Below are 254,066 nucleotides of genomic sequence, written 5' to 3' on the forward strand. Positions count from 1 at the left end.
CGTCTTGTCATCTCTAAGCTCTCCAAATTTTGCTGCAAATATTTCAATGAGAACATTTCATTTTTTGTTTAGATTATTCATATTTAAAATTATTTTACAACTAATGATCATTTGATAATATTCCTTGCAATAGATGAACATTACCTAATGATTTTGTATTAGTTATTCCATGTTTGGCCCCACATAAATGCAAATAAAATTAAAATTCTGCATTGTAATTCAATATTGAAAGTAGTTATGAACGTTGTTATTGCATTTTCTCATATAAATTATCAAACTAAACGTATCATATCAATAACAGTCTGTTCATTACATATATTGCCAACAACACGCATATTAAAGAACTGTTAAACTGTATAGAATATGTAGATTAATTCATGTTCCAATAAATGTATAGAGACCATTAAAAAAACCCAAACCAATCTGGAACCTATAAATATGCACTCTATATTTGGAGTGGAAAAGAGAAAAGATGTTCAAAGATGTTTTAATGAACTGTCCTGGAGATGGCAGCATTGAGTAATTTATTTTTTTAGAATTGGATTGCAACACTTCTCGTATCGTCTTTCACCTTACAGTGAAATAAAAGTTACGCATACAGCACATTTCAGTACTGTAAACGGCAAATCATGTTGAATATTCAGTTTAATTTAGCATATAATGATTTCGGGAAATATATTTAACTGCTTGACACCACATTGGAGAAATTCTACAGGGAATCTCTACTACACAATTCTTCTGTAAAATACAATGATAGCATAGCTTTGCATTTCCAGCAATGATAAATCTCCACTCATCAATAAAAGTCTTTATTCAGGGCCCAACTGCGTCGACAAAAGATAAAATCTGTGATTTGTGGCTCCATGCTAATAGGAAACAAAAATAATAAAATCAGTCACTGCTGAGTTTGAACTGTAAACATCCCCAAAAATGAAAACCACACAAAAATCTTATATTGTCAATGTTGCAGTCAAAATCGGTCTCAAAACTATGTATCCTGTTTTCAATTCCCAGCCCCAACGGTGTCTCTTCTTTTGATTTCTCATACCCCTTTTCTATTATTGGTCTTCTTTGGGCTTATATTATTTAAAACGGTACCGAACTTTGGGATCCGATTTATATGGAAAACATTATGCAACATAAAGTTGCATTATTTATTTTAATGTTTTGCTCACGGGGATAGTCTCAGCTCAATGTTCTGAGCCGCCCAGAGGACAACAATCTTACTTCGGCACAGGAGGGTCACTCTGTATTATGTTACAGAAATCTCCAATGCCACAGACATTCGTGAACGGTTTGCGGATGGATTTTATTTGTTTGAGTGGGAAGGGGTTGGGGAAAGGGAGGGGGTTGGGGAGAGGGGGACTTTTCTGTTTTGAATTCAGCGGTTGCATTAACTTCTTTCGATCTTTACCCGCTTTGAAAGGGAAGCCTCAATTGCACTAATATGGTGGAGAGCTGGGATGGATGCGGGGGGGGGGGGATGATTTTCAGCACCCTTATGTCTATAGTGCAGATCAGGCAGCACTGGAGTTTAGACGCAGCTTGAATGTGAAGGTGGGGGGAGGAGGGAGCCTCGTGGTTACAACGCAGCAGCAGCGCCTCGATCAAAGTTGCCACACTGCAGAGATTCACTCACAAGCCCCTAGTTTATAAATAACACGCCAGTGAATGGCGTCTACGCCTTTTTACTACGCTCCACTCCTCAACCTAGCCTGGGCACCTCCCCCCGTGGAGGAGTTGAGGGACAGGCCGCGCTGCCAATAGGCAGGCGGCCCCCCAGGGCGCAGAGCTGCTCAGGGCCCGAAGGTAATTGCAGCCGCAGCGGCACTGAATGAAAGGAGCGGCGGGCGGGGAGGAGGGGGCGGATTGGAATGCCGCGGCACCAGGCTAGGTTGGAACCTCCCTCGGCTGCTGCTGGGATGGTCCACGCACTGGCGCCGTCACGTGTTTCTCTCCTTGGAGTGAGACTGAGTCTCGGTGGCGGCTGGAGGGGGCCGGACTCATAAACACAGACACCGCCGCTTGTTTGGGTTTGGGGCGCTGCGAAACTCCGAGAAGCAGCCGGAGGAGGAGAAGTCAGCCAGGCAGCCCCAGACCCGCCTTCAGCCTGGGGCAGGGGAGGGGGCTTTGCTGTTGGCCTCGGCGCCTTTCCCGACTGGAATGAGGAGGAGGAGGAAGAGAGGATGTTCCTTCCCCACTTGGGCTGCTTCCCCTCCTGCTGCTGCCTGGTTGCATTTTGTGTTGAAATGGCACTTTCTCTTCCTAACGAGATGGGACTGAATGGGGTCGCCAGCCTCCTCACGCATAAGCAGAAGAAGCAGCCTCGGCGCTGATTTTTGGGCTGGGCTGTGTTTTTAGGGGGGGAGAAGAGGCGTGTGTTTTGGGGTGTAAGCCCCGGACTTTGCAAAACAAACCGCTACCCAGAGGATCTTTAATCTGTTACAGAGATTGCGCTCGCTGAGGCGAAGTTGTGAAGGGGAGGGTGTTTTGGAGCAAAGCAAGGGGGACCCCCTTCCTGCTCCTCTCTACAGAGGAATCCGACCCATACGACTGAAAGATGCGTTTCTTTTCCTCCCCGGCGGCGGCTGCTGGGAGAGCTAGACTTTCATCTGGACTGACTGAGACTGGACTCTTTAAGGATATATTGACCCTCCTGAGGGTGATTTGGGCATAAACAGCAATATAAACGCTGCTGTGGTGCTGGAAGCTGCCTCTGCCACTGAACAGCTGCTCTCACCCTGCCAGTATCCCCTCCCCCCCATCCCGTTTTGGAGAGGGGATTCCGAGCTAGTTTGCTTTTTTATTATGATTGTTGTTGCATGAATAGTATTTTCAGAGGTGGGTTTTTTTTCTGCCTTGCTTGGCAGTTTTGGGGGCCTGTGGGCTGATAGCTGCGGTAAAAACACCACCACCTCTCCTTCCACTATGGCTAGCCCCACGGATAATAATGAGGGCTTCTTCTCAGATGTCAGGAAGGTGGGTTACTTGCGCAAACCCAAGAGCATGCATAAACGCTTCTTCGTGCTGAGGGCAGCCAGCGAGTCAGGACCTGCCCGGCTGGAGTACTATGAGAATGAGAAGAAATGGAGACATAAGTCAGGAGCCCCCAAGCGTTCCATCCCACTGGAGAGCTGCTTCAACATCAACAAACGGGCAGACTCCAAGAACAAGCACCTGGTGGCCCTCTATACCAAGGACGAGCACTTTGCCATTGCAGCTGACAGCGAGCCTGAGCAGGAGAGCTGGTACCAAGCCTTGCTGCAGTTGCACAATCGGGCCAAGGGCCACCACCACCTCCATCATCATCGTCACCACCACCACCACAGTGATGTCTCCTTTGGGGGTGGCAGTGCAGGGCTGGGGGAGACAGGTGACGATAGCTATGGCGAGGTGGTGCCTGGTCCGGCTTTCAAGGAGGTTTGGCAAGTGATCCTGAAACCTAAAGGTCTGGGCCAGACCAAGAACTTGATCGGCATCTACCGCCTGTGCCTGACCAACAAAACCATCAGCTTTGTGAAGCTGAACTCAGATGCAGCTGCTGTGGTACTGCAGCTGCTCAACATCCGCCGCTGTGGCCACTCAGAGAACTTCTTTTTCATAGAGGTTGGGCGTTCAGCGGTGACTGGGCCTGGTGAGTTCTGGATGCAGGTGGATGATTCAGTGGTGGCACAGAACATGCATGAGACCATCTTGGAAGCCATGCGAGCCATGAGTGAGGAATTCCGGCCCCGCAGCAAGAGCCAGTCCTCTTCCAACTGCTCCAATCCCATCTCTGTGCCCCTCCGCAGCAGACACCATGTCAACAACCCCCCACCCAGCCAGGTGGGGCTCAGTCGCAGGTCCAGGACTGAGAGTGTGACTGCTACCTCCCCTGCTGGGGGTGGTGGTGGTGGAGGAGGAACAGGGGGCAAACCCAGCTCTTTCCGAGTCCGAGCCTCTAGTGATGGGGAAGGAACTATGTCCAGGCCTGCCTCTGTGGATGGCAGCCCAGTAAGTCCCAGTGCCAACCGGACCCACTCACATCGGCACCGTGGCAACTCCAGGCTTCACCCTCCACTCAACCACAGTCGCTCCATCCCAATGCCTTCTTCACGCTGTTCCCCTTCAGCCACCAGTCCAGTCAGCCTGTCATCTAGCAGCACCAGTGGCCATGGCTCCACCTCAGACTGCCTCTTCCCACGCAGGTCCAGTGCTTCGGTATCAGGCTCCCCCAGTGATGGTGGTTTCATCTCCTCCGACGAATATGGCTCTAGCCCCTGCGATTTCCGCAGCTCTTTTCGCAGTGTGACTCCAGACTCTCTGGGTCACACCCCGCCAGCACGGGGGGATGAGGAGCTCAACAACTACATTTGTATGGGGGGCAAGGCTGCCTCGTCCTGCAGCTTGGCAGCTCCCAATGGCCACTTCATCCCTCGCAGTTGCCACCCACAGCATCAGCAGTGCCGCTATCCTGGCACCCCATGCTGCCCCCGGAGTGGTGGAGAGGAGGTAACTGACCTGGAGAAGGGCTTCAGGAAGCGGACTCACTCTGCAGGCACCTCACCCACCATCTCCCACCAGAAGACACCCTCACAGTCTTCAGTGGCCTCTATTGAGGAGTACACGGAAATGCTGCCTTCCTATCCTTGTGGTGGCAACCGGCTGCCCTCCTACCGGCACTCTGCCTTTGTGCCCACTCACTCCTATCCTGAGGAGCATTTGGAGATGCACCATTTGGAGGGCAGCCACCACCGGACCAACTCCACCCCACACACTGATGACGGCTACATGCCAATGTCGCCTGGGGTGGCCCCTGTGCCCAGCAGTGGTGGCACACCCAAAGGTGGTGACTATATGCCCATGAGCCCCAAGAGCGTGTCAGCCCCACAGCAGATCATCAACCCTGGCAGGGGGGGTCGCCACGCCCAAGCCATGGTGGACTCCAATGGGTACATGATGATGTCCCCTAGCGGCAGCTGTTCACCTGACGGTGGTCCTGCCGGCTACGGCAAAATGTGGACTAATGGGGCTGGCCACCACCCAAAGCTCTCGGTAGAGAGCAGCGAAGGGAAGCTCCCCTGCAGCGGCAGTGACTACATCAACATGTCCCCAGCCAGCGGCTCCGCCACCAGCACCCCCCCGGACTGCTACTTCGCCACCTCGGAGCCGCCGGGCCCGGAGGAGGCCTCGGCGCAGGGCCCGGCCGAGCCCCCTCACAAGCCCATCTACTCCTACTTCTCCCTGCCGCGCTCCTTCAAACACGTGCAGCGCAGGGCAGCCGAGGAGAGCGGCCCCCAGCTGCGCATCTCCCTCAGCTCCGGCCGCTTGCTCTACGCCGCGGAGGACTCGTCCTCTTCCACCAGCAGCGACAGCCTCGGGGGAGGCGGGGGCCAAGAGGGCGCCGGAGGTCCCTACCAGGCGCAGCCCCCGCCGCAGCAGCCTACCCGTCAGGCGGCCGCGCAGAGTAGGAGCCGCCTGACCAGACCCACCCGCTTGTCCCTGGACGGCCCCAAGGCCAGCACTCTGCCGCGGGCGCGGGAGCAGCCCCCGCTGCTGCTGCCGCCGGAGCCCAAGAGCCCCGGCGAGTACGTGAACATTGAGTTCGTGGCCAGTGACAAGCCGGCTTTCCCGTCGGCCGCGCGGCCCCGAGGGGACGAAGGCTCCGAGTACATGAACATGGAGCTGGGGCCGCCGCGGGCTGCCTGCCAAGCCGGCTTCGCAGCCGTACGGGCGGCAGCTGCGGCCCGGCCAGGCCGAGGAGCTGCTGCCCTCAGCAGCCGGGACTATGTGACTATGGAACAGGGGGGCGGTGTCGGGGGGCCCTGCCCGGGCTGCGCCGACCCCCCGTCCCCCGCGCTCTTGCTCAACTACGCCGACATGCGGACGGGCCGTGCCGTCCCGGAGAACTCCCCTGCTGCCCCTGCCTCCGCCCAGGCGCAGCCGCCGGCCGAGCTGGCAGCGGCGCCACCGCGCTCCTCCTCCCTGATGGGAGGCCCGGGGGTGAACAGCGCCTTCACCCGCGTCAGCCTCAGCCCCAGCCCCGGCCGCAATCAGAGCGCCAAAGTGATCCGCGCCGACCCGCAGGGGGGCCGCCGGCGGCACAGCTCCGAGACCTTCTCCTCCACCCCCAGCAACGCCCGCGGCACGGCGGGCAGCGGCGGCCTCAACGCGCCCTTGCTCTACGGGGCGGGGGGCGCCGAGGAGGTGAAACGCCACAGCTCGGCCTCCTTCGAGAACGTCTGGCTCCGGCCTGCCTCCGGGGAGCTGGGGGCGGCCGCCAGGAGGGAGCAGCAGCCCCTCGGGGCCGGGGGTGGCTTTGAGAACGGACTCAACTACATCGACCTGGACTTAGTGAAGGATTTTAATCAGCGTCGCCAACACCCCCACCACCCCCAGGAGGGCACCTCTGCGCTGGGGGGGAGGCAGCCGCCGCCGCCGCCCAGAGCCCCTAATCAGCCTTGTGGGAGTAGCCACTCTAGCGACGATTTGAGTGCATATGCCAGCATCAGCTTCCAGAGGCGGGAGGACGTCTAATAGCTGGGCAAGAGCCAGAGAGAAGGTGAGTGCACAGGAAGGGGGGAGGGGGGAAAGGCGTTTAAACGAGTAGAAACGCCCACTTAGAACTGAGCCCAAAAGGCCAGCAAAAATCAGGCACCTAGGTGTTGGAGGTTGTTCAGACCACTGAACTGTGTCCTAAAGGGATAGCTTAAGGTGCGGTCTGTACTGTTCTCTTGTTTCCTTGGAACGGCGTTTTTCTCTTGTTTCTTTGCACGTTCACATCCTATTCTCAAATAGAGCCCTTAAAGTGTGTGGAGTGCTTGTTTAGGCGTGGGAAGAAGATCCAGGTTCACTCACTGAATTAATCTTTTGATAGCTGCCGTTTCAAATATTGCACAATTAAGGGTCTGGTGGAAAAATAAACCAAAAATAGACCTAAGCATGGTCCCTACTTAACTTATAACAAAAATAGGTTGGATAAAGTCTAGAACGGTGATTAAACCCTTGAAGCTTATTTCTTATAGAGGAGGTTTCTGTAATTAGATTGGTGTGGTGATTTTTGTAAACTAGATGGTATGTTCTTAGAACTGAAAATATTTTTTCTACGTGGGAAGTGTTTTGGAAAATATTGCAGCCACATTAAGTCTCAGAAGTGTTAAATGAATGTTTTGGTTCATTTTGATTTTAAATATGCTATTGCTTCCAGAAGCAAAATTATCATTTGACACTGCCTTCTTGAGTCATGGATGCTTTTCAGACTTGACACACTAAGCTTGTCCAAGCAACGGGGGCAGGGGTGTCCTGTTTTGTGAACAGTTATGGTGAGGTGGTTCACTCTGTGAAATCTGCTTAAATATTGTTGCTGAGACTAAAGTGCTTTTTAGTTGCACTTTTACCTCACTCTTTTAATCTTTAAGAATACACAATAAAAGACCTAGTAAGTAGAGGGAGAGGGTGTGGGGGAGAGGATGTAAAAGAAAGAGGTGTGGTCTATGTTGAACATGGGAGTGGGGATCAGATTCAGAAGCTCCTAAATTCTAAGCTTAGTTGTGGCCAGTTCTGACTCCTGTATCCACAGGCAAACGAATTAATCTTTCTAACTCATTTTGCCCATGTGTAAAATGTGTGTATCTACCTCACAGGGTTGCTGTGAGGTTAATTAGGTAATGTTTGCAAAGTGCTTTAAAAAAAAACTTGTGTTTAGACTGATATTGATACTAAATATAATTTAGCAAAGGACAATTTTATAAGTATCTGCAAACTGCGGAAGAAGCAAATGGTGTAGAATGGACTCTGTGATTATAAGCTTAAAATGTTTAAAAATGAACAAATTAAAAATAGTCTAGGCAAAATTTGTCAGCCTGTTGTATTAAGACTGTCATTACAAGGTGTGCCTAGGACAAGGAATACTTTTGCAACCAATGTGATGGATCTGCCAAATAGAAACTGAATATGGAGTATACACTGAAGAAATACAAAGTGTTTTTTTTTTTAAATAAAACAGTTTCTCCACTAAGTATGTATTGCTGTATAATATTGATATTTTATACAACGGAGTTTTGCTCCAAGGTCTCTATTATGAATAGACAACTCCAATCTAAATGTTAACACCCTTCCTGATCTCTGCAGTTTTTCATGTATTAACTCCTAGCAATCACCGTACAGTGAACATTTACAACATAATTGGACAAATTCATACTATTTATTTGACTGTAACTGTACTTACTCAGTGAATATTTTTATTGCTGCTTTGCTTGGTGTAAGTACGAACATCACTCGGAGTGGATGTGATAGAAGATTTAACAATCATATGTAGGATTTTCCTTTTACCTGAACTGGTGAGCCTAGTGTAGAAATGTGAATTGCAAATACCTGGAAGAAAAACAATACACCCTTTCCCATAGTTGTTACTTTAACATTGTTCAAATAAGTAATAATTGCAAATGTATTATTAAGATAGTCTTATTTTATCTCATCAGTATATGCTAGACTAGTCGTGCCTTTGGGCAGGACTTAAAATTTGGCCAGGGTATTGCCGCAGTGGCAAGGGGTGTGTGCCTTTTGCTTTCCCTGAAAAAATCTGCTCAACATTGACTATGTTGTAGGTTCCTGAAAAATCTGTTTACTACACACGTAGTAGAGTTGTAGAGGCTGGCAGTTAAATGACTTCTCTGCAGATTCCATCTGCATGGCGCATACTCCATTCCCACACAGATTCTGTGGGTGATCTGGTTGTGCATGCATCATTTCCACAGAGCCAAGGGAGCATGCTCCATCCTAGAACTGAGCTGGACTTCCCCTGAAATTCCTTCTTCAGGCTGCTAGGGCTGCACTGATCTGGCACTAAAAAGAATTGAGGGCAGGGAGACTCTCTCTCCTGTGCTTTCATTGCTCTCTTTGCTGGTGCCCTAGGCACTGAGAAGGAGGAAGCAACCTGATCAGAATGCAGAGAGAGGATCAGATGGGTGAGAAGAGGTGTGGGGGCTAGACTGGAGGAGATATGACCTGGGTGTGGCTCAGGGAGGAGGAAAGGGGCAGGAGTCAGGGCAGGGGATAGAGGTGAGTAGGAGCAGAGAAGGATAAAGACAATCTTATGCAACCTTTATTTGGCTCCCTTGTTCATATGCATTATGATGAACTCTTTAAGCCCAAAAATTGGCAAGGAGTTATACACATGATTGCATTCTATAAATATATATTTATATTTCATAGGACAGCTATCATCCCCAAAAGGTTTAAATTACTTGTCTAGATTTTATTTATATAGACCAAAATATTTTGTTGTCCCAAGTTGTCAGATCAGTACTCTGAGCATTTTCCAGCTTCTCATTAGCAGGTGAATAAACATTTGCCACCTTGCCACAACCTCCTTCCCTTTCTCCCCCCCAAGCCATGCATGTTATACACATTTAACTATATTGAAACATCTTCCATTGTGCATCTCCCTCAAAAATCAGTTATGCCCACTCTAATAGATTTCCCCCTGAACAAATCACTTGTTTCCAAATCTGTTCTGTTTCTCTGTCCTCCTTGCCTCCATCCATATTCTTGTCCCCATACCTCTTTGCTGCTGCTGTCCCAAGCCCTGCTGCTTTCCTGAGTTTACAGGGGGCTCAAACTTTTAGCTGTTTCTCAATACCAGGGTCCTCTGCTTCTTGCTCCTCTCCCAGCCTGTTAAAGGATCAGCAGTTTAAATGCCACCCTGTTCTTTGAGTTCCTTTACAGTGGTTCCAGCTGCTCTAATCCTTCCTTCCTCAGAAAGAACTTCTAGTGCTCTGGCTACTCCCCTGCACCCCCTTCTTTCTAGAGAAGGAGCCTGTAGCTCTGTGGTTGCACTTACTAGCAACCTTGGTGAGCTGACATATAATTTTTAAGACCTGTGCCAGACCACTGCATTCCCCCCCCCCCCCCCCCGCCAGTCTTTCCTCTTCTCTTCCTCGCTCTTTCTCTCTGTGCTCTTGGTAAGGAACAATAATCTACTTGCGTATGTACCACTCTTAGTTTTTCTCTTTTCTGTGTCCTGCCTCTTCTGGTAGCTGTAAACTCTAGTATGGTGAAACTGATAAGATACTTGTAAGTTTCACTTGTCTTCTCCTGGGATTTCTCTGTGCAGAATTAGCTGATGCAACTACTTCTTCCTGTGCTTCTGGTGTGGTATTGAGGAGCCTCTCACAGTTGGCAACAGTACGAAGATGAGCAATTGATAGTTGATGGCTTCATACTTCAAATGTTTTGTGACTCAGTACATCTTGAAATTCTTGTGTAATATATTGAGAAAAAATTACAATACCTCTTTTTCTCTAACTTGCAGTTAAAAATAGTTTTATAGCTTTCTTCTAAGTTTAATTCATAATTTTAAAAAGTTAGTGGACTTAAGGAGTTACTTTAAAAATGTAACACATTTATCTACATGCAATTAAAAAAACTGAAGCACTTCCAAAGACAAAAGGTTCAGAAGCCTCTGTAGCTCTGGGGCAGCAGTAACTTGAACATCAGCAAGATATGCAAGTTATACATGCTACAGCAGTATTATTATAGACTAAATAGGGTGTTTCATAGTGTATGTGCACATTGTTCCCCCCTCAACTAATCATCTGCTAAACCCTAGCCTGTGTGTCACTGTGTGCTTGCAGTTTGTTAAATTATTAGTATATTCTGCACTCTTTAAATATTTTTTTCATTATTCAAACTGCAGACCTATTCCTTTAATGTAGATACTGTGGATACATGTAACTGTTAGCCTGGACTTCTGACTTACATGGCAGTTTTAGGAAAATTGCTTTCAAGATTTTTTTCTCTGGTTTATAGAGCCCTATAAATTGGGGCTATGTAATCAGAGATCAAGTAGGCAATAAAATAGCATCCTGTGATACACAGGTTTTGTATTCAGTTAGTATTAAAATCATATTTAGGATCATGTTAAATTAGAAAAACAAACATGAAATTCAAAGTTAAGGATGACACTCCTTTTTTAGCTGATGATTGTAAAAATATTTATTCTGGATCAGTTTTATACATTTAACAGCTGGGATGTAGAACCCTAAAGAACATATGCGACCAACACCTGTGGAGTTGGAATGTAATCTGACCAAGATCTTCAGTGTATTCTGTTACTTGTATAACTTAAGGGATGTAGCCTGGTGAACAGCTCAATTTGAAATTTTCAATTAGGAACATACAGTTTATAATGGTTTTGCAAAAATTTGAATACCAGCACTGAGGCTAATTGAATTCACGTTTGAATATCCTTTTGATAAAGTTGCTGTGACTTTGTGTGTGTGTGTGTGTGTGTGCACGCGCACATGTAAAGGAAGGGAATTATTTTTTACTTTTGAAAACAGACTAAATTCAGTATTGATTGTAGAAACTATTTTTAAAAATAAAGTCTCAAGGGAACAGTCTTAAATTCAAAGTTCTGTTTTTCATGACATTCAGGTGAGAATTTTTTTCTCCAAAACTAATTAGCTTTTGGACTTAGATTTTGTGTACCAAGTTTCATCCTAGAACAGATCTTTGTATTTGAATTTGAAAATCAAGTAGAGCTCAAAATAGAAAAGCTGGCAGTCTGTAAGCTTTAGATGCCATAGATAATTTTGAAAAATGGTCACAGTAGAAATCATTATACTTTTGTAAATTCATTCATTTATATTTTTCTTTCCTCCTCCTTCATTACTTAGGATAGCTTATTTTGGAAAATAGGCTCTCTTCCTTAGAGTTCCTGCTGCCTACTTATCACAGAATCCATTCACATTGTTGTGCATCCTATTGTCCTGAGTGAGGGGAGCAGGATTTTTCCACTTGCTCTTTTGTCCTGTACTCTTTGTCATTGCAGTTGAATGCTGTGATTATATAATACACAGAATCCTGTTTGTTAACATCGGACTTTAAGTACAGAATAAGCATGAATGAATAACTCCTTAAGCAATAAGGATCTTGTTGTCATGTAAACATTCTCATAGTAAAAAGAGAATGATATTCACACTGATTTTTAAATTGCTCTTTTTTTCTTCTTCCAGTTTTTCTTTTTAGCTTTTTTTTCTTTACACTGTGCTACTACTGGGACTACTATAATAAACCTGCTAGATGAAAAATCTTGATACATGCTAATTTAATTATTCATATCCTGCTTTATAATTAAATCACCTCTAAACTATTTAATTTAAAGGATAGCTCATAAAAAGAAAAGCTCAAATTGCAGAATGATTGTGACTTACTATTAGAATAAATCGTCTCTTACATTTTATGGCAAGAGTTGAAATACAAATAACTATGGCTACAATTCCAGGTTGTCAGAATGCTGAAAACTGGAACTTTGTCTCTGAAATATAGTCTGAAAGTGTACATCTTCACTAAACTGAATAGGGTTAATTCTGTTTTTAATTGTTCCATGTTTTGGTAAATGAATTATTTTGATTATAAACAATTATAGCAGTTTGAATGTTACAAAATAGCAGTGGTGAAGAGGAGAGTCTTGTGTAATACCTCTTTTGATCTATTTAAATATGGTGGGAAACTGAACAAAAACAGAGGTGTGAATAGATAAAGGAGATTTAAATAAGCCTGGCACTCTTAACTAAAAGATGGCTTGATATGTATTCTCTCTGATTATGCTTGATATATCTAGGTCACATTCTTTGAAGACTGTCATTAGAGATTTAAACTAGAGTAATTGGAAAGTGCTGTATTCTTCACAATAATACACTACAGGGTTGGGAGGACAGTGAAAAGTTTGTGTGTGTGTGTATATGGAACTGTTAATCATAATATGATTGACTAAAAACCTAATATTTTTAGTATCTGAATTGTAAAATTGATTAAATCTTCTTGCTAGTAATGCAGAATAGGTTTGCCCGTATATATTCTGTCAGCTACCTTTAAAATTCTATTGTTGTATGCAGTGTAGTTGTAGCTGTGTCGGTTCCAGGATATTAGAGAGGCAAGGGAGTGAGATAATATCCCTCATTCAGAAATTAAGTACATAAACTCTGCATGCAAAAATTGATCTGCTTAATACAAGAATGGAAACAAATCTCATTTGCAGAAGTATTGTAGAAATGTCTCAGTCTTTGCAACCAAATTCCAAATATTTCTATTGGTTTCAGAAATTTATTCCTGATGAATGTCTGCGCAGGTCAGAAGCTGGAAAGATGCAATCTGTGAGCTCTTAAGACCGCACCCCCAATTTGATTTATGTCTTGTTTGCTTTTATCTAGATGTTTTTTTTTTTTCTCAATTGCTATGTGGGTGGATGTTTCTAAGTCATAGGAATTCTGAAATATGCAATCCACATCACCAACAGTTTCTTTGAAACCATGAATTTCAAGAAAATAAGGGAAAAAAGGTAGCTACCCCTCAACCTCCGACATCTTCTTGGACTCCAGTTAGAAGCCTGATCACACATACTCAGTAAGAGAGCTGCTTTGTTTAACTCAACTGCTTCTTGCAGCATGGGAGGGAAAAAATGAACCAAAAATGAGATAGGAATTAGAAGTTCTAACAATCCATTCTCCCAAAGCAATGGGGAACGGAATTGAGAGAGACACCTGCATCATCAGAAATACTCTTATTAACTTAGATTTAAAAAAAAAAAAAATCCTATTGACAGACTTACCGTATATACTTGTTCATTAGCCTGTTCGTTTATAAGCCGACCCCCCAAGATAGTTAGGTAAAAATAGCAAAACCTGTATGACCTGCCGACCCTATATTTCAGGGGTTGGCAAACTTTGGCTCCTGGCCCGTTAGGGTAAGCCTCTAGCGGGCCTGGACGTTTTGTTTATCTGGAGCGTTCACAGGCACGGAGCCCCTCGGCTCCCAATGTCCACGGTTTGCTGTTCCCAGCCAATGGGAGCTGCGGGAAGTGGAGCGCCACCTCCTGCAGCTCCCATTGGCTGTGAACCGTGGCCACAGGGCACCGAGGGGCTCCGTGCTTGCAGATATATAGTGTGTAAACAAAACGACAATGTATTAGATATTCAATTAAATGATGCCATAGAGTTTAAAATCATCAAATTTTGGTGTAGACCTGTTTATCAGCCAACCCCCGCTCTTTGATGCGTCACTTTTTTACCAAAAATATATGAACAAGTATATATACGGTGTTTTGTTTCTAGCTCTGTAAGAGACATGTCTAGAAACAGCTTTGCAGATCAGCAGTTTTAGCATCTATGGCATGCGTTTTAGGAGAGTCTCCTTTTTTAATCAATAATAAAAAGGAGTCATGCATGCTATTGAACATTTTTTTTTTTTTTTTTTTTTTTTTTTTTTAAGATCCATAGTGTGTTTCAATGCAAACTTAACCTCCACAACCTTCTCTATTCAGGGAATGAAATAGCCCTCTACCCTGTGTGGTGGTGAGTTGGTGTTTTTTGTTTTGTTTTGTTTTTTTTCCCTTCTTCAGTAAAAAGGTTCCTTATCTTTTGTAGTTCTGCTAGGGCCTGACCTGACTTGCTCTGAAGTCTCTTGGAGTCTTTCCACTGAAGTCAATGGACGCTAGATTGTGCCCTTAATGACAGTTGGTGTCACTTGGAAAAAGATTTTTGCATGTACTCTCCCTCTCTCCTGCCTCTGTCCCCTTAGAAATGAAATCTGATAGCCACAACCACTGAGACACTCCCCTAAGGGCTGGTCCCCACTTAGTCCGGACTTCGGACTAAGGTACGCAAATTCAGCTACGTTAATAACGTAGCTGAATTCGAAGTACCTTAGTCCGGACTTACCGGGGTCCAGACGCGGCCGGAAGTCTCCCCCCGTCGACGCTGCGTACTCCTCTCGGAGAGCTGGAGTACCGGCGCCGATTGTGGGCACTTCCGGGATCGATCCGGGATCGATTTATCGCGTCTTAACCAGACGCGATAAATCGATCACAGAACATCGATTGCGTGCCTCCGGACCAGCCGGTAAGTGAAGACTAGCCCTAAGTATTCCTAATACTTACCTAGGATTTGTTTGTTTCAAAGGGGTACAGTACAATAGGTGACTCATCAGTAATAATTCTCAAGTCAAGCTCTCTCTAGAGAATATGAGAAAATGATGGATTTTGTACTGTGGTAGAATCAGGATGAATTGATCACTTTTTTTTTTTTTTTTAAATCAGCAAGTAGGGAACCTTGATTTAAATAATCAGTTTTGCATTTGTATTTCAGTCATATTCCGTAAGGGCGGTTGATTTCTCATTGGTTGGTAACCATTAAAAACATATGATTTGCAACTAAGCATTTACCTCTGCACCAATTTTGGTACTACTTGCTCACCAGGGGATTACGCAGTATCTATATGCACTAAAGCAGTTATATAGCTTAAAAATTATGTATTCAGATTTGTGACTTACCTTTTTATTATGTTAGAAATGGTCACTGATGGATTTCTTAGTACAATAACTTTTTACTTTCGATTTGTGTCAAGCTGCATTTGGATGGAAATTTTAATTGTTAAAAATGCACTAAAATAGCATTTTTAAATAACCTTATTTAACAAGTAAACAATGTTAAATGTTCTGGATGCAGGGTAGTTGTAGCTGTGTCGGTCCCAGGGTATTAGAGAGACAAGGTGGGTGAGGTAATATCTTTTATTGGACCAACTTCTGTTGGTGAGAGACACAAGCTTTTTTAGCGACAGACAGGGTGGATTTGATTTAAATCACTAGTCAGGAAGACTTGCTTTAATCATGGATTTCTACGTAATAGTGCATTCTTGTTGGTTATTATAACCTTAATACATATTCTTCACAACTCAAAGTGATTTATTTTGAAAACTTTTCATATTAGTTTTGCAGCTATATCAGAAGATGAATGATTGTCTAGTTATTTCATTTACCAAAGGTAATTGAAACAGATAGTTTACCTCCCAATGATTTCATAAATATCTCCAATTCAACAGGTTAATCATTAATATTTGGAGGATATTCTTGCCATGCTGTATTAGGAGGAGAACATCATCTGACAGACATTTAAATGGTTTTATTTAACTAAAATAACAACATTATGCATTCTGTGTTTTTTTTCTTCAGCAGCAAACATATAATATTTTAACAAAACAAGCATATGAATTTTTGAATTTAGTTAAACATTCAAGTTTTTTAAAATCAGGTTTGTTTTTGTTAAAATTGTTTTAAACTAAAATAGTTACATGAAATATTTTCTTTAAAAGTACAAAAATTAAATCGACTATGTCAGCCAGGTCAATATGAGAAACGTAAAATATTGGCTTCTGCAGCTAACTCATTCGTCTTCCCCTTCATTTTCCTGTTTGTTCATAATCTGGAAAAGAAAAACAAGCTTTCCTGCTTTTTCAGGTCCCAAATGATTTCTCAATTTTGAATGAATTAGTCCAAAGGAAGAAAACATTCTTTCCACACTGCCAGAAGAAGCTACTGCTGTTAAAAGTGAGATTATCACTTCAACAGTCTCTGAATCCAAGTGCTTAAGTGACTTCCACCAGTTCACTGGTGTGACTTTCTTTAAAACATCATCAGTAAACATGTATTTCTTGAATGGTTCTTATTCCCAAACTGGGTCTCTTTTATGGCCTACTGCAATTATAGGTTTTCCTTTCTAGTGAGAGAATGGTATGGTAGATCTCAAATCAATGAAGGCTACACTCAGAAAGACCTCAAGACTTCTGAAATATGCTGCTCAAACAGTTTCACTTTTGTTTCTACTGCCTGTCCCTTCCTTCTCACATTTATCTCCAGACTTCTCCTTGTCCAGATCTATTCCACCCCCAACAATCTTCTATTCATTTAACTTTCTGAAACTTTGCACTTTTAGAGAGAAGTAAGGGATTGACTGTGTACACAAATGTGCAGAGGGACAACAGGGTTGAGGTCTGTTATTTCTCACCTCTCTCTATTATTTATTTAAAAACATTTTTGCTGTTAACAAGCATGTTATCTTTGGAGACACAAATCCACAGTTTGAGAACTGCAAAACTAAGCATCTCTGATGGTATCTTCTAGACTGAGCACTGAATCCCATTGGGTAGATAGAAAGATTAAGCTAGATAATCTGGAACCCCATAAGATTGGGTCCCTAATCCATGAACTATTGGAACTCATTTACAAAACTTTTCTTAAACGTTATATGAATATATTGTCTCATACTATAGAATTAGACTTTATAATCCCTATTCCATGATGAGATATCTTAATTAAAACTATCTTTAGATTTATAAAAAAAAAAAAATTTAAACTAAAAAAAAATCCATTTTTATTTTTTTTTTATTTTTATTTATTTTATTTTATTTTAATTAAGTTTTATCCACCCTGGTGACAGAGAGTTCTTCCTTACGTCTGGGAAAGGTACTTCCAGTGTCACACCAAAATGCAGGGCAGAACAGATTGCTTAGCGTAAGTAGTTAGCACATATTGCAGAGGACCATTTAAGGCAGAGTGGCCTGATAGCATCTCAGCAGTCATAGGACAAAAAGAGGGTGTTAGTGGCGTACAGGTAGTTGTAATAAGCCATAAATCCAGTGTCGCTGAATGGAAGCAGAAGCTCTTTGTGGCTCAAAAGCTTTCTCTATCCAAAAGAAGCTGGTCCAGTAAATGAAACCACTTTTCACCCACCTTGTCTGAAATATAGTGGATGAACTTATAAACAGTAAATTTATCAAAACACGCTTGTCTTTAAAACTGATTCCTTAAACAAATCAAGTATTGTTTGTAATTAATGAATGGAACTGATTGTTTCTGGTTATCATGTCTTTCAAGATTTTAGTACTAGTAGATCTCATCCTCAAACTCCTTATTTTTATTCATAGCTTGGAAGCAGAAAACAAGCTTTCCTGCTTTTTTTCCTCTCAATCAGTTTCTCAAATATTTGAATGAACTGGTGATTGAATTGAACTTGCTGAATAGAGTGAAAGAAAGAAAATACTCTCTGCACCTGCAGGAGGGAGAGTCTAAAGCTGGTTTAGGACTTTAAAAAACTCTGGATCCAGATGTGTAGCCAGTGACTTCAACCAGTTTACTGGTCTAATATTGATAGCAAACACACACTGCTTGAATATGTTTTATTTAATGGCTGTAACAGATTATGATAAGGTTAGGCTTGAACATAGATTGTCAATTTCAAATTAATTTTTCAACCTTTTTTATTTTTAAAAAGAAAAATCTGATTTTTATTTAAGGATGGATTTTTATCCACTTTGTTTAAAATTAAGGTATCCTATTTACATTTCAGTTTGTTTTGTGTTTAAATATATATTTTCTAACTACATTTTTATAATAGATTAAAATAATTCAGTGTTGGGGGGGGGGGGAAGACTATCGCTTTACCACACAGCGCAGAGCATGGACTGTTTTTTATATATAAGATCCGATTAGATGATTATAATAGTTTTTTCTGGCCTTTTTTCACAGAATCATTGGTTTGTTTGTTTATTTATTTATTATTTTTTTTAACGAGGTTCCCACGTTCCTTCACAAGCTATTGAACTAGAGACGGTCATGAAGCATTCAAGGCTGGATGGCACCATCTCAGGAATTGCAGAAAGGACAAACATCCTTGTAGAAGGGGAGGAAGAACCAAAAAGACTTCTCAGTAGGGAAGTTGAGGCATTCCTGAAGAGATTTGAGTGTTGGTTCAAGCTTCAGTTTATTCCACTCATGCCTCTTGTGCTGTGTGTAGGTGTCTACAGAAATTTAAATGGTCTTCAGAAGCCAAGAATGAGGGCTGCGACCCATCTGCAGTGGTCTGTTTTATGGAGTGTACTCTTTTGTTCATCTCTGATGCTACGTTTAGAATAATACAAATTACATCCAGAGCCGTGCCTCATTTTTGTCAGAGAGGGGATTCTTATGGCTAAAACAATATACAACAGACCAATCTTATAGCTTTTTTTTAGTTGCCTTTCCTTTAAAAGAGGCTACTTTATGGAGAAGAGCCTTATCAATTCTATTTATTTAAATGACTCAAACCAGAGCCTGCTCTAAGGGAAGCCCGTTCAACGAGTCTCCGGCCTACTGTCCTCGCAAAAGGGATCAAAACCTGCCCAATGAGAGAATAATCTTCAACTGATTTTAGTTCCTTTCATCTCTAGACAACAGGAAATAAGCCACAGGGAGCTCCTTAGGTTTTAAGGAGGTGCCTGAATGTCAGAAGGTGCATGTGCAGAGCTGCACAATCGGAGGGCGGCCAAGAAAAGTAATTCATGTGTAGACACAGGTGATGTCCAGTTAGTGGGTCCTGGAAATTACCCATTCAGGTATGCAGAAATACTTCAGCAACTCTTTTCATTCAACTCGCCCTGCTCCAAGATAAACACAACACGTCTAGGAAACCTAAACCATCCCCTGAAATAGAGGCCATCCTCCTAGTCCATTTATGCCTTTCAATGTAGGCGTTTGCATTAATATTTTACAAGCTGCAATGCCTATAGAATATTATAGGGTTTTGAAAAAAAAATGAAAATGAAAACAAGGTTGGAATAATTTGGTACTGTCTTAATTCTCTCCTTCCCATGTACGTGTCTGTCTAGTCTTTAAAGTATGGATTACTTGTTTGCTACTTCACCGCAACGTCCTTTGGACTCATAGGGTGACATTTTAAGGAAAAATGAAGTCTTTTCTTATCTGAACCTTTTTCTATTATAGCTTCTACCAGTGCAGAGCACCCTATCTTAGGTTAGTTTAAATTGATTCTTTCATCCTTTATTTGTTTTTAGTTTTGGAATTTAACTCTGAGGGTTTCCTTTCATGCTGTGGTCAGAATTTATGGAAGTAGCCAAGAGTGATTGGCCCAGCTGCTTCAGTAGTTGAATAGCATAGATGTGTTCTTCAGTTTGTCATTAGAAGAAAAAAAATCTTACAGTTGAGTGTTTTTTGTTTTTGTTTTCTTTGAGATGGGGTGGGGGGGGGGAGGGAAGTGGGTTTGCTGCCTGAACCTTGTCTCCACTAAGATTTTTGCACCAAGATCGCTAACAATGTAAAAATACACCTCTTCTTTTGTAGTGAAGACCTAGCCACAGATTCTGAAATGGAACCATCTGGTAAAGGCACAACTCACTTGTACTTTCATTCTCTGTATCTTGATTTTCATTTTGCTTAGGAACTGCTTTGTTGAAATGAGGATTTTATCTTCTTTCTCTGATATATATAAATAGAACTTTTTCTCTCTGCCTTGTTCACTTTTCCCCTACGAAGTGTGGGCAGAGTTGAATTCTTTCCCTTGTATTCCTGTATACTCTATTACATATTTTATCGAATGCTCCATTTATTGTTTCATGATGTGAATAATTAACAAGGCTGAGTTATAATTCTACCACTATTAATTAAACTGGGCTGATGAATATCTGCTTTTCTTCTTAGAAATAATAGGATGTGTGTGTATTTAATTGCTAGCATATGTATACATCAAAGCAATAAAAAGATTTAAATATAGGTAAGGGGACACTTTCCAACTTTTAAAAGCACATATTGTGGAAAAAAATGAGATTAAAAATCCCCTAGACTCCTAACAAATAGCAATTTTATCACTTCTGTTATTACAGTTCAAGAACCTCAAAAACAGTAAGCACATTTTACCACCTCTAGTAGTCAAGTGTCTTAAGCAGTCTTGTTTTATAACTGCAAAGTTATTTTGAGTAGGCTTATTTTCTTTTTCATAAATTTGTGGGTTTTTTCCTGACTTAACAACAATATTCAAACTTAGCAGAAAAGCAAATTGAATAAGGCTATACAAAAAACTACTTAGTTAGCAAGCAACTGGTTAAAAACTTTAATGCGCAACATTTTAAAGTTTCTATTTGTTCCAACATTGGTCAATATTTATGAAAAATAGTATTTTTTTTAACTTTCATTGTTTAAGTTTGTAAATAAGTAATGGACAATTAATAAATTATTAACTTTATATGAAATGAAAACTGAGGAGGAAGAGATGAAAATATACGCCAACCCTTCTGTTCTCCTCATACAGCTGCTCCTCCTATCCCCCCGCCCCCCCGATTTAATGAACAAAAGTTAAGAACACATCCTCTGTAATAATCAGCATATGCGGTACTAAGTTGTGACTTAGACATGTAAATAATTTAAATATTTCAATCTTAAATGGGTAAACATTGCTGTTGGAGTTATTCATAATATTTCATTTTGATTATAATTTGAAGCAGTTTAATAGTTCTGTTTTTTGTTGTTTGTTTTTTTTAAAAGCTACACAAACCCAAGAACCCCCAAACACCTTAAATATTTTTCAACATGCAACTTGATCACCTAGCAAGTTGTTACAAGGGAAAAGCCTTTCAGAAGGTGTGCAGACAAGTAGCTAGGGCATGTTGTTTTTCAGGCCTTTGAACTAAGTTAGGAACATGTTTCAAGATGGAAGAATGAATGGTTGTTTGCTGCCTTTAGCCTCAGGGCTTGAAAATCATGAGGCATGTTATTGTGCCTTCAAAGCCTGTTTTGCATGAGCAAGATTTTGGCTAGAGCTTTTGTATTATCAAGGACACAACAATAAAACATTGAGCCACCCAATCTCACTTAATTGGTTGGTGATGTTCAGAAATTACATGCATTTAAGGGCCCTATAAGCTAAGGTACAGCAATAAATGGATTTTAGTTGATCTATTTATTAGGAAAAATCCTTCAGAACTAAGGGGTTTGTCTATATGGAGAAATTTCTCCAAATATGTATAGCTATAGCAATATAGCAATATAACTATATAACTCCCTGCATAGACACTCTTATTCTGGAATAAGAGTCCTTTTCTCTGTTAGTTTGTCACTTCCAGAGGAGGATGAAGTTTAAAAGGAAAAATATGAAACTCTGTCTTTTGTCCCTGCTTAGCTTGAGATGGCCATAGTCCATCTCAGGTATGTCTGATCCTCTGTACAAAGTGGGCTGAGTTGAAGGGGGCAGGCTAGGTATGGAGAAGTAGATTTGGGAATCACTGGCAGAGAGATGATAGTTGAATCCATGTGAACTAGATGCAGTCATCTAGGGATAAGGTAAAGTGAAAAGGTACAGGTCAAATACTTAGCTCTATGGAAATCAAGGGTACATCCAGACTACCTGCCGAATCGGCGGGTAGCGATCGATCTATCGGAGATCGATAGATCGATCCCCAAATGCGCTCCCATCGACTCCGGAACTCCACCAGGGCGAGCGGCAGTAGCAGAGTCGACTGGGGAGCCGCGGCTGTCGATCCCGCGCCATGAGGACGGGAGATACGTTGAAATAAGTTACGTTGACTTCAGCTATGCTATTCCCGTAGCGGAAGTTGTGTATCTTACATCGACTCCTTCCCTCCCCCCCCCAATGTAGAACAGGCCCAAGTGGCAAAAGGAGATGGGAATGAGAAGGTGCCACTATGAGAAATACCAAAAATGGTTGGAAGGGAAAATAGAGGAACCAAGACTGGACAGGACTGAGAAAGCCAAGGGAGGATGGTGTACAGGAGGAGTGATCAGCTGTTATTGAAGGCTGCTGGCAAACTGAAAGGTGAGAATAGAGAAGAGGGCCCCGTGACTTGCCCAGGCAGAGGTCGTTAGAAACCACTGTGAGAGCAGTTTGTCAGGAGTGGGAAGGACAGAAGCCAGGTTAAGAGGAATCCAAGCAGGGAGTTAGCAGAGGAATTTGGGGCCTAGGAGCTTCTATTTTCAGTGGATGCAAATTGTATTAATGGTTTAGATTAAACATAACATTAGATTAAACATTAAAAGTAGAAATAAATGGAGTACGTGGAGATATTATTTTAGGAAATAGAGTAGTGAAAGGAATTAATGTGTAAAGAATGGTTAAAGAAGAAAACTGTACTGCAGTTACGCAATCAGAAATGCTGGTGGTCCTTAAATCTTACCCTTTCTGAGAAAATATTTCTTTGGAGAGAGCCATAAACAGTTTCCTCTCTGTATAGGCCACTTAGGGCTATTAAAAAAAAAAAAAAAAGCTCATCTTGGGCCAGATGTTGAACTTGTGTGACTCATCATAGTCCAACTGAAGTCAGTGGAGCTAGGACAACTTTCACCACCCAGGATCTGGCCCTTTAAACTTAGTTTTTCCATCATTTGCTTTCAGTAAGCCATTACTAAAGCATTTTGTTTAAATTAATATTAAGTCCCAGTTGAATTTAATTGCAACTATATCATTAATGTTACAAAATGATCTGATTCCGTGTTAAATTTATCTCATAGTCCTGGGTATTTTATATTTTCAAAAAACTGTTTTCTAGAAGATTGACAAGATATTTGCTTTGTTTTGATGCAAGTTTGTTTACTTCTGTGCTTGCTACAGTAACACATCAGGTTTTTATTCTCCAGTACTAGCAGATAGATCTTGTGATGCTAATTGCCTTTTACTGATTCAGGTCATATCTTAGCATTTGCATTTAGGTTTAAAAAATCAAGAGCAAAACATGATTATTAGTAGTATTGCTGTACACTTATTGTTTAGCAGTAACCTCGAGAGGTCATCGAGTCCAGTCCCCTGCCCGCATGGCAGGACCAAATACTGTCTAGACCATCCCTGATAGACATTTATCTAACCTACTCTTAAATATCTCCAGAGATGGAGATTCCACAACCTCCCTAGGCAATTTATTCCAGTGTTTAACCACCCTGACAGTTAGGAACTTTTTCCTAATGTCCAACCTAGACCTCCCTTGCTGCAGTTTAAACCCATTGCTTCTGGCTCTATCCTTAGAGGCTAAGGTGAACAAGTTTTCTCCCTCCTCCTTATGACACCCTTTTAAATACCTGAAAACTGCTATCATGTCCCCTCTCAGTCTTCTCTTTTCCAAACTAAACAAACCCAATTCTTTCAGGCTTCCTTCATAGGTCATGTTCTCAAGACCTTTAATCATTCTTGTTGCTCTTCTCTGGACCCGCTCCAATTTCTCCATATCTTTTTTAAAATGCGGTGCCCAGAACTGGACACAATACTCCAGCTGAGGCCTAACCAGAGCAGAGTAGAGCGGAAGAATGACTTCTCGTGTCTTGCTCACAACACACCTGTTAATACATCCCAGAATCATGTTTGCTTTTTTTGCAACAGCATCACACTGTTGACTCATATTTAGCTTGTGGTCCACTATAACCCCTAGATCCCTTTCTGCCGTACTCCTTCCTAGACAGTCTCTTCCCATTCTGTATGCGTGAAACTGATTTTTCCTTCCTAAGTGGAGCACTTTGCATTTCTCTTTGTTAAACTTCATCCTGTTTACCTCAGCCCATTTATCCAATTTATCCAGATCATTTTGAATTATGACCCTGTCCTCCAAAGCAGTTGCAGTCCCTCCCAGTTTGGTATCATCCGGAAACTTAATAAGCGTACTTTCTATACCAATATCTAAGTCGTTGATGAAGATATTGAACAGCGCCGGTCCCAAAACAGACCCCTGCGATACCCCACTCGTTATGCCTTTCCAGCAGGATTGGGAACCATTAATAACAACTCTCTGAGTACGGTTATCCAGCCAGTTATGCACCCACCTTATAGTAGCCCCATCTAAATTGTATTTGCCTAGTTTATCGATAAGAATGTCATGCGAGACTGTATCAAATGCCTTACTAAAGTCTAGGTATACCACATCCACAGCTTCACCCTTATCCACAAACTCATAATTTTGCTTTGAATAGCTTTTCAATCAGAGATTTTTCTTTTTGATGATTCATTGACTTTTTCCCCCCAAAAAAGCCTTTACAAGCTCATTAGTAGAAGAGTTTATGCTTTGGAGTCTATTTCCAGGTCTATAGATCTTATTTTAAATCTACGGATGGTAGAAACTTCTATCATTTAGCTTAATTTTGTGTAACTGACTGCTGTCTCAGATCCTGGTTCAGGAAAATATTTTAAGCATATTTATCTCATGTCAGGATGCTATGTCATAGATTTTAAGGCCAGAAGGGATTATGATTTTCTGCATAACATAGGCTGTAAAACTTCACTGAGTAATTCCTACATTTAAGCACATATTTAAGTGCTGTCCTGAATGGGTTTGTTTTCCTAAGTCAGTATCTTACTGAACATTTAAGTACCACTTTTTAAAAGAAGGAACGTCTTGTACTATACCTTCTTTGATATCAGGTGGAACATTTTCTGCCACTTACTATTACTTTCATCTTCTGATCTGGGTGCCTCTTTTTGCCAATGCCAGAGACACCCCAGCATCAAGCTGACTGTTCCGTTTCCAGGAGAGTTTACCTTTTGCTAGAGGTAACCTTGACTCACTTGTAGACAGATCGTTAGGGCCACAACTCAATCTGCACTGTGTTTCCTCAATCTGAGAGTACCTCTGAAGAGCTGATTTCCCTCATGCTCTCCCACCAGTAGTTCTTAACTCCTTGCTTTACTAAGGGCTTGTGTACACTAGGAAATTTTGCCACTTTAACTATACTGGTGGTGCTAAAGCAACAACCTTCCAGCTGTCTCTTGCCCCCCCCCACAAGTGAGAGCGCAGTTATACTGGTACAAAGTGCTTATACCAGTATAGTTTAAGCCCTCTCTACACTAGGAAAGGTTTGTTGGTATAGCTATACTGGCAAACCCTCATAACGTAAATGCAGCTTATACTGGCAAAAGAGTGCTTAGTGGCAAAATATCCGGTATAGACTTGATTTATTCTGCTCTAGATAGCAAATTAAGCTACACTGGTATAAGGCCTCTTTGTACTTTTATAACTGCATCCACACTAGTACTTTTTAAATTTTTTTTATTTATTTAGCCTAACTACTGTAGTTATAGCAAGGGTTTACTGTATAACACCCTTCATAATGACGAATCTTTGGCTGTAATGAATCTGGTCCTTGGATCCCATCTCCAGCCCCACCGCTGTGATTGGCTCTTTCGCTATAACTGCCAAATGGCTTGGATCCCAATGGGTTAGTTATAGTGAGGGTGTTCTTTATTGGTGTAACTTTTCTAGTGGAGAGCAGAACTCACATTTGGGAGAATCCTTGAAGTCAGACATTTTGCCTGTAAAATCCTTTTCACATACAAAACAGCACAAATCTAATGGACTAGACAGTGTCTTCTACATCTCCAAATATAGATACCGAAGAGGTGAGGTCAAAAATAAAAGCACCCATATCTACCGATTCCCATTTCTGAGTCAGACTTAGGGCTTGTCTATACTTACGCGCTGGTTCGGCAGCTGGAAATCGAACTTCTGGGTTCGATTTATCGCGTCTAGTCTGGACGTGATAAATCGAACCCAGAAGTGCTCCCCGTCGACTCCGGTAATCCTGCTCGCCGCGAGGAGTACGCGGAGTCGATGGGGGAGCCTGCCTGCCGCGTCTGGACCGCAGTAAGTTCGAACTAAGGTACGTCGACTTCAGCTACGTTATTCACGTAGCTGAAGTTGCGTATCTTAGTTCGAATTGGGGGGTTAGTGTAGACCAGGCCTTAGTGACCATGGAAAATCTCAAAGCTGATTCAGCTACTCAATCTCTCCATCCCTCAGACATGTTTCTTTCAGCTTGGCAAGATAGTGATAGATCAGATGTCAGTTGGTGATAGATAAACTTTGAACATGTTTTTGTATTAAGATTACATTCTATGGAATATTGACCCTCATCTGGTGGTGTAAATGCTCAAGGCAAATTACACAAGTGGTATGTAAATGGAAGAACAAGGATTAAATTTTAGTGCAGAAGGAACTGTGGCCAAATTCCAGAAGTCATCTTTAAAAGACAGCTTCACTCTGAAAATGTTCAGGAACTCCAGTGGTGGCTTGAGTCAATCTAGGGGGAATCAAGATGCTCTGGGAACCACTAGGAATCTGTAGTTTGATTATTTTTTTTTTCTGATTTCAAGTTCTTTTTCCATTGTTTCAGAGTAGCAGCCATGTTAGTCTGTATCTGCAAAAAGAACAGGAGTACTTGTGGCACCTTAGAGACTAACAAATTTATTAGAGCATAAGCTTTCGTGGACTACAGCGCACTTCTTCGGATGCATCCGAAGAAGTGGGCTGTAGTCCACGAAAGCTTATGCTCTAATAAATTTGTTAGTCTCTAAGGTGCCACAAGTACTGAAGTGGGCTGTAGTCCACGAAAGCTTATGCTCTAATAAATTTGTTAGTCTCTAAGGTGCCACAAGTACTGAAGTGGGCTGTAGTCCACGAAAGCTTATGCTCTAATAAATTTGTTAGTCTCTAAGGTGCCACAAGTACTGAAGTGGGCTGTAGTCCACGAAAGCTTATGCTCTAATAAATTTGTTAGTCTCTAAGGTGCCACAAGTACTCCTGTTCTTTTTCCATTGTGTATGTTAAGAAAAGTTGTTTGCATTTTGTCTGTTAACTAATCCTTCTGCATAACTTTTTTTGTTGGAAAAAATGATAGCATTGTTCCCCTGTTAAAGTTCAGACTGCTTTATTTTTTAACTAGCAATTCTCTTATCAACTGAAATGACACTAATGGCTCATCCATACAGTTACTGTTTCTTATGACCTGAGGAAGTGAGAGTAATAACTGAACTTTACCAATCATTTTAAAGGAATTTCATGGGTGTCTCCAGAGACTAGGAGAGGGACACAAAGATCTTTGTGGCTTTTGAAGGAACCTTGTCTATAGGAGGAGATTGTGAAAACTAAATTTAAAATTAACTTGACTTACTAGTTTAGGTTATACACTTTGTCTTTATAGTGGGATAAAAGACGCTAAATTGAGTCTACCAGGCCATGCTGAGGGATAGTTTTCTTCTACCTTAAGTGACTCTGACAGTGTCAGATATTTTGGCACCTTGTAGTCAATGTGTGGGGGTCTCTCTCTCTCTCTCTCTCTCTCTCTCTCTCTGACAGGATTCCTCCAAGTTCATTCTGCCTCAGCAAGTGAAGGTCACGCAGCACACACTTCCTTTCATTTGCCATCTGGCAGTTTATTATTAGTGATGGTATGGAAATCAGAAATAAGAAAAGCAGGACCAAAATGCTCCACATACTGCTTCAGCCAGCCACTACAAGCTTAGCCCATTTGTACTGCTTGGTGGAATCTCCTTTCAGTTGGTGTCCAATTCAAAGTCCTTTAGAACTAGAAGAAACTTACAATACCACAAGAAGAGTTGGAGTCTTCAATGTACTCCTTCCTCCCCTTATTTTCTTCTGGAGCACAAAATGCTGCTGAAGCCTCCCCAGCTCAGAGAACTAAGCTCAGTTTTGAGTTCTGTGCTGCTACCAGCGACTTCTAAGCCAGCTTGCCACTTGCACCCCTCCATGCCTTCTGTTGCATGAGAAGATGACATTACTTATAGACCTGCATGTTGTGGGTAAAATTCTGTCCCCATTGAAGTCAGTGACAAGACTCCCATAAACTTCAGGGGGTAGGATTGCACCCAATGTGTCTTTAGCAAAACAGACAGGAATAAATGACAATAGCTGAGGTTTGTGTCACCCTACTCACTGTTCTTTTCAGAACTGCTGGAGAGTGACTGACTGAATTCTCGGAATTATCGTTTTTTATATAATTCTATTCCGTATATGAAAATCATTGGCAATCCTTATCGACTTCCTTTTCATAACTTACTTATATTCTCCTGAAGTGGTATACATGTCAGTACAGCAGGAATTGCAAGCATTGTGCTGTTTTTAAGTAGGAATGATCACAAAATGTTTGATTTCATGATCCTACAGAAAGGAAGGAGTGAGAGTAGATGAAAAAAGCAGACTTTGACAAACTCAGAACAGGTAGATAAGATCTCTTGGGAAGAAAATCTAAGGAAAAAAGGAGATCAGGAGAGATGTTGGTTTCTTAAAGAGACAATATTAAAGATGAAACAGTAAACTATCCTGATGTGAGGAAAATGTAAGAATAGTAAGAGGCCAATATGGCTCCATCAGGAGCTCTCTTACTGCCCTGAAAATAAAATAAAATAAATCCTTCAAGAAGTGGAAACATGGAGAAGTTGCTAAACCTGAATACAGAAGAATAGCACAAGCATGTAGGGACAAAATTAGCAAGTCTTTAGATACAAAATGAATTGCACATAGCAAGGCAATAAGAGGTTCTATAAATACGTTAGGAACTACATATGTATAAATGCATAGACAAAAGAAAATGTAGGTCCTAGAGGAGGAGGAGAGCTAACATCAAGAAGTCTGAGGTGTTCAATGCTTATTTTGGTTCTGTCTTCACTAAAAAGGTTAATAGAGACCAGATCCTTTAACACAATAAACATGAACATCAAGAGGGAAGGAACATAAGCCAAAATAGGGAAGGGACATGCTAAAGAATATTTAGATAAATTGGATGTATTCAAGTTGGCAGGGCCTTCTGAAATTCAACCTACTTAAGGAACTAGTTGGAGCAATTGTGGAACCCGTAGTGATTATCTTTGAGAATTCATGGAGGACAGGTGAGATCCCAGAGGACTGGAAAAGGGCTAACATAGTACCTGTCTTTATATATTAAAAAAAAAAAAAAGTGTGATGTGTGTGTGTGGGGGACGGGGGACAAAAGACCCAGGGAATTATAGACCAGTCAGCCAAACTTCAATAGCTGGAAAGATAATTTATTCCAATTATTAAGCACCCACAGGATAATAAAGTTATAAGTAATAGCTGGCATGGGTTAGTCGAGAACAAATCATGCGAAACCAACTTAATTTCCTTCTTTGATAAGGTTAGTGGCCTAGTGGATGGGGGAAGCTGTAGATGTGGTTTTTGTTTAAGTAAGTCTTTTGACACCGTTCCATGTGACATTCTCATAAGCTGAGTAGGAAAGTGTAGTTTGGATGAAATTACTATAAAGTGCGTGAAAAATTAGTTGAAACGACTTTCTGTCAGGCTGGGAGAACGTATCTAGTGGAATCCGTCAGTGGTCTGTCTTGGGTCTGGTACTGTTCAACTTTTTCATTAATTACTTGGATGATGGAGAGGAGAGTGTGCTTATCAAATTTGCAGATAAGGACAAACTGGGTGAGTTGCTAGAACTTAGAAGGACAGGAATAGAATTCAAATGACAAATAGGAAGTATTGGTCTGAAATCAACAAGATGAAATTCAATAAAGGTATGTGCAAAATACTTCACTTAGGAATGAAAAAATGAATGCACAACTACAAAATGGGGAATAACTGCCTAGGTGGTAGTACTGCTGAAAAGGATCTGGGAGCTATAGTAAATTGTGAATTGAATGAGTCAACAATGTACTGCAGTGCAAAAAAGGCTGGAGTACTGTGTCCAGTTCCAGGCACTCCACTTTAGGAAAAAAGTGGACAAATTTGAGAGAGTCCAAAAGAGAGCACCCAAAATGATAAAAGAGAACCTGAGCTGAAAGATTAACAGAACTGGGTGTGTTTAGTCTTGAGAAAAGAAAACTGAGTGTTGATCAGATAATAGTCCTCAAATATGTTACGGGATGTTGTAAATAAGATTGTGATCAATTATTCTCCATGTCCACTGAAGGTAGAGATTTTAAGTTAAATTATTATGAGAAATGTTCTAACACTAAGCACAGTTAAGGACTCTAATAACTTATCAAGGGAGGTTATGGAATTCCTGTTATTGGAGGTTTTTAAGAACAGCTTAGACACCTGTCAGTGATGGTCTAGGGGTTTACTTGTCCCTGCCTCTTCACAGAAGGCTGGACTAGATAACCTCTTGAGGTTCCTTCCAGCCCTACATTTCTATGATTATATTTTCTGGAGAAGGGGGACTCACTAATTTGAAATAGCAAACTGTTATTCTATATTCAGAAATCTCATTGAAACATACCAATCATGAATTCCCAGATTCTGCTAGTTTTTTGTTTGCTGAATATATGGTATCCTAATTATATCTTAACTGTAAATCTAATTTTGGCTGGAAAGTAACCTGGTCATGGGTCAGTGTTTTCAAACATGAGGCTTTGATTAAGTATGGGGGAAATTTTGTAATGAAATTAAGGACTAATGTACGTACAAACTTGCACCACAATAATAAAAGATGTGATTTAAAACCAGTTTAGTTATTTTAGTACAAGTTTATATGTAAACCAGGCATCAAACTGACGGTTGCATTTGACAGACCACAGGATTAAACAAACCTTTATGAAACTAAATCTTTGAAGGGACACACAAACATTCCCTAACATTACACCAATTGTAAACAGTTTAACTAGAGTTGGTTAATTTACTTTGTTGTTGTTTGCTTAACATAGGTTTCAGGTGTAAATAACTGCACAAGGTGTGAGGCAGTGCAGAATTGGGCCTCTGGTTCACAGAATATTTAGCCATTGTCCTTCACTGTTTTGGTCGAGAAATGAATCCCATGAAGAAGTCTTTGAAGAATTTACTGTGACAACTGCGACACCCAACTTTGATGTGAGGAGCATTAACCAAGGCATGTTATTCATATCTCCAGCTCAATGTGGAAATATTACGACAAACTTAAACCTATTTAAAGTAAGTTGGTGAAACTCCACTGAGCTAAATTTTATCGTGTGTCTGTTTTTAAAGGAGGTTAGTTGGTTGGTTGGCTTTCTTGACTGTAAAGGGGCTGGAAAAGCTTAGGCTGGAAGACCTCTTAATCTGAAAAATCTTCAGATACAAAATTTTCTTCAGCAACTAGCTGGTGAATCAGATTTCTTGTTTGAAGAACTTGGACGAACAGTTCTCCTCTATTATTGGTGCGTTACTGACAGGCCTACAGTATATGGAAAATGCAAAATTCAAAGTTTGAATGCCTCAATGGCTACCATAAAGATAATCTTGATTGGGGAGAGGGGAGGTTTAGGTTGATCTGTTGTATAGAACTGTAGAGTAGAAGTGTAGATTAGTAATTTACTCTTTACTGCTAAGTGCAAGAAGACCTCCTTTTCCTGTTAAGCCAAAATTGAATGTTTAGGCTTTAATTTTTGATTCATAATGGGAACTGTAAATAAATATTTTGGTTTGGGCCTTTAGTCACTCATTGGCTTGGAGGAAGTGAGCAAAAAATGTATTATGTTTAGTTTATTTTTAAATTTCACTTGGATTTTGGAATTAAATATCTCACCATAGAGAAGTAAGCCTTCCCTCCTCCCCCCAGCTGGCTTTCACACACTATATAACCTTTCTCCTCCCCCTACCTCCCCCCCCTTTTCTTTAAAAGATGGAGTAGGAGGGAAAACCACAAAAAATCAGAAGACAGGAATTTTTTGGGTTCTAAAAAACAGAATGAAACATTTAAAGTCTAAATAAGAACCATTTTGTTTTATCATTTTGAAGTGAAAGTTTTATTTCAAAATGTCACTTAATTTTCATTTTGTTTGAATTTTATCATTTTTATGTGAAGCAAACATTCTTGAAAACAAATGTTTTTGGTTGAAAATTTTCAAAAGAGGATTTTCCCCACAAAATTCTCTGCGAGAAAATTTTTGTCTTCCAAACAGTTCTACTGCCATCTCAGCTGTTGGTTTTCTGGGTAGGGAGTAGGGACACTCCTACCACCCTAGTGGAGGCTCTTTGGGGGGAGGGATGTGTCTTGTGGCCACAATCTTGGCATAACAGAGGTGGCTGTGTCTCTGCAGCCAATAGTTGCATTGTTTACACTGGGTTCCTGTTTGGAAGGTTGTATTCATAATCACGAAGGTTCAAAATTTAATATTTTGAAAGGAAAGCTTTTCTGCAGAGGCTGATGGTACTCACCTGGAAAAGTGGGTGAGTGATTTCTTCAGTCTCTGTATTGTAATGGTATGTGTTCTCTTGAATTATATTTAGCAGCCTTAAGGACAAGAAAGTTCACTGTTTTGGAACATATATATTCTCTAATATTGTTGTAAAATGGTTTTGAATAATTATGTGGACATGGCTGTACATTCACCAAATAGAGATCAATAGCTCTTCCTCCCCAGTCCCCCATGCAGAGACCTATAGGAGATGATGATGAGCACTGCATACTGTTGCATTGCTTCCTTATGCTCCCCCGTCTGCCTGTCTGTAACCTCTTGTCTTGTACTTAACGTGTAAGCTTTGTTTTGGTTCTGTGTTTGTACAGGGCCTACCACTGTGATGTTCTAGTTGGTGACTGGGATACTACAATACAAATAATGGTGCCTATTACCTGTTACTTAGCACAGTAGTGTGTGCAGCATGCTGGACATTGTCAAGAGACACCCCAAGTTGTCAACATCTCAGAGTCAGATTGTTTAACATATTAAATAAATATTCTCTTGTGGTTTTATGTCTGATACAAATGTGCTGCCTTCTCAGTGCAGGCAGCTGGCAGAACCAAATTTGGACTGAAGAATAAGCCTCAACCTCCATAGGAAGCTCCAGCTCGTTATGCCTCTTTATGTTCTTTTCTGAGCCATAGAGAGGTCATCTGACTGATTTTACTCACAGTTCCGCTAAACTTTAATCTGTCATGATCCCAGAAATGATGAACCAAACAGATTGGGAGGTTCTTCGTTCAGAGGCAGCACCAGGCGATCTGCATTATAGAGCCAAAGGCCAGAAAATGCACAGCATGCTCTCTACAGGAGTGCATGAAGGAGAGCTATGTAAAACAAACAGTAGAAATGGCAAAAATGAGACTTCAAAGAGAAAACTTTTCTTTTCATAGCCCAACTTCTGCACTAGAAAAGGGTCTGGGTAATATTCATTTGGGAACTGGTTAAAGATCTCTCCCTCATGCACTGTTTAGGTGGAAGGAAGAGGGTATTGAAGGAGTGTAGGGCGGTAAGGAGTGGATAGGAGAGTAATTATAGGCTTTGGCTGCCTTTGCAAGCCCAAACCACCTGCATTGAAAAGGAAAGCCTTTTGCCCTGTATCTGTGTAGAATGTAGAAAAGAAATAGGGGAAAAGAGAGAGGAAATCTCTCACACCCGGTTCCTTTTTGTTTTATTCTTTTGACGTAAGGAATATAGAGGTTTTTTTTCCCTCTTCGTTTCATCCTGTTTGTGCACTGTTGCAAGTTGGTTGCTTAACTCTGATACCCTTGAAAAGTCTAAAACAGAAAATGTTGGGATTCGTGGTGGTGGTGGTGGTGGTGTTTTTTTATTCCACTAATTTAGGGACTGGAAATGACCTGTAAATTCTGTAAATGAGGTGCAGCATGCCCTCTTTCCCTGAGCTGGCTGGCACATGCACCCTTGGAACCATAGCTATGCTTACTCCCCACCTGAGGTGGAGGAGTGTTCCAGATGTAACCCCTGCATTCCCCAGAGTCCTTATTTTTCCTACTCCCAAGAGTGCCCACATAGAGCCATAGCATGGCATGAGCTAGCCCTATGTTTTATTAATTACCAAGGTGCATGATAGTAGCATTTGAATTCCTCCATAAGAGACAAATATCCATACTTTTCAAGCTGCCGCTACACCTGGCAACTTTGGTAGTCTTATCAGCGAGCTCAGAAGGCTCCAGAAAGAACTTGTGGCAAGTATGGAGGAACTTGCTCAACTTCAGTTCATTGAGAACCTGATTTCTGTATAAATAGAGGTTTTATTCTCCAAAAAGTGTAAACAGAACATTTTACAAGGACTTTCAATGCTTAAAGCACTTTAAAAACTTTTCTTTAAAAAGTGTGTGAAATGTAAAATTTGTATTTCTTTTGCAAAATATGCCAAACGTTCTTCTGTAATATGACCAATAATTTAACTTATTTCAAATTGTATCTTATTTTTTCCTCAAGCTTTTCTAGCTGCCATTAAACTTTCTACACCATCTGAGTCTTGCTACTCAATACTACTTTCCTTAGACCAGCAACTCTTGTTAGGTTCCTTCTGCATGAGTCACATGACAATTTTTACTATAGCAAGCGATTAGGTTGTTCAGAGTCAGAGAGGGCAGGGCAGCTGCGGAAACTCAGAGCTCATTGCAGGATCTATGCCACTGTGCACTTGAATTTTTCATCCTAGTTATGCCACTCATCCTTGTATGCTAAGGTTTGGTGCTATTTCAGTTACAGAAGCACCTTTCAGCATGTTTGCCAGACATCCTCGTTCTGTATTTATATTGCAACTGTTCAAGTATTTTAATATAAGAATTTTGTTTCAGGTTTCCTGAGATAACTTTTTAGGTATTTGTTTTTGTCTTCTGACCAGAATTTACTAATATTTGTTTCAGTTACAAGCAACATCACTATTTATATCGTAAGCAGTTATTACTGCAGCTAAGCATAGCAGTATGTTTTGACCTTGCTGACAATTGTTGGGTGCCGTTGCTCTCGTTTAGCACTCTATATAGTGCTGATCAACATGGCAGATCAATTTGAAAAGATTTAAAAAACGTATTGGATAAATCATCCTCAGTTTGCTAAACTGCCACTATCATTACTGTCTGTGTTAATAATTTAATACTGTACCTTAATATACCAAATGTTAGTCAAAAACAATTCATATTCATAATTAAAACAAGCACAATAGAATAAACATGAATCAAAATATGCCTAAATAAAAGTAGTCAACTGCAGTTAATAAATGGGGGCATTTTGTCTTACGCAGCATCTCCGACTCAATCTGGCCACCAGAGGAAGGGAATTTCAAATGATATATCCCTGCCACTTGCATCAGAGTTCATACCCCTAGAAGTAACAGAATGCCTTTCATCCTCCAGCAAATCTCCACTCTTGCAATGGGGTATAAAGCAAGTGTCAAGATTATCATATGTGCAGTTGAAAGATACTTTATTTTATTAAAAGTGTTTTCACTTGTAACCTTACAAGTTTTCTTCTGCAAAATACTATGACTTTTAAACTATTTTTTTTGGAATAAACTTATGATTCAGAGAGACAAGGTGGGTGAGGAAATATCTTTTATTGGACCAACTTCTGAGGTTGAAAGAGACTAGTTTTTAAGCTTACAAAGAGCTCTTCTTTGAAGTAGGTAGCAGTGACTCTACACAAGAACAAATGACTCCAGCCATTTCAACCCCAAAATGTTCTCTCCTTCATTGGAGGTTTTTAAGGCCCGGCTTGACAAAGCCCTGGCTGGGATGATTTAGTTGGGAATTGGTCCTGCTTTGAGCAGGGGGTTGGACTAGATGACCTCCTGAGGTCCCTTCCAACCCTGAGATTCTATGATTCTATGATAGGTCTGGGAAAGGTACTCACAGCTAAATACAAGGTGGAATAGACTGGAATTAATATGTTGCAAGAGATGATTCAAGGTGAAGTGGCAGTTAACACCTCTGCAGTCCTAGTGAGTATAGATTGTTATAATGAGCCATAAATTCGGTGTCTTTAATAAATCTATGAATTTTTAAAGTCTAACAAAGTTAGGAATTTAAGCTCCCAGGCTCATCTTTCGAAGGTGTTCTGCAGGTTTCCTTTGAGGACAAGAACTGAGAGGTCAGGTATGGAGTGATTGTTTTGTCACATGTTTGCTCACAGGTAATATCGCATTTTTGTCTTCTTTTCCTGTGGTAAGTTCATTCAGAAGTGTAGACCTAATGAAAGGATTAGAGAAATAGAGGAAATTTCAGCTATAATATTTGACATGTAGTCATTGCCTGTCATTATTAGATTTTAAGATGGTGTTATTTATGGACTTATATTTGGGCAGGCTGGATTTCTTTTTAGTATAGGAAATAAGTAGGTATGCATGGCGGCCATGATAAATTTGATACGCCTTGCTCCTGTTTATTGGCGTTGGTTTTTTTTCTCTTGCTATATTAGATAAAACAAACCTATGGCGTAAAACATATATTAATAATCAAATTTTATTTTTTGTAGTTCAGATTTAGATCTAATAAAATATCACAACTGTATACTTTTTTACTATATTTAGCAGGTTTTCTTTGTATATATGCATTGGGGAATGTGGACAGAATCTATTTTAAAAACACTAGACCTGTGTAAGGATATAAATCTCCCAAGAGCTGAACTTAACAAGACATGCTAAAAGGTCACACAGCTAATGAAGTGTCACTTAAGACTTTCAGTGTCCACAAGACAAAGACCAAAGCTTAGAGCATATAATGCAAGTAGTGGAATTTTAATGTTTTCTTCAAATGTTTATGAAGTTGGTTTTAAGGTTGCCTTATGTTTTCTGTGATCGAAGTAAACAGTACATCTGGAATTGGACAAGGCTGGAAAGGATTCTTGTGATGAAAGGAATAACATTTGGAAATAGCTTTTCTAACAGATCAACCATTTACATCATTAATCGTTAAAGATTTTGTTAAAAATGATTAAACAACCTTTCTTGTTTTATTAGAAAAAGTGTTATAAAGTTGTAGTTAAGTGTGGGTGTGTAATTTTGAAAAAAAAATTACCTTTAGCTACTTTTAAGAGACACAGTATATCCTTTGTTTCCAGTCACAAGGTCAGAAGTAACTTTGAGAGGCTATATTGAAGGTCTCTCAAAGTACTATCTGTTGATGTGGTCTAGGTTGAGGTTCCTTCATGACCGTGATTGGAGGAAGCTAGAGCTGTCATTCTATGGTACTGGGATGAAAGAACCACCTACTGACTTCCTGCTCCAAAGTGCTCTGCTTCCAAGCCCCCAGTGCATGACAGGAGCTATCTTATACTATTCTTAGGAAGGTAACCACTTCATTACTTAACTTAAGCTTTTTGTACAAATTCTCTCAACCTAATTATCCTGTCCTGGGAGTCTCTCACTTCCCTCAGAGCATGGAGTGTCCTTTCCTCTGTCTGGGAAATGCAGAACCAATTATCAACTCCCTCAGAAAAGTGCTGCTGCTAAATTGGAGGGAGAGGAGAGAACCAAGAAAACAATTCCTGAGTGCAAATTGAAGGGAGAGTCCTAGGAGGACATTGTGTCGTGGTCAACTACTAGGGGATAAACATTTAATGCTTCCTGTATACCTCAGTACAAAGATCTTGCAGGAGCTTTTTAAAAACAAATCCTACTATGTGATGAGAGACGTGTGGAGGAAATCACAGCAATTTATTTAACAGAGAATGAGGTGTCTACTTTAGAGACGATAAACTTGCAGTTCAGAAGACCAACTTTACCTTTGTACCTGCTTCACTGAATAGTTCTGGTATGGACAGATGTCTATTAGACGTGGTATTATTAATTCAGAACAAAGAAGGCCTGTGGGATTGGTTACCCTGTTTATATTGGATACATCAGCAAGAGCCATAGATTACAAAAATTGTGTACTGTAGGTACATGTGATTTCACTTGTGGCATGTTGACTTGCAAGAGAATGCTTTCATCCACAAGGCAGTACAAGAAAGTGTACAAGCTGGTGTACAGAAACAGGCAGAGTGTGTTCCCCTTTGCAAAACAGAGCAGAAAGGATAACCAGTTCTATGAGAATAAATGGAATAAGTCTGGGATGCTACAGTAGAGGAAAATTTACAGAATGGGCCTCATTAATCTTAAATCAAAGTGCATGATTCATCAGTGCTAGTCTGAAGAGGATGATTATCTCACAATATGTGTACACTGCAATAGGAAAATGTTGTTATTGCAGCACCTGTAGACTACCTGAGCTGGCTTTGATCTAGCTAGCTCCTGTAACAATAGCTTCTGGCAGCATGGGTGGTGAAATGGGTTAGCCACTTGGTATGTAGTCAGGGTCCCAGGAGGGTGGGGCTAGCCAGCCTGCTGCTGTGGCTTCATTGCTGTTGTTACTCTAGCCAGATCAAAGCTAACTCAGCTAGGTCTACTTGTGCTGCAGTCACATCTCTGGATTGCAGCAGAGACATACACTCTCATCTCTTCAATAAAAGATGTCTAGCTAGTAGGTAGGTTTTAGTAATGGATGTTGTCCAGAGTGGTGACTTCTGTAGAACTAATGCAAATCCACAAACACAAGTTTTTCATCTTTAGCAAAAAAATCACCAGAAAATGAAGGCGTTGCAGGTTCCAATCCACCATCTAGTCCAAACTGGACTAGTGGGAAAGTTCTTTACTGCATTCTGTTCTTGGAGAAATGCAGCAGGTTCTTGTTCAGCTCCTTTGTTATGATAGGCACCAGGATTTCTGCATAGGAAACTATGTGGTGCTCTAGCATCGACAGTGAGAACAGTGCACTGTGGATATTATCCCACTGTGCTACTCGCCACCTTTTGCAGCTAGGAGTTGTGGGAAAGTGGAGTGGATCACAGTGCAATTGTGGGTGTGGATTCAACATCTTATGATGCATTTCATTCCATTCCATGGGTTTCCGACTGCATTATGCAGCATTTTTCAACAGCCCTTGTTTACTGTGTACCCACCATCTCTGTCTGAAAGGATGGATCCCACACTGCTCTTCTGTTGTGGTCACTGTTATGAACACATCACGGATGGTCATACAGTATATCATGAGTAAGGCTAAGTTTTTGTCTTAGATATTTTTAGTAAAAGTCATGGACAGGTCACGGGCAATAATGAAAAATTCATGGACGCCCGTGACCTTTCCTTGACTTTTACTAAAAATACTCATGACAAAATGGGTAGCCTAGGCAGCTGCGGGGAGGGATGGCTGGGAGCTCCGGGGTTATCCCCCTCACCTCCCCGCGGTGGCTGGGAGCTCCATGGTCGTCCTCCCCCCCCCCCCCCCCCCCCCCGCGCGGAGGCTGGGAGCTCAGGAGTCCCTCTTGCGATCTGCGGCAGCTGGGATCTCGGTGAATCCTCACCCCCCCCCTCCCCCCGCCGCCTGTGGTGCATTGGAGCGGCAGGGATTCCCCCCACTGCCAGGTCCCTCCCTGGTGGTCGGGAGCAGCGGATCACCCCTGCCACCTGTGGTGGCTGGGAGCTGCGGGGCTCCCCCCCACAGCTCCCTGCCTCCACAGATGGCAGGGGATCCTGCAGCTCCCAGCCAGTGTTGGCTGAAGTCACGGAGGTCTTTGGAAGTCACAGCTTCCATGACCTTCGTGACTAAATCGCAGCCTTTAATCATGAGCTCCAAGTCTAAACAGGAATCAGAGTTGCCTGACCTACTGTGTGCCATAGAAAGAAATAACACCAGATTACTTTTGGCATTCATGGAGCAGCTGAACACAGTGGACTGGCTTGGGAAACAAGCACTGAGTGGTGGGATTGCATCGTTATGCAGGTCTGGGATGACGAGCAGCAGCTGCAGAACTTTCGAAAAGCCTCCTTCCGTGAACTATGTGGGGGTTTGCCCCAGCACTGTGGCTCAAGGACACCAAAATTAGAGCTGCCCTCAGTGGAGAAGCACATGGCGATCATTGTGTGGAAGCTGGTGACTCCAGACTGCTACTGGTTGATTGCGAATCAGTTTGGAGTTGGGAAGTCAACTGTTGGGGCTGCAGTAACGCAAATGCGTAGGACCATTAATCTCATTCTGCTACGTGACTCTTGGCAATGTGCATGAAATAGTGGATGGTTTTGCAGCAATGGGATTCCCTAGCCGCGGCAGGGCGATAGATGGCGCGCATATTCCAATTTTGGCCCCAGACCATCTTGCGACAGAGTACATCAATAGAAACCTAACCAGATCAGCCACACCATCATTCACCTGCATGTCCACCAATGTAACATATGCCAGCAATGCCCCTCTGCTATGTACATCGGCCAAACTGGACTGTCCCTACGTAAAAGGGTAAATGGACACAAATCAGATATTAGGAATGGCAATATACAAAAACCTGTAGGAGAACACTTCAGTCTCCCTTGACACACGCTAGCAGATTTAAAGGTAGCCATCCTGCAGCAAAAAAACTTCAGGACCAGACTTCAAAGAGAAACTGCCGAGCTTCAGTTCATCTGCAAATTTGACACCATCAGCTCAGGATTAAACAAAGACTGTGAATGGCTAGCCAACTACAAAAGCAGTTTCTCCTCCCTTGGTGTTCATACCTCAACTACTAGAAGAGGGCCTCATCCTCCCTGATTGAACTAACCTCGTTATCTCTAGCCTGACTCATTCTTGCTTGCATATTTATACCTGCCTCTGGAAATTTCCACTACATGCATCTGACGAAGTGGGTATTCACCCACGAAAGCTCATGCTCCAATACGTCTGTTAGTCTATAAGGTGCCACAGGACTCTTTGCCCATCAATAGAAAGGGTTCTTCTCTATGGCAGTGAAGGTGCTTGTGGATCACCATGGATGTTTCACTAACATCAATGTGGGGTGGTCCGGGAAGGTGCATGACGCACTCATCTTCAGGAACACTGGCCTATACAGAAAGTTGCAAGCAGGGATTTTCTTTCCAGACCAGACGATTCCAGTGGGGAATGCTGAAATACCCATAGTGATCCTGGGAGACCCAGCGTACCCCTTACTCCCATGGCTCATAAAGCCTTACATGGGAAACCTGGACAGTACCAAGGAGTGCTTCAACAACAGGCCGAGCAGGTGTAAAATGACTGTAGAATGTGCCTTTGGCAGATTAAAAGCGTGCTAGTGCTGCCTTTATGGTAGGTTTGACCTACATGAGGAAAACTAAGCCTCTGATTTTAGCAGCCTGTTGCATGCTCCATAATAGTTGTGAGGCTAATGGTGAAGTTTCCCCCAGGGTGGAGTGTGCAGGCAGATCACCTGGCTGCTGAATTTGATCAGCCACATACCAGGGCTTTAGAGAGGCATAGTGGGGGGCTATTAGAATCCGGGAAGCTTTGAGGCAACATATGGACAATGAGCACCAGTACTGTGTTTTTCTATACCGCACTCTGCCATGCTTTGTTAACTTGCCACCTTGCATGAAAATTGTGATGATTCCTGGCCGGGATTTGTAGTCAGCAAATGATCAGACTGACACTATCAGCAGCAACCACTCCCTATAGGAGACAACTAAAGATTACTTATCTTACAGAGAGTTTGTTTTTATTAAATACCAATTAACAACACATACAAAAGGGATTAAAACAATTGATTTGTTTGACCTAAAATAAATTTAAATTTAGATCCTAGAATTTAGACATGAAATTCTAATTAGCCTTTTCTGATTATATTAAATGATACCTTTATAGGCAGCTATTGGAAAATATGCACTACAGGTAGAGTAATACATTGTAACATGGGAAACCTGGGTTTAGAAACACATGTTCCTAGAATTTCTGCTCGTAAGATTCCTGTGACTGGAGGTAAAGTATGTGGAGAAAACACTTACTAAAGAAGAAAATAGGCATTACCTTACCCTGCCTTCTAGGAACATCTGCAATGGCAATTTTAGGGAAATCTCCCACTGTGGCACTAGCAATGGTGATAATGCTAGTGTAGATTTCCCACAAGTGTTTATACTGCAGTGTTTTCTAAGCTTTTTCGTAGTAGAACTAGAGACAGTGTGGTGTTTAGCAGTGACCCACTGGTAAATTTAATCTAGATAAAGCCCTCATGGCTGATTTTGGAAATAGATGACACTTGTAGCAGATCAGGAGACCATTTATTCAGGCTTTATACAGGTGAACCAATTCAGCTTTATGTGGGTGGAAGGTTGGGAGATAAATTCTTTCCCAAATCTGGTCTCCTAACAGGAGAGTACAGCGCAGTCCCCCCGTAGCTGCTACTCTAGCCTGTGATCTGGATTAGTGGTTGCAGTCCCTCTCTCCTGTTTGAGTAGCATATTAGTACAACTTTTTCTGTGTAAAAGACCTCTTGGCCTTGCACCGTGCCTGATTCATGGCTTCCCTCTTGTTGGTTTGTTTGGAGCTGACATGGAGGCATCTTCTGTAGCAGTAGGAGGTGTGCCATTGCGTAGTTGCTTTCCTTGTAATCTCCCATGTTCCCATACAAACATGTAACCATAATGGGATAGCCATCCACATGTGTGTGAAGTTCACTCTCTAGTAAGCAAAGACATGGAAAAATAAATCTAAAATATAAATAATAAGCATGACCTTTATTTTTCTTTTTAACTATTTTGGTTTTATTTGAGATTTTAGGGGAGGAGGAGCAAACAGGCACATAAAGATGATGCCTGGAGTCTGCTGCTGAGAAAGTACGTCTTAAAATCTGAAACTTTGCACCAGGTCACATGAATTCAGTATACCCAAAACCCTTTCCGATGGTCTGTGTTACTGCAAAGCTTACATAAAACTCTTCTGCACAAGGGGGCCCATAGATTCTGTATAATGGATCTTCAGCCTGTTCCCAGCTCAGGAGGAAGAACTAGAACTGTTCAGTACCTAATGACCTCGTCCGCTTCCTCTGTTGCAGGCAAGCTTTTTCAGGCCCTCCTTGCTGCAGAGCAGAAATTGAACCCAAACTGAAATCCCTAAAAGGGATTTTAAAAAATTCCTATTATTTGACTGTTGGATTCTAAGCTTTACTGGGTTATTATTTAGCTTTGGGATCTTGGAAGATGGTTTCTGGAAACACCTAATAAAGAGGTAACTGACCATAGCAGCTCCCTTTACAGTATATCTGGGAAAGCCTCGCAGGCAGCTGCATCCCCACAGGTCTAGGAAAGCCAGCAGAAGACATGTAGCTCCAAGCCAACTGGAAAAAGCTAACAGGGTTACCATTCCCTGCTGCTGCTGATGCAGACTACTATGTCCCACCAAGAACCAAACAAGGTTAGCTTAGCTGTATGGTATTTTAAATAAACTAATTAAAGAAGGGGGAAAATATTCTAAGCTCATACAACCAAAGGTTGTCCAATAACTCATATTCCAAAACAGGGTTAAGACTCTCTTTGGTGCAGCAACACCACCATACTGGTCAAGGCCAAAACTAAGAATATCCTGGAGTTCCTTTAGCAAACAGTGTCCGTGCACATAGAAGTGTAGACTTTGATAGCCACCTGGCTTGCTGTGTTCAGCCTCTTGTTTCCAGGCCTTTCTTATTGCTACAACTTCAGCATCAGAGTTGTCTGAACTCTGTGCATAATCTATTGTACTTTTCGTAAGGATAATGTAATACTGTGGACAAACTTTGCCTTTATTTCCAAATTGAATACTGTGCTCCACAGATCACAAGTGATATCCCAAGCACTCATTATGAAATCTGTGGTGGGCACTATGAATTAGTAGAGCATTTAAAATCTGCATAGGCTGTTCAGAGGCTTTCAGACACTCTTGATTCCTTTACTCTCTCCTATCAGCAATAGCCTGGACTGCCCCAAATATTTATCCGCATATGTGTAGGTAGACAAAGTGCAGTAGCCTACAAATCTGGGAGACTTGTTCCCCCTTTACATGTTAGGGGTGAAATCTTGGGCTTGCTGAAGTCAATGGTAGTCTTGCTGTTGACTTCACTGGGGCCGTGATTTCACCCTAGAGCTAGTTCCTTAAGTGTAATGGCAACTAAATGGACAGAAAGATCCTTTGTTTCAGATGAAGAAATATGTAAACCTTGGTCTTCTGTTCATGCTTTTTACCACAGTTATACAAACTAGATGTGGAAACTTTTTCAGTCTCTGCTCCAAGCTGTCACATGGATCAGATGCTAGTTTGGTGTATATGGTTATTCCTTCCTGGCTGCAGTAGATGTTCTGCTGTAACATACTGTATTATAAGAGTACTGAAGTCATTGTTATTCGTTTCAAAGTTAGCTGCTGCCATAGAAATACTTTATTTATAGAAGCTACCTCAAACTGGCTGGGTCTTCAGGGACTGGATGACACCTTCCTTGTCACTGACCAGCATATGTCTGCCTCTCAAACTGGGAGCAGTGAAAAGTCCAGTTGTAAAGGATATGTGAATCTTTTACTAGAAGAGAGAAAATTTTCAAGCAAATGCAGAAAAAGTTTCTATTTTCATTCCATTGTTTATTACTAATAAACATGCATGTCATTTTATTTTCAGAAGATATTTTTTGCCACATAAAATTATAGGTCCAGTCCTGTTGTCGTTACTCAGGCAGAACTCCTGTTTACGTTAGTGGAAATCTTTCCTGACTTAACACACGATTGAGCTCTCTAAGTATATTCGTACATACTTACACATTTGTCTTGATTTTTCTTGATGCTCAGTTTGGCTTCTAACTTTAGTTTCACATAAACAGCCAGTGAAACCTAGACGTATTGGTTTTCATTGAAGCACTGAGGGAAACCTCAGCAACTCTTATACGTGTCCATTTCAGCAGAGCTACAACTGTATGGTGCAGTGTAGTATAACAGTATTGTGTTGCACTATGATGACTTTAAAAGATTTTCCTCAACATATGCATATTGAGTACTGATCTTTTTATAACTGTAAAAGAGAACTTTCTACATCGTTACTTGGTTTTGACTTTTTAAAAGCAATTTAAATGACTGATACTGGATAATGAGTATTTGATTTATTTCTAAAGTTGATTGTTATACTACAGAGTTCATATTTAACAGCAGTTTTTAGTCTTGGGCTTGCTGAAGTCACTGGTAGTCTTGCTGTTAACACTTGGTTTAAAACACTGTCCAATGAAAATTTTATTAATCTGGTACATTTTCTGAAATTCTGTTGACCTCTTTCATTTTAGCGATTAATTCTTTGTTTAGTGTGTATATATGTGCTGAATAAAATCTGAACCAGCTGTACTTGTACTCTTACAGAAGCTTGTTGAAGTTTTCAGTCTCTGACGTTATTCCTATCCATCTGGAATGTCTTTTTGAAAACAAGTTACACATGCAGGCTTCGTTTATTAAACCTATGTTGAATCTTTTTTCTTAAATGGCTATAACTACTTGTGAAATGTAAGTAGGATGTCATAACAATTGTTAACTATGATCTTTTTTATTGACACTTAAACATTCCTTGTATCTTCCTGTGTATTTACAGTAGCCAGTGCAGTTGGGGCCCCAATCCTGATTTACACATCTGTGCTGTTGTAATAGAAATAATGTAGTGTTAATGAATATTTTAAAACTCATGAATAGTGTGAAATCAACATAAAATGAAAGTTTAATTGAAATTTGTGAATTATATAAAATTTGAATGGTAATTGTTTTTATTTAATAAAGTTATACTGCATGGGGTCACATTTAGAAGCAGTCTTCCTTAAAAAGTATTTGTAATGTTTATCTAGAAAATTGAGACATGGGTATCAAATTTTCATCAGATAAAAATAGTGTTAATTTGATGTATTACTTCTTAATAACATTAAATCATTTTGTTTGTTCTTTGCAGTACTGTAAACTCTGTCTATGCAGATGTTCCAGTATTTTTGTAGTATCTAAAAACTATAAAATAATGCTCTCATGTTTTAGTGTCACGTGGTACTCTTTTATATACTTGCTTTTTCTTCTTCGAGTGCTTGCTCATGTCCATTCCAACGTAGGTGTGTGCTTGCCCCGAGTACCGCCACGGGGAAGTTTTTTCCCTCAGTGGTATCCGTCGGGTTGGCTCTGGTGCTCCCTGGAGTCGCGCTCTCCTAGCGCCAGTATAAAAGGTCTTGCTGATCCGCCCCCCACTCATTTCCTTCTTACTGCCCGTTATATTCTTGCTCCTGCAAGTACTCCTCAATGGACTTTCTCTACTCTTGTTGCAGATAATTTGTGTTTAGCAGCAAGTTTCAGTTATTAGCTGCTTAATTAGTTAGCAAGCCCGCTAAGTGGTTTAACACACACCCTGTTCCAGCACTGGGGCATGCCTGAGTCTCTGGCTTTTAAGCCTTGTGAGTCTTGTCACAAGCCTATGCCTGTGAGTGACCCCCATTCCAGCTTCCTTAAGTGTCTGGAGGAAGCTCCTGTGTGGAAGCAGTGCAAGATCTGTAGGGAATTGAAGCCCCACACTAAGAAGGATAGGGATGCTAGAGTTCGCTCTAGCCTCATGGAGGCAGCGCTCCGACCTCCATTGGAACTGGGCCACCCAGACTTAGCACGGAGTACTTTGGCCTTTGTAAGGAGTCCCCGGCCTTGCTTTGAGACCCCTGGTGCTGTTCCCTGACTCCAGCACCGAGTCGAGACGCTTCAGCTTCATCTAAGGAATGCTGGCACCGTCAATCAGATCCAGTGCCAAAGAAAGATATGCTGGCGAGAGACACTAAGCACCGTTCACCATCTCTGGTGCCTAGGAAGAAACAAATTAAGATCAAGAGAAACTGATCACCAACACTGAGATCGGCAGGACAAGTGGATACTGCCAGGATGTGACCTAGTTCAGGCCACCCTGTGGCGCTGACAACCTATGCTGCACCATTGAGTCTGGCGCTGACAGATTCTCTGCCGCGAGAGAGGCTCTGGAACCCCACAAACCTACTGGTGTTGTCGACAATGGAGGCCTTTGTGGCAGTGAGGGACTACTAGCGCTACCGGTGCAGACATCCCAGGCTGTATGGGAACTGTCAAGGGCGGCACTGACGGGAAAGACTGCTGCAGGCTCGCGGTCGCAGATAGTTTGGAAAGGGAAACTGGCCATGATAGCACAGTCCTGGTCCTCTCCCTCTCTCCTGGTGCTGCTCACCAACGTCGGTTGGCACTGCTCCACCCTGGTCTCCGGAGGGATCCTCTGAGGCAGAGTCTTATGTCTCAAGGAGGAGCCAGTCTAGGCACTATCCCGCTATAGGCCCAAGCCATGGTGTGCCATTGGTGGCGTGGCTACCCAGGCAGTGGCAGTTCCACATGCAGTGGCCTTTCTGGAACCTATGGGCATTTCCAGTCCGACCGGGGTCCCACTCCAGGAGGTCATATTTGGTAGCTTCGGAACCCAGACTACATCCAGAACATGACCCAGGCTCTGGTACTGAGGCTGGTGCCGTGTACCAGGAGACTGCACTGCAGGATCTGGCCAGTGCCTAGGGTGAAGAACCTCCACTCCAGCCTCAGTGTTTAGCGGTCCCACTTCTTCTTTCTTCTTTTTTTCTTATTTATATGGCTATAGAACCTTTTACTATTAGTTTTAATTTCCTTTGCAAGGTCCAACTCTACATGGCTTACGGCCTTTCTCACTTTATCCCTACATGTTCTAACCTCAATAAGGTAGCTTTCCTTGCTGATCCCTCCCATCTTCCACTCCTTGTAGGCTTTCTGCTTTTTCTTAATCACCTCTCTCAGATGCCTGCTCATCCAGCTTGGTCTACAACTCTTGCCTATGAGTTTTTCCCCTTTCCTGGGATGCAGGCTTCTGATAGTTTCTGCAACCTTGACTTGAAGTAAATCCAGGCCTCCTCCTGCCTTTAGATCCACAAGTTCTTCAGTCCAATCCATTTCCCTAACTAATTTCTTTAATATTTTAAAGTTAGCCCTTTTGAAATCAAAAACCCTAGTCACAGATCTATTTTTGTTTATTCTTCCATGTAGTTTGAACTGAATTAGCTCATGCTCTGGGTTTCTACATAGAAAGGACTAAATCGTTTCAGAAAACTACCCAACTGTTTGTAGCAATTGCGGTTAGGATGAAAGGTTCTCCAGTCAACCCAGAGAATTTCATTATGGATCACCTCCTGTATCTGCACTTGATACAACCTGGTGAAGGTCCCTGCTCTGGCCCTGAAGGCATATTCCACCTGTCTGGGCACAGGCATCTTCAGCTGAATTCGTGGCTCAGGTCTCTATCCAGGACATCTGTAAAGCAGCAATGTGGTCTTCAGTCAACACTTTTGCATCTCACTATGCCGTAATTCAGCAGGCCATAGACGATGCTGGGTTTGGCAGAGCGGTGCTACAGTCGTCTTGTCAGTGAACTCCGAACCCTCTGCATACACCTCCTTGGGAGTCGCCTAAGAAAAAATGGTTACTAACCTTCCGTAACTGTTATTCTTTGAGATATGTTGCTCATGTCCATCCCAAAACCCACCCTCCTACCCTTCTGTCGGAGTTAGCAGTCAAGAAGGAACTGAGAGGGTGGCAGGTCAGCAGAACCCTTTATATTGGTGCTATGAGAGTGCAACTCCAGGGGGCACCAGAGCCGACCCGATGAATACCACTGAGAGAAGCTTTCCAGTGACTGTGTTTGGGACAAAACACCTACATTTGAATGGACATGGCAACACATCTCGAACAACAGTTACAGAAGATTAGTAACCATTTTTATGGTATTCCTGTTACTGTAAATGTTTTCCAAACAAAAACTTATAACCCTCTCTCTCTCCTTTAGTGATAGAAAATAGTTCTGATTGGTTGTGTGCACTACATTGGAAAAAAATTGTTCTGTGTTCTTATTTTTCCATTCATTTAATAATCTCTTACATGTCTTTGAAAGACATGTAAGAATCTGGCTTAATTGTTGTCTGTTTATGCGATCTTCAGTGAACGTGCATACCAAATTATATAGTAATACAGGAGATGGAGATGTTTCAGATGCCATTAACAAACTGCTAAAAGTAGTGTGTGTGTGTGTGTGTGTGTGTGTGTGTGTAACTTGTAACTTCGGGCTTAGTACTTGTGATCCATATTAACAATATTTTTTTCCCCCCTACAAAAAGGTAGGAACAAAATAAAAACCAAAGCCAGAAAGGAAGAAATTCTATAGTCACTTTTCTTTTAATGCCTTGTTTTTAAGTATTTGCTTGTATTCTCTTCATCAAAATACATTTCAGGCATAAAATATAGCTTTCTTCTCTCTCTTTTTTTTTGGGGGGGGGGGTAATATGCTGCAAGAACCAATAATTTAAGTAGTTTCAAGAGTAGTATGAATCTCTATAATGGTTGTACAATGTAGTTTAGGTATTGGGATTTTTTTCATTGAGCCTCTTAATCGTCAAATTCAAGCACAGTGGTTTTGTTTTCTTAGTCATCGTGTAACATTATGTAGAATATGGTACCTGTGCCTGTGTTGCAGAGCCATTGATGACAACTAAGTCAAAATCTGATTGAACGATACCTTATCTGTTATTAAATAACACTTTGTGATTCCTGTTTCCAGTAATGTTCAAGTTTCCTATAGTGGAACTGTTTTTTGACATTGTGCACAGAGGAGGGACAGACAGTATACTCTTGGTTATACTGAAAAGATAAGACCGTATTCCACTGTGTGCTTTTTACTTACCAGATGGTGTATAAAGCCTAGTAGTTTGGACTGATATGTCAGTGCTTATATCTAAATGTTCGTAAATGTGTATAATCTTCTTGGATATATTACAAAGCTCTTTTTTTTTTTTTTTTAGAGTATTCGGGTTAAAAGATAACATAAGGAATCTTTCAAAATCTCAAAAAAACTTGCATGTGCTGCAAATACTGTAGCTTATAGAAGCTTTTACGTTTTGTAGCTATTAAAGAAATCTGTGCTGTTGCTGTTCAGTATTAAGTGTCAAATTCTAAAGTATAATTAAAAATTTGTACAGTAATCCATTTCAATATTTCTGGCTTTCACCACCCAACACACCAGTTTAAAAATAAAGTAGTTGTATTATGCAGTGCTGTATGTTATGGAGTTGGGAGTGTAGTAAATCAGTTTCCCAAGTTGGCAAGGGGCCAAATCAACAGAACATGAGGAGGTTCTGGCTGGGCCTCTTCAGTGTAACTTTATCCAAGGAACAGATAAATTCTTTTCAAAGTCAAAGCAAGTAACGAGTTCTCTCCTGATACACAAATGTTATACCAAGTTATAAATGGCTTATGTGATGTTTATGGCTTCCTTTTTAGGTGTAAATGGTGTGAGAGGTACAAGAGGGGAAGGACTAACATAGTTGTTCTAAAGAAAATAAATTTCACTGTCACTTGCACTAATTTTTATTTTACCTAGCATGTTAGGCTTTGTTATACATATGAGTATATTTTATTCTGTGGAGGATCATTGGATAGAGTTCTGAAGCAAACGTGCCCAGCCTGTTAACTGCATTTCCACCATGTTCTTTGCAGTTCATCATACTCAAGGAAGGAGACTTCTATAAACAGTGTTGGAATTGAGCATGTGTAAAATTTTTGAGATATGGTATCACTAACTGCTAGCAATATTAGGTTTGCTTTTGTAATAAATGCTTCCATAGTAGTTTTATTGCCCTCAAATGATTCTTGGATATTTGTCTTGTTTTTTACTGAACTTGAGTAAGATCCTGCATAACAGCTTTCTGTGAGGAAAATAGAATTAGAATTTATTTTAAACATACCTTGTACTTGAAAGAATAAAAAAGTAGTTTTTTTTCCTAAGTGGCCTTCCATCTTCTCCCAACTCCACTCCTTCCATGTAGCAAAAATACTTCTTAAAATTATTCGCTAATCCTAACAGGCACCAATTATCAAAGACATTTGAAAATGACTGTAAGAGGATAAATGTTTTTTGATAAAACGTGCCTTAGTGCTTTTTAACGTTGTGCAACAGGTACTCTCATAAATAGGACAAATCACTTTGTTCCCAGGTAATGTTTAAAATGAAATAACTAAAATTCTAGTTACAGTTCTCCCCCACCCCCGAATTAAGCTTTTGTATAAACTTCGGTTTGCTACAAACTGAAAATAAATGAAAAATACCCAAGAATCATTTGGGATCAAGAGAAGTGTGCTAAGAAAGTATTTTATTACAAATGTAATGCTAGCACTACTATCATTAGCAACACTTCTCCTATAACAAAATAGCATAACTGTGATTTTGTGGTTGTATACACTCATACATTTTAGGGTGCAATGGGAGCAGAGTTAGCCCAGCACTTGGTACTTTTGAAAAATCCACCCTAAAGTCTCTATAGATACTGCTAGATTTACATCCTATGTAATTGATACTGCTCACAGTATTAAAATTTGTGACAGTATTTCAGTGGCTGAAACAATGCTTTCTAGCATTTCTATAAATGTTGCTAAAATCATATACGTGTCTTGGGATTTAAAAGGTTGTTTCAAGCTCCAAGCCTGACTTTTCTATGTGGGGCTCTGCATGTGTGTAAAGAGGTCCGCCCACATGGAACGATTTGTTGCTTAGTTATAGACCACAAGCAGCATCCTTTGGACACTGTTGTAATACATGTTCTATAGTTGATCATAAGTGTGTGTGGTTGGTTTTGTTTTGTTTTTTCAAAAGAGATGAGAATGTTAAAAATATTGAGTGTTAAAATATTTTGTCTAATATGATAAAGACAGAGAATTCAAAGTGAAAACTACAGTTTATTCTTTTTGTAAGTGATACAGTTGGGCTTTTTTTTTGTTAAAGCCAAAAATAAACAAACTCACATATTTTAAGGACAGGTGTCAGCCTAAGCTTTGGGAGTTTGACTCTTTTTTAGTTAAATGTAATAGTTTCTATCTGATTGCAAATAAATGTGTGCATATCAAACATCCCTATAGTTAATTCTGACATGAATAAGAATTGGCTTTGTGCCACTTGAAGGAAATAATAAAATAACTCTGGACTTTAGGCTAACCTGTATCAGTAGAATAGGAATGTGGGATGTTCTTTGGTCATTTTTGCAATCACAAAACCCAGGTTACTTCCTAGATAGAATATGTGGGACATTCCAATGACATGAATGATTTCTTTTTAAGATGATGTTTTTTATATTTTCTGCAGACAGTGATAATATATTTAATTATTGCTTTATCCTTAAGATATACCAGTGTCGAGAGGTTGTATGCATAAGTTTAAATTTAGCTTAAGTTACCATAAACTGTGCTGTGTTTTAAAACTAGTGTCATTGTTTAGCTCTCGTTCAGGCACAGTGTATTTTGATCTGCATAGAGAATATTTTAAAGAGTGGATGCCTTAGAAATGTAAACAATTGGAAAGGAAAGTGCAGCTGTTTTTTGTTACTTTTTAATCTTGTGCCCTTCTGTGGCCTCTAATGTAACAAGGTACTTGTTTACTTATTATAGTGTGTGAATTATTTTATAAATATACTGTTTATTTAGAAAGCCCAAAATACAGCCATAAAGAGAGAAAAATTAAAATGTGCTTGCAAGGATTTCAGTTTTTGAAATCAGAGCAACAAGCCAATTTAAGACTGAATGAGAAAACGGAAGTGGAAGGGTTTTGTATGTTATAGAGTTAATTAACTTCCATTCTAATACCTTTTATTTTGGGGCTCCCTTTGACAGATTTTTACCTGCCCGGTGAAATTTTCCATGATTTGGTGTCTACCTCATGTTGAAGTTTATTAGAAAGCTTGCTCCAGAAGAATTCAGCTATTTTCAAGGATATGGTCAATGGGAAAATGGGTAGTTTTAACTATATGTCATTTTTTTGTCCAAACTATATTTTGAACATTTCTAGTATCTTAAAGGTTTTTGAGTAGGACTTTGAAATTTGGCAGGAAGATATCTCTCAAACTTTAGTACTGCTTTACATTGTCCCTGTGAAAATCTGTCTAAGTGTGCTAGAGGTCTAAACCACTGAAAATGGTCACTTGGGCATATGCAGTAGAATTTGGTCTTGGTCATTAGTTCAGAAAGTTCTAACTCTTTATCACAGTGGAGTTATCTGTAGATCTTAAATTTTTTCCCCTCATCATGGTGTTTGATACTAACCATGTTTTTCCAAGGAACAACCACCACTCTTACTAACTGGTAAATAGTGAGTAGTATTGTGTAAAGATTAAACTAGGAACAATGTTTCCAAAAAGCCAGTTAATATGCTAGAACACTTAACAGTTTTCAAACCTGAATGTATAGAGTACAGTTTGGTAACCCTAATAAGTTAGAATGACAAGATTATTCATATTTTTGATAAATCTGTTTTAATAAGAAATTAATCTGGGGATCTTTGTTTCTGAAAGTAGCGTGGTTACTTAACTGAACTAAAGAATAACCTATCTGGTTTGTTGGTAGTAATAGCACTGACCCACTCTTGCAAGCAACTGCAGCTTACTTTGACTCCCATAATTAGTTCATCTGAGGGTACTTGGATACTTCTGCAGTATGTAAATTTTAGTTTGTTATAGTCTTATGCTTTAGGTAATTTATACTATACAGATAAGTAGCAGATTCTTGTATTTATCACCCTTTTCCTGCAATGCCCATCCTGAACAAAAATTCCCAACTTTCTAGAGGGCATGTATATTTTCAATATGATAGTTGAATCTCAAGATCTTTCCCTTCCCCACCAATATATTAATGCTCACACATTAAAACAGTCACATTTAACTACATGTTCAACCCCACACTCCCCATTGCTTTATGACTTATAAATATCCCAACCTACTTTTGGAAAACCTACCCTCTTCCCCCCAAAGTAACATGGGTTGAGACACACTTGGGTTTGGCATGTTGTTTTGTGGTGGGAAGGGGGTTTTCCAAGAACTTGAGAAAATGAAGGTTTGTAATGAAAGTGCTGATTCTATCTTAACAGCAGTACAGTATTGTTATGTGAGGCCACTTGGAGCCAGTATGTCCCTGGCCCCCGTGCATGAGCGTACAGGTGGAGGAGAGGTGCAAGGTACTTTCTGCCATCCTCCTTCACATTCCTCCTCTCCCACCATAAGGACTAGGGGGGACATTCAGAATGCCTGCGCCCAGAGGAACACGGACTGCCCCCTGCATGCATCTGTGGAGTGCAAACCAACGAAAAGTATTCAATACATTGGAAAAAAAACAACATTAAAAAAAATCTCAGGAAGCAGCCAGTTCATTTGACACTGTTGGTTTATAATAAATAGGTAATGTAAGGCTAATCTGGTGGCCTTAAAAACATAAATTGGTACATGAATTGGAACATAAATTTTGGAAGTTAAAAGTACTATTTAAACAATATGTATTGCCTTTCAGCAGTGTAGTACAGTTCCTCTCGTTGATCATGGGATAACCAGTAAACTTGACTTTGGTGTTGAGACAGCAAGTATAGGATTTTTGCTGGGATGACACAAGTAGTCTCTGATTTTTTGTGTGTGTGTGATGAATCTTATTATGTAGCCTACAGATAGTGCCCAGTAGTGTGTGCATTTCTGAAGATACAACACAGTTTGAAATTCAATTCACTTTAAAATGCCTTTTAATGTGGTATTTTTCTTTGTGTAATAGGCCCTCTATTTGAGTTTCATAACCATTGGTGGTGGCTGGTTTTTCTATTCAGTCTTTGGTGAACCCAAATCTCCTTATTATTCCCTTTCCTAAAGTCATAAATATTTGTTCTTGCCACTTTTCTGTCAGAATGAAATAACAGCTCTAGGGTAATAATAGAGAAGAGGGCCTAATGTAATCAAATCTCAGATACTTAAGGGATATGTCTTGCATTAAAATTTCATTGAGTGTAAAACTCAGCCTTGGCCTTGTAACTAGCTGCCTAATAAATAGGATTGAGAGACATGCTGATTCACAGGTGTCTTATTAATGTTGTTCACATTGTTTAACTGGTTGTTGCCACTGCTGACCTGATATAAAACTGCACCATTTGTGTTTCGTTGCAGGTGCTGATCTGTCCCATGGTTCCCCCAACTCCTACCACTTCTCCAATCTCAAACATACAATGAACCATTTGTTCCTTGCATTCTTTTGAAGTATATTACAGATTCATAGATTATTTTTTTTTTTAAAGTCTGGAATGGGCCATTGTGAACATCTAGTCTGACCTTCAGCATAACACAGGCCATAGAATGTTACCCAGTATTTAATTTAATAATTTTGTAAAGAAGTAACACAGTAGTAATAGTAGCAGCATAATACTAGTATTAAGAAAAAATCACTTTCATCATTTATGTGAAAAACTCTTTAAGATTTACTGAATTCAGCGGTGTGTGTATCTTCTCTCCCCCTTGTATACCATGCGCCTTCTACGCTGTATAAACTCTAATTTTTTAAAAGAAAATAAATAAAAATGCTGGCGTACTGCAGTTCTGCTGTGGTGCCAACAGCCATCCTTGCCTGTTGACTAATACACTGTCAGCTGCCAGTTGGGTAATCCATTTGACAAACACGGGGTGGGGGGGAGGGAGGGAAGTGATGTGTTCTGAAAATAACTCTCTCAGGGGTAAATTAGCCAACAGGAATTTTGAGTCTTCAAATATATTACAAATGTTAATACTGGTGTTAAATTGTAGATAAAAAATAAATCTGAAACAGAAGTTTGATTGTTAGATAATATGTGGGTTTCTTGAAGCACAAGGTAACAAGATTTTATAACAGTTTGACTTGAGAAAAGTTTCCTTAAATATTAGAAACCGATAATAGTGTTTATCCTCCTCCTCATATTCCCCCACCCACCGTTTGCACATACATAGCTGTTGGAGAACTAAAGAGTATTTTGGCTTGTTAAAATCCAACTGTGTGCTTTGTCCTGGGTATGAAGGAAACCATGCCCCAAAGAGTGTATAATTGAAATGCAGACATGCACAAGACGGATAGATTCAGAGAATGGTGCTAATGTAGGGTATGTCCAGACTAAGATAAAAAGTTCTTTGTTTTGTTGTGTTTTTAAAATGTTTTAAAATACTAATAAAGACAGGGTAAGCTGTATTTTAAAGTGTTACTTGGTTGAGATGGTCCCTTAGCTATAGCCATACAACCAGCTATAATATATTAATTCAGCTTGCCTTGTTGACGCTAGGGTCCTTTAATCATAGTCTATGTACTCACAGAGGAATTTTAAGATGAGTTTGCATTTGTAAGACTTTCAGAAAAATTGAGTCTAAAAGAAGAATTCGTTGTATGCCTGACACATAAGGGTAAAGAGGATGCCACAGGCTTATGTTGCATCATAAAAGGAAGGAACAGAGAAAGAAACCTGGAGATGAGTGAGCATCTCATAGGTAGAGTAAAGCAGGGACTATGGTAAGCAAGAACAGAAAAACATGTGTGAAACATGTGTGGGCAAAGTTTGTGAAGAGCCTTGAAAAGGAGAATGAGAAACTTGAGTTTAATGTAGCTGGTGAGAGGAAGTCATTGGAGGAATTTGTAGGGGAATTCATTATCTTAGCACAAAGTACTGAAAATCATTCTCACTTTTGTGTTCTTAGTACTGCAATGAGCTAGATGGGATTTGGGGATGCCAGGAAAGTCATTAAGAAGAGTAATGAAGCAAGAGTGTACAGAACACAGCAATGGACTTCTGTTTAAAGTTAGAACAGGTATCTTAGATTGGAATTAATATGAGCTATATTGACCTTTTATTAGGTGGAATATACAGAAGACTACACATTTGCATTAAACATTATTTTAAAAGGATAGAGGAGACTCCCGGACTGAAAACGTTTTGAAAGAACTAATTGTATTGTATAGTCTGGAGCAGTGTTTTTTGAACTGGGGTGTGGGTTCGCAAGCTCTTCATCGGGGGTACGTGTGGGGGAATGTTCAGGGAGGCGAGCGGTCCTGTTTGGAAGGGCTTGGGGAAGGAGTGCCACCTTCACCCGCTGACTCACTGCAGCGGACCACCCAACCTGTCTAGGGTGGGGAGAGGGACACAACCAAAAATTGGAAATCGAAGGAGGAATGAGTGTAGAGTTGGCAATCACAAAATCCTAAATTATAATCCCAGTCTTGCGATGACGTGTCGTTTTGGGCAGGTCACTGCACATTTCTGCTACAGTTTCACCTAAAGTAGCCTAGTGATAATGCCTATGTACTTCATGGGATTGTAATTTGGATTAATTAGCTAATGTCTACACAGTGTATTGAAGTTGTAAAATGCAACATAGGTGCAATTTCCATTTAGCTCTATTGTGTGAAATTATGGTCTCATTGAAATCCTGGCTCCACTCAAGTCACTTATAGAACAGTGCACATCCATGGTTGGTAGGGAAACCAGGGATTACCAACAAAACTGCAGAAATGAGTTGGTAGTCTCTTGCTGTATCTCTGAGAGCAGTCATGCAGTATTGCACTGCTGTGTGTGACTAGAACAAAATGAAACTAATTATTACAATAAGGCTTAAGAAATCCTTGGCTCTCACAGGGTGAGATTCCATGCTCATCCCTGGTATAAATATCTAGATGGAAGGTCAGGGCTGATTGTTCTAGAGCACAAGCTGTCATCTTGGAGGGAGTGAGGAAGTGCATTTTTCCCTGTTAATAATTTGTAATGGTCCCATTTAGAAACCAATCTGCAACTTCACTGACTTACTCTATGGCAGGGGTAGGCAACCTATGGCACGCGTGCCGAAGGCGGCACACAAGCTGATTTTCAGTGGCACTCACACTGCCTGGGGGGGCGCTGCATTTTAATTTATTTTTTAAATGAAGCTTCTTAAACATTTTAAAAACCTTATTTACTTTACATACAACAATAGTTTAGTTATATATTAAAGACTTATAGAAAGAGACCTTCTGAAAATGTTAAAATGTATGACTGGCACGCGAAACCTTAAATTAGAGTGAATAAATGAAGACTCGGCACACCACTTCTGAAAGTTTGCCGACCCCTGCTCTATGGACTAAAATCCTGCCCCTACTGAAGTTAATGAAAGTACAGACATTCATTTCAGTGTGGTCAGCATTGGCCCTCTGTATTAGATGTATGCAGTTCGTTGATGCAGCTCTTTTTGGCAAATGTTTTAGTGTGTGTTTTAAAATGTAGCGTGTTCCCCTCTGACCCTTTGTGCACTACTATAGATGAAACCCCATCAATCTAGACCTTTTTTTTTTATAATGTGATTTCAGGGGCTTGGCTCAATCAGTCTGGGGTCTCGCCATTTTTCAGACTGTACTTTAGCTTTCTCATCATTGCCTCAGTATGATTTGCAGGTCCCTACTGCTCCCCTGTTGCACCTAGGTAAAATTCTTATGTAAAAAGGAATTTTAAAGAATTTAAATAATCTGTGGTTACCTTGAAATCTTGACTTGGTGTCTGCTGCCACGAAACTACATCTTCTGTGATGAGTAACATGTAAGTTCATAAGTGTGAATCTGAGTTGCAAAACCTGTTATCTAGTTGGGGGAAAAAACTAATACGCTACTCAATTCCATAAATCTCCCTCCTTATTTTTTATAAGTACATAGTGATAACTGTAAATAGTATTTATTTTTTTAATACTGGTGTGTTACTAGTAGTTTTATCCAATTATTTTGTCACCCTGCTTTGGGAAACTGTTGATAGTCTTATGCTAGTCAAGTAAATATTGAAAAATGTAAATATTGCAGAAAGGTTCTTTGTTTCTGCTACAATGTTTATTTTAAGTAATTTTGAATTAATTTATATATCAAGGATAATGACTAATGTAAATGCATTGCTTTCTGGAGAGGCTTAGGTATGGCATCAATGATATCTATAATCACTGGGGGCTTGTATGCAGAGTTGCTTAGTACGTAACAAGCCAGGGTATACGTCTGCACTGCACTGACTTGCTGTAGTATGTCAAGGTGCACTATGGAACTTCTAGTGTAATTGGTATAGAATCAAACAAGAAAATGGGTTGCTTATATTCATGACTTAGTCATCTGTAACACTTGCTACTGATGTGCTTATAAACCTTTATAAGTAGGGCCATAAATTAACGGTCCATTTTGGTCAATTTCATGGTCATGGGGGTTTAAAAATTGTGAATTTTATTATTTCGGGTATTTAAATCTGAAACTTCGCAGTGTTGTAATTGTAGGGGTCATGACCCAAAAAAAGGAGTTGTGGGGGGGTCGCAAGGTTATTGTAAGGGGGTTGTGGTACTGTTACCCTTTTCTTCTGCGCTGCTGCTGGTGGTGGAGCTGCCTTCAGATCTGGGCAGCTGGAGAGCGGTGGCTGCTGGCTGGGAAGGCAGTGCAGAAGTAAGTGTGGCAATACTGTGACCCCTTAAAATAACCTTATCCCCCTGAAACTCCCTTTTGGGTCAGGACCCTCTAATTTGAGAAACGCTGGTCTCCCCTGTGAAATCTGTATAGTATAGGGTAAACGCACCCAAAAGACCAGGTTTCACGGTCTGTTACGCGTTTTTCATGGCCGTGAATTTGGTAGGGCCCTATTTATAAGCATGCCTGTAACAACCTCTACTAATCCATTTATTAAGCCTCTATAAACTATTAATATACCCTTAATGTTAAGTGTGACCAAAAAGATCAGTCTCTTACATAATTGGCTACTACAACATGGTATTGGTTATTTAGTTACACATTTAGTGAAGTTATTGTAAGCCATTTCCATTTTGTGTATCAAATGGCTTTAACTTACTATAAGTTATAAATATTACAAAATATTTTAATTACTGAATTAAAATATATTACTCATCTCAAAATCCAGTTTGAGTATCAGCTTCAATTATTTTAGGTGCAATAATGCAAACAAAATATTATTCTCATATCATTAGATTTGTTAAAATAACAGGCTATTAATGTAGCTGTTCAACAATTTTTCAGTTAGAGGCATTAAAACTAAGATTTTAAGTATTAGTTCAGTGAACATAAGTCCATTTATTATGTTAGTGCCTTTAAATTATAGCTAGGGCCCTACCAAATTCATGGCTACGAAAAACTTGTCACAGACAGTGAAATCTGGTCTCCCCCCATGAAATCTTTAGTCGACTTTTACCCTATACTATGCGGATTTTACGGGGGAGGCCAGTGTTTCTCAAACTGGGGATCCTGACCCAAAAGGGAGTTGCAAGGTTATTTTAGGGGGGGTCACGGTATTGCCACCCTTCTGTGCTCCCTTCAGAGCTGGGCGGCCAGAGAGCCGCGACTGTTGGCCAGGCACCCAGCTCCGAAGGCAGCAGCCAACTAGCAGCAGAGCAGAAGTAAGGGTAGCAGTACTGTAACCCTCCCTACCATATCCTTGCAACCGCCCCCGCCCCCCCCCCCACACTTTTTGGGTCAGGACCCCTACCATTAGTACCCTGAAATTTCAGATTTAAATAGGTGAAATCATGGAATTTACTATTTTTAAAATCCTATAACACTGAAATTGACCAAAATGGACCATGAATTCGGTAGGGCCCTAATTAGAGCAGTATTTCAGGCTTTCAGATTTTCACTGAATGAAATTGTAAAGAAGCAGAAACAGAGGGTTGTTTTTATTTAATCTATCTTTCATAATTAGTCTTAATTTTATTCATAGCTGTATCCAAATCAGCATCCCAGATCATGCTTGATGCTTCTTTCTGTGTCCACTTAGTATAGCGGTTCTCAAACTGTGGGTCGGGACGCCAAAGAGGGTCTCAACTCCATTTTAATGGGGTCACCAGAGCTGGCGTTAGACTTTCTGGGGCCCACGGCCAAAGACCGACCCCCACCTCCTGGGACTGAAGCCTGTGGGCTTCGGGGTGGTGGTGCTCAGGCTTCACCCTCTTCCCCTTCCCTTCCCTCCCCCCCCCCCCGGCTCTGGGTCATGTAGTAATTTTTGTTGTCAGAAGGGGGTCATGGTGCAGTGAAATTTGAGAACTCCTGACCTAATGCAAACTCTGTGTGAAGCGTTCCCCCTGGGGTGCCACCTGGAACCGGAGTACCTCTGAGCCCCTGACCCACCAGCCTGGGCTTCCTCTCACACTGTACTGCTGTGACAAGCTGCAAAGCCCTCCAGCCTACACTTTCACCAGCATTCATACAGGTAGGGACACACGCAGCTGCCGTTACACGCAGGCTCTCTAACCACCAGCTTTCCAGTCTGGGACCCCAGAACAGTACCGTCCTGCCCTGGTCAAATCTGGCCAGTATATGGGTTTAATACCCAGTCCACCTCTCCCTCATGTGAAGAGAACAATGCACACTTGTGGTAACCAAGCAGAGATTTACCGTAAGCAATCCAGTCAATGCTCACTGGTATCGATTTAAAACAAAAACAAGTTTATTAACTACAAAAGATAGATTTTAAGTGATTATAAGTGATATCAAGCTGATCAAAGCAGATTACCTAGCAAATAAACAAAAACATGCAAACTAAGCTTAATATACTAAATAGATTGGATATGAATTAGCAAATTCTCACCCTGAGAAATGATGCAAGCAGGCTGCAGATCCTTAAGGGCCAAGCTGCACTTGTTTTACAGCTTGGAATCCTCAGGTGTTTCATACACAGGCTAAAAATCACTTTAGCCTGGGTCTAGCACTTCCCCCAGTTCAGTCTTCGTTCCTCAGGTGTTTCCATGAGTCATCTTGTGTGGGGAAAAAGAAGAACAGGAGGACTTGTGGCACCTTAGAGACTAACAAATTTATTAGAGCATAAGCTTTCGTGGACTACAGCCCACTTCTTCGGATGCTATATGCATCCGAAGAAGTGGGCTGTAGTCCACGAAAGCTTATGCTCTAATAAATTTGTTAGTCTCTAAGGTGCCACAAGTCCTCCTGTTCTTCTTTTTGCGGATACAGACTAACACGGCTGCTACTCTGAAACCTTTCCTTGTGTGGGGAGTGAAGAACCACAGATGATGTCACTCACTGCCTTATATAGCTTTAGCATATGGCGGGAGCGCTTTGTTTCAAAACTTGGTTCCCAGACAGGTTTGTGGAAAAATACTGACATCACAAGATGGAGTCCAGAATCATGTGGCCTGGTCACATGTCCTTGTAAAGTCATAGCAGCCATTACTTACAGGCTCTTTGGAGTGTTCTCAGGAAAGCTCTCAGGAAGCTTCTCCTAAGGCCTATTGTTTTTCCTAATGGCCTATTGCCCTGAATAGGCCTTTCCCCACCCACTATCTAGACTGAAAGCATCTTGTTTAGTGGGTGTTACCCAGGTGTAACTACATTTGAAATACAGATACAGTCAATATTCATAACTTCAGATACAAAAATGATACATGCATACAAATAGGATAATCATATTAAGCAAATTATAACTTTTCCAATGACACCTCACATGACTTATTTTGCATAAAATACATTATGCTATAATCATATAATATCAGTATGAAGAATATGGGGTGCAGTGTCACACTCTTTATTTGCCTTATTGTTCTGGACTAGCATTGACTATTTTTCTTTTTCCCAATCACTGTCTAGCTCTTATTTTCCTACTACACCTCTTCACAGAACAACTAGAATGACAACAATTGTTTTGAAAGCATAATTCAGATACAAATAAGTATTACAGTGTCTAACAGGTTCACCAGCTAATTTAGCCCTTGCACTGAGAGCTGATTAAATTGCTCAGTGCTTGTTTTGAGGTTAATCCGATTGAAGTCCAAAATATCTTGATAGTTAAATCTGGGGGTGGCATATATCTGCCCTTCCAAGCTCTTGCACTTATAGTAAAGATTCAGTTTGCTGTAATTGTTGTCAACTTGTTGAACTTTTTTTTTTTTAATTAGAAATCCTGTTTTAAGTATAGACCAAAGTAACTTCCCTCTACTAAGAAAAAGATGCTCTGAAGAGCACTGTAAAATTCTTTTTTTCAGGAATTTGTTATTACCTCTTCCTGCCACCATATGCTTTATAATTAAAAAAGTAGGTTTTGGAAGGTGGTGTGTGTGTGTACATTTTCTCTTTAAAAAAAAAAAACTGTTAAAAGAACATTATTTAGGTTGCAAAGTCAAGCACTCGAAAGTTAGGAAAATCAGATTTAAGGTTGTCTGAACAACCTTAATTCTGCCCCTTTTTGCATATACATTGTGATAGTCTCTAACTGCATGGTCACATAATTTTTTCACAGGATCCCTGCCTACTCCGGTGTGCAGGATGGATGGTGTTCAGGGAATGAAGCAGTTATTCAATTTTTCACTTTTATCCTCAAGGGTCAATTTATGCCTCTGTCTTATTGCACACCATCCAAAGCCTGCACTGAATATGGAATTATTAATGGCCACACAGACATTTCCATGGCACTCATCACTGTAGTATCTGAACCTCACAAGTATTAATGAATTTATAGTCAAACTCCCCTGTGAGATAGCAGACTATTGTCCTCCTGTTACATGCAAGAAACCGAGGCATAGGGAAATAAAAGCTAAAACTTGCAAAAGTTTCTGCTAATTAGAGGTACTGTAGTGACTGTCCTAACTTGAAACATCCAAAGCCTGATTTTTTTTCAGAACATGTAGCATTTTTATATTATTTCATATGTTCAGAGCACTGTTCAGACATTGACTGAATAAACCTCATTACAACCTTGGAAGGTAGATGTGTAGTAGTATAATATCTATTTTACAGATGGGCAACCTGAGACAGAAGGGATAAGTGACATGTGTAAGATCAACAAGCAATCAGTAAAAGACCCAAGATTAGATTTAAGGCTCTCCTGACTTTGAATACTGTGCTTATACCTCCAGACCACACTGCCTTATCAAAATTTCCATAACTTCCATTGGCTTAGTTGCAGTTATGAGTGCCCAGACCTGAGAATCAGGTCCCAAGTGTCAAATGGAGAATACACAAATGATCACCTGTGAAAAATCAGTTACTATATTCTTTCACGAGCAAAATTGTAATTTTTTTATTGTACAAATTGTGCAAAATGTATGTGGATCTTGATGATTGACTACATGAGAATTACTAGCACTAAGTCCTGCTAGGTCTTCAGGGAAGGGCAAACTAAGTGCAGATTACTGGAAGTATATGTCAGGAATGTAGCAAGAATATTCGTATCAAAAACAATTTTATGGGTTTAAGTGGCAAAGATCTATTTTAAGTGTTCCAAATACATAATTTGCATGTGATCTGTGTTTTCTTGACATCAAGATGATCTTTTAATCAATCAGCTAAACTTGCCTCTTTAATGGAGTCACTGTTAGGAGGACTGTGGCTTATGGTCAAATGACTGCTTTATTTTCTTTTATAGGCTACTCTGAGCAAGTACCTCATCTCTCTGTTGCAGTTTTTTCACGCAGTCCTTCTCTCTCTCTCCTTTTAATTCTGTATTTACTTGAATTACATTTTTTCTGGTGGGCAGAACCACTTGCTGTAAGGCACAGCGAGCTCTTTTAACAGAAATGTAAGGTGTTGTACTAGATATACAGCGTAATGTGGTAATTGGCTGAATGGATGTTTTGTCTACTTCTCATGTCCCAATTTCTCCCCCTCTCCCCATTTTTTGGCAACTTTGTGTTTTTTCTGGTTGGTTCTAATCTATTTTGTGCGATTTTTTTTTTTTCCTGCTTTCCTGGATGTCTGTTCATTCTTCTGTTCTGCCTCCCAGTTGCTCCTTCATTATCATTGTTGATCCTTAGTGTCCTCTTGTTGGACACTAGAGAAAGTGTTCCTTCTACAGTCAGTAAAGCACTTGTTCGTTCAGCACTTCAAGTAGTGCTGTATAGGCTAACCACTTCATTTGGACAGGCAAAACATCAGGGGGACCAGGAAGAATGGTGCTGTGGTCCTGTGGCCAGGTTACCCACTTCAGAGACTGCTGTATATTTTCCTTTCACAAAGCAGAGAAACCCATGGCTGACCCGTGCCTGCTGACTCAGGTTTGGTCAGTGGGACTGTTTCACTGCTGTGTAGACTTCAAGGCTCAGACTGGAGCCCTGGGACCCTCCTACCCCCTCAGGGTCCTAGAGCCTGGGCTCCAGCCTGATCCCGGAAGTCTGAACGGCAATAAAACAGCCCCGCAGCCTGAGCCGTGCTAGCCCAAATCAGGTGGCAGTAGGCCAGCTGATGGTTTTTCTTTGCTATGTAGACATACCCAGTCTCCCTCCACCACAGTCACGTTCTGCACTCTTCATACATGTTCATCAATAGAAATGGCCCCAACTAAGCAGAATTTTGCAGGCTTAGCTTTATGGTGGACATACATGAACTGTTATACATACAAAAATCCAGAACGGTCACCACAAGGCTTCTGTAGATGTGGCTGTAGGCACATAGTTCTTTAAGGTGCTGTCAGGAAAACATTTGTGTCTCACTGTACTGCCTGCCAGTTCACTTATCCTTGGACAAATAAGACTTGCTAAGCGTAACTACTTTTTTTGTGTTTTAAAATTGCTCCTAAGTTGTCTAGCATTCATTTTATATTAGGAAACAATAATATTACTTAATAAAAGTTGTCTTTGATATCTGTGAATTTTGCCTCTCCCTTACACTGGCCCTGGAGATGCTTCATACTAATAAAACTGGTGCTGAGACATCAGTTTTATATATAGGTCCCACTCTTCTTGTTTAAACCAGTGAAGAGAATGCCTTCACTTTGTAAACAGCATATGAATTGTTAGCAGGGTTGCAGAAAGATGGCACAAGTGACCATTGAAAATTGAGCTCTGTGATAGTCCTATTGGATGCTAGAAAACCTTTTATCTTTGCTATGTTGGTCATACCAATATACAGGAAGCCTCGGTGCATCTTTGTAAGTTCAGTAAGGGTTAATTGTGTGTTCAAACTAGCTACAATTTTGAGGCTGTGTTAATATATCAAGAGGCAGGTAGGTTACCTACTTTTTCCCCCTGGAGAGATAGCAGTTCCAATTGTTAGTAGTATTGGTGGGATTGTTCTGCTCCTAACTACATTAAAAGAAATAAAGCAATATTCTTTTGTAAGAAATTCCTTTTGAGAAATGAATTGCGTCATGAAGAACCATGCAAGGTAACGTCTTCCAATTATTAATCTTGCACTCTCAGCTGTAAATGGCACTTGTTTTGACAGACCACTTAAAACTTAACTGCAGTATCTTAACCATCAGATTGTGTAGCTTTAAAATCGATCAAAAATGACTTTTTTTGAGAAAAGACTTTTGACATCCTTGTGGCTTTTTCATTAAAAAAATCTGGATGCAAAATATGTTGAGTTGGTAGTGTATTTTAAAAAAAATGCAATACAATTTTTTTTGTTCCCTATGTTTGGAGATGTACAATAGGGTCAGATTTATAGTAGTTCCCAAAATAAATATTTTTATAATGCATTTAAGCTTTTTAAAAACCTTTGGCATAAAAATAAAAGATGGGATTTTTCAGAAAAGCTCAGCATTTGGCTAACTCTGCTCTCATTTACGTCAATGGCAATTTTTACCAATTTTACCATTTTTATTGGTGCTTTTGAAAATCCCACCCAATGTATCATAATTTAAAAAAAAAAATTAAAGGCGACTGGGATGAGGAGTAGTTTACATTGAGTAGGATGATGAAAATAAACACTGATCCAATTTTTGCTCTTCAACGTTAAAATTCAACATTCAGTTTAAAAGGAAGAGAGTAAAAAGGGATTGTTACTAGCAGGTTTACTACTTTGGAGTCTCTAGATTGTGGGCCCAGTCCTGGAAGGCACTCAGCATCCTTAACTTCTATCAACTTGAGAGTAGATATCTTGATCTTCTGTGGGAACTGAGGATGCCCGGCATCTCTCATGTCCTTCAGTTTCAGCAAACAGAGCAACTTCTACAATAACCAGTTACTGCTTTGGCTGACTTGATCAATTTCTGTGAGAGTTTTAGAGCAGCAGCAAACACTTTGTGCAATGAATATTGAAACTATTAACATGATGATACACATTTGGTATCTGATATTTATATTCTATGCTGCAAGTTACGATTTTTGGGGAGAGGAAAAGAGGATGGGTACCATCACTATTCTTATGTAAGGAACACCAGAGGAAGTCTAAGTTGCCAGGAGTATTAGAGCAGCATTATAAAAGGTTTCTAGGTGAGCTGGATGAACCAAATTTAGTCGGAGTCTGAATTCTCTGACTTTATGGGAACCTTTATTACTTGTCTTTTCTTCCTGGTGGAAAAAAAATATTCCCTTCATATTGGTTGGAATGGTGCTTTAGTTGAATGCTCAGCCTGGATTATTATTAAAAAAGCCTGTAGAGAGGGCAAAGGGATCCAAAACATATTGTGTTTTTATTAAACTGGGGCAAAAAGCCAACAAGAACTTCACTAAAAATGTAACATTTTTCCACAGGGATACAGTCTCTCCTGTGTTTGCCATTTTATAAGAAAAAGAAACCCACAATCTGCAGGCTGCAACTCACTTTCCTGTTACTCAACCCATTGATGGACAATAATTTCTTTTTCAAAATTGGAAAGGTAAAAATGATAAACTAGAAATGCAGTTTTTGAGCTGAGTCAGCTGTGTTCAATCTTCTGTCTGTTGAACTTCCATAATAAAGTAAGAAGGTGTTCCCTGCAGCATCTCTTTCCATTCACAACCTGATTAATTGCATTTTTTCTAACATCTTTCTGCAACATCCCAGAAAACTGACTTGTTTTCTGCTCCTTATAGATGACGCATACACATATGACCTGTAATTGTCACTCCCTCCTATATCGATGTTTGCTGGCTGTTGCCCCCTCAGTTTCCTATCGCTAGCCTGTCCTAGCCCTTTCTTGTTGACTGAACTGATTGGTTTGGATTTTATGCTGATTTTTCACTGAGTAGACCGGCTCTAAAACTGGTTAATTCTTAAGTGTTCCTTTGCACTAGTGCTGTAGCCATGTTGGTCCCATGATATTAGAGACAAGGTTGGTGATGTAATACCTTTTTAGTGGGCCAACTTGTGTTGGTGAAAGAGACAAGCTTTTGAGCTACACAGAGCTGCTCTTTAGGTATGGGAAAGGTCATAGCTAAATATAAAGTCGAACAGATTGTTTAGAGTAAGTAGTTCACAGGTACTATAAGAGACTATTCAAGGTGAAGTGACTTGTTAACACCTCAATAGAAAAGGACAAAAAAGGGGGTGTTAGTGGGTTACAAACAGTTGTAATAAGCAATAAATTCACTGCCTTTATCAAGGACATATCTACATATACAGTGCTTCAGCTGCATTGATGCAGCACATCTAGTGAAGATGCTGTATGCCAATGGGAGAGAGATCTCCCATCAGCATAATAAAACCATCTCCGTGAGCAGCAGAAGCTCTGTCCACACCAGTGCTTTTGTCAGTGTAATTTTATGTCGCTCAAGGGGGTAGTTTATTTACGTCCTTGAGTGACATAAATTCTACTAGTATAGACGTAGCCTTAGACCAGGATTTTTATTGTCTAGCAAAGTTATGAATGTAAGTTCCCAGGCTTGTCTCTTGAAGATGTTGTTGTGTAGATTCCCTTTGAATGTGAGGGCTTAGAGGTCAGATAACAGAGTGATTGTTTTGTGAACAGTGTTTGTGGTGGTGTTGTCTCTCATAATTTTTCTATGTGAGCTCATTTGAAGCATCGTGATTATCTCATTTCACCCATGTTGTTGTTGGGGCATTTAGTGCACAGGGTGAGGTATACCACATGTTGTGATAGGCATGTGTAAGACCCATGGATCTTGAAAGGTGTGTCCTGAGGTGTATTGACCCTTGTAACAGTGGAGATATGTCTGCAGATTTTGAATTGGTTGATACAGCAGGATCTGGTGCCACTTTGAGTTGGTGGGTCCTGGTCTGTTGGGAGCTTATTTCTGATGATGAGCTTGGTGAGGCTGATGAGCGGCTTGTATTCAATGTAGGGATGTAAAAGGTTAAACAGTAAGCATTAGGCTTACCATTAACCAACCTTAACCATTAACCCCGGAGTCCCTGCGCCAGCTGGAGGGACCCCAGCCATACCGGCTGGAGCAGCCCTGGCTGCGTCAGGCCGCCCACTCCCAATCCCGGCTGCGCCAGAGTGACCCCAGCCCCAGCCGTGTCATGCCATCCCTAATTCAATGCTGATCTCAGGCAGTGGCAGTCGTGGCTAGTCTGCTGTCACCCTTTCCTCCATTGGAGTTCTGAATGGGACGGGGATCCATTTGTGATTGACCAGCTCCTGCTCAGCTTTGGTGTATCTTTTAAAGTCCATTCTTGATAAATGCAAGGTGACTTGTATCACTTGGGCTAGTTCCCATCTCTTGTTTATAATTTTTCCTGCAGACATGGAATATAATTTTTGGGAAAGTGAAAATTGGAGGATTTTGTTTGTTTGTTTTGGTATTAGCCCTGTCACAACCTGGCCTGGTATCACTCTGTATGGTCATCAGTCTTTTTTGTAAGTGAACCCAATCATTTTGCCCATGAATTTCAACTGTAATCAGGGCTGGGTCTATAGGGCAGACTCCTAGGCTTCAGATCTCTTACCTGATATCTGCTCCTTGGGATGTAGGACTTTGCAGTCTGAATGCTCTGGCCCTGGAACCAGTACCTCAGACCTCCCTGAGCCCCTCCATTTGCTTACACTCCATCAGAATTTCATCAATGCTGTGGGCACTCTGGGCTTCTAGTTAAATCCCTCTAGTCCACATATTTATTCAAGGGACACCATCATAGGACATAATCACATCAGCCACACCATCAGAGGCTCATTCACCTGCACATCTACCAATGTGATATGTAACATCATGTGCCAGCAATGCTCCTCTGCCATGTACATTGGCCAAAACGGACAGTCTCTATGCAAAAGAATAAATGGACACAAATCAGACGTCAAGAATTATAACATTCAAAAAACAGTCGGAGAACACTTCAACCTCCCTGGTCACTCAATTACAGACCTAAAAGTCAAAATTCTCCAACAAAAAAACTTCAAAACCAGACTCCAATGAGAAATTGCAGAATTGGAATTTATTTGCAAACTGGACACTATTAAATTAGGCTTGAATAAACACTGGGAGTGGATGGGTCATTATACAAAGTAAAAACTATTTCCCCATGCTAATTTTTCCCCTACTGTTACTCACACCTTCTTGTCAGCTCTTTGAAATGGGCCATCCTGATTATCACTACAAAAGGTTTTTTTCTCCTGCTGATAATAGCCCACCTTAATTGATTAGTCTTGTTAGAGTTGGTATGGCAACACCCATTTTTTCATGTTCTCTCTGTGTGTTTGTGTGTGTGTGAGTGATATATAATCTTCCTACTGTATTTTCCACTGCATGCATCTGATGAAGTGGGTTTTAGCCCACAAAAACTTATGCCCAAATAAATTTGTTAATCTCTAAGGTGCCACAAGTACTCCCCGTTCTTTTTGATGATACAGACTAACATGGCTACCACTCTGAAACTTGAAAAATAACCAAAGTCCTGAGATGCACCCTTCCCATGTTAGGTCTCACCCCATCTGTAAGGCTGAAGTTAATCAGCACTTATGCTTGGCAGTCCCTCCTGCCCTCTCTCCTGCATGTTCTGCTTACATATGGCAATGGTTGGCATCCTGCTTCAGAGCAGCTCCCCTTCTTAGGTAAAGTCTGTCTCCTTATGCCATACACTCAGAAGCTGCACAAGACAATCTGCAGCCCTAGCTGAAACTTCAATGTACGGTCCCTCCACCCCCATAAGCCTAGGGTGGCAGCCAGCTGCCAGCCCTCTGACATGATGGGAGGTGGGGGAGTGACATTGTGACCTGGTACGTGGGATGCAGTGCCACTCATGGAGGGTGACTGGGCTAAATCTACCACCATAAACAACTGCGTAGTTTGCTTACAGCTAGAGCAGCCCCTGTATGTGCTCAACTGCAAGGCTCCAGCCCCCTCCCCAGTCAGTCTTGCCTCACCTGTGTAGAAAAAAGGATTGTGCCAGTAATTGAGACATTCAAAGTTGATAGCACCACACTGATGCCTTGATTGATGGTGATTCTTCAGTGGGATGTCAAGCCCTTTTCATGGGCAGGATGGCTATCTGTAATGTAACTTAATAGGCTTGACTTGCACAAGTTTGCAGTGGTGTCCTAGCTGTGTTGGTCTTAGGGTATTGGAGAAACGAAGTGGGTGAGGTGGTCCATTTATTGGATCAACTTCTGTTGGTGATAAAGACAAGCTTTTGAGCTATGCAGAGTTCTTTTTCAGGTCTTGTCTTTTTCACCAACAGAAGTTGATCCAAAAAAAATGTTGCCTTACCCACCTTGTTTTTCTTGAGCAAGTTGAGACGTGATCAGCACATAATACAAAATGGACATCATAGTAAAAAAAAGGAGTTCACAGTTGGATCCAGATATATTCCACTCTGTCACAAGCCCCACTCCCCCATTTATTTTCTCTCTTTCATGTAGTCATCTGCTACTCCATTTCACACCCCATCCTTTGCCTTCAGTTCTACATCTTGCACTCCTTAAATTCCCACCCCCCCCCCACAACCCTTTTCATCTTGTCTTCTGCACCATTTCCCTTCTCCTAAACTGGCTAAAACGATAGCTCTCATTTTCAGTAAGACCATTCTCTGCATCTGTCTTCACTAGGAAGAAAGGTCTATTCTTAACTCGAGTTAGCAAACTTGAGGTAAAAATCTTAGTGATGACAAGCTAGCTTGTAGCTCTCACATGGTCAAAGTAAAGTCATAGTCTTTAAGTAACTCAAGTTAAGTACACAGCTTTTTTGAACTTCTGAAGACAAGGTCTGCCAGGCAACATCTACTTGAAAACTGCTCAGCAGAATATCTTCTGATTTGTTAGTGCAGAAGGTAAAGATCAGGCTTCCAGCAGATAGGGTAGAGAGAGTCCTGCATTTCCCACTGGCAGAATGAAGAAATTGCATGTGAGGTGAAATGGGGGAATTTAGCTAAAGGAGTGAAATAGTAGGAGGGGGAAGAATACTATATGTCGTCGTCGTCATCATCACCACTATCACCACTCCCATAACTGCATTGGTCACTGGGGCAACATAACTGATGAGCAATCAACCAATTGTATCCACCCCTGACGATTGTGTGTCAGTGCTTGAGTCTCTGCAAAATCCATTCTTGTTCACTCTTTTATATTGCCAATCCATCTCTTCTTCTCTTCACCTGTCCCTTGGAGGATGATCTTGGATAGGCCCGATGATCTTGTTACATGGCTGTACCACTTCAGTTTGCGCTTTTTCACGGTCATCGGGAGGTCTTCATATGACCCGCGCATTGGGTGATGATGTTGCGGACCTCTTCATTGGTGACATGGTTGAAGTAGGAGAGGCCCAGGATTTTACTGAAGTATCTCATCTCTTCTATCTGTATTTTCCATTCAAATTCTGCCAAAGGATCCATGTCTCTCACGCATACAGAAAAATGGAGATGACCAATGCATGCAGCAGTTTGTTTGGATTCCAGGGAGATGTTCTTATTCCTCCAATTGGCTTTAGCTTTGCCGCTGCTGCTGTTTGCACAGTTCTTGCCAGTATTTCTGCCTTTGATCCTTCATCAATGATGGTTGCTCCCAAATACTTGAACTGTTTCACTGTCTCCAGCTCTTGTCCATTGACAGTGATATGTGAGCTGATCCTGTCACATTTGTTTGTCATCAGCTTGGTTTTCTCTGTACTGATTTCCATGCCGTATTCTGCGGAGGTTTCATCCAATCGTTTCACAAGGTTGGCAAGTTCATCTTTGCTGCCTGCCAGGCCATGAATGTCATCAGCGTACCGAAGATTTGAGATTGTTCACCCCCCCCCCCCCCCCCAATGCTGACTCTGCATATGTGATCTTCTAGGGCATCAATCATTATGCACTCCAAGTAGATGTTGAACAGTGTGTGCGAAAGAAGGCAGCCTTGCCAGACTCCAACAGTGGTGGGAAACCACTCTCCTGTTGTGCCATTGATGAGAACTGCACTGCTGGCCTTGGCATACAGTTGTTTAATGATAAGAATAAGCTTATAACCAACATTATACTTCTTCACTGCCCAGAGAGCTTCGTGTTATACTCCGTCAAACGCTTTCTTGAAATCAACAAAGACGTGGTAGATGTCCTGCTGATGTTGTAAGTACTTCTTCTCGCATAGAACAGGAAGGTTGAAAATCTGTTCTGTGGTACTTCTTCCAGTACAAAAGCCAGCCTGTTCTGTAGTGATGATATTCTCTGCTTGTGGCTTCAATCTGTTCAATATGACTTTCAACATCACTGCTGGGATGGCTAATTAAGCTTATGGTCTGGTAATTTTGACAGAATTGCATGTTGCCTTTCTTTGGCAGAGTGATGATTAATGACTGTGTCCACGTGGAGGGCCACTCACTGGTTGGCTATATCTTGTTGCAGATCTTGGTGAGTACATCTGTAACTATTTCTCTTCCAAATTTCATCAGTTCAGCTGGGATGTTGTCAATACCTGTAGCCTTTCCATTCTTGAATGATTTCACAACTGTCTCCACTTCTTCGTGCAGTAATGCAAAGTTATCCTCCTGTGTTGAATCTGGGCTGTGTAGGACACTAGGATCTCCATTTGTCTGGTGGTTGTACAGATCAGAGCAGTAGTTTGTCCACCTATTGATGACGTCCCTTTCTTCTGTAAGACTGTTCCCTTCTTTGTCTTGAATTGGATTAGCTTTGGTCCATCTTTCCTTCATCAGATCTTTTTACAACCTGGAAGGCTCATTTGCTATTTTTATTATTGATACACTCTTCAATTTTAGAGCATTGTTTTTCAATCCATATCTCCTTGGCCACCTTCATTCCTTTCTTGATCTTTCTGCTAATCACTCTGTATTTATCAGCTCCTTCACTACAGTTATCTCTCTTAAATTCTCTTCTAATGTCACACACATGTAGTATTTCATTTGTGACCTATGGTTTTGTCTTCCTACGATGTTTCCCAAAGATGTCCATTGCTGCCTCATTCATTACAGTGTTGAAATTGTTGGTCATTGTTTCTACATCTTCCTTTAGAGCAAGCAGTGGGGCAAATTTTCCGCCAATCATTGCTTGGAATGACTCTGCAACGTTTCGCTCTCTGAGTCTTTCTAAGTCAAACTTGGTTCTGGTGAACTTTGGCCTAACAATTTTTCTTAGCCACAGCCAAAAGTTTAATGTCACAAGGTCGTGATCACTTCCAATATCAACACTGGAGAAAGCTCCTTGTTTTAGCTCTGTTAATCCCAGAACGAAATTGGTTTTGCACCATGATGTAGTCGATCTGGCTGTGATGTAGACCATCAGGTATATGCCATGTTGATCGTCTGGATGCTCTATGTGCTCCTAATGTGTTTGCAAAAACCAGATTGTTATGGCTAGCAAACTCCAAAAGTCTCAATCCTCTCTCATTCATTACCGCGTTGCAGAACAGGCCACAATAATCTCGCCAATCTGCCTGTGCATCAGTACCCACTTTAGCATTCCAATCTCCCTCTACAATCAGGATATATTTCTTGTGTACCTTATTGATGATGTCTTGGAGCTGATTGTAAAAATCTTCAATTTGCTCATCGTCATAGTTTGTTGTAGGAGCTTAGACTTGTACCACTGTCATATTAAATTGTACTGCCTTTAGACAGAGGGAAATAAGCCTGCTGGACATTGGGCGGCATCCTAATACTGAATTCTTTATCTTTATGCACAAGAAATCCTACGTCGTTTACATGTTTGTCCTCTCCACTGTAATAGAATACATAGCCTTCTTCTGTTAGTGCCTCTCCAAAATTCTTCCATTTGACCTCAGAGATTACTAGGAGGTGCCAGGTGTATTGTTTCATTTTGTACGTGAGTTCTTTCAACCTCCCTATTTGTCTCAATGTCCTTACATTCCATGTGGCTATGGTAATGTTATCTGTTTCACGGATCCTCTTTGTTGGGGTTACACCAGTAGTGTACTCGTTGCATCCGCCCTGGTGGAAGACGGATGGCGCGGTCATTATTAACCCAGGCTGCAACCAATCCGTTATGGACATGGTTGACTTGCTCATCATATGGTGTGTCTTGGGCAAATTTCTAATCTGGCAGAGCCCATCCCTCTCCAGGCAGCCTCCTTTTAGTCACCTCTTATGACATGCATGAAGAAGCAGTGGGCCTATTCTGTCTCCGGACCCACAAGGGGAGATAGGAAGAATAGAGAGAGGAAAAACAAGGGATGGGGAAGAAATTTTAAAAAATTAAATTCCTTCTCCCCCATAATTAGTCCTGCCTTGTCTGTACAAGTCTGGAGAAAGATTCTTCCCACCAAATGAAAACAGAGTTTTGAAGTTGGGAAGAGCTTGATTTCTGCATATCTGTTGTAGGGATGGGGAGAGGACAAGGAAAAATGTGGGGTTTGGAATAAAGTGAACCTCTTTACATAGTTCCCAGTTTGATAGCTCAGTGGTTTGAGCATTGGTTTGTTAAACCCAGGGTTGTGAGTTCAGTCCGTGAGGGGGCCACTTAGGGATCTGGGACAAATAAGTATTTGGTCCTGCTAGTGAAGGCAGGGGGCTGGACTCAATGACCTTTCAAGGTTGTCCCTTCCAGCTCTGAGATAGGTATATCTCCACATACTTTTGGGGGGGAGTGATAGCTCAGTGGCTTGAGCATTGGCTTGCTAAACCCAGGGTTGTGAGCTCAATCCTTGAGGGGGCCATTTAGGGATCTGGGGCAAAATCAGTACTTGGTCCTGCTAGTGAAGGCAGGGGGCTGGACTCAATGACCTTTCAGAGTCCCTTCCAGTTCTATGAGATAGGTATATCTCCATATATTATATTATAAACACTATCTGTATTGAATAGGGGTCTTGAGTGCTTTCCCTTTCCCAAACCTCCAAGGTAGCTGCCTGACCAAGAGCTTAGCAATTGCAGAGCAGACTGCCCTGTTCAGCAGAGATTCATCTGTCCAAGTCTTGCAGAGCAGGATTCTGAATTAGGGGTAGCGAAAAACTGACAGCAGTCTGAAAAATCCAGGCTGTACATTAGACAGGCACTATTTGCTTAGACTAAAGCTCATCCAAAGTATGTGTGGGGTTTTTTTTTTCCTGCCTACAATAAAGGAAGATAGAATGGTAGCACAGTATATTGTTACAGTATTGAGTATTCTATCACCATCCCATAATTGACAGTTTTTCAGTCTATCCAGGAATATTTTCATGTATGGTGACCTGCTCTCTTCTCCTCCTCCCCTCCCCCCCAAAAAACAACAGTTGTTAAACTTTTTTTGTTTGTTTGTTTTTAATTTCCCTGTTGCTACCTTTGTGGAGGGGGGGAGAGACATCCCTACCTTAATCACCTTCTAGCTGTTGTCCCCCATTTCTGTCTGTGTTTTTTTTATTGTATTGACATTCAGTTGAAATTACAATGTAATGTCACAGTATACCAAGTAGATCCAGTATTACTGGAGATGCATTTTGCCCTATTTGACTGTCATGTTAAGCAGTAGTAAACTAGTTGCATCTATTTGCTGAACTGAGAACAATTTCAGCTGAGTCAAATTATTGTGAAGAAAAGTGCATACACCTCTACCCCGATATAACACGACCTGATATAACACGAATTCGGATCTAATGCGGTAAAGCAGTGCTCTGGGGGGGCGGGGCTGCACACTCAGGCGGATCAAAGCAAGTTCGATATAACGCGGTTTCACCTATAATGCAGTAAGATTTTTTTTTTTGGCTCCTGAGGACAGCGTTATATCGGGGTAGAGGTGTACTTGCATTTCTTCTTTTAAACATGATAATCATGTAGTTTGCATGGGACTGTTTTACATATGCCTTGTACAGCACCAAACACAGTGTTGGCACCCAATAAATCAGAATAAGAAATTTAAATGGGAGGCTGGAATGCTTCTTTTGCTATAACAGCCCTATTTTTCATTTTTGTAGCTTGGAGATATTTTAGTCTTGTGTTTTTCAACAAGAATTGCTTGGGGAGGAAAGAATGAGGCTGATAAATTGAATACTTTTTAAGCACACTTCCCTTGTATGCATGAGGTTTCAGTTGACTTCAGGAAAAAAAATTCTTTTTGTCTAGACTATTTACTGTTTTAGGATAGTTAGTCTTAAATGCCCCTCCCTTTTTTTTAATTTACCCCTAAAGGGAAATAAGTGAACTTCAGAAAGTCTTCAGTTGCTTTCTCCAGGAGAAGTAAATCATATGTTGCTAATATGAAATCTTAAAATAGGCTTTAATAGTATTGGGAACTACAGTTGAGCTGTCTTGTATCCATTCTGGCTTAAAAACCCAGTGAAAAGAAAGTTCTGCCAACTGGATCATACATTAGTGTTAACTGTATCTTTTAACAGATGATGAGCAGAGATCACTTGTCAAACATACCATGTAGTAACTTTTAAAGATGCTTGTTTGTTTCAGTGCATTTTTCTTGCATTACCAACTTCTTCCATAAAGTTAACCACAAACCATATTACTGGGGACTCCACTACAGCCTGTGGTGAGTAGGAAATAGATTAAACACAGGTTTTCCCTTTTGTTAAGCTGCCAACAATGATGTCAGTAATGTTAATGATCCTTACCTCAGCTCGCTCTAGTCCTAGCACCATCTATTAAAACATTTGTCTTGTGTGTGCTGTTTTGTATGTTGTTAAGGAAACACTGATGCTTGTTGATAAGAAACAATAGGATACCCAGATGATGACTTAAATCTATATCAGGCGCTTTCCCCATTGAAACAATTTAATAGTACATTGGGGAGAGGACAAATAAAATGCTCTTACTGTTTGAGAGAAAAACTTTAAATATTTACTTAAAAGAAACATTTTGAGTCCTTTTTCATTTAGTAGAATTTTAGAAAATATGAAACATGTATTTTTAAATATACTACCAATGGATTACAAACTAAAATTTGTTATGTTCTGTTTAGGCTGTTTCGGGTCTGTAACTCAGGTGTTGAACATGTGCTACTAGAATTATAGTGTATTATCCCTGCTGTTTCACAGTTGTGGAAAATTTCAAATAAAATATGTGGCATAAACTCTGGACAGCAAGTTCAGTACCTAAAATTAGAACATGATGCAAAAACACCATAATAAAAGAATAATTTCTGCATTTGCCATTGAATAATTTTAAAGGAGACACCACAACTTTTGCCATTGAAAAGCATACTACTTGTCATGTAACGTTCGCCAATGTGAGTCCGGGTTGCACAGTCGAACACATGCAAATTAGTGAAGCAGGTTTATCTTTGTTAGGATAGGTAATATAATTGGGCATTACTTAATTTACGGTTTAATTCAGGAACCTCGTGTAAAATATATATGTATAAAATGATATACATGGCACAACTAAATATGGAAGTGTGTATCTAAATCATAACTTTAATGAAAAATTCCCTCTCCTTTTTGGTTTTCTGCATTTGAACCTGAAGCATTGTGTTAAATCTCAGTATGGCGCATTAGTGAGATCATATATTCCTAATGCTCTGGTACTCATTAACTTGAGAGGTTTATTCAGAAATCTATTTTGCAGTTTAAATTACTGGACAAAACAATGAAGTCAAAATTTAATTTTTGTCCCAAATGGCCAAAATTGAGGAAGGACTGGATTTTTATTTGACAAAAGTGAAAACTAGGGAATAATGAACAGCCTGTTCAAGAAAAGGTAGTAAATAGCTGTTAAGTTTTTGTATTTCAACACGGAGTATGACTGGACTATAGTAATTTAATGTACAAATAAAACCTCTTAATGTTCAGCCTGCTGGGATAATCTGTAGATCATTTTGTAATAAACTGTCCCTAACTATATTCTGTTTTGGTTGTATTTTCATCTTTCACAGATGAGGATCCACTGTTAGAGATTTTCTGAGGAAAACTCCAAAATTTTATTTCAAATTGCTGGGTAACAATTTGGCTCAATAATTTGGCCATCTTAATATCAATTCGGCCCCCTGGCTGTACTTGCCTTTTGGGGACTCTTTCTCCATGACTCTGCTTCTGCAACCGAGGCTCTGAAGTGGCAGGTTTCATACAGAAAGCCAGAGGCACAAGGAAAGGTCTGCATCTCATGTTTAGACAGTGCCCTCGCTCAAGTGTCCTATGGGGCAATTTAGCTTTCTCTGTGCACAGAATGCAGTTTCTCCCTCACATTCCAATCTGGGCAGGGTCCTAGCAAAAAAGCTTCAAGCGGGACTGATAAAGCTGACTCCAGTGACAGGTGTCTCTCTCGCTACCTTTTTGTGAGTCATAATGCCAGAGGCCTTGAAACAAGCCGCAGAGTAGACAATAAACACAACTTCTTTGAGGGTCCTAATCACCTGAAATATTTCTAGGGTAATCCCTGAGCCCAATTTCACTTCACCCTTTCAATCAGGAGCACAGAGCTAAACACCACAGGGGAAGGAAATATTATTTTATTAATAAAAATTCCTCCTCGGGGAGGAAGAATCACTGTCTGAATCAGAGTGAGAGGATCAAAAATAATAAAACAAAACAAAAGAGAGAATTTTGATACTGTGGCCAAGATCAGTGGCTCTCTAGATAAATATTTATATCCCTTCTCATGCTCTGTGGGGAGATATCATAAGAAACTAATAGGATTTTCTAACCATCCCGAAGACTAAGAAAATATGAGGTTAATGTCCTTTGCTGTGTCACCATGGTCCTCCATCTGGGCTATTGTACCTAGCTGCTGCTGCAAGTCACTCTGCCATTCCAACCAGGCTGTAATGCTCAGCTGCCATTGTGGATCATCATTAAGGCTCCGTGTCTGTCACGGAAGTCACAGATTCCATGACCTCTGTGACTTCTGGTGCGGCTGGCTGTGGGGCTGCCAGAGCAGATCAGGCAGTCCCTGGGCCAGTCCGGGTGTTTGAGGGAGCCTGAGGGCTGGCAGTTGGGGTGCGGGAGCGGACCCTCTCCGGAAGCGGCTGGCATATCCATGCAGCTCTGAGATGGAGGGGCCAGAGGGCTCTGTGTGCCTCTCCTGCCCGGAGGCACCGCCTGCAGCTCCCATTGGCTGCAATACCTGGCCAATGGGAGCTGGAGCTCATGGCAGGACAGCACGCAGAGCCTATCTGGCCTTTCCTCCCCCTAAGAGCTGCAGGGACATGCTGGCCACTTCCAGGGAGCTGTGCGGAGCCCAGTAGGGAGCCTGAGAGGCCGCTCCCTGTCCCCACACCCAACACCAGCGGGGGGTCCCAAGCCGCACCACCACCTCCTGCCCCCCCAACACCAGCAGGGGTCTCAGGCAACCACCCTGCAACTCCCTGGCCTACGTTTTACTTATGGGTATATAACACAAGTCATGGACAGGTCATGGGCTGTGAATCTTTGTTTACTGCCCGTGACCTGTCCATGACTTTTACTAAAAATACCCATGACTAAAACGTAGCCTTAATCATCATACCCCACCACCTTCTACATCGCATTCCCCCGGAAGCTGCATGTGGAAGGATGAGAGTAGCCCAGGATGCAGAACAACAAATGTCAAGAGGCCTCTTGTCCCACCATTTACTTCTTTCCAGTCCGCTTGCCTTCATTTTAAAGCATACAGTTTGTTTGCATGTAGCAGTCTAAATCCTACCTGGTGACACTACAGAAGATGGACAAGGCTATCTTTCCTGGTGGCTAAAGACTCAGCATATCCAGCTGAAGATTATTTTTACCTGAAAGAGTGGGCTTCTCACTCAGGAGGACTTACGTGGGATTGTCTGACAATCTAAGGACCTCTGCAATCCCCATATGCCTTGCATGAGCAGTGCTAACATTCGATAGTACTGCATAGTAGTAGTGCCTCTCAAAACTAAAGATTTCACAGCCTAAGAGCTTCTCTCTGGAAAATGTCTTTTGACAGCCACTTTCTCTGTGCTCACATTAGGTATGCCATAAATCTCTTACTCAGAATAGTGGGATACAACTCTGTTTCTTGCAAGCATGAGTGTCTTTGGTCATTGAGAGTGAATTCCTATACAAATTGGCTTCCTCCTTTCTTGTTATCAGTGGAAAAAGTTATGGAAGGCAAGAGACAAGGTGGTCATGGAGTCATCAGAAAAGTCAAGTTATAATCCGGGCACCTGCCAAACACAATGCAAAGGAATACAGAACATATGGCAAGTTGAAGGAGCCCCTGAAGTACAACAGGAGAAAATACCATTTTGCATTGGTGGTTGGAACAAGTTTGGATGAAAGGAGTTAAAGTGATGATGGATATTTTCAGAGCAATCTTCATAACTCTCTGCCAGCTGTGTCTTGAGTAGACCTCTCCACCCCCAAGTAACTCCCCATCTCCCCCAATTGGTGCCAGGCTCTTTAAATTTGGGAACTAATAGGTATTCACCATTGGTCAAAATTAAGTTCCTAAACATTATCGGGGGGGGGGAGGGGGGATTCTGAGCTGTGAAAGAATCGAATGCACAGTTTTGTCTCAAGCCAACTATGGAAATGGCAGGACATGAAGGCAATCCTCCATCATTTATTACAGATTGGAGTAATACAACCCATTCCCTGGTAGAGGGAACTCAGGGGCAGTTCCTCATCCTACTATATTTCTAGCCTGGGAGAATTGGGGACAGAGAATGGGCATCTGAATAAGTGTCTACAGGAGCCTATGTTCAAGATGGGATGTTCTCAAGTCTACTTGACAACTATCTACAGAGAGCTTTTCTGTCTTCCAGAAGGAGACTTGTCTTCATATGCTCATTGTATGATCTTACAGCTAATAATCCTACTTGGCACATGGATGCCAGCTTTTTCCACTCTGATCATTAGTGTTTGGTCTGGCAAAGTGCTCCAGGATCTCTTCCAGTCATAATAATGAATAAAGAAACAGGAAATGATCTCATATCACTGCCTGGACAGTTCTGCTAATCAGGGCTCTGTGTTTAGAGAAATCAGATACAGAATGATAGTTTCTGAAGCATCTTAGGATATATTAGGTATATAAGGTACAAAGTCTTGTCTTGGAGGAATGTTAAACAAAAATGAAGGCACCCATGACGAAAAAGCAAGTTGTGCCTTAACAAAAGTCCAGTCCCTATTGAAGCCTATTGGGAATACTAATTTCATGCACAGATAAGCTTCCCTGACAAGAACTCATGTGAGAGAGATCATTAATTCCTGTTTATCCCGTCAATATTTCTGTTGGCTGAGGTGAAGGTCCCATGGTTTTGTTTGCTCCCTCAACTGAGGAACACTGGAAATCCTATTTAAAAAAAAAAAAAAATCAACCTAGCGTAATATCTCCTGATGCCACTGACTCAGAGATCTATCCCAAGGGCCAGTCCTCCATCCAGGGCCAGACAAGCTCATCCTAACAGTCTTGTGTTTTGAAAGAGGTGACATAAACAAAAATTGACACAGGTTATCAACAGTAATAGCCCCTAGAAAGAAGTCTATAAAATGAAAAGTCCAGGGGCTAAATGTGAAGTTAAAGTCGGTTAGAGGAAGCCTGTAGTTCATCCAGGGGGACCTTTTAAATGGGACACACAAGTGTCCAAGTTAAACGGTCTGTTCGCTACATTATGTTCTTATGTTAAGTAAAAGGAGGTTTTCTGCACATCCCAATGTTAAGTGGCTCTCTACGAAGGCTACTCTGATTTCACCCTACAAGGTTGTAGAGCACAATTTTCAACCAGCATTCTGGTTCTTATGGCGCTAACTTGATTGAACTCCTATGAGAAGTATTGTTATATTTCCTGTCTATCAAAATAGTCTTCTCAATAGCTACTACCTTCACCAGGGGTGTCTATGATGTTGGGAGCTCTTTCTGATGAGACCCAGTATTGTCCATTTAATTCAGACACGGTCATCCTCACAAGATGGGAATCATTCCCACAATAAATTCAGTTACTGTGTCACAGAAGTCAAGAAATACTCTAAAGTTTTTAGGTCCTAGTGGTGAAGCACTTCATACGTTCTAATTTATGTGTGTGCGCGCACACGCGCGCACACACACACACACACACAGACCCCACAGATCTAAGGCCCTATTTATGTTATATAGTTATGGCGATATTACAGTGACCTTGAGGAAGCAGGTCTGCTTTCAGTATGGATGTTATCTTTGTTTTTGTTGTGTGTGGAATCAGACCACACACCACAGTTATGCAGTTATAGTATGGGTTATCAGTCTTTCCATTATACAACTTTTTGGGGCAGAAGGGGATAAGGAGTTGATAAGTAGGTCATTTTAAAATCAACTGTCTAGGCTGAAACTTTCCTTAGCAGAGAATCAAATGTTTCTAAATGTTTTTTGTCACTTTTGTGTGTGTTATGTTTTTGTAACGTAGGACGTGTGTAACAGGTTTCAGATACCTACTTTAGAATCCTTGGAACTTGTATAGTTTTTTTTGTTTTTGTTTTTATAAAGAAATTTTGAAGAATGAGACCAAAATAATATGGGCTGTTTGCCTAAATGAACAATACAAATTCTTCAGAAGTAGAATCACTTTACTTATAGGGGATAACTGTTTTTATAGATCTATGGAAAAGTGTTTCAAAGGATGTGTTATAGAGCATCTCTTCATTCCTGTTTCAAAAACAACTGATACACTCAAAAGCTTAATTCAAATGGACAGAGTTCTGAGATCTTGAAAGATTCTCCAGTTAAAGTGGTGGTGTCTTTGCTCCAAACTATTTTACAAGGAAACTGAAGTTGCTTATATGGCTTCACAGTAGTGTGTCAAGATAATTTTCAGGAAATCTTTACAAGAGTATCCTATCCTGTTGTAACCCTGCAGATGTAGAAGGTGTGGTAATAGATCTGAAACTGACCCACGTTACTACTATAAGTATCCTTTTCATGGTGCTTTTCTAAGGAACTACTGAGAGCCAGCTTACATGCATTGAAAGTGTACTACAGTTACTGCTCCATATATTTTTGGCCAGTCATCCTGAGTCACAGAAATTCCTAGATATACAACCTACTCCAGCCTTCACCCTGTTTCACTTTCCCAAAGGGTTTGGTAGCTTATGCACCTAGTCTTCCATAATTACTATTTTCTTCAGAACTGTTGAAGTTTCTGAATGATTTTGCTAGATAATATTTCCCTGTCTCCAGTAAATGCTTTTTCTCTTGTATTAGTTTCTGTGTACAGAAGACTGGGGAGTAACACCCAGAGATTGCACCAGGTTTCTTTACAAAAGAGTCTTGATGGTACTGGTTGTGTTGGGGGAAGCAAGAGAGGATTTTTATAAGTAATGCATGACAGATTTGGGAGTTGAGGTAGATTACAGAAACATTAGATAATAGATATGATATATTGCTTTGACACTGTAAATTGTTTTTATTTATTGAAAATATCTCAAAACAACAAGCTTGACATACGTAGAAAAACTATACATTTCCCTCCCCGTTTCTTCCACTGTGCAGGTTGGAGCATGTGACCATACTACTGAGTACAGTTTGTTCTTGCACTAAATTCATTCAGCTATGCTGGATTAGAGCCAGATATGATATGAAATGAAAAGCAAATCATGCACATTTCACTACTTCTCAGTTTAAATTAGGCAATTTCTTTCTTTGTCACTCGTCCTTTAATAAAGTATGGCATTACTGTCTATTTTTAGGTCCAACATAGTTGAAAGCTGTGAAGCTATGTTAAGCTGTATATAGATATTCTGGTAGGAACATTCCAGTAGATTGCAATATGAGTTCAGGAGAAAGTTGAAAGTAAATGAGAGATCTGTGAGATAATTCTCCAGGGAGTTTTCACAGCATACCACGCATCATTTGCAAGGATAGATTTTCCTTTCATTTGAAGGACCACACAAAGTAAATTCTGTTTCTTGGGAAATGAGAGAGTATAGGACAGAGGAGGCCTTTTCAGTTTTTACTTCAGCGTCCCTATGGGAAGTCTTTATTTGCAGGGTGGAAATATACTGTTACTCTATTTTTTAGGACATAGTTAGTATATGTTATGAAAAATATACACATTTAATAAAATCTGAATCTTTAGCTTATAAATTCTAAGCAGAAAGTAGTGGTGTTATGGAATATTTTTCGCTGGTGGGTGGGTCACTTTGTCAAAGTCTTAGTTTTAATGATGTGATAACCTCCCTACTGAGAGTAGGCTCAGAAGCAGAATTATGGCTGCAACATCCTGTGAGGAGTCAGAGATTGTCTATATGATGCATTAGTCTGCATCAGTGGGATGTAAATTCTAGTCTAGTAGTCCTGGTGCGCTAGGGAGCTTCTAGTGCATGCCACCAGGGTCAGCTTGGGCCAGTTGATGCGTGACATGCTGGGTTATACCAGAATTTATACCCTACTAGTACAGACTAACACCGTGTGGATGAGGCATCAGTCTTCTGTCAGTGATATGAACTATATTTTTAAAAAGATGTCAGTGGATATCACCAATATGTCCTGACTTCTGGCTCCATGGGAATGTTCAAAATTTGCATTTTTATAGTTTTTCATAACTTACTAATGGTCAGTGGTGGGCATGTTGAGTGATGCATGGCACCTTCTTATACAAGAAATTGTGCACCTAGGTAGGCAGGAAAGTAGGGTCAGAAATCTAACCAAAATCTTCCTTGCAGAGAGTACAAAACACCCCAGAAGTATAATGGTCTGGACTTTTTTCTTTGATGTAGAAATTGGTTTCAAGGAATCTAATCAATATAAACACTTTTAATTGTTTTCTTTTTTCCACATGTGAATCTCTCAAATATATTTAAAATATATTCCTGGTTTTCAACATCTTTGATACTTTAGTAATTATTACATGTTTTAGTACAGTTTATGTACGTTGTTCTTTTCTAAGGTTCTAAAGACTGAAGTTTGAATGGCACATGTCATTTTTGTTGTTCAAAGCAGTAATTATAAGCAGTGTGTTTACCAGCCTAAGATGGTTATTTTCTTTCTCTTTCAATTTCAGAATGATGACCTATACAACCTCAGCAAATCCTTCTTTTAACTCATGGGTATCCAGACTATAAATGTTACATGAATCACAACTAGGACCTCACATCCTCCTCCTCGTCCATAGATGGGTATGATGCATCCAGTTCAGTTTGTTTACTTTACACAAACCTCAGGAGTTAGTTGACTGAACTGCACATTCTATGTTGTGCCAAGCAAAAGCACTGTGACACCTGGACAATGAGTCTCTATTACTTCATCCTCTACCATAAGGACTTAGCTGGACACAATGAACTGATGTGCCCACCACTATGTCATGGTGAGAATGGGTATTGTACTAGCACATTTACATGATACATTACATTTCATTTGCTGCTGAAAACCTGTATGACAAATCATCATTGTAAATTATTACATACAAAACTGTTAATGTTGGTTGAAGAGTATTAAATATTTAACATAGGTTTTGATTTATACATGTACTTTTTTTTTTAATTGTAACTTTTCCTACAGCACATCTTTTTTGATGTGGAACTGAGGTATACTATATTCTGTTGTAAACAGAGTGGGGAACCTGCTTAAAACAAGGCTAATAAGAATAGAGTAGGGTACTATTCTTGTTTTAAGATTGTAATTCAGAAAATAATATAATATGAATCATTGGCCCCTGGGCCTTGATTGTACAGTCATATTTACTGATACTATCAGTTGTAAGATAACCCTGATGTTGAGCTAAATTCTTTCCAAAAGAAAAAATAATAATTTTGTACTCCTCTTGTAAAATAGGCTGTATTAACTCAAATGAAGATAAACTTACTGTAGATGGTATTTACAAGTGTCAACTTGAACTCATCTATTGCACAGAAACTTACAAAAAGCAGAAAAAAGAAATCAAAGTCTTCCATTGTATATATTGTTAGGAGAAAAAAGGAAAAAAAGAACCATGGGTGAAGTCTTCAAATCAAAACTCTTCCTGGAATGAAAAATGTGGGTGTTTGTAAATTCTGGAAATCTTTCTATACATAATAAACTAGATACTGTTTTATCTGCTTATTTTTTTCCTGGTAAATTGTCTCAATTGTCTACGCATCCACTCAGACATTCTATTGACATTTTCTTTTTGTGCTACCACAAATGGTGGCAGGTTACCATAGACCTTGCTACTTCAGAGTTCAAATTTCAAGCATAATTAGGTAGTACGCTTTATTAATAGGGAGCATACATCTCTGCGTTACTTCACTAATACTTTTTTCATGTTTCCAGGAAATTATCACTCCTCATTCCACTGAGGTCAATGAAAAAATTCACACAGGCTTCATTGGAAGCAGTGTCTGGACTTCCGTGTTTAGTTTTAAAAAAGTGGCCTAGATAATTTTTTGGAGTTCACTGTGTGCGAAAGAGGCAGTGGGGCAGTGCTGCTTCTGTGGCACTATTCTGTGCCTTTCTCTGATCTGGTGAATTTCCATGAATAGCACCTGCAGGGCTTCACTATTTTGTTGTGGGGTAGAGCAACAGAGGTCAGGCTCTGCTTCTGGATTTCCATGTGAAAAGATGGTCAAGAAATAATATAACTTGAAGCTGTAGTGGTTCGTCCTATGTCCTTTCTGCTGCTTATGTTAAGCAGCTCTAGGCCACTGTCAGTTCAGGAACTGCATTCCCAAGGAGAGACAGGCCATTGGAACAGTAGCTATCTCTGCAGTATGGCCCTTGAGCCACAGGGAATGGGTTTCTTTTCTCATCCTCCTTCAAGATAGGCAGAGTTAGAAGAGTGTGCTGCCTTTGAAATTCTTGCCTTTGCCCACAGAAAGCCTCTCTCCAAAGAAGTTGGTGCCAGAAAAAGGCACGAACCCTTTTCTTTGCCCCTCTCCTATAGAAGACACCAATCTAGTCCCATGGATTTGGTCCATTATTCTTGAAGGGCATTGACATGGTTTTTACTAAAGAAACATTAATGGCTACATCATAAACCACATAAACGTCAGACCAACACTTGTAAACCTAAGTTACCTTTCTTCATTTGTGTTGCACTTTGGAATCCTTCAGCTTTTCTTTACAGATTTAAATTGCAATTAAAACTTGCATGTGTTTTAAAGTAAATGTTTGGCACGCAACTTTGTCTGTTTTAACAAATTAATGAGTGTTCACTGCATTTCATTCAGTTACTGAATACTGGCCAGTACTGCTGTTAAATTAACCTTGATGCCTGAGTATTTCGTGGCCAAAGCACTCTGCATTGTTTCAGATAATTTGCATGCTCTAGCAATTACTCAAATAAATAGGTTGTAGCTACTGTAAGCTACAATGAAGTGTGTTTTTTTAAAAGAAGTATTGAATACCCTTTCTATTACATATATCTATGAACAAAACTTGTGTAAGAGTATTGATTTTTTATTTAATCAGTTTAATTTAAAAATCAGTGTTTTCCATCATATTCGGTGGAAGGGAATGTGTTGGGTGAGAGCACTCTTCCATTCCTGTTCAGTTAACACTGTTATACATAGTGCTAACTTTAATTTATTCTAACTCTTTTTATGTTGGTGCTTTTTTTTCTTAGTAAAAATAAAAATGCCTATTTCAGCAAATATTTATTGAAAAGTCTCATGAAGCAAAATGCATTCATAACAAACTTAAATCTCGTAATATTTTTTTCTCCTTGTTTTTTACACTTGTAAATTCCACAACTTACTTTAAAAAAAAAAATTGGACATCATGAAGGATACCCTATTATATTAAAGCTTATAGACTTTTTCAAGAAATATGGTATCTTGTTGGAATATGCATTCTCTTGTTCTGTCCATTTCTTAAGTTACTAAACTGAACAAATGGGATAAGTTTTACATCAAATTTATTTTCCCTGATTGGTTTGGCTTAGTTTTGCCTTCAATCTTTTTCAAAGAAAAGCTGCCCATATCTAAAGTTTTATCTGACTGGGACAATTACAATTGAGAAGTCCGTTCATATGTGGCTTTAGCAATAGTTTCACACCACCATTAGAGAACGAATGGAACTGAAGCTGGAGAAAGATTGAACTAGTCTCCTGTGGTATTAGCAGCATTTACACCTTATGTTCTGAGGATTGCTGTAGTCAAGCTTAATTTGCTGCTGACTTGGCACATGTACCACGAAACTAAACAAATCCTGATCCTTTTAGTCTTTGACATTAACCTGGTTTGCTAGAATTTTAAATGTCAGATGTCTCAAATAGTGTTCGTGTCTCAAATATTAAACGTTTTCCAATAAAGGCACACTCAGGAACAGGAAGGAAGGTATGTCCATGTTATAGGCAACTTCTAATGCTGCCTTCTGTCCGTTACAATAGTAGACTATTGGAGAATCTTGCTTTCAGCTCAATTTTGTCTGAAAAGACAGTTCAGTCTTTCTCCTAATAATTGACATCCTTTAGAATACAATAGAATATCAATTGAAATGTATTAAATATTTTTGAATCTTTTTTTACATTTTCAAAGATATTGATTTCTGTTACAACACAGAATACAAAGTGTACAGTGCTCACTTTATATTTTTATTACAAATATTTGCACTATAAAAATGATAAACAAAAGAAATAGTATTTTTCAATTCACCTCATACAAATACTGTAGTGCAATCTCTTTATTGTGAAAGTGTAATTTACAAATGCAGATTATTTTTTGTTACATAATTGCACTCAAAAACAAAACCATGTAAAACTTTAGACCCTACAATTCCACTCAGTCCTAATTTTTGTTCAGCCAATCGCTAAGACAAACAAGTTTGTTTACATTTACAGGAGATAATGCTGACTGCTTCTTATTTACAGTGTCACCTGAAAGTGAGAACAGGTGTTCACATGGCACTTTTATAGCCGGCGTTGCAAGGTATTTACGTGCCGGATATGCTAAACATTCATATGCCCCTTCCATGCTTTGGCCACCATTCCAGAGGACATGCTTCCATGCTGATAATGCTTTTTTGGTTTGTTTTTTGTTTTGTTTTTAAACAAGTGTTAAATTTGTGACTTAACTCCTTGGGGGATGATTGTATGTCTCCTGTTCTGTTTTACCCACATTCTGCCATATATTTCATGTTATAGTGGTCTTGGATGATGACCCTGCACATGTTCATTTTAAGAACACTTTCACTGCAGATTTGACAAAACGCAAAGAAGGTACCAATGTGAGATTTCTACTGATAGATACAGCACTCGACCCAAGGTTTAAGAATCTGAAGTGCCTTCCAAAATCTGAGAGGGATGAGGTACAGAGTATGCTTTCAGAAGTCTTAAAAAAACAACACTCTGATATGGAAACTACAGAACCTGAACCATCAAAAAAAGAAAATCAACCTTCTGCTGGTGGCATCTGACTCAGATGATGAAAATGAACATGCGTTGGTCCGCTCTGCTTTGGATTGTTATCGAGCAGAACCCATCATCAGCATGGACACATGTCTTCTGGAATGGTGGTTGAAGCTTGAAGGGACATATGAATCTTTAGCGCATCTGGCACGTAAAACCTTGCTATGCCGGCTACAACAATGCCTTGCGAATGCCAGTTCTCACTTTCAGTTGACGCTGTAAACAAGACGCGGGCAGCATTATCTCCTGCAAATTGTAACCAAACTTGTTTGTCTGAGCAATTGGCTGAACAAGAAGTAGGACTGAGTGGACTTGTAGCTTCTAAAGTTTTATATTTTATTTTTGAATGCAATTTGTTATACATAATTCTACATTTGTGAGTTCAACTTTCATTATGAAGATATTGCACTACAGTACTTATATTAGGTGAATTGAAATACTATTTCTTTTGTTTTTTGCAGTGTAAATATTTGTAATAAAAAATAAATATAAAGTGAGCATTGCAACTTTATATTCTGTATTGTAATTGAAATCAATATATTTGAAAATGTAGAAAACATCCAAAAATATTTAAATAAATGGTATTCTATTATTGTTTAACGGTGCGATTAATCGCACAATTAATTTTTTTAATCGCTTGACAGCCCTAGTTTGCTTTTGGAATGTTTAGCTTTTTCAGTGGACTAATTTCAAATAAAAGAACCTAATAAAATATTTGTTTAGTTTTAAGGCATTAATAATTTACTATAAAGTGTCACTAGTGTTTTAACCACTTCCTACAGAGGAATGATACTGAAGCCAGTGATTTTATGTCATGTAGCAAGGGACATCATGTTCTCTAAAACTACAACTTGTGCAGGATATCCTCAGTCTTATCTCCTTAGCTGTAGCCTGGTGGAGTTCCCTTAGCTATCAAGCTTTTTGATTCCTGAAGTCAGTTGTAGTAAGGTAAAGCACAGATCAAGTCCCCTGCTGCACACACCTATTGAGTATAAATGCTGCTTTCCAAATGTTTCAGTTGGTTTCTTTTTGACTATGGTCATCAAAGGAGGTTCCTGCAGGATCTAGTGCTACAACAGGCTATTGTTCCAGCTCTCTTTCACATCCCAGCAATACTCATTAGATATCCTTTCTTGGTTCCTTCCAGTCCTGCTTTTCAGCCCAGGTATGTTTCAGCAGTTCTAAATCTGAGCCCTTTGCTTTCAGTGCATCTCTGTGAGACTTTAGTGCCTGTCTCTTTTTGTGATTGAAACTCATTTCTGTGTTGTATTTATAGTTTGCTTGTGTGGAAGAAAACCGTCTTCACTCTCAGGTTGGTTGCAACAAGTCAGAGACCGTTTATTTTCCTGACACTTGCAAGGGGAGAGTACACACGGGCAGGGGTTCCCTCCCCTCCCCCTTCCCTCCCTCCCAGGCAGGTCTCCGTTAGATAAACAATTAGGGCAAGCGTTTACACCTTTTGTTACAGACAATAATGATCAAAAACTGCATCTTGTTTATACATATGCCTTCCTGATATCTCACTTTTTCTCATTAATTTCTGCCACAGTCTACATTCCATTCTTCTCTCATAGACTTTAAGGTCAGAAGGGACCATTATGATCATCTAGTCTGACCTCCTGCACAACACAGGCCACAGAATCTCACCCACCCATTCCTGTAACAAACCCCTAACCTATGTTTGAGTTATTGAAGTCCTCAAATCGTGGTTTAAAGACCTCAAGGTGCAGAGAATCCTCCAGCAAGTGACCCGTGCCCCATGCTGCAGAGGAAGGCGAAAAACCTCGAGGGCCTCTGCCAATCTGCCCTGGAGGAAAATTCCTTCCTGACCCCAAATATGGTGATCAGTTAAACTCTGAGCATGTGGGCAAGACTCACCAGCCAGCACTCAGGAAAGAATTCTCTGTAGTAACTCAGATTCCACCCTATCTAACATCCCATCACAGATCATTGTGCATATTTACCCGCTAATAATTTAAGATCAATTAATTGCCAAAATTAGGCTATCCCATCATACCATCCCCTACATAAATTTATCAAGCTTAGTCTTGAAGCTAGATATGCCAGATTATCTAACACAAGGACAAAAAACAGTATCTCTTACAGTTTTTTGTTCCACTTGCTTTCTACTTGCCTAAGCCCTGCCTGAAATCTCATGTTGTTAGAGCTAGTGTTAGCCTGACTCTTACTTTATTCCTAAAAGTTAAGATATCTGCGTTCAGATTTCCTTTATCCTTTTCTCTGCTTCCACACTTGGCATGTTTGCATAGGAGGCAGTTTTGTAGACTAAGACCATGGAAGCAAGTAATACAGGGACTCTCATACCACCAAGTAATAGATTATTTTGATCTTGGCTGATCATGAATGCACTTTAGGAACAATTTGTAGCTAGAAGTGCCTGGCAGGAGGAACACAGTTGCAGACAATTGGTTTGTAACCAATCCTTGTAAGAAGTTTCTGGATCAGAACATGAGGGACCAGATTTTCTTACAGTGTGAGACACTGCTTCCATCTCACTTGCGCAGAAAGCTATCAAAAGGAGGTAGCAAGGGCTGCCTTCTCCATCCACTGGTGAAGGAGAGTTCTGTGTGCCTTTCTACCAGCCCTTCTGGTAGCAAAGGCCTTAGCAAAGCCCAGGATTGAAAGATGTTCAATAATCTAACTGCCCTGTACTGGTCCAGACAGGTATGATTCTCATCTGAGTTTTGTTGAGCCAGGTTGATGCAATCAGGCTGAAAATCTAACCTCAGCTCATCACTTGAAACCACAGCTTCTTCGATGGGGTCTCTGAGCAGGTGCCTTTTGTCCCCCTGCTATTTTATAAGCCATCTGCCAGATAGCCATACAATTTCATGTTACTTCCCCTCTTCATACTTTCTTCCAGCTTGTTAGAAAGATCTATGCTTTTGACATTGGGGTCCGCCCCCATTGGTCAAGCATTCTCCATTGTCTATGTGCTCTCTGAGATATCTCCATTGTATACAGTTCCTGGGATAGTGGATTCTCTTTAATGGGCCATCAGCATGTATGGCTACTCCATTGTTTGTACTTGAAAGGCTAGTTGTGAGTGTTCCCAACCTCTCAACATATTTTAGTAATACACAAGTAGCAAAACTTCACAACGGCACATACAATGATAGCTCATGCAACCCAACAGGATATTAATGTTCAACAAATCAAGACTTTCAAAATGATACCTCACAAGGCATAGTTTTTACAAAACATATAATTATATGACAGTGATGAATATGGGAGTTCCAGGGTGTTGCTCTGTGGAATAGAGAGCCACAAGGTGTTCTCCTCAAAGCCATTTCCTTTTGTCAATTCATAGCAAAACATGCAATTCCAGTTTGGGTCTCAGACAACTTAAACTCCATGTTGATTTAGCAGACTGATCTGAGTTTTAATTTAAATAGCTCTTCCCATTTTATATTTGCTTCATCCAGTCCAAAAATGTGTGTGCAAAGATAAATACAGCCACATTCTCAGCATATCAAAAGTATGAGAGCCCCAAAGTGGTCTCCTTACATACTAATGCACTGTATTCAGAAAGAAAAATGTCACAGCTAGCTGCTTCCTAAACATGGACCTGATCGGCTGTGCAACTGTCATGCATTGCATCCCCTTTTTGTTAGTTTTTGCTTTTACAACAGTTTTCACTCATTTCAAGCAGAAGCTGGGGTGTAAGGAAAAAACTTCCTATTCAAAGACAAGTATCTGCAAAAATAGCAAAGGCAACATAGCAAATATTTGTAATTTTTAATATGTTTACTACTTCTAAGTTTTTCACCTGGCAAAAGTCCACTCTTCCCATACATCAGTTACAAATCAATTCTGTATAAATAAAACTAGATTAAAAAATCTGTAGAAGCATTGTGCAAGAGACCAGTTGGAAATGCATCGTTTTCTGCAGGTCATGATACTGGTTAGCTCCCCTTCCTTCAATTTGGATGCAACACCCTTTAGCTGCCTACAAATAATGTACAGTAGAACCTCAGAGTTACCAACACCACAGTTACGAACTGACTGGTTAACCGCACACTTCATTTGTTATTCTCCGACACTATAGTTTTGTGACATCACACTCTATTGCTATATACTGATATCACAAATTCTGTGTTTTGATGTCACTGTATGTGTGTGAAGACAGGCAAGGAAACAGTGATGAAAGATGAATGAATATAGTTCCTCATGTGATCTACTAAAGCTGAGTGTGAAAGTTCCTCTTCTGGGGCCTTCCTAACCTCAGTGTTTCATCCAGGAATCAGTGGTTCTACTTCCATATTCTTTTCAGGACCTTCTTTTCAAGATAATAAATTATTTACACTTTTGAACCCAATATCAATACATTTCTAAATGATTTTCAGTTAATGTTGTTATATAATTGAAATAATATCAAAGGTCAAGTATTGGGAACATCTAACCCCCGCAGCTTTACCTTGTGCTTGTGGCATTCCCTTCAGTAAGTTTCCTAATCAAAACTGCTCTCCTCTTTGTCCACTTGTCATTTTTTTAACAGTAAAACTGAAGGAAAAAGGCACAATATTTATAAGCTAATATTAATATATTGTACCATTTTAGCATATGTGACTGAATTTTGACCAATTCAATTTAATGTTTTGAGTTCTTATTCTTAAAATTTTGGGAATGAAGTGGATGGAGACAGCCAACAAAATATGCCTTATTCTTCATTTTGAAATCAGTACAGGGCCAGATTGAAGCATAGAGCTATAAACCTGTCCCCCAGGCCCAAGCTCCTGGAGTTCCGTGGTCGGGTTAGGATTTCAGCTTTCATTTTAAAAAAAGCCCCAAAACCCAAGGCAAGTTTCTTGCTCTCATGGTTGTGGAAAAAACCTTGAAAACAGGACCAGAATATGACACAGTGATGCCTGCCTGAGTCTGCAGACAGCATGAAGCAGTGACTTTGAGAGGTATGAGTTGCCCCATCCATCTTAAATGGGTTGTTCTCAGGGAAGTCCTGCTACTATCGTCCCAGCACAGGATGCTTGGGTGAGGGCTGCTTTCCAGCTCTTCTGGGCTGGTGTCAAGCAGAGACCCCCACACAGCCGAGTCTTTGGCTTAGCTGGGTGGTGACTGAGTCCAACCTACTGTATGTAGGACAGACCCTAACCCAGTTGAAGGAAGGAGAAGGCCCAGCTTTTCCCAAAGAAGAGTGGCGATGAGTGCCCTCTGTGAGTGAGCAGAGCCACCTAAGGATGAGGGCTTGTGCTCCCGAGGCACAGAGGCAAGGCCATGGGGAGCTCCAGGTGTGGTGTGCATAGAGCCCTAGATCACCTTAATCCTATCATGAACCAGTATTTTCAAGTCATTATGTTTGTGCATGTACAGCAGTGTTTGTGTTAATTATTAAGCCCTTTGAACATCTGTGTCAGTGAATGTATCATGGGGTTAGCAGGGGAGATTATATCAAATGTATTTAAAATGGATTGCTGATTTTCAGCATTTCTAGTTTGATTTCTTGCTTAGTATTGAATATTAAACTCCCTAAAATCAAAAGACTGTCCTGGCAGTGATCATATTAGCAACTTATTTCTTTGCCAACACAGTTTCTTATACCTGGGCACTCGCTGGTATATGTGGTGTTTGACATGGAAGCTCACTCCACCGCAAGGCAGCTAGGATTTCCTTCTTTCCCTTTTTGAATTCTGATGTTAGGCTGCCTGTTCTCCATAACACAGAGCTGTAGAGAATGAAAATTTCTTCTCAAACTGTGGGGGGCTTCAGGTGTATTAGATTTTCAATAACAAATCTATTTTACTTTTAGGCCAGCCCGCAGACTCTGTGCTGAGTTTGTGTTCCTTCCAGCTCCCTCGGAGTGGGTGGATCAGTGCAGCCCAGCCCAGCCCAGCCTGCCATTTACTACATCATCTTCTGGCTTTCCTCAGCTGCACAGCAGAACAGTCTAGCTCAGCCTGCCAGCCTGCCTGTGCCAGTACACCTCCTGCGTTCATTCCAGCTCCCTCAGAGTGTTTGAGTGTCCTCCTCCAGCCTGCCGTTTCACTCCCCTTCCGCTGGCTTCTCTCGGTAATTCAGCATAGAGGTCTATCCCCTAACGCCAGCCTTTCTGCCATCCAGATAGTGGGGTCCTGCAGGAACAGGTAAGCTGGAATTTAATTTCTCCACCGTTCCCATGTACGTGTTAGAGGAGCCTAGCTTAGGCTGCTGCCTTGTTGAGCTCATCAGCGGTTCTTCAAAGAGTAATGCAGAATGTTCTGGTAGCTCAGACCACCAGCCTCTCAGTCCCTGTAGACAAATCAAATGGCTGTAATCTGTGGTAAAAGATCAGTATTAGGGAGAAAAGTGCCTTAGATGTGACATAGACTCTGTTCCCATACCTCTTATAGCTACCTGCACGCAGAGCATTTTACATTAGAGTACTAAACTGGGACTCGAGAACTCTGCCTTCCGCTCCTGGCTCAACCATAAATGTCTTTGTGATCTTGGTCTATTCATTGAATCTCTCTGTCTTGTTCTCTACTGTGAAAAGACAATAATACTTTCCAACTCCACTGGGCGTTCTATGAGGATAGATTAATTAAGGTGTGTGAGGGGATCAGATACAGCAGTGATAAGTGCTATAGAAAAACCTATAAACAAAAACCATAAGTTTCTTTAACAACAGTGCTGTTGTCCAGCTGTTCTAGTCTCCTATGATTTGTGCCCCTTTAATGTGGTCTTGTCCTGGGCCAGCACCCTCAGTTACCTGAAGGTTCAATCCTCTGCCCTTGTGGTTATTAATCCAAGAATGTTGGTATCACCCTTCTCTTCACCTCTTCTGTTTCTTCATAGCAGAAGTGAGACTGCCAGGAACTGTAGCACTTCAATCTGGTTCTGCAGGCTGTCTCTAAAGCTCCTTTTTTAAAAATCCTTGTAAGGAAAGGAGGTTGCTTAAGTTCCATTGAGCTGATCTTTACTGCACTGAAGTCCAGAGATTTTAAGCAAGTGCTTAAGGCAACCCAGTTCTGAATAGGTATAGATTTAAGCACATGCTTAAGTGCTTTCCTGATGACGGCTTCTGGTTGCTGCTTTTCCTTCTTTTTAGGAATTACCTGAGCTAGGGGAATAAGTGAGCTGTGTGCTCTGTCAGCTGAAGAGCTTCAAACTTTCAATCTTCAAAACTTCCTTGAAAAGGTGGCACTGTTCTTGGTCTTCATGTTTTGACTTTCTATGCAGCCAAAATAAAAGCAAGTTCCACTTAAACTAATATAGCACCCTCCCCACTTCTTCCATGAACCTTATGTTAGACACCTTACCAGTGATCATTTCATATCTCCCCCTCCTAGAACTGTTTTATCCCATGTTTTGTCTTGTATGTTATGATCCCATTCTGTGAAGCACTGAGCACCTCAAAACTCTCTCATTGACTTTAACAAGAGTGGAAGATGTTTGGGGCTTTGTAGCAACCGGACCTTTGCAACAAAAGCTGCATGCTGAAGGCAAAAGGAGTTTCCCTCAGACTTTAGTGAGAGGTGAACTGAGTCCTTTGTTGTAAATTCTGTGGAGTAGGGACACTCTCATTTCTGTTTTGTTAAACACCTTGCTAGCTTATAGTGCCATGTAATTGTTTCTTAATAAAAACCCCCATCAATCTGTAAAATAGTCACAAATCCTTGTTAAGTAAATAACCTCACAATAACAGCTCTGGTGTTAATACATTGTCTTAAGTGTTATTTAAGCAAGATGTTTCTCACATTTGACATTAATATAAGCTGATGCTGAATAGACTAAATCTTTTAAGAAGCGCCATGATCAGCATGGTTCAGTATTCGTTGTTTGGTTTTTTAACCACTTAATAAGTTTCTTCCTGTTCATGTGGATAATCATTTAAAAAACCGTATTGTCGATGAAAGATCTCTGGTTACTCACATTGTAATAATTAGTTGATTAGGTGGACTTTACTGTATTCACATCTGATTTTGGGTAGACATTGCTAAGGGGGTCTTGTCAAGAAGGTTGCAGTTATTACAGCCCCATCTGGAGTGATTGATTAGGGTGCTGAAATGCTCTATTAAGAAAACGCAGTGATTATAGAGATGATTTCTTTTTTAATCCATGATCAGTTCCTAAATACAGCAGTTAAACCATGCATAACTTTAATCAAATAGTGATACCTTTTTTTTTAAAAAAAAAAAAGGTGTTTCAATGGCTGTACTATAATGAGAAGGATACAAGAATTGAGACTCAATCAAAACATTAAATTAAAAGCCTTACGTGCTGTAATCTTTCCTTTATCATTTTTGGTAGCCGTTGAAAGGCTTGCATTATTTCCTCACAGCTCTTTCTCAAAGCCAAAATTTACCCAAGCATCGGGCTTAATATAGTAGATAAACTACACCCTTTGGTTTCTTTCCCATTATATCTAAGGAGAAAGTTTCTGTCTTTCCTTTATCTATATACCGGAATATAACTCCGTAATGTACTCTTACTGTACCTATCTGATAGATATGATGGGAATAAAGGGAGGAACAGCCAGCTTCCACAGCTACATTATGTCTCCTAAGTCAAATCGCTCTGTTCATCCTTATGTATTATACTGGCAAATGCTCAAAAACAAAATTGTTGGAAATCTTTAAGGCCATGCTTTGAGAAATAGATCTGAACATCCATTAATACTTTAATCTTCCGCAGAGAAAAGAAAGGTCAGGAGAGTTAAAAATATGAACTCTGATTTTGGTGCAGCAAAATTCAGTATTTCCATATGATCAGAATTTCAATAATTTATTCTTACACCTCTGCCACCACCAAAGTAATCTGGACAACGTACAACAGAAAGAAACCAAATACAGTAGCATATGTCACATCTTCTTAAAATACTAATGAGTGGGTCTAATTTAAAAAAGGAATTGAAAGGGAGGGGCCGCGGATACAGTTTGAAAATACTTTTAACAGCAGAAACAAAGCTTTAAGATGGTTAGTCTTTTTTTAAATGGGGATGTTCAAAATGAGGCTGACTACTTCAGATGCAATGATGAGAGCCTTAAATGATGGGTTGTGTGCAAATCTGGAAACACAATGGGCTAAAGGAGCAGGTGCATGAGGTCTAATGGCCCTTAAGGTTTTAAATAAAATAGTCATAACTGAAATCAGTGTGCCATTTTAGAGTCAAAGACACCGTGGGAGAGGTAATATCTTTTATTGGACCAACATCTGTTGGTGAGAGAGACAAGCTTTTGAGCTTACACAGAGCGCTTCTTCAGGTCTGGGAAACATACTCAAACTACATCTACATTACAGCACTTACAGCAATGCAGATGTAGCACTTGTGGTAGAGATGCTCTAAACTGATGGGAGAGAGCTCTCCTGTAGGCCTAATAACTACTGCCTCTGTGAGAGGCGGTAACTATGTCGATGGGGAAACTCTCCTGCCAACATAGCACTGCCTACACTGGTGCGTAGGTCAGTATAATTTACGTTGCTCAAGGGTGTGCATAAGTCACCCCCCTGAGTGACGTAAGTTATATTGAAGTAATCTGTAGTGCAATGGTTCTCAACCAGGGCTACTTGTACCACTGGGGATACGCAGAAGTCTTCCAGGGGGCACGTCAGCTCATCTAGATAATTGCCTAGTTTTAAAATAAGCTACATAAAAAGCGCTAGCGAAGTCAGTAAAAACTAAAATTTCATGCAGACAGTGACTTGTTTATACTGCTCTATATACTATATGCAGAAATGTAAGTGCAATATTTTATATTCCAGTTGATTTTTTTATAATTGTTAAAAAAAAATTTAGTAATACGTGCTGTGACACTTTTGTATTTTTAGGTCTGATTTTGTAAGTGAGGTGTAACTTGGGGGAATAAAAGACAAATCAGATTCCTGAAGGGGGTACAGTTGTCTGGAAAGGTTAAGAGCTACTGAAATAGTGAGATAGGGTCTCAGAGTGTCACAGCTAAATACAAAATGGAACAAATGGTTTAGCGTAAGAAGTTAACACACATTCAAGCTGAAATGGCCCATTAACACCCCTCCAGTCGTAGGGAGGAAAGGAAGAGGGGAAAGCAATGGGGGAGGGTTATTAGTCGGTTATAGATTGTTGTAATAAGCCATACATCCAGTGTGTCTGTTCAGTCTATGCTTTTAGTATCTAGCAAAGTTATGAATTTAAGCTTCCAGGCTCGTCTTTTGAAAGTCTTGTGCAGGTTTCCTTTAAGGGTCAGGACTGGTAGGTCAGATATAGAGTTATCACTTTGGGAAAAGTTTTCACCCACACGGGTGATATGGGGTGTTTTTGTCTTTTCTCATTTTCCTGGCTGAGTTCATTTGAGAGAATAGTGATTGGTTTCACCCACATAGTTGCTAGTGGAGCGTTTAGTGCGCTGGATGAGGTACACCACCTGTTGTCATATGCATGTGTAGGACCCGTGGATCTTGAAAGGTGTGGTACGGGGGAGGGTGGGTGGGTGTTGATCATTGTAGCAGTGGAGATATTTCTGCAGGTTTTGCATCTGTTGTTTTGCCAGGGTCTGGTGCTGCTTTGAGTTGGTGGGTCCTGGTCTGTAGGGAACTTGCTTCTGATGATGAGATTGAAGAGGTTGGGGGCTGTTTGAAGGCCAGAAGAGGGGTTTCGGAAAAGATTTTAGAGTTCAGACAGTTTAAAAAATGGTAGTCAGATATAACGATGACTCAACCCATTAAGTAACTGAACTGCTGACTGAACAAGCTGCAAATAATGGAGCAACTGTTCATGGGTTGGACATGCATCGTTATGAGGTGGTCAGACACTGTGCTTGTACAATCTAGACAGCCTGAGCCAGGTCCTGTGCCCATTCTAGTAAATGACAACATTCCTATTGCTTTTAAGGAACAGAATCAGGCCCTAATGAAGCCAGCCATGAATCTGATACAAGATTGCTTGGCTTTTCAAATATAGTTACACTTTTGTAAATGTTCTCAAGGATTACTTCATTTCTGTAAAGTTTCTGCTGCAAAAGCCCAAAATGACTCTGCATCTGCACAGATAATCCTACCTTTGTAATTGAAATGATGTGTCCTTAATTTAAAACAACACAAACAAACAAACAAACAAAAAAAGGATTTCCAGCTGCATGCTTTCATTTGCATTGAAACTGAACTTTATCAAGGCCTATGTACTTTTGGGAAAGTTCTGGATTGGGAGTAAAATTAGAGAGGAATTCTGGCAACTCAATCCTTACTTTCAGATCCAGTTAACATAATTACAGTTTTGCTACTGGCCAGTAGCACTGCTTTTGATATCATCAAAGCATTCTTGTAAAACATTTTGAATTGCTCCCAGTGACCATTTCTGTGGTCAGTATATAGCACTCTTAATGCACATACCGAACCATGCCTTGTACAAAGAGCTATGAAGATTTTACATATAAACAGCAGTATAGATCCACATGAACTACCAACATACCAAACAGCTTTGTTGTAAACAGCATACAATTTGAAATTTTTACATCTTGGCACCTATTGTGCAAATATCTTTCAAATAATGTTGGGACTCTGTAGTCTATAGCTTTGCTGCTGTAATCTATCACATCAAATAATACATTTTGAGGGGGCTGTGCCAAAAGCATTGGTGAATCAGTGACCAATGAACAGTCACTTGACTTTGATCAGTTGCATTGCTAAGATGACGGAGAAAAAAGCTAGAAAGAAAGCTGTAACAATACAGTCTGCCTACAAATATGACAAACTATAACTTCTAGGAAATAAATTGATTTGTTTCTGGGACACATCTGCTTAGTTTTCTAGTACAGTGCAATTTATGTAAAGAAATTGACCTGTTTGAAAGACAAGATTAAACCAATTGTGATGTAGTTTAACCACTCATAGATACATACCTATTACTTTCATTTCATTTGTTTCTGGTAGCACTCAAAATGTACTGGGTGTTTTCAAGAGCTTTAAAAAGGAAAAAATAACAGTCAAAGAGAGAGATGGTAGGAGGAAAAGGTAATAACAAATAAGTAAGTAGGGCCAAGTCTTGATAATAAAATGTTTGTGTAATTGAGTGGGGTGTGGGTGTGGGTGTAATACACATGCACTGGAATACCAAAACCTACTTGGTCTGCTGGAATGCTTTCCTTGTTCAAATCCTTCCTGAAGGACTCTGTCTGCTGTGGTGATATCTCAGGAACATTAGCATATATGCCTGTTAGATATTTTCATATTAGTGAATTGTGTGACATGGGACTGTTTGCATGGTGAAATACATAGTTTTGCTTTATAGCACAGTAGTAAGAAATATGCTGTTACTGAACATGTTGGAGATGTACAGGACGTAGGGGCAAAGTGTCAGAGAAAGCGGTGAATAGGGATTGTTGTGGGTGTGGCTGCCCTGTAGCGCCCTTTGCTGATCTAATGTGGTGTTCCAGGCACTTGCTTGCTCTCTCCCTTCTCTCAGGGTCCCTTAAGAACGCTATATAGTCCAAGTCCAAAAAGATTTCAGACAAAATTCCCCCATTGCAATTCTACTATTAAATCCCAAAATAAACTTGCAATAAAGGCTCTCCCTTTGCACTCGTGGGTTGCACAACCCTCCTCTTTGGGGACTACGGTCACTAGGATTTCCTCTTTCTTAGGAGAGTTCTGCTCTCTCTCTCTTTGAGCCCTGATGACCTTTTATCAGGCCCAAGTGCTGGTTGTTCAATTAACTACCTAGATGGCCTCCTTGAATTAGTTCATCAAGGGTAGCTTGGGCCTAGACACCCTTAAATGGGTCAGCAACCCTGTGACAGGGATGATTGGAGATTAAAGTATGTTAACCAGTTTCACCCAGAACGGCTTTTGTGCAGTGAAACTATTTGTATGAAGATTAGGCAGACTCATATCTCTGTTACATCAATGTAAATTTGGAATAAACTCTGCTGAAATTGAGTTATTCTGGATTTACGCCAGTTCAAGTGAGATCAGAATCTGCCTCCCTCCCCATAGAAAGCTGCCAAGTAGATAATCCCTTGGCACTGGTGTTTGAAATGAGGGAGATCTAATTCTGAAGAAAAGTGTGCAGATAAATCTGCCTACCTGTTTGTATCACATTTGAAGTATTTCTCGGAAAAATCCTTAATACTGTATTTCAAGTACATTTACGACACAAGACTTGCACGGAAATTCTAAATTAATAAATCAAGTGTTTACATTTAACTGTAGGCATTTATTTTTAATTTGTATCACATATTCATAATACCAAGCGTAACAAAAAGGATTATAATGAAGTTTTACACAGATGGGCATCAGGTTTCAGTAGCCTTGTAGCAGAACATTCTGATTAGGGTGACCAAATAGAAAGTGTGTCAAATCAGGACACTTCTTTTTTTGGGGGAATAGAAGAGGGAGGGATAGTTGTGTATGTAAGATTACAAAAAATTAAAAATAGAATGTGCACATAGGCCTACCTTGTACTGTAGGGCTACTTGAAAGAGTCCGAGCCCTGCAGTGCAAGGCTGATTGAGCTCCGTCAGCCCCGTGAAAAATCAGGACAAATGACGTCCCAACAGTACTTTGATCAGGATGGGGGACAAAGCCTCTAAGATCAGGACAATCCTGATTTTATCGGGACATCTGGTCACCCTAATTCTAATTGAGCTCTGCATGTGGGATCTAACTTTTAAATGCTGCCTTTCCTCTAGTTCTTTTCCAGCAAGTGCCTACGCATCTTTTGTCTTTAGCAACCAGTATTTGGATTGGAGGGGAATAAATGTAGCTATTTTATACCCATACTTCTCAATGATGCATGATGAAAAAATGATAGCATAGCATTACGTCCCTTTCTCTTCCCGTTTGAGCATTGCCCCTATCTACCGAGTATCACTTCATGATCACGTTAACACAAACAGAAACCATTTAGGGGGTTTTTAGAGTTGTGAATTACTGTAGGATACAGAGTATCTTGGTTATTTATTTCACACTTTCAGAAGTGAGCGGCCTGTTTTTCAAAGGTGCTGAGCAGTGCAGTTCCCATTGTCTTAATTGGGATCTGTAGTTGGCCAGCATCTCTGCAAATCAGCCTAACTTTAGGTACTCAGGTTTGAAATTGGTGATTTATATGTATTCCTGGTCTTGAGATACTTAGCACACTTCTGGGTGCTCAGTAAATAACTAAAATAATAAGAACACTGTCTACATACATACCAATCTCTGAAAAATAGCGCTGTTTGAATGAAATATGGTGAATCATTTTGTAACTTATTGTTGATTATAGATTGCATAGTGTAATGCTGCCTTTTTTTCTTTTAAAGAAGATGGTGCTGATAATCAAATGGTTTCCCTCCATCCAGGAGGTACAAATTATTGCTTGGTAAGAACTGGCACCTTTAAGTTATCGAAAGATCTTTTTAAAAATGATTTGTATACAGTCAGGACTGAGCCAGTAACTTTATGAAATGGTGGGGGTCTGAGTGTTAACTGTCCTTGAGAGTTATGATCATTTAAGCTTCTATTCTCTAGTGCTGATCACTTCTAGGCCAATTATTACTCTTTGTGCCTTGTATAATATTTCCTATTGGAACTGTTGCATTCTTTGTAGGTTCTACTTGTTTCTCCTTTAGGATCTGTAGCAGATTGGCAGTCCAATTTTGACACTCTGGCACAGCAAGTCCTTCAGTGCCTAACTTTGTGCTCCTTTGGGTGACGTATCAGCTTTGGCTTTTCCCTCAGTGACACATTCTGTCCTTCATCAAAATAATTTGGAATGTGCTAGGATTAAATAAATGGTATGTATTGAAATACCAACCTGCCAAGCTAACCACACTTAAGTTTGCCAAACCAAACACGATCTTTGGAAATTTGCCTCAGCCTTGACGTCTGTCTTTGATAGGATAGGGCTGGCTCCAGGGAGAAGAGGCTGCTCAAGAAGACACAGACTCAGAGATCCCATTCCTGGAGCAACAGAAAGCAGACTTTGTTTTGCAAATTCAAACTTTGGGTCAGTGTTATGGGCTACAGCTGAATTTCCACATCTCTGGGTTTGCTAATCCCTGTTACTCACCAATGATTTATCATAGTCCCACCATTTCTAGACTATTTTTAAAAGATTATCTCAAGATGATTCTTGTAATTTATAAAATATTTTTTCCTCATTGCTATTTATAATATCTCCTTAGATACTTCAGATCGAAATCTATTTCCTGGCAGAAGACTCTCCCTCCATCGTACAAGCTAGTTTTGTAGCATATATATAGTGAGATTTGAGCTGCCTGTTGGCATTGTGGTGTATTGGGGTTTTATTTTTAAGAAGCATTAAAGCATTTAAAGTAATAGAAAGAAAACCCACATACACAGAATATTACAAGAAGAGGCTGTTAGGGGGAGGAGGAAAGGTGCTAGGTAAGCTAATTTGGGGTCTACCAACCTTGAGAGTGAGCCTTCCCAAACTTTAACAGCAGCTAAAGAACTATGGGTCCCCTGCACCCATCTGTGAATGGACCATTGCCTGTGCCCATGAGAGGGGGTCATTGCTCTACTGTGACACTTGCCCCACTTCCCCAGGAATCATAGAATCATAGAATATCAGAGTTGGAAGGGACCTCAAGAGGTCATCTAGTCCAACCCCCTGCTCAAAGCAGGACCAATTCCCAGCTAAATCATCCCAGCCAGGGCTTTGTCAAGCCGGGCCTTAAAAACCTCCAAGGAAGGAGACTCCACCACCTCCCTAGGTAACGCATTCCAGTGTTTCACCACCCTCCTAGTGAAATAGTTTTTCCTGATATCCAACCTGGACCTCCCCCACCGCAACTTGAGACCATTGCTCCTTGTTCTGTCATCTGCCACCACTGAGAACAGCCGAGCTCCATCCTCTTTGGAACCCCCCTTCAGGTAGTTGAAGGCTACTATCAAATCCCCCCTCATTCTTCTCTTCTGGAGACTAAACAATCCCAGTTCTCTCAGCCTCTCCTCATAAGTCATGTGCTCCAGACCCCTAATCATTTTTGTGCCCTCCGCTGGACTCTTTCCAATTTTTCCACATCCTTCTTGTAGTGTGGGGCCCAAAACTGGACACAGTATTCCAGATGAGGCCTCACCAATGTCGAATAAAGGGGAACGATCACGTTCCTCGATCTGCTGGCAATGCCCCTACTTATACAGCCCAAAATGCCGTTAGCCTTCTTGGCAACAAGAGCACACTGTTGACTCATATCCAGCTTCTCGTCCACTGTGACCCCTAGGTCCTTTTCAGCAGAACTGCTACCTAGCCATTCGGTCCCTAGTCTGTAGCAGTGCATGGGATTCTTCCGTCCTAAGTGCAGGACTCTGCACTTGTCCTTGTTGAACCTCATCAGGTTTTTTTCTGCCCAATCCTCTAATTTGTCTAGGTCCCTCTGTATCCGATCCCTACCCTCTAGTGTATCTACCACGCCTCCTAGTTTAGTGTCATCTGCAAACTTGCTGAGAGTGCAGTCCACACCATCCTCCAGATCATTAATAAAGATATTAAACAAAACCGGCCCCAGGACCGACCCTTGGGGCACTCCACTTGAAACCGGCTGCCAACTAGACATGGAGCCATTGATCACTACCCGTTGAGCCCGACGATCTAGCCAGCTTTCTATCCACCTTACAGTCCATTCATCCAGCCCATACTTCTTTAACTTGGTGGCAAGAATACTGTGGGAGACAGTATCAAAAGCTTTGCTAAAGTCAAGAAATAACACATCCACTGCTTTCCCCTCATCCACAGAGCCAGTTATCTCATCATAGAAAGCAATTAGGTTAGTCAGGCACGACTTCCCCTTCGTGAATCCGTGCTGACTGTTCCTGATCACTTTCCTCTCCTCTAAATGTTTCATAATTGATTCCTTGAGGACCTGCTCCATAATTTTTCCAGGGACTGAGGTGAGGCTGACTGGCCTGTAGTTCCCCGGATCCTCCTCCTTCCCTTTTTTAAAGAAGGGCACTACATTAGCCTTTTTCCAGTCATCTGGGACCTCCCCCGATCGCCATGAGTTTTCAAAAATAATGGCTAATGGCTCTGCAATCTCACCCGCCAACTCCTTTAGCACCCTCGGATGCAGCGCATCCGGCCCCATGGACTTGTGCACGTCCAGTTTTTCTAAATAGTCCCGAACCACTTCTTTCTCCACAGAGGGCTGGTCACCTTCTCCCCATGCTGTACTGCCCAGTGCAGCAATCTGGGAGCTGACCTTGTGCGTGAAGACAGAGGCAAAAAAATCATTGAGTACATTAGCTTTTTCCACATCCTCGGTCATTAGGTTGCCTCCCTCATTCAGTAAGGGGCCCACACTTTCCTTGATTTTTTTCTTGTTGCTAACATACCTGAAGAAACCCTTCTTGTTACTCTTAACATCTCTTGCTAACTGTGATTTGGCCTTCCTGATTTCACTCCTGCACACCTGAGCAATATTTTTATACTCCTCCCTGGTCATTTGTCCAATCTTCCACTTCTTATAAGCCTCTTTTTTGCGTTTAAGATCAGCAAGGATTTCACTGTTTAGCCAAGCTGGTCGCCTGCCATATTTACTATTCTTTCTACACATCGGGATGGTTTGTTCCTGCAACCTCAATAAGGATTCTTTAAAATACAGCCAGCTCTCCTGGACCCCTTTGCCCTTCATGTTATTCTCCCAGGGGATCCTGCCCATCTGTTCCCAGAGGGAGTCAAAGTCTGCTTTTCTGAAGTCCAGGGTCCATATTCTGCTGCTCTCCTTTCTTCCTTGTGTCAGGATCCTGAACTCGACCATCTCATGGTCACTGCCTCCCAGGTTCCCATCCACTTTTGCTTCCCCTACTAGTTCTTCCCTGTTTGTGAGCAGCAGGTCAAGAAAAGCTTTGCCCCTAGTTGGTTCCTTCAGCACTTGCACCAGGAAATTGTCCCCTACGCTTTCCAAAAATTTCCTGGATTGCCTGTGCACCGCTGTATTGCTCTCCCAGCAGATATCAGGGTGATTAAAGTCTCCCATGAGAACCAGGGCCTGCGATCTAGCAACTTCTGCTAGTTGCCAGAAGAAAGCCTCGTCCACCTCATCCCCCTGGTCTGGTGGTCTATAGCAGACTCCAACCACGACATCACCCTTGTTGCTCCCACTTCTCAACTTTATCCAGAGACTCTCAGGTTTTTCTGCAGTATCATACCGGAGCTCTGAGCAGTCATACTCCTCTCTTACATACAACGCAACTCCCCCACCTTTTCTGCCCTGCCTGTCCTTCCTGAACAGTTTATATCCATCCATGACAGTACTCCAGTCATGTGAGTTATCCCACCAAGTCTCTGTTATTCCAATCACATCATAGTTCCCTGACTGTGCCAGGACTTCCAGTTCTCCCTGCTTGTTTCCCAGGCTTCTTGCATTTGTGTATAGGCACTTAAGATAACTCAATGATCGTCCCTCTTTCTCAGCATGAGACAGGAGTCCTCCCCTCCTGCGCTCTCCTGCTTGTGCTTCCTCCCAGGATCCCATTTCCCCACTTACCTCAGGGCTTTGGTCTCCTTCCCCCGGTGAACCTAGTTTAAAGCCCTCCTCACTAGGTTAGCCAGCCTGCTGGCGAAGATGCTCTTCCCTCTCTTTGTTAGGTGGAGCCCGTCTCTGCCTAGCACTCCTTCTTCTTGGAACACCATCCCATGGTCGAAGAATCCAAAGCCTTCTCTCCGACACCACCTGCGTAGCCATTCGTTGACTTCCACGATTCGACGGTCTCTACCCCGGTCTTTTCCTTGCACAGGGAGGATGGACGAGAACACCACTTGCGCCTCAAACTCCTTTATCCTTCTTCCCAGAGCCACGTAGTCTGCAGTGATCCGCTCAAGGTCATTCTTGGCAGTATCATTGGTGCCCACGTGGAGAAGCAGGAAGGGGTAGCGATCTGAGGGCTTGATGAGTCTCGGCAGTCTCTCCGTCACATCGTGTATCCTAGCTCCTGGCAAGCAGCAGACCTCTCGGTTTTCCCGGTCAGGGCGGCAGATAGATGACTCAGTCCCCCTGAGGAGGGAGTCCCCGACCACCACCACCCTCCTCCTCCTCTTGGGAGTGGTGGTCGTGGAACCCCCATCCCTAGGACAGTGCATCTTTTGCCTTCCAATCGGTGGAGTCTCCTTCTGCTCCCTTCCCTCAGATGGGCCATCTAGTCCACTCTCCGCATTAGCACCTGTAGAGAGAACATGGAAACAATTGCTCACCTGTATCTCCATTGCTGGTGCATGGACGCTCCTCTTTCTTCTTCTGGAGGTCACATGCTGCCAAACCTCCTCACAATCCTTCTGTCCCTGCTGCGCCTGCTCTGAATCTTCAGAACATTGTGGCCGTAGAAGCATCTCCTGACGTCTGTCCAGGAAATCTTCATTTTCCCTTATGCAACGCAGAGTCGATATTTGTTTCTCCAGCCCTCGAACCTTCTCCTCCAATATGGAGACCAGCTTGCACTTTGTACAGACAAAGTCGCTTCTGTCCTGCGGAAGAAAGACAAACATGGCACAACCTGTGCAGGTTACAACAGCTGATCGCTCACCTTCCATATCACCGTCCTCTTAGGAGCTTCCTCAACTGTTGCAGGAACTACTCGGAGAAACCTGCAGATGAAAGCCTCAGTGCGCTCTCCCCACGCGAACTCCCAGGCAAACTCCTGCTGTTAGCCTCTGCTGTTCGCCGCTCAGCTGGTTCGCTGCTGACTGCCCTTATATACCTATATAACTAACACAAACCACTCTGTAGCTAACTACTGGGTTTCTGATTTCAGGAATTTGTAGGGGTTGGGACAGGAGAGCAGGCTGGACTCCTTCACATTCTCCCCCTCTCAAATCCATAGAGGTAGGGTGACCATATTTTCCCAAAGGGCCCGGAGGCCAGCCCGAGCCTCCCTGCAGCTTGCCCACACGCGGGAACGGCCTGAGGCTCCCTGCCTCCTGCCCACCCATGTGGGGCCGTCCCAAGGCCCCCCTCTATCTCCTGCATGCTGGACTGGCCCAAGATCCCCTGTCTCCCACCTGTGCAGGGCTGACCCAGCCCCAGCTAACTGCTCTCCTGAGCCCTCCCTCCCGCACAGGGCTGGCATTGCTGCTCATCTCCGCTCCACCCCCACCCCCACCCCCCACCGAAGGTTCTTCTGCGCCACTCTAGGGGTCGCACACACCCCCCCCCCCAATGCAGCAAACCGGACAAATGCCCAGTTTTACCAAAAAAGTCAGGACGGCCGGGACAGGGCTTAAAAAAGGGACTGTCCCAGCCAAAATGGGACATATGGTCACCCTACATAGAGGGAACCAGTGCACATTAATACAATCAATTGCTTCATTGGGTGGAACCCCCTTTTAGAGAGTGGATCTGAGAGAAGTGGTGATTGGTTGACACTGTTCACAGTGGCTTCCTGGTGGGACCAGAGGAGTCACTGAGCGGGCAGTGGAATAGATGCAAGGGGCGGAATCCACAGGAATATCAGGGTGATATTCTGGCCTTGCTGAAATCAATAGGAGTTTTGTCATTTACTTCAGGGGGGCCAGGATTTCACCTTCAGTGTTGGGACAAGAGGAATCATGTCTCCCTCCCCATTCCCTATGAAGTTGGAACTGAGTCTTCACTCCCCTACATGAATTACTCCTGTGGAGACTAGGCCCTAATAGGGAAATAGCCTAACTTTGTGTTAGAGTTTTCATCATTTTCTTTCACTCAGAGAAGCCTTCCCCCTTTCTTTCACATAAACCCTTGCATCCAGGATCTCCCAAATCCATACTCCATTCTCCTTAAGAATGCAGCCAGGGTTTCATTTTATCCTTTGTCAGAATCTATCCTGCAGCTCTGTTTTTCTCCTTTCTTGCTATAGTTCCTGTCACAGTTTAACAAACCTTGAATATTCTTTCAATAGCTCTGTTCTCACTAGTCTGTATGTTGCTATTTTTGAGCTTGTCATGCAATACCTATAGGACATAAAAACATGAGAAATGCCCTATATCCCTCAGTTATATTTAAAGTAGTAAGAGCTCTATTACAGAGTTCAGTTGTAAATTACAGCTGACCTAGTTCGTTCTCAGTTCAATATTTGCTTAGTCAATTTTGCTGATCTTAATTTACTTACATTTGGTTTTGATGCCAATTACTCCTTTCTGTTTGCTATTCCTAGTAAATGTGGTTTTTATGTTGCCCTTGCTCTTAAAGGAGATGAGGTTCACAGCAGCAAATCTTGAGATTGTAGCCTGTAGAACTTGTGAAGCAATCAAGGAAAAGTAGAGTACATAGAGGCCTGCCTGCTTTATCATAGATATAGAGATTGCTAATGCCAATGTTGAGTATAGAGATACAGATTATGATTGACTATTTCAGTGGTGGCTGATGTCAGTGGTAGCTATGAGGGGAAATTACATCTTTTAAAAACAATCTGTTAATTCAAGTTATGCAGACTTTATGAAATCAGATTTCATAAATTCTACTTTAGGTATCAGAGTAGCAGCCATGTTAGTCTGTATCCGCAAAAAGAAGAACAGGAGGACTTGTGGCACCTTAGAGACTAACAAATTTATTAGAGCATAAGCTTTCGTGGACTACAGCCCACTTCTTCGGATGCATATAGAATGGAACATATATTGAGGAGATATATATACACACAAACAGACTCCAACGAGAAACTGCTGAGCTAGAATTGATATGCAAACTAGACACGATCAACTCCGGTTTGAATAAGGACTGGGAATGGCTGAGCCATTACAAACATTGAATCTATCTCCCCTTGTAAGTATTCTCACACTTGTTATCTAACTGTCTGTACTGAGCTAGCTTGATTATCACTTCAAAAGTTTGTTTTCTCTTAATTAATTGGCCTCTCAGAGGTGGTAAGACAACTCCCACCTGTTTATGCTCTCTGTATGTGTGTATATATATCTCCTCAATATATGTTCCATTCTATATGCATCCGAAGAAGTGGGCTGTAGTCCACGAAAGCTTATGCTCTAATAAATTTGTTAGTCTCTAAGGTGCCACAAGTCCTCCTGTTTTACTTTAGGTATGTGTGACAAGGCAGAGTTAAAAACTATATGGAGTTGATAATGTAATGGGAAATCACTTCTAATACCTAAATAATAACCTCTCCCCAAATTAGTCAAAATCACCCACTCCTTGCCAGGACCAACATCTTAAATCAAACTTGGAATTCATAGTCCAAGCCGTTTTTGAGTTATGACATGCTAAAGAGCACATCTTTTTAAAAACTTTGATATCTCCCAAACACTTGCTTCAAACTTTCCAGATAAATTCTGCCTTGGCGTAAGAGCTTGCCTGTGAAATTTCAGATGGTTTGGTTTCATTTTGATGAAGTTAAGGGAGAATATGTCTAAATCAGCCTGCAAATGGAAGGATTCTTTCAACCTGAACTATGGAGAGACTATTGTCTCTCAATAATAAAGTAATAGATGTTTCAGAAGTGCTTTGAAGTTGTTCCAGCCTCTTCATGGTGCTGTGAAATCTGATACTTCAGCTTTTAAGCAGTCTGTGAAAGTACAAAACTGTAGTACTTGTGGAATTCATTTAGTGACTTCCAGGCTCAAGTCTGGCCTGGGAATGGGAAGAAAGAGTTTAAGGGGAGGTGGGGCGTGGGGGGAGGGAGGGGGAGGCTTCAATAAAATGTGGTGGGCAGTTGTCAATTTTGGCCTATTTTCAGATATGTGGCTTCATGCTTTCTAGAGATAAACTGTGACTTTTCCCAAAGGATTGAAGGATTTTTTTTCCCCATTGAAACTTTTAGAATCATATGGCTGTGAAGTTAAGTGAAATATGGAACAGCCAAAAAAACATACTTTGTTAAAGCACTTAAATGTTAAATCTTTTGATTTGTTGCAAGACCGTGTCTCCACTTATATCAGTGCAATGCATTTGTCATCTTCAAAAAACAAAATAACCTCTCAGCCCCCACCCCCCAAGTTACCATACTGTGTAACAGTCTAGCAATGTTTCCCTGAAACCCCTCATCCAGTCAGCAGATGTTGGTTCTTCATGGGCAGGAGTAAATAGGTTATGCTGGCTCTGAGGCTCTCGATTGTTACCTCAACGGTATATGAGGGAGGTGGAAGTGATAGAGATGGAGGTTTTGGGGAGTGTGCTGGGCTGGACTGGACTGGACTGGAGGGATAGCTCAGTGGTTTGAGCATTGGCCTGCTAAACCCAGGGTTGTGAGTTCAATCCTTGAGGAGGCCATTTAGGGAACTGGGGTAAAAATCTGTCTGGGGATTGGTCCTGCTTTGAGCAGGGGTTGGATTAGATGACCTCCTGAGGTCCCTTCCAACCCTGATATTCTATGATTCTATGACAGGCCTGCACAACTCATAAAGTGGCGAGGGCCATATTACTCCAAAGAAAATAGCTGAGGGCCAACCCCCCCCCCCCCCCCCCCCGCCTTGCTGAAACACCCCCCCCCCCAGCGCCACCCAGCCCTGCCGAACCCTGTCCCCCCCCCCCCAGCACCGCCCAGCCCCCGTGCAAGCAAGCAGGACTCACCCCGGCGGCGCCTCCTGCTGGTCTTCTTGGGAATTAGCTCATCCAGCCGTTGGAGCGATCTCTGCAGGCCGGTGTCCCACTGCTGCTGGCTCTTTGTCCCTCCTGGACCCCGGTGCCCTTTGATCTGGGGTGCTGCCCCCTGGCAATACCCCTACACTCTGGCTCTTGGTCTCCTCTCTCTGGGGAACCCCCAATCCTCTAATCCCCACCTCACCTCAGTATAAGGCTACTGCCAGTCACTAACTAGCCCCCGCGCCCTGGGGTAGACTGCAGTATATCAGCCACTCATCACAGGCAAAGTTGGGTTTGGACCTGCTGCCTCCCTCTATAGCTGGGCTGCCCCTTTGCAGCCCTGGTACTGGTCTTAGGCCCTTAGCTAGGTCCGCAGCTTGGGGGTTTTCCAGGCTGGAGTTCCCCTGCTCCTCTAGCCTTCCCCAGCCCTGCTCCACTCCCAGTACCCTGCTCAACTCCCTAGCAGCCAGACCCTTCTCTCTCTACAAGCAGAGAGAGACTTCCTCTGGGCCTCTGGCTCACAGCCTTTTTATACAAGCCAGCCGGGGCCTGATTGGGGCATGGCCCAGCTGCAGCGGCTTCCCCAATCAGCTCAGCTTTTCCCCTGCCACAGCCCTCCCCCAAGGCTGTTTTAAGCCCTTCAGGGCAGGAGCGGGGTAACCACCCTGCTACACCCCCCGAAACACATCCCCCACCCCAGCGCCGCCCGCACCGCGGAAACAAACCCTCCTTCCCCAGCGCCGCCCCGCCGAAACAGCTGTGGGCCGAAAAGGAAGGGTTTTTTGGGGGGGGGAGTGTGTGATACTTTATTAGGAATTTTTCAATTAAAGCAAACAATTTTTTAAATTATTTTAATTTTTTTTATGAATCATGGAAAAATGAAAACACCTGTTCCGTTGAAAGAAAACATTTGTACTTTTCATAATTATCTTGCAAATTTAATGAGAGATATTACATCTCTTTTCAGCAACAAGCTTGTCATATTCGGGGGTCATATCTGAAGTGGATATTTTCATAATGTCTTCCAAATGGTCGTCAGTCAGAGAAGAACGTTGCTTGTTTTTATTCATGTTCATGATGGAAAATGTTTGTTCACATATGTAAGTGCTTCCAAAAATGCTGAACGTTTTCAGTGCAACTTCAATAAGATTCTTGTATTTTTCATTGTCCAGACTTTTGTAGAAGTCCCACAGGCTGCTTTCTCTGTGCTTATTTCGGTAAACTGCCGAACATTGAAGTTCAGTAATCTCCAACTGCAAATCTTGTGGCACTTCCTCTGGATCCACAGAAAAGGGATCTTCAATCAGCTTCAACTGGATGTCATCATCTTTAGACAAAGTAAGGCTCTGTCAAATTCTTCAATCAAAAGATTGATGTGCTTTGCGTATTTTTCTCCTAACTTGGTGTGTTTGTGCTGAGGGATACGCTGTGCACAAGTGGGAAAGTGACACATTTCACCTTTTGACAGCTGACTTCTGAAAAGTTTCAATTTCATTTTGAAAGCTTTCATTGCTGCACACATTTGAAATATAAGTTAATTTTTTCCCTGAAGTTGAATGTTGAGATCATTCAGGTGTGCTGTAATGTCACAAAAGAAAGAGATCTTGATTCCAGGACTCATTTTCAAGCTCCGGGAATTTTATTGGCCCATTTTCTAGGAATTTTGCTATCTCCTCTTTCAAAGCAACAAAACGCTGGAGCACTCTTCCTCGACTCAACCACCTCACTTCTGTATGGTAGATTAAGTCGCTGCACTCGGCGTCTTCCCTTTCAAGAAAGGCTCGAAATGTCGTATGTTTTAGTCCTCTAGAATGGATGAGGTTTACAATGGAAACTACCACTGACATTACATGCTCAAATTTTAAGACTTTGCTACACAAAACCTGCTGATGTATAATGCAGTGATGTTTGGTTATTTGTCTCCCGATAAATTCTTCAAGAAGAGTAACTGCTCCAACATTTTTTCCACACATAGCTGGAGCACCATCAATACAAATGGCCACCAAGTTTGTGAAATCTACTCCCAACTTATCATTCATGCACTTTACCACTTCACTGGAGATTTCTTTTCCAGTTGTGCGACCCATCATGGAGCACAAACCAACAAGTTCTTCAGTAATTTCAAAGTTTTTATCAATACCTCTAATAAAAATAAGAAGTTGGGCAGTGTCTTTTAAATCGGTGCTTTCATCCATAGCTAGGGAGTAAAAGCAGAATTCACTGACTCTCTGCTTTAACTGATCACTTAGATTAGTAGAAATGTCAGCTATTCTTCTCTGTACTGTCATGCGTGATAGACTGACATTCTCAAATATTCCCCTCTTTTCTGGACATAACTCAGATACAGCAATCAACATACACTTTTTTAAAAACTTGCCTTCTGTGAAGCATTTCCCAGCAGCAGCAATTTCCTTAGAAATTTGAAAGCTTACTTTAGTAACTGTATTGTTCTCAGTGCTCACTTCCTTGAAAATTTGCTGTTCTCCACTAAGGTTTTTCACTAAACTGGCTGCTTTAATTATTTTTTCATTTGGGTTCAATTTGGCGAGATTGGGATGTTTGGTTTCAAAGTGCCGCCAAAGGTTGTATTCTTTCGGAACAGCTAATGTTTCGCGACACACAAGGCACAGTATTTTGTCTTTGGAAACCGTACATAAGTATTTATTTGTCCATTCAGTGTTGAAAACTCTGTGCTCTGATTCTATTTTTCTATTTTTCTTTTCACTCATGGTAGCCATTATGAAGCTCAAGATTTTGTTGAATAAATTCACACACAAGGGAAACGCTCAGTCACACACAAAGAGAAGAGATATCTCACTGCGCGTGGCACACTAGCAAGGCACTGACTGTGTGGAAGCCTGTAGAGGGGGAAAGAAACGGCTCGCATAGGGTAACCAGATCACAGCAGTAAAATAGGACCTGCCCCCTCCCTGCTCGGCCCCACCATTACACCCCTCTTTGACCCCCAGGGGTCACTATATTACTGCACACAGCAGTACCAAAATTTAAAATACTGAAAATGGTATTTTCCTTCCAACCACCGACTCACCGCTCGCCTCCTCACCTCCCCCCAAGTATAAAGCCTCGCCGCCTGCCCACCCGCCCGCTCGGTTCGTCATCCCCCCATGAAATAAGGGGAGGGGAAAAGGGGGACAGTTTGAAGGGATTTTCTGAGGGTATGAACTAAGCCGGGGAAGGGGAGCAGTGTGAAGGGATTGGATGTGACTGTCCCACCCACAAACACAGGGGCCTCAGGGAACCCTGGGGGTGGGGGCAGTGTGATAGGGGCTGGGGAGGGATAAGGTTCCTGGACCAGGGAAGGGGGCAGCAGTCAGGGCAGGGCAGGTGCAAAACACACACACACACACACACACACAGGGCCGGCTTTAGGAAGTGTGGGGCCCAATTCGAACATTTTTGGCAGGGCCCCAGCAGGGATGACTAGAAGAAGAAAAATGGTAAAAAAAAAAAAGCATTTCCTTTCTTCCATGTATTATTTACTTTCCATAACTATATAAATAATAAAATTATATATTATGTACATTGTGTTATATATGCTGTTGATCGGTTATTAATGAACTCCATTTCACATGTGTGGGTCCCCGCCACTCCCTGGGGGTGTCCTAGGGTGACCAGATGTCCCGATTTTATAGGGACAGTCCCAATTTTTGGGTCTTTTTCTTATATAGGCTCCTATTACCCCCCCCCACCCCCACCCCTGTTCTGGTTTTTCACACTTGCTGTCTGGTCACCCTAGTGGTGTGCACATGTGTGGGTCCCAGCTGCTCCCTGCCCCCCTCATTGAAGCAGGTGTGCAGGGTTCCTGCCCTGGGAACTGCAGGGCACCAGTGGACATGGGGCTGGCTGGAGGCAGGGCAGGGGCTGGCTGGAGGTAGGGTCTGGCTGCAGGCAGGGCAAGGGGTGTGGGGCTGGCTGGAGACAGGAGGGTATGGGGCAGGCTGGCTGGCTTCAGGCAGGGCCGCAGGGGGGTGCGGCAGGGGTTGGCTGGGCTAGAGACAGAGGAGTGCGGGACTGGCTGGCTTCAGGCAGGGGGGTGCGGCAGGGGTTTGCTGGAGACAGGGCAGGGGGTGCGGGGCTGGGGCGGGCAGGGGTGTGTGTGAGGCTGGCTGGCTTCAGGCAGGGCCTCGGGGGGGTGTGGCAGGGGTTGGTTGGAGACAGGGCAGGGGGTGCGGCAGGAGCTGGCTGTGGGCAGGGCAGGGGGTGCGGGGCTGGCTGGAGATGGGCTGGTGCGGGCAGGGCAGGGGGTGTGGGGCTGGAAGCAGGGCAGGGGGTGTGGGGCTGGCTGGAGACAGGGGCTGGCTGCGGGCAGAGCAGGGGGTGCGGGGCTGGGGCATGTGTGGGGCTGGCTGGCTTCGGGCAGGGCAGGAGGTGCGGGGTGGTGTGGGCAGGGGGTGCAGTAGAGGCAGCTGGAGCCCCGGCCCTTTAAATAGCCCCTGAGCCCTCTGCTATCCCAGGGCTCCCTCCTCCCCCCCCCGGGTTTTTCCGGCTGCCCACAGACAGTTCAAACCCCACCTCATCACTACGGAGGCCGCCCTGGGAGCAACCAGCGCAGTAGCCACCCCACCCCCAACTGAAGAGGAGGCTTGGGGGGTCTTGGCCCAGTCCCCCCCCAGCTGCGGCTTGAGCCCAGTCCGGGCGCCCCTCCCCTCGCTCGCACTTACCGGCTCTGTCTCGTGCCCTGCGCTTCCCGCCTCACCAGGCCCCGGAAGTGACGCACCCGCTGTACGCCAGGCGGTGGGAGCGGGAGATGGAGACACGTGCCCGCGTCTGTGCGCTTCTGGCTGTTCGGGCGCTTGGAGCGCGGCACGCGCATGCGGGGCTGTGCGGTTGCTCCCCCCATCCTCCCCAAGGCAGGGGACAAAGCCGGCAGCCGCGCTTCTCACCAGCCGGGGCTGTGAGGTTGCTGCTCTTCTTCCTCCTCCTCCGCCCCCCGGCAGGGGGCGAACCTGGCAGCCGCGCTTCTGACCGGCTGGCCAGAGCGCTGCGCGCACGTGCGGGACTGTGAGGTTGGCCTCCCTCTCCCCGGCAGGGGGCAAACCTGGCAGCCGCACTTCTCGCTGGCCGGCTGGTCGGCGTGTGGTGTGCACGCGTGGGGCTGTGAGGTCGGCCCTCTCCCCGGCAGGGGGCAAACCTGGCAGCCGCGCTTCTCAGCGGCCGGAGCGCGGGCGGGGCTGTGAGGTCGGCTCAGCCCCCGGCAAGGGGGTGAAGCCGGCAGCTCCCCCCGCCACTTGCTCGCGGGCTGCACAGTGAGCCCCCGCGGGCCGCATGTTGTGCAGGCCTGTTCTATGAGATGAAGGATCTCTTTGTCTGTTATCCTTCACAATCGGACAGTTTTGTTTTATTTTACAGTAGGCTAGAAAAGGCATCTGATTGTATGTTGCGTCTTAGTTTTGCTTTGGACTTGGTTTTCACTGCAGAGTTAACTTCGAGTTATAACTTGAGAATTGTATGTAACTTGAGTCATGGTCACACAAAAACCCCTTTAAATTCAAGGTGTGCGTGTGTGCTTTTAACTGGAGTTGGCTAGCTCACCGGGAGCACAGGCTACAGCTCCAGTTAGCACAGCTCCTGAGCTGCTAGCACAACCACTCTGTGCATCTCTAATGTTCTACAGTGTGGCTGCTTTCCAGTAAGCTCGGCTAACTCAAGAAGAATTAAGTTAGGTATGGATAACTGAAGTTAACAATGCACCAGAGAGACAGGAGGACACTAGAGGACTAACTGTGATTCAGAGCCACCATTTCACCTCACCATTCCTCCTCTGCTTCCCCCTTGCTTTGGGGAAGGAGTGAGTTGTTCCACCCTTTTTTGTGGAACAGTTTATTCTCCCCTCTGTGTCCATGCAGCTACTCTGACCAGTGAGTACGGAGAGTGGATCTAGGGCTACTGCCATTCCTCCCTTGACCTCTGACTCCACCCAGCCCACTTGCTTACAGTGAGGAGTTGTGTCTGCAGAGTAGCCCTTCCTCTGCCCAGTAAAGCCAGAGTCACAATCTGAGCTGGGGAGAGAGGAAGCGTGTGTGAGGGACATCACGCCCTGCACCGCAGAGTAAGGGTTGTGACCATCTAGCATACATGGAATGTCCAGACTGGAGTTTTAAAAACAGTGCAGCACAAAATTTCAAAACTGCGTCATAGAGTTGTGTACACACACTCTGCACACATTATATGTCCCTAATTAGCATTCACCAGTACCCTGACAACACCCAGAGTTGTGGTAACTGCACGCAATCAGATTTAGTGGTTGGTGAAGTCACCCCCTATATATAGTTTGTATATCAGATTAAGTTTCTATTGTGTTTTGGGATCCTTTGGTTTGAAAGACACTATGTAAATGCAGGAGCTGATTATTTTATTAAGGATAAATATAAGAATATATATATATACACTTAGTTCGCCTGGCTGGGGGATGGATATGATAGTGTAATGGGGCAAAATTTGGCCCACAGGGTAGAATTTTCGGGTTTGTGTCAGATAAGTATGGAGCTTTCTGATGCCAACTCTGATAGAAGAAAAACAACAACTGAAAAGCCCAGCCAATTCTGTTTAGGAATGGCACTAAGAAGCAGACAACTTGGATCAGAGGATAGTCTGCATTGATGCATCCAAAACAACCACTTTTGTTCCATATTGAGCTGATGCATTCTATAAAATATTCAAGGAATGTTGTGCCATTTGTGGTGCAGTACTATAGATATCATTGTAATGAAACTAAACACTCAAATCCATGTTAAAATAACATTACCATTGAAACAAAATCAACAAAAGCAAGGCAAATTCCAAGGGAAGACTGCTGCCGTCCTGCAAGTCTACTGAAGTTTGAAATGAAATGATCTCCATTTAATGCTCAGAGCCATCACTCCGAAGGCCTTTTGCTTATGCCAGTTCAGTGGCTCAGAGAAATAGTTTTTAAACTGCTTAGCATCAAGAGGTCAGAATTACAGACAGTAGTTTAAGAATTTAGAACCAACTGTGTGATTTCAATGAAGATGAGCCAGGAAGGCTCCTTTATATCAAGGAATAGTATTTTTTCACTTGATATTGTTTTCTAAGTCAAACGTAGGTGCACCTATATGTACTGTTACGAAATTGTGTGTGTGTGTGTGTGCGCGCGCAATTCTTACACATACTATAGGTATTTTTGGTGACATCATAATGAACAGTTAAGGTTGCATTCATATTTTCAATTAAAGTGGGATTTCATTCTTGTAGTTAAGCAGGAAAGCAGCTGTTGAGCATAACCAAAATTACACTGCTTGCTCTCAGGGTAAAGGTTCATAAGGTTCAAATTCATTCAATGGTCTTGGAATTCGAAGAGGCTAAAAGTAACTTTCTAAAAAATATTTTAGAGCAACTAACACTTTATCTTTCAGAAGGTTTTACTGCTTGAAACTTTAGGTAGATATAGATCAAAATACACTGGATACTTTGAAAACATTGTAAACTAACACATTTATTAGCATTATGTATCATTAATGTTTCTGTTTACATCACAGTAGCTGAGGGATTTAAAAAATCCCTATCAAATATCATTATCAATACTCTGGCATTTTATAATTTTGGATGTTGGCTCTGATGAGAAGGTTTCTAGCAAGTAGAGCACAAAGTGGTTAGCAATAATAGAATATTTGGGTTAATTACCTTAACCAGTCTCTTCTATTCTTAATGCTTAGGGTTTTGTAAATGTAATATTTTTGTCCTGTACTTTGTGTAAATGTTATAATGCAATTAGAGACTTGTGCACTGAGATGACACTAGTATACAAGTGTAAGTATTTATAAATAGAAATAATAACACTAAATGAACAGGCTCCTTTGCATGGGAGTATCTATAGTTTGCCTGGCTAGTGATTTTGGTGCTTCTGAAAGGGGTTGAATTCTAAAATCTTCCGTTAACCTGGAGAACAGGTAGAGCACAAGCAGCAACGCCAGTTGCCATGCTCCTCTGCTTTGATCTATAAGGACCGCTTCTCAGCCATCTTTAAAATGTTACAGTGGGGAGGAACTGAGTGAAAAATACACACATCCTCTTTTTTCTTTAGAACTATCATTTGGATTTGTATCTCCCCCCACCTCCAAGAAAAAAAAAAAAAAAAAACCGAAGTCCTTTTTGTCCTTCCCTTTTGCAACTTGCCTAGTTGTGATCATCTGCTGGGAAGTAGGAACAGCAGCATCTGCCTCTGGAGAACAGGCGGATGCTGTGGCAAACAATATCAATGGTCTGCAGAAAATCAGGGATGGATTGGGAGGGAAGAGCCCCTGTGCTTCCGTTCCAAAGTATCTGCTAAGCAGGGAAAGGGCGGGGAGGGAAAGGGAAGCACTGTGATTGCCTAATATAAATGGAAGGCTATGCTGTCAGAAACCATGGACTGGATAACGGGGGGCAGAAGCAAGTGGGGTGAGGAAAGGGGGGATGGCAGCCAGTAGCCAGTGAAGCTGCTTTGCCACAGATCTCCCTCCTGCTACCCGTGCAGAGACAGTAGGACTTGCTTGGGCTACCTCTGCTCTTCTCCTGGCAGTGCTGTCACAACACAGGAACTGCAACAGCTCCTCTCTAACTTGCTTTTGGGAGGAGAATAGGGGAGGGGAACAGCATTTTTGTGGAGGCAAAATTCCCCCAGTGCAGGGTTCTGAAATCCCCACCCCTTCTACATTTGTAACTGCACCGGGTCCACTGGGTCAAGGCCCTTTATGGCAACGGAAAAGGGGGAAGGATTTGTCCCTTACCATGAACTTTATTTTTCTGAAAAAATAGGGTTAAAAATATTATAGGAGGTTCTTAAGCCCCACAACATCCTGCGAGAGGTAAGTAGTAGTATCCCCATTTTAGAAATGAGAAAACACAGGCACAGAGGACAAGAGACTTGCACACAGCCACACTGGAAGTCTGTGGTAGAGCTCAGAGTTCAGTCTACCTGCTACAGTCTTGTGCCTTGACCATAAGACGACTCACTATTTGACAGATCACCCAGCAGATGACCCCCAGTTTGGACACTAGCACTCTAGTAACCTGCCTCATCAAAAGGGGTCATTGCTGAGGATTCTCTCAGCTTATGTATTGAGAAGATAGACAAATAGTGTTAAAACAATCCCTTTAAAATTTCCATATACCCTATATTTTACTGTAACTCAACTCAGAAAATCCATTAATTTCTGCCTCTTTCCTTTAATCTCTAAATCCATGAACACTAACAGGCTCTCCTATCTCTTTTAAGGTGATAGTTTATTGTAGTAATAACTAAGATAGTTAAGGGAAAAGAAACAGCTTATTTGTGGTGCATTTATTATCACCAAGAAATGACAAGACAAATAGTAAAATATTTCTCTCTGTAGAACACAATTTTGTGTTTTAATGGATAGGCTTTGTCAGGGCTAAAAGGGAGTCTTATAATACATTTTTTGAGAGAAGACTTCCAATGTTAATGAGCAGCTGAATCTGTCTCAGGGAAACAGTTTGTTGCTAAAAATAGATCCCAGCCTAACTGTAACTAAACTCAGATTGCAGAAACCAAGCTATTCAGACTCCTGATTTCTAATGCTGGAGGAGATGAAGCTATTACAAACAACTCTGATTAATATATATTTTCAAAATGTGCCAAATGAGCCCAGTTTTGAAATTAATCCACTTGTGAACTTCTATCAAATACGCTTACAACATTCTCTGGTGATTTTCTTCAGATTCCCAAAAGCCAATCAGAAACCAGTTAATAGTTATGAGGCTAAAAGGGAAAAACACTGCACACAATCTATTTATAGAATACTAAGCAAAACAGTGTGATAAAGGGCAAATGTAAGCTTTCAGTGAGGCTTCTCCCTTGCAGTCCCAGTCATGTGGTCTTTACATACAAACCATACAATTAACCATGGAAATTAATTTGCTTGAGAACAACATTATTCTGATTAGAAGAAAGCATTACAGTGTTTGTTTACTATTTAAAATATGCTCACTTGCAGGCTCTCTGTGTTTAAGGGATCATAATGGCTTACAGGGCCTAGAGATTTGGGGCTATATTTTCCAGAGGGCATCTGCAGGTCTGCAAGCATGGGTGCATGATGGAACCTTCCATTTTCAGATGGAAAACTTGCAACGTTGGCAGATTTTTTTTTTTTTTTTTTTTTGCTCCGTTCTGGGTGTCCGTGCAGATGGAGTCTCAGCAGGTCGGTGCGAAAGGACACATGCAGAGCACTGCAGAACTACTTGTGCCTCTTTCAACTGGTGCTATTGTTGCCATTTTTTAAAAACCCAGGCGGTAGGCTGGGGTGTCAGCCAGCTGGAATAAAGGACCCAGTCCAGAACGAGAATGGCAGGTCATAGGAGGTTCTGCTATCTGTTTTGCAGGTGAAGTTGAACTCCTGGTCATTCTGAGTCTGACTCAGGAACCCCTTCTCACTGCCCCCATGAAGAAAGTGCTAGTACCAAAGTCTAGCAGCATAGGTTGGGCAAGCTCTGAATAGAAGAGATAAGAGAGTAGCACATCCCTGGGATCAGCTGTCATTCTCGGGGCCAAAAAGTCAACACATAGGGCAACCTAAAATGGTGCATACCACCTATTAGTAAATAAGAACTGGTACCACCTGGTGTCAGATAGGAGACAAACTGTTATGAGATGTGGTCCCACATTTCTAACAACTAAATAGGCTTTGCAGCTCTCTCTGGAACTGAAAGAATAGTGATATAAAATCTGATACAATTAATTTGGGTGAGTGGCAAACAATAAGGACGGTGACTTTGAAAGAGTGATACTACACAGCATGGGATAAGTAGTAAGCAGTGCACTAGTATAAGAGAAAAACCATGTATTTAGCAATGCAGTCACAGAATTTGATGTCCTTGCACTGGACATATGTTGCATATGGACTTCCCAGAGCCTCCATAACATACATCCATTTACAGAGCAAAGAGTGGTAATAGTGAGAACCAGGCTCACCTTGCAGAGGAATCAAGTCATACATATGGCGCTGATCACCAGAAAAATGGGACAGCAGTTCTGTGAGTCGGATGGGCACAAGGTATGAACAGACTGTTATTCATAGCCAGGCTGAATAAAAGACTGCTCAAATAAATGCACAAGAATTAGGCAATGCATTGGAGGCAAAAGAACAGTTAGCTAGGTGTGGCATTTGTCACAGGTAATAGGGATGTCTGTAATCCCATAGTAGTAGGTCAGAGGGAATTGCACCTGTGGTACTGCTATCCTTGCTTATAGTGCATCTTAAAGAGAAATAATAAAGTTTATTAATTAATGTACAGCATCCACTATAAAGAAGCTGAACAAAATACCCAGCAAATGCCAAAAACCTACCAATACCTGTATGCTTGTCATGTATTTGTATTTAAGATCTATCTATCAAAGATACAATACTTATATGGCCCTCATAACCATAGTTTCTGAGTGCCTCACAATCTCTAAACGCCATATGACATCCCTGTGATGTAGGGAAGTGTTGTTATCCCCATATTGCAGATAAGGGATTATGGTATGGAGAGGCTAAGGCCTGGATTTTTAAAGGTATTTAGGCATTGCTCCACTCAGCATTGCAAGGTCTAAGTCCCGTTGCCTTTCAATGAGACTTTGGCTCCTAAGTCACTTGGGACTTGCAGTGTTGAACGGAGCAATGCCTAAATAACCTTTACTAGTGTGAGCCTAAGTGAGTTGTTCAGGGTCTTATAGGAAGCCTGTTCAGGAGCACAAAATTGAATCTGGCTCTCCCAAATGCCAGGCTAGCACCCTAACCGTTGGAGCATCCGTCCTCATGACTTGCGTGTCATCTGCTTACAGTGACATTGCAAGCCAAGGCCCCAGTTATCATGGTTCTTTTTCATCCCTCTTTCCCTGACCATTGGTTTAGTTGTAGACTGTGGCTGGGGTTCCACTGTATCAAACCATGTGGAATCATGGAGGAGGAGACTAGACCAGTGGGAGGTTCAGGGCATATTACCTCAGCCTAGGTGATTGGGGATGGTGCAATAGGCCAGATGACCCTTTTGCACAGTTTTAAAACAGCTGCTTTATTGTATGACTCTGCTTTGCCTTTTTTTTTTTTTTTTTTTTTTTAGTGTACTACTGTGGGCTTGCAAGTTGAAGTCTTGCCAGAGCCATGGACAGAGACCTATCTTAAAGCCATTTATGTTTCCTTTGGGTCATGTAGGACTTGTCTTCTGTACTCCTGGACAGTGCCAGATAATCATACCCTTGTGTGATGAGGTGTCCACCCCACATAAGCCCCTTGAATCAGGTTAGTGTGGGCCAGAAGGGACCAATTAACCTTATATGTTGCACCTGGAGGGGAACCAGGGATTGATAAGGCCTAAGGGCAGATGAGCCAGCTGGGATAGCCTTATAAGTCAGGAAGAGGCAGCAGGGAAGAGGTCTGCAGTCAGTCCCTAGAGGGAAAGGGAGTTGGCCAGGGACAAGGAGGTGATCCGGGGGAGAGGAAGCCCTGGGGACCTGCCTTGGACTGGCAAGAGGCCAAGCAGGGTGAAGTAGCCCCGGGGAGCAGAGGAATCTCTGGCGGTAAACAAGCAAGGAGGTAGAGGCAAGGAAATGGAGAGGTGGGGTAGGAAGGAGCCCAGGGAAAGAGCAACAGGGTCTGAGATTGAGCAGAGCTGGATTGCTAGTCTTGGGTCCCTGGGCTTAAACCCATAGTAGTGAGCAGACCCAGGTTCCCCTACCAGCATCTGGTAAAGTGGCATAGGTCCTAGAGACTTGGAACGAAACAGAGACAGCAGTGGACAGCTTGTCCAGTGGGACCTTGTTACCTCAAAAGGGGAGGACTATATCATGACCTGGGTGGAGGGCTGAGTTAGGAAGAGCAAGCACCTTGAGGCATGGAAGTGGGGGTGGGGAGATGGGGGCAGAAACACAATGGGAACAACTGCCAGATGGGATAAGAGCTAATTCTCAAAGTTAGCCAGAAAGACATGAACCTGCAGTGTGTGGAATCCATTTACACCTTGTCACTAGAAATATGCTAGACACTACCCCAACATGATTGTGATATATAACGTGGTTAAACAAAGATGAAAAATGAGCCCTAAGCATTAGCAGTCAATCAAAACCGATAGTATTCACTGGAGTACATTGCCACTCCTGTAGCAGTGGTCTGGCCATAGTATTGATTCTGAAAAGATTCTGCAATTTGCTGCTGCGCTAGGTGAGTATAGCCTAGCTAATGATGAGAAGAGCATATGTTCCCATATTTCCTCATCTGAGGCTAACTCAGAAAAACATCTCCATCCTTTCACCTACCTTCATAACAAGGTTTTTAGGCCAAGAGGGCCTCCCAGCTGCTTTGCAGAAACTCTTTCTAAATTGCAGATACACCTCTACCCCGATATAACACAAATTCGGATATAACACGGTAAAGCAGTGCTACGGGGCGGGGGGGCTGCGCACTCCAGTGGATCAAAGCAAGTTCGATATAATGCGGTTTCACCTATAACGTGGTAAGATTTTTTGCCTCCCGAGGACAGCGTTATATTGAGGTAGAGGTGTACCTAATCTCAGATTCCAAAGCAGACTTTTCTTGGCATCCTCTGGCCGCAGCAAACTATCATTTTAACTGAATATATCAGTTTGTTGCACCTGATTTAACAGCTTACCTGTGATGGACCAGAAAGGAGAAAAACTATGTAAAGCTCCAACCAAAGTGAACCCGTTTATTCCTTGAAAAGCATGAACAATTGTACATATACATTTTAAAAGCATTATTCTCTATCATCTGGGCAGAATTCCCGCTCCTGGGTTTTAGTTCCTTAGCATGACACTGGTGGATCTCCATTAGCTCTTAAGGTTGTATGGAAAGCAGTGGTAGTAGGACAGGGCTCAGGCCAAGCTCCATTGCATGCCTGCTGGATTTAAATGCTGCTTTCTGAATGTTCCTGTCATTTGTTCTTAATGCAATCAACAGACGAGTTCTTTGCAGGAGACTACATCTGACCAGGTATTACTCCACTTCTTCCCCAGATTCTTACAAAGTCTTATCAGGTATCTTTTGAGTAACTTTCTCTGATGTTCAAGAGGTCAGGACAGTCAGCTGAAAAACTAAAGTCTTTGTCTTAGGTGCCCTTCTGAACCATCCTGATACTTTGGAAAAATTTTGACCTGGTTGTAAGTTTTGTAGCTCAGGCCCATTTCATATTTGATCCTCTCAGAAGCTTTAGAGTTGCTAATTATCTTACATTTATTTGAATTAATTACCGAAATCATTTCTTCACTAGCAGTGATCTCTCCAGGAGGGAGAATGGTGCCATTTTGGGGGGAGCAGCTACAGGAATTGCATCCCTGGCATCTCAGACAAATTACAAAATAACAACTCCTTCCTCACTCTCAGGGAGATTGTTTTTAATGCCTGTGATAAGGTGTGTGGGAAACTGTAGGCAGCAGGGTATTATATTGTGGATGATGTTGCTACAAGCTGTAACTTTAAATGTTTGCATACATTTGACTGCCGAAGCCTCTGTTGCTATGCACTGGCAACACCTGTTCACTTCTTCTGGAATTGTAGGTTCTCAGCTGCTCCAAAAATCAAGCCAGGCATCCAAAATTAGTGGGCACCCCTTGAATATTTGGCACTTAGTCTTCCTCTGTCATAATTCTCTTCATTCCCTACAGTGCCACATACAAACTAAAAAAATTTGAACACTGCAAACTCATTCTAGGTTGAGGTAAGTTAAACAGGGAGAAAATATCAAGGCTTTCACGTCTAACTCTGCTGTCTCTGATCTATATTTTGCAGCTAGGAAGCTGGGTAGCAAAGATCAGCCAACATGATGCATATGTTTGTATTCCCATATGTCAGTCTCTCAGACAATTTCTCAGATTAGCTAATGGGAACTAGGCTTTTCAATACAGCTTCTTCAGGGCTCTTATGGAGAGATGTGAATGTACTCCAGAACCTTGATGAGTGATAGAGGAAGCTCTCAAAGACAAATTTCCACTGCTGTTACTCAGACACACGACCTATATAGGAAGTCAGGAGTCACTCTCAGGTTAAAGAAATCACGATGTGAATTGTTTAAGAGCTCTGCTATTCTTGTGTTTTTATTTATTTTCAAACACACAGTGGCAATGCAACAAAGTTACAGAAACAACAGCCTGAACAATGCTATCCTACCCCTGGTAACCCAAGTTTTATGGGCTCTGGGTAGACTTGAAGGAGAAAAGCACAGAATAAAGCAAAGCCAGGGAGCAGTTGTGGAAATGTTCCACAGAATATGGCAATTACACTGGAGTAGAATAGCCTTTACATCCCCACTGCACATGGGGAACCAGAGAATCCATGCAGTGGTGGACCCTCTGCACCTTCCCCAGTCACTCTGACCCAGTTTCCCTGCATGTTACCTCATAAGAAGCTTGCATGGAGGTCCAGTTCCATGCTTCACAGGCAGTAGCGGATTTACCATGGAGCCACTGGTGCCATGGAGCCGGGCCCACACTCCAGGGGCCCCCCGACCAGGCCCACTCTTCTCCGCCCTCCGCTCTCTCCTGTGGGGGGCAGAAGCTTGGTGCTCCTGCTGCAGTAGGGCAGCCAAGCTCCGCCTCCCCTGCCTCTTCTCACAGCTTGCTCCCTTCCCCCTCCCTGCTGCCGATCAGCTGTTTGCTGGGGGAGGAGCACAGCCGCAGCATGCTCACCTGGGGAGAAGAGGCAGGGTGGGGAGTGGGGGTGGAACGAGCAAACCTACTCTGACTGCAGAGCTGCACAGCCAGGCTGAAAAAAAGAAGGTGCTGCTCAGCTCCCGGGACTTTGCAGCTGGACACCACCTTCTGGGTCCTAGTGCTGGTTGAGCTCCCTTCTGTGTGCTGGGAGCCATCCTTCATCTTGTACAACAGTGATTGCCAATGGTGGGGCAGGCAGGGCAGGGGGACAGACATAGTGGGGAAGGAAGGGGGTGGGATGGGGAGGAGATGGAGTGGTGGGGAAGGGGCCTGGGACGGGGAAGAGAAGGGGATAGGGCAGGGATCGGCAACCTTCGGCCCACGGCCCGCCAGGGTAAGCCCCCTGGTGGGCCGGGCCAGTTTGTTTACCTGCCGCAGGTTCGGCCAATCGCAGCTCCAGGCAAATGGGGGGCTGCAGGACGAGGGATGTGCTGGCCGCAGCTTCTCGCAGCCCCCATTGGCCAGGAGCGGCAAACCATGGCCAGTGGGAGCCGCAATTGGCCGAACCTGTGGACGCGGCAAGTAAACAAACCGGCCCGCCAGGGGGCTTACCCTGGTGGGCCACGTGCCGAAGGTTACCGATCCCTGGGATAGGGGAAACTGGGTCCCAGCATGCGGATCCCCTTGGCAGCAGCTGGGGCTCCCCTGTTAAGCAGGCCCATCAAATCCTCACCCTGACAAGCCCCACCTCCCCTGCATCTGTACCACCCCGATGAGCCCCCCCCAGACATCCTCCCCACTGAGCCCCAACCACCTACACCTAGACCCTCACCCAAATGAACCCTGTAGATAAATCTCTGTATTAAGCATCTTCACATAACTTTCATGTGACTTTGTATTATGCCTCTTCGTATAACCCTGTATTAAGCTATTTTCATACAACTTTGTATCAAGTCCTTTGATAGGGATCTGATACAAAGTTCCTATATGTAGAAAAACTTATAGAAAACTTTGTGTTAAGCCTTGGTATAATGTTATAGCCCCTAAGGATAGTTAAAGTAGAAGAAAAATGTCTTTTTGCTAGGAGTAGAATAAGATTCCCCCTCCCCACGCTCCCTTAATCAATTGGCATGTTGAATGAATGAGGAAGGCGTGGAACGCAAGCACCTCCAGACAGTTAGTTGGAGAGGGGATGGAAGCCAGACCCAAGGACAATCAAACTTGTCAAGTGGGCTCACTAAAGAAGAGCAGACATATTGACGGCCTCGGGGACGGGAGGGGGTGGAGGTGGAGGGGTGGTTTAGAATCAAGCACCTTCTTTTGGAAACACCCTCTTTGAACAGTACCTTCTTTTGGAAATAACCTCTTTGAACAGGATTGGGACAACACCCAGAAGGAAGCAGCACAAAGGACCAAGGGACACAGATTTTGAATCTGGTATAGATTTGCATGAGAGGGAAGCTGCTATAAATGTGAGGTGTCTTGCAGAGGACCCTGGGTCTTGTCAACATCGGAGCATTGATCCAGATAGGCAGAAGCCCGGCTCCACCCCTTCTCTATCTAACTCCCCTGGCCAGTGAAGTTAAGGGGAGCAACTAGTTGGTAACAACAACGAGACGGAGTGTGTGTGTGTGTGTGTGTGTGTGTGAGTGCATGACTGTAATATAGATCATATGCATATGATAGTGTTGATTGATGCATGTATTACCAATGAATGTGGCGTTTGCCTTATTCCCCCTGAAAAGATCCTGTGCAGTACTTTAAGTACCACAACCCCACCTCCCCTGCACCCAGACTCCCCCACCCCACCCCACTGAGCTCCAACCACTTTCACTTGGTCCCCCCTGCAGACTCCCATTGCCCCTGCACCTGGCACCTCCCTGTGCATCCAGATCCCCTACTGAGCTGCCTGCACCCAGACTGCCCCCCCACCTTCTTACCCCCCCCACCCCCCACAGAACCCTCTTACCCCCATCCGGATACCCCCACACTAAGTCCCTCTGCACTTGGATCCTGCTGCTGGGCTGAGCCTCCCTGCCCACATCTGGTGCGCCTGGCACAAAAGGGGCAGGGCCTCAGGCTGTTTCTGTGGCAGGCATTGCCCTTGTGCTGGGTCAGGGTCAGGTTCAGTCTCACTGCCAAGTCCCTGTCCCAAGGGGGTGGGGGAGGCTGCAGGGTATTCTCCCACTGCCATGGTGGAGCTTCCACATTTATTTATTATTAAAAAAAAATCAGAATTTTAAAATATTATGCACAGAATTTGATGCAGAATTTCCTCTGAAATATGGGGCGCTGTACAGCTGTGATGGTGGGACTGTGAAGGGGGTGCTGGACAGTAGGGGATCTGTGGGTGGGGTAGCTGGGCAGGGGGTATGGTGTGCAGGGTGCTGTGCAGTTGTGGTGGGATGTCAGCGGGAGGGGTCTCTAAGCAAGGGGTGCTGGGCATAGGGATCTGTGGGGGAAGTCTCTGGGTGAGGGGGCACTGGCATAAGAGCAGGGCACTGGGCCCGGGGCCAGTGTGGAAGGAGCATGCTGGCAATACAGGGCTGGGTGGGCCAGTGTGCATCTAGCAGTTTGCGGTTTGTAAACAGTGCCTTTGTGCTGGGCTGAGTGGGGCCACTCCTGCTGCGCTGCATCTCATTGCCCCCAACCGGCCCCTCGCTCTGCGGACTGCCCCCCATCACATGCCCTATTTCCCCAATGGGGGCCCTTAAATATGTTTGGCGCCAGGCCCCAAAAAGTTAATCCAGCCCTGTTCACAGGCTGTACTAATTCCCTGGTTGTCCCATGCACAGCCAAATTCTGCCTCCCTCTCTTCTTGGACAGCAAAACCTGCTCCGCTGCTATCTGGCTCCCCATAGCCACAGAGATAAGGACAGGAATTGCCTGTGCATGTGTCATAATGATGGGAAACAACAAAGGTAAAAAGAAAAGCACAGTTTGCCCCACAGTATGTGTTGCCTAACAGACTCCTGTGGGTATTCATCCTCCTCCTCCTCTCTCTCTCTCTCTCTCTCTCTCTCTCTCTCTCAATGTGAGAGTATCCTCTTACTGGTGCATAGCCGAATTAATCTTGATTCACACTAGAGCTGATCAAAAAATGGGGATTTTCTCCATGGAAATTTTTTTTTCTAAAATGAAAATAATTTTTTTTTCATAGAAATGTTCTATGGAAAACTTAGAATTGCCAGTGAAATTACACCCCATAATATTTAGATTCTGAAAGTCCTCCCTTATGGAAATTGTCATTCAGATGCCTCTTGTTCTCATTCTCCTCTGTAGGTTGGACTCCCCCAATTGTATTCCATCTCCCATGATGCACTACAGCCATAGGATTGCCATGATGCACTGCCTCCCCTCTTAAAGAGTAAAGACCATGGGTGGTGTGAAAGTAAAGAGGAGAGTCGTCACGTTTGCAGCAGGTTGGAAACCGTTTTCTAGCTCCATCTCCCAGAGAGGTACCACATTTTTCAGGACACTGTGTCCTGAATAAGAGAGGTTGCATTTTGACCCCAGTAACACTGGCTGACATTGGCACCCACTGTCTGGTGCATGTGGGTGGTTGTCTCACCATAGGGACTGCATGATCTTAGTTTTAGTTCCCCCTACTTACACAGCTCCGAATATTTCACAAGGTCTCAGCTCCTTTGCTCCTGGCTATTGTGGCATCAATGATTTTTTTTCCTCTTATGGTCATTTGTGCATTAAGTCATCTCAAAATTCTCTCCCAAATAACTTATGACCTAAACTGCACTCACTACATTAGATATCTTTCCCCCCCACCCCCTCGAAAAAAAAATTCCCAGTCTACCTAGTTCCCTTATTAACAACCTAGAGTGAGGGTTAGTGTAAGAGAATCTCTTAAAAGCTGTTCTGCTGGAACACAAATGGGTACAAATGTGCCTCACCACAGTGTACTTCTCAGTCTGAGACTTGCACCTCGATAGTATGGAACACACTGATCTGATCCATTCCTGTCACCTTCAAATATAAACCTGCTAGAACAGATAGTTCTGCACAAAGCCATCCCACACTCCCACTAAGTGCTAACTAATAGGATAGTGCTTGGAAGAGCACACAGTAAAGCAGCAGTGTGTTCCATTATTTTGTAAATGATCTAGGGGACAAATGAGACACCAACCCAGTTCAGGTCTATGCAGATTATGGAGGCTTTTCAACAGAGAGAACATACAGCTCAGTGCATGGGGCATGTGGGGAAAATAAATATCATCGTAAAAAAAATATATATATATATATATATATATATATCCCAACTTCCTTCTCCTTGTGAAGATTTCTGCTGACTTACCTAAGAATCCAAGAGAGGAGTTCTGAGAATTTCTCAGCCTTTTGGCCCTGATTCTTGAACAGATGAAGGTAGGAAGGGAGTAGCCCAGTGAGCGCATAGGGGGGTATTTTCTCCTCTCAACTCCTGATGGGTCATTCCATTCCAACTCTCTGAAGCACCGTACTTCAGATTGCAGTATGTTTTAATATAGGTGTGTAGATGCACAATTTACAGTAAAGATGCAAAAGAGACCACACTTAATAAGCAGCCATCTGTCCCAAGAGACTGCTTCAAAGTATTTCCAGCCATATGGGCCAGATTGTCTGGTGTGGTCAGCTGCTTTGTGTCACCGTCCTGGCATAAACTAGCCCTGCTGCTGACATAACACACATGCAGAGGGTCACTTTAGCACTCTGGGGCCTAGTAGGGGGAGGCTGAATGGCTGGAAGAGGGGGAGGACATGGCTAGGATGCCACTCTACCACACTGATCCTCAGCTGTGCTCTTGCCCTATGGGGCATTTTCACCCAGTATAAATTAGAGCAGCCTTTCCTTGGGGACATCTGGCTGGCATAGACACAACACCAGGACTGGAAGAGTGTCAGATTTGATTGTGTTTTTGTTTTTACTGTTGGGAATATGTGATCTTAGTTCTTCTTCGAGTGATTGTTCACGTCCATTACACATTAGGTGTACGCGCGCCGCGTGCACGGACGTCGGAAACTTTTTCCCTTAGCGGCTCCCGTCGGGCCGGCAGGGCCCCCTCCTTCCCGCCAGAGCGGCGCCCCGCTCCAGGGTATATATATCCCTGCCGACCCGACCCCTCCAGTTCCTTCTTACCGTCTGTGGCGGCGTTGGAACAACTCTGTCTCTCGTCTGAGAGTGTCCCTTAGCAATAGTCATTAGTGTTATTTAGCAGTTATCAGTTAGTTTGTAGTAGTGTTGAGCCAGTAGTTAACAGCTCATTAGGGTACTTAAAGTTCCTGCTGTGGTTGTTTGTTCAACCCCGGCACCGGCCCTGGGCGGCGGGGCATGCCACACGCCCAAGGCTTCAAGGCTTGTGCCACGTGCCGCAAGCCTATGCCATTGAGCGACCCCCACGCCTCGTGTCTCCGCTGCCTGGGGGAGGCTCACCAGAAAGAGCGCTGCAAGATCTGCAAGGCCTTTAAGCCCAGAACTAAGAAAGAAAGAGACTTTCGCCTTAAGCAGCTGCTCATGGAGACGGCATTACAGCCCTCCACTTCGGCAGCACCGTCTGTCTCCGTGCGGAGCGCCCCGGCATCGGTGCGGGAACCGGCGCCGGCGGGTCACCCGAAGCCCACGGCACCGACCCAACGGGGACATGTACGACGCCAGTCGTCTTCGCCGGCAAAAGCGAAGGGCCAACCTAAGGCCCGAGGACGCTCCCCGCACAAGAGGGTGGCACCGGTGAAGACCTCGAGTGCCCCTAAGGCCTGTACGGCCCCAGCACAGACCCCGGTAGTGGCTCCGGCGCCGAAAGGCCCATCGAGCCCCGGGATGGGCGCGTCGAGTGAGGATGAAGGGCTGGAGGAGCTCTTGGAACAGCCCTCCACTCCGGACATGTTTGAGGCAGCTAAGGACCTCATTGCATTGTCCGTCGAGGCCCCTACACGCGCTGAGGACGCTCCGCCGAAGCTGCCGCACAGAGGCAAGCCGGCGATGGTGCGCCCATCATGGTCGCCGTCTCGGCACTGTTCCGGGAACCGGTCCCGGTCGAGCTCCGCCTCGGTGGACTCCCGGTTGCCCTCGGCGCAAGAAGCACCGCAGCAGTCGGGCTTCAACAAGCGGTCGGCACCGACTCAGCAACCCAGCACGAGTCGGCACCGCGAAGTGTCGGCGGTACGTTACCCGATGCCGACCAGCCGTAGTCGTTCCCGGTCCTGCGATCACCGGTACCGTTCCAGGTCCAGGTCGGCGAGACGCTATTCCAGGTCCTGGTCGCGGAGGCGCTACTCCCCAAACCCGGACCGGCACCATCCTGCGGCTCCGCCGTGGCCTTCCAGGTCACCGTCCGTGGTCTCGGGGACTGACTCGGACCGGTATGCCCATAGGTCGCAGGCCAGCAGGGACTACGGCCATTCCCAGTGGGGCCAACCGAGCCAATGGCCATTCTGGACACCCTGGGCCTACCACCAGCAAGGGCCCCCATCGAGGGCCTCGAGATCCGGGCCATCGGGGTACCGATCCCGCTCCCCGCGGCACCGCCCGCCATCGCATAAGGAGGCAACGGTCTCTAGACCACCGGAGCGGGAAGGAGTGGACTCGGCACAGAGTACAGTACCGTCCCAGTCCCACACTGCGGGTCGGGCCCCAGAGGAGCAACTGGTCGATGCCGGGTTGCAGGACAATGAGGATGGGCAGAAGGCCCCGACCTCTTCCTCCTCGCCAGACGAGGCAGTAGCGGGCACGATGGTGTCCGGCCCTCCCCCGATTGACCATCGGGCGCACCAAGACCTGCTTCGCTGAGTAGCCCTCAATCTGGGCTTGCAAGTGGAGGAGACCGTAGAACAGGAAGACCCCATGGTCGATATCCTGAGCCCGGAGGGCCCCTCCAGAGTCGCTCTCCCGATTATACGGACAGTACAGTCCAACTATAAGACGGTGTGGCAAACGCCGGCCTCCAGTGCACCGACTGCAAGAGGCGTGGAGAGGAAATACTTCGCCCCATCTAGAGGGTTTGAATTCCTCTTTTTACACCCATCCCCTTGTTCGCTGGTGGTCTCGGTGGTCAACGAGAGAGAGCGTCATGGCCAGCAAGCTCCTGCCCCCAAGGGCAAGGAAGCTAAGCGATTGGACTTGTTCGGGAGGAAAGTCTATTCATCTGGGGGCCTTCAACTGAGGATCGCCAATCAGCAGGCGATTCTAAACAGGCACAATTTTAACTCTTGGGCATCAGTCGCCAAGTTTAAGGACTCCCTCCCACCTGACGCGCATCAGGAGTTCACGGCCCTGGTGGACGAGGGGATGGCGGTGGCCAAGACCTCATTGCAGGCCTCCCTCAACTCAGCCGACGCTGCGGCTAGAACAATTGCGTCAGGAGTCGTGATGAGGTGTTCGGCGTGGTTACAGGCTTCAGGTCTTCCGCCAGAGGTGCAGACCACACTGCAGGACCTCCCGTTTGAAGGTTCGGGCTTGTTTTCCGACCAAACGGACGCCAGGCTACATAGCCTTAAGGACTCGCGAGCAACCCTTAAGTCGTTGGGTATGCACACCCCGGTAACGCAGCGTAAGCCCTTTAAACCCCAGCCACCGCAAAGGCAATACCACCCTCGCCCCCGGCACGAACCATACCGCCGTCGAGGCAGGGATAACAGGCGGAGACGTAACAATACGCCTAACCAGGGCCAGAGTCACGGCCAGGGCAAGCCGCAGCCAGGGAATAAACCAGGCTTTTGAAGCTACGCCCAAGGACAGCGTACCGCATTCTATACCGGATCCTCCTCTGAGTTTCAAGGACCGCCTGTCCCATTTCTACCGGGCATGGTTGCGCGTAACATCGGACCGCTGGGTCCTGCGCACAGTGAAGGCGGGCTATACCCTCCAGTTTTCCTCGCCCCCTCCCTGCCATCCCCCTTCCCCGTCCCTCTTCAGGGACCCCTCTCACGAGCAACTTCTCATGCAGGAGGTACAGACCCTTCTCGCTGCAGGAGCAGTAGAAGAGGTCCCACCAGACCTAAGGGGAAAAGGATTCTACTCCAGATACTTCCTGATCCCCAAGGCAAAAGGGGGCCTCCGTCCTATTTTGGACCTGCGCGATCTAAACAAGTTTCTGATCAAAGCGCGCTTCTGTATGGTCTCCCTTGGAACTATTATCCCATCCCTGGATCCGGGGGATTGGTACACTGCCCTCGATATGAAAGATGCCTATTTTCACATCGCAATCAATCCGGCCCACAGGCGGTTTCTGCGCTTCGTTGTCAACCAGCGCCATTTCCAATTTACGGTCCTGCCCTTCGGCCTGGCATCAGCACCACGAGTGTTCACGAAATGCATGTCCGTGGTAGCAGCCTTCCTTCGAAAGAGAAGGATGCGTGTGTTCCCGTACTTGGACGATTGGCTTCTCGCGGGCAGGTCGGAGGCCGAGGTCCGATCTCACGTGACGCTGGCCTTGCAGACGTTCGACAAGCTCGGCCTCCGGGTTAATGTGCCCAAGTCCACGTTGGTCCCCACACAGAGACTGGACTTCATAGGTGCGACCCTGGACTCGGTGACCGCGCAGGCAAGCCTACCAGAGGCACGGTTCCTGACAATTCAGAGGGCCGTAAGCTCAGTCCAAAAATTCCCCACGACAACGGCAAGGTGTTGCATGCAGCTCCTGGGGCATATGGCAGCTTGCACACACGTGGTCAGACATGCTCGCCTAAGGCTCCGGCCTTTACAGTTGTGGTTTGCCCAAACGTACCGCCCCAACAGAGACCCATTGGATCAAGTAGTAACGATCCCAGACCAGGTGTTGGGCTCGCTCCGCTGGTGGCTCGATCAACAACGGGTCTGCGAAGGGCTCCCCTTCGCTGCCCCACAGCCCACTCTGACGTTGGTAACAGATGCATCGGACCTGGGTTGGGGAGCGCACCTGGGGGAACTGCGGACCCAAGGGCTGTGGTCCAGAGAAGATAAGCTGCTTCACATCAATCTGAAGGAGCTAAGAGCGGTTCGCCTCGCCTGTCAGACCTTCCACGCCACCATAGAAGGTCACAGCGTGGCAGTCCTGACGGACAACACTACCGCCATGTTCTATATAAACAAGCAGGGCGGGTCCCGGTCTTCTCCCCTCTGTCGCGAGGCACTCCAATTATGGGACTTCTGTATAGCCCATGCGATCCACCTCATCGCGACGTATCTTCCGGGGATCCAAAACGGCTTAGCGGACCGCCTCAGCCGATCCTACCGAATGCACGAATGGACGTTGAGGCGAGACGTCCTGCATTCAATCTTCCGGAGGTGGGGCTTTCCCTGGGTGGGTCTATTCGCCACCAGGGACAACCGTCAATGCCCTCAGTTCTGCTCATTCCAGAACCTCAGCCGGGGATCATTAGCAGATGCCTTCACGATCCCATGGGGAGGGAGCCTGAGATATGCCTTCCCTCCGTTCCCACTCATACACAAGGTTCTCCTCAAGACCCGCAGGGACAGGGCGACAGTCATACTCATAGCCCCAGCCTGGCCACGCCAGCATTGGTTCACGTCCCTGCTGGAATTGTCCATAGCCGACCCAATCACCCTCCCCCTCCATCGCGACCTAGTCACACAAGACAAAGGTCGCCTACTCCACCCGAACCTGTCTTCGCTACATCTCACGGCATGGTATCTCTCTGGCTGAACGGTGCAGAACACAGGTGCTCTCACCAGGTTCAACAAATCCTCCTTAATAGTAGAAAGCCCTCTACAAGAGCGACCTACCTGGCAAAATGGAAAAGGTTCTCCCACTGGTGCAAGCCTCAACGCATACAGCCTTTACAAGCCTCAGTTCCATCGATCTTGGACTACCTACTGCACCTCAAGAATCAAGGACTTGCGCCCGCCTCGATTAGAGTGCATTTAGCCGCTATTTCGGCTTTCTATCCGGGAGAGTTGGGAGTGTCAGTGTTCTCCAACCCCACAGTGGCCCGATTCCTCAAGGGGCTGGAAAGGGTGTTTCCCTACTCGCGCCCGCCTGTCCCGGCGTGGAGTCTGAACCTAGTCCTAACAAGACTCATGGGTCCCCCCTTTGAGCCCCTAGCCACTTGCTCCCTCACGCACCTCTCGTGGAAGGTGGTGTTTCTCGTGGCCATCACGTCGGCCAGAAGGGTATCGGAATTGAGGGCCCTCACTTCGGAACCACCCTATACAGTGTTCCATAAGGATAAGGTGCAACTGAGGCCGCACCCCAAATTCCTTCCAAAAGTGGTATCGCAGTTTCACATGGGGCAGGACATTTGCCTACCGGTGTTCTTTCCTAAACCCCATACGGACCCTCACCACCGCAGCCTACATACCCTGGATGTTCGAAGGGCGTTGGCATTCTACCTGGAACGGACCAGGTCGTTCCGCAGAACACCTCAGCTGTTCATTGCTATTGCGGAACGTATGAAAGGCTTGCCTATCTCGACACAGCGCTTGTCGGCATGGATTGTGCATTGTATACGCACCTGTTATGAGCTCGCCAATGTTCCGGCCCCAGAGATCCGGGCCCACTTGACTAGGGCCCAAGCGTCCTCAACGGCCTTCTTGGCGCAGGTCCCTATCCAGGAGATCTGTAAGGTGGCCACCTGGTCGTCCGTGCATACGTTCACAGCCCACTACGCGATCCATCATCAGACCAGAGAGGACGCGATGGTCGGCCGGGCTGTGCTACAGTCAGTTGTACCTTGACTCCTACCCACCTCCAATGGTAAGCTTGGGAATCACCTAATGTGTAATGGACGTGAACAATCACTCGAAGAAGAAAGAACAGTTACTTACCTTCTGTAACTGTTGTTCTTCGAGATGTGTTGTTCACGTCCATTACACTTCCCACCCTCCTTCCCCTCTGTCGGAGTCTCCGGCAAGAAGGAACCGGAGGGGTCGGGTCGGCAGGGATATATATACCCTGGAGCGGGGCGCCGCTCTGGCGGGAAGGAGGGGGCCCTGCCGGCCCGACGGGAGCCGCTAAGGGAAAAAGTTTCCGACGTCCGTGCACGCGGCGCGCGTACACCTAATGTGTAATGGACGTGAACAACACATCTCGAAGAACAACAGTTACAGAAGGTAAGTAACCGTTCTTTTTAGTTTCCCCTACTTAGTCATTTCTGAACCTCGCCCCCCCCCCCGCCCTTGCTCTTCAGCAGGATTAGATCCTTTAGCTTCACAGCACAGACCTCTGCCATTTGAGCTAACAAAGTAACTGATAGCAGTAGAAGGTTCTCACGCTCCGTGTGGACCAGCCACTAAAGGGAGATGAGGCACGTGTTTTGCCAGTGGGTTTCACAGCCATTAAATACAGCAGAGGAACATTGGAACTCAATAATCCTGGGTTCCAGAGTCTGAGAGGAACATTCTCTCGTGATCACAGATTCTTCTGCCCCAAGCCTCCCACTCCCACCAGGAGTATAGTGGGGGTTCTGAGAGTCACTGAACCAAGCTGTAAACCTTGCATATAACGGAAACCACTTTCAAGCCAGGAGGTATGGCTGCACCCCTAGTTCCAGCACTTATGATCCCCACTTCTCCTTTCCCTGGCACCTTCTGTCTGTACTTGTCCCAATCTCTCCCCCATTCTTTGTTTCAGTCTGCCATCTCGCCACCCTCAAGCCTGGCTCTGTGCCCCTCTGCATTTCAGTTTGGTTATTTCCTCCTCTGCCTGGGCACCAGTAGTGAGAGTACTGAGAGCACAGGAGAGGCCGTTTCCCTGCTGTCAGTTCCTGTGCTCTGTGCTGCACTGGCTCCCTGGCAACCAGGAGGAGCAATCAGAGGGAAAGTCCTGTTCAGCTCATGCAGCCCCAGGTTGCAGCATGCTCACTCATACTCTCAGGATGGCACATAGGAGCTATGAATTGGTGGAGCATGATCAGTGCAGATGGACTCTTCAAAGAAGTAAGCCGCCAAACTAACAAGTCTCTACTAAGCAAGTGTAAATTGAGATTTTTCAGAGGGGGCTTATAACATGGCCAAATTCGGGTGAATTTTCAGAGTGCTAGCAAAAGGCATATCTCTGACCTCAGGGCAATGCCCCTGCCAATTCAAAGTTCCAGCTCCAAAGCACAAAGGCACTAGAGGTTCTCAATGAAACAGTTGTAGGTTGTTTTTTTTTTAACACGGACAGAACAAAGTCCTATTTCGAACCTCATTCCAAGAAATGGCTTTTCTGTTTTTGCTGAAATTTTTCAAAAATACTCAGCCTGAGGCATGGGAAATTTCAGCCCAAATGGTTCAAGTTTATCAAATTATAAGAAACTGAAAACAGATTCTTATCATGGGGAATGTTGGGTAATTTTAACTAGTCATTGCTTTCTGCCCCATTTTTATAAATCACATCCATAGAATAAGACTGTTTGGTGCAGTATAAAAGTTCTGGGATGGGTGTAATATAAGTGGTAGAGCACAGGTGAGTTTTGCAGGTTCACACAAATATATTCTTTATATAGCACATTACAGAAAATTATTTTAGAAAGTGTTAAACCATTTTTATTGGGGTTATTTTTCATATCCCTCTGCCAGTAAACCAAGTGCCTTAGTTGTTATCACAATGGTACAAGATTTTCAGGGAGCCATAAAATTGATCCCAAGTAACCTTTTATACCTAAAAATATTAACTCTTATCTTGACATCTTCCTGGGCTAAAAGCTGGGAATCTTCTCCATCCAGTGGTACATGGTTTCTCTTCCTAACCCATGATATAGCAGATTTTCAAGTAGTAATATATATATATATATTATTGTATATATAGACATATACAAGTTGCTACTGTCCCAGGATTGAATCGTATCTATCCTGGCCTGCGGATTGTGGAGAAAATTCTACATTTGTGTGTAGAAGGGTGAAAATTTCCATTGGCAATTTGATTTTAATAAATGGTGGTTGTTTGGAGCAGCACAGTGGGCTGTACTGTTACTCTAAGTCTAGGGAGATGGGAACAGATTCATTATACAGAAATCTCCTTCTTTAGGATGTTCTAATGGGTTTTACATCTAATGCCCTTTCAGTTTACTTGTCTAACTAGATAAAAGTTTTGATAGAAATTTTAATTTGTAAAGTTGCTGATGGCTCAGAAAAGTATGGAGAATGTAGTATCATCCATTTTATGCATTTCTTTTTCTTCAGCCATTACTATTGTAAGGATTCTACAAAAAGAGGAATTTTGTTTGTTCCAAGAGGTCATCTGCTTCTTCTCCTTATTCCTCATCTGAAATGAATGATGTCAGAATCCAGAGATGTAAGATGAATTTTCCTAGCCAATTTCCAATCTGAAAGGCTCCAAAATAGAACAGCAATATTTGACTCCATCTAAACTCCATTCCACAGGTACATGTGATTTGGATGCAGCATACCGAATGCAGCTGTATTGCTTCATTCATGTATGTGCCACCTTTGGGTTTTCCTTCACTTTTGTATATTTCAGAATAAGATACAAACAAGCCTTACCATAGTATGCTCTGTATGTGTGCATGGATATACACAGGCGGATAAGAAACAAGTTGTTTGCGACAGTTCTGTGTGATGTATACTAAAATTGGGGCCTAATCCTTAACACAATTACTGCCAGAGAACAGGCAAAATTGTCCATGCAGCTAGTCTGCATAAAAGTGTTGTCATATTATTGGTACTTCATCCTCATCCCCCCAACCCTTGCTTGTTTGTTTTCATGCACCAGTGGCATGTTGTCCTTATCTTAGGTTGTTTAGCTTTTTAGGGCAATAATTTTTTTACTACATGTTTTTAACATGCCTAGGACTATTGGGCTCTAACCCTGAATTTCGGCTTGTGTGCTGCTGTAATGGAAATAATAATAAGCATAGTGAGTTACATGCAGTCCCAAATGGAATCGATGCAGCTCTGCTAGCCAATAACTACATTTGTGCATTCAACTGTTGGCAAAGTTGTTCCATTAATTGGTGACCAAGGAGAGAGAGTCCGTACAGTGTATTTAAAACAACCTATCACAAGTACCCTAAACCACACCAATAAGTGAGGTATTTCTTTGCAATACAGCCACTGCACTCTAAGCACTGCTCTGTTTGTTATACATTTGGGGATATGTAAATATAATTAATTCCATTTGGGTTATGCTAATGTGTGTTTATTGAGGAGTCCAACGTCAGAAATCCTCAGAGAATAAGAGAAACAGGTGCTTTCCTGTAACACTGCAAATTATGTTGGAATTTCTTTCTTCCTTCCCTTTGGGCTTAATATGCTAATGCTGTGATACCATAGTGATGGCAACATTTATAACAAGAAATTATACTAATACAGCAAAAGTACAATATTTTTGCAGGATTATTAGAGAATAACTGGTTGTGTATGAAATGGCTTCCAATGTTGAACATAACTTTCTATCACAGGCAGCTACAGTTATTTATGATAGCAATATAGCTGCTGTTTATTATTGGACAAATTTCTCATACACGAAACAAAAAGAACATAAGCTTTCTTTGGAATCTCCTTAGTAAATAACAGAGGAAAGTTTTGGAGTTTCAGAAGTTCAGTCCCTTAGGATAAAAAAACAACAACCCAAAGCTATAAATCAGACCTTACTAATATGAGCGCTTCTTATTAGCATCATAGTTTTCAAATAAACAATGTGTCTAATAAGCAGTTACTCTGGGATGTAAACTGCAAATGGAACCTATTGGTAGGAAACATAACACTAAAATCTGTCAATAAAACAAATATTGTTTTGCTTCAACAGCTCTGATTTTTACTCATAGAGAACAGAGCTTTCTAGGCAGTTTTAGGGGCTAATGTTTAATAGACATGTTACAGCACTTCTCTGTTTACATGACCGTATCATGTTATACGGAGTCTTTAACCTTTACAGTTATTTTAATGTTATAACAAAAATAAGCAAGAGAGCATTATTTAGTTAATTTAAAAGTAATCTTCTATGAGCATTTGGATCAAATAATAATAATAAAAAAGCATAGCAAAATGTATCTTCTGTATAGTCTTGTAAACCTGAGGAAGTGTGCTGGAAGTGATCTTTTAAAAGTTTTTTCACAAAATAGAGACCAACAAATAAAAATTCAGAATGCTCGTACTTCCTCTGGGGTTTCTAAGGAAATGGAAGCTACATTTTAATTTCGTTTTTGCTTTACATATTAAAATATAAAAAACAAGAAACCCATTGCAGCAGCATGAAATGTAAAACAATAATTTATTGGAAATATATTAAAATATTGGATCATTTTCCAGTAATGTTTATTATTTCAAAGTTGTTTGTGTACAGAATTTACCTGTCACTGGAAAACTCTGTATACTCTCTTGGATTCTATTAACACAATTATTTTCCAGAAATCACACTCTCTATCTCTGTGTAAACAGGGATACTAGGTATTCCTTTCAATCCCAAGGTGATTGTTGTTCATTTTAGTTTATTTATAGCTTTGAAGAAAAGGGATAATTTTTAAATGCAAATCTTGAGCCATTCTTATCTTTGTTTCATTTGGGACTGACATCATTTTGTGAAAACGCAAAGAATGTATAGTAAGGCGTAGAGTGGGAAGAAGATCTTTGCGGAGAGATGATTAATGGTGTGTAAAAGAAGGAAAACAATTATGTAATAAATACAACCCATGAGATTCAAAGTGAAGAAAGCATCACAGTGCAGACTGTGAACAGGCCCCAAAAGCAAGAATATCGGTCTCTTAAAGATATATTCTTTAAGCAAACAGAAGATACATAGGATATCTCCTTTCATAAAGTCTGTATTTTATAAATCATTACATGGAGAATTTAAAGGTCTAAATGTTTATAAACTCAAAAGAACATCCGTACTCCTGTATAGTACAAATAGTACAACAGTGTTAATTTACATGAAGTGGGAAAGATGTGTGGGCTAATGGGTCAGTTTGCTTTTTTACTTTTGCAAACTACGTGATTTCTGCCTCTCTTTGGTTTTGTTTTGTTCCATTTAGCTGTTCTCAGCTACATAATTGTTCTTTTAGCCTGTAAATATTATGGTCAATCTCCAGCAAAGTTTAGATGAGGCCAGTCTAATGTAAACAAGTGTGTCCATGCCAAATAATGAGAGTAAGCATAGCCTCTCTTGTGATATTTCTTTCCCCCTTTTCCCAAATGTCCCTTGATTGCAAGAGCATTGCAAAACCTGTCACAGTAGCACACAGTTCTGAGCTCAGTTTGACTGTCCATCTGGTATTTAATCTTGATGTTTGATGCAGGAAACATTCAGTAAAATGCAATGTGGAAATGGAAATAAGATAGTTTCGGGGACGTGTCCTGCCTCCTGCAGACAAGGTCCCTGATCTGCCACATGCATCCACACAGATGAGAAGCACCATCTGTAAGATGAACATGGATGCAATGTAGTTTTCTTCCAATACGTCAGGGGGTTCAGGTTCCCCTTTCTCTACTATTGCCTAGTAACCTCCCACTCTGTCCCCAGTGCCTGAATCTCCTTGCTCATCCTGTTGACCTGGTAGCCTTTCTTCATTAGGTCCTTAGTGTCTGAGTCCCCTGCTTCTCCCTCCAACTGTGGCAACTCAACTCCAGTACCAGGTCTCTTCCCCTTCCTCTGTCCCATTTCCCGTGCCTGCCCCCCAACCCCACTCCGGTCGGTGCTTATCAACATCCATATCTGTTTGTTAGCTGTAGGACACTGATGGTCACTGTTTGGTGCAAGATATTCACTACAAATATGGAATCTTCACATCCTTATTAGTCCCTAAGGAGCTAAGGTGAGAGGAGTCTGACATTTTCCATTACCTAGGGGAGAGAAAGGAGTCAGGCTGTTCTCTCCTCCCCCTCTCCCCCCCAAGAAATGTATCTATTTTTGAATGCAGAGTACTTTCCCTGCCATGGAACCCAAAACAATGTTCATTCACTGACTCTCTGTCTCTGGAGGATTTTTTCCCTGAGCTTAAGAGGCGAGTGTTGTGGTGAGTTGCAGCATGCTTGGCTAAAAACTATTTTAAATAGCAGGTAAAAATATAACCTATTTATAGGCACATCTCAGCTTTGGGGGCATATTCAAATAGTTTCCACCAGCACAGCCCCTCCATGTTTACATTCAGAGTTACTGTAGAATTGATCATAATGGCTATTGGGGGGAGAATCCAGATGCAGTATATTAACAACAGATGAGTTATTCTGTATTTCTTGTGTAGGAAGCCAAGCTACAATTTCAAACTTTCCTTCCTTCTCTTAAGGGTGCTTTTATACTTCTTTTTTTTTTTCTTCTTCTTCTTTTTTTATATAAAAATCCTTTAGTCACTACCTTATTAAATCTGCTCTGTTGCCTGTTTATTTATTGGTAAATGCTTTCAGATTAATCTTTCCTTCTTGGGAAATGATCTTTCTAAAAGCTGGGCAAGAGCTAAGGAAAATCCACTAGACTGGATCTCTCCTCTTGTGGCCTATGGGAGAATGTGGTGCAGAAACAATTTTTCCTCTAACCTATAGATTTTATGGGACAAATACGGCCATTAGGTAAATGTGATTAACGTCTTTCAGTTCAGGGGAGATGCTTTCACTAGGACTGAATATAGCCTGTGTCTTTACCTTAACCCATTTCTCAGTTCCTGCTTCCCAACTCTGGATCTGAGCGGTGCCCTTACTTCGCAGGATTTTTAATGGAACAGTGTGCTGTTTCCACACAAAACACTTTACCAAAAAAGGTATTGAAGGCCCTGACTATATGTAGTTTACCTTCACATTATAAATGCCACACAATATATGAAACAATAGCAAATATATACATTAATACGTCTCTTTTACTTTGATTTACTAGGAAATCTATGCACTCAACCAGTTCTTTAATCTAAACTATAGGAATAGCAAAGTGGGACAGATTTTAAAGAAATGCTTGGAGAAATCAATTCATTGGGCACTGTTTTGAAAATGTAGTTCCTACTGTCTTGTCTCATGTTTTGAATGCTCTTGTCTTTATGCAAGTCAGTTTAGTTAAATCTGAGCCTCAGGGTATGTCACAAGCAGCAAACAATTCTCATGAAGAATTTTGCTGCCATTTGGTAAATCTCTGTAGTCCAAAATGTGTAAGGCTTCAAACTGCAGCTTTATTTTAGCACCGCCTTTCCTGGTTAGGAAGTGTCAGAACATTGACCTGTTAATTGAACTTCTCCTGGGAAATCACTGGGTAAATGTCATTCATATGATGTTTGTGCATGTTAATTTCACAACTGGATGATTAGATGCAGTAATCTCTTTTTAAAAAATCCTTCTGGTGGACAGAAGTGTAGTAGAGATGTTCAGTGTATACTTTTGGTAGATTTTCAGCAGATGCTTCTTCAACTATGGGCTCTTTGATCTCTTTGCCATCTTGATGGGGCTCAGCTTTCGTGGAAATATAGTCTCCAGAGAGATGCTATACAGATGAGTCCCTCCCAGGTATTCTGCCTTGGTGGCACACAGGTAAGCAGAATGCATCTTGGGGTTATGAGGTTGCACACTGAGAATTTGCATCTTACCCCTTCATCTTGAAGGTGGTCATGTATTCTCTCACTGCATCAGCTTTTGCAGAAAGGGTGGGGCCATGGCTCTATCTCCTTTGGTATGTCTAGCACTGATAGCAGTGCCAACACTCCCTAATCTTTGCACTCAGTACCGGGATCATGACTGCCCTAATGTGTGTGTTCAAACGGGTGTCCTTTATACCTCCTTTCCCTATTTGTTCATCATTGTCAGGCCCTAAATATCCTGTTTTTAACCTCATTAACAAATAGCCCTGTATGATGTTAGCTAGGTACCATCTTTGACCTTCATCAGCAGTAATATGGCTGCAAAGCAAAATTTGACATAGAAAACTGCATTCTCTGAAGAATAATATCCTTTTCCTTCTATCAGCTAGAGTCCACCTCAAGAACAGAATAATTGCTCAAAACCCCTTCATATTGACTCTCCATGTCTTCTGTTTTCCATTATCTGTCAGTTGCTAAATATCATAAAAGGCAGAGTTAATAATAATTATTAGAGCAAGCAAAAGCATTTCATCGGGATAACCAGTAGTTTCAGAAACTTCATCTGTTCACCCTGCTTTGTCACCTATTTAAAAAAGTGTCCATGTTTCATTGCTATCTAACAAACAAACTTCTGCCCTAGATCCATTTCCTCTTGGGCAGTTTGCCAGAAATAACAAATTCAGCTTCAACTCTTTGCTTAAGAAGTTTCACTTTACTGAGTAGAGTTCAAGTGCAGTCTATTACCCTAAACTAAGTGATAAAAAGGCCTTTGATGTTAGCTTCTTGAGTGACTTATATAGGCCAGTGCTTCCTGTAGGGAAAATAGGACACCATCTACAGGAAATGTTTGATTTATCAGGTAACTCCCTCCCCAAGTTCAAAATTATAGTGCAAATGCTTGACTGACTTGTGGAAGAATTATACATACTCATAAATAAAGGGCCTGATCCTGATCCCATTCAGATTAAGGGGAGTTTTGCCATTGACTTCCATAGGACTATAACCAGGCCCAAAATAACAAGGAAGCAGAGGATATGGTAATGTGGATATTCTGAATTCATTGCTAGTCATCTTCTAAACGTAATTCCAAATATGGAGATTGAAAATCAGTCTCCTCTCCCTCTGGCCAGTGGAACAACTGCTTCTGTTTGTACAGTATCAGTAGTTCTTACTAAAATACTATTATATGTGAGTGTTAGTTAGGTATATGTGATAGGTTATTTGTTTATTACTTATTTATTACATGCATTTGTAAGATGCCCATTGCCGTGTTATCTGGGGTTATTTTTTTCCTGCAAGTTTAAGAAGGCAAGATTTCATTATAGCCCCAGCCAGCTCCTACTGGTCAGTGGGAGCCTCCCCTGTCGCCCCCGATACCAGTGAGAGCAGGTTCAGGCCAAATCAAACACTAATTACAGAATTAAGACATATATCTCAGTCTGCATCTTAATTCTGAGAGCTTTTATTTTGATGTAACTTTATTATAAGGCAGTTTATATGTCAACATGTGGAAAGTCTGCACTGGAGGCTGTCTCTAGTACAAACACACAAACCTGTGTATGTGTAGAGTCCCTTCTGTATGTTTACACTATCACGGTAAGTCGACTCACACTATGCAACTCCAACTACATGAATAACGTAGCTGGAGTTGATGTACTTTAGGTCAAGTTACCGCGAGGTCTACACTGCAGGGGGTCAACTGGAGAAATTCTCCTGTTGATTTACCTTACTCTGCTTGTCAGGGGTAGAGTACAGGGTCGACTGGAGTGTGATCTGCTGTCAATTTGGCGGGACTTCAGTAGACCTGTGGAATGATCTGAGTGTCAATCCTGGCTGTAGTGCACACATAGCCACATGTGTGAGTAGCTCATGGGCTGTGATCACAGCCTGCTCACTTCTAGTCCTCCCCCTCCCTCCTGTTCAGCACTGACTGAACCTATCGATGAGGGGATTTGTGAAAGGGCCTGGTTCTAGTCAGGGCTAATGGCACCGAAATGAAGTGATTCCCTGTATGTTACTGGCTGTGGGTTTGAATCCTGATATGGCATGTTAGCAATTAAAAAAAAAAAAAAAAAATTAGGCTGGTTGTAATGGTTGTAAGAACTTTGACTGACCATTTTTTGGTGGGAAAATGCAGCTCCATCGAAATTGAAATGCTTTGTGAAATCAAATCAATTTCGACATAATTTCATTTCAGAGGAAAAAAGGGAACAAGTATTCAGACAATATCTATTTTGATATTTTTGGAACTAAATGTTTCCATTTTCCCTTTCAAATAACTTTTCCCTTCAAATCTTTATTTTGTATTATATTTATATAATATAAAGTGTACAAAAAAAAAGTAAAAATCAAAATGTAATGTTTCAATTGAGTCAGAACTATTTTAAAAATTTTCTCATGTGGAAAATTTTGAAATCTTCAGGTTTCATCCCGAATTGGAATGCAAACAGATTTCAAAATCATCCATACAATAGGATTCCATTCTGCACACACCTCCAGAAATATATCCTCCATACTAGTGGAGGGGGTTGGACAGTATTTGGTTAACTTTAATTAAGAAGGTCAAGGCCAAGGTTAAGGGGACAATGTCAGAACCAGGACTGGAGTTCTGTTGTGTCTGGTTCTGTGGACAGTGCTCAGGCTACATTAGATCTTGCCTCTCCTGAGGATAAGGAATATTTGTTACTTTTCAAGAAAGTATGCCTGTCTGGGTGTCAAAGTCCAGATCTGAATCAGCCAGCATTGTCTCACTCTGAGCAGGAATAGAATGATTAATTGCACGATTCTGCCACCACAGCAATATACCTTACTTCACCAGTAGTCCTCCCACTGGCTTCAATGGGACTTCCCATGAAGTAAGGTACTACTCAACTGGAGTAAGGGGGTCAGAACCCAGTACTAAACGAATGGATTAAATAATAAATTAACTCTATATTTCCCTAAGGAGAAGAAAAACCACACAATTTCCTGCCTATCCAAAAAATCAATCATTGGTTGGATTGTGCCATCTTGGATTTATGCCAGAATGTTCAACACTGGCCTGGGTGGATGGGGTTTTTGTCATGAACAGGATTGGCCACTCAGGGCAATTTAGACCAGACAGTTATTGCAGGACTCTTTGGAGGCCGCAAGTGGGTTCTGGGGCAGGGACATAGCTGAGAGGCTGGCTGCTTGACGAGGATTTCCAGCAGCACTCAGAACCCCCAGGCATTCAGCTATGTGCTTCTGACTTGGTTGTGTCAATGTCACAACTAAACCAACAAGCACAAATTAAGCCATTGGCTAGAGCTTTCTTTCTTTCACTGCTGCTGAAGCTGCTCTGCTTAAATCCTTCCATGATGCATTCTGACACTGTTCTTAAAATGCGTACATCAGGAGTGGGCAAACTTTTTGGCCGCATCAGGTTTCAGAAATTGTATGGAGGTCCAGTTTAGGGAGGGGGTCGTGGCCCGGCCCCCACCCCCTATCTGCCCCTCCTACCCTATCCAACCCCCCCTGTTCCCTGACTCCCCCCCCCGGACCCCTGCCTCATCCATCCCCCCTGCTCCCTGTCCCTTAACCGCCCCCAAATCCCCGCCCCTGACTGCTCCCTGCTGCCACATCCACCCCCTCCTCTCATTCCTGATGGCCCCCCCGGGACCCCTGCCCCATCCAACCACCCCTTCTCCCTGTCCACTGACTGCCCTCCGCTGGCCCATCAAACCCCTCTTCTCATTCCTGACTGCCACCCAGGGACCCCTGTCCCCATTCAACCGCCCTGTTCCCCGCCCTCTGACTTCCCTGCCCAGGTGGTGCTATCCCGCGGCGGCCCAGGAGTGGGGGCAGCAGGCCCCAGCCCCCCCCCCCCCGCCCCCCCGTCCCGCTCGGGTCCTGCAGGGGAATGAACGGGCCTGGGCTGCCGATGCCTCTGCCCTGGGGCCGCCGCGGGATTGCACCAGCTGGGCAGCAGCCCAGACGCGACTGGCCAGGGGCGGGGCGCAGTGTGCGCGCTGCTGAGTCCCCGCAACAGGCCCGGGGGGTTCGGGGGCGCCAGAGCCGCAGCCGCCGAGCTTGGCCATCGGCTGCTTTCTCCCCCCACGGCAGTGGGAGCTGCAGCAGCTGCTGCTCCCATGTCCCGCTGCCCAGGGGGGAGAACAGCCGCCGCCTGGCCCCGCGGGCCGCCCCCCTCCTCTCCCTACCACCCAACTGAGTCCTGCCTGCACTGGGGCCAGGCCGGACTCTCACTCAACCCGGCCCCGCGCTCCCCTGCGTCTCCAGGGCCTCCCTCCAGCACTTGTGGAGGGAGGAGGAATGGTGAGCCTGGGGAAGAGGCGGGGATTCGGGGAGGGAGCCAATGGGGGACGGAGGGGCGGAGTCGGGAGGGGCAGGGGCGAGCACTTCCAGGTTCCGGAGCATTTCCTTGTTTGTCCAGTGTCCCGACCGTACATCGGTCGGGACGCAGGACAAACAAGGATATATCGGGACAGTCCCAATAAAATCGGGACGTCTGGTCACCCTACTTGTGTTTGTATGAGAAATGCATCAGTTTGGGGCAAAAGGATGCTGCAGTAGCTCCCTGGATAAAGTATATTCCTTTCCTGCAATATGTCTCCATCAGCCAAGCTAAGGAGGCAAATTTAAACCAAGAGGCAGGTTTTCTCACACCCTTCTCAGCACTTCCTTTTGTGCTGTCGTGCTTGTTTCTTTTATCTCCATGAGTTCTTCCTGTCACCTAGTGTGCCTCATAGACCCAACACAGTTTTCTGCTGAGTGCTGGGGAACCGTGGTAGCAGTGGTATTTAGCAACAAGTGAGCAGAGCAGTGGCTGGATACTGCAATCCCATATGACAAGCAGGTTAGACAAACACCTGTCAGGGATGGTCTAGATAATACTTAGTCCTGCCATGAGTGGAAGGGACAGGATTAGATGAACTCTCAAGGTCCCTTCCAGTCCCACGATTCTATGATTCTATGACAACTGCTTTCTGAGAATCCTGATGGCTGGGCTCACTGCTAGAGAGAGTCTCAAGACGTATGCATTTTTATGAAACATCGAGTACCACCCACCCTCAGCTCTGAAAATCCTTTCATTGGTCTTGGCTGCTAAAAGAGAGAGCATGGGTTTCTGTTGGACATCAATACTCTCCTTTTGAAAATTCCTCCACGCTAGTCTACACCTGGGCTGCAGAGACTCTCTTGTTTCTTCTGCAAAGCTTTTTCACCTTCCCATGAAAATACAGCCCATCCGCTGGTTCAAGGGGAACATTCATGTCTTCCTTGTACTGGCCTACAACCCAGCAATATCGGTCTGTATTCTGAAGGGGGATAACATTAGGATTCTTAGATACATGGAACCATATTTCACCCCCTCAAGTGATGTGTTTTTATCAAGCTAGTTGCTTAAGGAAACATAAAAATGCTGGAAACCAGAGATATGAGCTGCCAAAAGCCTTGGAAGCTCTTGGACCAATTTATTTATCTGACTGCAGGCTCATCCTTATCTCAAAGTGTATTGTGACTGTGTTGTCAGCCTGTCGGGTGCATGTTCGGAATAGGAGCAAATGGGGTTTACAAGGATTGTACAAATACATAAACCTGTTAAAAAATTTCAGTGGCAAGATCCAAATCTCATTTCCTAAATCAAGTAAGATATGGCAAAGATAAAGCAGGACTGCTTCTTTTCTCACTACACTCTGATCTTTGGGTGAGATGTTTAAAATGAAGTCCATTCTGCCCATCGTATACAGGGCTTCTTCAGAAAGAGTAGGTGATAAAATTCTGGTGTCTTTGCCAAGATTCTTATATCTGCATGCAATAAAGCACATTCTAATGCCTGTAAGGTTTTATAAGCCCCAGGAACTGGGTTTATCATACAGAAGAATCAACAGTTATTATTAACTGCTCACATGTTCAGCTCAGTCTGAATCCGTTTAAGCTCCCGGAAACCTCTAGTTCACACTCAGCATGCACAGAGAGATGCAAGTGTAGTCACTCCAACGTTAATGTTCCATTATTTCATTTACATAGTCACTCCTAGGCCACATGTGAGCTGCTTATTGTGAGTGCACAATGGCATCACACTAATTACGCAAGGTATATTATGTATATGTAAAGAGAAGCAGGATAGCCTTGCAATAACAGGAGTTCTGCTTTATGGCTGCCAGATTACTTCTGCCTAGTAGCAGGGGAAAGGCCTCAGAAAGGCTTAAGATGGGGGTTGTGATAAACCTAACAAGCATCTTCACCAAGGTTCCCCCCCACTCTCCCATTTTGGTTTTCTGTGCACTTGGGCATTAGGGAGCAAGCATGAAAAGAGCTTGAGACTTACTTGCACTGATGTGGAGGGAGGATCAAATCTAGTGGCTGCCCTTATTTGCATATGCATATAGCCGCTTATGCTTGTGATGGATCATAGCAATCTTCCGCTTTCTGTTACACATCACCCAAGTTATTTCAGGCTGAAGTCAGTCATTCAGCTTGCTGGGTAGTTGGCAATTTTTCTTTGATAAAGGCTAAAAAATAAAATAATTGCCTAATTATAAAATGCCATTATATGCATGAAAGGACAGAAGAAATATCTACAGAATACCATAGACCAGTGATGAAAAGCCCTGGCTTCTTCCTGATCAGCTACACTGTAAGAACCTCTCAACATGGCTAACATGTTGTCTTTCATCTAGGAGACAGGAAATCTGAGCATCTATTTTAGAAACCCTGGGCCTGATCCTGTGCCATAAAGAGCATCAACTCCTATTGTAGGACTGGTGACTTTACATTTGATGTGATAATGGTAGATGTCTCAATGTTTATCTGTTACTGGTGCTGTAGACCATACAGAAATATACGCTTACAACCAGATAATGTCACTGATGTCAATGTCTTTGCTCATTATCCATGATGTTGGCCTCACTGTTTCTTTAAAAATACTGAGGTACCTTTAAGAAGAGGGTTTAAGCTTACAAGTATGTGCACTTTGTCATGTCTTCTTATGCCTATTACCATTGAATCTGTTATGACAGGCTCATGAATAGAACAATGATATTCTGTTCGTCTGCTTCCTTTTCCAAACTCATTTTCTTTGCACTCATATTGCAGAACCACTGTACCACTCACTTCCGTTACTGTTGGGTGATATTAAAAAAACCACTGTTGGTGAAATAAGGACTCTCCCAAACTTATTTTGAACCCAGACTCGAACTTTTAAGGGATTTTAGAAAGTACAAATATTTTTTAAAAAACTATTCTCCAGGATTTGCACACTCCTTGGTTTGGGGGACAGGGAGAGAGTGGAAGTGTCAACAAAAATCCCAGGAGAAAGTTTGTAGTTTGTTCTTATTCTATTTTCAGCCCCCCCCCCCTTTTTTTTTTAAACAGACCCAAGAGATTTGGAAAAGCATCTGCACTTGTGGGTGACAATCCAAACTGAACCAAACCACTGAACCTTTTGAGGTTCACCTATTAACAGGCTCACTTAATTAGAAGTGGCACCAGCTTGCCCAACAACAGAGTTATGTCTACATTGTAGCTGGGAGTGAGCCTTCCAGCCCATGTCAATAAGCCCCACTAGTGGGAGTCTGCCTTAGCATGCCAATGGTACCTGTTTAGATGCTGCTTTGACATTGCAGGTCAAGCTGGAGTTGGGCTCTTGAGCCTGGGGAAGAAGGTGTGGATGGGGAGGGTAGGTGTCTTGAGAGCCTGAGTTCCAGTCCAAGCTGCAATGTCAAAGCCATGTCCATGATGCTGTTTTTAGCGCACTAGCGCAAGCCTCGCTAATGCAAGTCTGTCCACTTGGGCTGGGAGGCTTGCTCCCTGATGCAACATAGACATACCCTGAGTTTGGTTCCGGCTGCACTCCTGATCCAGCGTTCCCCAAAGCTCAGGGACGTTGATATTCAGCAAGTAGCAGGGATAGCGTTTGATCAGTCCAGCCCAATGCTGCATGTACTTCGTTAATAACCCATGCCCTATTTTTTAAAAAGCTGTCACTCTTACAAGGGGGAGCCAGCATGTGCCTGTGAAAGGTGTCACTCTTGCTGGGGATGGGAGTGTAGCCTACTCTAAGGTGGTGTTAAAGGTCTTCCTCTGCCCTCACCCCTGTAGGGCAGGGGTGTTGGTGCCCTTGTCTCTGGCCATTCATGCCTGTTACTGACACACAAGGAGGAGGCTGCATTGCAGGTCTGGAGGTAGAGCTGGTCAAAATAAAATTGTCCACACTTTTTAAGAAGAACAATGGCTTTGGCCAAGAATTTTGTAAAATGTTTTCATGGTAAAGTTTTTCTTTCTTTTTTTCCCCTTTCTTCTTCATCTCTCCCCCACCCCCACCCCCAAATCAAAATAATTTTTTTTTTTATTTTGCGGGGGGGGCGGGGGAAGGGAAATCATTGAGGTTTTTGTGTTTGTTTTTTTTTCCACATTGACTCTCGCTTGTTTGCCTTTTTCCACTGCAAAACTGGAGAAAAAAAATGTGGAAATCCCCTTAAAAACCTCAAAGGTTTTTCGGGGAAGGGCCTGAAAAACTAACAAAACAAAATCATTTTTCATTTCATGTTTTGATTTGTTTGGATGAAAAATTTCAAACCAAATGAAAACTTTGTTTCTTTGGAAGTGTTTTATGAAAATGGAATTCTATTGCTCAGCGAGCCCTACCCACAGACTTCCTGCCAACGTTCAGACAGGCCTGCCAACGTTCAGACATTGGTGCCTGGGGTGTCGCAGGACTGTGCATGTGCATGTTTTTTTGTCTGATTCCTCTCCTGAATTGCCTTCCCTGTGCCCCCCACTTCAGTTACTGGGGGATATAAAGGGTGCCCAAAGATCATGGAGCATGCAGTATTGCACATGTGCAAATAGAGCAGCTTTTTTAACCCCTTATGTCCATGCTACTTGCCAATAAAGATTCTTTATATAAATCCACATTAAAAGTGGCGATCTGAATTCAAGGAATTATCAGTTATTTTCTGTTTCAAATATCTCCATACCTTCTGTGACTGCTTATTTGGTCTTGAACACTTTGATTAATACAACTTAAAAATGTAAGGGGTCTTGATAATTGCACTGAGCATTAGCGTTTTATGGGTATACATGAAACCTAATGAACAAAAGGAAAGGTTACTATTTGCTGTAAACATTTTTATATATAAATGTCACATGAAAGGCTGCTGGATTAAAGAATTACACCGTATTGCTGAGTGCCTGGAAAAAATCACTTAAGCATTATGTTAGCCCTTGGCAGGATATATTGCAATATATACTGTTTGTTTAAGGAATCTACATCTCTGTTTCTGAAATGACTTTCTTAGGACTCTGTGTACAGACTCAAGTACAGGAATCTATGTATAGGCCAGTAGAAATAGTCTATCCTCCTTGTGTGTGTTTGTAAGACCATGTAAGGGCACAGAAGGCCTCTGAATGTACCTCAGCACCCCAATAACCAGCATGGCTAAAAAAAATTACTTCTCTGTAAATATTTTTTGGCCAGGAATGCAATTAGGCTGGGGGCAAGAGAGTATAGATTCACCATCCTAGTGCTCCTCTTTGGCTGCTGCTGATCACTTACCCATTTCCTCACAAAAGCTCAAAGGGAACTTGAAATTAATTCACTCAAAATTTGCATTCATGATGGCACAACCCTTAGCCAAATGCACGTAGCCTAAAAGTGAATAGTTATCTGGAGATTCCTGCAGCCCTCAACCAATACGCAATGCTTATAGATTGACAGTTGGCAGCCTTTTCTCATACCTTCTCAAGTTGTTTGGATTGTTTCATTAAGGCATGGGTTTAGCTGGAAATCCTGCATCATGGCATAACAAATACCATTGCCTTTTACAGGAGCTCTCTCCTCTAGGGCAGCAATACCACATTGGTCTTCCATGCCTCATTCTTTTTGCTTGCACTGAACAAAACAAATTAAGAACTCATTTCAAGTGTGGGAAGTATAATTCAAAGATTTCATAACTGGAAGATATTCAACAGGGTTTGAACTTTCAGGTGGAGTTAAGACAAAAGGGAGAGATCATTACCCATTAGTTCTGCACTTAATACTGTACTCACTGCTTTTGTGTGATACAGTTAAAGTTGAGAGAGATCCCTTGCATGTGACTAGAAGCAGGTTAGTGCAATGGCTTGGAGCCTGGAAATACCTCTTGGCAGAGGGGAGGCACTAATATGAAACATAAATGTCCTCTTTAAAGAACAATCCATGGCAAGGATTACCCCAAAGGTCCCTTCCTTCCCGATGTCACTGTGATTTGTAGGAATGATCAGTTACATCAGTAATAGAATACATCATTAGAGAAGCAGGATGGAGTTCAGACTTGAAATATGTTTTCAGCACTGGCTTAAGTTGAACCTCCCCTGCTGCTCATGCCATGTTGGTGGTTCCTCTGCCCTGAATTGTCTAAAGACAGTGCCTTCAGAAAAGCCAGGTTAGTGTGACAGTCTGGTGATGGGAACATAAATATCTTAAGGAATGGCAGGAGAACTGAAAAACAGGAAAGAAGGAAGACAAAAAAGGGTGAATTTAAAGAGAAAGAAATAGTGGGTGAGGGAGAGTAAAAGGTGAAAGTGAATAGAAGGGGTGATCCTTGAATGTTTAAGAAACCTTTTCCACCTGTGTGATAGTCACTTCTTACCTACATGATGGGCGTCTCATGAAGCTAGTTCTTTCTTCCAGGAAATTGCTTAAGCTATTTTAACTATTATTTTCACTCCTTGTGGTGATTTACGGAGCCACTCCTTTAAATATCTCTGCTGGATTGTATGCAACAGTATTACAAACGAATGAACCAATCGTAAATAGGCTGAATAACATGAATATCAATTGTATTCAGCAAGGCAATTCTGGCCCATGTATAATTCAGTCTATATATGGTCTATTTGTTGGTTATCAGTTCTGAAGCCCAAGATCAGCTGTCTTCAGGAGAGGGTAGCAGGACCTGTGCAAATTGAATTCAGCTGGATGAGAGGATCAGCTTCTCTTCCAGTGCCTGATCCCACTTACCTCCTAACATAATGGGAAAGCGAGAATGCAGAGCCCACTCCTTTCATGTTCCTTGGACCTGGATAAGTGCGGATCCCTTCCTTGCTCCCAAGCCCTGAAGGGTAGGGAAAGTAAGACAGAGGGAGGTGGAATAAAAAACTCTGTTGTAGCCCCACTGCTTGTCCTCCTGTAAATAGAGGCAGAGCTAAAGTTCTCTCTTCTTGGGGCTCTCTTTTCCTGGGGACTGAAGAGACACATCATGTACCTCTATCCTTGTGGTTACTCCACTCCCTTAAGCCTTCATGGAAGGGAGCGAAAAAGAGGTGTGGAGTGTGTTCACATCCCTGCACATGCTCCCAGATCTCATCCCTTGAATCCGAACCCTTCAAAAGGCCCAGGTTTCCCATCCTCCCACATCTACTTGCATCTTCTAGGGGAAGCATCTTCTAGGGGAAGACTCGGAGGTGCTGAACCCCTCATCACTACAGACGTCTTTGGGGCAGCAGTTGGCTGGTCCTCTCTCTTAGGCTCCTCAGGGGTAGTCAATTGGTCCACCCACATTGGCATGTTTTCCCCATAAACTGTCTTCAGATGAAAGAGATATTGAGTGGGATTTCTGGATTGGGGGAAATTCTGTCTGGATGATATTCATTTGGGGGGGGGGGGGCAATTAACATCTGTTCATTTAGACCCCGAATATGAAAACCTTCCATATATCAGCCTAGTCGCCCATCACTACTGTACAGTACCCATAATCTCTCTTCTCATTCACTTGGGTTTTTTCTGCCTGCTCTCTCATGCAGCAGGAATGACAGGAGTTATAACAGGGGCAGCATCCATCAGCAGCCCTTGATGAAGGACTAACTTTGTAGATATAAAAAAAAACCCACCCCAAAGAAACAAACAAACAAAAAAAGTAACAACCCCAAAGTAGCATTTAACTAGCCACTGCAGAATCATTACTACTTTTGAAATATGTTCTTATATAATCAGGAGCCAAGAGAAGAGTGGTCTGAAATCTTCAGGGAAAAAATATAAATAAGAAAGTGCAACTATTTATCAGTGAGGTCCTGTTTTACCCCACAATTTACAGCTGGGCTGGTGGGGTGCTACAGGGTCACATGACTTGCCCAAAGTCACATAATGAGTTTATGGGCTAACTGAGAAATGAGCCCATAGCCTTCCTGGTCCCTCTCCTTTGTTGTCACAACTAAACTCAAATTACCTTCAAATATTTAGAGATGTACCTTGTCAGAATGGAATTTCTGGATTTGTCCCTGGTGGGTTCCCTCACCTGCCTGACTTAATTAACACTTGGTCTTTATAGAATCCTTATTTCTGGTCACATGAAAAGCCTTCTAAGATTTTTTTTTTCCATTTAACTGAAAAGAACCGTTGAACCAGGAAGCTGGAAATATTTCTGAGATTTCCCTGTCATGGCAAGTTGTCAGGAAACCTCCAGTAATTGTTTTTACTCTTATATCAATGGCATCAACTCAGATCCATCAATATTACTGTCCTACCATTTTTTTACCTTTCAACAAGATTGCCAGTAGCAACATCTCATTTGCCTGCTGCAAAGGGAAGCATAAGAAAACTGATTAGCCTTTGTGTGTAATTTCATTGACGTACAAATAACGCAACCAGTTAGAATTCTAAATCCAAATGACTCTCATTATTGACTATTGGGCTTCAGCTCTTTTGATTATACAAATTATCTGAACATAGAGATACTGTGTGGAAAGAGTCAGAGGAAATTATACTTTAAAGAATAACTAAGTTACTGGCATAGGCACTGATCTTGAAAAAACACACGTGCGTAAGTGCTGACATGAGTAGTCCTGCTGAAGACAAAGTTACATTTGTGTGTTTGCTGAATCAGGACCACAGTACTCTTGGTGTATAGCCTATGTCTTGAGATAATTGGCTTTTCATCATCCCCACTGTATTCTGTTAGGTTTTTTGGGGGGTAGTGGTGTTATTTTATATATCTTCTTATTTGAAAAATATAATAAACTTTCTTGATAAGACATGTATAATGCATGCTACATTCAGAAGTTTTAGAGAGGTTTGGTATACTGTATCAATGTGGTGTGTGTGTGTGTGAGACACCATAAGAAATCGGGGGGTCAAATTCAGATCTGGTGGAAGCAAGTGTAATTTGGTTGAAATCGGGGACAATTTCAGACATGATGTAACAGTGGAGCCACCCACTGTGTTTTTAAGAAGACAAGAGATGGAAAAGAATTGAATATATGTGGGGGGGGGGTTTATGGAGTAGGTAATATACCAAGATTATGGTATCAGTTGTAAGTGGTAACTGAAAACTGAAGGGGTTTGGGAAATTCTTACGTTCCAGAATCAACTCTCAAAAGAGTGTCCACTAAATGTTCATTAGTGACACATCCTAAAGCTGAACTTATTCAGCTCTGGTTTCTGCAAGTAGAAGCACTAGAGACTTGTTTCTCTAATCTTTTTTGTTTTTAAGATAAGAACAAGTTATAGTAACAGGTGATGATGCTCAAAAGGTTCAGCGATATGGTCCGTATAATCCCTGAAAATCCAGAGAATTCCTGGAGTTTTCCTTTCCTTTTCCCCAGCCAGACTTCCTGACCTGATTACAAACCCTGCTGGTTTCCCACTTTGGAAAAGGGCCTGATATGGACCAGCTGCCTCTGTTCTTCTGCATTGTTTGAAGAGACTTGGCACATCTTCCATCTTGGCTACCAACTTCATAACTTGCTTGCTCTTGAACTTCCCTAATATTAGATAGATGCAAAATGTATTTCATGCCTCTGACCCTGGAGGAAGGCTATGAGTATGCAAGATTTGAGACAGCAGTCAGCCCAAAAGAGAATGTCAGGTCTGTTAAGACACAGAAGTAGACTTTGCAGGATATAAGCAAATGTAAGAAGGGCCATTGGGAACAGATTGGGTGAGGTGAAGATATGCCAGGTTGATCTGAGTCTTCAAAAAGGTTTGGTTCTGTTCAATCTTTGTGAGAAAAGTCAGGGTCAAGATACTTCTGTCAATGTACTAATATCTAATATAGTAATGTGACTTTTGGGGGAACCTAAATATATCCTTTTGTGGGTCTTGATAAGCCTCTTTCTGAGACACATTCCCTTCTTAGCACTTCCAGATCTTTTTGATTGTGTCAGACCAAGAGATTAGAACACCACGGCAACAATAGTGTACATAATTCAACAATGCAGCGAGCCACTGTAATGGAAAATTTGGATTTCTAGCATATTCTGAGGATAGGGCAGTACAATGCCAGTTGAGAAGGTACCTGTATAGACTCTTCCAATCCATGCCAATTCATGCACAGGACCAAAGGAAAGTGTATAAAAATATTGAAGAGTGAATGTGTTCCAGAAGACAACAAGGAGTCCTTGTGGCACCTTAGAGTCTAAAAAATGTATTTGGGCATAAGCTTTCATGGGCTATAACACTTCATCAGAAAGTTAATCTCTAAGATGCCACAAGGACTCCTTGTTATTTTTACTGATACAGACTAACACAGCTACCCCTCTGAAACCTTCCAGAAGACACTTTCCTTAGCAAATATCATGAATTTCTGTTACAAACTTGCTTTAATATTTACTTGCTTTAAACATCTATTTGATACCGAGCTGTAGTTGCTAATTTAAACCCATTGACATCTTGTGCAACCTATTTGACAGAAAACAGTTTGTAATAACAGAACAGGGCACGATTGTCTGAAGTGAAGTCTTTTTCAACTTGAAGGAAAATTTGATAACTCCACATTCTTTTCAGTGTGATATGTGATAAATCCATGATAACACCAGGAGAATGCTGGGGTATGTGTATATATGTATGTGTGTGTGTATATATATAAAGTCATCTTTAACACTGATGTCACTGATGAAGTGTAATTTAGGACAGCTGTTGTGGTTTGTAACATTGTGCTCTGTCTTTCATTGTTTATTTGTGCCACCCTGATAGCTGAGTGATGGCAGTAAATGGGACTGAAGAGGATAAGGTTACAGGAAAGAGGTGATATGAGATACTCGTATACCTGAAATCAATTGGAGCAGGTCAAATGTACAGTATTCTATAAAGAGAAATAAGGCTATTCCTGTTTGTTAGCTGTTACTTTCATAGTGGAGCGAAGGAAAAGATAGCGCCCCTTCAGTCCCGTTACAGTATGGAAGAGGTCCATTGTTCGTCTAAGCTCTAATAATTGTTTATTCAAGCTGACATGGGAATAAGGGAATAAGGACATAAAAGGAATGGCTGGAAAGGAAGAAGCCACTTGACCTAAAAATCCTGTCCCCCTTTAAGTTTATCTTAGCCCCAGTTCTCTGCTTTGTCATGATATCCTTTAATCCCTTCTCTCTCCATAAAAGTGCCAAGATGTCTCTACAACCCACTTATACTACAGTACTTGTTTCCATGGTCTTATTTGGCAATTAATTCCGTACGTTTATTACTCTGACCTTGAGTGAAATAGTTTTGTTCTGTATACACTTATTTTTTTAGTTATTTTTTAATGTGACTCCTGACTTTTGAACCCCTCATTAAACTGCTGTGAGCAGTTTAAATGCGTACACTTTATCAAATCCCTTTGTAATCTTTGAGTCCTGTTACTGGGTCATTTCAAAGTCATCATTTCTTCGGAGGCAGTAGATTATTCAGAATTTCTTCATAACAAATATTCTCTTGGAAGCATGATAAAACCTGGGATCATCCGTTTGCCCTATACAAGAAGGGTCTGATTCTGCCATTCTTGTTCATATTAAGTAGTACTTTACTTCATAAGTAATGGGACCATTTGTGGAATAATGTACAACTCAGTGTGTGTATAACGGGAGGAGATCTGGGCTTATAATAATCAGGATGGTCATGTATTCTTTTCTCTCCAGGACAAGAATATCCAAACACATAGGCTCTGTTCTGATCTAATTTACAGCAGTATAAATCAGGAGCAACTCGACTGTCTTCAGTATATTGTGTGAATGAAAAACCCAATGTAACTGTGGTCAGGATAAGGGTCTGATATTCTGATGTCTAATCATTCTATTCTGAAGTATTTATAGTCTTTTTAATATGTATCTTGTTTTCCTTTTTGAAGTATTTTTCAATTAATAAATTTTATAAAATATCCATGAATAAAAATAAATAGCAGATACTAAATATCCAGTTACTGCACATAGAAATAGTACAATGGATTTACCTTCTATTCTCTTTCAGGCATTCCACTGTATAGTTATAGCAGGTAATAAGACACTAAAGAGTGATTTCCTCCACCCTCCCCCATTACTGCATCCATTTACTAGACTGACTTCTTCAAGTACTTCTGTAAAATAAACTCTCCGTTCAGATCCATTTAATATCTCCAACCATTAGTCTAACAAAATGCATCTATTTCAGTGAAGATTGAGTTGGCGTAAGAGCATAATTGAGGGTGCAAAATGGACACGGATGGTTTCCCAGCTGGAACAGTTTTGAAGTTAGTGCAAAAGCTGATAATAATCTCCTAATGTGCATCGCCAGCCAAAAAAAAGAGAAGAAAAGGGCTTACACCACTGAAGTGGTATTTACTATTTTTTATTTCCTTTCTTAGCTTACTATCAGCCATGGGAATTTACAAGCATTCCAAAGAGGCTGAGGAAATCCAGGAAACCACAATGACAGCTCTACTTGAAAAAGACCATTATATGATAGTGACTTGAGAGAGAAAATACAGCATATTTTACCTCCTTCATGAAAGATTAGAAATATCACTTATATTAAACTGTTTGGTTTAATAAATGATTTGGTTTTAATTAGAGCTGGCCAGGAATTTTTTGATAGAATGTTTTTTGTTGGAAAATGACAGTTTGTTGAAACCAAAACTTTGTGCAGGAATGTAGCAGGTTCAACAACGTTTTCAAGAGAGGTTTCTGAGGTACAAGATGGAATATGTAGTCCCAGAGGGAGGGAGACAGACAGACAGATACCAGAACAGCTGGGACTTGGGAGGCCTGTGTTCAAGACCTTGATCCAAATCAACTACAGTGGGGATTCAAACCTGGGTCTTACACATTGCAGGTGAGTTTCCTAATACAAGGCTATTCTGGGGCCCCTCTCTGTGTGGGGGGGAAACTTCAGAAGGTCTGTTTTGTTCCAAAGTGCAACAGAAAATTTTTTGAAATCTTAAAAATTTTTGTGGGACAGGAGAACCATTTCCCTACTAGCTCTAGTTATAATGCCTTGTGGGGAGACATTTGTTTGCATCAACTGGGATTTTCCATATAAAGGTCATAGTGATTGACTTCTTGGAGATATGGCTACGTTCTTACTTATGTCTTGCTGTATCATGTGCAAACTTTTTTTGAAATGTACCATTTGTTCTCTTTAAGTAATTTACACATTATAGGCAAGAAGCCTCCTCAGAGAAATTACTGGTTATTTTCCCATCCATATGTTTAACAATGAGCTTGGTGTGATGCTGTGTATAAGAAAGATGATCATTTGTATCATTGTTTCTACCACTGTTATACAATTGCAACAAATCTTGTATAAACGTATGTCATGTAAGGTGTCAATGGAAAAGTTCGGATTTACGAAGTATGATTATTCTGTTTATATGCATGTATCATCTTTGTATGTGAAGTTATGAATATTGGCTATGGACTTGTGTCTTAAACGTGTGTTGTATTCCTGGGTGACACCCCTCAGCAGAATTTACATCAGGGCTAGACAGCGATGTGTTGATGGCCCATCAAGGACACTCCACTCTCAGAATGGGTCATTGAAGAAACTCATGCTGCCCAGTAGGTCTTTCTGCAGATGCCTCAGACAGCGAGGAGCCAATGGCCATCCCCTGTGATTCAGCAAAACATGTAGGGGTATGTGATATGCTCATGTGATCCTGGACTCCATCTTGGCCAGAAACTTTCCACAGACAGGGGCTGTGGGTTTTGTTTGGAACAGTAAATTTCCATGCACATGACAGAGGGTATAAAAAGACGCCCGAGACACCTCCACATTGCCTCTTTCCTGCTCTAATTCTCTGCATTGTGGATTTACAACTAAAAGGAGTACCTTGAACTATGGACTGAGCACCTTCCAATCTTTTGGAACTTGCCAGAGAGACTTTAAAAGCCAGCAGTCTATTTCACCACTGCGACATTAAATCATTTGTATGTATGTGATCTATTAACCTTTTATAACTCTCTTCTTTTCTTTTATTATTTAATCTTTAGTTAGTTTACTAAGGATTGTCTGACATTGTGATATTTGGGTAAAGTCTGAGATTCATATTGACAGAAAGAATCTCGCTTATGGTGAAATGGGTTTTCAATAACCTCTCACTATATTAGATTGGGTTGCCTGGATGGGAGCCAAGGGCTGGAATGCCTAAAGGGGAATGTGTTTGGCTTCTGGTTAACCAGTGTGGTACTGCAGATGCTCTTTTGTTACTGATTTGGTGAATCTAATTATAAAGTAAACCACCAGATTTGGGGATTGTCTGCCCGGAGTGCGGCATTATCAGTGTGGTCTATCACAGGCACCCAGTCACACCTGGTGTAAGAGCTTGGGCTGGATAAGCAACCAAACATTCTGATTTTTTTTTTTAAATCCTTGTCAGATCTGGACATTTCTCCCTCTGTATTGGACAGAAATACAATAGAAAAAAAGCCTCTCTTGAAGTATCTTGGTTGCTTTCAGCAAGAACCAGAAAGTCCAGAGGCACACAAAAATGATGTAAAAAAGGTTAAGCAAATCTTTGCAGATCTTAAACCTACCAACCGAATCAAACATCCCACCAACAACAAATCACCACCACCACAAATTTGGTTTGAGTTTTTGGGGTAAAGGTTTGGCTCTTTCTTTTAAGAGTTTAAAATTTATTGTTCCAATTTTTGAAATAAATTTCTTTTGTGAGAAGTTAATGTTTCCTTTTGTAGGGTGAGTTTAGATCGGAAACCTCAAGGTCACCGCTCAGATAATTTTGAGGAAACGTATAGCTGGTATTTTCCAAGCTGCATAGGTGGATTTATCCCCACAACTTCCATCAGTTTGAGTGGGAACATCCAGGTAAATTCACGTTGTCAGGTTTGAAAACCTCAGTGTTCTCTGCCTATAACATCCATAGTACTTGTCTCCATACCAGTCACTAAGGCCTTGTTTACACTACGAGAGTAGTTCGATTTTACTTGCATCGAATTTTTGGAATCGATATTGCAAAGTCGAACGTGTGTGTCCACACTAAGGACAGTAATTCGACTTTGTGAGTCCACACTAACGGTGAAAGCGTCGACATTCGAAGCGGTGCACTGTGGTCAGCTATCCCACAGTTCCCGCAGTCCCCTCTGCCCATTGGAATTCTGGGTGTAGCCACAAAAGCCTTCTGGGTAACAAAATGTGTCCAGGGTGCTTTTGGGTAACTGTCGTCATCCGTCCATCACTCCCGCCCTCCCTCCCTGAAAGCGCCGGCGGGAAATCAGTTCGCGCACTTTTCCAGTCATTGACAGCACGGGCGCCACAGCACTGCGAGCATGGAGCACGCTGTGACCATCGCTGCAGTTGTGGCCGCTCTCAACGCCTCGCAGCTTATCATACAGCTTTCCCTGAGGCAGATGCAGAAAAGTCAGGCGAGGAGGCTACGGCACCGCGGTGATGGCCTGAAGTCTGAGAGTAGCACAGACCTCTCAGAAAGCACGGGACCCAGCGCCGAGGACATCACGGTGGCAATGGGTCATGTTGATGCCGTGGAACGGCAATTCTGGGCACGGGAAACAAGCACTGAGTGGTGGGACCGCATAGTGCTGCAGGTCTGGGATGAATCCCAGTGGCTGCGAAACTTTCGCATGCGGAAGGGAACTTTCCTGGAACTTTGTGAGTTGCTGTCCCCTGCCCTGAAGCGCAATGACACCCGGTTGCGAGCTGCACTGACTGTCCAGAAGCGAGTGGCCATAGCCCTCTGGAAGCTTGCAACGCCAGACAGCTACCGGTCAGTCTCGAACCAGTTTGGGGTGGGCAAATCTACCGTGGGGGTTGTTGTGATGCAAGTAGTGAAGGCAATCGTTGATGTACTACTGTCAAAGGTAGTGACCCTGGGAAACGTGGAGGTGATCATAGATGGCTTCGCAGCGATGGGATTCCCAAACTGCGGTGGGGCCATAGATGGAACTCACATCCCTATCCTGGCACCGGACCACCAGGCCACCCAATACATTAACCGAAAGGGCTACTTTTCCATGGTGCTGCAAGCACTGGTGGACCACAGGGGACGTTTTACCAACATCTACGTGGGATGGCCGGGCAAGGTTCATGACGCTCATGTTTTCAGGAACTCTGGTCTGTTTAGACGGCTGCAGCAAGGTATTTACTTCCCGGACCACAAAATAACTGTTGGGGATGTGGAGATGCCTATAGTCATCCTCGGGGACCCAGCCTACCCGCTAATGCCCTGGCTCATGAAGCCCTATACTGGCGCCCTGGACACTGAAAAAGAACTCTTCAACTACCGGCTGAGCAAGTGCAGAATGGTGGTGGAGTGTGCTTTTGGCCATCTCAAGGGGAGATGGAGAAGCTTACTGACTCGCTGTGATCTCAGCGAAACCAATATCCCCATTGTTATAGCAGCTTGCTGTGTGCTCCACAATCTCTGTGAGAGCAAGGGGGAGACCTTTATGGCGGGGTGGGAGGTTGAGGAAAATAGCCTGGCTGCTGATTACGCACAGCCAGACAGCCGGGCGATTAGAAGAGACCAGCGGGAAGCGCTGTGCATCCGGGAGGCTTTGAAAGCTAAGTTCCTCAGTGAGCAGGGTAACCTGTGACTTTAAAGTTTGTGTACAGAGAAGCTGAACCTGCCCCCGTTTCTTTACCCAGTTAATGTTGACTATCCTATCCAGTTACATACCCCCTTCACCCCCCTTCCAACACACGTTTCGAAATAAAAATAGTTCTACTTTGTTAATGCACAGCGTTTTCTTTAATACTGTTTTCGCAGGAATTTTTTAAAACGGACGCAGACTGTGGTGCGGAGCGGGTGTAGTGTAGTGACGCGAATGAAGCTTCTAAACTCAAGGATTGACAGGCTCCGCTGCGGTGGGATGGTTGTTTCAACGGAGCCTGTCACCCCTCCTGATCGGGACTGTGTGTATGGGGGGGCTATGTGACTTTGTGGCAGGGGGAGGACGGTTACAGATCCCCTGCTGCGTGGCTCTGTGATCCTGCATAAGGACCGCCGCTTAAGATCTGTAACTGCCCTCCCCCGCCACAAAGTCACAGAGCAACCTACCCCCCACCACATAACATGAAAACCACCTCCCAGACTAACCAGGGTAACTAGTCACTGCATCACTGCACTGTGTATGTGCCCTGCTGCTGTACCTGCCCCCGCTATGTACCCTGCCAAAGGTGACTGTCCTGTCCAATTACCAACCCCCTTTCCCCTCCTCCTCCAAAAGAACATGATTGAAACAGTAGTTAACAGAAACGTATTTTTTATTATCAACTACACATGGAACTGGGAGGTGAAACTTGGACGGGGGCTTGTGTCAGGCGGGAAGGAAAGAACTTTTCAAATTTTGGGGAATGAGAGCCTTCTGCTACTAGAGCTCTCTGCAGGGGTGGAGTGAGAGTTAGCACGGACTCTGCCGCCTCTCCTTCTTTGCACTTTGGGTGAGGTGGGTATGGGACTTGGTGGCGGGGGAGGGCGGTTAGAGAGAGACTGCAGCGGGGCTCTGTCCTCCTGCCTCGGTTCCTGCAGAACATCCACAAGGCGCCGGAGCGTGTCTGTTTGCTCCCTCAGTAGTCCAAGCAGCGTTTGAGTCGCCTGCTGGTCTTCCTGCCGCCACCTCTCCTCCCGATCCATGTTTGCTTGGTGCATTTGGGTCAAGTTCTCCTGCCACTGGGTCTGCTGTGCTGCCTGGGCTCGGGAACAGGCCATAAGCTCCGAGAACATGTCCTCCCGTGTCCTCTTCTTCCTACGCCTAATCTGCGCTAGCCTCTGGGAGTGTGATGCCAGGCTAGGTTGTGAGACAGTCGCAGATGGGGCTGTGGAAATGGGAAAAAGGGAGTGAATTCCTCAGAAAGATAAATGTAGTTGTGAACAAAGAACATAGTCTTTCTCTGTGAACAAGACCATGCACAGCACCTATCACATGCGCACTCAGCACAAGGTCGAATTCTCGGCCTTCGCATTCAGTGCCTGGGGTCTTGCACAGCACATTTGAGAAGCGGGGCAGCACAACGGAATTTCTGTTGCAGGCAGACATGGTAAGCCGTAGACTTGTGGCAGTTTAAAACTTTTATATTACCACTGGCCTCATTTCACATTTAAAGCAATGTCAGTCCCTGCTGCCAGCAATCCGGCAAGCGGGAACTCTGCCCCTGTCCCACCCCCTCGCGGCTGTCCCCGGGAACGATCTCTTTCGGCTGCCCCTCTCCCGCCTCCACCGCGTGGCTGCAAACCAGCGGTTACAGTTCTGTAAAGGAACGGGCAAGCAGTCCCAACACTAACATTCCCCTACCTAATTCAAAGCAGGTCACCATGAGCGACATCACCCTGATGAGGATCTCTGAGAGCGAGAGAGAGAGAATGCTCTGGGAAAGCCTCCAAAGACCAGGGCCGTATGCCGCCCTGCTGTGCAGAGCAATGATTCCCGAGTACTTGATAGTCTCGTGGCGCGGCAACGTGTCGTACTTCGGAGGACCCAATAAGGCCGCTCTCCCCAGGAACCTCATGCAACGGCTTTCCAATTACCTCCAGGAGAGCTTCATCAAGATGTCCCAGGAGGATTACTGCTCTGTCCCCAGACATATAGACCGCATTTTACTGTAGCTGCAGTAGCAGGGACTAAACAGTAGAGCGGCTTGGGCAGGACAATCACGGAAAACCGGACATTGCTAGATTTTTTTTCAAAACTTACACTGCCCATGACTGAACCGTTAAGCGCCTAGGGCAAAGTAATCATGAACAACCCATTCTTTTAATTGTTAATATTCCTGTTCTGTTAAAAATAAATGTTTAGATGTTTACAACACTTACTGGCTGATCCTTCCCCAGATTCTGTGTCCGGGGTAACGGCTGGGGACGCTTGGTAGGGGATCTCTGTAAGGGTGATGAAGAGATCCTGGCTGTCGGGGAAATCAGCGTTGTGAGCGCTGCCGACTGCCTCGCCCTCCTCATCTCCTTCCTCATCTTCCCCGTCCCCTAACATGTCCGAGGAACCGGCCGTGGACACTATCCCATCCTCAGAGTCCACGGTCACTGGTGGGGTAGTGGTGGCGGCCGCACCGAGGATGGAATGCAGTGCCTCGTAGAAACGGGATGTCTGGGGATGGGATCCGGAGCGTCCGTTTGCCTCTTTGGTCTTCTGGTAGCCTTGTCTCAGCTCCTTGATTTTCACGCGGCACTGCGTTGCATCCCGGCTGTATCCTCTCTCTGACATGTCTTTAGAGATCTTCTCATAGATCTTTGCATTCCGTTTCTTGGAGCGCAGCTCAGAAAGCACGGACTCATCGCCCCACACAGCGATGAGATCCAAGACTTCTCGATCAGTCCATGCTGGGGCCCTCTTTCTATTCACAGACTGCACGGCCATCACTGCTGGAGAGCTCTGCATCGTTGCCAGTGCTGCTGTGATCGCCACGATGTCCAGACAGGAAATGAGATTCAAACTGGCCAGACAGGAAAAGGAATTCAAATTCAAATTTTCCCGGGGCTTTTCCTGTGTGGCTGGTCAGAGCATCCGAGCTCGTACTGCTGTCCAGAGCGTCAACAGAGTGGTGCACTGTGGGATAGCTCCCGGAGCTATTAGCGTCGATTTCCATCCACACCTAGCCTAATTCGACATGGCCATGTCGAATTTAGCGCTACTCCCCTCGTCGGGGAGGAGTACAGAAGTCGAATTAAAGAGACCTCTATGTCGAACTAAATAGCATCGCAGTGTGGACGGGTGCAGGGTTAATTCGATGTAACGGCGCTAACTTCGACATAAACGCCTAGTGTAGACCAGGCCTAACTGAGGAATTTTCAACAAGTTGATTAAGTAGTGGTTCTACTCTGAAACATTGTTAAGATAAAAGATGCCTCCACCCAATGGATCTGCTTTTTGTATGTATCTACTTCTTGATATTAGTGACAAAGAGGTGTTAGTTCTTCATTAATCCCATTTAACACTTTAAATGGGAAAGGAATCTGTATTCTATTCTGTTTTGTGAATCTTCAACAGAATTGTTTGCTAAGTTCCAATCAGTCACACATGCACAGCCTTGAGGTTGCACAGGTGTTACCGAGGGCATACCTTAAAGATGCACAGATATAACTGCTGTTGTGATTTTCCCTACAAAACCTTCATTACTAGTTATGATACATGAGGAGGAAAGAGCCATCTTGATTCTCAGGTCCCTGGATGTTTCCAAGGCTAGCAAAAGGAGGCTTAGGGCATTTGATATGGAAATCAATTTGAGACCATAAATGTGGAACCCCATGTGTAACATTATTGGGCTTCACCAGACTCCAGTACTGTTGTAGGTGGTGTAAGTGGCTCTTCGTAGCTGAATGCATAGCCAGTTAGACTGTGGGGAAAATGACTTTTGCCATTGATACTGTAGTTGCTTTTAGGTGCTTTGTCTTAGCTTGAATCTTTCTACTTTACTCTCTCTCTCACTCATTGGGCTATTTCTTAAGCATGGAGCTGCTGCCCCAGAAGCAAACAAAATATTACATGGTGCCAAAGCATTATGCAATGATGCCATGTTACAGGATCATTTTTCAGAGCAGAGCTGTACCTTAAGCAAGATTTTGGTCCAAATAAGTTGACATGGGCTGGCTTGAATCAAATTGCATGCTGTTTTTTTCCTGTGTTGCTTGCTAAATTCCACATTCATCCCCAAATGCTGTTAATCTAAGTGGGCTGTGTTGTTTAGTATAATACAGTACTTTTTCTCTCCCTTTTTAAAAACTATTGTGTTTGATTTGCCAGGCTACCATCCTCAGGAATCTTACATCTCACTAGAGAATGCCCACAGTTAGCAACTGATTTTGATACTTTCCATCTTCATTTCTTTTAAACTGATGGAGTTACCTGGACCTGGACCTTTGCCTGCCCTGAAATCTGCAGTTTTTAAATAATGCTACCCAGAGTGACCGTCCCTGTTTAATTTCTTCATTTTGTGGGCATTTGGCAATGAGTGATTTTTCTAGTTTTGCTCCAGGGAACCTGTCCCAGAACAAAATGTTATGCAGGTACAACTGTAAACAAAACTGAAATGGCTAGGCCATGCAGTAGCAATTCAGGATCATTTGCCATCCTCTTGTAATTCAGGAAAGTGTCAGCTAAGGTCAGGACTCTTCTGGGAAAATTAGACGGATGGTAAATGTATTACCAGCCGACTATCAAACTCCACATACCATGAAATATCCCTGACTTAGGCAACCCTTCCCTTCCTGTAATGACAGAAGGAAAGCAACTGTTTAAGAAATCTGTCACTTTCTTATCCTGTCTCCAATTCCCCAATACCAATTTTAGTGAACCAAGTTTCTCCATTACATTCTGTGTGTTTGTGGGCATATTTGTAAAGCTCTTTATTAATAGATGAAATATTATCTGCAATTTAACATTTGGTGCTTCCCCAACCCCCGCGGGGGAATAAGGGGGTACAATTATTTAATGATCTTTTAAACATTATTTTCGTAACACTGCTCCACTTCTTATCAGATTTTTGGCCAGTTTCTGTTCTCTGTTACACTGATATAAACCAGAACTAGTATCCCTGACTTATTTTTTGGCTGCTTGTTGTATGTTTCACGAGGACGTGGAGAATCAAAGCCTTTGCACCAATGGAACTGTTCATGGAAAGAAAGATTTCAGGATAGGGTCCATAAATGGCCTGGTGTACCCAGAGAAACTTCTGTCCATCTACAGCATCTCCAAGATGCTTCTTATCTTGGCAGCTAAGAGCTGACTTGAATTGAATTGGACTTGATGACTTGAACTTGAGTTTGAGGTAAAGATTTTTGAGTTTCTGATTTTTGATGCTGGTCTTCAGTGGGACTAAGCACCCACATCCCCTATTGATTTTGATGGAAAGTGATGCTGCTCGGCACCTTTTAGGGTTAGGCCCTTTGTCTGTTTCTTATTTTATTTTACTGTTTCTGTAAATAATCCGGTATAAAACTATACACTTCTGGTCAGGGCCTTCTTTCTTCTCTCATATATTTCATATGTTCATGTATATACATACATGTACACCATAAACTGGGATGTTCAGTGTAATTTCCTCATGATTCTACTATTTGTGTCATGTAGCCATCTGTTATGCTGATTAAACCCCTAGACATCACCACACTTTCATGTGTGTTCTCACTTTCTGTTTCTCAAGTATGAGTGTGTGTGTGATGATATGGTGCAATCTAGAGATTTATTGTTATGAATTTGGGATGACCATACCACTCATGAGTGGGAGTTATGCAGTTCATCCCAACAAGTGCCAATAACGACTTTATACCACATATTCCCTATATGTGCCAGATGTTCCACAGAAAGCTGTTTTAGGAATCTTTTAGAGAGTTATAAAGTTGTTTTTTGGTACAGATTTTCAAACCCCTTCACCTGAAAGTCTTAAAAAGAACAGGAGTACTTGTGGCACCTTAGAGACTAACAAATTTATTAGAGCATAAGCTTTCGTGGACTACAGCCCACTTCTTCGGATGCATATAGAGTGGAACATATATTGAGGAGATATATATATACACACATATATATACACACATATATATCTCCTCAATTTATGTTCCACTCTATATGCATCCGAAGAAGTGGGCTGTAGTCCACGAAAGCTTATGCTCTAATAAATTTGTTAGTCTCTAAGGTGCCACAAGTACTCCTGTTTTTTTTTTTGCTGATACAGACTAACACAGCTGCTACTCTGAAACCTGAAAGTCTTAGTTACCATTAGTACAATGGTAGAACCTTCCAAGGGAGAGGAAAATCATAAATAATACATTTTAGAATCCCTAAAAATGTCCTAAAACAGCTTTTCCATGCATAATGTATATTATTTCACCTGTGGGATTATACTAAACAAAACTGAGCACATAATGAAAACAATTTTCTATGAATATTCATTCAAATCAAAAACCAAATTTCAGTTCAGCTATGTTCATGACCCATTGTGTTCACTTTCTTTGAACTTTCAAACTTTACTAGCACAGATACAAAGAGAAGTGATGACTTTAAATTGTATGTTTATTTTTAATATTCTGATTTGCATTATATTGGTTCATTATATAAATCTTAGAGTACGTCTACACTTACCGGAGGGTCCGGCGGCAGGCAATCGATGTTCTGGGATCGATTTATCGCGTCTGGTTTAGATCCGCTTCCGGATCGATTCCGGAAGTGCTCGCCGTCGACGCCGGTACTCCAGCTTGGCAAGAGGAGTACGCGGCATTGACGGGGGAGCCTCCCTGCCGTGTCTGGACCCGCGGTAAGTTCGGACTAAGGTACTTCGAATTCAGCTACGTTATTAACGTAGCTGAATTTGCGTACCTTAGTCCAAAGTGGTGGGTTAGTGGGGACCAGGCCTTTGGGTGCTGTTTTAAACACGTGGCTTTTGTAACTCATGAACACAGTTTGCAAATATTTGCAATAAACTGCTCACAAAGGATTTGCAGATCAAGAATTGTTCACATTATTTGTGAATAATTTTGATTGCAAAATTCTCTAATATATTTAATAATCTGCTTGTGAACAATTTCCAAACATAAACAAAGATGAAATTTGTCAAATAAATCATTTGTTCAGATCCACCACATATATGATGATGGTATTCAGGTAATAAGTGTTTTAATGCAAACATGATAAATGGTGCAATATGTGTATATGACCCTCTAATCACTATTAATCCACCTCAGCTGGGACTACTTCTGACATTCCAAACCTGAAAAAAAAAATTGGAAGAGCCACCATTAAAAACAAAAACAAATCCTGTCACAAAAGAGTTTAATTATTTCCATCAAATATAAGTCACAAGGGATTTTAAATTACTCTCATCTAGAATCTTGGATTTGTAATAGTCAGACCTGGGACAGTGATAATTTTAGAGCCTAATGCTTGGAGAATGTGGTGATGGGCACTATAGAAAATGTAAAATAAGATTAAAAATAAAATCTTGTGACCTCTCAGAGGCTCTGTCTCATAGGTGGGATGGGAGTCTATCCAACCTTTCAAACAGATCATGTATTTGTATCCCTGCAGGTTCACAAGATATCATACCTTAAGCTAATGTCACCCTGATGTATAATAAAACTGCATTATATCATTTTTAGACATTTTAAAAGTTTAGACCTCAACCCTACACTGTTGTGCATATGGACATATCCCTATGCCTACAAAGACTTCAAGGAGGCAGCGGCACAGACACAGAGGTCCTCCTGCATTCTTCACACGGCAGGATAGGGGCCTTTTTCTTTCTTATTTTGTCTCTCTAATGCTTTTACATGAGAACTAAGACAAATTGGCTTTACAGCCACAGGGGTACAATTAACTTTTCTCTAAAAAATGGTGTAAAAGAATAGTATTTGTGGTAATGTAAAGATATGACTGGAACTTGCATCTATAATTGTATGCTGCATCAATAGAGTCAGTTATTTATTATTACAGTGCTTTAGTTGTGTGCGGCATTTTTCAGATATAGATGGCAAGTTCTATGCACCATAGAGTTTACAATGTAAATTGAAATGCTCACTTGGCCATGTTGCACAAATCCCTTTATGGCCCTGATCCTGCAAAGGGAACCAGGTTGTAGGATTAGGATGATAAACAGTACAGGATAAACAGTGGGGATTAAAACTATGTGAATAATCAATTCTTCTATTCAGGGGCTGAACCAAAAAATTGAAACAAAATTGTTTCAGGTTGAAGAAAACATCTTGTTTGACCTGAAAGGAAATATTTTGTTTCATTCTTGGGTCTTTAAAAAAAAATGTAGTAAAATTCAAAACAAAAAGGTATTTTGAATTGAAAAAAAAATTGACCAGAATTCACTTACCCCCAATCTGTAATTTTCAGCCCCCCCTCCATCCCTCCCGCTCCCCCTCCCCCAAAAAAAAGAAAAGAGAAGAAATTTTTTTTGGCCAAAAACTTGGCCCAGCCGTAGTGGGGATTGAGTCTGATTTTATACGGATGGATGAATTTGCGCAGATGTGAGAGAAGTACTTGGGTCATGCCCCACTTCATCTGTTGGAGGCCAGGAGCTTGGGTCACATTTGATGGAGTAGGACTATAGGATTCATCTATGGCTAAGAGATTAGATGGACTGGCTGTTTCTGCTGTTTTAGTAGGGTTACCATATTTCAACAATCAAAAAGGAGGACGGGAGGAGCCCCGCCCCTTCCACTCCCTCCCACTTCCCGCCCCCCTCAGAACCCCCAACCCTCCCCCCAACTCCTTGTCCCCTGACTGTCCCAACCCTTATCCACACCCACACCCCCAGACAGACATCAGGGACTCCCACCCCCTGACAGCCCCCCCCCGAACTCCCGACCCATCTAAACCCCTCTGCTCCCTGTCCCCTGACTGCCCCCTCCTGGGACCCCTGTTCCTAACTGCCCTCCAGAACCCCACCCCCTACCTAAGCCTCCCTGTTCCTTGTCCCCTAACTGCCCCCTCCTGAGACCCCCCCACCCTGACTGCCCAAACCTTACACCCCCAACCCCCAGACAACCCCCCCCGAACTCCCGACCCATCCAGCCCTGCTCCCTGTCTCTTGACTGCCCCCTCCAGAACCTCCTTGTCCCTTCTCCGACTCCCTGGCCCCTTTACCGTGCCGCTCAGAACAAAGTGCTGTGGAGCGGCGCGCTGGGCAGCAGGGGAGGGGGAGCAGGGGGAGGAGCTCCAGACTGCCGGAGACCTGAGGCGAATGGCCGGCCGGCGATCTGCGAATGCAGGGAACGGGAGGGAGGGAGAGAGAGGACGGGAGTGGTCTCAAGTTGCAGGGGAGAGGAGGGGGAAGTGGAGGAGGGGCTCTGGCTGCCAGAGCCCCATATGAGTGGCACGATCCGGCCGGCTGCCCTGTCAGCGCATGCGCTCTGCATGGGGGGGGAGTCCGGACATTTACAAATTCCCCCCAGACGCTATTTTTAACTCAAAAAAGCCGGACATGTCCGGCAGAATCCGGACGTATGGTAACCCTAGTTTTAGTGCTTGACTCTCTAGAGTAAAAAAAGATGGTGGTGGTGAGAGTCTTTTCACTGTAGCATCTCTGTGGAGATGATGTCAGAGCACCTCCTATGTCAGGGGGTCTCTCAAGAAATTTTTTGGTGGCCTCAGAGTGCGGCCACCAACTCTTGCTGGTGGCCACTCTGACAATTTTTCCTAAAATACTTAACATTAGGAAAAACAAATATCCACATATATATGTCCAAATCGTAATTTATGTAGCTTTTTATTGCAGACTCAATAATAAAAATAATGTACAGTTGTCTCTATTTTTTACTGAACCTAAACAGAGTAGAAACAAATAATGTGCCTTGTACATTCTTGTCTTTTTTGTTGTTGTTGTTTCTTTTGCTTTTTTGGTTGCTTTTTTAAAAAGACTTGCTTGCTAGTAAGTGGAAAGTGGTATTTGTATGTTTATTAACGCTGCTTTTGCCCTCCTCTGCTCCAATCACTACCCAGGAGGCTGTGACTGCATAAAAAGCCCCTGGTGGCCGCATGCAGCCATAGTGGCCGCATTTGAGAAACGCCATTTTATGTGGCTATTGAACATGAAATAAGTATTGAAAATAAATTATCCAACTGGGGGGGAAAAAAAAGGTAACTGTTGTCTTTACTCAGTTGCTGCAGAGTTTGCTGTGAAAAGTAGCAGTTAATCTGAAACACCGGCAAAAATAACTGCAACACTAAGGATATGTTTGCCTTGGTTGGTGTCTGTTTTGCATTCTAAGCACTATATAGTACCAAGCAGCTTGATGGCCTAATGCCAGACTGTAATATTTCCTTTTGCTGTTGTTCATAAAGGCATTCAGGAAAACAATTGAGCACAATAAGGGCCTTCCTGTTCCGGCAGGCGTGTGAACCACCCAGTAAACTTGGAATGAGTCATCCGAATGAACTGTGAATTTCCCTTTCATTTGTAAATAGAGCCTCTCAGCAGCAGCTGCAGCAGTCTGAAAAACACTGAACCCCAGATAGCTGAGCTCAGGACGGCTCCAATAGATTAGCCTTTTCAAAATCAATTTCTCTCACCTCTCAGTGCGCAACAGGATTTCCCCAGTCTCACAAAAGTAAATGTTTATACAAGGTAGGGTGACCAGATAGCAAATGTGAAAAATCGGGACGGAGGTGGGGGGTAATAGGAGCCTATATAAGAAAAAGCCCCAAATATCAGGACTGTCCCTATAAAATCAGGACATCTGGTCACCCTAATACAAGGAAACGTCACAAACATATTTTGGTTCGAATGTTGGAGGCTTGGGGCTTAAGCGCTTGTCCACCCACAAAAGTTGTACACTTTAACAATGCTAGTATGTAAAGACAGGACAACCTTCCTGGGGTAGACCTAGTTATACTGGTATAAAGGTGCTTTGTAGTGGTGGTGGTTTCCTGTGTAGGGAGAGGAATAAGCTCCTATAAAGCATCTTTATACTGGTATAGCTGTGGCCACTCCAAGGGTTGTGCTGGTATACCTATTTCAGTTAAAAAACGACACCCCGAAATGGATTAGTTCCACCATTGCAAAATCTCTATGTAAACCATATGAAATCAGCTACCCATGAAATCAGCTGTGAAAAGGAAGTCATATGGAATGTAAACTAATAAGGATAGAAATGTCTTGAATTACATCTGCATGAGCTGAGACACAAAAGCAATAAACAGGAACAAAATGGAAGCCTTTTAGTCATTTTCCTTTTCTACATGTAGAACTGTGCTATTACAGCCTGATCTTTCAGGGGGATGAGTTCCTCCTGGTTTCAATGGAAGTCAAGAGCACCCAGCACCTTGCAGAATCTGGGCCCTTAATGCCCCTTGCCCAAAGTAAGGCTAATGCCCCTTTGACTTCAATAAGAGCAGAATCAGGTCCAGACATAGCACAGATAAGTAGGCCATGTCTACACTTGGTAATAGCCATGATTCAGCACTGAGTGGCCAGCACTGATGTAGCCACGCTGGGGCAGACCCCTAAGTATAGACAAGAGTGTGCTGGAGTTTCCGCAGATTGTGCTAATGGATGTTGGGGTCAGCACCAGTGCAGCTGCAGCAAATCTTGAATTGGGGCTATTCCTGGATGTTGACAAGGTCAACAAGGTTTTTACATTGTGTGGGGAGTGGGGTGAGGGTGGGGGGGAATATGCATAATTATGAGGTCATGGTCATGGTGTTGGCTGCAACACCCATTCCAGGAGGAACCCCAGTGGGCCAGCCTATATTCCACCTTAGTCCCATGGCCTGCCCGGGGGTATTGGTTGGTTGCTCTTTCACAGAACCGTGAGCACAGGCGTGTACTTGGCACAGTTCATCCCCATCCCTGATACCTGTCCCTTTTGCAGCTTGAGGGAGACCCTGGCGCATGTTTACCTAGAATGTGCCAGGTTGCAGCCCCTTTTCCGGGCAGATTTCTTCTGGGCGGTGTCTTCTGGCTCCCTTGATATCGTTGAGGAGCAGTGGGTGCTGTCTGGGGTTCTTTGCTCCCTTCGGGTCCCCCCCCCCCCCTTTTTTTTTTTTTTTTTTTTTTTGACCCTTTGACCTTCACACCTGTACTTGTTAAATATTTATGGGGGGTGAGTCCTTTAGTCGTGGGTGGGCTTGCACCCGCCCACCTCGCCCGAACCCAATAAGACCCATTCCAGTCTAACCCAAGACATTTTAGAGCTAGAGAGTAGGGCGAGTTTATCTTCTTTGACTTTTTGCAGGCTTGCCCACTGTTCCAGCGCGGCCAGCACTGTTCCCAGTGTCCAAATCCAGTTCTAAGCAGCTGACTCAGTATCTTTAAAAAAAGAAATAGTGAGTGGTGGGGGAAGGAGGGAGGAATTTGGTCTCCCGCCAGTAGAGGCCACTGTTTATGACTACTCCCTCCATCCCTCACCAGCGCTCCAGTAGCTTTGAAGTCTCTGGCTGTGGAGAGAGCTGCCAGGAAAGAGTCAGCAGTTGGCTCCTTACCACACAGCACCAGCATACTGCAGAGGGGTGGCGTTTAGAAGAGTTTGTTTCTTCTCTTTCTCCTCTGAACATCATCTCAAAGCTGAGAGGGGGGCAGAGTGGGCTGGGGGACAAAGGTGATGTAACAGAAGATGGGAAGAGGACGAACTCCACCCAGAGGAGAAAAAGATAGGAGAAGCCCTGAGGCGTAGTGAAGAGGACATAGAACCCCCCTCCCCTTGCTCCACAATCTACATGAGGAGGAGGAGGCAAGATGGCTCCAGAAACTCTGCAAAGCACCAGCCTAAGGTTTTTAGCGAGGATTAGTGACAGGAATATTTTGCATACACCCAAAAACGTAACTAACTCATTTTAAAAGTAAAAAATGTGTGAGAGACTGTGACATTATCCAGGGTACAATCTGGACTAATGGATGGTTGTATCCCCTCAATTCTCCAGCCTCAGGTGCCTTTTACACTGCTTCACTGTGAGAGCAGCCACTCCTGGTCTGCTCTCACACAGCTTCCAGCATGTAAATCACTCCCAGTTATACTGTGTGAGTGCTGTGGTCAGCCACTCATGAATTGCTCTGCAGAGCAACACAAGCAAATTCCCAGTCCCAGACTTTCCCCCAGAAATGTACATGTTATCATAGAACTGGAAGGAACCTCGAGATGTCATCTAGTCCAGTCCCCTGCACTCACAGCAGAACTAAGTATTATCTAGACCATTCCTGACAGGTGTTTGTCCAACCTGTTCTTAAAAGTCCCCAATGATGGAGCTTCTGCCACCTCCCTAGGCAATTTATTCCAGTGCTTAACCACTGTGACAGGAAGTTTTTCCTAATGTCCAACCTAAATTGCCCTTGATGTAATTTAAGCCCATTGCTTCTTGTCCTATCCTCAGAGGTTTAGAAGAACAATTTTTCTCCCTCCTGCTTGTAACAACCTTTTATGTACTTGAAAACTGTTATCATGTCCCCTCTCAGTCTTCTCTTCTCCAGACTAAACAAACCCAATCTTTTCAATCTTCCCTCATAGGTCATGTTATCTGGACCTTTAATCATTTTTGTTGCTCTTCTTTAGACTTTCTCCAATTTGTCCACATCTTTCCTGAAATGTGGCACCCAGAACTGGACACAAAACTCCAGTTGAGGCCTAATCAGCATGGAGTAGAGTGGAAGAATTACTTCTTGGGTCTTGCTTACAATACTCCTGCCAATACATCCCAGAATGATGTTTGCTTTTTTTGCAACAGCGTTACACTATTCACTCATATTAGCTTAGCTCTCGTCCCCTAACGCCCCTACTCTACTTGCGCTACATTGATGACATCTTCATCATCTGGACCCATGGAAAAGAAGCCCTTGAGGAATTTCACCATGATTTCAATAATTTCCATCCCACCATCAACCTCAGCCTAGATCAATCCACACAAGCGGTCCATTTCCTGGACACTACTGTGCTAATAAGCGATGGTCACATAAATACCACCCTATACCGGAAACCTACTGACCGCTACACTTACCTACATGCCTCCAGCTTCCATCCAGGACACACCACACGATCCATTGTCTACAGCCAAGCTCTAAGATATAACCGCATTTGCTCCAATCCCTCGGATAGAGACAAGCACCTACAAGATCTCTATCAAGCATTCTTAAAACTACAATACCCACCTGCTGAAGTGAAAAAACAGATTGACAGAGCCAGACGAGTACCCAGAAGTCACCTCCTACAAGACAGGCCCAACAAAGAAAATAACAGAACACCACTAGCTGTCACCTTCAGCCCCCAACTAAAACCTCTCCAGCGCATCATCAGAGATCTACAACCTATCCTGAAAGATGATCCTTTACTCTCACAGATCTTGGGAGACAGACCTGTCCTCGCTTACAGACAACCCCCCAACCTAAAGCAAATACTCACCAGCAACCACACATCACTGAACAAAACCACTAACCCAGGAACCTATCCTTGTAACAAACCCTGATGCCAACTCTGTCCACATATCTATTCAAGTGACATCATCATAGGACCTAATCACATCAGCCATACCATCAGGGGATCGTTCACCTGCACATCTACCAATGTGATATATGCCATCATGTGCCAGCAATGCCCCTCTGCCATGTACATTGGCCAAACCGGACAGTCTCTACGCAAAAGAATTAATGGACACAAATCTGACATCAGGAATCAAAATACTCAAAAACCAGTGGGAGAACACTTTAACCTGTCTGGTCATTCAGTGACAGACCTGCGGGTGGCTATATTACAACAGAAAAACTTCAAAAACAGACTCCAACGAGAGACTGCTGAGCTGGAATTGATATGCAAACTAGACACAATCAACTCCGGTTTGAATAAGGACTGGGAATGGCTGAGCCATTACAAACATTGAATCTATCTCCCCTTGTAAGTATTCTCACACTTCTTATCAAACTGTCTGAACTGGGCTAGCTTGATTATCACTTCAAAAGTTTTTTTTCTCTTAATTAATTGGCCTCTCAGAGTTGGTAAGACAACTCCCACCTGTTTATGCTCTCTGTATGTGTGTATATATATCTCCTCAATATATGTTCCATTCTATATGCATCCGAAGAAGTGGGCTGTAGTCCACGAAAGCTTATGCTCTAATAAATTTGTTAGTCTCTAAGGTGCCACAAGTACTCCTGTTCTTCTTTTTGCGGATACAGACTAACACGGCTGCTACTCTGAAACCTGTCATATTAGCTTGTGATCCACTATGACCACCAGATCCCTTTCTGCAGTACTCTTTCCTAGGTAGTCATTTCCCATTTTGTATGTGTGCAACTGATTGTTCCTTCGTAAGTGGAGTACTTTGCATTTGTCCTTATTGAAATTCATCCTATTTCCTTCAGACCATTTCTCCAGTTTGTCCAGATCATTTTGAATTTTAATCCTATCCTCCAAAGCACTTGCAACCCCTCCTAGCTTGGTGTCGTCCCCAAACTTTATAAGTGTACTCTCTATGCCATTATCTAAATCATTGATGAAGATATTGAACAGAACCAGACCCAGAACCAATCCCTGTGGAATCCCACTCATTATGGCCTTCCAGCATGACTCTGAACCACTGATAACTACTCTCTGGGAACAATTTTCCAACCAGTTATGCACCCACCTTATAGTAGCTCCATCTAGGTTGTATTTCCCTAGTTTGTTTATGAGAAGGTCATGCAAGACAGTGTCAAAAGCTTTACTAAAGTCAAGATATACAACGTCTACCACTTCCCCCCATCCACAAGGCTTGTTACCCTGTCAAACAAAGCTATCAGGTTGGTTTGACACTGCCCAGCCCCCTCTTGGACAATACAAGCTCATATGAAGTCTATCATTTCCTTAATAGCAAATGATATGCACAAATCCTGTTATCTCCAATGAAGTTTCCCAAGTTCAATCCAAATACACTGGTTTAGATAAAACAATAAAACAAATTTATTAATTACAGCAAGATAAATTTTAAGTGATTACAACTAATGAAGCATAAAATGAGAACTGGTTATAAAGAAATAAAAGATAAAACACAACTAATAACTTAACAAGCTAAATGAATTCAAAGCAAAGCTCTCTCTCTACCCACAAGTGCCAACAATCTCACTGGCTAAGGCCATGTCTTCACTTACAAGCGTACAGTGGCACAGCTGTAAAAGTAATTGTGTAGCCGTGTTATGCCGATGGGAGAGAGCTCTCCTATCAACATAATCAAACCAGCTCAATGAGCAGCAGTAGCTATGTCAGTAGGAAAGCATCTCCTGCTGACATCGCACTGTTCCCATGAGCGCTTATGCTGGCAAAACTTATATTGCTTGGGTGTGTGGGTTTCTTTCCCCACACTCCTGCCTAGATGCAGAATAGGTGTTGATGACGAACTCCTGTGGAAAATGTGGGGACAGTGTTCAGTATAGGGGCCCCCTGCAGCTGTTGGCTCTCCCCAAGGCACAGAAACCCAGAGGACAGTACGGCAGTGAAACAATCAGTCCCTCTTGACCCTGTGCTTACTCACCATTTTGGGGCTCCCGTGGGTTATATGCGCTCGCTTTGAGACGGGCAAATTATGCTATTGTGTAGACTGTGCTTGCCCTTAAGTACGGGGGAATCATTGCTCTGTCTGGTGTGAACAATGCTGCCTCTGGTAAGTGTTGCATTTGCCTTTACAGATGCAACCTTGAGATCTCAGCTGTCCGTGTTATCACCGGTGGAAAGACTCCAAAGAATTAGGAAGAGGCCACGTAGAAGCAAAGAAGGCATGCTGCATGAAGTCATGCAGCAGCCCCTTAACGAGAATCTAAAAGCGCAGGAGTGGAGGGAGAGTGAAAGGAGGATCCGCCAGCAGAATGAGGTGCGCCAGCACAAAAGCGCGGCGCTCCGGCAGCAAAGCACGGATCGACTGATAAGCATCATGCAGCACCAAGTGGACTTGATCCATGCGCTTGTAGCCATGCAGGCGGACCACTACCGTGCCCGCCCCCCCACATCCCTTGTCCCAAAACTCTTTCCCTTGTCCCCTCTGTCACCTCCAACCCACTTACCCCAACATCTGGGTTCTTATTGCCACCAGCTGCCTCCAACACCTGTAGCTTCACCACCCAGCCCTGAAAACTACGACCCTTACCCACTGCACTCAACCCCCATCACCAGGCAGTATAGCCATTCTGAAGTGTAGCACTCATTGCACAGCACTCCAGACAGGAAGGCTGAGTATGATAACAGGACATATGCAAATCTGTGATTGTACCATTCCCCACCCCACCCCCTTACCCTTTTCTGTTTCCCAAGCAGTTGTGTTTCTTTTCAATATATGAATTTTCTTTTCAATAAATGGATTTTTTGGCTTGAAAACGTTCTTTATTATTGCATAAAGTAAAAGATACCTTAGCCCAGGAAAGCAACAGGCACTGCAAGTCAGCAAACACAGATTCCTACTAACATTGGAACCACTGCACTTCACTCCCGTGCAGGGCACCAGACATTACTGGTGGCTTTCAGCCTCAAATTGCTCTCTCAAGGCATCCCTAAGCCTCGCAGCCCCACGCTGGGCCCCTCTAATAGTCCTGCTCTCTGGCTGTTCAAATTCAGCCTCCAGGTGTTGAACCTCTGAGTTCCATGCCTGGGTGAATCTTTCACCCTTCCCTTCACAAATGTTATGGAGGGTACAGCACGCGGCTATAATCGCGGGGATGCTGTCATCAGCCAGGTCCAGCTTCCCATACGAGAGCACCAGCGGCCCTTTAAACAGCCAAAAGCACACTCCACAGTCATTCTGCACCAGCTTAGCCTGTCCTTGCTGCTGTCAAGGCTCCCTGTATAGGATTTCATGAGCCAGGGCATTAAAGTGTAAGCAGGGTCTCCAAGGATCACAATAAGCATTTTAACTTCCCCTATGGTGATTTTCTGGTCTGGGAAAAAAGTCCCTGCTTGCAGCTTCCTGAACAGGCCAGTGTTCTGAAAGATATGTGCGTCATGCACCTTTCTGGGCCAGCCTGCGTTAATGTCAATGAAACGCCCACGGTGATCCACAAGCGCCTGGAGAACCATAGAGAAATACCCCTTCCGATTAATGTACTCGGAGGCTAGGTGGGCTGGTGCCAGAATTGGAATATGCGTCCCATCTATCGCCCCTCTGCAGTTAGGGAAACCCATTTGTGCAAAGCCAGCCACAATGTCATGCATGTTACCCAGAGTCACAGTTCTTCTGAGCAGGATGTGATTAATGGCCCTGCAAACTTGCATCAACACAATTCCAACGGTCGACTTCCCCACTCCAAACTGGTTAGCGACCGATTGGTAGCTGTCTGGAGTTGCCAGCTTCCAGATTGCAATAGCCACCTGCTTCTCCACTGGCAGGGCAGCTCTCAATCTCGTGTCCTTGTGCCGCAGGGTGGGGGGGTGAGCTTATCACACAGTCCCGTGAAAGTGGCTTTTCTCATCTGAAGTTCTGCAGCCACTGCTCGTCATCCCAGACTTGCACGATGATGTGATCCCACCACTCAGTGCTTGTTTCCCAAGCCCAAAAGCGGCTTTCCACGGTGGTGAGCATGTCCGTGAACGCCACAAGCAATCTCGTGTCATATGCGTTACTCGAGTCCATATCATCGTTGGAGTTCTCACTGTCAGTTTGGATCTTAAGGAGTAACTCGACTGCCAAACATGACGTGCTGGTGAAACTCGTCAGCATATTCTTCAGCAGTTCAGGCTCCATTCCCGCAGACCGAAAGGGAAGACAATGCGCGGAGTACAAAAAACATTGAAAGCTGGTGCCAAATGTGGATGGAAGCACAGGGATTGCTGGGATGCAAACCGATGCATTGTGGGGCATTGGGACAGGACCCAGAATGCCCCACACCTGCTGCCCCCTTCCCACAAGCCACAGCTCCAGAATGGGAAGAGGTGCTCTGTGGGATAGCTGCCCATAATGCACTGCTCCCAATGCCGCTGCAAGTGCCGCAAATGTGGCCAAGCCAGTGCGCTTGCAGCTGACAGTGTGGACACACTGCAGCGCTTTCCCTGCTGCGCTCTCTGAGGGCTGGTTTAACTCACAGCGCTCTACATCTGCACATGTAGCCAGGTCCTAAAAGTGAAATATTTCTGTGAGTGGTAAGTTTGGAGGGGTGATCAGGCTGTGCATGTGTGTTTTGTGATCTTGTATCTAGCAGGATCAAGAATTTGAATCTCCAAGTGCAGTTCCACCTATGTATCAGAATTCAAACTTCATATGATTTGAGGAAATACTAACTTTCCATTTTCATCCTGAATGTATTCATGCCGTTCCACAATATACAAAATTTCCCTAGAGATATTGTTACTACTTTGCCTTAGCAAGAAATGGGCTGTCTTTGGAATTATAAACTCTGAGTTCAAATCCTGTCACTTCTTGGACCTGCATGGACTGTGTGAGGTTTGTAATATTATGCAGCTGTGGATGGATCATTGAGATCTGCTTCCTAATATTTGGCAGCTTGCTTTTTAATATTTCCAAACACTCCTGTTATCTCTTTTCAGCAGTATGATTCTAATCGCTACTATAAATTCATGATCCTCTGTTAATCCAGCAAACCCTCAAAATTATCAGCATATGCAGTTATATTTGCATTTTAGGAATGCACACTGAAGCAAAATTTTCCACTTCTTAGAGACTTGGGTCTTTTAGCTGTAAGATGCACATTACTAACTAGGAATGGTTTTGCAGCAAAGGCTTGTAAATACCTGTAAGTATTTAGGATTGTGCAGATGACATTTTCCTCAATGAATGTAAGAAGGAAAGCTGCAGGGTTTCAGCCAAATTCAGCAGGAAGAAGGAGAAAATTATTTCCACATCTCTTCTGTATGTTATTAAAATGGAAAAATGAGATAATTCTGCAGTACATATGACAACTAAATAGGAGGTCTATTCTCTGTATAACTTCAACCAATTTCAATGGCTGTTACATGCACATTGATGGGAAAAAAGACACCTAAAATAGACTGATGCATGAATGACGTTGTACATTTAATACTAAAGAAAATGCTCATTTTACTTAGGATAGTCACTTTTTATTCCAGATATATGCATGCATTCTTTTTACAGCAATTATTCCAGTTGTCAGAATGACCTGATACATTTGTTCTTTGATGTCAATTTGAGTTGCATCACTGTGGAATCATTGCTACAGAAACTCCAACCTGGTTTTTAAATGTATTGCTTTCACTCATTTTCTTCAGAGAAGCCGGGTTTGATTTCTCATAGTAAAATAGAGAAAATCTCTAAATCTACGGCAGTGTGCATGGCAAAAGTACCCAGAAAGCTAGATCAGAGACAATATGGAAAAAAATGTGATTAAAATGCCAACAAACAAAATTTATCTCTTGATAATACGTGCTTCATTGTAATTGAAACCAGTGCTAAATTAGATTAATACCAAAATATTAAAGTGTGCCAGACCTGTTTTCTGTAGGCTTTGCCATAATTGGATTCTGATGCGGATGATAGTTTAAGTAGATAAAGTCTGTTGATTAAGGAACTTGATTATTCATAGGTCAGGAGTTTCCTGCTAAGGTATATAGTGCTTTTGCTTTTTTTTTTTTTTTTTTAAAGAATCACTCATCCTCCCTTCCCTGCCCCTATGATCCATGCTTATGTATCTAAAGTCCATATCTTGCCTACAGTAAATCTTTCTCTTGCTCAGAAAGAAACTATTTCACTATGTAAGCCAGGCATATTGACAACAGATTTAACCCAGCCAACTCAGCTTTCTTCAATCACAAGAGAGCTGGGTTGGTTTCAGGTTTCTGGGATAGAGGCACAAAAAATCTGCATGCCCCAAGTAGAATCCATTTGTTTTTCTTTGAACGCACCTAGGGGGAGGTCAAAAAGAAATAAATATTTTAGCTGCTCAGAACGAGATGAATTATGGGATTATTTGTAATCCAGAGTGAAAATTTAGTTACACCAAACAAGGTAGCACCAAAAATAAGATCCATTAACTCCTGAGAGTCAAAAGCATATTTTATATTGCTCCTTTAGATTTATCCTGTGTCTTTTTTCTATTCAGGTTTATGGCAATCACTGCATATCTCATAATACCCCTCATCTCTTTGTAGAAATGCCTATTTTTGGAAGGTATAAGAAAAATAGCCATTTATGTATCCTGTCTGTTGTATTTCTTATATTGTTGTAACTTACAAAATGGAGTGAAGTCTAGACTTTTGTTGTAATATTAAGAATAAATCAAGTTAGACTCAATACTAAGGGCCCCAGATTCTCTGTGGAGTTCAACCAAACAATGGTAGGGACAATTTGTCACTAACATCTCCGGCTGTTTGATTTTCTGGAGGTTTGACTGGTGATATTTAGGTTTTCACTACCACATATTCTACAGCTTTAAAAAAATGCATAGCTGTATGCAGGGGTGTGAGTGTTCACAGAAACCATCCTTTGAACATAATAATAATAAAAGTGAAATCCCTGAGTAATAAAAATTGCTTTAGTGAACAATGAAACTGTGGAGGATAATAAAAAATTGCTTTAATGAATAATGCAGCTTTTTTTTTCTCCCTCCCCAACCTGTTGCCAGAAATAAATTCCAAACTAGGAGCTGCTTTCTACACAGATCATAAATACTCAGTATTTTCTTCAGAGACTGGCCTAAACACTGAACCAAGCTCCAAAATGAGACACTGGAAAGGTGAATTGGTAATTGTTTATAGAAGTACATAGACTTCTGCCCCCCTGTAGCTTGACCATCTACTCAGAGGTTAAGACTATTTGGAATATACCCTGTCTACCTGCCCTGGCCCATAGTATGCCTAAAACCAATGCAAAATATTCCCAGGTCTGGCTAGGTTGTCTAGTGAAGTAAGGATCAGGGTTCAAATTGTGAATGTGGTCACATGCCTCATAGGCCAGCAGGAGCTGGGGACACAGCAAAGGTGGTGTGTACTGGCCACAGAGGTTGGAATGGCTTGCACTGTTCTAGAGTGAACTCTAACTATAGTTGTGGTGACAGGATTAAGATGAAGTTGAGGCCAATCCATCTCAAATGGTTGGAAGCTGAGTGAGCTGCAGGCCTTTCAGCAGTGGATGTGAAAGATCTCACAGGACTTCTGTTTAAAAGAAAAAAAAAGAAATATTATTTCATCCAACTAACATTGGAATGGAAAAGCCCTCCTTCCAATTTTAAGTGTCCTGACCTTAATGGAACCTTAATGGAAAGGATTATAAAGCCTTTCACTTCTGTATTGCTGGATCAAATCCAATGTAAGTAGGTTGTGACCAGAAGTTGATATCACCAGACGACTATTAAGGAGCCAGTGTGAGATGAAGCGCAGTAGTTTTAGTACAGTTCTCAGTGAGCAAATGTCAACATCACAAAAACTACCATAAGTGACACTTTGTTTGTTTGCAGCTTCAGCAGAGAGGCCCAGTCCTGCAATTTTAGCCCTCTGGCCTCCAATGGAAGTTTTACCTGGATAAGTGGAATAAAAACAGGACCATAGGTAATAATTTAAAAAAATAAGTAATGCCTTTTGTTGCTGTTTATATTTGTATAGCTGAATAAACTATACATCTAGGAAGAGAAAATGTTCTTTCCCCATCTTTTCCTTGTTTAACTTTGATGAAAAATAGAATAAATTCTTAAGAAATAATTTATCTACCCCCGCACAGGCTGGAGCTTTTATAAATCAAAGATAATAAAGAATATTGTAATAACGTAAATCTGAAAATATAAATGTGGCCATGTATGTACATTCTACTACTTCATTGTATTCATTTGTGTTTCTAATAGTATTAGTCCTGTAAATTTTGTCTCTAATATGAATTATTTATCAAAATACTTTTGCACCAAAGGAAACATATTAAAATATAATGACCTGAAATGAATGCCCATTTAAAAAATAATACAGTTAAATTAATATATTTTTAAGTAACTGATGTGTGTATTTGACAGGTATCTACTTTATGAGCAGAGAATAGCAGGAGGAAAATGAAGTATAACTGAGACAAGCACAAAAACCACTAATGGCTATAGATTCCATGCCATCAGAAAAAAAATATAGGGAGCAGTTTTCCACAGGAACATCTCGACAGCAGTGGCCAGTAATGAAATCGGAATACAGCAAGGTAAGCAGGGCCGGCTCCAGGCACCAGCTTAACAAGCAGGTCCTTGGGGCGGCCAAGGGAGAGGGGTGGCATGTGCGGCATTCGGGGGTGACAGGTCCCTCACTCCCTCTAGGAGGGAAGGACCTGCTGCCGAACTGCTGCTGCCGATCGCGGCTTTTTTTTTTTTTTCCAATTGCCGTCGCCGGTCGCGATTGCGGCTTTTTTTTTTTTTTTTTTTGCTTGGGGCGGCAGAAATGCTGGAGCCGGCCCTGAAGGTAAGAGCTTTTAAAAGAGCAAATTTAGGCCCCAAAGAACTCCCAGTGAAATCAGTAGGGCTTTGTGAGTGGACGGGGATCCACCTGGCTGGAGCTCAAGACTGGCTCAGGGCTAAGGTTGTAGTGCTTTCAAGCAGTAAGTCTGGGATTTGAGTAGCACAGTTCTCACCAGCAAAGCTTGGTACAATTTTGAAGATGGCTGAATATGTGTGACAAAATTGATGTGCTGAGGGAGGTGACCTGGGACCACTGCTAGGAGAAAGGGGGTTCTGGCCGAGATGCACGTACTGGGATCCCCGCTGGTACTGGGGGACGGGGAGGCCGGGCAGTGGTTTGTGGCCCGGGACTCCTTCTGGTGCTGGGGGAAGGAGGGTTGGCAGGGCTGGCAGGGGCTCCCTACCTGGTTCCGTATCCCTGCAGCTCCTAGGCGGCGGAGGCAGGGGCCAGGGCAGGAGCTCCTCCTCTACTCCTGCCACAAGCGCTGGCTCCCGCAGCTCCCATTCACTGGGAACCGCACACAATGGGAGCTGCGGGGGCGGAGATGACCCCCCCACCCCTCCACCATCTAGGAGCTGAAGGGGGAACCCCCACTCCAGGTAAGTGCCCCACCGCACCCCCCAAACTCCTAGCCCTGAGCCCCCTCCCACACACCCAAACTGCTGCTGCTGGGCCAGGGGCTGCCCAGCTCGGCAGCCCCTGGGCCAGCACAAGCCACTGCAGAAGTCACGGAGGTCACGGAAAGTCACAGAATCTGTGACTTCCATGACCTCGGTGACAAACTCGCAGCCTTAACTATCAACCATTTTTATTCTCAAGCGGAACATCTCCAGGCCCTCAAACTTCAACTAGGTTCTCTGGTCCAAAACAGGCAAAATTATAAATAAGCATTTGTGTTAGCAAATATACAGTTGCTAAAAATATATAGGGCCAAATCTACCACCCCTGTAAGGGGTGTGACAATTGACTTCAGTACAGTTCCACTGGCTTATGCTAGTGGTGGTTTTGGCCTGTACTGGGTACATTAACTTAAGCACATTTAAACACATTTATTAGGATTTATTGGTAAAGTTATCAACATTGAAACCTTACTGTTTTCTTCAAATGTATTGCTATTTTTATCAGTTTACAAATACTTAAAATACTTACAAATTTAAGAAAGCAATGTTCATTGACATTCATACAGACTGATACAAGGGAAAAGTAAAATATAGGGGTTAGACTGTACAGTATGGAAGAATCCTGTACTCCATTTCAGGAAGAAGGACAAGAGAATCTATCTTGCATCAAGAAGAACAGGAGTACTTGTGGCACCTTAGAGACTAACAAATTTATTAGAGCATAAGCTTTCGTGGACTACAGCCCACTTCTTCGGATGCATAGTGGGCTGTAGTCCACGAAAGCTTATGCTCTAATAAATTTGTTAGTCTCTAAGGTGCCACAAGTACTCCTGTTCTTCTTTTTGCGGATACAGACTAACACGGCTGTTACTCTGAAACTTATCTTGCATCAGGAATTTATGCCTTTTACTATGCAGTCCCAAATTCCAGTGGCCTTAAGGCTAGTCATACTGCGTTGCTAACTCATGTCAGATTTGCAGCCCTCTGTTATCTGTCCGTCTCCTTCCCCCTCTCATTGATAGAATGCGTTTCCAATTATTTCCTCCCAACTTATACTAGGTTTGTTTTTTTTCCAAACTGAATCTAGTTGTTATTTTTTGCACCAGTTTTTTTCATAATTCTAGTTCCAACTGAATCCCACTTGTAGATCTAATTATTAGGGTTGGTCAAACATTTTCCATTGAAATAATTTTTATTTGACAGGCTTTTGGATTTATTTGTTTATTGGTAAAAAAACTGAATACCCCAAAACCAGAGTGTTTTGATTTGGATATACCATTATGGTGCTCATCTGAGTTGTAGTTGAATTGCTTCATTTGCCCTGTCTCTGTGGGCTTGGCTTCCCAGCTGGACTTCATCTTCCATCATGCACTGCAGCAATGAGACTCCTACAACGCAGAGTGGTGAGAATGCACCATGGGTGATGCAGTCCACCCGGAAGCCTCTTCTACAGACAAGAATGGGAGTATGAGCACCTGAACTACAACTTCAGAAGGCATCATGGCAACATTTCCAAATAAAATTTTTCAGTTCTTGGCTTAAAAATTTTGGATTTTGATTTTTCACTGAAAAATGAAAATTGTCCATGGGGGGTAGGGAGGGGAACAAACATTTGGTGGCCAGCTCTACTAATTATATTATTTCTCTGTCCTGACTGGTGTTTGCAATACCCTCTAGTTGAGCATCCATTGCAAATTTCACAAAGGCACGATTTATTGCCTCTTCCATATAGTTAATTAACATGTTAAAAATTGACTGGATCTATTGCTAATCTCTAGATATGTCCTCCAGTTTGATATAGTGCCATTTACCACAGCCTTTGTTGAGAGTTTTTGCTCTTATGTAAGCCATGTGACAGCTTTCACTATCCAAGCCATTATGAACTTTATTGAAAAAATAAGTTCTGTAAAGAACCGTATCAAATGCTTTAGTAAAACCCAAATATTTCCCCCCCATACACACTGGGATCCCTTCATCTTCCTTAGGCCAGATTGTGTCCCCCTCCTTTACACTGATGTCACTGGGGCTACTCATTAAAATATGGGTCTAAGTTTGCTGCCTTGCCATATATAGTGGAATGGGACAGTCACCTCTCTGGCACTATATCCTCTTTCCCCCGAACTACACAATGGGTTTCTTCAGGGCCTGGTCTCTGCGAGTAATTGAGGTGGGTTATGTAGGGGGCATTATGGCAAGGAATGACATGCATCATCGCCCTGAACCCATCCCTTCAGGGAATGTGGCTGAGTCTGTATCAGCTCCGCAATGGAGCATTCTTTGAGTTGTGGTCTTTTTTTAATTGGGATTCCTAAGGGCAGTTTCTGTTGAAAAAAGTGACCAAGGGAAAAGATTCAGGAGTTCAGCAGTTAAACTGGAGGCAGAGGCCTTCATAGAGCATGGCGGAGCTTCACGTTCTGAAGGCCAAGCCTCAGCTTTCTTCAATGGGAACAACCCTCATGGAGCTTCCTGGCCCCTTTCTTATCTCCCCCAGATTTGCTGTCCTAAAGTCCAACGTCCTTCTCCTGCTGTGTTTTGTGATCCATCTTGCTGAATTCAAGGATTTCATGATACAGTAACTCCTCACTTAACATTGTAATTATGTTCCTGAAAAATGCAACTTTAAGTTAAACGATGTTAAGCAAATCCAATTTCCCCATAAGAATTAATGTAAATGGGGGGGGGGGGGGTTAGGTTACAGGGAAATTCTATACACACACACACACACACACACACACAGAGTATAAGTTTTAAACAAACAATTTAATACTGTACATAGCAATGATGATTGTAAAGCTTGGTTGAGGCAGTGAAGTCAGAGAGTGGAAGAGGGAGGGATATTTCCCAGGGAATGCCCTACTGCTAAATGATGAACTAGCACTCGGCTGAGCTGTCAAGGGTTAACACACTGTTGTTAATGTAGCCTCACACTGTACAAGGCAGCAGGAATGGAGGGAGGGGAGACAGCATGGCAGACAAAGACAGAGACACGCATCCTGTGTGTGTGTGTGTGAGTGTGAGAGAGAGAGATGCGCATTTCCCCTTTAAGTAGCTGACCCCACTCTCAAGTACATTGCCTTGTTAAGTTAATCAGCAAGCTAAGATGCAGCTGCTGCCAGGAAGCTCCCTCCCTCCTGAGCCCTGTCGTGTGTCCCCCCTGCTCTATGGAAGATGGGGTAAGCGGGGTGCAGGAACGGGGGGGAGGGGGACACCCTGACATTAGCCCCCCTCATTCCCCCTCCCCCTGCACAGCAAGCAGGAGGCTCGGGGAGCAGCTCCAAGGCAGAGGGCAGGAGCAGCACATGGCAGTGTGGGGAGGGACAGCTGAACTGCCGGCAATTGATAGCCTGCTGGGTGGCTGCTGCACAGGGAACTTAGGGGAACGGGGAGCTGATAGGGGGGCTGCCGGTCCACCCTGGTTCCAAGCCCCCACCGGCTAGCTGCAACAGGCTGCTCTTCCTGCAAGCAGTGGACAAAGCAGGCAGCTGCCAAACAATGTTAGAAGGGAGCATTGCACAACTGTAAACGAGCATGTTCCCTAATTGATCAGCAACCTAACAACGAAGCAACGTTAACCGGGATGACTTTAAGTGAGGAGTTACTGTAAATAACTTGCCTACTAGTTTCACATTTTCCATTAGTTCCTTCCTGTTAGTAATACACAGATCAGTAATGGCTTCTCCTTTAGTTTGGAGTCTTTACTTGCTGGATCATAAAATTGTCTTGTATGTATCTTAGGAATCTCTTTAATGTTTGTTTGGATGTTTTTATTACTCAGCTATCTGAACAGTACAGTGAGTGTCCTGTCACTTTACCTTGGGAGTTGGCCCAGGAGTTTTTTGCTCTTGCCTTTTCCCTGGTTTGGTGAAATGTATCAGATGCCTGCAGCAATTTTTTTGCTTTTCCATTCCTTATGTCCTTCAGATATGATTTCAATACTACTATAGTACCTATACTATACTATATTATACTATATACTATAGTAGAGACTGGTTGTAATTAAGGGTCTTTTGAAAAATAGTCTTCTACTGCCATTGTACTGTAGAACCATTCCAGTTCAACTATTGAATGAAATTTTCCCACTGAATTTATGTCATATCTACAGATCCTGTGTGTACAATTCAGTGGAAGGGTTATGATATTCTTGTAATGTGTTATTGATGCGTGTGGCACAGATATTAATAATGCTGTGAAGAGTTACGTAACTCCGCTCTTTTATATTAGAAAAAGCTGTAAAAGGCACCACTCCAGATCCAAGGCTTGCACATTTTAATTTTTTTAACAAAGCACATTTTGTTTTACTTAGAGCATGCCAAAAAAGCATCTGCATCCACTAACCCCTGATACTTATTGATTTATCTGTATATAAATCACAGCATAATTTATGTCAGTTTTTAGAGAGAAATTTGCATTTCGACTGACAATTTTACACCATGCTTCAGTCAAGTGTGTCTTAAATGGTGAAATTATGAAGTTTTAAATTGAAATTAAAATGATTCTTTAAGAGAAAATTATAGTGATTATTTATAATACCTTAGCAAGCTAAATAAATATTTACTCAAGGATAATACATACAGTATAGATTTTAACAAAAGAATTTTCAAAACAGCATTAGAAATGCCTGTCACAATCTGTCTCTCCATTCAACTACTGGGGCTGCTTCTCACAGGGTGTGAAATTCACCCCTGTGTGGGGGGCCAGCATGAGGCCTGGGCACCACAGTTGAAGTGGACACGTGTGCTGGCCCTCTGTGTAGGAGCAAATATCACCAAATTAAGGGCTGCCCTGTGAATAAAATATCCCAGCAAGGACCCTATGTGAGCATGTAGAAATGGGGGTTAAAGATTCTTTATGCTATTTGAAAGCACTTGCTGTTCCAGAGTCATATGGTAAGGAAGGTTCTGTTATTTTTAAAAAAATGTTTAATTTAACATTTGGTTAAACAACTGTTACATGAATCAATGTTTCAGAAAACATCCAGACCTTATAGGTCAGCAACGTTCAGATTTCCATTGCTTCCTAATGATAAAGGATCAAAGATTCATAGCAGTTAGAGGAAAAAAGACCTGATAATCATAGTCTATTCTTTGGCATGGGCAGGCAATCATTTTTCTGCAAATCTGGTTTAAATTGTTTTGACAAATCTGTGATAAACCAAATGTTAAATGAAACTTATAAAAAAAATTGCAGAACTTCCCATACCACATGACTCTGCTTTTGAATAGCTTTTCATCCCTATTCTGTACTTGTCAACCTTCTCTTCCCTTCCGTCATCCCCTGTGAGCTATATTCAGCTCTTAATTATGGCAGTTTCTGCTGAGGACTGTGGGATCATACTGATGTAAACTCTGTGTAGGGGAGAGGGCTACTGTGCTGAAAGATGCCCTCAAATTCATGTGGCTGGTGGCTGGAGCTGGCTGGAGCTGCTTCAGAAGTAGAAAGCCAGCAAAGAGGTTCATCTAAGGTACCTGTAGGATCTGCTAATTCTGGCAACCCAACCACAACTTAAAGTAGACTTTTCCTGACATGACCTCTGAGAATGACAGCATTGTAAATACCACCAGCGCTGTGCTGGGGTACGCCCCCTGCACCTTTGTCAGTGAATTTAGCCCAGTGATTGCAAACTGCAGTAATTTCTGTATACTTGTAACAAGTGATTACTGCAGTATCTCCAAAACCAGTGAGTGGAAAGTGTGGGCAAACACTGACTTTCTATTTGCAAAGTGTACAGTGATTGGAATATCATTCATGTTGAACTGAAATCTGAGCCATCTTAAAAAGGTCAGGAAGCCCACAGACCTGGGTGGGCTCTTGAGTCAAAGACGCCCTTGTCTGGTCATTGTAGCTTATGTTGACCTCCTGACTGAGAAGGTCGCAGTGGCACTGTAATTTCTCTGCTGGCTACCAGCCAGCTGCTTCAGGTGTGCTGCAGCAATGCTGATCAGTCGCTCTGGCCTGTGGTGACAGGTGGATAAGGAAGTACATCCAAAAAGCCGCAGCCATGCTGGAGGCAGCCAGTGCTCCATGTGGAGACTCTCGGGAATAGCTCTGTTCCCCCGGTGAGTGGAAGGAGGCCCCATGTGAAGAACTTAAGCTGGCGGGAGGTAGATACGCTGGAGGGTAGGAATAGGGTCCAGAGTGACCTAGACAAATTGGAGGATTGGCCCAAAAGAAATGTGATGAGGTTCAACAACAAGTGCAGAGTCCTGCACTTAGGAAGGAAGAATCCCATGCACTGCTACAGGCTGGGGACCGACTGGCTAAGCAGCAGTTCTGCAGAAAAGGACCTGTGGAGAGGGCCGGCTCCAGACACCAGCGGAGCAAGCACGTGCCTGGGGTGGCACATGCTAAGGGACAGCATTCCATCCATTCTTGGGGTGGCACAGTCCGGACGGCTTGCTTTTTTTTTTTTTTTTTTTTTTTTGGTGCTTCGGCAGTTCGGGCAGCAGTCCAAGCATTTCTTTTGTTTGTTTTCCTGCTTTGGCAGTTCGGGCAGCGGCAGTCCGAGCGTTTTTTTTGTTTTCGCTTGGGGCGGCAAAAATGGTAGAGCCGGCCCTGCCTGGGGATTACAGTGGACGAGAAGCTGGATATGAGTCAGCAGTGTGCCCTTGTTGCCAAGAAGGTTAATGGCCTATTGGGCTGCATTAATAGGACCATTGCCAGCAGATTGAGGGAAGTGATTATTTCCCTCTATTCGGCACTGGTGAGGCCATACCTGAAGTATTGTGTCCAGTTTTGGTCCCCCCACTATAGAAGGGGTGTGGACAAATTGGAGAGAGTCCAGCGGAGGGCAATGAAAATGATCAGGGGGCTGGGGCACATGACTTACGAGGAGAGGCTGAGTGAACTGGGGTTATTTAATCTGCAGAAGAGAAGAGTGAGGGGGGGATTTGATAGCACCCTTCAACTACCTGAAGGGAGTTCCAAAGAGGATGGAGCTTGGCTGTTCTCAGTGGTGGCAGATGACAGAACAAGAAGCAATGGTCTCAAGTTGCAGTGGGGGAGGTTTAGGTTGGATATTAGGAAACACTATTTCACCAGGAGGGTGGTGAAGCACTGGAATGGGTTACCTAGGGCAGTGGTCTCCAAAGTGGGGTGCGCTCACCCCAGGGGGTGCGCAAGAGGATCCTTGGGGGTGCACGGCAGGAGGAGCGCTTTTTTTTTGCCCCCGCTTCGGCGGTTCGGGCAGGAGTCTGAGCGGCTTTTTTTTTTTTTTCCTTCGGCGCGGCAGGGGGTCCATGCTCAAAATTGTTTACTGATGGGGTGCACGATCAAAAAAGTTTGGAGACCACTGACCTAGGGAGGTGGTGGAATCTGCATCCTTAGAGGTTTTTAAGGCCCGGCTTGACAAAGCCCTGGCTGGGATGATTTAGTTGGTGTTGGTCCTGCTTTGAGCAGGAGATTGGACTAGATGACCTCCTGAGGTCCCTTCCACCCCTGATATTCTATGATTTTAACCCTTTCCCTTCTGTGATCACAGACTGGCAGGAGACAGAGTCCGAAAACAACTTCTCCCTGCCTGCACTCTTTTAGCATGTATGGCCATGGGGTAGTGGGAAGAGGCAGATGCAAAGCTGTGATGATCTGTGTGAGGGAGATGCTGCAGTGTGATGCACAGAGATGGAAGAGGGAATATGGAGACAGAAAATCAGGAGGGTCCTGGGAGATCCTCTAAAAAGAAAGCGATTATGAGAAGATGTGGGAAGTGTGGAAAGGGTTAACAGCAAGTTAAGGAGAACAAATGTAAAATATATCAGGGACGATGTACACACACAGCTGGTTGTAAAGAGAGAGATTTCCTGAGTGCATCTTCGGCATGTGCTTTGAAAAGCATGCCTTGTAATTCAGTCTCCATTCGAAGCTGTGAAGTGCCGTGCAAGCCTATTCCCTGCTCTGTAGCCATTTTCTTCTGTTTTTGTTAATGAAAGTGAATGTGTGTGGGTCATTCAGTGGTGCTAAATCCAGGGCCAGCTCCAGGGTTTTGGCCACCCCAAGCAGCCAAAAAAAAAAAAGCCGCAATCGCGATCTGCGGCGGCAATTCGGCGGGAGGTCCTTTGCTCCCAGCAGGAGTGAGGGACCGTCCGCCGAATTGCCACCGAATACCTGGATGTGCTGCCCCTCTCCGGAGCGGCCGCCCCAAGCACCTGCTTGCCAGGCTGGTGCCTGGAGCCGGCCCTGGCTAAATTTTCCGTTGGGGATCTCTGAGGGCCTGGGAATTTATGTGGGGGAAGAGTGTCCAGACTACCTCACAGGCATGTACTGGGTGCTCCCCAGTGATGATTTCCAGGTGATTTCCCTGTGGCTGTACCAGCAGGAGTGACTGAGGAGCTCAGGAGTCAACAGAAGAAGAGAGTGAAGCTGAACGTATATTAGCAGAGCACACAGTGGAGAGCAGACTTGCCTTGTACGAAAAAGATGAATGGTCAGAAACTGCAGAACACACTGTGCGATTTTAACACGTTCTTCTGCAGTTTTATCCGCAGGATGTAACCCATGTAAAATCTGGACAAATTGTCAGTTGTTTCAAAGTGGACCTATTCATTAGGGCAGAGGATAAGGACATGTAATGCCAGACAGATTCTGATCTAACAAAGGAGCAGAGTTCTCACAATTACAGACTGACCTCATTGCTGAAAAGACTTGAAGGTCCTTCTTGCTTAGTGATAATTCACTTCTAAAGTTTTGGAAACAATTTCACTTCATTATCCATATTCTGCAGGGGTTGATCCCCAGGCAGGGACAGTGTGGCCTTCTCTGGATTTGTACAGTGCCTAGCATAAAGGGCCCTGATCTAGGCACTACCATTAGAAACATGATTAATAATAATCCTACATTTTCTATGCAGGAAAAATCCTACTGAGTCTTGCGCATGCAAGGATTGTAGGATAGGGGTTAGAGAGTAATTGATACAGCAGTGTCTCAGTTGTTTGCCCTGGATCCTACAGGGGCTACAGGGAGGATGAGGAAATAGAGCATAACCCACATGTAAAAATAAATGTTTTTTTTTTAAATTGCTTTTGTACAAAAATAATTATTTGGAAAGTCAGTGGCCTGTTGTATAAAATTTTAAAATGGAAGATAATGAAGTCCTGCTGAGAATACTTCAATACACTTCATTACACATTTTTGACACAAATAGCTGTGTGTTTTCCTCACCTCACGCACTTCTTCCATTCAGCACCCTGGCCAACACTCCTGTCCTTCTTACACACTGTTTTTGCCTCATTCATGCTGTGCAGATTACAACATTTGTTCTTGCTTTATCGCACCCATTGTCTGAAAACCTATAAGTATTTTTCAACACAATGGCAGAGCATATTTTGGAGGGCTCCTTCCCATGGAAAGAGTTTGGCTGGCCTGGGCCCTCTGGCGTGTGTGTGTGTGTGTGTGTGTGTGTATGCTAATTCTTCTGCCTTTCTCCAGTGTACAGACATACTGTACGTGGTAAATTCTGCACCTGTTACAATTGTGCCAATATTTACATGCTATGGATAATGCTACCTAATCATGGTGACACACTGGGGGAATTTAGTGGATTGTTACAGTACACGACGAGCCAGTCTGACCAAGCAGGAAACAACAGCTTGTGAGAAAGTGGAAACTGCCTGTTTTTCCCATCACTGCAGACTGATTACAGGAGATGGTCATGGAAAAACTGCATACATCCAAATAAATCTGGAGACAATATTTAAAGGGTTGTGTCCTGAATCTCTGCCACAAAGGAACACTTGGATCTGCTATTAGAGCTCCACCACTATTTCAGCATCCCATCGACCTGTCTTGTTTTCTTGCACACTCTCCCATGCCTTGCCTCCACTGTGCAGCTGCTAAGGTGGCCTCCAGCTCCCTGAAGAGTGCACAAAGGGCACTTCTTGTTTGAACGCTCAGCTTTCCATGTGCACACTTTTCAAGTGCTAACACCTGTATGCACAATTGATAGCTATCTTCACCTGCATGCATAGACCATCAGATTGGGCCCGTTTTGTAATCCTTGCTTTTTTCCCTTCTAGTACAACGTAGAAATATTCATTTAAATATGGAGCATGATTTGCAATGTTACTATCCTCCCTCACCTCTCATGAGTAGTGGAGTATGAGCCTGTAGCAGCAACAATGCTTGTTGTAGCTGTAATGATTGCAGAATGTTGCATAATATTTATAGTCCATTATAATTAAATGAAATATATATATGGAATAAAAGGGGAAAACTGCTCCTAGATTTCTGTTCCTCAGAATTGTTTCCATGATGCATGTGCATCAATTATCAGCAGAGGTAAAAGACCAGATAAAAAGAAAGCATTGCCAATTAGATTTTTATTTTTACATTTAAAAATTCATAGCAGAATAACTCCTCTGAGACCCAATGGGATCCAAGAGCAACAATAAACAATTACAGCTTGATGGAGCGCCTTCTTGCCATGCAAGGAATCCTGATCTCTACAATACTGTCTTCAAATGAGGGAGACAACCTTCAAAGCTTGTGTACAGGTGATTAGATGGGGGCCCATTGCACGAATATTAAGTATTATTTTTCGATTGTACTCTTTCCTCCCCTCATTTTAAACCTGTTACGCAGCATGTGGACAGCATATGGTATAGACCAGAACCTGCAGAGACCAAAAAGGGGGATAAGAAGGGAAATTTGCAAATGAGAGAGAAATATATTGTTTGGTAAAATGTCTGGTGAGCACTGAATTTTTGCTGCTAGGATAGGGAATAGGGAGAGCTGCCTATAGTGTAATCTACTCCCAGCTAATCCCATATCATTTTCATGCCACAACAGGGGGGTATAAGGAATGAGTGGGGGTGGGGCCACACTGAACAGTTTTACTCACAGGACTCAGGTGCTACTTCCACTTCACATCCGAAATGCCACTGCACGGCAGTCCCTGTTAAGTGCAGCACAATCTTTTGCAGGATGTGGCCCAAGATATTCAATAGAGGGAACAGAGTATCTGAGAGCAGGTATGGTAAAAGACATTAAAGCTTATTTGTTCCCACCTGTGAAGCCAGAGCTCTCTCAGACAAAAAATGTGCTTTAACAGAATTAACTTTAAAAAAGTGCCAGACGAAATTGTGCTTTGAATGCATTATAGGAACTGACTGTTGTGGAGTGAGAATAGGGGTAGGCAACCTATGGCACACGTGCCGAAGGCGGCAAAGGAGCTGATTTTCAGTGGCACTCACACTGCCCAGGTCCTGGCCACTGGTCCGGGGGGCGCTGCTTTTTAATTTAATTTTAAATGAAGCTTCTTAAACATTTAAAAACCCTTATTTACTTTATATACAACAATAGTTTAGTTATATATTTTAGACTTATAGAAAGAGACCTTCTAAAAACATTAAAATGTATGACTGGCACACAAAACCTTAAATTAGAGTGAATAAATTAAGACTCGGCACACCACTTCTGAAAGGTTGCCGACCCTTGGAATAGACAGTCAGGTGTTGATAGCATGTAGGAGGAAAGAGTGGTTATTAATCAGTGGGAAGAAACACTGAGTGTGGTGTGGGAGTAGGGCAGATAGGAGTGACTATACAGGCTCTTATCAAAATTATTCACCTTCTGAATCAGCTTCATACAAACCTACTTTTAGAGCCTGCAGCAAAGAGTAGCCTCTCCCTCCACAGTCTGACAACGTTGCCAGGATGAGTATGGCATTCAGCGAGGTGTTGAGTCAGCTCTAAGCACAATAGTAATTCATGATGTACAGCTAGTGCTTTTATCACTGTTTCAACCAAATAGACTGTGACTATAGTATACTGGTGGGAAGCAAAGCCATTAATTCAAGTGCTCTGTGGGATGGAGAAGTAGTAAGAGGTTGTTGTTAAGGTAGTTAGAGGAAGTGTTTGTGCATCTCTGTTTTGGGGGCTATTTTCCATATCCACCCCCTTATAAAGCCAACTGCCTTGTTGCCATGAGTCCAGGTGTATAAGGCTCAGTGGGAACCATAAAAACCTCTACTACTGACCTATCCTGGCTTTCCTATACTGAAAAATGTCACCACTGTTGCCTTGGGCTTGGGGCAAGTGCTGTGTATCTCAACTGGAAAAATTCAGCAGCTCCCTTTCCCAGTGGAATTACAAAGCTCCCGTTTCTAGCCTTGGAAGGCCATGAGACAAACAGCTTTTATACATTTACACACATGCACACACACACACACGTGAAACATTGCAGAGTAATGTGATAAGTTATCCTGCAGCTTTGACCACCTCACTGGCAGCCCCTGTCCTGCTCACTAATCCATCCCCTCGGGACTTATTTGAACATTCCAACCCTTTCCTCAGCATCTTCAAATAAGCGCCAGGTTAAACAGAGAAATGTCTCCTCCTCCCCACAAATGTGGAATTTCCCCCCTCACCACTCAGTTACCCCTGCTAATGTGTTTATGTGATGAAATAAGTGGGTCCAGAGAGTCAAAGGTATTAACCTGATTGTGTTGCTGTACATCATTAAGCAATTAAATGTGGTTCAGGGATTTGAATACAGACTTTGTTTTCCTCAGGAACATCCAGAACTCAACACACCAATGAAGATGCCTGATTATCACTGGCAGACGAGCAATGATCTCCAAATAAAGGGGTGTCTCAAATCCAGCAAGGGAAAAGATGTTAATAAACACTTTGTTGGGCCCAAGACCCCCTTATTAAAATGACACTACCCAACCCCCACAACAAGTGAAATTCATTCCTGGGAAGTAAGACCTTTTTCTGTACATAAAAATGTCATGCTTTAAAGTCTATTGTCTCACAGTCTCTGTTATATGGCAGCCTCAAGCCTGGTCCATTCAGCCACGCAGGCTTTCAGAAAAATGTGCCAATTATAGGTACTTGGTTATGCTGTAAAATAAGGTGACTCCTATACTTTGCAAAACACTTCCATGCTCTCAGCTGAATGAGCACTATGTGATTGCAAAGCACCAGCAACTACAAACAGCACCCAAGACTCAGTCCTCTTTTCTAAACACTTGCACGCATTCTCCCTCTAGAGCCAGGAACAGAACCAGGAACCTTGATTCTCAACACTCCACTACTGTCTACCACAGGGGTAGGCAACCTATGGCACGTGTGCCGAAGGCGGCTCACGAGCTGATTTTCAGTGGCACTCACACTGCCCAGGTCCTGGCCACCGGTCCGGGGAGCTCTGCATTTTAATTTAATTTTAAATGAAGCTTCTTAAACATTTAAAAACCTTATTTACTTTACATACAACAATAGTTTGGTTATATATTATAGACTTATAGATAGAGACCTTCTAAAAATGTTAAAATGTATTACTGGCTCGTGAAACCTTAAATTAGAGTGAATAAATGAAGACTAGCATGAAGCTGTGCCTCCCATCCCCAGCCACATTATGGCTGGACTCGCTGCAGTGGAGCAAGGAAGGGGAAAAACTTCTCGCTCCTTCTGTCTTCCCTTGTACCTGCGAGGGCCAGCCACAATAAGCCTCCGATATATTAGTAAGAAATAGGCACCTTTTTAGTTAATAAAAAGCACAGCTGTAAACAACTCAATGTGAAGCTTAACTTAAAGAAGCATATTTTCTGGGCCTCTCACAAATCCATTAACACTCTCTTTTCGCGTATGTGCTAGTTCTGAACAGAATGTACTTGTTGCAAATATTTTTTTCCCAGTTTTTGGTCTTCTAAAATAATTTTCCCCCAAAGGGCCAAAGGAGGTTGATTTGACAAGTTTATGCCTGAGCTTCCCAGTGCAAAATCAGTGGTTTCACTCTCAGGGTCAGCGTTGAAGGGTATTTCCTGTGACACCTGGGAAACATAGAGGAAAACGAGCCTGTGCACTCCACTTTTGTGGCTCTATGTATGTATTATTACATTTATTGGATATTCTTTCTGAAGTTTTATATGGTAGAAGTGTTTCAACTTTCAGGGCCTTTGTCATTAAGTGTGACTCAAACAACATATAAGGGTGTGTGCATAGACAGATACAGATAAATAGGTAGTTTGCTTTTGGAAAAGTCTTATCCTGCCTGCATGGCAATTGATAAAAAAAAAAAGGAAAAAATTCTAGTTGGAAAATATATTCTTCTTCGAGTGATTGCTCATGTCCATTCAACGTTAGGTGTGCACTCGCCATGTACATGTTGTTGGTGATTTTTCCCTCAGTGGTATCTGTCAGGCCGGCTCTATCGTCCTCTGGTGGCATGCGCTGATGCGCTGGATTAAGGGGCACTGCCAGCCCTGCACCCCCCCTCCCAGTTTCTTCTTACCGCCCGTGACAGTTGCTGGAACAGCTTCTCTTGCTTAGGCAAGGCATTTTTCCGTGGTTTTCTTCTCTGCATCTTAGTCATTATTCTTAGTATAGCTGTAGTGTAAATACACTAGCGTAGACCCCCTCCTTTATTGTAGAGGGGCTCCCGTTACTCCTGAGGCTGGGCATGTACCAGTCTGTGGGATTCAAATCTTGTGCCTCCTGTGGCAAGCCCATGCCAGTGATCGACCCACACTCCAGTTGTCTGAAGTGTCTGGGAGACTCTCACGTAAGACAGCACAGTCAGATTTGTTGGGACTTTAAGCCTCGTATGAAGAAAGACAGAGAAGCTAGACTGAGGGCTATCCTAATGAAAGCCACTCTTAGACTGGCATTGAAGCCAGGTCGCTCAGATTCGGCACTTAGCACTTTGGCCTTGGTTCGAAGTGCCCCTTCTCCACCGTGCGTTTCCCGATACTGTTCTCCATCTCTGGTGCTGAGGAAGAGAGATTAAAAAGCAGCGCGCTGAGAGAGGGCACTCTCTGGTGCTGAAGAAAGGCAAACAAGGGGAAGACAGTGGAGTGCGACACATGTTGGGCCACTCCTCCACCCGAGAACCTATGGTGGCACCGTCAACTCTGCCTAGATGGACATCGAGTCCAGTACAGAATCCCCCACTGATGCCAAGAAAATCATAGCGGCACCAGCAGGATCATGGTACCTTCTACCCTGGAGGTCTTTGCAGTGGCCAGGGACTTCTTATCGCTCCCAGTACCGCTGACCTTGATGGGACAACAGGCGGCTCTGATGAGCATGAGCAGGAGAGAGCATAGTGCTCTGAGCTCCTTCCCGGCACCAGGACCTTTGGTATCTTTCAGGGGCAAATCGACCCTGCTTTCTTCTGCATGGTCGCCTCTGGTCTGGCTCCGGTCCCCAGACTCTCATCGCTGAATGGTGGAAGTGAAGGGTACTGCTCCCCCGTGATCACCTCAGGAGGACTCTTTGTTGGAGTCTGAGTTGGAGTCCTACGCCCATCCCAAGAGATGCCACCGGTACCCATCTAATGTACCGTCGCATCCCGATGCGGGTTCCCGCCCCAGTACCTTGTCAGGTGGATGATGGCCTGTGCAATGGCCATTCTGGAACCCATGGGGATTTTCCCCAATACCGGGTCCGTCGTCCCACTGATTATACTCAGTTGCTTCACTGCTGTGCTCGGCACTGGACCCTGACTCTTGTACCGAACCCGGCACCGATGCACAGGATGTGGGCTCCATGGGAGTAATCGATGCAGAGGAACAGGAGGAAGCTCCTTCTCTGGTACAGGCCTCTTCCTCCTCCCCAGATAAGGCTGTCTTGGGACCCAGCAGATCCACCAGGAGCTTCTAAAGAGGATAGTGGCTAACCTGGGACTAGAGGCTGAGGAGCTCAAGGAATCATCTCACAGCCTCATTGACATTCTGACTGCAGCAGCACCATCTAAGGTGGCCCTGCCCAGTAACAAGGCTGTAATGGGTCTGGTCAGAGCCCTGTGACAGACTCCTTCTTCTCTCCCTCCCACTTCAAAAAGGGCAGAGAAGAAATACTACAGCCAAAGGGTATGAGTACCTGTACACTCACCGTCCTCCGGGTCCCTTGTTGTCTTGGTGGTCAATGAGAGGGATAGATGAGGCCAAGCAAGCGCAACCCCGAAACAGAAGGACTCAAAGAAACTGGATCTGCTTGGCAGAAAAATGTATTCGATGGGTGGACTACAGCTGTTTATCTCGAACCAGCAAGCCCTGCTGGGGAGATACAATTTCAACTTGTGGGACTCCTTGTCAAAATTTAAAGATTCGCTGCCTTAGGACTCCAGGCAAGAATTCTATGCCCTCTTTGAGGAGGGAAAAAATGTTGTGAGGGCCTCACCCTAGGCAGCACTGGACAGTGCTGATGCGGCTGCCAAAACAATGGCCTCTGCAGTGGCCACGAGGTGATGCTCTTGGCTACAGTCCTTGGGGCTACCTGAGGAGGTCCAGCAGTCGATTCAAGGCCTCCCTTTCCAAGGCACCTTGTTTTCAGAGCAAACAGACACAAAGCTCTGTGGCTTGAAGGACTCAAGGGCTACCCTCAGGTCCCTGGGCCTCTATGCCTTGGCTACTTACAGGAAGTGCTTCAGGCCTCAACAACCGGCCCACTTCACAGCTCTGCCGCCAAGACAGGGCCTGTTCAAGAGAAGGGGCGGGTATTACAAGCCTCGTCAACTGCTTCCATCCACCTCAGTCTCACTGCTGGGGTTGAATAGGTACTCCCGGAGGGCCCAAACAAGCCTTTTGAAGGTGCGCCCGAGGGCGCTATACCAGTACCTGCTTCAGATCCTGCCCCCTCTTTGTTTTTGGACTGACTTTCCCACTTCGGCCCAGCGTGGTTCCTCATCACATCAGACCTTTATGTGCTAAATACAGTGGTGGATGGTTATACCCTTCAGTTTTCCTCCACCCCTTCCTCCCACCCCCCATCCATGTCCCTCTTCAAGGACCCTTCTCACAAGCAACTCCTAGCCCAGGAGGTGCAAACCCTTCTATGGGTGGGGTCAGTGGAAGAGGTGGCTCAAAATTTGAGAGGGAAGGCATTTTATTCCCGATATTTCCTAATCCCAAAGCTTCGTCCCATCCTGGACCTGCGTCACCTCAACAGACATCTCAAGAAACTGAGGTTCTGCATTGTCTCCCTGGCCTCCATCATCTCCTCCCAGCATCCAGGGGATTGGTACACCCAGGTTCCCTTTCAGATGCCTTCCTGCTTCCATGGACAGAGTGCCTATTCTATACATTTCCTCCAGTTCTTCTGGTACACAAGGTCCTACTGAAAATCAAGTGGGTCAAGGTGAGAGTTATTCTTATAGCTCCGGCGTGGCCATGCCAACACTGGTTCAGCACACTGCTAGACTTATCAGTAGCACCCCCGTTGCTGCTCCCCCTCTGCCCAGACATGATCTCACAAGACCACAGCTGTTTACTCCACCCAAAGCTCGAGGCCTTTCACCTGACTGCATGGAAGCTCCATGGCTGAACCTGGAGGAGCAAGCCTGTTCAGAACAAGTTCTCCAGGTCTTGCTAGGTAGTAGGAAGCCGTTTACTAGGGCAACCTACCTCGCTAAGCAGAAGCGTTTCTTGATACAATCTTCTCAACGAGGTCTCTCCCTGATTCGGTCTTCCCTTCAATCTATACTGGATTCCCTGCTCTACCTGAACCAGCAAGGTCTGCCCTTGCATCTATCAAGGTATGCCTAGCAGCATTTTCGGCCTTTCACCTGCCAATGGAGGTGGTAGGCCAGTATTTTCTCACGAGATGGCAATCTGCTTTCTTAAAAGTTAGCGAGGCTGTACCCTCAGGTTTGTGAACTGATTCCCCCATGGGATTTAAACCTGGTCCTATCAAAACTCGCTGGCCCGCCCTTTGAGCCACTAGTGTCATGCCCTCTGCTGTTTCTCTCATGGAAGGTTGCCTTTCAACAGCAATTACCTCAGTCAGAAAGGTCTCTGAAATCAGGGCCCTTAAGTCAGAACCAGTGTCCTTCAAGGACAAGGTTCAACTACGGCTCCATCCAACCTTCCTTCCAAAGGTGGTCTCACAGTTCTATAGCAACCAAGTCATTTTCCTGCCCATTTTCTTCCTGAGGCCACACAAGAATTCAGAAGATCCGTGGCTTAGATGTTAGGCGTGTCCCTACCTTATACATTGAGATGACTAACCCGTTCCGCAGATCCACACAACTCTTGTGGCAATAGCAGAGAGGATGAAAGGCCTGCTGGTTGCAGCCCAGAGAATCTCATCCTGGGTAACCTCCTGTATTTGAGCATGTTCTAGCTCTTGCCATCATGACCACTCATTCCACGAAAGCTCAGGCCTATTCTGCATCATTTGTGACGCAGGTCCCAATCCAAGACTTCTGCAGGGTCGCAACCTAGTTGTCGGTGCATACCTTCTTCTCCCACTGTGCCATCACACAACAGACTTGAGATGATGCAAGGTTTGGGAGAGCACTGTTCCAGTCCGCGTGTCCATGAGCTCTGAGTCCACCTCCTTGGGTACAGCTTGTGAGTCACCTAACGTGGAATGGATATGAACAATCACTCGAAGAAAAATGGTTACTAACCTTTCTGTATCTGTGGTTCTTCAAGATGTGTTGCTCATGTCCATTCCACAGCCCACCCTCCTACCCCTCTGTCAGAGTTAGCTGGCAAGATGGAACTGAGAGGATGTGGGGCCGGAAGTGACCCTTATGCTGGTGCATAAGCATGTGGCACCAGAGGGCGCTAGAGCAAGCCCAACGGATATCACTTAGGGAAAAATCGGTGGCAACAGTGCATGCGGCATGCGCACACCGAACGTGGAATGGACACGAGCAATACATTTTGAATAACAACAGTTACGGAAAGGTTAGTAACCATTTTTTTCCATTTCTAAAATAGCTGAAGGAAGAAAGACAGGAAAAAAATAAGAAACGGGATCAGTGAATGGCAATAACAGAGGTGAAGTGTGCCCTGACTCAAAAATAAAAAAAGCCTCTGGTTTCTGCTGTGTGTTCATGAAGCCCCAAAACAATTTAAAAAGTGAAAAGTATAAGCTAATTGAGAATTGATTATTGAATTGGCCCCAGTTTTTTCTTTCTTTTTTCTCTTTTTTTCAATAAACTCTTTCTCATTGTAAACTTTTGCATGACAAAACAAAAAACTACCACAACAAAAAATGACCCCTCTCCATAAATATCTGGAAGAGGCATTCTTATATAATAACCATTTTCTTGCAGTGAATTTTTATCATTATAGCAATATCTTAATAGTTTTGAGGGCTAAGTTACAGCCAATCAAAGCTATTGCAATAATCGAGCAATTAACCATTTTGGAAATTAAAAGTGTAACCGTGGCATTGAAATGTCTCCAAACATGATTTAAAAGATGTATTTTTACCAAATGATTTGTACATTATCTCACTTCATTTGAATTTTATTAAAATTGCTTCATTGATGTTTTTTTTTCCCCTTTTTGCTCCTGCAGCAATTTTGCAATAGACCTTCCCATCTGTCTTTAATTTTTCTAAACTTGATCATAATTTGCTCAAGATCAGATCTAAAAATTCTCCATTGTGGGTCATAATTTAGCACCTGACTACTGGTGACACTGTAAATTATGCTGTAAATAACTAGCAGGCTAAGTTCCTTGAACGGGTAACAATGCTATCAAAGTCAGTAGCTAAACTGGTGTCAGTAAATGAGAGAGGTTAATACAACTCTTTTTCTCTTTTCAATTAATGTTTAAATGTTTTTTTTTTCAACGTTATAATTTCATTTTGTAGAGACTTGCATATTACAATACATTAATTTAATTTTATATTATGTTAATATCATAATAATTATAAGGTTACATTACATTTATTATTATATAATATATATTATATTTTATAATGTTTTGACATTATTGAAACAAAATAATTTGACATGAAAATAAAACAATTCAACATGATTGACACAAAATGTTTTGCTGTTTCTGAATCAATTTTTTATGAATTTCCATTCCAGGAGAAATTTCAAAATTTCAACTTTTTGTTCCAATTCAGAATGAAAACAAATTTTGAAATGACAGAATTTCCCACTGGACAGAAATTCCATTTTCTGACCTGCTCTGCTCAGTTGATGTAAACTGGGGTAGCTCCACTAGAGTCAATGTAAGTGTGCTAATTTACATCATTTGAAATGTTTTCCCCCAACTATGAATACTTGATCTCCTGCATACTCCTAATAATGAGGTATCAGTTTATTCCAGTGGTATTTTATCACTGTGGGTAAAAGCCTGATTCATTCCTTATTCAGGCAAAACAGCCCAGATCTCAATGGGAAGCTTGCTTAAGTAAGAACCAAGTAAGGAGTGCAGGATGTGGCTGATGGTGCTACTTTTTATTGCAAATATTTCTTTCACTTCTCTTCATACTTTTATGGCTGCATGTATAAAAGGGGCAGTTAATTCTGCAGAACAGGATGACAGTGGGCCCAGTTCTGCTCTTGGATATGCTGGTGTAAATCTGGAGCAACTGCTGATGATGTTGGTTTAATTTAGATTTACAGTGAGATCTACAAATGGCAATGAGAGTAGAATTTAGTCTGCAAGTCAATTTTCTTAACAGTCAATTTCCTTACTCAGAGGGAACTTTACACTGATGGTGAGAGATTATCTGCCTCCCTGCCAGAACACTGGGGATAATTCCTCATTGTAGCCAATATATTCCTATTTAAATGAGCTGAATGGGGCTCCTTTCAGAATCCACCAGTGCTGACCATAGGCCGGGTTTCACCTGTGTTCTTATTCAGTAGTTCAGAGCACTATCACTAGGCCACTGGGTTAGCTTAGATTCACTCTTTGTTGTGGAGTAGAGTTGCTTACATAGCCCAGATATTTTGAAGAGAAACAAAATGATATTTTCCTAGGTTGAAACCAAGACAGCAGTGTTTCCTTTAAAAAAAATTTAGATTTATACCATCCAACTCCTATTTGGGGATGTTCAATAGGCCTTTACTGCCAAGCTGGGGCACATTCAGCTCAGTGAATAAGAACAGCTCCGTTCCCATTACTAATCCCTCTAGCAAGTCCTGCTCTCATAACTGGCTTAACAAACTTAAGTTATAGGAGGAAAATGGCACAGATCAGCTCTTTTCCCTGTCTGATACAAGTGCTCCTGGCTCTCCAATGTCTCTCATTGGGAGGGCTCAACTCCCCGTTGTCCTTTGCAGTTGATTCCAGCTTTCCTCACAGAATGTTCTCTTCTGTACAACTCTTGCAGACAGGTTTCCTCAGCAGTTTCCTAGAGATGATCTCTTTGAACTCAACCCCCATGATTATTAATGTTAGGTTCTTCCACATACAAAGAGCAGCCGTACAGTGTCAGCGGGAAGGAGCTTGGATTATATTAAGTGAGCACTCTGTGTGTGACACCTCGGTAGCAGGCGGTATCTGAACACAAAATGACAGCTGCTTCTGTGGCAGGAAGTGGGACTTTTCTCCATTTAAAAGTATCAGAACAGGTCAGAAGAGAGACCACTGTTAAATGTTACTGTTCCCTTATTGGACCAAGATGTTCCTGCTTACAGTAAATGGTTGTGATGACAGACAGCAATTCTAGGCTTACTCTGACTTCTGTTATCAGCTCTAGCACATGGAATCTGGCCCATCATCACACTAACACTCTTGTACAAAATATGCTTTTATGATGTATCGAGGACTGTGTTGGAATTGCTAGCTATCATTTTAAGTTTGTGTGTGTGAGGCGGGGAGTTTCTGGTCCTACTTGCAGGCTACAGATCTCTTTCTGTAGCAAAGCCTGTGATCAGAGTCAGTCTGGAAAGGACCAGCTATCCCAGGAGGGATAGCTCAGTGGTTTGAGCATTGGCCTGCTAAACCCAGGGTTGTGAGTTCAATCCTTGAGGGGGCCACTTAAGGATCTGGGGAAAAAACAGTACTTGGTCCTGCTAGTGAAGGCAGGGGGCTGGACTTGATGACCTTTCAAGGTCCCTTCCACTTCTAAGAGATAGGATATCTCCATTAATTTAATTTAATGTAAAACAATCTAGGCGAGTTATGCCTCACTGCCTTGGGGAGTAGTCTGTTTTCTCTGTCTCTGTTTCTAGGTTCTTGTGTGTTCTGAATTCTAAGAAATAAAGCAGTGTTACACTTCAACCTTCCAGCAAGAGTATTTGTTCTCCTTGTGTATGCTGTGAACATACAACTTTAAGGGCTTTCTTTTCTGTATCTAATCTTTCTGCAAGGCAAGTGTGTGTATGGAGGTAAGGGCAGGTTTTCACACCCCGTAGTTTGTCATCTTTGATCTAGTTAATGAACTCGGGGTTCTGAGAGCACTCGCTACTGCCCTTTTTGATGTTTTTAAGCTCCCTTGTGCTTTTTTCCAGATTCCTCTCTGACTCTACTTGTCTGCATCTATTTTTCTCTCCTTAGGAAGAACACCAATCCTGTTTCAGTCTCTCTCTTGCAAAGGTTGCCTGCTGCTGTGCTGGCTTCTCTTGGGCCTGTAGAGCTGAGTTGATGTAAGGCAGCCTACATTGACCTAACTCTGTAAAAGTCTACACTAAAATGTAGCTCCCACCAACGTAACTCACCCACTACACCGACTTAATAACTCCACTGCCATGAGAGGTGTAGGGTAGCGTTTAGGTTGATGTAGTTAGGTCTATGCAGTGTCAATGTAGACACTGCATTGTTTACATTGACTGTTGCTGCCTTTTAGAAGCCTTCCCACAATGCCACACACTGACAGTTAAATTGGTGCAAGTACTCATGGTGAGGACCCGCACCACCAACACAAGGAACGTAGCGTGGACATGCCAAAGTGATTTAATTGCAGTTGGCTGTATGTCAACTTAATTTTGTAGTGTAGACTTGCCCTGAGTCTCTGTTCTTTTCACCAGAAGTTCCCATAATTAAAAACTAATGGGAAAAAAATCATTCAAACCTATTTTCAAACACAAATCAGATTTGGGTTGAGTTTTAGTGAAGTTTAGATCACCATTTCTCATTATATCCAGGTATATTTACTTAGCCCTTCCTCTAATATGTAATTGCAGAACCAAATGCAAATGGGCATAAGCAGTTATACCACCATCAAAGTCAGTGGTGGAGCTTTGCCCACTTACATCAAGACCATGTTTGGCCTTTTCTGTTTTTCTGCATCTTTTGCTCATTTTACTAGCTAAATCCTGCTGCTTTTCAAATTAGTAAAAATCAGGATAGTTTCTCTTTTCACGGCATCATTACCAAACGTAACCGGATTCCTGAATGCTACACTTTGACCAGTGTTTCTGAACTGTCAAAAGATAACCACTGTGTATGTATTTCATACTGAAATAGAATAATGTCATGGTAATGGTAAGTGAAATATAATGGTGTATTCTGAATGTAGTGTGCTTCAGAGAATAAAAGCAATTGGATAAATCTGCTTGCTTTGATATAGTAGATTGCAGGATACTTTACACATATCTCATTCAGTTTGTGCTTTAGTTATATGAGGTGGCGGGGGGTGGTGGTGGTGGAGATACTGAAATTGGTCAGCATGCAGAAACACAAGTATTCTGTGTATTGTTTGACCATTTTAAGAATACACTTTGCACTTTTGGTAGCTGTTGTAATGCATTTAGCACAGTGTGAAATCTTGACATAGACCCTGAGTTCTAAAATAAGGTGAACACTATCTTTTAAAATAAATGTTTGCCTATGAAATACTTTTGCTGTTGAGGGTTTGTGAAGGCGACAGTACCTGCAATAGCAAACCAAATTCACTTTTTAATGTCAATAAATATTCACAGAACTGTGCAAGAAATTCTTCTCAGTGAATGCTGAGTGGATGAGATTTTATTCCCACATGTGCTGTTCTAATATCTTTCCCCTGCCATCTATATCCAGCCAAACTCACTCTTGGGTTTTCATGTGTATTTGTGGCAGCAGATTTGGGGAAATGTGCAGAGATTTGCACCATAGATCTGAGATTGGAGTCGGATCCACTGACTACCTATCAGAAGTTCTAAGCAGCCTTGTGCCGGAGCAGACTTAACTGGCAGCCAGTGCAGGCTCTGGAAATTACTGCTGGGCAATTGTGTCAGGCAGAGCTTTTTACATATAAAAGGATCTGATTTTCAAAGGAGCTGAGCACCTGCAGCTCCTGTTGACTTCAGTGGGATTTGTGGGTGTTCAGCACCTCTGAAAATCAGTCCACAGGTTGCTTATGTCAATGCGAAGACAAACCCCAAATTCAAACCAGGTTCACTGAAAGATATGCAGTCCTTGCAAGCAAACCTGTGTTGTCTTTCCAACCAGACTGTGTCACAGAGGGCATATGGCTCCCTCCCAGTTCTCTTATTCTGTGCTGTGTTCTGACCATCATGGTGTAACTGCTCTTGAAGGAGTCTGAAAACTTCCCCATGCTCTCCAGAGCAATGAGTCAGAAAAAATTTAGCAGGAACTTTGTTCAGCCACTTAGGTGCTTCTCCAGCAATCAGTCAGCATTGCAACTCGAGAGGTAGGCTGGACTTTGAAAAACATTAGTGGAGCTGCTTCTGCCATCTGGGTGTAGTAAGTCCGGTGCAGCTAATGCAGTTACACTGTGGTAAGATCAGAATCAGACCTGTTCTCTTTAGATGTAAGGTATAAATCCTCTTTCTCAGAGGCATTCCTCTTAAACAAGTAGTTTCAATCTACTGTACAACAGGAGGGGCTGGAAAAGTACTCCATACTTCAGATCTGGGTTTACCCTGAAGAAGACCTCTGATGGAAGAATAAAACTTAGCTAACATCCTTTTCCGTTCCTAACAGAAGATCAGCACTTTCAGAATATTTTATTTAATGAACTCAGTGGTGAAGTGAAGGAGGAAGGGAAGGGCTGGTGTGGCATCACCATTTGCTAAAGCCAAATTTGACTCAAAGATTCTCACCTAGGCTTCAAGAGAGCTCCCCACTATGGTGTTACTGTGGCTATAAGAGAATAAATAGATTCTTCAGGGTACAGGAGCTGACAGTAGGAGAGGCAGTTGGTTTAGGCATTAGACTGATAGATTGACCTGAGTTAAGATGCTCTGTCTATATGTTTACTATGTATCTAATAAAGCTTGTTAGCTTACTAGCAATGAATTATTATTAAGACTAGTGGATTACTTGAATATAAAACACCGCATGATATCAGGAGTGAAGGAAGAGACAAAAAGAACTGGAAGAAGTTGGGGAAAAAAGTGTAAAAGTTACTCAGCAGTGAAAAACAAGTTTTGAATAAAATAAGATGGATCAATTAAGAGTTCCCACATTTCTAAAAATGTTGAGAAATCCTGCGGAAAACTGGAAAAGTTTTAAACAAGAACTTGATTTATTTCTGAGGGTATCAGGATCTACTCATAAGGAAGATGAACAAAAGAGTGTCATCTTTTTGGATATTGCAGGTACTGAAGCAATTTCATTATATAATTCATTTGAGCTTCATGTTAGAGAATGAGCTGACTATGAGTTTGTCTTAAAACATTTTGAGGAATACTGTTTACCAAAAAGAAATTAAATATTTGAATGATTTCAGTTTCACTCAAGAAATCAAATGGAGAAAAAGACTTCTGAATAATTTTTAACTGATCTAAGGATAAGAAGTAAGACATGGAATTTCCAGAATCTGAGTCAGTGAAAAGAGTTCAAATTGTGATGGGTATAAAAGATATCAGTGGAAGAAAGACTACTAGAAGAGCCAGATCTGAAAAAGCAGTGAGAATTTGCCAAACTGCTGAACTTAATCAACAATGACTGCACATTTTAGAAAGGAAAGAAACTGATATGAATATGGACTTAATAAGAAAAAGTCAAAAACAAGTCTATGGAGAAATACAGAGTGAAAGTATTAAAGTTAAAACATATGAGCAGATGAAAGAATGATCTAGATGTGGATGGACAGTGTCCCAGCATATGGTCAAACGTGTCATCCCTGCAAGAAACAGAATCATTTAACAAATTTTGTAAACAGAGAAGTCTGGACAAACTTAGAAATATACATTTATTTCAAAATTCAAAAGCCGCAGACAAGACACCAAATAAGGAATACAGAGCTGACATTACAGATGAAGAAAATTTGTTTCTAGTTATTTTGAAACAGTCATCCTGTAAACTACAAGGATGATTGGACAGTTACACCATCTACTAATGGAACACTTATTTCGTATGTACTAGATACAGAGGAACAAGTTAATGTAATTTCAGAAGAAATTATAACATGTCTAAAAGTAAAACCTGTAATAAGAGAACAAATATATGTTAATTTACAATCTTATAATGGTGAAAAAATTCCTGTTATTGGTATTTGTGAATTACATGTCATAGTTAAAGATAATTTAGAAAACATAAGATTTGTAGTAGTTAAGGGGCAAGGTATTTCTATTTTCAGTTTAGAAACATGTATAGTGCTAAAGCTGATAGAACAAACTATCCAGGATTCTGAAACACTGGAAATAGAATATCAATTTACAAATTATTCACCTGCATTGGTAATTTGGGTACAATGTATACAATAGACTTAAATGAAACGAAGAAACCAGTTATACACACAGCTAGAAAAATGCCCTTAGCTTTAAGAAATAGGATACAAAAGGAACTGGAAAGGTTAGTTCATTTAAATGTAATTAAAAGAGTGGAAGAGCTGCCTGAGTGGGTGAATTCATTAGTAATAGTAGAAAAGAAAGATGGAGACTTCTGTTTATGTTTAGATCCAAAAGACTTAAGTAAGTATGTTAAAAAGGAACACTTTAAAATACCAACCAGGGAAGAAATATTGGAAGAAATATCAGTAGCAAAATATTGTTGTTCTTTAGGTGCTTTAAATGGATTTTGACAAATAGCACTGGAAGAAAATCAGTTGCTATGTACATTTAACACACCGTGTAGATGTTACTGTTTTAAAGGATTACCTTTTGGATTATGTTCAGCTCCCAAGGTATTTTATAGAGCAATACAAAAGATAGAGATGGCATGCAAGTGTACATAGATGATATAATGATATGAGGAAAAACTTTAGAAGACCATGATAGAAGATTAACAAACATTATCTAGAGCAAAAGAATCAGGATTAAAACACAACAAAAATAAATGTAAATTTAGAGTGCAAGAATTAACATTTCTAGTAGGAAAACTGACCAGTCAGGGTGAGCCACAGTGAATACAAACCATTGATAATATTGATTACCCAAAAGATAAGGAGTCATTACAGAATTTTTTGGGTATGGTTAATTTTGTTGGGAAATACATACCCAAGCTAGCAGAAAAAAACAACAAATTTAAAGGCTTTACTTTGTAAAAAATAATCAGTGGAAATGGGACTGCCACCATCAACAAGAATTTAAGCAGCTTAAGCAACAAATAAAAACAGCTCCAATATTAAAAATATTTGATAGTAAAAGACTGACAAAATTGTCTTCAGATGTATCCAAACAAGGCCAAGGAGCAGTTCTATTACAAAAGTATGGTGATCTCTGGAAACCTGTCGCTTATGCATCTAGAGCAGGGGTGGGCAAACTTTTTGGCCTGAGGGCCGCATCGGGTTTCAGAAATTGTATGGAGGACCGGTTAGGGGAGGGTGTACCTCCCCAAACAGCCAGGCGAGGCCCGGCCCCCGCCCCCTAACTGACCCCCCCCCCCCGCTTCTTGCCCCCTGACGAGCCCCCCACCTGGGACCCCTGCCCCATCCACCCCTCCTGCTCTCTGTCCCCTGACCACCTCCGGACACCCCGCCCCTAACTCCCCCCCGCTGTCCCATCCAACCTTTCTTCTCCTTCCTGACTGCCCCCCCCCACCCGGGATCCCTGCCCAATCCAACCATCCCTTCTCCCTGTCCACCCCCCGGAACCTCTGCCCCCATTCAACCCCCCTGTTCCCTGCCCTCTGACTGTCCCCACCCCATCCACCCCCGGCCCCTGACCACCCCCCAAACTCCCCTGCCCTCTATCCAACCCCCAACCCCCGCTCCCTGCCCCCTTACTGCACTGCCTGGAGCACCAATGGCTGGCAGCACTACAGCCGCACCACCCGGTTGGAGCCAGCCACACCGTCGCCACCACGCAGCACAGAGCACCGGGTCAGGCCGAGCTCTGCAGCTGCGCTACTCCAGGAGCTCGCAGCCCCCTGCCCAGGAGACCGGTGGCACCTTAAAGACTAACAGATTTATTTGGGCATAAGCTTTTGTGGGTAAAAAAACCCACTTCTTCAGATGCATGGAGTGAAAATTACAGATGCAGGCATTATTATACTGACACATGAAGAGAAGGGAGTTACCTCACAAGTGGAGAACCAGTGTTGACAGGGCCAATTCAATCAGGGTGGATGTACTCCACTCCCAATCATAGGTGCCAAATTTTCCCAGCACCGGTGGATGCTCAACCCCCCTGTCCCTTGCCCCACCCTGACTCAACCCATGCCCCACCCCCATTCCAACCCCTTCCCCAAAGTCCCCACCCCAACTCCACCCCCTCCCTGCCCCTATTTGACTCCTTCCCCAAATCCCTGCCTCGGCCCCGCCTCTTCCCCGAGAGCGCCGCATTCCCACTCCTCCCCCCCACTCCCAGCGCTTGCCACTGTGAAACTGCTGTTTCGCGGCGGCAAGAGCTAGGAGCTAGAGGGGGAAGAGGAGCCACGGCACGCTCAGGGGAGGAGGCAGAGCAGAGGCAGAGGTGAGCTGGGGCAGAGGGGTGGGGCGGGGGAGCTGCCAGTGGGTGCAGAGCACCCACCAATTTTTCCCTGTGGGTGCTTCAGCCCCGGAGCACCCACGGAGTCGGCGCCTATGTTCCCAATAATTGATGAGGAGATGTCAATTCCAGGAGAGGGACAGTTGCTTTTGTAGTGAGCCAGCCACTCCCAGTCCCTATTCAAGCCCAAATTAATGGTGTTAAATTTGCAAATGAATTTTAGTTCTGCAGTTTCTCTTTGAAGTCTGTTTCTGAAGTTTTTTTTGTTGAAGTATGGCTACTTTTAAATCTGTTATAGAATGTCCAGGAAGATTGAAGTATTCTCCTACTGGCTTTTGTATGTTACCATTCCTGATATCCGATTTGTGTCTGACAATATCAGTAAACTTTACACGTGTTTGCATTAAAAAACTTAAGAATGGCCATACTCAGTCAGACCAAAGGTCCATCTAGCCTACTATCCTGTCTTCCAACAGTGGCCAATGTCAGGGTGCTTCAGAGGGAATGAACAGAACAGGTGATCCATCCATCCCCTGTTGCCCATTCCCAGCTTCTGGCAAACAGAGGCTAGGGACGCCATCCCTGCCCATCCTGGCTAATAGTCATTGATGGACCTATCTTCCATGAACTTATCTAGTTTCTTTTTGAACCCTATTATAGTCTTGGCCTTCACAACATCCTCTGGCAAGGAGTTCCATAGGTTGACTGTGCGTTGCGTGAAGAAATACTTCCTTTTGTTTGTTTTAAACCTGCTCCCTATTAATTTCATTTGGTGACCCCTAGTTCTTGTGTTATGAGAAGGAGTAAATAACACTTCCTTATTTACTTTCTCTACTCCAGTCATCATTTTATAGACCTCTATCATATCCCCCCTTAGTTGTCTCTTTTCCAAACTGAAAAGTCCCAGTCTTTTTAATCTCTCCTCATATGGAATCTGTTCCAGGCCCCTAATCATTTTAATTGTCCTTTTCTGTACCTTTTCCAATTCCAATATATCTGTTTTTAGATTGGGTAACCAGATCTGCACACAGTATTCAAGATGTGGACCTACCATGGATTTATATAGCGGCAATATGATATTTTCTGTCTTATTATCTTATTAACAGAAAGCACAAGCAGAATGTTTGATGATATTCCCATCCATTCCATCCCACCATCAACCTCAGCCTAGATCAATCCACACAAGCAGTCCATTTCCTGGACACTACTGTCCTAATAAGTGATGGTCACATAAATACCACCCTATACCGGAAACCGACTGACCGCTACACTTACCTACATGCCTCCAGCTTCCATCCAGGACACACCACACTATCCATTGTCTACAGCCAAGCTCTAAGATATAACTGCATTTGCTCCAATCCCTCAGATAGAGACAAGCACCTACAAGATCTCTATCAAGCATTCTTAAAACTACAGTACCCACCTGCTGAAGTGAAAAAACAGATTGACAGAGCCAGACGAGTACCCAGAAGTCACCTCCTACAAGACAGGCCCAACAAAGAAAATAACAGAACACCACTATCTGTCACCTTCAGCCCCCAACTAAAACCTCTCCAGCGCATCATCAGAGATCTACAACCTATCCTGAAAGATGATCCTTTACTCTCACAGATCTTGGGAGACAGACCTGTCCTCGCTTACAGACAACCCCCCAACCTAAAGTAAATACTCACCAGCAACCACACATCACTGAACAAAAACACTGACCCAGGAACCTATCTTTGTAACAAAGCCTGATGCCAACTCTGTCCACATATCTATTCAAGTGACATCATCATAGGACCTAATCACATCAGCCATACCATCAGGGGATCGTTCACCTGCACATCTACTAATGTGATATATGCCATCATGTGCCAGCAATGCCCCTCTGCCATGTACATTGGCCAAACCGGACAGTCTCTATGCAAAAGAATTAATGGACACAAATCTGACATCAGGAATCATAATACTCAAAAACCAGTGGGAGAACACTTTAACCTGTCTGGCCATTTAATGACAGACCTGCGGGTGGCTATCTTACAACAGAAAAACTTCAAAAACAGACTCCAACGAGAGACTGCTGAACTGGAATTGATATGCAAACTAGATACAATCAACTCAGGATTGAATAAGGACTGGGAATGGCTGAGCCATTACAAACATTGAATCTATCTCCCCTTGTAAGTATTCTCACACTTCTTATCGAACTGTCTGTACTGGGCTAGCTTGATTATCACTTCAAAAAAAATTTTCTCATACTTAATTGGCCTCTCAGAGTTAGTAAGACAACTCCCACCTGTTCATGCTCTCTGTATGTGTGTATATATATCTCCTCAATATATGTTCCACTCTATATGCATCCGAAGAAGTGGGCAGTAGCCCACGAAAGTTTATGCTCTAATAAATTTGTTAGTCTCTAAGGTGCCACAAGTACTCCACCTCTGAAGCTGTACAAGACATGCCATTTATATACCATCAGTCAAGGTTTGTGAGTGGCTGTGTGCCAGTGCCAGGGATAAAAGCCTGTTAGGTTGAAATGGTCTGTTTATGCTTCTCAGAAAGTGGCCCTACCCCAAGCTACCTAGCAGATAATGGGTGCAAGCAGGAAAGAGGCAACTTTTACATTATGTCTCATCCACTCTTGGGATGGGGAGGAGGTGGAAAGCATGGGGAAAGTGGGGTGGATATCATATATTGCCAGTGTTCCCTCAGTGCAGCCATTCCTATATGTGGAAGACTTGGGGCCTTCATTCTGTTCAGAAACATTCCCTCTGCAGCTGGTGTTGGTGGCAGCACTAGCCGGGCTCTCTGTGCTCCCTAGTGGCAGGGGCCAGCTTACATCTGGCCCCGCCCCGGTGTGGTTGAGGAGAGGAGAAGGGCTCCATGTAGCCTCTCCCTCATCTTGTGCATTTATTGGAGGGGGATGGCATGATTTAGCTCTATAGCACTAACCCCCACCCCACATTATTCCCCTCTTCCCCCTGAGCAGTAATAACTTCCAACCCTTACAGCTTAATTTCAGCATATCTAAGGATTGATGAGGAAAGGATGTTGCTCCTGTTTTTAATTACAAACACGCTCCATTCAGTGTTTTCTATTTTGGTCTTTCTGTTGCCATGTCTAGCCTTTGTCTTAGGTGTGTGCACATTCTTTCTGCTATGTTAGGGGGTTTGCTTAGCTATTCATGTGTTCAAACCCAAGGTAAGATGCTTATGTTTTCAGGCAGATCAAAGACATATCTTTAGGAGTTTGGAATATGTAAGCAGGGAGAAAAACATCTTTAAAATGATGACACAGAATAATTTCTGAGTAAAATATAGAGTTGTATACATATGTGCATTTGTGTGCACTCAAAATCAGTGTTTTTCAATTACACAGTAAAATACATTAAAGCTGAAAAGTTAATTGCGATGGGTGTCAACCAGGCTGGCTCTCCAATGGCTTTTTCTTTTCTATTTCAGCGACAAACAAATTCCCTTTTATTGGCAGGACTTACTGCCACACCAGCAAAAAATGCAGAAGTTTAGTTCTTGAAGAAAAAGTTTTTGACCTGGCTGATGGGTCTAAGACTGGAAAATTCTGGCCTCACAACACAGAGACTAACAGCACAGCTGCTAAGAGACAGTTGTTACAGGGTGCTGAGCTATGCTATACGGCAGGGATCTCAAACTGAAATCACCACGAGGGCCACATGAGGACTAGTACATTGGCCCAAGGGCTGCATCACTGACACCTTTTCATATACAGACGCTCCCCAACTTACGCAAGCATTCCATTCTGGAACACCTTGTGTAACTTGAATTTTGCATAAGTCGGAAACGAATCTCCAACCATTACGCAACCTCCCCTCCCCCCAAAAACCCTCCTATTTCTAGCTTACAGAACTTTTTCTGTAAGCTCAGATTTGTGTACGTCAGGTTTACGTAACTCGGGGAGCATCTGTAAAGTTACAAAAGCCCCCCCCCCCACACTGCCCCTTGCCCCGTCCCCACCCACTCCTTCCATGAGGCCCTGCCTCTTCCCACCCCTTTCCCGCCCCCATTCCACCCCCTTCCCCAAAGTCCCCATCCCAACTTCTCCCCCTCCCTGCCCCGGCCTATTCCAACCCCTTCCCCAAATCCCCTCCCCTGCCCCACTTCTTCTCCACCTCCTCCCCTGAGCGCACGGCTCCCCGCTCCTTTCCCCTCCCTCCTGGAAAGCGCTAAGTGCCGCCAAACAGCTGTTTGGTGGCGGGAAGCACCTGGAGGTAGGCACAAGATCAGGGACGTGGCGCGTTGTGGGGGCGGGGAAGTGGGGCGGGGATGGGAGCTTGGCGACCACAGGAAATAACTCGGAGGGGGGGGGAGGGCGGGGAGCTTGGCTGGCCACAGCAAATAACTCTGCAGGCTGGCTGCGTGTTTGAGACCCCTGCTATAGGGCTTTTAACACTGCTTAGTGGCTATTGAAAGGATCAAAACTCCCAAGTTTGCCTTTCACTGTGATCATATAAAAATGTGAGGTATTATAAAATGGAAAAAATGGGGTATGTGATGTACACTATATATTATACTAACTTGTGTGTGAGAAGTGTGGATAAGTAAATATCTAAATTAGGACCAGACATTTTTAGATGTTGAGCTGTTTAAAATGCAGACAGATCAACATCATTCAAATAACGCTGGACCCACAGAACAAGGATTGCAACATATACAACAGATAAGGATTCATGGTCTATGGTTCTGACATCAGCTAGCTAGGCAAAATAGGATAAATTAAGGACATAGGCCAATTTTTTTTAAAGGGTGCTTAAGTTAGGTTTCTGAATCCTTATTTATGCTCCTAAATTAAGGGCCTGATCCATTGACTTCCACAGTCTTTGGGAATCCTAAGCAGCTGGAATTTCAAAAGTGCTGAGCATCAGGCAGCATTGATGCCATTTTTTACTGCACCTCCGAGCCCCATTTAATTACACTGGTGGAGAATAAACTTCTTCAGCTGGTCAGTTTCAGTTCTTTTGCTTTGTAAATTGGACAGGAAAGAAAAATGACTCCCACGCTGCCCCCTTGGTTTAGCTGGCAGGGAATGTTTACAGCCAACTTAAAAACCTTTAAAAACAAAAGTCCCTCACCTCAGAGGCACAAATACTACATGAACAAGAAATAGCCCAAGCAGTTGATATTAAGTAAGAACCAAATTCAAACCATTGCCCATCTCTTAAGCTGAATGTTTTTTTTTTTTTAAGGTTTGAATGTTTGTGTAACTTTTCCCTTCCTATTTTCGCTGGCCTCACTGTCTGCACCTCTTAATTCCCGTCGGAGCTACAAATGGAGATGTCAAAATACCACAAGAGAGACTGTTCTCAAAGCATTTCTGGTTCAGCTGGATGCAGGAAGCTCTGGAAATCACAGGACTAAACCTGTTCTTACAAGAGTTAGAGCCTAGCTTTGCTGAGCAAAGGGGAGTAGCTAATTTGGATAAGGTCGGTGACCCTTGTTGTTAGTCCATTGCTAACAGTAACTACAAGGAGCCACTTAGGGAATAAATAATCTCCCAGTGGGAGTTCTGCCTGAGTAAGGATTGCAGGATTTGACTCATTAAGAACAGGAGATTAATATATATACATATATTGCACTGCAGAAATAAGTTACAGCAAATCAGTACCTGGGAGAAGGACAGCATATAACTAGCTAGACAGAAATCCCAATGCAAGGCAAGATGTTTACATTCAAAGCATGGGACTGTGGTACAAACAGATGTAATCATTTTATAATGCCAAGGAGCCTGCAATTGTCTTGTAAAAATGGGTGAGCTACTTCCTTATTGTTAAGTGCTGATGTCAAGAGAAGAAAGTGATGTCGGAAAAATACACAATAAAGTGTTTGATGCCATTCTGGGAACGTAAATACTTCTGTATATATATAAAAATAATCTGGAGAGGGCAATGGAATGAGAAGAGGGTCAGAAATACAGAGCTGGGAATTAGGTTGAACCGTTCATGAAGGAGCAATAAATCAGATCCTTTTTCCATAGGTAATAATACTTAAGCACTTTTCATCTTCACAGCATATATGAACATTAACTAGTTAATCTTCCCAGGGCTCCTGGAAGGTTGATAAGTGACTAAGTCTTTTTATCTCCATTTTACAACTGATGAAGCTGAGCAAGAAAGGATCAGTGACTTCCCAGGGCCACCGGAGTGTGCGCGTCAGAGCTAGGATCTAACAGCATTATGTTAAAGTACGCTAGGGAAACTTTAATGTGCACCAGAAGGGTCTACATGGATCAATTAATGCGCAACATGTTAGTGCACTTTAGAAATCATGACCCTGTAGTCCTCATTACATGTAGACAAGCCCATAAGTACTTATGTACCCCCCCCATTATCCTCACAACACCCCTGTGAGGTACGGAAGTACTCTTTTACAGAAGGAGGATTGAGGTATTGAGAGATAAAGGACTGGTCTACACTGGCGGGGGGGGGGGAATCGATCCAAGATGCGCAACTTCAGCTACATGAATAGTGTAGCTGAAATCTAAGTATCTTAGATTGATTTACCTTGGGTCCTCACGGTGCGGGATCGACAGCTGCGGCTCCCCCGTCGACTCTGCTACCGCTGCTCGCTTCGGTGGAGTTCCGGAGTCAACGGGGAGCGCGTTCGGGGATCGATATATCGCGTCTTAACGAGACGCGATATATTGACCCCCAATAAATTGATCGCTACCCGCCAATATGGTGGGTAGTCTGGACGTACCCTAAGGGTGAAATCTGGTCCACATTGAGGTCAATGGAAATTTTGCCATTGACTTCAATGGAGTCAGAATTTCACCTTAAGTAACTTGCATAATGTCCCACTGGGAGTCTATAGCAGAGCAGGGAATTGAAACTGATTCTCCTGTGTCCCAGATCCTAGCCACTGGATCTTTTTTCTCCAACACTGTAGTCAGTGGAACGAGAACAAAATCAGGCCCAATGTATTATTATTTCCCAATCCAATGTTACTCCAAAGTGCTGTGTTTACCGTACTCTTCATTGAAAATCATGAGTAATATCTGTTTGCTCACTTTGGCACTCCTTGTTTGAAAGATATGGGAATATACTTGTGATGTTGTGAATTAAATGTTATTGACAGAGCTTTATAAAGAAATATCATACCCTCATTTCAGTCAAAACATATTAACAGATAACATAAGAATCTTTTATGAAAAAAGTATATGGAAACATGCAAGATAAATTTGTTTTAGAAAGGTGACTTCTGTAACTCTATTTACCATCAAAGTGGAGGTGTTTGGAAAACTTAACTGGAACAGAATTCTAGGAAATCCTATGCTCTTCTTAGAAAAAATGGTAATAAACCATAACTCAGCTGCTAAGTTCTATAAATATTTATCAGATAAAACTATTATCTACCCTACAAAGATTAAAGAACACTGGGACTTGGATATGAGCACGCAACTGTCTGATTTGACATGTGATAGGTATGCGTTAACATCAAAATATCTTTAGACTTAAAATCTATATCATGCAGCAACAACAAAATTATATTTGGATTCGAAACAGAATACTGTGAATCAGTATTTTAACAGCACTAAGAGCTGGTGCTGCAATATGCCCTTAGGGTCTTTAGTATGTGTGTTAGGGGACTGTAAAAAAGAATTAAAGGATAGTGGAAAGATACTATTATCATAATAGGATTCACCCTAAATATTAGTCTTCCATGGGATCATAAACTATTTGTTTTGTGTGAACTTGATGACAACTGTTCAATGTCTGAAGCTAACAAGAAGTAATTTTAAAAGATAGAATTTCCAGATGCCTAAGGGTATGTCTCTACGGTAAAAAAAGACCTGTGACGGTGCAACTCAGAGCCTGGGTCGACTGACTTGGTGTCACAGGGCTTACACTACAGGGCTAAAAATACACATTTGGGCTCAGGTTGGAGCCTGGGATTTGACCCCCAGAGAGGTGAGTGGGTCTCTGAGATCAGACTCCACCTGAGTCCAAATGTCTACACTGCTATTTATAGCCCCATAACATGAGCCCAACGAACCTGAGTCAAGTGACTCAGGCTCTGAGACTTGCTGCTGTGGGTCTTTTTCTGCATGGTAGATAGACCCTATGTGTCTTAGGATAGTAAGGCCTGGTCTACACTACAAACTTAGGTTGACGGAAGCATTAACCTAATAATGTATTCATCTACACTACCAGGTCCCTTCCGCCGACCCATCTCGCCTGTTACATCGACTTAATTACTGCACCTCTGTGAGAGGCGTAGTGCTTAATTCAATGTTCATGGGTCAACAGAGAGGCAGTGTAGACACAGCATTATGCTCCGCTGTGACTGCTCTAGAGATCGTTTTCAACTCCACTGCATAGCAGACAGGTTCACAGGGAACAGCCCCTCCCATGTTAAAGCCAGGAGAGCTTTTGAATTCCCATTTCCTGTTTGATCAGTATGGAGATCAGCTTAGGTTATCATGGTGGCTCAATGCCCCAAATGTGCTCCAGCCTGAAGTACTCAAGAAGTGGTGGATCTTATTGGTCTCTGGGGAGAAGAGTCTGTGCAGGCAGAGCTCCGGGCCATGCAGCAATGCCATGTGAAAATCAAACAACTTCAGCAGGCATACCAGAAGAAAAGGGAGGTGAACAGTCATTCTGGTTCTGCACCGCAAACATGACGCTTTTACAATGAGCTGCATGCGATTCTTGGTGGCGACTCCACCACTACTCCCAAATGCAGCCTGGATACCTCACAGGAGTTTGAATCCCAAGCCACCTCAGGCAACAATGAGGAGGAGATTTTGGAGGAAGAGGAGAATGGGAGACAGGCGAGCTGGGGATCCATTCTCCCTGAGAACCAGGACCTATTTTTAACTCCAGAACAGTCCAGCCAGTTACAGGGCAGCACCGTGGCTGAGCGTGGTGCCGGGGAGGCACCTCTGGTGAGTATGCAATCCCAATCAAACTGTAGGAGTTACATGCTCTTATATTTTTTGTTTAATATGAAGAAAAAGTGAGGTGCAGTGGGTATCTGATACCCAGTGGCCACTCCCGCTATGCAGAGGGTGTCTCCCGGAAAAGATTGTTTATGTGTGCAGGAATGGCCCGGGAATTCTCCATGGAGATCACCAGGAAACTTTCATGGAGATACTCTGCAATCCTTTGCAGAAGGTTTCTGGGGAGGACTGCCTTATTTTTTCCACCATGATAAGACGCTTTCCCACGACACTCCAGTATTAATTCTGCTGGCATCATTGCGGTCACAGCATAGCAGCATAAGGACCAGGTCTGTACCCAGATTATTACAGCATCTTCTCCCTTGCCACCTGTGTTTCCCTGGGGAGACTGATATCACATAGGGGAGATGGTGGCAGTTTTCACTACAAGTGCTCATACCACAAACAATAGTACCTGTGATTCCCCACCCATGGTGTTTTCTGGGTCCCTCAATCATGATTTCCCTAACATACCGGTGGTTTGGGTGTCAGGGATTGGCGCTGAGCTAAGAATCTGCAAGCCCAGGGTGACTGCTACCAGCAGCATTAAGGGAAGGGGGCGGGGGAGTTTCCCTGTGTTCTCTCATGGCTGCAACCTCCCCTCACCCCTTGAGTTGCCTCTGACAGAGACCGCACTTTGGGGGAGGCTTAACGCTGGTCCCCGGTCTCCACGCACCATCCATGTTGCAAAAGGGAAGGGGCATTGTCTATTTGCCCACATGTGCTCCTGGCACAGGTCGCCAACAAGTTGCAGTACAAGGCCTGACGCTCAGGCCCCTAAGCTATACTCAAAATGACTGGAATAGAAAAACTGGTTAATTGAATAGCTAGGGATACTGATTATGTTGCATTCAGTGGAATAGGGGGAGTGATTTTTAAAGAGTAACTTTGTACCCTGAGTCTTGTGCTTTGCATGGCACTGCACACTTGGATCGCAACAGTTCCCACGATGGATTTACCAACTCCAAATTGATTCCCCACTGACCAGTAGCAGTCTGGCATTGCAAGCTTCAACACAGCAATCGCCACTCACTTCTCCACTGTCAGAGCAGGTCTCATTTTAGTGTTGCTGCGCTTTAGGGGTGGGGAAAGCTCTGTACAAAGTTTCTGGAAAGTGACCTTCTGCATTCGGAAGTTCTGCAGCCGTTGCTTGTCATCCCATAACTGCATAACGATGTGATACCACCAGTCAGTGCTTATTTCCTGGAACCAGAAACTGTGCTCCACCATGGTCAGTTGCTGCATGACTGCCAGCAGCAACCGGGAATTGTTTCATTCTATGGCTTGCAGCAGGGCTGCTTGTATGACATCACAATGTTCCACGCGGCGGCTCCTGTCTCAGCTCTGGAAATACTGCAGGATAAGGCATGAGGTGTTTGTAATTCTCACAACAAGAGTGCAGAGCTGAGTGGGGTCCATGCTTCTCGGGCTATGGTGTACGCGTGGCTATTATCAGGAGGAAGGGAGTAAACTGCATCATGTGAGGTCAAAGCCATGTTCCCATTCCTCCTTGTAACAAAGTTTTGGTCCCATGAGGCACTGCAAGCCCTTCCCCAAACCGCCTGCGGCTAGTTGCACTGTGGGATAGCTACCCATGGTGCACTGCTCTCTGCATTGATGCAAGCACTGTTAGTGAGGGCACACTCCACCAACACAATGAGCGTGGTGTGGACACATCCAACCAATTTAATTACTGCGGTGGCTGATTGTTGACTTAAATTAAGTCGACTTAACTTTGTAGTGTAGACATGCCCTTCAGCTAAGTTCCCTCTAAGCTGCGCGGCCACGCAGCAGCCCATTAAGTGCCACGCAGGCTGTCAGGCTGCGGCGGAGAGAGATGCCCCTCTCCACCGGCCCCACCCCAGCCCCGGACCTGCCACAGCTGGGGGAAGAGGTGCCCCCCCGGACTGCCATGGGAGAAGTACCCTTCCCTTGGCCCCAACCCAGCCTGGCCCGGCCCTTCCATAGCTGGGGGAGAGGCACCCCTCCCTGCCCCGGACTGCTGTGGCCGGGGAGAGGCGCCCTTCCCCGGCCCCAACCCAGCCAGGTCCAGACCTGCTGCAGTGGGGGGAGAGGTACCCCTCCCTCAGCCCAGGTGCTGCTGTGGGGAGAGAGAGCCAGGGGGAGTCCTCTCTCCTTGCCGTAGCCCCAGGGCAGCCTGCACCCCAAATCCCTCATCTCCAGCTCCACCAGAGCCCACATCCCCAGCCGGAGCCCTCACCCCCCACCCCAACTCTCTGCTCCAGCCCTGAGCCCCTCATCCCTGACCTCACCTCAGAGCCCTCCCCCGCACCCCAACCCTCTGCCCCAGCCTTAAGCTCCCTCCCACACTCCAAACCCCTCGGCCCCACCCCCACCACATGAATTTTGTTATGTGTCACACACTACCTCCATATTGGTGCTCGTAACAAAATTCATTCCGCACATGCATGGGGAAAATTAGAGGGAACTCTGCCCTTTTCGATGAGACTTAAGCTGCTAAATGCCTTGTCACTTCTGAGAATAGAACTTAGGGTCTTTAGAAAATTTTACCTTAAGTTCTCTGCTAGTAGCCAAAACCGAATACTAATGAAAAGAGGGCCCATATGCACTGCAGCTATAGAGGAATGAAGAAAAGATCTTAGCCATCGACTGTTGCTGTAGTGAATATTTTCAGGGTGTTAAACAAATTTGTTTATTTTTGCAGACAGCTGGGGCCAAAATCTGCCTTGATGTTTACCCCACCACACCCAGCTGCAGTGAATGCCATTGCACGGGATGTAAGTCAAAAGTCAGGGAAGAATTTGGCCCCTGGGCTGCATTTTTGATCTGCATGACTAAACATTTGTTTCAGTTCCCAGTGAGCGTGTGCTCACATCCCAACCCCCTCCACAACTGGTACCAATTACCGCCCTGGTTGGCCATGGGAACTGAACTACCTTTTCCCAGGAGGTAGGCCATCCAGCTCCAGCCTGAGGCACGCTGGTGGGGAATGGTGGGGAAGGATGCATTACCACTCTTATTGTTGGTCTGAGGAGACACACAGGGCTTCACTCTCCAAGCACCTTCCAGAAGCTCTATTCACATGAAACATTTAAAAATACGGAGTTTTATTCTTTTTCTTTTTTTTTAATCCGTGTGTTCCTTTCTTTCCTTTCTGTCTGCATTATTATTTTGTTTCCTTTCCATTATTCTGTATCATTTCTGTTTAATCTTAACTATATGTATGTAGATATGGCATATAACATTTCAGATGGTTCTTTATCTCACATGCTGCTCTTATATAGCTGAAAGAATTAAAAAATAGAGGAACTGACATTGTACAGATGCAAACTGCGAGTTTTACAATTTTCTTCCTAGATTTTTTAATGCTTAATCCATGAAGAAATGATAACCATGGTTTTATTTCTAAAGTGTCAATTACTAAGGTGTTCGGGGCACTTTACAACATACAAGTTTATATCTACCTAATACTTAGTGGGGTCTGAGATGGAAGAAGGGAAATAGGCCGAAGAAGGTTATAGCATGACCTGTTTGGGGAAACGTAACAAGGTAACTGCCCCCTTAAATGAAATTGGGCCCAATGCTCCTGTTCCAATCCAGGTGTGCCCTCATTTGGTGTAATGAGGGGTGGGGGTGGGGATGATGGCTCTGAGACCTATAAACTAGAGACAGCCCAAAGGGAAAGGGGAGTTCAGAACCCAGAGTCCAGAGAGAGAGAGAACATGCTCAGAAGAGGAGCAGAGCTGGGCTCAGAGCTGCAGGGAGGGGATGCTGCTGAAGGAGGGAGTGGTGAGAGTTCCCTACTCTAGTAGTGGAGATCAGGCTGGTGAAAATGGAAGGTGGTCCAGGGGAGCACTTTCAAACTTCCCCACACTGGAAAGCCATGGCCAGAAATGGTTGGAGCGGGCTGAAGGCTGATAGCTGTAGACAGAGATGCCTTCTGCTAGAGAACTGAAGCCAGAGGGCCAGAGAGGGCTGGGGAATGAGGGAGGTGTGAGCTCCTGGTGTCTCTGGATGAGAGCTAGAACTAGAGCAGAGAATGAAATAGGGTGGAGAAACACCTCAGCTAGAGGGCCTAGATGAGGTGTGGCGAAAGAGCTGTACTGGAGAGCTGGAATATGGTGAGACATTGGAGCCATGCTGGAAAGTTGAAGCGTGGTGAGAGACACCAGAGCTGTACAAGGTGTGTTGATAAACTGTTAGGTCTTGAAATATTGAATGTACTATTTGGACTGCACTGGGGGATTCTGGATTATGACTGTGGGAATTTTGTAATAAATAACCCCAGAAAGTGCTATTTATATTTGAAAAAGCTTCTGTGGCGATCCTGGAGGCTCCAGAAGATAGGGGAAACTGAGGCAGGAGCACTGGTGCTGTGATTTGCCACTGGATGGTGTTCCAGTAAGGGGCTGCCTTTTCACATGTGTTGGAGAATATGAGCAGGCAATGGGTTGCTGGGAAGAGGGCCACCCTGAGACACAAGGGGATGCCCTAAATGAGGCCACCCTTTGACATGGAATAACATTTTAGGGTTTTGTGGAAGGATTTGGAGATTTGAACTGAGAAGGATGTGAAAGAGACTGACTTTCATCTTGTAAACTTCTTTCTTTGCCACTCAAACAAATTCTTTTGTGCTGAAATTTGTCATGCTTGCTCTATTTCTTTTGGCTAGTTTGAGCCATTTTGGGATTATGTGAGTGTGGAAAAAAAAATCCTATTCTCCTCGTACATTCCAACCAAAATTTTTGCACTCTCATAACTCATGAGTAGCATGAGCTAGGCTCTTTGGATGCAGTTTGTTTTATAGTTCTCACTGAGAAAGGAGAAACAATTGTAACTAGAAGAAAATTGGTTCAGTATTTTTAAATATGCAGTATTGGATACTCGTTTCCACTTGGGCCCGTTCACAGTGCTGTAGCAGTGTCCCATGAATCAGGCCCAGGAAGATTTTAATTTGGCATTTTTGCACATGCATGTTAGAGGTTTCTCTTCATTTTTCTCGTGACAAGTTTAATTTAAGGACGTCTCAGCTATGCCATCCTGAGTTAAAGACTCCTCAGCAAATGTGCTTCAGCTTAGGGTGTGCAATGAGTTAGTAGCACTTTTCTTTTCCTGCTTTCTTTCAAACAATTAAGGGAAATAGAATGCGAAACCTAACATTCAGTGTTCGAGTGAGAGAAATCACGTCTCAAGAGCCAGGAAATTAACCTAGTCCTGGAACCTGATTCTCCTCTGCCTCACACCAGTAGTGGGCCCTGATTCCACAAAAGGTTCTGCGATCACTGGTCCTTACACTTGCACAGAGTCCTAATGACTTCAGTGGGTTTCCATGTGGGTGGAGGGATACTAAGTTTGGAAGCCCTGTGCAGCATCGGGCCTTAATTGCAAGTGAGCCTGTCAAGAGCTACGTTAGTGTAAGAACAGGGTAAATGATAGAACCAGGCTCCCTGTTTCTATCACAGTCTGGGAGCAACTGGATCTAGTTTTGATTCAGCCCACTGTAGGAAGGATCCAGCTATGAAATTTAGATCTGGATCTCAGTTATTTTTCTGACCTCCTCAAAGGGCAAAGCCATTTGGATCTGGGTTCCATTCTGGCGGATCTCTAGTTTTATAAATAATTTTACAATCTTTGATTTCTTCCCAAGAGATCATGAATATGGGGTATTTGTATAGGCAGCACTGATTGTTGTGAGTGCTAGATTCACCCACACTTAGGCTCCTTTGAAACTCTCAGACTAATTGTCTATGAGAATTAGCCACTGAATTTCCATTGAAATTCAATGGGAGTTTTTGTGTGTGACTCCCTTTGGTTTCTGTGAAAATCCTAGCCTTAATTTACATCATCCCATGTGAACTGGCCTCCTGGTCCCTCCAGGGGGAAAGAGGATTCACTTGTGTGGGGAACAGGTGAGTTACTGCTGGGGTGCCCAAGGGTGCCCCATTGGTTTAGATTGCTGAGAGGATGCATTGAATCAGTTCATCCTACTCTTACCTTGTCCATGGCCCTTTCACGACCATGCCACCCACATTTTGGGGAGCAAAGTGCCCCACAGAGGAGAGGACCCTGGGGCTGATTACTGCCAGGCCCTGTGTATTTCATGTGCTAGCCTGATTAGAAATGTTTCTATATTTGTGATGCTGAGGAAGATGTTCATTTGAGCATTTTGCTTTGGCTTAGTCTACCATTTTGTGGCTACATGTGCCTTATTGAAAGTGAGGGAATTGTCCAGGACAAAAGAGAAATTCCACAAAATGAACCCTTGAAATTTATTCTACTTTGTCCATTTCCTTTTTTTGCCTGCACAGTGTGTATAGATTGTCAGCATGGTGTGGTATGTGGTAACCACTACATGCAGAGAGCCATCAATCTTCTTGTACAGCACTTTGTTAATATAAGATTTAGGAGTACAGTGGAATTCATTTATAACAGTCGTACCTTGTAGTAACTGTTTGGCTGTGTGCATCTAATACTTGCCAAAAGCCACTTTCTATTAATGCTGGCATGTGTGCCCCTTACTTATACTGTGCACTGGGGCAGTCAGCTGTAATGATCAGAATAGTTATTATCATTCCTTTGTTTATTGATGTTTCAAAGGATAGGGAGGGATTTCATATCTTGTTGCGTACACTCAGCTGCAGGTGAAGAATATTACAGCATATAAGAATGCCAATTAGACCTGAGTGACTTGCCTTGGTATTAAAATGCCTAGGAGAATTTGTTGTGTCATTGAAAGATGCAGATTTTGCTTCTACGTATGTGTGTCTAATTTGGGAAGTTTGCTCATGTACAGATCTGGATTTAACGATCATTCAGATATAAGACTCAAAAACAACAGCTGCCACAACCAATGTTTAAAAGAGGACTCCATTGGTGCTTATTATCTCTACACATGCAATTATGTGCAAAACAACTGTGAGTTTAGCATATTCCTCATTTTGTTTAATTTCTAAGAAATGCTTTAATACACACTATGGAGCATTGTCTACCTAGATAGAAAAAAACAGAAATGCCAATATACTACAACAGTGACGTTTATAGAATTAAGATTACAGTTATATACCAGTTTAACCACAACCACGTAGCCCAAAATAATACAACCTCCCCCACAAACAAACAGCCATAAACCCTCTGAGGAAAATGATTGATTAAACTTTATATTTTCACTGCCCCTGCAATTATAACACATCACATTATGCAGAGATTTTCACTATACTGCTAATACTCCCACTGGATGTAGGTATATTTTTTCTACAGTGTTTAAAGATGCTTTTAGCTGATGCTTTTAGCAGTTTAATCCAAACCAAAGCATTTATATCATGGGACTTGCCATTAATTCTCTCTTAGATGCCTTTTTTCCCATATGCCAAATTAGATATCATTCTGAAGGCATGCATTCTTAATTAGATTTTTTTTTATCAATGACTGGATTCTCAGGAGGTTTTTTGCTATGCATCATTATTTTTCTCTCTTTACAGCGTCTTCACCGAGTGGATTATTTAAACATAAAGAAACACTTTGTGGATTTTTCTTGTGACAGACCGCAAACCTGTGAACTTCTTTTTTTATTTTTAACTTGAAGCTGCTAATTGTAGGAATGTATAATGAATGCTTTATCCACGACAACAAGGTTACATGGTTTGTGTATGGTGAATGTGCATATTCTGGAGGGGGAAAATACATAACTGAAAGGTTTTTAGCACTGTGCTGTTCTTTACCATTCCACATGACAACTGCTATTTCAGTCATCATGGGAACTGTACATCTTATCTGGCCTCGGTGGCTCTGAAAATGCACCCCTAAAATTGACTGGAGCTCTACCATTGTCATTTGGACTCACAGCTGGAATCTTGCTATTTAACTTTCACAAACATGTTATTATATCCAGATATTCTCATAACTGGAATGTTTGCACCACTAATTGGCACATTCCTACTTTGGTAGGGCATTCCAATTTGTAACATGAGCCAAGAATTTACTTCTTTGTGGATAATTGGTTCAACTTTTCTAAATTTTTCTGCCCCCCAGCCTCTCCTTTCTCTTGTCCCTGCCTACCTTTCGTTTAGCATTTATAATCTTTTATTATCTTGACTTCCCTGGTATTATTTAATGTTTTTAACTCATTTGGGATTTTCCCTGCTCCCTGACCTTTACATAATCAACAATACTTTGGCATATGACAGAATGATTTCCTTTTAACTTGCAGCAACTTGGTGTTATATTAGTGCTGCGTTTGTTACTGCACTATTAGGGACATTTTTAACAAAACAAAGAGTCTGGATTCAGAAATCACATACAGGATAGCTGGTGACAATTGTAGTACTGGGAGTCTTGGTGACACCAGAGATTACCTACCTGCTCCCATGTGTGAAAATGAGGTGGTGACTTATGACTTGTTCAAATATTTATGAATCTTTAATTTAAAGAGATGGCTGTAAATCCTGCTGGTTCAAGTTTCAGTCAGTCTTTCTAGTCAGTTTAAGTCACATCATTTTTAATCCGCATTTGAAGTCCCTCTGGTCCTTTGAGTTTCTCTGAACTAAAAAGCCCAGGGAAAAACATGGATAAAACTGGGTGAATTTTGCCAGAGCCATCATAAAATTGAGTGTTGAGAGTGTCCTGGTGAGGGTGGTGACAGAGTCAGTTCCACAATGAAACCCAAGGAATAAAATTTGCTGGCAGGCAAGCCTTTTCATTGGGTCTGCTCTTTTTAATGTCTGTGGAGATGCTGATGATGCTTTGTTGGTGGGCACAAAACCTGACTTCAGGTGAGTTTAGAGTCCCGTTCTAACATTTTCACACAGCTCTCCTAATACTTAATATGATTGCCCTTTTACCAAAATGGCTGATGATAATGAAAAAAAAACCCATGAGGGTTTTTCACCCTTCCAGAAATAAAATAACATAAAATTGTTTGTCCTTGGATTGTGCACAAGTACGATTTTGCAAACGTGACCTAACTAAAAACATTAAAAAAGATGTATCCACACTTGCTAAGTATCTCTTAATTAACGTTATATTCACATTGCTGATCTTTGCAAGTCCACACTCTGTTTCCCATAATTATAATAGTAATTGGCTCGTTTATAGTGCTTTTCCTCTGTCGGTGTCATGGTGCTTTCAAAGGTGGATAAACATTATAATTCCCAGTTTGCAGGTGGGGCAGCTGAGGAACTGTAAACTGGGAATAATGAAGACGTTCACCCACCTTTTTAAGCACTATGAGATCTGCAGTTGAAGTGTCTTGTACAGCGGGCCATGCATATCATCAGTTATGGACCGTGGTCCTAAGTAGCACGGCAGGAGAAGACAAAATCTAGTTCTACTCTTGTCCCGTAATTGTATGTCTATAATTTATTGCCTTTGAGGACTGTCTTATCACAGCATCAACTCATTAGTCATTTAATACAGGATAAGCTTATGATAGAGAATCTGTTTACTGAATGGCCTTACTGCAGAGCAATCTAGTTAATAGCATCTTTTGAGGATTTGTCTCCTGGATATAGCTGTTAAACCATTTTATCTTTGGATTGTTCTACCCTTCTAAACAGTACAACTATAATGGTTCAAAATATTAAATCTTGCAATGATATCTCCATCACTTATTATAGAATGTGATTGTATTAGTTTATAAGAATACTAATGTATCTATATATTGCCTATTTAGCACAAAATAATAAATATAAGAGCACCCCTCCTTCCTACATTGTAAAGTCAGTTGGCACCGCCTGAAACTTTGACAAAGCCACAACATGATATACCCTCATCCACACAGCTGCTGCTGTTATGTGATGTTAGTAGTACCATTTCAGGGTTAGCATCCCAGGGTACTGTGCATCACCAGGAGACACTTTGCTGTGTGGTGATGGTATTATCCCCTGCCCTCACTCTGGCAGTTCCTGATCACGTCTCCCCTTTGCCAAACTGGGTGGAAGACATGGAGCAATGGGATGATGAAGTGGTTCTGCTCCTGATCACAGGATAAATGTTTATGTAGCAGAGTAGGCAATCAGCAAAATGCTGGATGAAATTTGGGGAAAACTTTCTGACACGTCAAAGGTAGCCAACCTTGCAGGTCAATGACCATTCATTCAGTTCCCATGTTATAGAGCTGGTGAATGCTGGTATTGCCACAGTATGCCTATGGATGGACTGTTGCCTCCGGTGCAGAAGACAAAGCATGGTGTGGTGGGATCACATCGTTTTGGAAACCTTGGATGACCTGCAGTGGCTTCAGAACTTCTGAATGAGGAAACAGACTTTCATGGAGCTGTGTGAGAAGCTTGCGCCAAACCTCTAGCAACAGATCACTCGATTCAGGGAAGCCATGTTGGTGTAGAAGCGGGTGACTATTGCTCTTGTGGAAGCTGGCAACACCAGACAGCTGTTGCAAACCACTTCAGGGTTGGAAAGTCCACTGTCAGGGTCATGGCTGTGGAGGTTGGTGAGGCAGTTAACACTGTGATCTACTTCCGGGTGGTTGCCATAAAAAAGTTCCAGAAATAATAGCTGGATTTCAGAGGATGACGTTTTCAAACTGTGCAGGGGCTGTCATTAGCACCCCATCCCAATACTTTGCCCATCAAAAGGGGCAAGTGAGTATGTGAATTGAAGAGGCTATTAATGCTTCGTTCTGTTAGGCTTAGCGCACTGCATGAATTCATGAATACAAATGTCGGAAACACTGATGTCAGCATGCTAAAGAGATTGGGATTATACTTGAAGGGGTAAGAAGGGATTTTATTCCCCAGAAATGATGCGGTTCTCGACAGTGTGCCTGTGCCTAGTGTTATTTTGGGGGCCCCCTGCATACCTGTGTAACATCGACAGACCCTGGTCATTGGTGGGCGGGATCAAACCTGGCACCTCTGGAGCTAAATGCATGAGCCTCTATTGCATGAGCTAAAAGCCACGTGGCCCTTAGTGAAGGCTGTAGAACAGACTCACTAATCTCTCTCTAAGTGGTCTTGGTGCCACTAGATGGGACAGAACACCACACCCAGGAGGTATGTGGGTTACACCTGCTCCTAACTTGGCCCAGGAAAGCATACCCCAACATCAATGACCCTGGAAAAAGGGAATTCAATTACAAACTCAGTAGCTGCAGAATGGTTGTGGAGTGCCCATTTGGTAGGCTGCAATCTTGTTGGTGCTGCTTATGCACCCGGCTGCTTGCCAATGTGGCCAGTGCCGGTAGTATAAGTGTCTACTGGTGCACACTACGACATTTGTGGGTAAAAACCTCACTTCTTCGGATGCATAGAGTGAAAGTTACAGATGCAGGCATTATATACTGACACATGGAGAGCAGGGAGTTACTTCGCAAGTGGAGAACGAGTGTTGACAGGGCCAATTCAATCAGGGTGGATGTAGTCCACTCCCAATAATAGATGAGGAGGTGTCAACTCCAGGAGAGGAAAAGCTGCTTCTGTAATGAGCCAGCCACTCCCAGTCCGTATTCAAGCCCAGATTAATGGTGTTAAATTTGCAAATGAATTTTAGTTCTGCTGTTTCTCTTTGAAGTCGGTTTCTGAAGTTTTTTTGTTCAATGATAGTGACTTTTAAATCTGTAATAGAAAGACCAGGGAGATGGAAGTGTTCACTTACTGTCTTATGTATGTTACCATTCCTGATGTCCGATTTGTGTCCATTTATTCTTTTGCGGAGGGACTGTCCGGTTTGGCCAATGTACATGGCAGAGGGGCATTGCTGGCACATGATGGCATATATAACATTAGTGGATGTGCAGGTGAATGAGCCTTTGATGGTGTGGCTGATGTGGTTGAGTCCTCTGATGGTGTGGCCAGAGTAGATATGGGGACAGAGTAGGCAACGAGGTTTTGCTACAGGGATTGGTTCCTGGGTTGGTGTTTCTGTGGTGTGGTGTGTAGTTGCTGGTGAGTATTTGCTTCAGGTTGGGGGGTTGTCTGTACGCGAGGACTGGCCTGCCTCCCAAGGTCTGTGAGAGTGAAGGATCATTTTCCAGGATAGGTTGTAGATCATGGATAATGCGCTGGAGAGGTTTTAGCTGGGGGCTGTATGTGATGGCCAGTGGTGTTCTGTTATTGTCCTTGTTGGGCCTGTCCTGTAGTAGGTGATTTCTGGGTACCCGTCTTGCTCTGTCAATCTGTTTCCTCACTTTCCCAGGTGGGTATTGTAGTTTTACGAATGCTTGATAAAGATCTTGTAGGTGTTTGTCTCTGTCTGAGGGGTTGGAGCAAATTCGGTTGTATCTTAGGGCTTGGCTGTAGACAATGGACCGTGTGATGTGTCTTGGATGGAGCTGGAGGCGTGTAGGTACGTATAGCGGTCAGTAGGTTTGGTCAATAGGATGGTGTTTATGTGACCATCACTTATTTGCACTGTAGTGTCCAGGAAGTGGATCTCTTGTGTGGACTGGTCCAGGCTGAGGTTGATGGTGGGGTGGAAATTGTTGAAGTCCAGGTGGAATTCTTCAAGGGCCGCCTTTCCGTGGGTCCATATGATGAAGATGTCATCAATGTAGCGCAAGTAGAGGAGGGGCACTAGGGGACGAGAGCTGAGGAAGCGTTGTTCTAAGTCAGCCATAAAAATGTTGGCATACTGTGGAGCCGTGCGGGTACCCATAGCAGTGCCACTGACTTGAAGATATAAGTTGTCCCCAAATCTGAAGTGGTTGTGGGTGAGGACAAAGTCACAAAGCTCAGCCACCAGGTGTGCTGTGGCCTCATCAGGGATACAGTACCCACCTGGGGAAGTGAGGAAACAGATTGACAGAGCAAGACGGGTACCCAGAAATCACCTACTACAGGACAGGCCCAACAAGGACAATAACAGAACACCACTGGCCATCACATACAGCCCCCAGCTAAAACCTCTCCAGCACATTATCCATGATCTACAACCTATCCTGGAAAATGATCCTTCACTCTCACAGACCTTGGGAGGCAGGCCAGTCCTCGCGTACAGACAACCCCCCAACCTGAAGCAAATACTCACCAGCAACTACACACCACACCACAGAAACACCAACCCAGGAACCAATCCCTGTAGCAAACCTCGTTGCCTACTCTGTCCCCATATCTACTCTGGCGACACCATCAGAGGACCCAACCACATCAGCCACACCATCAAGGGCTCATTCACCTGCACATCCACTAATGTTATATATGCCATCATGTGCCAGCAATGCCCCTCTGCCAAACCGGAAAGTCCCTCCGCAAAAGAATAAATGGACACAAATCGGACATCAGGAATGGTAACATACATAAGACAGTAAGTGAACACTTCAATCTCCCTGGTAATTCTATTACAGATTTAAAAGTCACTATAATTGAACAAAATAACTTCAGAAACAGACTTCAAAGAGAAACAGCAGAACTAAAATTCATTTGCACATTTAACACCATTAATCTGGGCTTGAATACGGACTGGGAGTGGCTGGCTCATTACAGAAGCAGCTTTTTCTCTCCTGGAATTGACACCTCCTCATCTATTATTGGGAGTGGACTACATCCACCCTGATTGAATTGGCCCTGTCGACACTGGTTCTCCATTTGCGAAGTAACTCCCTGCTCTCCATGTGTCAGTATATAATGCCTGCATCTGTAACTTTCACTCTATGCATCCGAAGAAGTGAGGTTTTTACCCACGAAAGCTTATTCCCAAATAAATCTGTTAGTCTTTAAGGTGCCACCAGACTCCTTGTTGTTTTTGTAGCTACAGACTAACACTGCTACCCCCTGATACTTGACTATGACATTTGTGAGGGTAAAGAGGAGTGCTTCTGTCCCAAGTGGGCTCAGGACAAGTCTGACTTACAAACTCTGTACAGGCTGCTGGAACCCACCCATCTTCACACTGGGACTGGTTCCTAGTGGCCAAGGGAAATCAGGGATGCCATATGTGCACACATCTTGGCACAGCAGGGAGGCAGAGGATGACATCTGGCTGTGCTGTGGAACATTTTCACACCCTGTGTGGCAGCTGGAAAAGTAGGAGGGAACATCGGTACATACTTATGGGGCTATGTGGCTTTGTGAGAGTTTTGTTCCTCTGTAGCCAAAGGTCATTAGCTATTCCTTCCTGTGACTATCCACCCATTACAGACAATTATTACTGGCTTAACACCTTCAGGGACTGTGTTTGTGCTGTGTAGAGGGTGGGTGGCTGACTTGTAATGCTTTGCTTTTGTCTTCACTGTTCACACTTGTTTACAGACCTCTGTTATTGGGAACACTCAATCTCCTTTAACAACAAGCAACAGAGGGTCCTGTGGCACCTTTGAGACTAACAGAAGTACCCACAGGACCCTCTGTTGCTTTTTACAGATTCAGACTAACACGGCTACCCCTCTGATACTTTAACAACAAGGAGTCTGATGGCACCTTAAAGACTAACAGATTTATTGGGCATAAGCTTTCGTGAGTAAAAACCTCACTTCTTCGGATGCAATCTCCTTTAATGACCTTATCAATGTTTGCTTTGGTGTGTGCACATGTGCACCCATTCTTCCCCCATAACCATTCATTGTCAGCAGTGCTAACTGCAACTTACTGGCTCTTTTGGAGCACTAATCACTACTAAGGTTGAAACTGATAAAGGTTTTGGGGGCAAAGGACGGGGCCAGGTAAATATTTAATCACTTGGGAGTGGCAGTTGTTTGTATTATTATTTTTCTGCATGTGAACTACGCCATAAAAACATGTATCTCCCCATTTTCTCTGTTGTGATGTCTGGTGCGTTTAGAATTAGCAGTACTTTCTGTAAGCACACAATTAAAAATTTTATTAAGATGATGTTAAAAAAAATAGTGAACAGAGTTTGAGCATAGAAGTTTCTGGTTATCAGGGAATAACATACAGATTATAAAGGGTGCAAAGTTTGGTTTAAGATAAGGTGGCATGAGGAATACATAATCTGCAATATCCCCGATTGGGGGTAAAAGGTTGATGGGTCAAAGTACAGACATTGAGATATGAAGTTCATAAAGTGGCTATGTTCGGGTGTGGATTATAATGAGTGGATTATAATGAGTGGATATGATGATGAGGATGGATTGACCCTCATTTGGTGAGATTTAATGTTTAGGGAGTTTATGGTTCCAGTTCATATGATTCAACGGAGAAGGTCACTTGGTCCCTTTCTCGTAGTGGGAGAACGATGTCACTCTGACTCACGCCTTCTGGTACTGTCGGTGGCCGGTGATGTGCTTGATGTAGATGTCCCTGGACCATTGGATGGTGTCTGAGACCATGAGGCGCCGCATGAGACGTGCGTAGCGTCGACCGATCCCGCAGGTCCGCAGCGCACGCTCGTTGCCACGATGGGTAAGGAATGGCGTCCCTAGACTCTGTTTGTTTGTCAGAGGGTGGAGATGGATGGCATGAGAGAGATCACTTGATCATTACCTGTTAGGTTCATTCCCTCTGGGGCACCTGGCATTGGCCACAGTCAGAAGACAGGATACTGGGCTAGATGGACCTTTGGTCTGACCCAGTACAGCCGTTCTTATGTACTTGCCCTCTACTCACCATTAATGAGTGAATTCTGTTATTTTTCATAAGATTCCGTGGTAAGATTTCAAGTTAGGAGCACATTCATTTTGCAACCCCTGCTCCCCAAATTCTATCCCTCCCCATTGAGAAATGCACTGGTACAGAAAGGTACCAAACCGTTTATATATCTTCAGTGAAAAAATAGAACAAGCATCTTCCTGCTGATGAGGTTTTTAGAAATGTGGTGTCCATTCTTGTTTGATCTGAGAGAATATTGTCACTTCAATTAAAATACAGAGGCTACTAGGGTGTGATTTTAGGTGAAGCAGTACTGTATAGCTGCTCTTTGCAAGCACTTTAACACATTGGCTACTATTCTAATTCTCTGAGTCCCAAGAAGTCTAGTACCTCTAGCTTGTAAAACACACATCTTTATTTGGCCTGATGAATGTTTAGTCTGTTTCTTCTTGGCAAACGCACTTCAGCAAGGGTGTCCACCAGATTGATGCTAAAGTGTTGTCTTTACTTGCCATCTGTCTGGACTGACTGGGAAAAAAAGCAAAATGGGCTTCGTTTAGGAAAAATATAAGCAGTTTACTTGACACAAAGAATATCATAGATGTATGAAAAGCAGCTGGGTCCAGAGTGGGAGGTACAGAGGAAAATTCTGTTTTACAAAGATATTTTTTCTTGTTCATTCAATAAATGCATCTCATTTTGTTCTTATTTTGTTTTGTCTTGGAAAAAGTTAATAATTATTTCTAATGGAAATTTGTTTCCAGTCACATTTGTTTTATTTATGGTTTTGCCTAGTCCAGTAGTTATGACATTTTAAGTGTATGGTCTGAATAAGGATCCAATTCTGCAAATGGTTACTATTCACAAAGCACAGCACTTAAGAGTATGTGTTACAGGACCTGACTCAAAACTGGTTAAGTTTCTCTTAGACCTTGAAGTGCTATAATGTTATTGGTGCCTTATTGTTTCATCTTTGGTTGTACATGTTCTAGGGATTTGCAGTTTATTTCTCTTGTGCATTGCCTTGCTTGTGAAAAATCCACTAGACACAGTTTGGATTGGCAGTGAAATCCTGTTCACAATAACTGTATTTGAACGTGCCCACAAGATGCTTTTTCCTCCAGCTCACCTCCACCCTGGGAAGTACTCAGAATCAGCCTTGGTTAGAGTGAACTGGCCAGATGTCTTTTGCAATTAAATTTACTTTCTCCCTTGGTTGACTGAACCTATCCCATGGTGAGGGTGCATCTCAGCGAAAACCAATGTTACATGATTTCTGAAAGAAAGAGGGGCTGAATTTTAGTTGAACTGTGATCAAGCTGTTCAACCACAACCTTGCATATATATTCACAATGAGCCTCCACCACATGAAAACGAAACGTTGACCACTTGAATATGAACTTTTTTAAAACTTCAGGGCCCATAAGCCCCTAAAAAAAGGCTCTCATACTCTTACTCAAACTTCTTGCAAACTGAATTGGGAAGGTTTTACACAGCTTTTACATATTCCCCTCTGAGAGTTCAACTCTGGAATCATCACTCATGTTTATAGGTACTTCCTCAGAAGTATTGCTCAGAATGAGCAGGGTTTCCAGATCTAGGCCCCATATACACCTCTACCCTGATATAACGCTGTCCTTGGGAGCCAAAAAAATCTTACCACATTATAGGTGAAACTGCATTACATCAAACTTGCTTTGATCCACTGGAGTGTGCAGCCCCACCCCCCCCAGAGCACTGCTTTAATACGAATATTATATCGTATTGGTGAAACTGCAGATCAAAGCAGTTTCACCAATACGATATAATATTCGTATTATATCGGGTCACATTATATCAGGGTAGAGGTGTATTAGATTTCATAAGAACAGCCATACTGGGTAAGACCCATCTACCCAGTATCCTGTGTGACAAAGTTCCTCCTCTATCTTGATGGGTCCTGCACTTATTGGCAGATTTTCTTGCTTCAGAGATTCACCATGTGGGTTGGGGAACAGCCCAGAGACCTTCCCCTCTGGAAGAACCCACAGTCCAGGTCAATTGGGAAGTTTAGGGGGAACCCAGGCCCACCCTCTACTCCAGTTTCCAGCCCAGGGCCCTGTGGACTGCAGCTGTCTATAGTGCCTCCTGTAACAGCCGCATGACAGCTACAACTCCCTGGGCTACTTCCCCATGGCCTCCTCCAAACACCTTCCGTATTCTCACCACAGGACCTTCCTCCTGGTGTCTGATAACACTTGTGCTCCTCAGTCCTCCAGCAGCACACCCTCTCAGCTCCTTACACCTCTTGCTCCCAGCTCCTCACACTCGCACCACAAACTGAAGTGAGCTCCTTTTTAAAACCCAGGTGCCCTGATTAGCCTGCCTTAATTGATTCTAGCAGCTTCTTCTTAATTGGCTCCAGGTGTCCTAATTAGCCTGCCTGCCTTAACTGGTTCTAGCAGGTTCCTGATTACTCTAGTGCAGCCCCTGCTGTGGTCACTCAGGGAACAGAAAACTACTCATCCAGTGACCAGTATATTTGCCCTCTACCAGATTCCTGTACCCCACTGGTCTGGGTCTGTCACACCTGTTTTCTGACAGTGGCCACTGCCAAATGCTTCAGAGGGAATAAATAGAACTGTGCAATTTATTGAGTGATCCATCCCCTATTCTCCAGTCCCAGTCAGAGGATTAGGGACTCCCAGAGAATGGGATTTCATTTCTGACCATCTTGGCTAATAGCCATTGGTGGAATTAGCCTCCATGAATTTATCTAATTCTTTTTTTAACCCAGTTATACTTCTGGCCTTCACAACATCCCCTGGCAATGAGTTCCACAGGTTGACTGTGCATTGTGTGAAGTACTTCTTTATGTTTGTTTTAAACCTGCTGCCTGTTAATTTCATTGGATGACTCCTGGTTCTTGTGTTATGTGAAGGGGTAAATAACACTTCCTTATTTACTTTCTCCACACGGTTCATTATTTTATAGATCTCTAACATATCCTTCCTTAGTTGTTGTTTAATTTATCAATTTGTTCCAAAGCCTCCTCTACTGACTTCCAATTTTTAAAGGATTCCCATTTGCCTCTAACCATCTCTTTTACTCTGTTTAACTATGGTAGCATTTTCCTAGTCATCTTATTTTTTTAAAAATTTGGGATATACATAAAGTTTGAGCATCAATTACGGTATTTTTTAAAAGCTTCCATGCAGCTTGCAGGCATTTCACTCTTGTGACTGTTCCTTTTAATTTCTGTTTAACTAGCCTGCTGATTTTTTGTGTAATTCCCCTTTTTGAAGTTAAATGCTATTGTGACGGGTTTCTTTGATATCTCCTCCCCCCCCACTAGGATATTAAATTTAATTACATTATGGTCACTCTTGCCAAGCAGTTCAGCTTTTTCACCTCTTTGACCAGATCCTGTGCTCCACTTTGGACTAAGCCAAGAACAGTCTGTCCCCTTGTGGGTTCCAGGACTAACTGCTCCAAGAGGCAGTTGTTAATGGTGTCTAAAAATTTTATCTCTGTATCCCACCCTGAAGTGACATGTTCCCATCAATATGAGGATAGTTGAAAACCCCCATTATATTGGGTTTTCTATGTTTGTAACCTCTCTCATCTCCCTGAGCATTCCACAGTCACCATCAGCATCCTCATTAGGTGGTTGGTAGTGTATTTCCACTGCTATATTCCTAGTATTCAAGCATGGAGTTTCTATCCATACTGATTCAATGGTACAGTTTGATTCATTTAACATTTTTACTATATTTGACTCCATGCTTTCTTTCACATATAGTGCCACTCCCTGACCAGTCTGACTTACTCTGTCATTCCTATATATTTGTATTCTAGGGTTGTCATGTCCCCAGGGGTGAAAGTAACTTACAGGACTTACCGGTACTGCTGGAGTCCTGAGGGGGGGCATGACCTCAACTGGAAGAGGCGGGGCCTCTCAAGATTTAAAGGCCCTGGGGCACCAGCTGTGGCTGGGAGCCCCAGGGCCTTTAAATCAACCTGGGGCTCCCAGCTGCAGAGGTGGCTGGGAGCCCCTGGGGCTCAGGGGCAAATTAAAAAGCCCAGGGCTCCGGCCGCCGCGGAGCTCTGGGCCTTTTAAATCCCGGCAGCCAGAGCTGCGGGAGGGATTTAAAGGGGTCGGGGCTCCCTGCAGCCGGGCTGGGGCTGGGATTTAAAGGGTTCAGAGCTCCCTGCCACAGCGGGGAGCCCAGAGCCCTTTGAATCCCGCCTGCAGCTCCAGCAGCTGGGCTGGGTCCAGGATTTAAAGGGCTCAGAGCTCCCCGCCGCTGCGGGGAGCCCTGAGCCCTTTAAATCCCCCCCGCAGCTCCGGCAGCCGGGCTGGGGCTGGGATTTAAAGGGCTCAGAGCTCCTGCGGTTGCGGGGAGCCCAGAGCCCTTTAAATCCCCGCTGCGGAAGCCGGTGCAGTCCGGCACGGGGTACTGGCTCTTGCCGGTACGCCAGACCGGACTGGACCAGACCGGCTTACTTTCACCTCTGCATGTCCCACTGATTATCATTGTTTCACCAACTTTCTGTGATGCCTATTCTATCAATATCTTCATTTAATACCAGGCACACAAGTGGACCCACCTTAGTATTTAGACTTCTAGTATTTGTGTGCAAGCATCTATCAAATTTGTCAATATTTAGTTGTTTGCCTTCATGTGATGTAATTGAATGGGACTCTTTTTTTATTTGACTGTTTCTTTTCAGCTCCTGTACTTATCAACTTCTATTCTCTCCTCTTTACTAACATATAGAGCATAGGCACTGACTCCGTTGGTGCTCCGGGGCTGGAGCACCCACGGGGAAAAAATGGTGCTGAGCACCCACTGGCAGCCCCCCATCTGCTCTCACCCACACCCCACAGTGCCGCCTTGTAGATCAGCACCTCCCCCTCCCTCCCCGAGCCTCCTGCCCGCCGCGAACAGCTATTTCAAGGCGGGGAGGGGGAAGGAGAGAGAATGTGGCATGATCAGGGGAGGGAGCGGAACGGATGGGAAGAGGCAGGGTGGGGGTGGAGCGGGGGTGGGAAGAGGCGGGGTGGCAATTTGAAAAGTCGGCGCCTGTGGTATAGCGTATCCCCTTTAATGAATCCTTTTCTAAGGGATGACTGTCCGAACCGCACGTTCCTCTGCACCTGCCGGCTTTCCCCCAGCCCTTAGTTTAAAAACTTCTCTTCTACCTATTTTATTTTACATGCCAGCAATCTGGTTCTGTTTTGCTTCCTGTATAGGCTCCTCCTTTCCCAAAAGTTCCCCCAGTTTCTAATTAACCTAAATCCCTCTTCTGAACACTATCATCTGATCCATGTATTGAGATCCTGCAGTTCTGCCTTTCAAACGGGCCCTGTGTGTAGAACTGGAAATATTTCAGAGAATGCTACCATGGAGGTTCTGGACTTTAATCTCTTACCTAACAGCCTAAAGTTGGTCTCTAGGACCTCCCTCCTTCCTTTACCTGTGTCAATGGTGCATACAACCACCAGCTTCTCCCCAGCACTGCACATAAGTCTGTCTAGATGTCTTGAGAGGTTTACACCCTTCGCACCTGACAGGCAATTCACCATGTGGTTCTCCCAGTCATCACAAACCCAACTATCTGTATTTCTAATAATCTAATCCCCCATTACTATTATCTGTCTCTTCCTAACAACAGGGGTTCCCTGCTCCAGAGAGATATCCCCTCAGCGAGAGATGCCATGATATCATTTGGAAGGAGGGTCCCAAGTCCCAACTATGGGATCATTTCCCTCTGCTTCAGTTTGATGTTCTCATTCCCTGAGCACACTTTCCTCTTCCTCAGCAGCACAGAGGCTGAAGACTGGGGCTTGGTCTATATTACAGTGTCCCAGAAAGTCTCATCTATGTACCTCTCTGTCGCCCTTAGCTCCTCCAGTTCAGCCACTCTGGTTTCAAGAATCCGCCCTCTGTCTCTGAGGACCATGAGCTACTTCTACCCATGAGGCAGGTCATCATATATACTGCATTCAGTGCAATAAACTGCATAGCTGGACTTCTGCTTGTATTATTTTTACTCTTGTAGGGATTTTTTATTTGTGTGTGATTTTCTTTCTTTGGGAGCAGGCGGCGGTTTAGTGCCCCAAGTTTAGAGAACATTTGTTAGGTGTATCTGCCTCTCACACAGGGCCGGCTCCAGGCACCAGCCTGGCAAGCAGGTGCTTGGGGCGGCCGCTCCAGAGAGGGGCGGCACGTCCAGCTATTCGGTGGCAATTCGGCGGACGATCCCTCACTCCCGCTTGGAGCGAAGGACCTTCCGCCGAATTGCCACCGCAGATCGCGATCACAGCTTTTTTTTTTTTGGCTGCTTGGGGCGGCCAAAACCCTGGAGCCGGCCCTGCTCTCACACTCCCTCACAAACCCTCCCTGTTTGCTAGCTCCTCTGGTCATTTACGAGCTGGCTTTTTAAACCCCTGTTCTCCCTGAGTTAGCATCCCTCCTTGTCAAGGGATCAAAGGATGGCAGGATAGAGCCTCATTAGGAAGCTCTCAGCCTTGCCTAGCTGGCCACTAGCATCAGTGCACAGCCTCCCAAACAGACCACACTAGAAACTTCAATTAAACAGGCACACAGCCAGCAAGCCAACACACAACAAACAAACTAACAGACAACAAACTCACTAAGGGTCACATAGTTGCTTTTCCTTCATCTGGAGAAGTGTCTCTCAAAACTCCCCTGTTTGCTGCTCCTATTTGTTATCTTATTTACTGCAGGACAGTAATTCTCTCTGGTTGTGCATGTTTGTTACTGTTGTTAGAATCTCACATAGCACATCAGGAATTAGGATAACATATGAATGTCTGTGTCTAACTTTAGGCTCCCAAGCTTAAAATTTTGAATAATGGGGTATATTTTTAAAGGACTGAGGCCCAGCCTCTCCTTTTTGATCAGAACAATTTGTGCCAGTAAAATATCAACTGAGTATGCAAATCTGAGTAATTGCATGTTTAACTGTCTGAGTTTCACCGTCTGTTAGATACACAAGTACTCAGAATTGCACTTGCATGTAAATTGTGAGTGTAAATTGTGCCTGCAATGCCCTGGTGGCTACATTGGTGGGATGAATTTTGTGGGTGCAAATTGGGTCCTCCAAAAACTTGCAGCTGTTTCGAAATTTGCTAATAAATAGATTTTCCCTGGAATTAGATTAGCATATAATTGCCTTTCTTCATATTGTTTGCCTTGCATCATCTCTTTTGCGTGACATGTTTACTTTGTCTCATCTCTTGTGCGGCATGTTTACATTTTACTGTGTTTCAAAAATTGTCTGCTGGGCTGGCTGATTCATGTTTTTGTTGGATCTATTAGCTCGATTTACTGTTTTTATTACTGTGTGTTTTGAATTTTAATTTAGGTTTTTACTCTGACCTTCCCTCTTTAAAATTATAACTTTTAGTTATATATAATATTTTGAATAATGAGTCAGATGCTTTTGTAGATAATGAGGCTAATTTATCGAGGAATTTAACACATAGGCATTGGGCTTGATTTTTTATTATGTTGTGGTGCTGGATATCAGTGGAGATATATTGGTGTAAAATTGGTGTAACAGAGTGGGAAATTAGTCCCTTAATTGATGCACCTCAGGGGGATACAAGATCCTTCTCAAATATGCTAGTGTGGGCATGTGTATTTAAAACACTGACACAATGCATTTTGTGGTCAAGGTCCTCAGCTGATGTAAATTGGCATAGCTCCCATGCAGTTACATTAATTTGCCATAACAGAGGATCAGACCCTGTATATTTTCATATTTACACACAATTAGATCAACAGAAGAATTTGGAGAGGTCCACGTATGCAACTGGATTGCACACTATTCAGTTAATGTTATTGATCATTGAAGAATTATTATAACAACTCTACCCTTTTAAACAAGGTGTTGATTGATATCAACAAAATATAATGGATAAACTAGATTTGATGACATGTGAGGAGACTCTGGATTCTTTACAACAATAAAGGAAATACCAGGAAGAAGCAAACCAGACCCACTAGATAAATACAAAAGGCATGATTGATTAAAGGGGTAATCATGTGTGCCAACAGCTTTTGTTTCAAAGCAGAGACAAATGAGCTTCTTCCTACAAGTTCTTTTGAAGAAAGAACTCGATCTCCCATTGAAAGTTTACCAACAAAGTGAGTCTCTTCATGCATCCTCAGAGGAATATTTCTCTTTCTTTTTAAACTAATTGTGGGTAAACGTAGGGCTTAACAAAGTAAAGGGATAATAGTGTTTTCTATAGCCAGGCATAGCGTGGGCAGATGTGATACAAGCGATCCTCACACAAGGCTGCCAATGACCTCTGTTCTGACCTGCAAGGGCTATGCTATTCTAATCCTGGACTCCTTTTGAGCAGAGACGGTAAACTGTGCTGGAATTGCATGGTAGTTCATGAAGGGGACAAGTGGGGACTAGAATCAGCACAACAAATTTGGTATTAAATTCCACAGAACTAAGCCATACTTGAAAAAAGAGTGAGCTATGGAAAGGACAGGGAGAGCCGGAGGACTCTTGTGGTTAACGCCTAGGTTCAGTTTCTCAGACCTTCCAGATAACTTTGGACAAGTCATATAGTCTCTCTGTGTGTGTCAGGATACTGGGCTGAAGGCAGTCAAGCCTAGTGGTCAGAGCAGGTGTCAGAACTGAATTATGTGAATTCAGGGAAGGCAGGAGTAGGGCTGGAACAGGACTGGGGTGCAGGGCAAGGTCTAGGCTGGAGCAGTGCAGGAGTAAAGCTGGTTCCAAGGCAGACAAAGCAAAATTATTGGAGCAAAGCAAGCACAGGAAGGCAGAGAATCCACAGGTATGTGTATTGAGCAGCCACTGGCCCAGCTGCACTCACTGACTGCCTGACGACTGGACAGGCAAAGCTGCAGGCCTTCATTCCTGACAGCGCCTCCATTCCCCATCTGTAAAATGGGAATAATAGTACTGCCCTATCTCAAAGGGTGTCATGAGGATAAATTTGTTAATGTTTGTGAGACTTTTAGTTATTATAGAGATGATAAGCACCACAGACAAGCCTATAAGTAAATATTGCAATACGTGTGGGAGATGGCACTCTTACCTGGGGATAGCTAAAAGTTTTGGCTAAGTAGCCAATTCATTGCCCCCTTTCCATAATCTTCCAGGGCTGACCTGCCATTACACATAGTGTGATCACTAACAATGCAGCAGCCAGAGATAGCACATTTGTGGTAAGGAAAGTTGCCCATAAAATAAAAGCTGCACTCTGTGCAT

General features: G+C 43.2%; 2 protein-coding genes and 2 long non-coding RNA genes across 12 annotated transcripts; 3 read left to right on the forward strand and 1 right to left on the reverse strand.

Moving 5' to 3' along the window:
* The first annotated feature begins 1,838 nt into the window (after positions 1–1,838).
* IRS1 (insulin receptor substrate 1) lies at positions 1,839–184,790 on the forward strand. Of its 9 annotated transcripts, XR_010590661.1 has the most exons (7): positions 1,840–6,541; positions 85,582–85,884; positions 95,687–96,020; positions 132,229–132,368; positions 140,501–140,805; positions 142,033–142,233; positions 163,910–166,212. XR_010590661.1 is itself a non-coding variant. In XM_065558010.1 (2 exons), the coding sequence occupies exon 1, from the start codon at positions 2,929–2,931 to the stop codon at positions 6,514–6,516; it is 3,588 nt and encodes a 1,195-aa protein (XP_065414082.1). In that variant the 5' UTR covers positions 1,839–2,928; the 3' UTR covers positions 6,517–6,541; positions 18,387–22,904. The 9 variants fall into 9 exon arrangements, 2 of the variants coding, with proteins under 2 accessions (XP_065414082.1, XP_023958986.1); XR_010590660.1 differs by lacking the exons at positions 140,501–140,805; positions 163,910–166,212 and adding an exon at positions 184,609–184,790; XR_006175229.2 differs by lacking the exon at positions 140,501–140,805.
* Positions 168,719–171,286, reverse strand: LOC135973689 (uncharacterized). The gene is made up of 2 exons (XM_065558011.1): positions 170,330–171,286; positions 168,719–169,335 (listed from the first exon to the last, which is right to left on the reverse strand). The coding sequence occupies exons 1-2, from the start codon at positions 170,904–170,906 to the stop codon at positions 168,860–168,862; spliced, it is 1,053 nt and encodes a 350-aa protein (XP_065414083.1). The 5' UTR covers positions 170,907–171,286; the 3' UTR covers positions 168,719–168,859.
* A 4,458-nt stretch (positions 184,791–189,248) lies between the features above and the next one.
* LOC135973574 (uncharacterized) lies at positions 189,249–191,043 on the forward strand. Its single transcript, XR_010590481.1, has 3 exons — positions 189,249–189,612; positions 190,333–190,423; positions 190,876–191,043. It is a non-coding gene; the product is annotated as an uncharacterized LOC135973574 (long non-coding RNA).
* An 11,221-nt stretch (positions 191,044–202,264) lies between these two features.
* LOC122174013 (uncharacterized) lies at positions 202,265–211,456 on the forward strand. Its single transcript, XR_006175226.2, has 3 exons — positions 202,265–202,403; positions 204,422–204,613; positions 205,583–211,456. It is a non-coding gene; the product is annotated as an uncharacterized LOC122174013 (long non-coding RNA).
* Positions 211,457–254,066: the final 42,610 nt, after the last annotated feature.

Source organism: Chrysemys picta, chromosome 9 (genome assembly GCF_011386835.1).
Source record: "Chrysemys picta bellii isolate R12L10 chromosome 9, ASM1138683v2, whole genome shotgun sequence".
Taxonomy (NCBI): domain Eukaryota; kingdom Metazoa; phylum Chordata; order Testudines; family Emydidae; genus Chrysemys; species Chrysemys picta.

Coding starts and splice junctions, on each gene's coding strand:
- LOC135973689 (XM_065558011.1), bottom strand. CDS start 170,906: ATGCAGAGCTCTCCAGCAGTGATGGCCGTGCAGTCTGTGAATAGAAAG. Junction 169,336..170,329: donor ATCTGGGGAAGGATCAGCCA/GTAAGTGTTGTA, acceptor CCATTTCCACAG/CCCCATCTGCGACTGTCTCA.
- IRS1 (XM_065558010.1), top strand. CDS start 2,929: ATGGCTAGCCCCACGGATAATAATGAGGGCTTCTTCTCAGATGTCAGG.